Here is a 247598-nt window from a genome sequence, read left to right as displayed (position 1 = left end):
CTTTGGCAGTGCTCTGGAGACCATAGGAGATGCCAAGGCCAGGTTTTTGCCCCCGTGCAACATGGCTCTGGCCTTGCCTCTTCCATCTCCAAGAAACTTTCCTTTGCTGCGAGACCTTTTTTACCTGAGTCAAAAATAAATGCAAGCAAGCACCGAATGAATAATTTTCCTGCTGAGCTGGCTAACACTTCGCTATCGTCTGAGGAAGATAGGGAAGAACAAAAAAAGAGGGACCACAAGATCACTGTCAATGTTCTCCTGTCCCCTCCCCAGGGCTGAAGTAGCTGAGGGGCAGGAGAGAGAGAACCCTGGAGAAAAGGGGCTGCTTATGGAGTAAGACCCAATCACTGCTGATTGTGCCCCGCCCCCCGCCAAAATAAAAGTAGAATAAAAGATTGCACAGTGGGGTGAGAGACAGACAGACTATGGACATTGAGGTGATACAGGCTGCCTTTTACCAGGTCAAAATGGTGTCCTGAGCCCAGAACAGGAAGTAGCTACAAAGCACCAGTGGATATGGCTCAATCTGTCCCCCACAATTTTACTTAAGTGGGATTTAGGTTGACCCTTTGGACCATGAATCATTAATACAAACGACAGAAGCTGAAAGGTGGCATTTGGAGCTGGGGCGTGAGTGACTGGGGTGCAAAGCAAGGACCTGTGTCCATGAGACTTATTTATTACTATTTGGGAAAGGTTGGGCCCCCCTTGGCAGTGCCCAGGGCTTACTCCAGTCTCTGTGCTCAGAAATCATGTCTGGCAGGCTCGGGGAACCCTAGAGGATTCTGGGCATCAAACCCAGGACAGCTGAACCCAGAGTGGTCATGTGCAAAGGAAATGCCCTCCCTGCTGTGCTATCTATCACTCCAACCCAATGGGGACTTATCTAAAGTGGCACAAAAGAAGGAAAGTTCAGAGGCCCGAGGCTGGCTGGAGCCCAGGTGAACAGAGATGGAGCATAGACGGATAAGAATAACATCTGTCTTGAGGTTTTGGCGTCTTTAATTCTCCTGGTCTTTTTCCCCTAAAATCCTGGCCCCTGCCAATACGGGTCTAAAAGAAGTTCGTGCAAATAGGGGAACTTGGGGGAAGGTGGAGGCGGTCCGGTGTCTCCAACCATAAGACCTCATTCTCCAGACAATTCCATTGCATTAACAGGACACAGAACAAAGTAGTTGTGAATAGACCTTTCCAAAATAATTAGGGAGCTATATTTAGTCCTGAACCTATCTTAATAGCAACCTTTCAAGTTCTGTGGTCACATTTTCTGTTCCCAAAATAAAACTGCTGATTTCTTTCAAAAGGCAAAGAAATTTAAAATCCGTGCCAAGAAACAGGCTAACTTAAGAATAGGGTCTCAAGGTCTCTTTGGAGTCTGGGACAGAGAACACTTTCAACTTTATAGAAAAAAAAATCAAAAAACAATTTCAGCAGGGAAAAGCAACTCTCTTATTCACCTACTACTAGATCCTTATTAACAATCTATTATTAGCTCACTAGTTAGTATGTGTTAATCTATTATTAAACGTTCATTAAATCCGGAAATGTCTTCCCCCTTAAGTCTTGAGAGTACAGAAAATAAGGCTGCTGTGGGTCTTCTGGGGGTCCCATGGGATTATGGTGGGATTGTACAAGAGTGTCCCTCAATATTAGACACTTGAGGCTCAGAAAAGAAAAAAAAAACTGGTGCTGCGAATCAATCACTAAAAACACAATTTGTGGGTATAGACTGAGGGAAGGCATCCCGGGAACCTGCAAGGACCATGCCAAGGAATATCTTATCATGTCTCCCTTCTGCCTGTGGCTTGGCCAAACCTTCTCCTATGGGGAACAACTACAACCACCACCAACTAAAAATATATATAGTTCATATTATATAGAATATAAAGTATTCTATATATATCTTCATATATAGATAAATTCTATACAGATGCATATAATCATATGTCATTGTATCTTTTTCATATTTTTTCATTAATAATTTTTATTTTGACCACAGTGGATTATAAATCTTTCACAGTAATAGTTTAGGCACATAGCGACATTGAATCAGGGGGATTCCCATCACCAGTGTTGTCCTCCCTCCACCCCTATTCCCAGCATGCATCCCATATCCCCTTCCTTTGCCCCTGAGCTGCTAGTATAAGTGGTCCCTCTGTGTCTAGCTTGTTGTACAATGGGTATCTTATATAGCACCTTATAAGATACAATAATATATAATAATGACTATATCTTAATGAATGGCATACATGTTGCATGCTATATATGTGCCACCTTATATTATATTAATTATATATTATTTACTATATATCATAATCATATATAATAAATTCTGTATATACAGTCTATATATAAATTCTCTATCTACTTGTGTATATATAGAAATGGAACCCAGAGAGGGAAAACCCGGGTTCCCGGCCTTAAGAACCATGGACAGAGCCAGGCCAGGCTGGGTTTGCAAAATAAAGAAGGCTGGTCCTGCCCCTCCAGGACCCCGTTCTGCTTTTGTGGGGTGGGGATCCCCGAAATGGTGGGTCTGCAAAATAAAAAAGGCTGGTTCTGCTCCCCCGGACCCCGTTCTGCTTTTGTGGGGCGGGGATCCCTCCAAATGGTGGGTCTGCAAAATAAAAAAAGGCTGGTCCTGCCCCTCCAGGACCCCGTTCTGCTTTTGTGGGGTGGGGATCCCCCGAAATGGTGGGTCTGCAAAATAAAAAAAAGGCTGGTTCTGCCCCTCCAGGACCCCGTTCTGCTTTTGTGGGGTGGGGATCCCCCCAGATGGTGATGTCCAAGGCGCCTCCAGGAGCCCAGGCTGCGTCCCTGGCACGTGCGGGGCTGGGGGGAGAGGAGGAGGAGGAGAGGAGGAGGAGAGGAGGAGGAGGAGGAGGAAAGCGGGAGGGAGCATGTGCGGGGCGGGGTCCCCACGCCGAGCCCGCCCCGACTCCGGCTCCGGCGCGGGGTGCGACCCCGCAGCGCCCTCCCGCACCCGCACCCGGTGGCACCGCACCCTTGGCGCGATGGGCGCCCTGTGCTCGCGGCTGCCGTGGGCGCTGCTGCTGCTGCTGCTGCTGCCGCCGCTGCCCGCCTGGCTGTCGTGGGCGCGGGGCCCCCGGGGCGCGGGGCCCCGGAGGTGAGCGGGGAGGGTGGGTGCGTGCGTGGCCCTGCGGGGTCGGCTGCGGGGCCGGGGCGGCGAGTAAGGGGGGTCCTGCCTCTCGGGGCTTTGGGGGGAGCGCTGCGGGTTTTGCAGCGGGTTTTGCGGGATGGGCTCGGGGAGCGCGCGGGGCCGCCCGCATCCCGCACCGCGGCCTCCGCCTTTCTGCCTCCCGAGAGGCCACGCCCTATGCAAATGAGACCACGCCCCTAGGCGAGCCGCCGCCGCCGCGAGGCCCCGCCCCCATTCAAATGAGCTCTCGAGACTCCGCCCTTCCCGGAGGCTCCATCTCGCCCCAGAGACCCAGCTCCTTCCCGGAGGCCCCGCCCTTCCACGAGGCCCCGCTCCTTCTCGGAGACCACGCCCTCTCAGGCACTCATCGCCCTTCCCTTCCTTGTCTGAGGCCCCGCCCCTTCTGGGGTTCCCCGCCCTCCCAGGCGCTCGTCGCCCTTCCCTTTCTTCCCTGAAGCCGCGCCCCTTTCCGCCCCGGAGACCCCGCCCCTTTCCTGGCGCCAGCTCCGCCTCGCCTTTCCCCCACTCCCCTCTCCTCTCCTTTCTGTGCCGCCCCGCCCTCCACGCAGGCCCCGCCCCCTTCCCCCGGATGCTCCTCCCATTTCCCCCCACCTGCCTTCCATGGCTCTCCTCCCATCGCTCTCCATCCAGCGCCATCCGCGCCCATCCTTCTCGGAAGCTCCGCCCTCGCGGTCTGCCTCGCTCCGCGCTCTCTCCCTCCCGCTCGGGACGCCCCCCTCTGGCGCCCGAAGCCCCGCCCACCAGGATGGCCCCGCCCCTGGCCCCGCCCCTCCTCCTCGCCTTCCCCCTCCTCCTCCCTCCCTCCCTCCCTCGGTCGGTCGGCCGGGCCAGCTCGGCTCTGACAGCCGCGGCAGGAGCGGGCGCGGGTCCGGAGCAGCGGCAGCGCAGCGGCAGCCCGGCTGGGCCGCGGGTGGCGACGGCGGCGGGGCGCCCCGGGCCTCCCCGTGCCGGGGCGCTGGCGGGATGTGGGGCCTGGCGGGGCGGAGGCTGCTGGGCGTCTTCTCGGCCCCGGTGCTGGTGGCGGTGGTGTGCTGCGCGCAGAGGTAGGGCCGGGCGGGCCGGGCCGGGGTCGGGTCGGGGGGCCGCGGGCCGGGGGTGCCCGCGCGCCCTGACCGAGCGCCCCGATCGATCCCCCTGTCCGCAGCGTGAACGACCCCGGCAACATGTCCTTCGTGAAGGAGACGGTGGACAAGCTGCTCAAAGGCTACGACATCCGCCTGAGACCCGACTTCGGGGGTGAGCGCAGCCGGCAGCACCGAGCCGAAGCCCCGCCGAACCCGAACCGCGCTGCGGGGAGCCCGGCTGGGAGCGGGGAGCTGGGAGCGGGGGCCGCTTCCTGCCGAGCCGAGCGAGCCGAGCTGCGGAACGCGGGGTGTGGGGTGCGGGGTGCGGGCTGCCAGGGTGGGTGTGGGGGTGACGGCTCTCCGGGGAGCCCCTCCGTGCGCCCCCGCCCCGAATCTAACCCAAACCCTTTGGGGGTTCCCCCGGCCTCCCATTCCCTCCCCTCCCCGCCGATCTGGTCTGATCTGATGGGGTGTCGTGTCCCTCCTCCCCGCAGGCCCCCCGGTGTGCGTGGGGATGAACATCGACATAGCCAGCATCGACATGGTTTCCGAAGTCAACATGGTGAGTGAGGAAGGGAGGGAGTGCCAACGGGCTCCCCCTGCTCCCCCCGGGGGACCCTGGGCGAGGTAGGGTGTAGGGACGTAACCTGGTAACCTGGTAGGGTTGGGGGGGTCTCCTCTCCCTGGCAGCCCTCCAGGAGAGCCTCACTGAGACCCCCACCCCAAGACCTGAGACCCTCCACCCTCAAGGCCGCCGAGGGGAGGAAGCCTTTTGCGCGCACAAGCAAGTGGGGTCCGGCCTGGCACGGTGCCCCCCCCCCCTGCACCCTGCCAGGCACACTAGCATTGATCCCTTTTGCACCTGTCTGGTCTGGCCTGGCCTGGGGTGCATCCCTGGAACCCGGTTTGGCGTGTGCCCCTGCACCAGATCTGCCGAGCCTGGTGTGCGCCCCCCAACATTGCACCAGGCTTTGGCGTGCGCCCCTGCCTTGTGCCCTGCGCTGCGGTGGGCATTGCTGGGACTCTGGAGTCAGGCCTTTGCAGCCAGGCTGTCCTGGGTCCCAGGGTCCCAGTCTCCCCCAGCTCCCTCTCACTTCCTTAGCAACAGGCCCCCCAGATGGGATGGAGAGTCATGGGGGTGTCTTGGATACGTGGTCTTCAAGGGGGATGTCCATTATTTTCTGGAAAGGGACTTTGGTGGTGGGTGCATCGGCTCACTTGCGTCCTGGAGTTGTCTTGGGTCTGCCCCAGGTCCAGGCTCTGCCTGTCGCTGTCCGAGGTGCTGACGGGTCGTGGGTGACTTGAGTCGTTCAGGCCAGAGCTCGCCGCCCTAAGTGGTCTTTCAGGACCCCCTGGATTCCCACCAGACCCCCAGCGTATCCTGGCCACAGGCCTGGTGGGGGAGAGCTTCAGGGATGCAGAGAGGGAGTTCAGAAAATGATGGTGATGGGGAGACCCCCTTGCAAACTTAGCGGGTAGAGAGAGTCCATGCAGTTGGACTCTGCTCTTGAGCTGGATGGTAAAGAATGAGCTTTGGGATTTTGGTGATTTGGTGTGATTTGGTGAAGGGGACCCTTTGCGCCGAAGGGAAGGAGGAATACTGGGTTCTCAGCGCCATCATGGGTCTGCCTAATCTAGAGTGAGTTTCTGGGCACGTTTGTTTTCCAAGCATCTTCTTAGGGTCCTCCTACCCCGCATTGAGTCTTGAGCCCCCTTGGTGTGATAGGTGATATGGAAACTTGAGGTCCCCGTATCTTAAAACCAACCCTTTGGCTGAATTTGAAGCAGGTGTTTTGCGGACAGAGTTTTGAGAAACAGTGTGCAGTGTTGTATGCAAAAATGGACATTTAAGACGAATTCAAACTTGAGGGATAGGAGTGCTAGGACAGTGGGCGAGGCACTTGCTTTGCATATGATTGACCAGAGTTCCATCCTTTGAACCTCATGTGGTCCATGAGCCTCACCAAAAATGGTCTTTGGGCCCAGAACAAGGTATAAGGCCTGAGCACAGTTGGGTATGACCCCCAAACCAATCTACCAACCAACAATACCCCGTTGGGTTTAGGAAGCTCAATCATAGCACTCAGTCACAGCACCACAGATCCAATCAAGCATCCAGTGTGGAGCCATTGGCTTTGGGATGTCATGGCAAGTCTTGGGGCAGAGAACAAAGCAAAAATTTCCTTCCCTCTGAGCTATCTCACAGACACTAAAACCAAACTTTTAGGTAGGATAGTACATAAAAAAATTATCTAAGAGTCATGCTGTTGAGAAATTTTAGTAATAAGTCTGTGATGGTGCAAAATCATTTTAATTAATTTTGTGCTCTTAACCTAAGAATCTTGGAATTACGTGTAATAGTTTTACAAAAAATTGTGACTTTCCCCAATGTAGTTCTCTTGGGACACTCCTATACATAATGCTTTAATAAAAAATGTTAAGACGCCAATGGAATATGAAAGTGATTATGTTAAAAGTTCACATTATATATGTAATTTATTTGAAAATGATTTTCTCCAAAAGGTATGCGTTGTGATCATAAGGGAAGAAATTAATATAGCCAAGATCAACCACTCATAATGCCCATTTTTTTCGATTGGCAAGTTTACAATTTTTGGAGGAAGGAATTTTATATAGAAATTAATTGAATGTTTAATTTCTTATTATGTTACAAAATGCTATTTTGGGCCCAGCGAGGCAACTCAACTGAAAAGGCATAGGCAGAGCCTAGCCCCCGACCTAACCATGGACCTGGGAATCAACCTGAACACGGATTGTGTGGCCCACACACAACAAAAACTGTACCAAATGTCAGATAAAAGGAAACACATGGATTTGGCTCTTTAAGAGATCTTTAAAAAACAACCAGGTAAATGTGTCTGCATTGTCACAGACTTTCGTATTTGTTTGGAGTTGATTTTTAAACTTGATCATTTTATGATGTTGCCACTAGCTTTATACTTGATGCCTTGAAAACTTCATTATCAGCCACCTAATTCAGGCCCTGTGAAATGAGGTGTCCCAATTTTCTCCAGGCCAGGTAATAGAAACATGCATTTCAGATCTCCACACTGTTACATTTATTTCATCATCTTTAAAGACAAGTTTCTGAAATCAAAATGTTTCTTTAAATAAAAGCTTCTGAAGATTTATCTTTTCCAGAAGCCAATAAGTATGTTATCCTTGTGTGCATTTTTTCTGTCCTTTATTTTTCAGTGGGGGGGGGGCGGTATCATTATAATGGGGATTTTTGGGCTTTCTAAACCAATGGGGGATTGAAAACAAAATGGAACCTGAGAGGTTTGGAACATTAACCTATTTGGCAGGTTCAGCTGTCTTCTTAAATACCTTCTGCTGTAGATTTCTCAGAATGCTCAGCCTTAGAGCCCACTCTCTCTTATGTATGTACCTATGATCTCGAGCTCGAGAATTGGAAAAGTAGAGGTGAAGTAAAAAAAAATGAGAATAGCGGATTCTTAATCCTGTTGCTTAAATGAACTCTCAATGTTATTTATATGCATCTGGGGTCTTTTCACTAGTCACCCAAAAGTCAAGAGTTATATATAATATGGTTATAATAAGAAGAAATAGAATTGTGTTTGGTCTTTGGTAACTGTCAGATGATATGTCAAATGATTATGATACAGAGTAAGGTGGAGTTTATACCATGGGAAGAAGAAGAAAAGGGTGAGTGAGAGAGCCAGAGAGAGCAGAGGGAAATAATAGTAAGGGGGAGAGAGAGGGGAAAAATAGGTAGAGGGGGAAAATGGAAAAGAGAGAGAGAGAGAGAGAAAGAGAGAGAGGAAGGAAGGAAGGGGAGGGGAGGGAAGAGAAAGTGTAACTGGCTTTGGGAAGAAAATGGCTCATTTATGGAAGATGAAAGAAAAGGCCAGAGAGTATAGAGGGTGAATTTTAAAGATGACTTTAGAGGGCCTGGACTACATCATACAACAGGTCAGACCTTGGCCTTGCACGGGGCTGACCCACGTTTCATCCATGGCATCACACCCAGTCCCCTGAGTCCACCAGGAATGATACCTGAGCTCAGGAGTAAAATTCCCTGCTGCCAGGTGTGGCCCAACTCAGTCCCATTCCTGGGGGGGGGGGAGACTATTTTGGTTGAAAGATAAATTAAATGGAGGCTACTCAACAGGGAGGAGCAGGATTTTCAGGAAGCTAAATGATAGATGTGCTCTGCAGTTTCCACTAGGCTCTGAGAGCCTTTGAAACAGGATGGGCGAACATGGGCAGATAAGGTGGGTTGGAAATGTGCTTATTCATGATCCATTTTGGGGTGCCAGTAAAGAATAATAACAGACATTGCACCATAGCTGTGCTGTTCATTTTTCTCTATAAACAATTGTGCAGCACACTTTCTGCCTACAGATAACGTAGCCCCACAGATTCTCTAAATAAACTGATGAATAAATCCATATATACACACATGTATGTATGTATGTATGTATGTATGTATATATAGATCATTGGCTCTTTTGGATAGAAATAATCTTAAGAATTAATTTGGGAATTTTCACATTTCCCCTGATTTAAAAAAAATCTTTGTTCATAGAAAATGGATACTTGCAGCTTTTTCATTTTCCTTATCAGCCAGTTTTTTCTTGTATTCTTTGTCTTTCTTCCTTTCTCTTTCTTCTTTTCTTTCTTTCTTTCTTTCTTTCTCTTTCTTTCTTTCTTTCTTTCTTTCTTTTTTCTTTCTTTCTTTCTTTCTTTCTTTTCTTTCTTTTCTTTCTTTCTTCTTCTTTCTTCCTTCCTTCCTTCCTTCCTTCCTTCCTTCCTTCCTTCCTTCCTTCCTTCCTTCCTTCCTTCCTTCCTTCCTTCCTTCCTTCCTTCCTTCCTTCCTTCCTTCCTCCTTCTTCTTTCTTTCTTTCTTTCTTTCTTTCTTTCTTTCTTCCTTCCTTCCTTTCCTTCTTTCTTTTGGTCACACCCAGTGGCACTCAGGAGTTATTCCTGGCTTTGTGCTTAAAAATCGCTCCTGGCAGGCTCAGGGGATAATATGGGATGCCGGAGATGGAACTCAAGTCCTTCCAGGTCTGCCGCATGCAAGGAAAATGCCCTATTACTGTGTTATCACTCCTGTATTTTATTTCTGTTTGACTGACCTGACAGCAGTCAAATAAGGCCATTTTGTGTTCCTCAATTCCCCTTCTTTTTCAAAGCCATTGTTTCTAACATTGAGACATGCATGGTTGGTGTAATTATTGATATAAAATTTTACTTATTTTAAATGGTGTGACAGAATTCGCTCAATGGAAAATAAGAATGCATTACAATTCCGGTTGGTCCAAAGGCACACGAGAATCCACTTCCAAACCGAGTGACAGAAAATGAGGCACATGAAGTGGAATTATCGAGTAGAAAGGAAAACCTAAGGAAATGCTAAAAATATGGAACTGTTATGACATTTTTATTTTAAAGCCACATTATGCACTACTTTGAAATTGGCAGCTTGTTAGATAGGCCCATTATTTGAGTTTGAGAGCAAAAAACTCCGGGGGGTACTTAATTTTCACTTAATTAGTGATAACAGTATCCGACGGGATACAGATTCCAAGTTAGTAATACTAAACAATGATTACTGTTATTTGACTTCTCTACTTTATTATTATTTCCCATTTAATTAGTTCATTAAAATGAGACCTCTAATCTTAATGAAAATTAAACCGCAGGATAGTTTGTTTTTCTATATCATGGCAATAAATCAAAAATTACTATCCTTAGTTTGAATTATGCTTCCTTTAGGTGTGCACCATAAGAGGCACACTTAGTTTTTGTGGGATTATTTATGTACTTTACTAGCTCTTTGCCACCCTTTCCTTTCCATTGCATTTTTTCTTTTGGGGGGGTGGTGGTTTGGGGTCCACACCCAGCAGCGGCTCAGGGGCTCACTCCTGGCTCTATGGTCCCTGGCAGGCTCGGGGGGACCAATAAGGGATGCCTGGGAATTGAATCAGGATAAGTCCTGTGTTGGCCGCATGTAAGAGAAATGCCCCTACTGCTTTGCTATCGCCGCCCTGGCCGCCTCATCTTTCCTTCCTTCCTTCCTTCCTTCCTTTCCTTCCTTCCTTCCTTCCTTCCTTCCTTCCTTCCTTCCTTCTTCTTCCTTCCTTCCTTCCTTCTTCCCTCCCTCCCTCCCCTCCCTCCCTCTCCATCCCTCCCTCCCTTCTCCCTTCCTTTCCTTCCTTCCTTCCTTCATCCTTCCTTCTCCCTTCCTCTCCCTCCCTCCCTCCCTGCTCCTCCCTGCCTCCCTCCCTCCCTCCCCTCTCTCTCTCTCTCTCTCTGTCTTTCTTTCTTTCTTTCTTTCTTTCTTTCTTTCTTTCTTTCTTTCTTTCTTTCGTTCTTTCTTTCTTTCTTTCTTTCTTTCTTTCTTTCTTTCTTTCTTTCTTTCTTTCTTTCTTTCTTCTTTTCTTTTAAGAAAATTCACTTTGTTTCAAAACATCTAGGCATTAAGTCAAACTAGAGCAGAAGATCTTGAAGCAGCTTTGGAAAATGGGACCATCACATGTTCACCATCTCACATACTCAGATCATAATGTGTAGGTGCATGCATGCGTGTGTGTATATGCATTGGTATTTTTGTGAGAATACAGAACTACATGTGAATATGCACAACCATGAGACCCACAACTTTGTCTTCTTGTTTTGGATTTTTTTTGGGGGGTCACACCTGGCAGCACTCAGGGGTTATTACTTATGCACCTGATCTCAGGAGTACCTGGTGCTGTCTCAGGGATTGAACCCAGGTCAGCCATGTGTAAGGCAAATGCCCTTCCGACGCTGTGCTATTGCTCCGGCCACCAGAATCACTTTGTCTTTTCAGGGAGAGGACCCTGAGCTGGAGTCAAAGATTTGGAAAATTCAGCTTTGAGGCATTTTGGGATCCAACTTATGATAACCAGCTTGCCCCTGCGCCCCCCCCCCCCCCATTTTCATCTAAAGGTATCTCCAGTGGCAGGTGCTGGAAGGCCATCCTGTCACCAGCACTGATAGCTGGTGAATAGCAGAGTCCTAAGAGTTCATATTATGCATTGAGAAGAGATCAACATTGGGTGAGAGCTAGTAGAGTAGAGAAGGCGTTTGCCTTGTGTGCAGCAGTTCCTGGGGTTCATGGCACCACATGTTGGTCCCCCTGAACACCTTTCAAGAATGATCCTTTAGCACAGAGTTAGGAGTAAACTAGGGATGGACCCAAACCCAACCCCAAACCAAACTTCCTATTCCAAGGAGCACTGATCTTTCTATTTCCTTCTAAGTTGGTAATACTACCTTGCCTTTGGCTAATTACTCAAGACATGGTCATTTCTTTTATTGTATTATTATTTTTTATAATTACGTTATTTAAGCACTGTGGTTACTGAATTGTTCATGCCTGAATTTCAGTCATACATTGTACAGCACCCTTCTTCATGAATGCACAATTTCTACCACCAGTGTCCCCCAGTTTCCTTCCTGTCCCCCTCCTCATTTTACTTTTTCTCTTTTCTTTTTTGACAGTGTGGTTTGCACTATTGCTAATGAAGGGTTACTCTGCATATCACTTTATCCCATTTCAGCACCCAGATCTTGTCCAGAGGGATAAGTTCCAACTGTCATTGTCACACTGGACAGCTCACTACCTAACTGTACCCATCACTCTTTGTGGCGAGCTTCTTTCCACAAACTGGTCTTACCATGAACTGGTCTTCTTGGCCCTTTGTCTCTATTGTTTCTGGAGAGTATTACCACCACTACCCTATTATTTTTCTCTATACCCATAATTAAAGACATGGTCGTTTATTCCAAGTCTTTTCCTTGTCCCAAAGCAGCATTTCCAGAGATGGGGTTGAGAAAGCCACCCACTGCCACACCAGCACCTAGTGGGAAGCTTCTGGTTTCTTCCAGAAAGGCTGGGGCCATATTCAAAGCTGGCCTGGGAACTGTTAGGAGCAAGGGAGGTGATGTGCTAATGTTCTTTTTGTAAAGGAAGCTGAGATGACTCAGCAGCGAGAAAGGAGTGTTTCTCTGACCCAGTGGGGTTGGAGAGCTGTTACATGGGAGGAAGGCAGTCCCGGGCCTATGCCCCCCAACCCCATCCCCCTGAGCTCAGGCCCATTGCCATGTGCTTCTTGCTGGCTGTTATTTTGGACGTGAGGCCATTTATTGGCACAGTACTTGTCTCAGGCAGGTAGTCGGTATTCATGCATAAGTTATGATCATGCATTGGTACTGGGGCACTGAGAAAACCTTATAATGAGCTTCAGAGATGGATGAGAGTCCATCCTTCTATTAGATGCTCTTGTGGATGGGCGGGTCTGCATTTCATGTTAAATGGAAAGGTCTGGTCTGGGCCTTGAAAGGTTTTATCTGCCTCCCCCTCCCCCCATTTAGAAGGTTGCAAAAGTTGAGAGCTGTATATCCTTAGAGAATGCACGCATTGCCCTTTGTAGGTGGTAGGAACCACAGAGGGTCCCTCAGGTTTCCTAGGAGTGATGCAGAAGCATAGCGCAGGAAGTCATTCCCTGAGCACATGCTGAGTGTGGCTCAGAGAATAAAACAAAAACAAAACAACAGAGGAGGTTGCCAGAGATAGCACAGTGGTTGGGCATTTGCCTTGCATGCAGCCGACCAGAGAGGAACCTGGGTTTGATTCCCAGTATCCCATATGGTCCCCCAAGCCTACCGGGGAGTGACTTCTGAGTGCAGAATCAGGAGTAACCCCTGAGTGCCTCTGGGTGTGACTCAAAGGCAAAACAAACAAAAAACAACAAAGCAAAGACAGAAAAGAGAAAGTCGGACCTTTGCATCTGCCTGAGCTCAGAGGACTTTGGTTTGATTTTGAGTTCTGACTCTATAATTCTTGTTGGATTCATTTTAGTAACAGAACTATTATTATTCTGACAATTATTATTATTATTACAAATAAGTGTTCTATAATGCATATCACTCATTGAAACCCACTGAAAACATATGCAACTGAATTAATGAAGTTGATTATTTGCGGTCTTTTAAAATCACTTTAAAAGATTGTCAGTCTAGGGCCAGAGTGATAGCACAGTGTCCGGGTGTTTGCCTTGCATAAGGCTGACCCAGGATGGACCTCGGGTTGATATCTCAGCATCCCATAACAGTTCCCCAAGCCAGGAGTGATTTTACTGAGCGCATAGCCAGGAGTAACCCCTGAGTGTCACCAGGTGGTGGCCTTCCCCCGCACACACACATACACACACACACACACACACACAGATTGTGGTTTAACAGTTTGGGTATCATTTTGAAGTCCCTAATAGCATTTTCCAGCCTTTTTGGCTTCGTTTTTGTTCACACTGGCAGTGCTCAGGGCTGACTCTGGGACTTGTGCTCAGGAATTATTTGCCGTAGAACTTTCTGTTGGTACCAGGGGTTGACCCAGAGTTGGTCATGTGTAAGGCAAGTTTCCTCCTGTTGTAGTATTACTCTGCCTTCATCACTTTTTTTTTGTTTTGATTTGATTGTTTTTTTGGGGGGGATCAAAACCGAGATCTGTCCCTGGGTCCGCCGCATGCAAGGCAAACACCGAACACTGCGCTCTTACACAGTCCCTTCATCACCCTTATTTATACAGCACATTTGGGAAACAGAAAAACTGTTTTTCAGACTGACAGCTAAGACAGAACCCCACACCTTCATGTAACTCTTTATTTATTAAATCCACTGTTCTAAAATGACAACTTGAAAAAAATTAATTTAAGGACCGGAGAGATAGCATGGATGTAGGGCATTTGCCTTGTGTGCAGAAGGATGGTGGTTCAAATCCCAGCATTTCCATATGGTCCCCCGTGCTTGCCAGGAGCGATTTGTGAGTGTAGAGCCAGGAGGAACCCCTGAGCGCTGCCAGGTGTGACCCAAAACCCAAAAAAAAATGTTTTTTAATTTTTTTTTGGCTTTTTTTGGGCCACACCATTTTGATGCTCAGGGGTTACTCCCGGCTAAGCGCTCAGAAATTGCCCCCTGGCTCTGCGGGGGACCATATGGGATGCTGGGGGATAGAACCACAATCCTTCCTTGGCTAGCGCTTGCAAGGCAGACACCTTACCCTCTAGCATCACCCTTGCCGGCCCCGGATTTTTTAATTTAAAACATTGTAATTTACAAGGTTCTTCATAGTTGGGTTTTAGATATATTGTGTTCCAGCACCCAATCCCAACCTCAGTGTCCACCCTACCTCGGCCAATGTGCCCAGACACCATTCCGTGCCACCACCCTTTGCCCCTAGATGCTAGCATAATAAAACCATTTTAAATCGTGGTTATCAAAATTTGGGTCCCATTGTTGACTCTGGCTTGGATATTTAGTTTTATCTTTTTTTGTTTTGTTTTGTCCCACCCAGCAGCGCTCAGGGGCTTCTCCTGGCTCTCCACTCAGAAATCGCTCCTGGCAGGCTCCAGGGACCATATGGGATGCCGGGATTTGAACCACCGTCCTTCTGCATGCAAGGCAAACAGCCTACCTCCATGCTATTTCTCTGGCCCCATTTAGTTTTATTTTTTCTTAATCCCACCAATGCACCTGAGTCCTCTTGTGCCCTGAAATATGTTCTTTCTTATTTGTATTTCTCCTACCCCACTCACTTTATTTCCTTCTCCTCACTGTACTCTAGGGCCAAAAGTAAAAAAATGACAACTACTTATGCAAGTAGGAAACCCCCCCCCCCGTGGTTTATCTGCCATGCATTGGGAGGGGATATTTGGTGAATTCCCCAAAATTGCCAATCCATGGACACAGAATAAAGAAGTGGGGCTATCCAGAGATTTCTTTGTCACACTTGCTCAACCAAGCTGCTACTGAGTCAGGTAATAACAGGGTTACCCTCAGCAAAGGCTCTCGGGTCAGCACATGACAGAACCGGAACAAGGTACTGCTTCTTTGGTCCTTTGATCTCCTTCTGATTCAGGCAGCCAAAAAAACTCTATTCAAGCTCACAGTATTTGACCTCCTCCCACGGTTTTCAAGGGCTGTCCACAGTGGATTCTTTTCTGTTTTGGAATCATCCCAGATGACCCTTGTCCACACTAAGTAGGATTCAAGGACTCAGTCTTTCTCCCTGATGACTGTCCCCCATTGGACTCTTGGGTACCCAGGCAGGGCTGGCTCTGTGTACATTTGTGGTTCATCCATGGTGCCCGACACTTGGTTGGTACATTGGTATCTGTGTTGTGAGAAAATGTGTGACTGAAGAATGAATGAACATATGTATGCAGCAGGAGGTACTTTGATGCTCTGAAAATATTTATTTGGTTTTGGTTTCTCATGTTGAACTTAAAAACAATGCTGGCACTTGAACTCAGGCCCTCTCACACTTGGTCTGTCATTGAACCACTTCCCTGAGCCTGTCTCATGTTTCAGTTAAATAATAGCTTTTGGGGGGAGGTTAAGGAAGATGGTTCTCAGGAATTCTTCCTGATTCTGTGCTCAGGAAATACTTTTGGGGTCCCCCAGGTTTTGGGGAACCTCTAGGGATTTGAACCAGGCTCAGTGGGATGCAAAGCAAGTGTCTTAACTGGACTTCAACAAAATATTTTTGTTTGGTTATGGGCCACCTCCAGGGTTACCCCTAGAATCACTCAGCAATCACTTCTGGAGGGAAACCAGGGGAACCCTACGGGATGTCTAGGATCGAACCTGCTCTCCTCTCTCTCTGTCTCTCTTTGTCTCTCTCTTTCTCTGTCTCTCTCTTTCTTTTTCTCTCTGTCTCTCTTTCTCTCTCTCTCTCCAATAAATATTTTGAAAACCTGACACTGGGGCTTATGACCAAGAAAGACTTTTTCTTTGTGGGTGAGAGGGATGCTTGACAGTGCTCAATGATCCCTTCTGCTTTGTGCTCAGGGGTCACTCCTGGTGGTGTTTGGAAGACTGTGCAATGCTAGAGATGGAGCCTGGGCTTGTCATGTGACAGACAATAGCCTTCTCCATGGCGTTCTCTGTCTCTGGCCCCAAGAAAAGCACCTTGTACGCTAAATTCAACGTGTAGTTTAGATGCTCAGAGCCCTTCCCCACAGACCTCAGCTCAGACCATCCACCATGGCAAAGCTTTTTGGCTGCTTTCAAAGTGTGAAGGAGAGTCAGGAAGTGCGGTTTTCGGGCTTCCATGGCCTGTACCTAGGCTCCTGTGCTTATTTTCACCAGACACCCAGGATTTTCACACCAAGTGCGGGGTGCACGTCATCTGAGCCACTCTGCTTAGACACTTTATTATTATCGTTATTTTTGTATCTGGGCCACATCCGGTGGTTCTCAGGGCTCACTCACTTCTCGTCCTGTGCCCAGGATCATTCCATGCTGGGAATTGAACCCGGGTTGGCAGTGTGAAAAACAAACAAGCACCACCATACCCACTCTACTATCTCTCTGACCCCAATGTTTTGGTGTTTTGGTGGGTCTTTCCCCTAAGGAATGTCTGGGGTTATCTCCACCACTCCACCATCTCTCTCTCTGTCTCTGTCTCTCTCTTTCTCTCTCTCTGTCTCTCTCAGCTGCCAAAGGAGGCTATGGCAGTTTTCATTCATTCATTTTCTTCCCGGCACAAGGAACTTCTGGGTCCTCCATTGAGGACCATTGGGCTCATTCGTTGAGAAGGTTCTTTCTGTCTTGGAACCAATCTGAGTAGGGCACTCACCTTGCAGGTGTCCAGTCCAGCCAGTTTCTATCCCTGGCACCCTAGGGGTTCCCTGAACCCCATCAGGAGTAGTCCTTGAGAGTAGAGCCAGGAGTAAGCAGTACTGGATATGCCCCCCCCCAACAAAGCAAAACCCAAAAGAAGGTTCTCAAATTGCAGAAATGAACAAACTAGCACAGAGGCAAGCCTCATGTTTAAGGGATTCTAGACCAAGTACTAGTTAGCCTAGTAATCTCTGTAATTGGGGTTATGGCTTCTGTGACTGGAAATGATGATCTCTTGGTGCTAATGATCTCCTTGATGGTGGGTTCCTTCCTGAGTACATGCCCCCCCTCAAAAAAAGAGAATATGGGTCATGTCTCAGCAGTTAGAGTTCTTGCCTTCCACATGTGAGATCCCAGGTACCATCCCAGCAGTCATCTCCAAAAAGAGAAAAAAAAAAAAAAACACAACACTGAAACCATTTGTAAGGGTTAGGTCTTACTTTCTTTTTCCATTGACTTAAACACCACATTAATGCAGTTAACGTAAAGCTCAGTATGTGTGGAACAAATCTTTGAGAGGAATTGGAGAGAATTAAGATAGGAGGATGTCAGCGCTTTAAATGCCCGAATTTGTGCTTCTTCATTCAGTCTCTTTTGATTATAACAACATCTTCTCTTAGCCTCTGTCTACAACTGTTCTTTTTATGTACAATAATTTCTAAATTCACATTCTATGATCAGTGACATGAGATCCAGTTTTATTTGGAACTGAGGAAAGGATATTTGGGGTGGATTTAAAGAATAACAAAAAAACTGCTGGCTAAAAATAGTATAACTTTAGTGCCTATATAAAATATTAATTAGCTTACAGCAATCACTGTTCTTTTAAGATTTAACTTTTTTTCTGTTTTGGTTTTGGGGCCACACCCCATGATGCTCAGGGGTTACTTCTGGCTATGTGCTCAGAAATCACTTCTGGATTGGGGGACCATATGGGACACCAGGGAATCAAATTTCTGTCTATCTTAGGTCATCGGTTTGCAAGGCAAATGCCCTACAGCTTCATCACTGCTCCAGCCCAAGATTGAACTGTTTGAGTAGGACTGTAGTTCTGGTTAATAAGTAGAAGATTAGATTTTTTAGATCACCCCTATTTTTTTGAGAGGTCCACACCTAGTGATGCTCAGGGGTTACTCCTGACTCTGCACTCAGGCATCACTCCTGATGGTGCTCAGGGGACCCTATGGGATGCTGGGGATTGAATCCTGTTCAGGTGTATGCAAAGCAAACACCCTCCCCACAGTGAAATCTCTCCAGCCTACCCTAATGTTTTGTTGCTTTTTAAAAAATATGTGTTTGTTAATCGCTGGAAGTCAAATACAGTTTTTAAAAAGATACTGTCCGGATAACTTATTGTAACATTATTGATTTTTCCCAATCCTGCTGACTGTATCCATCTGAGGAGGAAGTTCATACATTAGGCTGAAAATAGACTCGAATGGACGCGAAGGGCATTGCTGTTGTGTGCCTGATAAATATTTGCTCAATGAATTTGTGTCACTCTAGTAAAGGCGCACCATTGGTTGAATTGAGAACATTTCTTTGGGTGTTGGGTTCACATGTAAAATCATGGCGTTTCTTGCAAACTAGCCACAGAGAAAAATGTCCGAATTGCGAAAGGTGAGGCCATTCCTGGGGGTCTCCCTGCACAGATCCTGTGCTGTTGGAGTATTGCCTGTTTTGGGGGGATTGCCAGGCTGGGAGTGAACAGTGCTCATGTGTATTTCTCAACCCTCGATCTGTTCTGTGCTTTGACTTTCCAGGTCAGCATGCATGCTGAGGGCAAAGCTGGGAAAATGCTTTTATTGGCGCGTGGATACGAACCAGGTTCTGTGGATCAGCAAGATAGCATAGAGGTTAAGGCACTTACTTGCCTTTTGGGCAGCTTTCTCACGTTCAATGTCCAGCACTGCCTAGGGTCCCCTGAGCTTACCAGGGGTGATCCTCGAGCACAAAGCCAAGAGTAAGCCTTGAGAATCACCTAGTGTGGCACCAGATGCCCATCCACACTCGAAAATAAAAATAAAGCAGGGTCCCTGTGATGTGACCTTCTCTCTTCCCTTCGATGTGGGTAATACACTTAAGATATAGCTATTGGCAGGGAAAATGTATTTGACTATGCAATTGAATGATATTTTTAATTCTGGAATATTTCCTTTATTGTGGCTCTGAGCCTCAAAATTTCCTGTGATTGTGTCACTTCTTCAGGTGTGGGCCAAAAGGAGATGGCTTCAGAGAATACCATTCTATGGATACATATATTTATTTATATAGATACATGAGCATCTCAGGGTCTTTACAGAAATAAATGGACAATTATGTATGTGGGTCATGTCTAAATAATCTCTGTTATTTGGGATTATGATCTATTGGGGCAAAGAACTCTGCGTTTGGGGGTTCCTGTGTGAGTTTATGACAAGAAAGAGAAAGTGGGTCATGCCTCAGTGGGCAGAGTGCTTACCTTGCACATGTGTTATTTTGCAAGAATTGCTGGGCATTTTCATATGCCAGTCCCCCTCCAAAATCCCACTCAACTTTGTTTCCCAAAGGGAGGAATAATTCAGTATTTAAAAATACATCCCATATGGTCCACCATGTCTGCCAGGAGCGATTTCTGAGCACAGAGCCAGGAGTAACCTTGAGCACTGCCAGGTTTGATCCAAAACCAAATAAAAAAATATACACCTTGGGGGGCTGGAGCAATAGCACAGTGGGTAGGTCATGCTGGCACATGACCAAGCTGAGTTTGATCCCGACATTCCACATAGTCCCACAAGCCTATCAGGAGTAATTTCTGAGCATAGAACCAGGCCCCCAAAGCAAGCAAGCAAACAAACAAAACCACAAAAAATACATCTGGGATATATTTTTTCCTGTGTGGAGAGATGTGAGGCCCTAATAAGACTTCCTTCTCAAGTTTCTCTTTTGCAAACACAGGTCAGAAACTGAGGAGCTCTTGAAGTTTCAAAAATGATCTAGCTGCCCCTTGAGAATGAGAGCTGGGAAGTAAATCATGTTTAGGAAGAAAACATTTTGGTGATCATATCTTCAGCAAGAAAGGCCTAGTATTGACCCAGCTAATATCTTCCAGGGCATATGGAATATGGACAAGACTTTGCCAACGAAGAACGAAGATTAAACAGCTGCTTTACCATTGCATTGGTTATCAAAAGTGGTCCCAATGTCTTTGTCACATTTGGGGGGATTTTTTACTCTGCATTTCTATGGACAGGAAAAATGAGAGAAGCAGGGATATATAAAACATATATGCATACATATATATATGAACATACATATAAACATATATAAATATATGTAAACATATATAAACATATATGTTTTATATATACATAAGTGGATATAAGATCAAAGAACCATAGATTGAGGGGGAGGAGAAGCTATGTCTCCTATGTCTTGAAGCTGATGAATTTGACTAGTGGTTTTTCAAGGAGGATCTCAGAAGCTTGGAGACTCGCCAGGACTATAGTTTAGGGTCCAAGTGATACTCTGAGATTGTAGTCCCATTGGGTGTGTTGGCACCTTTTAGGAACATATTACAGCACATAGGCAGGGATTTAGTATCAACCTATCCAATGATCCTGCTGCATACTGCATTTGTGACGCCCAAATCATGTCATTCGTATTTCCATGTTGAACATGATTCTCTTTTGTTCAGTGAAGACTCCAAGGTAGTGCTCTGATGGGTGATCAGAGACCCTGTGTGCCCACCCTCTGTGATGCTTTGGCGATCAGGGACTACCCGGGGAAATCCTGTTGTTAGTAGACTGAGTCTAATAGGATCTGGAGTTCCTGGTTTCTGTCAGGATCATCCTGAGAGTGCCTGGAGTGGGAGGGGGTATGTGATGCTGAGGATCGGTTTCTGCACCTTAAACATGCAGGACTTTTACCCCTGACTCCTGATTATCTCCCCATCCCACCCCAATTTATGTGGTTGAAAGGTTTGTTGGGTGATAACACTGAACATTCCTTAGAATATGTTAGCTCAAATATTCTTCCTAAGGCTAATTTCCTCTAGTCCCAGACTCACAAACCCTTGGTGACAGTGGCCCTAGGGACAGGCATTTTCTGGGCCGCTCCATAATCATTGTCCTGTCCTAAGAGAGCTGTTTTGTAAGCAATCTCTCCAGAGACCCACGGGATTCTGGGCTCGCCTCTGGGTTGTAAAAAGCCGGTGATAAAGAGCAAATCTAGAAATGTGCCCGGGAGAGAGGCAAGAAAATGTTAATTGGGTGTGCGGACAATCGGTCTGGCTGGGCTGCTTGTTTGATGCTTTGGAGATCTCTCAGTCTCTGGCGCTCTCTCATTGGTCTCATCCATCTCTTGCATTTTCTGAATCCCAGCCCTGCTGTATCTGAGACTTGCCCGTATTGTGCTCAAGTTTATCTGGAGTTCATGATTGAACCGATCCTCTCTGAGCTTGCTCAAGTCTGACTTGATTACCACAACCCGGGTGGAATTTTAATGAGCTTGGTAATTTCTGCAAGTCTCAGGGCTGTTTTGCTTTTCAAGATCATAGGGGGCTAAATTGGAAGATTGTCCCATGTGGTGGAAAGGAGTCCTGTGTGGTGGCAAGTTGGATTCCAGAAAGGATTTAGGCAAACACTGGCGAGTCATTCAGATTTTTTTTGGTTCTTGCATTCTCTGTGCTATTACCCAGCTAGGAATTCTTTGTTTCTTAGTCTGGGAGCAGTTAGGAACATAAAAGGTTCTTCTAAGCACCTTATCTAGATCTCATTTTTTAATTTTTTTGGTAATACCATAATTTAATACCACAGGGACCAGAGGGATAACTCAATTGACTGACTATGTGCTTTCACATAGACGTGGTTTGGATCTACAGCACTGCATGACCTTCTGAGCACCAAACAGAAAGTAGCCCCTAAGCATCACTGGGTGTGACTCCCCCCCAAAATAGAAATAATCATGATGCTAATAATCGGTCATCCAAGATGGTGTTTGTCATCTTGTACTCAAAGTACAGTTAGTCTGAAAACCCCCTTTTCCCAGATCTCTTTAGCTTCATTTCTTTCAACTTCAAGTATTTCATACATGTTACATAAAACAGCTATATTGATGCGTATTCTCTGTAGTTGTATTTGATGGGTTTGGAGGCGGGGGTTAAGTTGAAATTTAAGAGTGAAAATTATAGTGTATTGTAAAATAGAATTTCTATGATCTTTAATGTAGAATGTTCTGAAAATCTCATTCAGAATGCTATTGGGTACCAAATGATCTAGATGAACTTTTTTTTTTTTTTTTTTTTTTTGGTTTTTGGGCCACACCCGGCAGTGCTCAGGGGTCACTCCTGGCTGTCTGCTCAGAAATAGCTCCTGGCAGGTACGGGGGACCCTATGGGACACCGGGATTTGAACCAACCACCTTTGGTCCTGGATCGGCTGCTTGCAAGGCAAACGCCGCTGTGCTATCTCTCCGGGTCCTAGATGAACATTTAATAAAACATGGAATCAAAATCATGCACTATTTTTAAATCCTCTGTGTAAATACGTGCAAAATGGCAATAGTGTAGTATTGTTTGGGTTCATAATGCAGTCCAAAAGGAAGAGGGCATAGGTTTGCTTTGTCATTAATACTATAGCATTTCATTTGGAGTAAGTCAACATTTAATGAAGACAATTATTAGCTATATCCCCTGATGGGGAAATTTGCATATTATGGCTTGTCTGAAGTGTAATTTTACTATGTACTTACTATCTTCACAATATTCCTTGTTTCATTAGCAGAAAGACATATATGAAGAAAATCTGAACAAGTAAATTTAGGTAAGACTAGGATTTAAGACTTGCTTATTATAAAGATTACAGAATGAGACTCATAAATTGATTTCTTTGAGAGAAAAATTGTATGGCTGTGCAAATGCTTAACTAATTTGGAAGTGATCTCAGATAAAACAAAGCAAAATGCACAGTGGCCCAAGTGTGGATTCTATCAGTGACGAGAAATATATATTATAAAAGGGATCATGGTTATAGGAAAGTTTAAGAGCTGAGCACATGTTGTAAATAAATATGAGAAGCCCGGGTTGGATTCTGGGCACATACATACTTAGCTCTGAGCCCTGAGTAGCCTTCCAGCACCTCCAAGTGTGGGACCACCCTACCTACCCCCAGATAATAATGTTCAGAGGTTGAGTTCACTTTTTTTCTACTCTAGGCATTATCCTGCCCATAGTATTTGAAGAGAGCAAATTAGAGTTCCATCTTAAGAGAATAAATGAAGAATTTCCTAATTTTCTATGTGAAAATCATTTGTTTACTAGAAGCATATATATATATGTGTGTGTGTGTGTGTGTGTGTGTGTGTGTGTGTCCTGTGAAGCTTTTTGGTTTTTGTTTTGAGCCTTGTGTGGCTCTTAGTTTTGGAGTCACCGCAGAATTTAGGGGACTATGATTAGCGGACTACATAGTGCTGGGATGTAACCTGGGCCTCCTTCATTCTGATTCTTTACTCCCTCCCTCCTTTCTTCCCTCCCCCCTCCCTCAAAGTGTTTTTAATATGCTGCTCTTCAAGAGACAAGTGGGTTCAGGTCTGGGAGCTGTACAGCTCAGACATCCAAAGAAGGAGGCATGGAATATAAGTGAAGTCACTTCTAGTGAGTCTCCCAATGCCAGCTTACTTCAATTTTTGGAAATTGTCACAAAAAGAGGTGCTGAGCTGTCTTCCAGCTGTGACCCCAATGATGTTCACTCCCCTTACTTGAGAAGGAACAAGCATGATGTTTGCCCTTTGCTCTCTCTCTCTCTCTCTCTCTCTCTCTCTCTCTCTCTCTTTCCCTTTTGGAGATATATTTTTTGATTTATGGGCCACACCTGGCAGTGCTCAGGGGTTACTCCTGAGCACTCACCATATCCCCCGACCATATTTCACCCCACTTACCATATCTCCAACCCCAGGAAAATGACACTGAATTGGTGTCTCGAATGAAATAATCCAAACCAGGCTGAGGTTGAAACACGGATAGCCTGGCCATCTTCTACCTCTTATCTCCACCAAGCTGCCTGCCAGAAATGTTGTTATTGAGTACAGGAACCACCTCCAAGTGGGGCAGTCAAAACAGCAAGGTCCTGAGCCTGTCTTGCCCAGTTTTACATGTAAGACAATCTTTGTTTTAGATGGAACCAAGTTGTAAACAACAGATACAAAGAAGCCAGGGTTGATCTTTGTTTTAGGTAAGAAAAATAAGGTGTTATCTAACACAGGGGGATCATATGAGATGCCGGGGATCCACCTGGGTTGATCTCATGTAAGGCAAACACTCTACCTGCTGTGCTATCACTGTGACTCCCTTTTGGGGGGAAATTTTTGAATCTAAAATTTGGCTACCTCAACTTGTAGTTGGGCTCAGCAATTTTTCTCCTTATTTTGATTTGTTTCCAAAAAAACATGAAGCAAAATCCTTTGCTTTCTTCAGAGGGAAGTAGGAAGAAACTTGGCCAGCCAAGGCTGACAGGAAAGCCGGCTGTTAATTGACATCCAATTTTCTGATGTGTCAACCTTTGCCCAGCACCCTGCTTGATTATGGCATAATGGACAAATAGAAAACTAAGAAGCTGCTCATGCTACAAGAGGAATAGGAGCCGTCAGCACACCACCGTGTGTTTGTCTCCCACTCAGCCCAACTCTTTTCTGGGTCCAGTGTTACATAAGCGTGTGTTTTGAGATCTCCTGTCAGTGGAGGGGGTGTTTGTCCATGTGTGTATGTCTGTATATGTGCATGTGTGTGTGACCATGCATGTAAGACCGCCTACATCAGGATCAAAATAGGAAAAGCAACATTATGACCAAGCCATGAACTAGGCAAGAACACACAGTAGGCTCGCAAGACTCTGATTGAGATAAGTTGCAAGGTGGTATACGGGACTACTGTTGGGACTCTCTTTAATAAAACACTATTTTTGATACTCTGGAGTGAAGGATGATTCCTCATTTATCTGTCTAAAAGTTTGGTCCAAACGAAGTATCTGTGTACAGAATTCTAAAACTCTGGGCTCAGTTGAAGATATGGCCATGGGCTGATTTTGTGTGTTTTCATGTGCCAGAGGCCAGGGTTTGATTCCCCAGTACCACATGATTCCTTGAGTATCATTCTGAGTACAGAGCTGTGAGTAGTTCTCTAAGTACCTCTGGGTGACCCTCCAATCCCTCAAAATTTCAGACATAGCAAAATACCTGCTTTTCTAAGTGAATGCTAGAACTGAAGACTTATATTTGAGTTCGGGGTGCCTGGTCTAGTATTTCTTGACCTGTGTGTGTGTCTGATGGTTTAATGATTGGTCCCTATAATGTGGTGCTGTGTATATTCCAGTGTTGGGGACCACCAGGGTCCTACCCATCTGTTTTCTCCTTCCAGGTGGTGCTGGGGATCAAATTCTGAGCCCTGCACATGCACTTCCATCCTTTGAGCTCTCTCCAGTGGTAGAGTTTTTCCATTTGGGAATCACAAAATAACTAGCACCACGTAGGAATTTGACCTGACATTTTATTTATTTGTTTGTTTTCTTTTGACTTGACATTTCAGTTCAGCTGCACTGGTCTACTTACACTATACTTGTTTTTCTCTGTGCTGTCTATTCACAGAACTCTTCTCAGCCATTCATTCCTTTTTCTCTCCTGATCTTCTTTATTACTTTTGAAAGAAGTGGGTTGACTTGTCCAAAACTGTTCCCATCACCTAAGGTAGTGCCCAACTTTATTAAATCCCCGTGATGACAGTCAGGGGTGTCCATGGATTCTTCAATTGAGGTTCGAATTTACATTTCTGTTCGTCTTCCCCTCAGGCCTGGAATCCTGGCCTACTGGGCTGCAAAGCATGATTGAAACGCAAGAAGTGGATACTTGACTTGAGCCAAGATTTTGTGGGCAGTTCAGCCAGCTGGTCCCACGAGTGTGTGAAGAATAAATTAGAAGTCCTCCTTGGCACATAAAGTGGAGCCACAGTGGTGGTGAGGTTAGGGATGAAGATTGGGCACTAACTGACAGACAGGTGGGCCGAGGACTGAGCAGCAGCACTCATCTGTAAAATCACTCCATATGCCATATCTTCAACCCCAGGTGAATGAGTCTGAAATAACCCAAACTAGGCTGACAGTGAAACAGTGTAGTCTGGCAGTCTTCTACCTCCTATCTCCACCCAAGTGCCTGCCAAAAACTGCCATTAGTATTGGGTACAGAGACCACCCCTGGGTGGGGCAGTAAGGAAAGTGTAAGGACAGATAGCTCAGGCTATCCTAAGCCAGATCCACCCAGGTTTACAAGGACAGGATGACTGTCTCTGTTTTGGGGTAAATCCAAGGGGTAAATACAAAGGAACCAGGGATGATCTTTGTTTTAGGTAAAATAAGGTATAACCTGACACTCATCCATTCCTGCTGGCATTCTGAAAAGCAATTTGGGAGAAAAAGAGATCAGACTAGAAGGCAGGGAAAGAAAAGACTTATGGGAGCTCGGGCTGGGATAAAAATAACCCAAATGTTGAAAGTGTGATAAGAAACAGGATTTTTGATCCTTTAAATACTTGAGTTATTGAGACATCATGCCATATTTAATTAGAACATTGATATCTGCTGGTTACAAGACTTGCTTCATTGACTTCGGATCCTCTTAGGTTCATGGAACCCTTGAGGATGTGTGAGTTGTGGGTGTTCCTGATCTCAAGGACCTTCAATCCCCAGAGGAGCTACAGAGAATCTGGGGGAAAGAACCAGATGTTTCCAGAGCTATCAAACTTTTGAGATGCTTTGGTAATATTCTTCCTAGGTGTGAGGAGAGGGTGGAAAGTAGTTAAGTGAAAAGTAAAGTAGACAATCATCTTTAACTAGTTCTGAATTTTAAGTTGCTTTTCCCTAGAAAATATAGTATGTTGGGCTTATTCCTTTGGAATGTTTTGTGGATTCAGTTTCACTTTGGTCCCAGCAGTGTCGGTTTCCTGGGTCAACCAGATGTCCACCCAGGACTGTGGTGCAAGTGCAAGGTTCTCGGTTGACCAATAGTCCTCTGGATACTGGCTCTGGGCTAGTCTCAGTCCTTATTGGACTGTCAGTATTTGTGAGTCTTTATTGCAAAATAGTGACTTTGTTACTATATTTTTGTATACAAGAATTATTAAGGAAATTGAGATGTGCTCTTGAATGTATTTTATTTTTTGTCATATGCACATATATATATTGCAAGTATTTATTTTTTTGCACTGCATACATTACTACCATCATGTTTTTTCATTTATGTATTATGTATTATCTCCAATAATGGCCAAGAGGCCATGTGGTACTGGAGATTGAACCAGTTATACACGTATCAGGCATGTGTAGCAACATTTGCACTATATCCTGACCCTTCGGGTTTTTGAAATTGCTTTGTGATATTGATTTTTTGGGGGGAAGGGCCACACCCAGTGGTGCTAATGACTTACTCCTGGTTCTACACTCAAAGATCACTACTGGTGGGACTTGGGGACCCATGTTTTGAAGATCAAACTCTGGGTTGATTGCATGCAAAGCAAGCACCCTCCCAACTGCCCTATCACTCCTGCCTCCATTTTTTTTTATAATATTGAACATTAATAGAGGGTATCCCTACCATTTTTGTTATTGTGTCCAATGTGACCAGATTCCATACCCTTGGCCTGGAGATTGCTTTTCTTGTTGTGCTGCACATACACTTTCAGTTGTGTATAAGCTGTTGTCTGTTTTGTTTGCTTATTGGATGGTGGTGCTTGCTAGAAGGAGGACATTGTTATGGCACCAAGAACCCCAAAGCACAGAAATCTGGGAACACATTTAGACACCTAGGGCTGTGCCAGGGATGGAGCTCAGTCTCCTGTGCCTCACTCTTATGAGGCCAGTGCTCTGTTCCTCACCCTGATCCCCAAGAGTGTTTTACCGTATTTTCCTGCAGGGCTTGATGTTACATTATATGCACTCACTATTTTCTTAATATTTTAATACTTAATATTACAATATATATACAAAATATTTTCCTTCTGTCAACTAGGTGATTTTTCTCCAAATTTCTGGGCTGTGTTTTTGATAAATACCTTGTGCTTTAATTTTATGATATGCATCGTGGAATATTTCCTCAAGAAATAGTCCACTAAATGGAATTACTAAATCAAGTACATTAGTATGACTTTTTGAAAGATGTTTGATACATGTGACTATGTAGCTCATAAGAAAGTATCTCCTTTTTTAAAAAATTACTTTTTTTTTAAACACTATGCATTGTTCATAATACAGTTATTATGAACAGATACACATTTGTTCATGATTGATTTTCAGTCATGCAACATACAGCACTCTTCTCTTGGGCACATTTTCCAATACCAATATCAACAATTTCCCTCCCACCCTCCTCCCTTTCTCCCTATGGGACAGACAGTTTTCTTCTCTCTCTCTCTCTCTCTCTCTCTCTCTCTCTCTCTCTCTCTCTCCCTCTCTCTCTCTCTCTTATCTATCTCTCTCTATCTATCTCTCTCTCACTCTCTCTCTTCCACACTCCCCCCTCTTACTCACTTGCTCTTTCTCTCACTTCCTTTCCCTCCCCTTTTAGAAATTATGGTTTGCATTATTGTTACTCAGAGGTATCTTGCCTATAACTTTAACCTTTCAGCACCCAACTCTTGTCCAGAGTGATCATTTCCAACTCTCATTGTCATAGTGGTCCTTTCTCTTCCCTAACTGCATTTTCCCGCTATTTATGGAACGCTTTATGCTAGTCTTCCTGGTCCTTATCTCGATTGTCTTTTATGTTATTACGACACTATCATCTTAATTGATTTGGCTTCTCACCGAATTGTTTAACAGTGTTCTAGAACTCTCCCACAGCATCTTTGCCCATTGTTATTGGAAATTTGATTTCTCCATCTTGGATGTTATACACACCACTGCAACGAACATGGGTGTGAACACAGATCTTTTCTAATGAATGTTTTTGTGGTTTTGGGATGAATGCCAAGGAGAAATCAAACCAGAATTGAGCTGCTGAGCAGTGGAGGCGGGTGTGTGGGTGTTGTGGAGGGTTGGAGGGAAGAGCGTGACTAGAAGTGACATAAGGAGAGTGGCGGATGGTTTGAGTACTTCGGTGCTGGAGAGCATAGAACAACTATGTGCATAAAAGCCATAAAAATGAACACTATTCTAAACATGTATAATAAGGATATTATATACTCAAGTATAATTAAAAATGACCTAGACCTAATACAGAATTCTGGGGCACTTCGTGTTGGTGAACATCAACGTGTCAGTATTTGAAACTCGAGTGGGTTTAAATGTCCAAGCTCTAACCACCATAGTCCTAAAACAGTCTCTCAAAACAGGAAAATACATAATGTAGCTTAATATTAAAATCGAATTTTTATTGTATTTGATACTCAGTGTCTTTATGTGAGGTGAGGGGGGAGAAAACTTAATGGTTATGAGAACATACTCTTGGGTCTGTGCTTAGGGATCATACATACCCAGCAGTATTCAGGGGACTCTTTTTGTAAAGGGATACTGTGTTGGACTGGGCTGAACCTTGCCTACCTGCTGGACTATCTCCCTGGCTCATGGTGCTATTTGTCATAAAGAAGTACACCCCCTTGAGTTAGAATGAGTTCTTCGCCACCCAATGAGTTTAACACCAGGAAAAGGAGAGTTTTCTCTTGCCAAACTAAGAAGCTGGAATGATAAATTGATTGCTACAGGCAGTGAATTCATAGTTGGCCATTAAAACATAGAAGGCTCAATTTTCCATCTCCCAAGACAGTTCATCTCAGTTTCACCCAAATTTAATCTCTTTCACTGAGCTGGGCTCTGGCCCTTTGGGTACTTGGGATCTTGGCACCAGGAAACCTTTCACTCCTCTTGCGTTCCTTGCATTGAATATCCTACTGGCCACTGTTTTGATCATTCCTGAGGGCACAGGGAGGATGAGTGAGTGAGCATCCCAGTAACTGGAATTTGTTTAATGAAATATTAGCTGGCGTTGCCCTCATCAGTGACATTTTAGGGAGGGGGGCTATGTTCCTTCGAGTTAATGAGAAAAAGATGAGGCATTATTGCATGACATCTGGAATTTGACCTGTGACTCAGAAAAATAAAGATATTAGAGAGCCATGAACGTTTAATTGGGAAGGGACTTTGGAAGAGTGTAGACTGCTTTACCTTGATTAGGAGGGAAATGGACATCTCTTAGTCCTTGTCACCCCGATTGCCACTCCTCCATGGAGCCCAGAAAGAGCACTTCAGAGCCAGCAGTGCAGAAGTAGGCAGACTGCAAAATTGTGTCTCAGAACCGTGTGCTTTTTTTTTTTTCATAGCAGCACCACAGCACAGAACAAAGGTACCTGTTTCCTTTGGGGGAGCCCCTCAGAAATGGCCTCTGTGGCAGACATTTTCCTTCTCTCCCTCTCTATCTCTCTCTCTCGCTCACTCACTCTCTCCATCTCTTCCTTTTTTCACCTTTTAGACATTGTGGCTTGCAGTATTGCTACTGAAAGGGTATCCTGCACATCACTTTCCCTCCTTTCAGCACCCAGTTCTTGTCCAGAGTGATCGTTGTTCCTAACTCTCATTCTCATAGTGCTCCCTTCTCTGCTCTCACTGCACTCTTTCACTCCTTGTGATAATCTTCCTACCATGGACCAGTCCTCCTGGCCCTCTATCTTCTAAATCAAACTCACTCTCCTAACAGATTCCACAAGAATGAATCCGAGAGAAGTGTTGGCGGAATGAGTACTCTGACCCAGATTCATATTCTGGAATGCTGAGTCAGCCTCATGATGGCACTGAGTTAGAAGCATCATTGATTTCCTCACCCCCAAGACACTTGGAGCCTAATGGGGTATTATGAAAACAAGGAGCTAACCATTAGATTCTAGAGGAAGAGGCGTTAGAGAGTTGGTTGGGTGAAGGCTGTTCCTTTGATGGCCTTCTGTGTCTAGAGAGCTGTTTCGAAACTGCTCGAAATCGGATCTCTGCCCTGTTATTACAGTTGGGCCTTGTCCCAAGAGTTGGAAACTATAGACTTTGGAACCATGTGGCTTTTAATCTACAGTTACTGTGGACACATTCCGTTACATTTCTAGGTTGAATTTCCACAAAGAACTTGTTGCCAGTGGACATCTTAAAGGGTTATTATTATACTTTTAAATATTTCATTAGCCTGAATTGTAAAGCAGGTTTTGTTAAAGGAAGAGAGCAATCCCATGGATGCTAAGTATCTCCATCATCAAAAACTCTTCCTCCTCCTCCCTTCTGAGTTAGCTGATGTGAAACATATAGGCACTTTGGTTTTAGAGATTCTTTCAGAAATGTATTATGTAAGTCTCAACTTTAATATCCTGGGATCCTTCTATGGATTATGACAATTGAGAGATTTTCTGATTTCTAGATGCTAATTGCATTGTATACCACATAATTTTAGAGGGGGTAAAGTTTAATTCTGCATTAAAATGTAAACAAATGATTCAATAATGATAAACTCTGAGGACTGACTTTGACAATCGCAACTGAGCAGAACTTATCCTGGCACCAAAAAGAAAGACCTTGGGGGTTTGACAACTAACATTGTCCAGAGCCTGTAGTTGGTCTCATGACAGTATGCTTTAAAAAGGGTTGAAACACCCTGTATCTCTTAGGCCAAGGGAATTTCTTTTTCAATTTCTCCAATGTTTACTGTGCCTATGCAAAACAAAACAAAACAAACAAAAAGCACCAACCAACTTGCCACATATGCCATTTTTAAATGTTTAAATTTTACTTATTTATTTTCTTTTTTCTTCCTGTAATTTAATTTATATTTATAGCTTCTAGATAAGGGCTCTCAACTTTTTCTTTTTTTACAGAACCATAGAACATGAATCATTTTGTTCTGCTTTATATCCCCATGTCTTCCTACAAATTGAGGGGGAAAAGCTGGATGGAACCCAGGGGCCAAACAGTCACAGGAGCATTGAGTAGAAGTAAAAAAAAAAAAAGGTCAATCCTAAATACTCAAACCAAAGTCAGTGACAAAAGAATCAAGAGACTATAAAAAGCTAAACACAAAGGGAACCTATTACAACAGCACTCCAGGGTGCTAAGGCTGGAGGTATAGGATGCATGCTGGAAACCATGATGGAGGGAAGTCAACACTGGTGGTGGGAATGACTCTAATCCACTATCACATGTACCTGAAATATAACTGTGAAAGACTTGTAATTCACATTGGTCTCAATAAAAATTTAAAATAAAATAGTGATAAATTCTAAAAATAAATAAGCTTAGGAGAATTAAATTTAGAAATGTAGTACTGTATTTGCCAGCATATAAGACGACTGGGTGTATAAGACAACCCCCTAATTTTGCAGTTAAAACATAGGTTTAGGCCTATATTTGCTGTATCAGACAGAACGTTCCTGTGCTGCAACTGTATGTATCACAGTGAGCCAATCACAACAAGCCAAGGTTCAAAGGTTCTACAGTAATAGACTTCCTCTCTGACTCTGGCCACTCTAAGCAGGCGTTTTACAGTGTAGATTTGGTACAGAACATTGTCTAATTTGCATGCATCAAAAACTTGCTTGGATTGGCTGAGTCAGAGAGGCTGTCCGAGCAGCCTGGCAGTGATTGGTGCAGGATCGAGTTGGAAAATTCGTTTTGTGGCAATGTTCAGACAATTTTTGTTTAGCGGCATATTGAAACATTTTTTGGGATATACTCAGTGTATAAGACGACTCCCGATTTTTGGTTGACTTTTTTTCATTTCAAAAGTTGTCTTATACGCTGGAAAATATGGTAAGTTATTAGCAAAATTTTATTTTTCCTTACTTGCCCAAACCAATGATTTCTTAGCCATATCTTTAGCAGCTTTCTACTATCATGAGTTAAGCATTTCATGAAGTTCTGTTTATTCCATTTAATAAAGCCATTTTAGTACAAGGACGGTATTAACGTGTTAATTTATCTGTTTGTAATCAGCCACTGAGTATTTAAATCAAATGGAGACACCATGTTTTAATTAAGCTTGAAGCACTTCTATGAAATTCTCTTCTTTAATTTGAGCCTACCATAAAGAAAGGTATAAAATTGATTCATGGGGCAAATCCCTTTGCAAAGCAAATATGATAGATTGATCATGAAAAAGTTGACCTTCCCATTTTGTTATGGGGTTTCCCATCTGGGCTTGAGGCCACTACTTTAGCATTTCCTGAGCTGTTCCCTGCTGCAAAGCATTTAAGGGGTGCAGTATCTAGGTAGTGAATGGGGTCTAAGACATTGGGCTCCACAACTGCTAATTGAGGGCTTGGGTTGAATGAATAATTAACTCCTACAGATGATGGAAAACCTCATTTTAGCAAGTATTTTCAACTTCTTTCCTCACTGAACCACTTTCATAGTTGCTAATGAGAAGCAAAATAGACTGGTTTTGGATTCTAGTTCCTTTTTAATCTCTCTGCCTCCTTTCTGGTGGAGGTTGCTAGAAGCAAGGCTACAACCAAAAGACACAAATACAAAAGGAAAGCAGAACATGAAGGAGTCTTTAAAAACCCTCCTAATAGGACTTAGATTCTCTAACTCTAGCTGCCAATGAATAGGTAGGTATATTCCTTCTTTTCTTTCTTACACCTCTACCCCCTAGATCTAGGACAACCAGTAAACACAAAAAATATTTTGAAGTTGAATGAAGAAAAAAAACTTTTTGAGAAAAAAAAAAACAGTTTTGAGAACTGTTCAAAGTCCTGTTCTGAGTCATAAGATAAGCATATGTGTAACATATGCTATATTATTATATATACATGATAAATGTATGTATCCAGGGGGTTAGGAATAGTTCCCGGCAGTTTTTAGGATATTCTTCCCAGTTCTGTGGCATGCTTGGGGTACCAAAGAAGGTGCTGGGGATCAAACTAGGGTTGGCAGGATGTAAGGCAAGGACCTTGACTATTATACTATCTCCCCAAGTCCCAACCTTCATCTATTTAAAGGAATTCAAGTCTGTAGTTTAGGTTTTCCAACTTCAGTAGACTCAAACTAAGAATCAAGGTGGGAAGAAAATGGGAGAATTTGCAAATACACAGAAATTAAACAATAAACCTTATATAATGCATGAATTGTAGGAGAGATCTCAAAGGAATGATAAAAGTACTTAATATGGAATGAAAATTAAAATGCAGTGTGTCAAGTTTTGTAAAGCATAGTGAGTGTGGGATCGGAAGATTCAGTGTGTACTTAACAATGAAAGGAAAGAACAAATTATTGAAAGGACAAGAAAAGCAAAATGGAAATAAAGAATATATTATATATAAAATTATATATTATAAAAGTGTGTTATAAATTATATATTTATCAGAGTATATATTATAAGATATATTATATTAATAAAATATAAAATTTTATAAAAAAACAATCTAGTCAGATTTAAGGAAAAAGAAATAAATGAAAATAAAAACAGGATAAAAGGAGAAAATCACTTAAATAGAACTTTTGACTTCAGTAAATTTTAATTGAAAATATTGGAGCAGTTATCAAAAAAGCATGGTATTGGAATAAAGACAGACCCTCAGATCAGTGGAATAGGCTTGAGTTCTCAGACAATGTTCCTGAGACATACAATCACCTAATTTTTGACAAAGGAGCAAAAATTCCTAAGTGGAGCAGGGAAAACCTCTTCAACAAGTGGTGCTGGCAGAACTGGTTAGCCACTTGCAAAAAAGCGAACATAGACCCCCAGTTAACATCATGTACGAAGGTAAAATCCAAATGGATTAAAGGCCTTGATATCAGACCTGATACCATAAGGTATATAGAACAACACAGAGGTAAAACACTTCATGACATTGAGACTAAAGGCATCTGCAAGGAGGAAACTGCACTTTCCAAACAAGTGGAAGCAGAGATCAACAGATGGGAATACATTAAGCTGAGAAGCTTCTGCACCTCAAAAGAAATAGTGCCCAGGGTACAAGAGCCACCCACCGTGTGGGAGAAACTATTCACCCAACACCCATCAGATAAGGGGCTAATATCCAAAATATACAGGGCACTGACAGAACTTTACAAGAAAAAAAAATCTAATCCCATCAAAAATGGGGAGAAGAAATGAATAGACACTTCGATAAAAAAAAAAGAAAAGAAATACAAATGGCCAAAAGGCACATGAAAAAATGCTCCTCATCACTAATCATTAGGGAGATGCAAATCAAAACAATGATGAGATACCATCTCACACCACAGAGATTGGCATACATCACAAAGAATAGCGGGAATGTGGAGAGAAAGGAACTCTTATCCACTGCTGGTGGGAATGCCATCTAGTCCAACCTCTATGGAAAGCAATATGGAGATTCCTCCAAAATCTGGAAATTGAGCTCCCATTCGACCCAGCTATTCCACTCTTAGGGATATACCCAAGAACACAAGAATATGACACAAAAACCCCTTCCTCACACCTATATTTATTGCAGCACTATTCACAATAGCCAGGCTCTGGAAACAACCAAGATGCCCTTCAACAGAGGAATGGCTAAAGAAACAGTAGTACATATACACAATGGAATATTATGCAGCCTTCAGGAGAGATGAAGTCATGAAATTTTCCTATACATGGATGTACATGGAATCTATCATGCTGAGTGAAATAAGTCAGAGGGAGAGAGAGAGACGCAGAATAGTCTCACTCATCTATGGGTTTTAAGAAAAATAAAAGTCATTCTTGCAACAATCCTCAGAGACAATAAGAGGAGATCTGGAACTTCCAGCTCACTTCATGAAGCTCACCACAAAGAGTGGTGAGTGCATTTATAGAAATAACTACACTGAGAACTACCATAATCATGTGAATGAATGAGGGAACTGGAAAGCCTGTCTGGAGTACAGGTGGGGGTGGGGTGGGATGGAGGGAGATTTGGGACATTGGTGGTGGGAATGTTGCACTGGTGAAGAGGGGTGTTCTTTACATGACTGAAACTTAATCACAATCATATTTGTAATCAAGCTGTTTAAATAAAGAAAAAATATTAAAAAAAGAAAATATTGGAGCAAAAACAGAAAAGTGCTACAGTTACTGATGTCAGGAATGAGAAATGAACTTTCACTATTTGTTCTATGCTCATTTTGGAAAAAAGTGGTAATATGAATAATCTTAGACATGTAAATTTAGCAACTTAGGCAAAGAAAGACCAATTCATTAGACATCATAAGTTACTCAAATATATCCCAGATGAATAAAATAATCTGAATATTCTATTGATGACTTGGAAAAAAAGAATTTGTTAAAGTTCCCAAACAAGACATCTTTGGACACGGAATATTTCACTGGAGTACTACTTGATACATTAAGCAGAATATATTGTGCCACACTCGTGGCATAAAAATCTTTTGTTTTGTTTTTTGTTTTTTGTTTTTGGGGGGGGGCCACACCCGGCGGTGCTCAGGGGTTACTCCTGGCTGTCTGCTCAGAAATAGCTCCTGGCAGGCACGGGGGACCATATGGGACACTGGGATTCGAACCAACCACCTTTGGTCCTGGATTGGCTGCTTGCAAGGCAAACGCCGCTGTGCTATCTCTCCAGGCCCGGCATAAAAATCTTTTGTGGAAAACATTCTGAGCCATTTTAGAGAGCAACTTTGGCCCTAATATCAAGAATGAAAAGGACAGACCAGAGGAAACTCAAAACTAAAACTCTTGAGAACATTGGTGCTGTGAACAAAGTATTTGCAAGTCAAATCCAGCAGCAAGGACAAAGAATTCTGTGACACAGTCCAGTGGGCTTTATTCAAGAGCTGAGAGATTGGTTCCAGAATAGAAAAGCCAGTCTCTACATACCCACAAACTAAAAAGTAAAAAGGAATGTTAATATTTTAATAGAGATAGAAAAAAGACATTTGAAAACTACAATACCCATTCCTCATTAAAAATATTTTTCAGTAAACAGAGAACTTTTGTCAATTTACAAAGAGACTGCAAAGGAGCCAGTGGCAACTTTCGTGTTCACTAATGAATAAAAAAGAGTGTCTTCTTCATTCTTCTTACCCTGGACATGTGGATACAGTGAAAAAGGAAATAACTGATGCACAAATCAGAAAAGAAGAAAAATGTCTGTCCCCATTATCCGGTGACAAGACTATAGAAAATCCCAAGGAATCTACAAACCAAGTTCTACAACTAGTACATTAATTCTACTCATATATGTTATTATATAGTATATTTATATCTATATGCCTATACCTGTATATTAACAACCAATATGTAGAAACCAAGATTAGTACATAAAGTAACATTTTCAATAACTTTAAAAATTAAAAACTTAGATATAGACTTAGTAAAGCAAACAAAGAATCATGTGCTAAAGATGTGAAAACTCTGATAAAATGCATTAAAGGGGAACTTACCAGATGGGGAAGGATAGAAGGGTTTCTGAATTATATATCTTTTTTTTTCCATTATCAGATACATTTAGAATAAATTATGCTTGACAAATAGTGGCATTAAGTTCTTTTCCTGGGGACTATTTGTACTGATCTTGAGATACATTTATAAGAAAAAAATGAATTGTACAATTTTGTTACCTTAGTAAGTCTGGGAGAAAAAAAATGGTTGATTATGGGAATTAATTATGGGAAGATTCTTTACCAGGCAGTGAAATTTCAATTTAATAACAGATCATGGGATAACAGGTAACTCATGGCAAGGATTGTATAGCCAACTAATACATGGAAGGAAAGAGATAGTCCACTTCATGTATGGGAATTTTGTGGTGTCAAATCAGGCCAAAGGGATAATCTATTTGAAGTTGTTCTTTGGTGCTAGGGGTTCAGGCTATACGTGGGAGTGCCCAGTTAGGCCATTCTGTACTTGGAGAATGATGCTGTGTCAGAAATCAAACCTGGGTCTCTCCCAGACTTCCATTGGCAAAGCGTAGACTCAGCTTACTAAGATGTCTCTCTGGCCCTTAATTAAATAAGGTCTTGGGTGAAAAAAATCATTTTTGTTGTTGTTTATTTGTTTTAGGGCCACACCTAGCAGTGCTCAGGGCTTTCTCCTGGCTCTGCAACTAGGGCTTACTCCTGGTGGTGCCCAGGAGACTATATGAGTTGCCAGGAATTGAACCTGGCTCAGCCTTACACAAAGTAAGCACCCTCCCTGCTGTGCTATCTTCCAACCCCATAGGTATATGTTTAAGCTCATATCATATATTATATAGTATTTCTTGGTTTTTGCTTTTGGACCACACTTGTATTTAGTGTATTTGGTGTATTTAGGGTTGACTTTTGGCCAGGCTTGGGAGGACCATATGGGAGGCCAGGGATCAAATCCAGTAAGCATGTTTGAGGAAATGCCCTCCCTGCTATGCTATCTCTGTGGCTCTGGAGTTTCCTTCTTTAAGTGATACATCAAGAAAAGACACTCAAATGCAGTTGAAACTAAAAACTGTAAAATATGGACAATACATTTGGCAGTTGGAAACTCCCCACTGCCATCACAGGACTAGACTGGGAAAAATTAGGAGTTGCTCCCAATAAAGAGAAGATAGAGAAGCGATGTGGAGAATATCAGTGCCCAGTAGACTTTGAGAAACACAAGTGAAATAATAAGGACACAAATCTATCCAACCTTAGTAAAGCTTTAGCTTCTGATACGTGGCTCATAGTAGTGTTTGGAAGTTCAGCTAATAAGGACCAGGTTGGCACCACAGAACAGAGTGCCTTTTCCGAATCGCCCCCTTCCAACTCAGAGATCGTAGCATGAGAAATTTTCTCTGGAAACACTTGCATTATGTTTGCAAAGTTGATCATGGCATCATTGTTTTGAAGAGTCTGACGCAGTACCCATGATGGAAGGGGCTAGCTCACAAGGCAGCCAAACATTCCAACACTTTGAAGAAGGTGTGGGCTGCAGTAATAACACAGGGGGAAGGTCCTTGTCTTTGCATGCAGATGACCTGGGTTTGATTCCTGGCATCTTGTATGGCTCCCTATGCATCACCAGGAATAATTCCTGAGTGTTGCAGAGGCAAGAGTAACCCCCAAGCACTGCCACAATTCCCCCCATCAAAAATAGAGTGGCACACTGATTAACATGTACTTTAAAAATATTTGTGAAGGGTTGCCAAAGTGATAGCACAGTGAGGAAGGCATTTGCCTCACAGCTAACCCAAGTTTCAATCCCTGACATCCCATGTGGTTCCCCAAGACTGCCAGAAGAATTCATGAGCACTACCGGGTGTGGCTCAGAACCCCCCCCCAAATATATAAATTTGTAAAATAAGCACATCCTATGAGTTTAATTTGGAAAAAAGGAGATTTTTGGTCTTGACTAAGTGAAGTCATCAACTAGACCATATATAATCCATACATTCCACATCTCTACACACAGTCTATGTATCTATAGATCAATTTATACCTCAAAAAAATGAAAAACCTCCTGATCCCATAAGAGGCTTAATCCCTCTACAACTACAATATCTGACCCACAAATTCTGTCAATGGGGGATTTCTGATAATTCTGTAATTCCGATGAAACTCTTTAGATGTTGTTTGCTTCTTATTTGGGGGGGGTTGTTGTTTGTTGTTCCTGGTGATGCCCAGGAACCATTCTTCTTGGCACAGTGTCCAAGAGCTACTTCTGGCTCGAATCTAGGAGACAATATTGAGCACTGGATTTTCTTTCTCTGCTCAGGCATCCTTGATATGGGACAACAGGACAGGTTGTCTTTGCTCCTGTAACAAATCAGCAAAGTGGCTGTGCGGCCCGATCATGCCAGGCGGTCTTCAGGGGTGGCTTGGACACTGGACCCTCCTCATAGCATGGGTTAAATGAAATGGACATATGTGACAGTAGCAACGAATCTGTCTTGTACTCTTTGGTCCTCAAGTTCTCTATAGTTCTCACCTGTAAAACTCATTCCTTCTTCCACTTTCACTCATTGTTTTATATTTTATTAAGATGCATGAGTGGTGGGCCCTGGGACCAGGTTTTGTTGGTAGGTCTAGCATTTGTGAGGGTTTGGGTTTGATCCCCAGACAGGGTAAAAAATATTATTTCTTTGTGGCGAAACCTACAGATGTGACATCTCAGAGGCTTGGGCTGGATAGATGATGACACCCAGGGTCCCAGAGAGGAACTTTGTGGGGTGGGAGGAGAGCAGAGCCTGGGAACACTCACTCTGTGGGTTGTCACCCTGGGAGTGTCCCCAATGTACAGTAGCTGCCAGGTACTCAGCAATGAGTCACCCAAGCCACCAGGAGTGGCCCCTTTAGAGTGGTGCTCTTTCACTACCATATTTGGTAGTGTTTGTAGGCATTATTATTATTATTATTAATTTTGGGGGCCACATCTGAAAATGTTCAGGGTTTACTCCTGGCTCTGTGCTCAAGGATCACTCCATGGTTCAAGAGACATATAGGAATTGAATCTAGGTTATCCACATGCAAGGCAAATGCCCTCCATATTGTACTTTTACTCTGGCCCTCTGATATTATTTTTAGAAATGGGAGGTGGGGCTTTGAGACTCCACTCCATGATGCTCTGGGTTCAATCCCAGCTCTGTGCTGGGTCTGAGGCTTGTTGCTCCTAGTGATGTTCCCAGGTCATGATACTCCAAGGAGCAATGCAGGGCTGTCTGCATGCAAGACAAGTACTGGAACCTTTGTACTATCTCTAGGACCCTTGAAGTCTTTTTCTTGGGGTGGGAGAAGGAGATGGAGGTTGTATATGATGATATCACTTATCATCTTGGCTGCATGCTCAAATGTAAGTGTGAGACTTGGGGTGAAGGTCATCTCCAAGCAACAGTGTCAAAGGAGGGATCTCTTTGCATATGAATGTGAGTCTGCACCTCCTTTTGCTTCTGTTCTCCAGGTGGGTCCTTAGAAAGAAGTAGAGAGGTTGCAAGCCCTTTGGGTAACACCAAAGATTCAGCCCTTCCCCTCAAAAAAATTCACTAAACCTTTGATTGAATTGGAGAGTTCATTTGGGATGTTGTTGTGGGAAGAAAATTAGGAGCTATAATCAAGGGACTTGGAGACAGCTCAGAGGATGGGAGCAGTCTTTACATGCATGAAACCTGTCTTTCATCTCCAGCACCCTGAGCAGAGAACCAGGAGTAGCCCTTGAGCACTGCTGTGGTCCAAAATGAAAGTCCCAAGTCAAACCTTGTATCTCAACATGAAGTGAAAAGCTATAAGTTAAGCAGTTCTTATTATATATTTATCTATGGCTTTATTTTCTTCTCATGTTTATTTTGGTTTTCTTTTTTGTTGTTTTTTTGATGGTCTACTTTATTAACTTATTTAACAAGTCACACATAGTCTTCAAAATAATCTCTTCTTTAAAGTCAGTAAAACTATGAAATCAGCATCAATGACAAGTGTAACTTCTGGATGAAATAGTCGCACTGATTTGTGTAAAAGATGGCAAAGAGATTATAGTCATCATCCTAGCTGTTGCTGAAAAATAATGAAGAGTTTGCAGTCATAGTGAAAAGAGGCATTCCTGGGGCCGGCAAGGTGGTGTTAGCAAACGCTATCCAAGAAAAGACCATGGTTTGATCCCCCAGAATCTCATATGGTCCCTCCAAGCCAAGAACAATTTCTGAGCGTTTAGCTAGGAGTAACCCCTGAGCATCAAACGGGTGTGGCCCGAAAAACCAAAAAAAAAAAAAAAAAAAGAAAAGAGGCATTCCTGCAATAAGGCTATTAGTGATAAATTTAAATTTTATTCACAATTGCTTGATAGGAGTTACTTGTCAGCTCTCGTATTAAGCGCGCACATATATGTGTTTGTGCAACTTCAAAGGATTGTATCAGAAGTCCAAAGTACTGTCTTGTGTTAGTAACCCTTCCTCACCTCCCAGGAAACAGGGGCTGAATTGTTTGAGTAGTTTGCAATAGCGCTGACAACCAGAGAAACAGAAACATAAAAGATTGATCCTCAAGCATCTGTCCTGGATTTTTTTCTTATGCTATGGGGTTCACAGCAGGCTGTGCTGGAGGTGTTGACGGTGTGTGGGGATGTGCATGGGTATGTGTGAGTATGATGTGTGAACATGTGTGAATATGTGAATGTGTATGAGTATATGTGAGAGAGTGACTGGATGTTACTGGGTGAGTATGTGAATAGATGTGGATATTAATGTATGTGAGGACGTGTTTAAAAGTGGGAGTGTGTGAATATATGAGTGTCTAAGTATATATGTAACTTGTATGTGTGAGTGGGGGTGTGGAGGGGCTCCATTCAGGACCTCCCGCTGGCAAAGCCACATCTTGGTGCTGGGTCTAAATGTTCTCTCTGATCTTCTTTACCATCCTGTGTCTCATGAAGTGACCTTATATCCAAAATCTATGGAACATGTCAAAAAAGGATTTAAAATGGCCTAAAAAGTCATGGAAGAGCAGGAGCAGAAGGCATCTCATTGGACCCCAAGAAGACCTAAGTTGAATTCAGATCAGTTCCTACCCTCCAGACCCCATAGGTCGGGTACTGCCACCATGACACTCTTCCTTAAAAGTCATGGGCATGGGCCGGAGAGATAGCATGAAGGTAAGGCATTGGCCTTTCATGCAGAAGGTCATTGGTTTAAATCCCAGCATCCCATATGGTCCCCGAGCCTGCCAGGAGCAATTTCTGAGCATAGAGCCAGGTGTAACCCCTGAGCACTGCTGGGTGTGACCCCCCCAAAAATGTATGGGCACGGAGACTTGGCACTGTGGCATAGATACTTTGGAGGGCTGATGGGTTGTGGCTCTGTGTTCTGGGGTGCTGTGTTTGTTGGGCATCCATGCGGGGAGCTGAAGTTTTCATGTTGTAATTCTGATTCTGGGGCTCCCTTTGCCTCAGTCAGTGGGAGTGTGGATTTCAGGAGAAGGAGGAGAAACCATGGAAGAAACATTTCTCTCCTCAGCTGGGACCATGAAGCAGATGTATGCCCTTGCCTCAACTTCTCTGCAATTTAGCAGCTGGAAAGCCGAGCTCCTGGGAGGTCTCTTGGGTATCTTGCAAGCATGCACTCATTTTGAGGAGGTAGATGGACTAATCTGCATTCTGGGTCACTACTGAGAGCTGCAATAGGAATCAAGTAGCTACTCTGATGCTTCATGGAGAAGGACCGTCAGTGGCAACACTGTGAAGAAAGAGCAGAGTGGCAAGCACAGTTTTGGAGGCTGGCAATGTGGGCTGGCAGCCTTCAGTAGAGTTTTCTTTCAGTTTTCTTTCAGGGTGGGATTTGAGAGTACAGGAATTGAAGCAGCAGGACTAGAGTGATAGGACAGTGGGTAGAGCACTTGCTGATTCAGGATTGTTCCTTAGAACCTACCAGAAGTAATTCCTGAGCACAGAAACAGGTGTACTCTCTAGGAACAACTGGGTGTGACTCCCTCCACCACCACCACCCCCCCAAAAAAAAACCAAAGAAGCAAGATAAAAAGTTTAGGCAGATGCCTGAGATGAAAGGACAAATTTGCAACGAAAGGAACAGAAAGTGTGAAACTTCAGCTCCTCAGAGAGACATTTAGAACTGATGGATTTGGGGGCCCAGGGGTGACAGAAAGAAGTGAGCTTTGGAGGCCATGGAGTCCACAGTCATGCATGAAATGGGTCCTGGTGATGCTTAGAAAGACCCAAATGAACCAGCTACATATAGGATTGAAGCCTCCAAATACCTTTGCCATTGGCTTGGTGGTTTTTCTTCCTCGGGCTTTCTGGTACCACCTACGTACATACCAGTGTGATGGCTGCTTCCCTCCTCTGTTCTATCTCTCTAAGTCTTTGTAGTTCTATATGGGGTGTCTATACAGAAACCCTGAGTTGGGCTGGAGGATTTCAGAACTCATGCATGCATACCAGTCTTGGCTATTGGACTAAACAATGAACATAGCCGCATATCACTTTTTCAATGAATGTTTTGTTTTGGAATTTTAGAATCCATGTGGTAGAGAAATTATTTTCCTGGAAGAGTGTCCCTTTAGATGAAATGTTGTCATTCAGCGTGGAGTTGAAGGGGGTTGGAATCAATTCATTTAGCTAAGACACTCAACATGATTTCCTCTAGTTCTTTACTTTCAGCTCAAGTTCCAGGAACCACAAAAGGGAATATCAGGAGATGATTGGCTTGGAACAATTTAAGCAACTGAAGAATGATGGTACCCTCATAATCTAGATAACCCCACAGTTTAGATAGCCCACACAGTATCAACTACACTGTCGAAGTCACACACAGTATTAACCACACTGTTGAAGTGTGCAGCTTAGAGAATAAACATACAAAGACATGTATAGGTCTCCCTTTCCATAAGGGAGGAAGAACTTAGAAAACTACCCATTGGCAGCAAGACATGCTAAAACTAGGGGGTGAAACTTCGCAGGAAAAAAACCCAAATATGTTCATTGTCTCCAACCCTCCTGGCATTTCATAATTACAAAAGGAGAGAAAAAATGGAAGTGAACTTTTAGGAATCTTGCAGGTATTGCTTTACTGAGTCCTGAAAGTTAATCTGGTGGGCAGTGTCCCAACTAGACATCCTAATGCTCCCCTGATCTTGATGATGGAGAGGGGCCACACATCACTGCTTCTCCGATTCTCTTGCCTGATATGTAAGAATGCTCAGGCCAGGCAAAAAAAGGAGGATTCTCCATTTAACGCCTTGTTGGTGTGTCCTCCAAGTATCCAAGATGTCAGGAAAGGGAGACTGAGTAAGATTGAGATTCAAGAATGTGAAGGCGGGACCGGAGAGATAGCATGGAGGTAAGGCATTTGCCTTTCATGCAGAAGGTCATCAGTTCAAATCCCGGCATCCCATATGGTCCCCCGTGCCTGCCAGGAGCAATTTCTGAGCACGGAGCCAGGAAAAACCCCTGAGCACTGCTGGGTGTGACCCAAACCCCCCCCACACACACAAAAAAAAAAAAAAAGAAGAAGAAGAAGAAGATGAAGGTAGCATGCAGCCCTCATTTGGATCCTGGTCCAGAAAGCATTCTTGGAAACATATATACCTATAAACATATATATTATACCTGATTGAGGGCTACAGTATTCAATGGGCTGCAATAAATGACTTTAATAAAGCATCATTGATATGGGGCTGTTGTTGATATGTGGTATCAAGCCTTTAGGGGCTGGTGCTATGACAGTAACATAGGATAAAGCTAAGTGAGTGGTTTTCAGGGTATTTTGTAGTGGCTTTCCAGTTTTTTTGTTAAGTTTGAAATGGTCTCAAAGTGGAGAATGAAAGAGTGGAAAAAGAAAAACAACATTCATCAGCTGACTCCAAGGAAATGTCTTACCAAGCTCTCTCCCAGTCTGAAGGCATGACCTCCTTTGCCCCTGTTCCCTGGTGTCTAAAAAGAGAGCTGAAGCTCCATGTACTTCCCCAGGACTATCACCAGACTTTCCTGGGACTTCCCCTGATATTTTTTGGGACTCTCCCAGAACATACCTATCCATGAACAGATCTAAGTCCACAGGAAGGGAAGTGAGTTTTGCACAGCCTGAGGAAGTCATCTTTCTTTTCCCAAGAACAACCCATTCAGAGAGCTGATGAATGTCTGCACCATATCTACAACATGGTGTTCTTTCCATGAGAATATGAGAGTCTTCCCAGATGAGTTCTGTAAAAAATAAAAAATAAACTCCCCAAAACACAGCCATGAGAAAAATCACAGCTTGTTGTAGCAGAGTCAGTGGAGCAGAATGAAGAACACGGGGACCTGGGTAGCAGATAAAATGCAGGGGTGAGGGAAGGAGAACCACTCGCTGCTCATCAAAACAAAACTGTGGGTGTTTCCGGGCTGTGAATTATGTCCTGCTGAAGGGGATTTGCTCATTCCTATGGCAAATGAGTTGGTTCTGAAAGTTAGCTCAATGGTTTTCCTAATGGACAGACTAAGAAGGTGGGTAGTGGAGTCTAAGCTTGGGACCCAGTGGGGTGTTCGTGTTGGTTTACCCTCACTTCTGGCAATCATGTGCGCTTGTCCTTCACTCTCTGTAGATGCCAACACAGTCTTTGCTCCAGTTCAAACTAAGAAGCTGCTTGGACACAAGATTGGCTGATAAACAGGATTCCTGAGTATAAACACAGTTGCCCCAAGTGGGGAATCAAGTATCCACAAGACCATTTATTTGTTTAGTTTTGGTTTGGTTTTTGGGCCACACTTGATGACTCTAAGGGGTTACTCCTGGCTCTGTGCTCAGAAATTGTTCCTGGCTTGGAGACCATCTGAAATGCCGGAGATAGAACCGAGGTCCTTCCTGCAAGGCAAATATCCTACCACTGCATTATCGTTCTGGCCCCAAGACCATTTATGTTTTAAGGTTGTGGAATTATAATCAAGGATTCCAGAAAAGCATTCAGAAGCCTGAATTATCTCTTTGCAGGCAGAGCTGAGCAGTTCATGCAGTGCTCACTCACTGTGTGACATATGACCTTGCAGAGACACATCTGGGAATGTCTGTTAAAAATCGTCTTGCTGGGGCCAGAGCAATTGCAGAGCAGTAAGGCATTAGCCTTGCACATGGCTAACCCAGGATGGACCTGGATTTGATACCCAGCATCCCTTATGGTCCCCCAAGCCAGGAGTGATTTCTGAGCACAGAGACGGCACTAACTCCTGAGCATCACAGGATGTGGCCAAAAAATAAAATAAAATAAAATAAAAATAAAAAAATCATCTTGCAATTTATGTACTAGAACTTTCTTAGGCATGTCCCTAGATCCATGTGAAATCCACACACCCTTTTCACTGCCCAGTTTATAGACTTGTCATGGGCAGGAGATTTGAAATGTTCTGTCACCAACGTTGGTAGTGATTGATATCTTGGAAGTCAAGATGAAGGACTTGGGGTGAACAGTGCCTGTATCTCTGTTGAAATGCAGGCTCTCTCTCCTGGGAAAGGGAAGATCAAATCTAAATAAAGATATTATTTAAAAAAACACCTAGCACTAAAAATAAATGAAATTCAATAAATAAATAAATAAAAGTAAAAATAAGTTACTTAGGGTTTTTTTGAACATTGAGAAATTTGCATGTTAATAACTCGTCTTTATAGTAATGAACAACTAAATTCTGTTGAAAAATTTTTGTCACTTGTAGTGATGCCATTGCAGGGAAAAGAAATATCAAAATAGCTTTGAAAAAAAGAGTGTGATGCTGAGTCTTCCCTACAATGCTGTAGGAACAACGACCCAGTTGGGGGCCACAGAGATAGCACAGCAGTAGGGCATTTGCCTTGCATGCAGCCAACCAGGACCTATGGTGGTTAGATTCCCGAATCCCATATGAACCCCTGCCAGGGTTATTTTTGAGTGCAGAGCCAGGAGTAATTCTTGAGCACCACTGGGTGTGCCCCCAAAACAAACAAGCAAGCAAACAAACAAACAAAAATGACTCAGTTGCCACCAAAGACAAACCCTCTGGATCCAGAAAGCACCTGGCCTCCAAACCCATTTGGTCTCTCTCCTCAGGTTCCTGAATAATGCATGTGGGCCTTGGTTTCTCTAGCTGAAAAATTGCAAGTGTGGCCGAAGCACTGGGGGGGGGGGGGGAAAGGACCTCAGTCTCAAATGTCAGAAATGAGGGCAACATGAAAGTTGGCTGAGCACATCACTCAGAGTTCTGCACCTTTGCCAGTGGATAGGTGAAGGTGCGAGCTGGTCTCCATGCTTGCAGGGCTCTCCATGTTTTGTTTGACTTTTACTTGCTTTTCTGTTTCAGCAGAACCTCAAATTTAGAGCAGAAGAAGTGCTGGAGAGAGGGAGAGAGACCACAGCCAGGAGGGAGCTTGTCTCGCATGTGGCCAACCTAGCTTCAATCTCCAGCATCCCATTTGGTCCCCTGAGCACAATAAATGTGCTCAGTGGCCATCACAAGTGGTGATCCCTAAATGCAGAGCCAGGAGTAACTCCTGAGCTTCACCAAGGTTGGGTCAAAAAGAGCTAAAATAATAATAATAAAAGATGGAGAAGGAGCACCCAGGGGACTCTGTCCTGGCTGCCCTGCATGGTTCAAATCTAGCTTTTTTTTTTTAAGACCTTATGCCAGTTACACTCTAGGGAGTCCAAAATTGCCTGATGGCTAAACTTAGGTGCCCTCTCACCCTACCTCTCCTTCCCAGAGGAATGAAATCTAGAGTAGAAAGCTCTGTTTCAAAGCTTCCACTTGTTAAAGATTCCTCTTCTCCAGAGAGACTGTAGGATTGGACAGAAGTAGAGAAACAAGCCTGAGCAATAGCACAGTCAGGAGGGCGTGTTGTTGCATGTGGTCAATCCAGGTTCAAACTCCAGCTTCCCATAGGGTCCCCTGAACCTGCCAGGTGCCAAGAGGAACCCCTGAGCACCACCAGTTGTGGTCCTAAAACAAACCAGTCCCTACTAACTAAACAAGAGACAGGTGGCTTAGTACCCTTGAATCCTCTGGAATCAGGCCCAAATGATAGGTCAGACATGTGGCGATTTGGGGAAGTCTCCTACTGGCCGTCTCAGGATTTTGTAATGAATGTCTGTCCATCTGCTTCAGTCTTGCATCTGTTGCATCCAATTGGCGCCTTAGTCCTTCTTATTTCAGATCAAAAATTTTTAATTTTTTGGTTTTTAGGCTATACCCAGTGGTGCACAGGGGTCATCCCGATCTGCAAATGCCCTCCCCACTGTGCTATCACACCAGCCCATAGAAATTGGGGGGGGGAGGAGCCACACTCACTGCTGGGAGAAGAAGTAGACAAGGAGGGACTTGAACCTGGAGCTAAAGGCCTTAGTGACAGGCAGTTCCTATCCTAGTGACAGATCTATTAGAGGGTTTGGGGGGGGCACTTCTGGGAGTTCTCTGTATTCTGTACTCAGGGGTCACTCCTGTAGGATCAGAGGATTGGAATCAAGTGTCTTCCCCATTGTGCTCTCTCTGTGCTATCAGATTTTAGGATCACCCATTTGTATTAAGATGTCAGACTACTGGGCTGCTGCTGGCTCCTTTATCTCCTCTATCTTTCTCTGTTAATTATCTTGATATTTAGAAGAAAAATTTGATCAACCCCCAAAATTTGTTGGGGCCGGAGCGATCGTATAGCAGGCAGTGTGTTTGCCTTGCACGTGGCCAATCTTGTACTATCCCTGCATCCCAGGTGGTCCCCTGAGCCCACCAGGAGTGATTCCTGAGTATGGAGCCAATAACACTGCTGGGCATGGTCCCAAACCAGAATACAAACAATTTTTTTTTTGCTTTTAAGGTGCTAGGGAAGGAATTCAGAGCTCTCCCTTATAAAGCACGTTCTCTCCCACTGAGCGTGCTCCTCTGCCTCGTGGTGATTTCTAGAACATGATTTTGAAGTGCTGAGTCAGGACTCCCCTTCCTGGAGGTGGGTGAGCCCAGGACCAACAGCCATCTATGTGTCTAGGGGAAATGAGGTGTGTGGAGGGACCTGTAGAAATTCACTGCTTGGGCCCGGAGAGATAGCACAGCGGCGTTTGCCTTGCAAGCAGCCGATCCAGGACCAAAGGTGGTTGGTTTGAATCCCGGTGTCCCATATGGTCCCCTGTGCCTGCCAGGAGCTATTTCTGAGCAGACAGCCAGGAGTAACCCCTGAGCAATGCCGGGTGTGGCCCCCCAAAAAAACAAAAACAAAAACAAAAACAAAACAAACAAAAAAAGAAATTCACTGCTTGACACATTCAGAGTGTGTGTTTGTGTGATAGTGGATAGAATTTATCTAGTGGAATCCATCATTCAGAGCATAATAGTGGATCCCGCACTTTTTCATGCTCACAATTTGCACAAGGGGAGCATAATAAAATGCAAAGATACTTTGAATATAAATTGTTTGACTCAGTACTGACAGTCACTTGCATGTCTATGCCATAGATTTGTCCTATGGTGATCCCACGCCTTTTAGAAGCATGGCGATGGAATCCAGCAGTTGGTGGTGGGGAGTGCCAACATGCTTTCTTAGAAAACTTGTCCATGTGTCCCAGGCAGTGTGGTGGCACCTTTGAAGTGTCCCCTCAACCCCCGGCCACCTGCTCTCTGTGATGGCTTCTTCCTACCCAGGGGCTGGTTTCATGCATGTGGGACGTGAGTCAGTCAGTAGGGGTGATGAGGGGCCAGAAAGATCAGAAGTGGAGCAGAATTCAGCTTGGTTCATGCAGAACCCTGTGGGAAGCAGCCCTGGGCTGCAGGTCATAGAGGAGATAGAAGAGGGCCCTAAGCAGGGGGGTGCAGGATTTCCCATTACTGAGGTCTGTAGTTCTATATACTGCACCAGCCAGACAAAGGATTCTTTCACCTGCTTACTGGCTGATTCTCTTCTTAGTTCCCCCACACCCCACATCCAGCCCAAAGGCCTCCACAACCGCCACCATATCCTGAGGAATCTCAGCACCAGATGCCCACAGCTTTTTTATATAATCTGTCCCCTCTGAGTCCTGAAGAAAATCAATCCCAATCTAACATTCTGAAGATTAGACTTTTCTGTTGACTTCCCTGGAGCCAGGAGAAGGATGGGGCCTGGTGGAGAGTCAGGGTTGCTGTGAGAGGTTTGCAGAATTTCCTACCTGCTTCCCCCATTCCCCATTTGAGTTCCCAAAACCCTGCCTTGATGTTCCAAGTCAGAGTGTTTTGTTTTGTTCTCACCATGGTTGAGTCCCCTGCATGCTTCTTTTTCTACATCAGAAAGAGGAATAGAACAAACATTTTCTGAGTCACTTCTGCCACATGAAGGTCAATAGAGATGTTTTTCAATAAAGGAAACCTATATTCAGGTGGACAACATTGTATTGTACTGTACTGTACTGTATTGTATTGCATTTCGTTGTATTCTATTGTTTTGTATTGTATTTTTGACATACCAGGTGGTGCCCAAGGTATACTCATGGTTCTGTGCTTAAGGATCAGTCCTGATAGTGCTTGAGGAGATCTATTTGGTGCTGGATATCAAACCCAGGTTGGTTGTATGCGTGGCAATCACCCTATGTGCTGCACAAATGCTCTGGCTTCTGGATGGCTCTTTAAAAAAGCAGTTTGCTGGTAAAGGAAGCACCATTGAACACAAAGTGAAGAAGGTTCAGGAGATGAAGGCAGCAGTGCCAACCATGCGCCTTCACTGTGGAAATGACTTCAAGTCTCACCATAATGTGACCCGAAGCAAATGTCAGAGTCTTCAGGAACCACCTACTGTCACCAAGGAAATGGCCCCAAGTTAGAGGTTAAAGTTCCCTTCTCTAGTACAGATGATTCCTCCCTCCCTTCCCCTCCCTCCCTCCCTCTGTCTCCTTCCCTTCCTTCCTCCTCCCCTCCTTCCCTTCCTTCCTCCTCCCCTCCTCCCCTCCTCCCCTCCTCCCCTCCTCCCCTCCTCCCCTCCTCCCCTCCTCCCCTCCTCCCCTCCTTCCTTCCTTCCTCCCTCCCTCCCTCCTTCCCTCCTTCCCTCCTTCCCTCCTTCCCTCCTTCCCTCCTTCCCACCTTCCTTCCTTCCCTCCTTCCCACCTTCCTTCCTTCCTTCCTTCCTTCTTCCTTCCTTCCTTCCTTCCTTCCTTCTTCCTTCCTTCCTTCCTTCCTTCCTTCCTTCCTTCCTTCCTTCCTTCCTTCCTTCTTCCTTCCTTCCTTCCTTCTTCCTTCCTTCCTTCCTTCCTTCCTTCCTTCCTTCCTTCCTTCCTTCCTTCCTTCCTTCCTTCCTTCCTTCCTTCCTTCCTTCCTTCCTTCCTTCCTTCCTTCCTTCCTACAACCCAAACAGCTCCAGAAATCACACAATCTCTCAAAACTAAAAGGAATGAAAACAAATGCTGTAGTTGGATGATCTGATGCTTCTGGAGGCAGAGAATGAATTTCAGGGAGGTGTTTCAGACCCCACGGTATTTCTGGAACAGAAGCTGTTGGCAAAGAAGAATATCAGAGATTATTTGTCACATCTGCCTTATAGTTTCTTTGGAAGTAGTTTTCTGCAGCCTGGCAGCCTGGTGCCTGCCTCCCACTTGGAACTGAGACCTCGCTGAGGAGAGACGTAGTTGGAGAAAGACAAGTGAGCCCAGATGACTATTGAGTGCAGGGCACTCACAATGGGTGGTGGAAGGCGCTGTTTTTATTTGGTTTTGTTCGACATTTTGCGTGTGTGTGTGTGTGTGTGTGTGTGTGTGTGTGTGTGTGTGTGTGTGTGTGTGTGTAGGAAAAGAAAGTCCTTTCTGCTTTGTGGTGTGTTTTGATTCTTTTCAATTTGTTTTTGGGACCACAGCCTGGTAGTGTTCAGGGACCATTTTCTGGGTTCATGCTATAGTAGGAAGAAAGGGACATTCCTGGCATTGCTTTGGGGGAACTAAGTGGTTACAGAAATAGAGCTCCAGTCTGCCACATGTCAAGCCTGCTCTCAACTTGTTAAGCTCTCTTTTCAGTTCTTCTTTTGTGTTTTTGCTAACACTTCTGTTTTGTTTGGAGGCCACACCAATGCTCAGAGCTTACTCCTGGCTCCAAGTTCAGAAATCACTCCTGGCGGTGCACAGGGATGTTCAAGGATTGAACCTGGTCAACCTCATGCAAGGCACAAAAATGTCCTCTTTACTGTGTTATCACTCCAGCCCTGATTGCATTAGTAAAATATATACAACCTGTATAAGCTTCATGTAACTCAAGGTGTCATCAATGAGGAATGACTTGCCCAAACTCCCTCAACTGCCACCTCCATTAAGGAAATAATATTATAATTTTCTTATCAACCTTAAAAAAAAGTATCTTCCTGCACTTTTCTAATCTTCTCCCATGCACCCCCCAACTCCCACCCCAGTCCAGCCATATAGGATCTGTCTACACTGATGGGAGAAAGGTCTAGTTTTTCTCTCAGCCTATTCCCCACGCTCCTTTGCTTTATTTTTAATTGGTATTTTAAATATCTTAATTTACGCACCATGATTAAAAACATGTTTATAGTTGGGTTTCAGTCATAAAAAAAGAACATCCCCCCCCTTTAACATGCAACCTTCCCACCACCAATGCCCCTTTGTTTTAGATTGATCCTCATTTGAGTGTTTATCGATACTTCCTTCTATATTGTGGTGAATAGTAGAAGCCCCGCTGTAAGCTGCTAACCAGGGTTTATTCATTTCTGTCTTTCGGGCTGGACTCTCCAAACAATAGGATTAATGTCTGTGCACTAGTCTGCCCTTGGACACATGCTTATCTTTCATGGATGACTGCCCATTATCTGTAAAGTATGTGTTGTATACACTTCGCTCTTCCTGAAGTCACTACCGGGATTTCCCTAGTGAAAGCACCACTGTCTACTCATAGTGGGAGTGTTGGGCACCCCATTACCTGGCAGCACATGACATAGTAACTCTTTGATCCCTGTCTTACTAGTGGTTGTGTGGTGCTGATTATTCTCATGGCCCCAGTGATCAGTGATGTCAGACTGTTCACTGGTTTGGGTTGGATATGAATTTTGTTAGTGAAATGCCTGAACAAATCTTTTGCCCATTATTTTACTACATGGTTGGTTTTCTTCTTGTTGACATCTGATGAATCTAACATTAGATCCCCAAGTTATAAATATATTACAGAGACTTTTTATTATTAAAGTAATAACCAGCTTATAACAATATGTAGGTTTCAGGATGTAGCATTAAAAATCTCTTTATTAAAGCATGGTGATTTGCAAAGTTATTCATAGTTGAAAGTTAGGCATATAATGCTGTAATACCAAACCCACCACTAGTGCCAATCTCCCTTCACTAATGTGCCTAGAGTTCATCCCCTGCTCCAGCCTGCCATGCTGACAGGAACATTTATTTTTTATTTTGTAATGGATTGTACTTTTGGTGTTGACTCTAGGAAATCTTTTTTTTTTTTTTTGGTTTTTGGGTCACACCCGGCAGTGCTCAGGGGTTACTCCTGGCTGTCTGCTCAGAAATAGCTCCTGGCAGGCACTGGGGACCATATGGAACACCGGGATTCGAACCAACCACCTTTGGTCCTGGATTGGCTGCTTGCAAGGCAAATGCCGCCGTGCTATCTCTCCGGGCCCCGACTCTATGAAATCTTGTCAAAGTCTTGCTCTTAGGTTTGCTTCTTGAAATGTCTGTAATCTATTCCCACACGTATGTGTTTCTCCTGTAGCTAGATGGAGAGTTTGACTGTCTAGCTTAGTATGCTGGGAAGTTTCCTCTCTCTGAAAATTTCTTTGGATCTTTTTTGAAATCTGTTGTTTACCTAAGTCCGTGTCTATTTTTATTTCATTGATCTGCTTCCTTATTTTTATGCCAATGCCACCCTATTATAACTACTAAAACTTTTGTCATAATTCTTTAGGTTAATGTGTCTCCAATGACTTTGCCCCCTTTTTTTCAAATAAAGTTGTTTTGGCTAGGCTTAGCTCTTTGTACTTCCATGTGAATTTTGGAATATATATATATATTTTTTTTAATGGACTTTTTCTTTGAATTCATTTGAATGTGCAGATTCCTTTGGGGAAGGCTTGACATTGCTAACAATATTAAATTATTCAGCATAAGAATATACCTGGTATTCCTATGCATTTATTAAGTCCTTTATTGATTCACTTATGTTTGGTAATTTGTAGTATACAAGTCTTTTTCTATCTTGGCTGCATTTATCTTTATTTTTTATTTTTTGGAGGTTTTATACATGCCAGTTTCAATAGATTGCTCCTAGTCCTTTAAGATAAAATGGAATTCGTTTTATTGTTGTTTGTTTGTTTTGTTTTGGGGCCACACCCAGTGGCATTCAAGGGTTCCTCCTGGCTCTGCACTCAGAAATTGCTCTTGGCAGGCTCAGGGGACCATATGGGATGCTGGGAATCAAACTCAGGTTCATCGTGCAAGGCAAACAGTGGTAGACTACTGTGCTATCTCTCTGGTCTCCAAAATGGAATTCTTTACAATAATCATATATTTTACCATCTGTAGGACCCATTTGTTAATGTTTTCCAGTAGCTTTTTTTAATGGTATTTTGAACTGTTTTTTAAAATTAATTGACATAAGGTCACTAGTTTACCCTGTATTAACATTTATTTATTTGCCACCACCTAGTGGGGCTTAGGAGTTATTCCTGGCTCTGGGTTCAGAAATGACTCCTGGACATGCACAGGGGACCATATGGGATGCTGGGGATTGAACCGGAGTCAGCTACTTGTGAGGCAAAAGCCCTACCTGCTGTGCCATTGCTCTGGTCCCATGATACTTAGGTTCTTGATGAGACCCTCATCATTACCAATGTCTGTCTGTCTGTCATCACCCAGAGAGCACCCTCTCATTTCTCCCCCATTTCTTAGTAATCTGAAGCCAGCACTCTGTCACTGTTGGTTATGATCTAGTTCCCTGTGTCCCCGTCTGTATTATCACCAGTGAATGACAGCATCTGCTAGTTGTCTTTCTCCTTTTGACCTCCTACTCTGTCCACACTGTAGTGAAGTCCAAGATTTCATCTTTCTTTACAGCTGTGAAATGTTCTATTGCATGTAGAGGCCACGGCTTCATCCATTCACCTGCCATTGGACATTGGCATTATGTCTATATCCTGGCGGTTGTACTGAGCACAGTGCCATGACAAGAAATGTGCATTCATCTTGTTGAATGAATGTTTGCTGATGTTCTTGGGACAGAGGCCAAGAACTGGAATCCTAGTAACTCTTTTGCTCTTTTAAGTTTTTTTTTTTTTTCAGTTAAAGTAACTGGACTTTGCATCTAGATCTCTCCTGTGAACAGGTGAAGGATAGGACTTGGGGATGGTGTGCAATGCTCACAGGGGTTCTTACCTCAGCATTAGGGGAAAAAAGAAGAAAATAAACATATTATTTTGACTCTAGATATTGGTTAGACAAAATGGGAGCTTTGCTTTTCTGGGTTTAGTCCTTTCCTTTGCTGAAGCAAGGACCCAGATCTTGCAGAAATGCCCGAAGTGGCTAGTCTGGGGAAGGCCTTGCTACTTGTCCTGGAAGTTGTTTTTTCCCTTATGCACACCTGGTGATTTGGGTCAGATCAGCTGCATGCAATTCTATTCTTCACCTGATCACAGGAGAGATCTAGATAGAAAGTTCAGTTGCATCGACTGAAAAAGAAAAATGCAAAAGAGTAAAAGGCCTACTAGAATTCCAGTTCTTGGCCTCTATTTACCTCCTGTATGGTTTCTTCAGCCATTCTTCGCCTTTGTGTTTTTCTTTTACCCTCTTTCCTTTTCTCATTTTTTCCTTTTCCTTTGTCCTCCATTTTTGTTCCCTACCTTTCCCTTCCCTTTCTTTCCCTTCCCTTCCTTTCTCTTTCCTTCCTTTCCTTTCCCTTCTCTTCCTTTACTTTCCTTTCCCTTCCTTTCTTTTTCTTTCATTTCCCTTCCCTCCCCTCCTTTCCCTTCCCATCCCTTCCTTCTTTTCCCTTCCTTTCCTCCCATCCTCTCAACTCTCCTTTTCTCTCCTTTCCTTCCCTTTTTCTTTCTTCCCCTTCTCTCCTCTTTTCTCTCCCCCTTTCTCTCCTTTCCCCTCAACTCTCCTCTCCTTTCTTTCCATCTCTTTCTCTTTCCCTTTCTTTTCTTTTCTTTCCCTTCCTTTTTCTTTCCTCTTCCCCCTCTTCTCCTCTTTCTTTACTCCTTCCTTTCCTTAATTCTTAGGATCATTTAGTTTACAGTGATGCTTTTGCTGGACAGACTTATTGCACCAGCAGCACCACCAAAGTGCCACTTTTAACTCTTCCTTCCCCCACACCCCATCACCCTGCTTCAGCCTGGGACCCTCCACCCTGCAGATACAATTCAGGACTCTGTTGCATGAATGCTCCCCTCGTTTCTTTATTGCCACACATGAAGATAGTGATGCTGTATCTGCCTTCTTCCCTTGGATTTAGTTCACTTACGATGACATGATCTCAATCACTGTTTCTCAGTTCTTGGTATTATTATTATTATTATTATTATTATTATTATTATTATTATTATTCCAAAGGTAAAAATTGCATTAATAGGGGATGGAGCTCATGTTTGGGGAGCAACCAACCAGTAGGCTGGGATGGTCACAGCAAGGATGGAAGGTCAGAAAGAGTCCTGGTGAGACAAAGGTTTGGAAACAATACTCAGGCTCAACTGGGGGTAGCGCGTGGGAATGTTTTTTGTTTTTTTTTTTTATCTTTCCTCAGCACCAGAGAGTATGGCTCAATATCTGAATCATTCAGTTCCTGCATCAGAAGATACCGCAAAACAGGGGACAGACAGGAGTGTGCACATGCGAGGCTCTGGGCTCACTCTCCAGAGTCATACATACATCCACACACACACATAGATACACTGAGACACATTATTTTTTTGTTTAAAGTCATGATGTTTAAGAAATGTTAGCAATACAAAAATCCCTTCCTTACACCTATATTCATTGCAGCACTATTTACCATAGCAAGACTCTGGAAACAGCCAAGATACCCTTCAACAGATGAATGGCTAAAGAAACTGTGGGGCCCGGAGAGATGGCGTTTGCCTTGCAAGCAGCCGATCCAGGACCTACGGTGGTTGGTTCGAATCCCGGTGTCCCATATGGTCCCCTGTGCCTGCCAGGAGCTATTTCTGAGCAGACAGCCAGGAGTAACCCCTGAGCACCGCCGGGTGTGGCCCCCCCCAAAAAAAAAGAAAAGAAAGAAATAGCTCCTGGTGCGATTTCTGAGCATAGAGCCAGGAGTAACCCCTGAGCACTGCCGGGTGTGAACCAAAAACCAAAAACCAAAAACCAAAAAAAAAAAAAAAAAAAAAGAAACTGTGGTACATATACACAATGGAATATTATGCAGCTGCCAGGAGAGATGAAGTCATGAAATTTTCCTATACACGGATGTACATGGAATCTATTATGCTGAGTGAAATAAGTCAGAGAGAAAGAGAAAGATGCAGAATGGTCTCACTCATCTATGGGTTTTAAGAAAAATGAAAGACATTCTTGCAATAATAACTTTCAGATACAAAAGAGAATAGAGCTGGAAGTTACAGCTCACCTCATGAAGCTCACCACAAACAGGGATGAGTTTAGTTAGAGAAATAACTACATTTTAAACTATCCTAATAATGAGAATGTACGAGGGAAATAGAAAGCCTGTCTAGAGTACAGGCGGGGGTTGGGTGGGGAGGAGGGAGATTTGGGACATTGGTGATGGGAATGTTGCACATGTGATGGGTGGTATTCTTTACATGACTGAAACCCAAACACAATCATGTATGTAATAAAGTTGTTTAAATAAAAAATTAAAAAAAAAAGAAATGTTAGCGGAAAAGTGATGAAACAAGAAACCCATTGGAGAGTTCACAGTCTTTCTGTATTGAGGGGAGAGACCCCTTGAAGTCACACACCAAGAGAGAAAGGACGTGGGAAATGGAGAGACTCCACATTGGGGTTATCGTTCAGGGTCAAAGAAAGGAATTACACACCCCAAGTTGGGATGTCAGGTGAAACCTGAATGGAAAGACAAGGGAGTTTGGGAGTTGGTTGGTTGAGTTTATAGCTAATGCCCTTCTGCATTTTTGTATGTCTGCTTCTCATTTAGTTTGAGTTTATACATCCTAGGACAGCTTTGAGATGGTTGTTTAATGTAAACTCATTCTGGATGGAAGTTGCCATTTTTGCTTCCTCCCTCGATGGAAATGTTGGCTATTAAATCTAGACATTTGGCGATCTTGTGGCTATAGTGGGGGGATTCAGTTTGACTCACCGAACCATGGATGCTGCTTTTTGTTGGGGTGGTCTTGGGGCTGATTAAATGAAATTTACTCTCGGCTTTCTTTTTCGCAGTGCTCCAAAGGAACATTTTAACAGATGAAGGCTCTGTCAGCTTAGTGAGGGAGCGTAAACACGCATCTGCTGAACACTCACTCAGCAGGAGCCCATGGAGATAAAGGGGAGAGACAATGAGTAGCTTGGAAGAGGGAGGATTAACCCCTCAAAGATCTTTCCTCTCCCAGTGGGGCCTCCTCCTCCTTCCTTTCTTCCTTCCCTCTCTATTGTCCTTCTATTTTACCTTTCTCTCTAAGGATATTGTTTTCAAACATTTTTATTATTTTTTTAAACTTTTTTTGACATTTTTACTTATATATATATATATTACTTATTTTTGTTTACTTATTTTTACAATTTTTTAACCATTTTTTACTTACGTTTTTGCAAACATTTGTTTTGTTTTTGCTTTTGCTTTTGGGCTACACCTGGTAGCCCTCAGGATGTACTCCTGGCTATGCACTCAGGGTCTCTCCTGGAAGGCTCTGGGAAACATATGGGATGCTTTGGATTGAACCCAGGTCGGCTGCGTGCAAAGCAAATGGCCTACCTACTGTACATCACTCTGGCTCCATTTTTTGGTAAACATTTTTACTTATTTTTTTAACAAACATTTTTACATTTTTATTGATTGATTGGTTGGTTGGTTGGTTTTGGGGACACACCTGGCGATGCTCAGGGGTTACTCCTGGCTTTGCATTCAGAAATCATCCCTGGCAGGTTGGGGAACCATATGGAATGCCAGAACTGAACCGGGTTCCTCCCAAATCAGCCGCATGCAAGGCAAATGCCCTACCACTGTGCTGTGCTATCTTGCCAGCTCCTTAACAAACATTTTTACTTTTATTTTTTTACAACCATTTTGATTTATTTATCTCTTTCCATTGTTTTAGACAATGCTCTCCCTTTTTTAGTGGTGTAGTGGGAGGGGTATATACATATGGACATGTTCAGAATTGACTCTTGGTTCTGTGCTTAGGGATCTTTTCTAGTGGAGCTTGAGGGCCATCTGTGGTCCAGGGAATTGAACCAGGCTCAGTTACATAGAAGCCAAATGCCTTAATCCCTGTACTATCTCTGATCTGGACAACACTCCCCTTTAATTGCCGGTAACTTGTCTCTGTTTTTGTTTTTGTTTGTGTGTGCTGTGCCTGGAAGCCAGGTCTCCTACATTGAGTCATGCCCTGTATTTCCATATTCACAGCATCACCCTACAATGGTATCGTTGTGATTTCCTTTAATGTGGCATCATTGCGATACCCTGAGTGTGGACCATAGAACTGTGATTCCCTCTAACAATCACCGGCAGGCTATGAAAGCAACTGAAGACAGTGCTGTTGGGGAGAAGAGGCACTTTTGTTTTTCAGGTGGGGAAGAAGTTGTGTCACACCCCTCAGTGTTCAGGGCTTATTTCTGGTTCCTTGCTCAGGGGTCACTCCCGAACATTGTTCAGTGGGCCATATGTGGTGAGGAGATTAAACTGGGTTGGCCCTGGGCAAAGCCAAGTGCCCATAACTGCTGCTCTGTCTCTCTGCAGCCCTAAAATACACTCAGCTCCACCTTGGATAAATATGTTCATGTTTGATCCCTGCTCCTAGTTCTCAGAGGCAAACAGTCTAATGACATTAGTCGTATCCATCCATCACTCCCCTTTTCCTTCTGGGCTCTCATCAGTTGGTGCTTCTTTGGCAGCCAGAGAGGCCAACCTGGCATCCTACTCTGCATCTGGCTTTACTGCACATTATACAGGGGCTGGCTCATTTCTCCAGCCTGGAATGATCCATGGAGTCTTGCTTACCTCAAGAGCTGGGCACTCACTAAGCAGGAAGATTGGTGGGGCAGCTGAGTTGACTTGGAGCATCGAGTGACTTGCATGACTCCCCCTCTAGCCTCAGTGTCACAGACGGCTATAGGCACAGTTCTAGCAGCTGCCTCATTTCAGAGGCTAAGACATATGGTGGGTGCCGAGAGAGGAAGGTGACAGTACTCGGGTGTGGTTCTTGTAAATAAAAGCCTTTGAATTAGTCCTCATATGTATCTTAATTGATTTCCACTGATTTTGTTTCCCCATTGCCTTTTCTTCTGGCTTTTTCTCCTCCCCTTGGGGTGGGGTTTTGATTTTGATCCCAATAAATGCTAGTCAGGGGACCATAACTGAGAGCTGCCATCTAGGCTTGTGGTTCCATGTAGTGGAGTGACTGGCTGTGGGTCAACAGCTTGCAGTATGAGTTTCTTGCCTTCTAAAACTTTCATATCTGTGCAGATTATTTACTGCAGGGAATTGTTACCAGACCAGTTTCTCCTTTCCTACCCAGATAGGGGGCATGGAATTCCCTTTTTTCTCTGGGGACTATGGAATGCTCGCTATACCATTCAACAGTTCGCAAGAAGCTTGACAACTCCTGGAGTCTGGCTCATGAGAAATGGGACCAGCGGATCTTTCTGTCTCCTTCTGTAACCCAGGGCAACAGGCACCCCTTTCTGAAGAAACTCAGCCTGAGCTTGTGGGGCAGGGAGAATTTGGGGCCACCTGCACATGCCCTGTTTTTTGGTTTAACTGTCTTCCTTCTCTTCAGGTTTCAAAAAGACATGTCCAGGTGTGCATTTCATCCCTCCAGGTCCCCTTCCCAGAAATTGTCGAGGGAGGGAGATAGTCCTTCTCAGCAGGGTGTGGGACCCAGCCAGGCTGCTCAGGAGAGACCAAGATTCTCTTCTTCTCTAGCAGACCATTTATTTTCAATGATGTCTTTTTTCCAGTTGAAATCTGGTCTCCGTTGAGTTGTCATGTGTCCAATTTGAGGGGAGAATTTTTTTTTTTGGCCATGACAATCCTCCCCTCCTCTGTCCATGGAAGGTCCTGGGGGGTCAGTGCTGGAGAAGCCTAAAGGAAGGAAAAGACTCAGCACCAAACTGCTGGGATCTGAGTCAGCTTTGGGGTCAGAATCACCAACTCCTGCTCCAGCCCTTTATCCTTTAGCACAGCCGCATCCTAGATCTGAAGGAGGATGGCTTGTGGATGTAAAGGTAGGAAAAAACCTCAGATCTCTGTGGCCCAATCAACACCATGGGAGCCTTGGTGACAGATGTGACTTAAATGGTGGCAGTTCTCACTTGTCCCCACCTAAAATGGCCATGTGAGAGTTTGATGCAAAATAGACTTTGCCTGTAAAATAGAGTGGCCAGTGGCCAGCCAACGAGTAGACATGGGGTTGGGGGTATTGTTCAAATCAAGAACTCATACTAACAACGGTGTGAAGAGTCCCTATGAACCTAGGGTCCCCAGTTGCACCACCTGCTTGAACAACACTGATGTGCTATGCAAGGGTCTTGGGGTTGAGTGAAGAGCAAACAAAAGCCCAGAACTGAAGCTCCCCAAAAGTTTCTGTGCAAAGGGACATCATGAGTAAAACTCCACGCCCAAAAGCAATAATAGAGCTCACATAAACACCACGGTGGGTCTTTGCTCCTTTTGGCAGTATAGAATTCACTTACTACTTTCTTAAAAGAAACCTGTGGAGAAGCAAGACAGTTGAGGGGCTGGGCAAGTGACATGAGATGAGGGCACACGTTTCGCATGTGTAAACCCTAAGTTCTATCCATGGCACCACAGGCTGCGCCCCGGTTCCCTGTGTCCCCAAATATTATCAGTGCCTATAGCCCCTACAGAAAAAAGGAAACAGGCTACTGAGGACTTTAATGAGTGCCCTGAAAGACAAATTGCCTTTCTCTGTGTGAAAATGGGCTGCAGGTTTGCAGGATCCAGGAATAACACAACAGACGTTTCATTTACTTCAACAATTTCTAAGCTGCAATTACCAATTCCATTGCTTCTATTACTGTTTTTGCACAGTTATGTACTAGATTCACTTGAGCTAAGAAGAAAATATTTTTTTACTGCCATCATTTTTTTTCTCCTAATTCTTTCTTTTTTTCTTAAACCCCTTTATCTATCTCCCTCCCCCACTCTCTCCTCAGGGGACCTTAGTTCTGTTGTCAATGTCTATAGGTTTATGTTTTGTTTCATTTCATCTATCAATTTTACATCCTCCTACTGTACACCTGGGTAAAATTGTTCAATATCTTTCTGGTTTTCCTTTTGACATGTTGCTTAGAAAAACTTCCTCTATTTTTGTCGTGAATGGCAGTATTTGTTTTATAGCTGAATAGTAGTTTATTGTCTAAGTATACAAGTAAATTTATGGGACCCAGTTATCTGCCAGTGGGCTCCCCAGTCAGCTCCGTATTGTAGCTATTATATGCGAGGCTGTAATAAACCCTAAAATGGAAGGACCATTCATATTAATATTTCAGAGTTTTGAGGATAGCGTGGTTATCCCTTCTCTAACATCTTGAAGAAGGTTCATATTGTTTTCCAAAATGACTTCACCAGTCTACCTTGCCCTTACAGTGTAAGAGTCTTTCTCCACATTCTTGCCAACACTAGCTCTTCCTATTGCTTTTGTGTTTATATTTATTTATTTATTTATTTTTGGAGTGGCATGGTTCCTATATCCGGCAGTGTTCAGGGCTTACCTCTGGAATTACTCCTGGTGGGGTTGGGGGAACCTATGCAGCGCTGGGGATGGAGTTCCTTGCATGCAATTAAAATACCTTCCCTACTAGATCATATCTCCAGCCATTATTTCATGCAATGTAAACATTTGATTCCACACTCTTCTTGCTTTCACGGTTTCTTAAGGAAAGTTTGATGTCTTTTTTCTCTTCATTTCTCTGTAGATGAGTACTTATTGATATGATTTTTTTCAAGATCTTTTTGTCTGTAGTTTTCTAAAATTTGTGATTTTGGAAATATTTTTTGTGTGCTTGAGGAACATCTAAGTATTAGGTATCTGTGGTTTAGTTCTGCATCGATTTTGGAAAATTCTCAGCCTTTATTACTTTAAACATTTCATATGTTCCCTTCTTTCTTCTCCTGGCATTCCTCATATGTGTGTTCTATCCCTTGTAGCTTTCTCCCAGTCCTTGCTTATTTTGTTTCTTTGCTGTTTCTTTCCTGCTTCTCCTTGTAGACCCCAGTCTTCAATTTTATGTACATTCAATTTTTTCTTCTTCAATATAGGATTAGAACATTGAAACACTGAAACATCAGAAACATTTATTGATTTTTCTTCTTCAGTCAAAGGACTCTGGTTTCTAACCCCTTCTTTTGATTCTTAGCATTTTCCTCTGAATACACTATCCATCTTGTATTGGACATTGTTCACTTTTTGCCATTAAAACTTTGAACCTATCAACTGTCATTATTTAAAATGTTCTGAGAATTCCACCATTGCTGCCAGTTGGACTGCTTTGCCTCATCCCACTGAGTTTTTTTTTTTTTTTGTCTATGAGAATATCTTGTACTGTGTTTGTTGTTATTATTGACATAATATATTGGGTAAAGGGAACCACCACAGAACAAAACAAGGAGCCTTAGATTATCTAGTTTAGGAGTTATTTACTTCACCTCTGTATTTGTCATTGGGAAGGCCTGATCTCCAGTGTCCTAGTGTGTCTCACTCTTGTCTTTGTGTTTCTTGAGAGATTTCTTCTTCTTTTCTTCTTCTTCTTCTTCTTCTTCTTCTTCTTCTTCTTCTTCTTCTTCTTCTTCTTCTTCTTCTTCTTCTTCTTCTTCTTCTTCTTCTTCTTCTTCTTCTTCTTCTTCTTCTTCTTCTTCTTCTATTTCTTCTTGGGTCACACCCAGGTTTACTTCTGGCTCTGTGCTCAGAAATCGCACCTGGCAGGCTCGAGGAATCAGATGGGATGCTGGGGATCAAACCTGGGTCCATCCTGGGTCAGCTGTGTGCAAGGTCAACACCCTACCGCTGTGCTATCACTTCAGCCCCAAGAGATAAACTCTGTGCCCCTCAGTTCTTCCCTCTAAATGCCTGTAAATGTCTCGTTCTTACACAAAATCATTATGTTGTAGGTGTAGGGGAGATGTATTCTTTAGTCCCGTGTTTTGGGATCTGCCTTTTAGCAACTTTGCACCCTTGTACTGGACCTTTCTCTTGTACCTCTGCGTATCTTTCTCCCCTCTCAATGAGATGGGAAGGGTAGGTCAATGCCTAGAGGTAGCTGTTTTCCTTCCATCACACTGGGCATACTCTGGTAGAGTCATTTTCCTGGAGGACACTCTTAGTTAAGTACAGGAGAACACACTCAGGATATCTCAGAGTGATTTCTTTTCCTGTCCCCATGCAGCCAGTGTTCACTTTGCAACCAGGTAGAACTGCCTATGGTAGCAACTTTCATCACAGCGTGTGACACCCCCCCCCCCCCCGAGCCCCAACCTCCAGTCTACCATCTCGAGGTGCTTTTGCTACTCAAGGCAGTTTTTTTGCTCAATCTCCAGCAATTAGTCAATTGTTCAGTGGCTGGACACAAGGGGGGGATTTCTGCACCCTGGGAACCCCGATTCTCTGTCTCTGTCTGTTCCTCCAGTACTCAAGGCTATCTTTGTCCTGTTGACCTCGATCTGACTCTGATGGATCCAAAAGAGTTGCTGGTTTTCTGTTTGTTCAGCATTTTATTCTCTCTGCTATAAGAATTGGAGTGAGGACTTGCAAATTCTTTTCAGTGCAAACTGGAAGTTCCCTGAAGGTCTTCTTATCCAGGAGGACAAATCAGAGACCTCTTAGAGCAAGGAAAGGGGCCCAGGGATTTCCACTCCTGAAGCAGCCAAGGCTTCAGAACTCATCAGTCTGTGCTTGAAATAAGTCTTCCTGGACAGGATACTTCTTCTCTAGAGTCCAGTGAAAGCTTAATCAGACCACAAAATGATGTTTTCAAATGGAGAAATTGAGACTGGAGCTGTAGAACAGTGGATAGGTCGTTTACCTTGCATGGGGCCAACCTAGATTCAATTCTCAGCACTACCCAGGGTCTGTCTTCCAAGTCACTTCTGGAAGTGACCCAAGTGCAGAGTCAGGAGTAAGTCCTGTTCACTGTCAGGTGTGGTCTCTTTACCTCAAAATAAGAAAATTAGAAATAAAATGGGGAAATTCAGGGGCCAAAGAGATTCATGGTGCAGGAGTCCATGTCTGATGTATGTGAAGACTTTAGTTTAATCCCCAGCAACACATGGTCTCTCTGAATACCATTAGAGTGGTCCAGTGGCCCTAACCCTCTCTTTTCCCAAGCACCATTGCACATGGAGCCAACATTTGGGCTGAGTAGTGCATGGAAGGACACTTTCAGGGTCACCTAAGCACATGGATTTCTTTGCCGATAATTCTGGGCAGCTATGATTGCCAGGGCATTACATGCCTAATATTGGAAATGCCTTTAAACTTGGGGATTAGCAGGTTCTATATGATACTCTAATTAATCAATATATCTCTTTGGTTCTTCAGTTACAGACTCATCTTTATCCATATTTACTAAAAAGATTTTCTGTATTTCTTTTTTTTTTCTTTCATTTTAGTTTTGGGCCCAGAGCAGTGCTCAAGACATGCTCCTAGCTCTGCACTCAGGGTTCATTCCTGATGAGGCTGAAAGACCATGTGTGGTGTAGGGGATTGAACCTGGGTTGGCAGTATGCAAGGAAATTGCCTTCTCTACTGTGCTATGTATTGCTACACCCCCATGCCTTGTCATTTGCTACAGATTGAGAGCATGATGGTGTATTGCTATATAAATAAAGTGACTTTTGGGGAAACATCTAAGAATTTAGAGTGCAAATGGCAGGCTTTCTACCTTCCCTTTTTAGGAGGAGAGAGGATGAGGTTGAGGTTAATTGTTTATGACCATTGTTGGACTGTGCAGAAAAGGATTCAGAAAAAAAAAAACAAAGAAAGCAATTGCCTTGTGGTTGGGAGCCACATGATGATCCAGAAGATCTGAGAAGTATGAGTGCCTGAGGATAGAAACTTCTTCTTTTTTCCCTACACCTTGCCCTTGTAGCTCTTCCATCTGGCTGTTTTTCATTGGCCTCACTTGTAGGACAGTTAGTGCTCTCATGAGTAATGGGTTTATGAAGTTGAGCCTGCTGTTCTAGTGAATTAATTTATTCAGCATATCATGTCCCAGGATTTGTGCTTTATTACCAGTTATTCAGAAGCACAGTTAATAATCAGGGTTTGCAGGATGCCAGTGTTGGCTCTGAACCACCTGTTCTCCTGGACTTCTCTGTCTCTTTACCAAGTCATCTACAAGTAATTGTTTTTTCCTCCAGAGGAGGAAATGTTGCCTTGTTTTTTTGGTTTGATAACTTTGGTTAGTAACTGGTAGGAACAAATGGGTGCCCCAAGAAGAGATCCCTGCCCACCTTTCCAGATGCTGACTGCTAAGCCCATGTACTGTGAAGCCAGTGACTGTCACAGGTGCACCACTGGTCTTTTTTTCATAATTTTCTTCCTATTAGAGCAATTTTTCTTCCTGTTCCATACAATCATTGTACTCTTAACAGAAATTACCTTTAAAAAATCTGAAACTATCTTAAAAAAACTTTATTAATAGTCATTTATTTTCACTGATCACATTTTGAAATGCCTAAAAGACTTTTTATTGCTCTAATTATCCAAATATACCTTTGTAAAATAACTCTTTTATGAATTAGCTGATAAGGCTCTATGCTTCTAGAACAAAAATTTTGGTCATTTAAAACCTTTCTGTTTTCTGAGGTCTGGGAAAATAGAAATTGAGAATTCAAATATTAAAATGCTTAAAGGAAAAAGTAACTAGGGTTTGGAGTAGACCCAAAGGAATGAGGAGGGGCCATAGTAACCTCCAACTGGTAGCTAGTAGCCAGGAACTTATCTTGGCTGCATTAAACGAAGAGGGAAGTTTGGAGAGATTGACTCATCGCCTTGGAACCTGGGCTCTCCCCAGAGAGACTGTCAGAAATGAATCTAGTGTGAAGACTCATGATGGCATCCAAGGTTTTCTTATTGGTTCAAGAAAGCCTTGAGGGATCATGTTTGCATTTGGGGTTGGGACCCAGTGACATGCAGCCTTGTTTGTTCCGATGTTCGTCATCTTCCATTGCAAATATTTAACCCTAGTTACTTGTGTGACCACATAGCTCTTAAGGGCAGAGATCAGAGCCTGACATAGAGAACAGAGAAAATGCTGAAGCAACAGAAAGACACACAGGAAACATGAACATCATATTGTGTGAATAGATGTCTTACTTCCACTGTGTATTTTGGTGTTTCACGAAGCACTCTAGTGGCCATGTTTGTTGTACTTGTCCTTTACAAAACCATTGTGGGTAATCCGTCAAAGAACTACAGAGTTTATTTGCTGGCTACTTTGAAAGAGCTACTGATACTAGAACAGGTGGTGATTCTGAAGATCTTTCTTTCCCACCTATACATGGAAAAAGTCAGCTCTGTGCAATGCAGAACATGAGCCTTTAACTGCTTCAGGTGCAAATTCAAGAGCATCACTGTTTAATGCCTCTCGATTTCAAGTTACAGAGAAGTGGTTACTTTTCTGCCTCAGCCACTATCATGGAATGATAGATAGAAAACAGAGTTTGGATGGTAGAAACTTGTTTCACCAAATATCTGAACCTAAAGTCGCTGCAGGAACAGGAAGGAGACCTTCGTGATATTCCAGCTGGGAACTAAGCTTGAAGAAATCTTGCTGCCGACATGCTCCTTGACCCTATGTTCCAGCTCATTGCCTAGAGGAATGGATCAGTTCTTTCAGACAAGACTTGGGACTCCTGTGATGTGAAAGTCTGAACAGGGTCCCAGGAGAGGAGGGAGGGACAGGGATGAAGCTAGCTCAGGAATATCCATCAGACCCTGGAGGATCACCAGGAAGCAACGTTTTGTTATACATTAAACATAAGACCAGAAAATCGCAATGAATTGTTCAGAATTTCTGCTTCTTACATATTTCATAAGATATGCTGCATTTATTTGCAAAAGAAAGCGTTGACTTTGACACTCTTCAATGTGCTGATGTTTCTTTGCCAAGTGGTGGACTTGTGATAAGAAACAAAGATTCCTGAGAACTTTGGGACTAGAATAGCTTCAGAGAATACAAGACCAAGTGGCTAACACAAGTTCCCAAGAAAAGCAACTTAATTTCTGTTGAAACTTTCTTCCTGCAAGCCATCCACTCGGCCTGCCATTTTTTTTTCAGTTGTCTGCTCCCTCACTTAGATGACAATAAAAAGGTTAATGACAATAAACTTGACAATAGGTTGTCTAGAAGAGGAGAGGGAGCCCCTCTAGGAGAAATCTGGAAGCAAAAAAGATGCTTAGGGCTTAAGGCTAGTAAGTATTGTAGTGCCCAGTGTTTTAGAAATTTAAGCAGATATGGTTTGAGGCAGAACCAGTGAACTTGACTCATTATAGTTCTATCAAATATTTTCCAATAATAGTCTTTTTTTTTAACCCAATGGAGAACTTGCTCAAAGTTATAGGAAGAACATATAAGTTTTAATCTTAGTTAGCCACTTGGACCAACATTCGACCCTGGAGCAGAAGGAAGCAATTATCCTTGTAATTTCTTTTTGATAGATATTATTAAGTCTTTGAGAAATCTGGAAGGAGAATTTCCTTTCTTTATTTCATCTATTGTAGAACCGAGAGGCATTGGCTTCTACTCTCCCTTCTGCACTCTGAAAGCCCCTGAACCCATCCAACAGAGTTGCCAGGATGAAGAGATGCATAATGGAAGAATGTATGATAGGACCTCCAAGGGCACTGTGATTCTGCTCCTTAAATCCCTTCCTTCCACTTTCTGTTCCTCAGTTTTGTCTCATACCTATTCCTTCCCTTTCTCTCTCTCTCTCTCTCTCTCTCTCTCTCTCTCTCTCTCTTTGGTTTTGAGCCACCCCAATGGTGCTCAAGGGTTCCTCCTGGCTCTTTGCTCAGAGGGCCATATGAGATGCTGGGGATTGAACCCAGATTAGGTGCATGCGAGACACACACCCTATTCCCTGTGCTATCACTCCAGCCTACCTCTTTATACTTTAGACCAATAAATCATCCATGTACCCAGTGATTTCACAAATCCCATGTCAGCAAAGCCAAAGGTTTGCAAATACCCCTATTTGGAAGAGGCACCCAGGAGATGGAGAGAAAAGCAAATGGGGACAAAGCAGGAAGAATCAAGCCAGAGTCCCAGGTTTGTGCCCACTTGTCTAGCCAATACAAGAAGTGTTTCTGGAGAAAGGAAAGGGTTCAGAGAGGGCCAAAGAAGAGGAGAAGGTGAATGTTTGGAAAGAGGAGAAAGAAAGGAAGTGAAGCAGGAAGGAGAGAGAGAGACAGAGACAGAGACCGAGAGAGGAGATCAGGTAGGTACAGAGTTGAAATCTTTTGAGCAGCTTACTTGGCCAAAACTCTTGCATGATGTCTATTGCAAGTCTGTGCAGGACAAGGAGAGGTTTTTTGTAATTCCTCACAGCACACACCAAAGGCTCCTCACCCTCCTCTTTGTTTCCCTGTCTCTCACACAAGTTTGCCACCTGCTGAACATTGCATCATGTTGTGCTGATCAGCGGGTCAATCCCTGGAACCAAAGGATCCACCTCAACAAAACACTTCATTTGTCAGAAAATGGTTTGTTATTTCCATCCTGCTCCCTGTTTGTCATCCCCCTCCCCGTGTTTTTTTTTTGTTGTTGTTGTTGTTGTTTTGTTTTGTTTTGTCATTTCATTTGCTTAAGAATGTCACTTGATTCTTGTCATAACAAGTTGGGAATCTCTGGGAATACATCAGAAAGAAAAGTGTTCTAGAGTTATGGAGACAGGTAGGTGTTTCAGTGACATGTAGAAGACCATTGCTCAATCCCTGGCACCCCCAAAGACTACTGGAAAGCGAACTACTGCAAATAAAGAAGCTAATAAAAACAAATAGTATTTCTTTCTCTTTGTTCATCTTTCCCTTTTTCTTTGACTACTTTCCTTCTGGGGAATAAAATAATGGTTTCAGGAGTGGGATTATTATTTTTTTTGTTTGTTTTAGAACTTGCACAGCAAAACACAGCTTAACCTAAATCTGAAATTAAAGATGTTTAGAAGTTTGCATTTTTAATGTTTGATCAAGAGCTTAGCTGAGTAGGTAAATTTGAGACTTCTTTTAATTTACTGCATCCAGGTGATATAAATGATCTCACAATAGACATTTTTTTCTGTTTTTTGGCCACACCCATTTGATGCTCAGGGATTACTCCTGGCTAAGCACTCAGAAATCGCCCCTGGCTTGGAGGGACCATATGGAACGCCGGGAGATCGAACCAACCTCGGTCCTTCCTTGGTTAGTGCTTGCAAGGCAGACACCTTACCTCTAGCGCCACCTCACCAGCCCCACAATAGACATTTTTTAAAAGAATGATTTAACTATACTAATGTCTCCTTCAGTACCAGTCATGAGTTTGGCCAACATTTTTCTTATGCACTCTTCACAAAGGACCAATGCATCATTCTCACAGAACAAAATATAAATGTGGCCTGCTGCACATTTTCTTATTTCTTAGTTTTGATGAATTGATTTATTCTAGGGGGTTGGCCATGCTCAGCAGTACTCAAAGATGATTTCTGCTCTGTGCTTCTGGATCACTCCTGCTGCTGCTGCTGCTGCTCATGGGAGCCATGTATGGTGCTGGGGATTAAATGGGGGTTGGTTTGCACATGACAAACACCAAATTTCTGCCTGACCTCTTTGGTTTCCTTACTGTTTTCACAGGCATATGTTCAACCCTGCACCGTAAGTGGTCACTTGTGACAGATAATAAGATAGAACTCACTAATGATAGCCATTGGCCTAAATTATAGATCCTGCAGAAAGGTCTTCACTTCTGTTTGTTTTGTGTCACTTCGATAGAAAAAAAAAACCAAATGACCTCAACCAGCAACAAGGAAACCAACCTTGGACCATAGGAAGCACATTTCTTGTAATTAATTAATTATTTTTAGGCAGTTTGGCCCAGTCCATTTATGCTCAGAGTTCATGCCTGGCTCTGTGCTCAGTAATAGTTCCTGAAAGTGCTCAGGGGAACCACATGCAGTGCTGAAGAATCAAATAAATTCACAGAATGAGATCTTGAGGCGCTCCCTAATCCCTTTGTACGAGACAGTCATAATGATTGAGGCTTAGAGTGGAAAGACCAGTCTGGGTTGATGGAGCATGTGAGTAATAGGGTGGGCGGAAGCCAGATGGAAACGATGGGCCATGTGTCTACACTCTTTTTGTGCCTTGGGACTGTGTGGCTGATAATTGCTCTGTCTTAACAACCATCAGTCTCTGTGTGTGTATGTGTGTTGTGGGCCAAGTGGAAATGCATAGATCTGTGTCTTTTTACAAGGTCATGATTTTGTTTGAGTTGATGTCTATTTCAGTTTAGAAACCAAATTACTGGTTTGGAGATTTTTCACTCAAATGACCAGGCCAACGGTCTTCATGTATTAGATACAAAAATTATTTGGAGGATGCCTTCTAAACATTACTCAGGAGACATACAGCCATTCCTGGTCACTCTTGGCCATCTGGACCCAGAGAAGTGATAATGATCAGGTCTGACAGTACTCAGGGCCACTCGGACCATGCCAGGTAGTGCCCAGAGGACTGAACTCAAGTGCCCCTCATTCAGGGTATGAACCCAGACGCAGTGCAGTTGTTGCCCCAGAAATCTTATTTCCTATCACTTGCAGTGATAGTTTAAAAAAGCGAGCAGCCTCTTCTGAGAAGTGACTCTCCCCCCAAAGATGTTCTAGAAAGATGTGAGTGATTGTGAAGGTAAAGAAACATACAACCAACTGAAATCCAAGCTATTTATTTTAGGTAGTGATTTGGTAGGAAACAAGGTGTATTTTTACATGGAGGGTCTTTCATGAAGAGAGGTAAATTCCCTTTGAATAGATGTGTACAAATGTTGTATTGGCGGTTGTGATGAAATAAACGTCTCCAAGGTGGCTGGAAAAGAAGCTCCATGAAGAACAGCCTGTCAGTCTTGAATCAATTAAGTAAAAGAAGACTAGGGCATGGTGCGTTGTAAGTTCTGTGTTGAATAATTTTCTGTTGTTTGGAGTAATAATTTGAAAGAATGAAATGAAGGAAAGGATGGAGGGAAGAAATGAAGGAGACAGCTGGAGAGAATGGACAGAGAAGACAATATAGGATGTGATGTGTTGCTCTGGCTCAGTGTATTGATATGCTTGCTGGTTTCTTGTCTCATTTTATGGGGAGAGATCACATCCAGTAGTGCTCAGGGCTCACTACTGGCTCTGTGCTCAGGAATCACTCCTAGTGGGGCTCAAGGAGACCATATGAGGTTCTGGGGATTGAACCTGAGTTGGCTGTATGCAAGGCAAGTGCCCAACCCTTATACTGTTTCTCTGGTCCTCCTCTCTTGTTTAGTCAGTCGGGACTGGTTTGTTTGGGGGTTACAATTAGTGATTCTCGGGGATTATTCCTGGCTCTGAGCTCAGGAATCACTTTTGGTGGGTTCAGGGGACCATATGGGATGCTGGGGATTGAACCTGGGTTGGCTATCCTCAATCAAGGCCCTCTCTGCTTCACTAACTCTCTGGCCCTAGGGAGTGTTTTTTCTCAGCAGTTATTTGTATGAGTGAAGTCATGCAGCAAAGCACCCCTGATATTCAGAATTATCCCCTAGGTAGTAACTCACACATGCTAATAACCTTGGACTTTTACATAGGGGCATGGACAGATGGAGGGGACAGGAGTTAAGTATCATTTTTTTGGGGGCCACTGTGCTTAGGGGTTATTTCTGGCAGTGCTTGGGGGACCCTAGGGGATGCCATGGATGGAACCTGGGTTGTCTGCATGCAAAGGAAATGTACTACCTGCTGTACTATTGTTCCAGGCCAGAAATTAAGCATCTTTCCTTGCATGCTGCTGATCCCACCTTGACTCCTGGCACCATATATATACTCCAATAGAAAACCAAACAAACCCCCCAAGGCGACATAGCTACGTTTTTTGTGAAGACTTTTCAAGGAGCAAGGTGGATATCTAGGACATCGAGAACCCTGGAGCACAGAGCAGGTGACAGAGAGACCTGAGTCAGCTCACAGGCCAGGTGTATGTGTGTGTGTTTGTATGTGGTCTGAGGGAGTCCCATGACACCCAGATGGGATTCAATCCCAGCTCCAAAAAGAGGAGAGAGAACCCACAGGGTGGCGAGTCAGCATGGTCCACATCACTTCTCTGTGATGCTCTGGGCTGCCTGGTCATCACATTTCAGCCTCTTCTGCTGAGTTGGTGGATTCCAGATCAGCACTTTGTCCAATGCAGCCGTGACTGCCGCAAGGGCTTCCTCTTAGGGAAGAAGGATAACACTCTCGACAGCTTTGATTAAACTGGTTCTTTCCAAAGCACAGTACTGGCCAGTGTGTGATTTGCTGCAGCATTTCTCGGTAGGCATCCTGGGTAGCACTGCCCTCTGTCCAGAAGCTCCACTGCATAAGCCCAAGGATGTTGTCAGTGCTCCTGCAGCCTCAGCCCTCTCCCTCTGCTTCTCTGATACTTCCCCCTCTCTCCAGTGCCATCAATAGCTGCACTGCTGCTTGGGATATTTATTTCAGGAAAATCCTTGATCTGAGTCTACTTTTACCAACTAGTCTGCTGGGATCAAATGCTGTGGGAAAGCCAATGTACGACCATCTCTATCCTCTGTTCTTGCCTTCTGATGTGCATTGTCACTTATTATCAGGGAAATGAAAACAAAATGGCGCCAGTGAGAATGGCCAGTACCTAAAAGATTGGAAGTGGGGCTGAGAGATAGTTAAGGTGCTTGCCTTGCATGTAGTGGTGGCCATGACAGTGGATCATCTCTGGGAATCACTTATCCCCCAGTACTGTCAGGAGTGACAAGTATTGAAGACTGGGGTGGAAGTCAAAATTTTGACCTTCTTTGCCTCAAGTTTCCTGTGTATCTAGGCTTGGATCCCTGGAAGGAGAACAGGGATGAGAATCCAGGAGTTGGTAGTTTAATATGTTAAATTGTTAGTTCATGGGCATGAAATGAAACAGTGGACCATGGAGAATAAAACCACACACACAACCGAGAAAGTCTCACTCATAACCTATTGGCCAGCAAGAGTGAACCTGGACCTAGTCCATGGGAAGCCAGAAAGTTAGAAAAGACATTTCAACATCACAACCCTCTCAAGGCAAATGGTAGACCAAGACATTTGATCACAGGCTATAAGACTATAAGGTTTTTTTTGTTTAGTTTTGTATTTTGCTTTTTGGGTCATACCTGGTGATGCTCAGAGGTTACTCCTGGCTCTGCGCTCAGAAATCGCTCCTGGCTCGGAAACCATGTGGAAAGCCGGGGACCCAACTGAATTCTTTCCTGGGTCAGCCGCATGCAAAGCAAACACCCTACCACTGTGCTATTGCTCCAGCCCCAAGACTATAAGATATCTTAAGAAGAACGAGTGCATTGTTATGTGGGACCCTCTCTGCAGTGCCAGAGATCAAACCAGTGAGTGTTTTACCTACAAAAGCTCTTGCAGATCTAGTGTAATAAGCCTATTTTGTGCCACTATAAGTACGGGCCTTTGGTATCAGCTGATCCTGGCTAGTCTGTGAGGGCATTTTGGGTTGAAAGGAAGATTGGGCAAGGAAAGAAGATTTTCCTGTTCTTGAAGTGGCCAAGTTAAGGGCCAGAACTATAGAACATAAAGGCTGAGCTTGCCCGGAGGGTTATAGAATTCCTCTTACCCACGTCTCCTATTCTCAATATTTTTTCTTGCTTGAGACTTGAACGGAAGAGCTGTTTCTTTTTGGATCTCGGTCCAGTGTCCTTCATACTCGAGCTTCACCATCTGCTGTCCTGGTACACTAAAGCATCACTCTCTTTATAAAAAGTCTGTATCCATCTATTTTTCTTTATACTTCCATCAGTCATCTATCTCTTTTTTTTTTAAACACCTTGATTACATACATGATTGTGTTTGGGTTTCAGTCATAAAAGGAACACCACCCATCACCAGTGCAACATTCCCATCACCCAAGTCCCAAATCTTCCTCCTCCCCACCCAACCCCCGCCTGTACCCTAAACAGGCTCTACATTTCCCTCATACATTCTCAATATTAGGACAGTTCAAAATGTAGTTATTTCTCTAACTAAACTCATCACTCTTTGTGGTGAGCTTCCTGAGGTGAGCTGGAACTTCCAGCTCTTTTCTCTTTTGTGTCTGAAATTTATTATTGCAAGAATGTCTTTCATAACATGGATGTACACAGAATACATGGATGTACACAGAATCTATTATGCTGAGTGAAATAAGTCAGAGAGAGAGAGAGAAAAACGCAGAATGGTCTCACTCATCTATGGGTTTTAAGTCATCTATCTCTTAGCCATCTATCCTTTTTCTTGCCTGTAGAATCCTTTGCTTGCAAAGTTGTTTGGACTTTTTTTGTAAGGTGATGTGGGATCATTTCAGTTTTGTAAACACAGAAACCTGGCATTTGCCCTAGATAAAAGCCCAGAGCACAGGGAGGATAAATTACAGCAGAAAAAGGAGGCCAGTGCAGTTTTCCAGCAGAGAGAGGGAATGAGGGTCAGCATTTCAGTAAAGATGGGAAGAATACAGCAAAGCCCTTGGATGTGCAGACTTAAGAAAATCAGATGGGCCAAGATAGCGGAAGGTACCCCAAAAGTGAATGCAGTATGCCAGTTTCAAGGCTTCTCTGTCCCCATATTTGTAAGCCCCCTTTTCTCCCTCTGCCTTCCCATACTTGTAAGTGTCTTCATTTTCCTGTTATCAGTCCTGCAGAAGCTCTGGGAACTATCTGGGGTTTGGGAGTTGAACCTGGGTCAGCCGTATGCAAGGCAAGAGCCCTCCCTGCTGTATCATCTCTCAGGCTCTCTGAGTCATACTCTATATATTTTATCAGCAACCAACCCCTCCCAATAGAGGACTAAGGGGAGTTAGCAAGGGGGGTTATATATGTGAGTATCAGGGGCATTTCTAGATAAAGTTGTCCCATTTCCTTTATGTGCTTACAGCTTTGTTTGTATTCCTATCTTTGGCTTTTGGGCCAAACACAGTGGTGCTCAGAACTCCTGATAGACTTGGGGGACTAGCTATGGTGCTGGGATTTGAACCTGAGATGCCATATGTAAGGCAAGTGCTGTGCCCACTGTCCTATTGCTCTGTCCCTACAGAGAGTTTTGATTTCGTCTTTTCAAGTTTGAACCTATGACAAGTGTCAGACTTTGTCCAAGGCTGGACTCCAGATGTTTGCTCATACATGGGTCTTTGCTCCAGGGTCTACTCATACATGGGCCTTTGCTTGGACTTCTCTCCTGCAAGGAGCAGATTCCCATCTCCCCATCAGCGTCAGGGTTGGGGTCTAGCCCTTTCTGGCATCATTTTCTCAAACATTGTCCAGCATTTCCCACTCATGGGATCTGGGCTGGCAGGGGAGTGGGATGATAGCTGACTTGTCCACTTCAGGCAATTCCCTAACAGCTCATTCACCCTCAGTTATTTAAAAGCATTCAAATGCACCAGAGTAGAGGATTCTGTAAATGAGAGTCAATTGAAATCCTCCTACCTGGCGGGTAAGAGGGGGCTTTGCTTGCTTCTTCCAAAGGCATTTCTCTTCCTAGTAATTTCTACTATGCTGGAAGTGTTTTTGGAAACCCAGACAAGATTTTGGAGTCTGGATTCAAGACCTTAAAATTCTGCCTGAGAGGGGAGTGTGTAGAAGAGGAATGGCTCAGCTCTTCAGGCTGGGGCAATAGGACAGTACACGTATCCCTCAAGTCTTATTCCCCAAATATCCTTAGTTGTAGTTGTGGTTGTGCCTATGCAGTTGGCCAGTGGGAGTCAACTCTCATCCTCCTGGTTTGTTTGGGATTGAGGACATTCTCCCAGCTGATAACCAAAAGAACAGACCCTAGACTGATGACACTTTATTCCACTCTAACAATGCTTATATAGGACAACAGGAACTGGGATATGTGTAGAGTGACAGGGCTATCTCTTAGGTTGAACCTTATTTTACCTAAAACAAAGACTATCCCTGGTTTCTTTGTATCTGCTTGTTTACAACTTGGTTTCACCCAAAACAAAGATGGTCTTGTATGTAAACCTGGATGGGACAGGCTAAGATAGCCTGAGTTATCTGCCCTTACTATGTCCATACTGCCCCACCTGGCGGTGGTCTCTGTACTCAAAAAAAAGTTCTGGCAGACAGCTTGCTGGATATATGAGGTAGAAGATTACCAGACTACACATGTTTCATTCTCAGTCTGGTCTGTGTTATTTCATATGTGATCCTGCTTCAGACTCGTTTCCCTAGAGTTGGAGATATGGTGCAAAGGGTGATTTTACAGCCAGCAACATAGGAGAAGTGAGGTGCCAGGGAGAAGATAAGCATAAACACTGGGGCTTAGGAGTATCTAGGGAGCAACACAGTGTGCAAAGAAAGTGTCCTCTAGTCTCTCTTAACCAGAGCTCTCTGAGAGGTAGGAAGGACTGCTTAGAGTCAAGCCTGATTAGTAATTACTGGTCATAAGGAGATAGCACCACTCTGTGCTGTCTTACCTCATCTCTGGAGCTGTGTCTCCAAAGCTTTCTTGCCTCAAGGAGAATCCCCGGAACATTTGCTCTATGGGATCCCCTGGAACAGTTGGTCTACAGAATTTTTCCTTCCAGGTGGTTCAAGAATAGCATCACAGAGGATCCAATAGTGGGGAAATCTCCTCAGTGCCTCCTGGGTGATTGTGGTGGTCCTGGCACCATAGGACCTGGGCAATGCTGTCAGGCCTTAACACCAAAACACTAGCTCAGTTAAGCATTCTTTTTTTGGGAGGGGGCACACCTGGCAGCAGTCAGGGGTTCCTCCTTGCTCTGTGCTCAGAAATTGCTCCTGGCTCGGGGGACCATATGGGGTGCTGGGATTCAAACCACTGTCAGTTCTAGATTAGTTGCATGCAAGGCAAATGCTCTACCTATAGGCTATGCTATCTCTCTGGCTCCTCAGTTGAGCATTCTTGAACCCTATTTGGGAGGTTACCCCAAGCCCTTTAAAGGAAATCTTTAAAGGAAATGGGTGATTCATGGTGTTGCATGACTCTAGGGTCCCTAGGGAGCCACACGGGTGCTTATGTGAGGTACTGATGGGTCTGCAATGGAGGCGTGGTTCCCTTCTGAAGTTTAAAAAGTCAGCTTTGCTGGTTCCCTTCAGGAACCTTCAGGATCCTCTATGCTATGGGCACCAGGAAGTTATGCTAAGTGAGATCAGAGCCATCATGGATCATTGATGTGGAGAGACCATATGTGGAGGTGCCAGATCCATCACAGGTTGGGACTGAGCTAGGCACATACCTAGGTATTGGATAGTCCTGTAGGGTTACCTGGGTGCTAGATGGCTAGGTACTATCTCCTGAAGATCAGCCTCTACACAGATGCGACTGAGCCAGGACTATCTCAGACTCATAGAGAAACTCGAGTGATCCCAAATTAGGTCTTTGCTTCAGGCACAGTGAAGGGGAACTTTGCTCCTCGACCAAATCACCCAGACTGAAAGAGTTGGGGTAAGAACAGAAGAAGATAGCGTGCGACTTATTTAGGATGCACTTTTCTCCAAGGCTGCGCTGATGCCATAACCAAGGGTTCTGCCTCTGCAGCGAACTGGTCCCCAGCCTCCAGGCCTGACCGTGTCTGACATTAATTAGAATTGACTCACACATATGCCCAGTGTGTGCAGCGGTACTTAAATGCTGCTCAGACACTCAGTGCAGATTGTTGGTGCCTAGAAATTCCCGGCCTCTCTTCATGTGCTCAGTGTGGACAGTGAATGAAAAGTCTCACCTGGGTGGGTGAGGTAGGGTCTTAGAGCTAAGTCCAGGATGCTTCGCCTGTGCTGGGAATTCAAGTCTCAGTTGGAATATTCTGTGTTTTTCTAACATGAATTCCAAGGGCAAATCAACATTTTGAAACTTGCCCTGGGGCCAGAGAAGGGCGGAGGGCAGGCTTAGCATGTCAGAGGCTTTGGTTTGATTGATGGCACAACAGGGTCTCCTGAGCATTGTTGAGAGCAATCCCTGGAGTACAGAGCAGAGAGCTTCCGGAGCACTGGCAAGTATGGATCCATACCCCACAAAATAAAGGGGAAGAGCAGGAATTTGCTTTGATCTTCTGATGGAGGAGATGGGAGGTGATGATCAACCATTCATCTTAGTTGACTTTTGAGGTGCATGAGTCTCAGTTTTGAACCTGATCCTGGGACATCTGAATGATGACTTTAACCCTTCAGATTGATGAATCCTCCAGCATAAGCTGGGCTGCCTCATCACTCCTGGATGTGACCCAAAAACCAATGGAAAAAAAACTATGCATGGGGCCAGAGCAATAGCACAGCAGTAGGGTGTTTGCCTTGCACAGGCCAACTCAGGACCAATGGTGATTCGATTCTCAGCATCCAATATGATCCCCTGAGCCTGCCGGGGCGATTTCTGAGTGCAGAACAGGAATAACCTGAGCATTGCCAGATGTGACCCAAAAACCACAACCAAACCAAAACAAAACAAAACAAAAAACCTATGCACATGGCTGCCACTGTTTCAATGACAAGAAGATGGAAAGTCAAAAATGTTCCCTCTTGCCGCTGGAAGACAACGCTGGGGCTGAGTGAGAGGAAAGGTGTTGGGGTCTGGCTACAGGAGGCCCATGGAAGGATTTTTTTCTAGCTTCACTGTCTCTGGGTGTTCCAGAAAAGCATCCCATCACTTCATACTCTTTCTGGGTCCAGTGAAGGAATGTAGAACCAGTACCTAACAGAGTTCAGTGACTCAGTTATCACCTATAATTCTATTATAAATGTTATATTTGTACAAAATATTTATATTTAGTATTCAGTATATTATGAATGTTCTATATTATGTTTATATTAATATATTAACATAATTTAAAATTCTAAAATAAACATATAATATAGTATACTATTCTATTATAAAATAATTATTGTATTTTATTATTTTATGATGCATATTATAATATATAAAGTTATATATTATATAATTATCTGCGATTTTTCTAATTGGCTTTGCAGTCAGCCTGACCCTCATGCCCTTGCTTCTTGGTTCAAATTGGAGATGATTTGGGGCTGCCTCATTTTATCTATTAAGTGGGTGGTGGTTGGGCCATACTTTGAGGTATTCAGGGTCTGTTCCTGGCTTTGTGTTCAGAGTGGTCACTGGTGGTGCCCGGGGAGCCTGTGTGGTGCCAGAGACTGGCCCGGCATCTCCTGCACGCACATCAAGTGCCCCAGCCATGGTATGTTTCTCCATCTGGGATGCCTGGGGAAGTTTCATAAGAGAATATATCGGTGAAGGGGCAGCTCCGTGGCGAGGGGATAAAGTGGGGAGGTGAAAGGTTCCAGTGGCAACGATTCCAGTTGTACTGAGAACAATGCAAGGCTAATGGCTCTGGGGGGATGGGACTCAACCTTACTGAGGTGCTGACAAGGAAGCAAGTGGGAGAGAGTACCTAAAATCCACATTTTCCAAGGAAACAACCACTAGAATGGACACTTGTATTGTCCAGTCCTGGTAGATACATCAGAGATGTGTTTTTATATATGTATATATATATAGTTTATACTTTCCAGTTCTATAAATACATGGATGTTTTTATATATATAGTCTGTACTGTCCTGTTCTAGACACACTGGTGATGTGTGTTATAGTTCCATTATCTATATTTATTTTCTGTTTATATTATAATAAAATATATTGTGTTATATCTGTCTATATATTATATCTATCTATATTATCCTATATATTGTCTGTAATTCCTGTTCTTTAGATACATCTATGTATAGATCTATACATCTAGATATAGATATAGATATAGTTCATACAGTCCTGTTCTGAGATACATTGGCAATGTGCTTTAGGATAACATATATATAGTTGGTTACATAGTCATATTGTGATATGAGAATATTATAACAGTAAAGAAATTGTTCTGAACTTTCACCCCAGTGCCTGTGGGTGGATAGTCAGGACACTGTGTGGTCAGTATACTAACCTGTGGTGGATATTGAGTCTGAAAAAAGGCAGGATTATGCCCAGTGTTCTATCTACAGGCCTACTGCTATATTCACCTTAACTGGTATGAAGGTTGAGGTTTTATTCTTCACCTTAACTGGTGTGAAGGCTTTAAAGCAGGGGTCTCAAACTCAATTTACCTGGGGGCCGCAGGAGGCAAAGTCGGGGTGATCCTTGAGTGCAAAGTCAGTAGTAAGCCTTGAACATTGGGGGGTGTGACCCAAACAACTAAGACAAAACAAAACAAAAAAGGATTCCTCTAGGGCAGGGCCACAAAATGTTGTATGGAGGGCCGCAATAGGCCCGTGGGCTGCTGGTTTGAGACCCCTGCTAAGCGTTCATACAACTTGACTGATGTAAGGGTTTGGGGCTTTATTCAACTTGACTGATGTAAAGAGTTTTGGGATTTTTTTCAGCATAACTAGTGTGAGGAAGTCTGGACCAGGTGATGGCTCAAGAGCTGGAGCACAGAACTTAGGTGCAAGTGTCATTTGAACTCTCAAGCACCACAAAGTGTGGCCCTGGTGGCCTCTGAGCACCACCGAAGGGTGCTGTGACATAAATAAACATGATCACATCTAGAATATTCCCGCACCACAGCATGGAGGCTGTTGTGTACCAAGCAACTGTGCCTCCTAGACTAGCCAAATGGACGATGGAGTAGCATTAGAGCACTGTATGGAAAGACTAGAGGGCAGAGGCTAATAAACCATTGAATCCATCCTCTAGAGATGGTTTGGTCATGGGTCACAGGTCAAGGCTCGTTTTCCCTGGACATATTTTCAAGGGGAGAATATGATTTTTCGGGAGCAAGGACTGTGCTGGCAGGGGATAGCTGGCAGAGTGAAATGGGGAGCTTTAGCTGCCCTGGCCCTCAGATGGGCTATTTTCTGACTCAGCAGAAAGCCTGGCCTAGACATTGGGGGGACTATTTGCTCTTCCCAGAGGTCTGGGTCCCAATTCCACTGTTGACATTTTGAGCTTAAGACTTTTGACCGTCAAAAACGCATCAACGTTTCAACGTTATTCTCAAGTGAACCACATGTGCCTGTGAAATTTGCTAGGTGCAGCCTGGATTGGAACAGGGGTGGGGGTGCCCCCGAGGGCACGGGGTGAATCTCCAGTAAGCACAACCATATAAGGCGAGAAGCTTGCGACATCCAACTGAAGCTCTGATGTGTACGTGTGATCTCAAGGGCAGGTGAGTGCGATTCGCACATTTTTCCCCCTGGAAAGTTCAAGAGCAGGTATTTTGGAAGTCTGAAGTCAGCTGGTTCTTGTTTTAAGGAGGTCAGAAAACATGATTTCAGAGGAGGAATTGGCATTACCCTCAGCTATGGAGTCAGGAGCTAGGAGAGCACAAATTTACGTTGCGATTTTTGTTATTTAATCTAGATAGCCAGTTGGTGAGATGGTACAGGGGCTAAGGGACTCCAGGTCCATCCCTGACACCACAGATCAAAACAGATCTTCAGGCTTCCTCAGTTCAAAGCAAAACTGAGATACCGGAGCTGGCAAAGTCCCCCCACCCCCTAATGAGTAGGGGATAGAGGTCCCCCAGTTCTCTGAACATTTCTTCCCAAGACCTCCTTGATTCCTTCAGGTTTCTCTCTCCATCAGTCTTAGGAAAGGTCCTTCTGTTCTCAGCTTCAAGAAGTGCTTGTTTGCACACTCTGGGGCCCCTTTGCTGATAATTCCTGGCTTGAAATGGTTCCACTGTGCCATCCCACATTCCTTGAGTTCTGTGGAAACTCTTTCTCCTGGGAAGAGTGCTCAGGTTGTAGTCAACCAACAAGACCCGGGAGATATAAGATCTTGGCCACAACCTGCTTGGGATCTGCTGGGGGTTGTCCTGGACTTCAGAGAGGGGGCAGACAGACATACAGAGCCAGGGTGAAAGAGACACAGGGAAACAGCAGAAAGAGCAAAAAATGGGGGGCTGGAGAGGTAGTATGGTAGAGAGGGCACTTACTTGGCACATGGCCAATCCAGGTTTGAGCCCTGCCACCACATATGGTTCCCTGAGTCCCATCAGAAGTGAGCCCAGAATTAAAATTTGGGCATATCCAGAGTACTCCCTGCCACAAAAAAAGAGAGGAAAAAGGGAACAGAGAAAGGGAAGAAGATCAAGGGAATGAGGCTATTTGCCTTAAGCAATCATGGGGTGCCCATAACTTCACCTCCCCCAAATCACAGAGGGGAGCACCAGGCTGTGTGCTGGGGAAACAGCCCTGGCAGAACCCAAGGCAGTCTTCCCAGGACCTCCTGGAGACCTAGTTCTGACAGGAAGTGCCCAGTGAAAACTCCCCAGGTGGAAACCCAGGAGATAAGGGGTGGGGAGCTTTCTCTGGATGTGCCTCAGGGGCAGCAGCCCAGTGGACTGGATGCTGCCCAGATCAAAGACTGCCCTGGGCATCCTGCAGAATTCCATAACTGCCACATGGAATTGCCCTGCCCCACAGGTGTGAGAGTGGCACCCAGTCCCACCACACAGCACCTGAGGCTACAAAGTTCTTTGATTTTTTTTAAATTAATTTTGGTGGTGGGGTGACAAAAATGCATGGGGGCCATTTTGTGCTGGGACTGAAGTAGGGTTGGCCACATGGGAGGTCTGTATCTAAACTTCTCTACTAGCTCTTCAGCCTCTTGGCCTCTCTCTGCCATGATTTTCTAGATTTTCCTGATGTGTGTGTGTGAATGGTGTTGCTGGTCCCATTGCAAGGATGCCCCACAGCACCAGTTCTGAAATGAGCAGCCCTCCGGTGCTTATTGAGGAACTACATTCTTGGCCTGTCCACTGAGAGCAGCACTAAGACTGGTCTGGCTTGATTAGAATCAAGTCGCTGCTCCCCCTTCCCCATAGCTGCTGGGGAGGTAAAATTTGGGGAATGGCTTGTTTGCCTAATTTACAAATTCTGAAAACCTCCCTAGAGCTCTCAGCGCCTGACCAAAAAAGGAACTCTTACTGTTGATTATGAAAAAGCCATTTCATGAATCAAATTAGAGTAAAATGTGTAGGAATTTTATATAGATATATAGCTCACCCAAATATGATGCTCTATGCTTTTTCATGACTGTATTTAAGCACCGTGGTTACAAGGTTGGTCATAATACAGTTGATTTGTTTTTCACAGACACAAAGTTGTTCCTGATTGAGATTCAGTCAATGTCCAACACCATTCACCAGGACATATTTCCCACCACCAAAGCCCCCAGTTTCCCTTCTGCTGTTTCCTGCCTGCCTCTAAGCAAACATTTTTCTTCTTTCTCTTTTTCTCTATCCTCACCCTTTTAGACACTGTGGAATGCAATATTGTTACTGAGGGGTAGCCTGTCAATCACTAACTTCTTTCAAAACCCAGTTCTTGTCCAGAGTGTTCATTTTCAACTATCTAAGGCTCCATAATTTTTTATTAATTTGATTGATTGATTGATTGATTGGTGCTCAGGGGTCACTCCTGGATCTGCACTCAGAAATAACCCCTGGCAGGCTGAGGACCATATAGGATGCCAGGAATCAAACTGGGTCCCCCATCCCTGAACTTGGCCACATGCAAGACATGTCTTATCACTGTGCTATCTCTCTGGTCCCTCAGGCTCCATATTTAATGCCAGCTGCTTTTTTTTAATCAAAATAATATCTTTATTTAAGCACTATGATTACAAATATGATCGTAGTTGGGTTTCAGTCATATAAAGAACATCTCCCTTCACCAGTACAACATTCCCACCACCATTTCACTTAATCCCTCCTTCCCCACTTCCTGCCTGTATTTGAGACAGGCTGCTTTTTTGAGTTTACTTCCCTATAACTGTCCTTTCTCCTTCCTTGGAAGAAAATCGAATAGTTCTTTTCTTTTTTTATTTCTTCTTATTCCAAGTAATTGTGTGGGAATTTGTATTTAAGGGGGAGTTTTAGAATTCAGTGACAAGCATACTGGACTTTTGGGGGAGAAGATTTCTTCTTCCCAAGCTAAGGGAAATATAGGAGGTGACACAGAACTTAACTTCTTGCTTGGGACAATAATTGGTCTTCCTCAAGCCTAGTTTTATGAGAAGTTCTGATCTTTCACTCAGATGTCACTGAATATAAATTGTCCCCATTACACGGAAGACCCATTTCTGTATTATTCCAATGAAATTTTTGTGTAAATAATTCTTGTTTGAAATAAACTACAGAAATGGGGATTCTAACAGGAATTATAGAATATTTCAGCTAGTTCTGTATATGTATGTATGTGTGTGTATGTATGTGTGTATGTATGTATCTTTATCCCTCAAATTAAGGCTATCTTTTAAAGGTAAAGATTCATTTTCAATATTTTTGATAGGAAGATGGAAAAAAGTAAGTAGTAAGGAGACAACTAGGGAAGAACTAATACTATATTATTGGAGTTTTGGGGTCACACCCAAGTGCTGCCTTGACTGTACTTCTGGCTCCATAGGGGTCACTCCTAGTGGTGATTAGGAGACTATAAATGGTGCTAGGGATTGAACTGGTGTAGGCAGATAGCTTCATTCCTGCACACCTCTCAAGCTTGTGAAAATTAATCCATATCTAGTCACGATCCATTTAGGGACGTGTCGTCCCAACCCAGGCTCTGAAACCTAGTCCTGAGTGTGCTCCAGGAATCAGGCCCCCACCAACAAAACCAATCCTTCCATTACCCCATGACTTTAAATATCAAAAGTACTTTAGCTACTTGTTTAATACTGTCAATTTAGATGCCAAATTAGCTGAAGTCACCTAATATTAAAAACAAATGAAGTAATAGAATGGACAAGACCTCACTAAGCCTTCTGACAATGATTCAATGACCTCATTGAAGAGACAATAAAGTTCACAAATTTACTTGTCACTGTACTTTTCTTCCTTTCTCTTCTCTTCATTTGTCTTTTTTCTTCATTTTTAAAATAATATTATTTCCACTTATTTGGGAATAAATATTATGATCAACAAAAACTCAGGTGCAGGGGTGGAGTCAAGGAAGGACAGAACTAACTATCCAAGCCACAGAGCCAACAACAGTGAAATCATGAAACCCAAACTTAATAACCAAACTTACAAACAGGCCTATTATAATGGCCTGGTATTGTGACCTTGCATGCTTCTGTTATAATAGGGCAGGGTGTGATGGCTTTGGTGGTGGTATTGATGTTGAAACATCATATGTGTAAAACTCAACTACAAATAACATTGTCAATCACAATGCTTTCAATAAAAAATAAAAAATGGGGGCTGGCGTGGTGGCGCTAGAGGTAAGGTGCCTGCCTTGCCTGCACTAGCCTAGGACGGACCGCAGTTCGATCCCCGGGTGTCCCATATGGTCCCCCAAGCCAGGAGCGATTTCTGAATGCATAGCCAGGAGTAACCCCTGAGCGTTACCGGGTGTGGCTCAAACCCCCCCAAAAATAAAAATAAAAATAATAAAAAATGTATTTTAGAGAGGAAAAAAATCTTTACTAAAATAAACTATCTGGGATGAGGTGTACATTTTTATTATTACTTTCACCTTGAAATTATTTTTGAGTTAATTTGTGACAGGCCCAAAAAGCTTTCTGTCAGGCATGAATGGAACATGCAAATAATTTCGGGTAAAAGGTTCCTTTGTGCTAAGGTGGTTGGAGAGGTCCATGATGGATAATTTTCCTTAGTGTGCCCAGATGCAAGGTTGAACAAACTGAGTCTTAAGTCCTTCTATTCTTATTTTATCTATTTATTTTGTGTTCAAGTTTGCCCCGATGTGAAAGCCCCAAAATATGGAAAATATCCTGAAAGATTTTGTTAAGGGAACAGACTTATGGGGCTGTACCCCAGACAGTCTGGCCTAGAAATGTCTTAGTGCTAAAAGGAACAGATTGGGGGCCAGGGTGATAGCACAGAGGGTGTTTGCCTTGCATGCATCAGAGCCAGATTCGACCCCCGCATCCTGTAGGGTCTCCTGAGTCTGCCAGGAATGATTTCTGAGCTCAGAGCCAATAGTAATCCCTGAACAACACCTGGTGTGGCCAAGCCCTCCACCACACCCCAAAATAGGGGGACAGATTGTAGCATAGCTCAAGTTCACTGCTTCACTATCCGTGGCCTCTGTACTAACAGCTCCTTGGTTCTTCAAACTGACTCATACTAACTCATTAGTTACACATACATGTGACCAGAGGGGAAAAAAGGGTGTGGAGGTGGAATTTAAGAGAAAGATCCAGACGCCCATATTCCTGTGGTTCGCTATCTGATGCATTGCCATGTTTACCTCACTCTCTGCCCTATCTGCTGTTCAGAATTAAAGGTTCTTACTCAAGTGCCCCGGGGCTGATAAACAACCACATTTTGGGACTTGGGGGCTGCAATCAGCAGTGCCAGGAGGTCAGGCCTGGTGGTGCTTGGTGATCATTCAGTGCTCTAGATGGAATGTGCTTCTGTAGGCAGAGCCTTCACTCCAGCCTTTGGAGCCGTCTCCTTGCCTTTTTCTCGATGGACATGGAAACTTTTGTGCTGAGTGAAATGAATCAGAAGGAGAGAGAAAGACACAGAATAGTCTCACTCATCTATGGAATTAATAAAAAAAAAAGGTAGTATGGTAATAATACCGAGAGGCAATAGAGATGAGGGCTGGAAGGACCAGCCCACAGTATGAAGCTTACCACGAAGTTCAGTTAGATTGAAATAACTACACTGACAACTATCATGAAAATGGTAGTAAATGAGAGAAATAGAATGCCTGTCTTGAATATGGGCAGGGGGTGGAAAAGGAGAGAAATGAGGGGCATTGGTTGCGGAAAGTTGCACTGGTGAAAGGGGGTGTCCTTCTATATACTGAAACCCAACTACAAACATGTTTGTAATCATGGTGCTTAAATAAAGATATTAATTTAAAAAACAAGACCAAACATTCACAGGAATATTTGGGGGTGTGGGGGAGCCCAGTGGCCAGAGGCCAGTGGCCTCACTGGCCTGTTTAGAAGTGATTACAGCCCTCTGGGTTGTTTCTGCCCTGGTGGTTGGTGAGCTTATAGGACCCTCCTTCAGGTCCTTCCTACCCCAATATTTGAGATGGTCAGACCCTGACCCAATTGAAAGCCCCTTCCTGGTAGTAAGAAAAGAGAGATGTGCAGTGGCCTCTGGGAGTACCTATAGAAGCTGGGTGTTGTGTCACCCCATCACTTACATGCTGCAGATACAAGTAAAGGTACATTTTGTTTGGAGGCCACATCGCGTTATGTTCAGGGCTCACTGCTGAACATTGGTGGTGCCAGACAAGTGCCCTCCCCGCTGTGCTCTTCCTCAGGCCCTTGAAAGTACGTTTCCATAGACTAGTTGCTGCAGAGGCTAAACAGTCTATTGTTAAGGACTTGGGGGTACTTTAGTTTTATTTATTTATTTATTTATTTATTTATTTATTTATTTTGGGGTTTGGGGCCACACCTGGCAGCATTTAGAGATTACTCCTGCTCTGTGCTCTGAAATTGCTCCTGGCAGGCTTGGAGACCATATGGGATGTTGGGGATCGAACCCGGGTTGATAGTGTACAAGGCGAATGCCCTCCCTCTAAGCTATCTCTCTGGATATGCTAAACCATACTGACCCCCAGACATGGACAGTGTGATCCTAGAGGTCCCAGGACCAGGCATTGACTCACCTGCCCCAAAGGGTTAAGTTGATGGTCCCCTGGGTCTCCTGAACACAGCTTTGAAGACCCCCTAAATGTTTATAACTCTCTCTCTCTCTCTCTCACACACACACACACACACACACACACACACACACACACGCACACACACACACACACGCACACGCACATTTCCAATGTTGCATCTATCATCTCCAGGGATGGAGATGAGGGAAGAAGAAGCAATGCAGTGCTCACTTTGTAACCCACGTTCCAGTTCTGAGCAGGTCGCTTGTGCTGGCTAGAAATCAGAAAAGGGGGCTGCATAAGCCGCAGAGCCTCTCTTCTCTCTTCTCACCCACCCACATCCCACCCCCCCCCTCCATCCTTTCTCTTTTCTCTGTTGTTGTTCTGATAACTGGGAGCTCAGAAAAGCAAGTCCATGAGAAAAATCCGTCTCCACTGGACCTGGGCTCTTGAGTGTAATTTAATATTCAGAGCCTCATTAAGAGAATCGGGACTCCGGAGATTTCGGAAACCACAAGTAATTATTTCACCAGGCAGTCCTGCTGCTCTCTGCGTCAGTCTTTCTTGCCCATCCCAGCCAGGGGGAAGCAAAGGCTTGTCATAGGCATAAGGTCCGTGCTTTGGGGTAACTGGAGTCCAGAGCCCCACACCCTAGAGTGCAACCACAGGCGGCAAATACGTGTGCATCTTCCTTTGTCTCTGGGCTGTGCTGTTGGTCTCCGAGGTTCCTTTTCTTGCAGCTGGCCATTTTCCCAGCTCAATCCATGCCAATTTTTCACAGTAACAGATTCTAATTTTCAACTTTGGGCTCCTGCTTCTGTATGGATGGATATTGGGTCTTTGTTCCACAGAGAGTCTTGGTTGCATTCTTGGGGGGCTCTGCCTTTTGCACACACCACCAGCCTCGATTACTGTCACATCCCTCTGTATTTTTTTATTTATTTATTTTTGGTTTAGGGGCCACATCAGGTGATGCTCAGGGGTTACTCTTGGCTATGCTCTCAGAAATTGCTCTTGGTCCAGGGGAACATATGGAATCCCAGGGATTGAACCCAGGTCTGTCCTGGGTCAGCTGCTTGCAAGGCAAATGCCCTACTTCTGTGCTATTGCTCCAGCCCCATCTCTTTGTATTTATTATTTCACCATTTTTTTCTAGAATGTCAGTGTCCAGAGAGCCAAATTCCACCAGAGAGCCTCTCCCCTGTTGCCGACTCTCCTGAGCTAGCTCAGTAGAAGCCCCCTATAGGACTGAGTGAATGACTTAAGTGATCAACGTGCCCGGAGCTTGATCTGTAATTGACTGCCAGACAACATAAGGAGGGGCATAAGGAGGAGCAGTGACAAGGATGCATCTTTAGGCAAGAACTCACACATGACACCTGTACAGTGCAAGATAAAAAATAGAGGAACATGCCTTCTTTTTTGTATTATATTAAAACACCTTGATTACAAACATGATTGTGGTTGGGTTTCAGTCATGTAAAGAACAGCACCCATCACCAGTGCAACATTCCCATCACCAATGTCCCAATTCTCCCTCCTCCCCACCCCACCCCTGCCTGTTCTCTAGACAGGCTTTCTATTTCCCTCATACATTCTCATTGTTAGGACAGTTCACAATGTAGTTATTTCTCTAACTAAACTCATCACTCTTTGTGGTGAGCTTCATGAGGTGGGCTGTAACTTCCAGCCCTCCTCTCTTTCGTGTCTGAAAATTATTATTGCAAGAATGTCTTTCATTTTTCTTAAAACCCATAAATGAGTGAGATCATTCTGTCTGTCTCTCTCTCTTACTTATTTCACTCAGCATAATAGATTCCATATACATCCATGTATAGGAAAGTTTCATGACTTCATCTCTTCTGACAGCTGCATAATATTCCATTGTGTATATGTACCACAGTTTCTTTAGCCATTTGTCTGTTGAAGGGCATCTTGGTTGTTTCCAGAGTCTTGCTATGGTAAAGAGTGCTGCAATGTATATAAGTGTAAGGAAGGGATTTTTGTATTGTATTTTTGTGTTCCTAGGGTATATTCCTAGGAGTGGTATAGCTGGATCGTATCGGAGCTCAATTTCCAGTTTTTGGAGGAATCTCCATATCACTTTCCATAAAGGTTGTATTAGACAGCATTCCCACCAGCAGTGGATAAGAGGAACATGCCTTCTTAACATGTTATTAATGAGCTTGTCATATCCTGTCTTTAATTCCAAGAAGTAAAGCTCTCAACAGATATTGGGGTCACACTGTGGTGCAGTTCTGAATTTATTCATAGGTGCTGGGCAGCCACCAGGGACCACGAAGGAGGGTTTGAGAGAGGGGGTGACCCCTCTCCGAAGCTTGGCTCCCCTTTCCCCCAGCCCAATACTTGACTTTTGGATGGGAAGTTCAGAATTTCTGATTTTATGTGGATGAGATCAAGGTTGTGACTTGCTACCCATTCCTTTCGAGAGTTTTGCTGTTGTTCTTTGGAAGAATCCAAGAGTGTGGTTGATGCTTAAACAGCTAGAGGTCCGGAGACTGACTGTCACACCATCAAAATCCATATAGATCTTTCAGTTTGCTTTTGGTGGCCAAACAAGTGGCACTCAGGAGCTGCTTTTCCTGTTTCTGTGCTTAGGAGTGAACCTGGGTAGTGATGCTCTGGAGATCTTATGTGGTGCCAGGGTTTAAACTTGAACCAACCATGTAGGGTGAGTTCCTTAGCCCTGTACTGTATCTCCAATCCTGCACATAACTATATTAAAATTGCTTTATATAAACATCGTGGTTACAAGGTTGTTCATAATACAGTTGGGTATTTTCCCCCATAGTTAAAGAGTAGTTAATGATGTTCAGTCATGCAATGTATAACATTGTTGACCAGGGCATATTTCCCTGCAATGTCTCTCTCTCTCTGTTTCTCTCTCCCACCTTTGAGACATTGTGGTTTGCAATACTGTTACTGAAGGGCTATTATGTCTATTGTTTTTTCTCCTTTTAGTACCCCAGTTCTTGTCCAAAGTGATCACTCCCCATAGTGCTCCCTTCTCTGCCTTCACTGCATTCCCCTGCTCTTTATGACAAGCTTCCTCCATGGACTGGTCCTCCTGGCCCTCTTCTCTATTATCTCTGGATATTATTACCATGCTATCTTCTTTAATATATCTCATAAATGAGCTGCACATAACTTTTGACTCTCCCAAGAGTTATCTACCATTGACATAAATATTCTCAGTCTATTAGTACATCTTTTGTATGATTTATGTCTTGTCTATTATGTACTTCTAAAGGACAATAGAGAAGAGAATGGTCAGAAACTCCTAGGAGAAAAAGCATTAATGTAATCAGATGGAGTTTCTCCACCTCTGCATGCATGTGCCTGCTCTAATTACCAGAAACTCTGGGTATAAATGGACCCTTCCAGTGCTTCTTGTCCAACTGTAATTTCACTTTCCAGTGGGGTGGAGAATAAAGGTGGTCCCAGGGCAGCGTTCTGCCTTGATCAGTGCTTAGAGCATAGCACGGCATTGTCTTTCTGCTCCCAGTAGCTAGGGTATAAAGTGGAACTTCAGGTGACTAGGTAAAGGTTGTAAGTAATTGAGACAAATGAGGGAGCTACAAGAATTTACTTTCCTAAGTGAGAAAGGACTGGAAGAAAATAAAGAAATGGATGCCCAAACTCAGGTCCTAGCTCCTCTAATGGCTTAAAAATAACCCATTAGATGGAATCTGTCTTCAATTTGCCTCTATCCACCCTACAAAAGGAGAACAGTGAAAAAATAGTTCCAATCTGCAACTCCTCTAGCCTTGGCTGTATTATGGACGTTAAGTTTTCAAAGCTATATGCTGATGCCCCAGTTCTGTGATCAGCTTCTCTGTCTCTGTCTCTCTTTCCTCCTCTCTCCCCCCCACAAAGTGAATTTGGGTATCAGGGAATGCTGACCCTGGAAAAGATCATTGTGATAGAATAGTTTGCAGCTCAGTTGAAAAACAAAAGCCATGATATTTGCTGAAGATGCAGATTCTACTATTTGTTTTTTTTTTTTATTGTGGAAATAGGACAAGCACCTTAAATCGTCTGTGGAATCAAGTTTAAGACACCATAAAATAATTGTTTTGTGAATGCTTAGAGGACCTACTCTTTCTTCTTTCTCTCTTTTACCTTGGGCATTTTTCTCAGGTCTTTATCTTATCATTCCTTGTCTCATCCTATATATATATATATATATATATATATATATATATATTCTTAAGTACCTTCTTATCATCTATAGATGCTGGGAGATCTTTATTTTCATTACAGACACTTTCTTCTTTGTGGGGAAAGGGAGAAGAAGTCAAGGGAAAAAATCAAAGGACTTTGGACAGAGGTTACTAAATTGTTCATGACTGAGTTTCTTTCATAGAATGTGCACCACCCCTTACCAGGGCACTTTTCCTGCCACCAATGTCTCCAGTTTCCCTCCTCCTCACCCACCTCTCCTGCCTCTCAGACATGCAGTTTACTTTTCTCTCTCCCTCTCTTTCTCTCTCTTTCCTTTTTGACACCATGGTTTGCACCATTCTTAACTATGCCTATAGCGTTATCCCCTCAGCACCCAGTTCTTGTCCAGAGTGATCGATTCCAACTATCATTGTCATAGTGATCCCTTCTCTCCCCTAACTGCATTCAACTCTCTTTGTGGCAAGCTTCTTTTCACATACAGGTTCTTCTGGCCTTCATCTCTATGGTCTCTGGGTATTTTTACCATACTATGCTTATTTTTCTTATACCTCACAGATGAGCGCGATTATTCTAGATCTATCCCTCTTCCTCTTGACTCATTTCACTCAGCATAATTTTCTTCATATCCACCCATGCATAATGCTCCTTCCATCTCACAGTGGCACTCTTTGCAAAGAGGCACCCAAAGAAATCAGGACATCCATTGACATGAACAGGACCAACAAATGTCTGCTTCAGGTGAGATAAGCTCAGACTCTTCTCAGAAGGAGATTTGAAAGAAAGAACAATTTCTGGGGTCTAATAGGCTCCACATCCTTGTCACCAGCGCCCCTGGCATTTGAGAAGGCAGAAAGCGTAGAACATCTCTTTTCCAAAAACCCATTCCAGTATTTTTAAATAGTAAAAAGTACATTGAAAACTTGTCAACTATAAAATTGATGAAACACAATAAAGGCATCTGAGATGCTTGCAGAAAAACCAACCAAATTCATCAAGTAAGAAATGGATAATTCTTCAGTATAACTCCTCCATAAAGCACCCTGGGAAGGTACAGGCCTGACTCAATTACGCATTCTGCTGGGCTCTTGACGGATGTTTGAACTATTCTAGAGACAGCCAGGGGAGAGGTTCTTTTTCAGCAGTAGGGTTCAGTCTGTGCATGTCCCTGAATCAAGGTTCAACCTATGATTTCCAGGCCTACCCCCCTACACCACACAGATGACCTCAGAACATCTTAAATGAATTGAGATTTGAATTATAAAAAATATTTTTAAGTCAGGTGACAGTACATTCTGCAACATACCATTGAGCAGTGTGTTATTGAAGACACATATTGACATTACAGACTTCTCTTAGACACATTCGGAACCTGAATTTGGAATTTGGGTACTACACAGTCTTTTTCTTTTACTAGAAAAGCAGAATCTAGAAGTAGAGCAAACAGACACAGAATCAGTGCTGAGTGCCACAGAAGTTAGGAGCTGGCGTGTTTGCGGGAGATCTAAGCCAAGATTTGCTGCCATATGCATCCATGTGGTTTTCACCATTCAAGACTTTCTCACTTCCTTCATCTACTTGTGACATCTTCTGAACTGGCTTCTCTGAGACTCCATGTGGGTAATCTCTATATGGGGCAAGGTGCACACCTGCTCATGACACAGGGGTTGACTTGAGCTTTCTGCTTTGGTCTTGCCCATCTCTCCAGTCAACTACCTTATCCTTAAGCTCCGCTTGTAATGGTAGATTTGGTTTCTCCCTTCTGAATCCCTGTCTCCTTCCTGCTGACCCATGGACCATTCACCATCCCAACTTCCTGCTCAATCTGAGTGCATTGCACTGTCATTCTCAGCCTTAGCCTGGAAAAGCCCAAACGCTGTGAATCAATGGTAGATGCAGAGAATAAGAGTAGTCTTAAGCCCCAATACTTTACTTTTGTTTTAGTTGGGGGCCACATCTAGTATTGCACAGGGGTTCCTCCTTCTCTGCACTTAAAATCATTTATGGTGGGCTCAGGGGACCATAAGAGATACCAGAAGTTGAACCTGGGTTGGCAATGTTCAAGGTAAGGCCCTTACCACAGCATTCTGGCCCCAGACCTAAAGACCAAGAGATTATACAGGCATTATGCATGCATTTGACCTTGGTTTGATCCCTGTCACCACAATGCTCACCACCACCCCCCAGAATCCCAGGATACAGCCCTGGAGGCCTCCCATCACCAACCACAGAGCCCAAGCAGCTCTACACCCACTGGCCTGCATTCAGTTGAATAGCCAGTTGGTGGAGAGTCTCCATAAGTGGCCCTCTGCCCCCAATCCTCGAGTGCTGCTTGGAAGGTGCTCCCCCCAGCAGAGAAGTTAGTTTCTTAATTATTTTTAATTAAGGAAAAGAGAATCAGTCTAGACTGAGATTTTAGAGTTCTTTATGGACTGTTGCCCATTTTGCCTTGTATACAGCACACGCTGGATAATATCAAATATCTTCTCTAAGGCAAAAGATTATTTCTCCTAGGGACCTGGAATCACCTTAGATCATTGTCAGTTGGCATCTGAACATACAGTTTAGTTCTCCTTAATGTTTTTGTGCATCTATTATCATCAGCAAAGATGCTAGTCCATTTATATTCAAGGATTCCAGCTTTGCCAACGAGAGACAAATTAGAGTAGCATCTTCAAGTCATGCATTTGTTTTGTTTTATTTTTCTTTCGATGCTTTTTATGACACTTTCTCAGACAACTTGGAATTTGGGGTCGATGAGCCCAAGTCTACACGTGGAAAAAAATCAATGCAAATTTATTCTTTCACTCTCAATAAAATATATTCAGAAAGAGTCCGCCTTGAAGAGAAAGGCTAAAGTAGATTGGAAGTTGTAAAACAGAATTTTGTGATTAGCTTGCTGACATCGACTTAGATGCTCCTTCCAGATAAATGTTAATACCCAGCACACCCATGAAGTTCCTCATAGAGGAGTGTTTGTTGTTTGTTTGGGCCATACCCAACAGAGCTTATTCCTGTCACGGTGCTCAGGAAGAATCACTCTTGGTGATGTTCAGAGGACCTTATGGCTGAGGATAGAACCCAGGTCGCATGCAAGGCAAGCACCCTGTACACTGTAGTATCTTTCTGGTCCCCAGAAGGAGAGTTTGACTGATGGTGTACTTCGGGAAAATCCAGACTTCTCTTTGCTTCCAAAGATTAATCTGAAGACTATAATAATGCATGGATTGCGAGACCTAAACTTGGCTTTTGTTTTTGTCTTCCCTTCCTTTGGCTAAATCATTCGGGTTATTTCCCTACCCTGATTATCCCCTTCCTTGTTGTCTGTTGTGTGATCTTTGCTGTGTGCAAATATTTTTTTCTCTTATACAAAATGGCAGAGGTGGTATATCTTCTCTGGGGAAATCCAGGTCATGACACTGCCCTTCAATCTATTACAAAATGATTTGACTAATAATCACCCTATATCCCCGATCACTTGCCCAAGGATGGGCTTTATGCTACATACTTAGGTTGAGACAATCTTGGTGATTGAAAACCAAGAGCAAAGAAATGAAAAACATACCATTCGGATCCCAGTCCCCAGAGGGGTCGATTGAAGTGTGTGACATCATCTGCCTAGCATCAAGGATTTGAATCTGTGTTGAGAACCACTGACTTGGATCAGAGCCCAGAGAATTAAGCAATGATCCCAGGTTTAGTGCCTAGGGGGACACGTTGTGAATTTCAGTAACTGCTCACCAGAATAAAATCCTCCATTTGGGAACCACAGGATCTCAGCAACCAAAGTAAGCACTGTATCTGGAAGGACTCTGCAGACCACCCTATCACCGCCCAGGTCACCTGCTCAGTCGGAGCAGTTTTGCTAAAGGTAGGGAGGTGAGATGTCCATATGGCTTATGATCCAGATTCTCCAGAAGACAAAGCCCCACCCCCCGCTGAGACACCTGTAATCCCAACATTGGAAGACTTGGGGTGTTGTGTTGCTTCGAGTTCCACTTTGCAGCCTGTCATATTGGTAATCAGGGTGGTCCTGTCGGTGTTCCATTGGTGGTCGTACTGGTGTTCATATTGGTGGTTGTATTGGTGATCATATTGGTGACCATATGGGTGGTTGTATTGGTATACATATTAGTGGTGTATCAATGGTCTATTAGTGGTCTTATTGATGGCCATAATGGTGGTCATATTGGTGGTCTGCTTCTGCTCAAATAAAGCTTGTGACCTTGACCCTCTCATTTCCTTCTTCTAAATGTTCACTAAACAGTGGCTCAGACCCCCCAGGTAGTGGGTATTGGGGAGGAACTGCCACGCTTCCTTAGATCAAGGTGTATGCACTGCAGAGAATGCATCTACTGTTCTGGCCCAGGTTTTTGTTTTGTTTTGTTTTTGCATCACAAAGTGAGTGAACAGTTCCACATCACCCCTGGGCCCAAGTACAGGTCTTTGCTCCTTACTCTGTGCTTAAGCAGTGACAGGAATGGAGTGAAAGTCAGCCAGATATAAGGCAAGCATCTTCCCAGCCTAGCCATTCTCTGCATGTGCTCCAAATCTTACCCATGGACAACTTGGTCTGTACAAATCCTTTTAATGTTGGCAGGGGTGGGGGGGTTGGGGAAGGGGTTGGAGGTGGGAGTGGGTGTCTCTGACTGGAAATCACCCACTTGCCTCCAACCCCCATTCTAGGAAGATTTCAGGTCTTGTTAAAACCCCAGAATATTCTGGGCCAGCTGTTCCAGTTTTCCTGTGGCCACTTCTATCTGATGATGAATGAGGCAAATATCAGCTGCTATGCCCCTGGACCACTTCCCCTCCCTTGCTGTTCACCCAGTACTTGGGCAGCCTCCTGTGGCTGTCAGTGCATGCTGCTTTCCACACACACTTCCCAGTACTGCAGGCGCGTGGCAAACACATCTCCTCACACAAATGAGTTTTCAGAAAGAGGTGCCATAAAAAGATTCCGCTCTCGCCTCTCATCTGCCAAGTAATAGAAATAAACGACTTAGTTGGTGCCTTAGAAATGGTTTGACCATAAGTAATAGGCACTTGGACTGTGTGCAGGCGACTCTGCTTCAATCAAAACGATTCATTGCTGCCCCTAGCCCCAGACCTGAAGGGTGGCATCACCCTTGAGTGTGTGATGGAGGGGGTCATTCTGGGGCCATTTCTCAGGATTTCTGCCCATTTGGATGCATTCATTTGTGGAGGTAGAAAAAGCCACTTGATATGTGTGTGTGTGTGTGTGTGTTTGTGTGTGTGTGTGTGTGTGTGCGTGCATGTCTGTGGGCATGCCCAGGGTCAAATAAAAGTCTGAAATAAAAGATTCCCCTAGAAATGGGTGGGAATAGAGGGGCTTTTCTGTGGGCACCAATTTGTCACTGGGATTCCTCATGCCTCTCGATTACAGCTTTACAACTTGCCCCTCGCTAACAAACAGCGGCTTTAAAAAAATAATATCTTTACTTAAGCACCATGATTACAAACATGTTTGTAGTTGGGTTTCAGTTATAAAAAGAGCACCCCCTTTCACCAGTGTAACCTTCCCTCCACCAATGCCCGCCCCCATTTTCTCACATTCTATTTCTCTTGCTCCCTACTATTGTTATGATAGTTGTCAATGTAGTTATTTCCTTAACTGACCCATCACTCTGTGGTAAGCTTCATACCATGGGTCAGTCCTTCTAGCCCTCATCTCTATTGTCTCTGGGTATTATTACAATAATGTCTCTTATTGTGTTCTTTATTGATTAACCCATTCAATGAGGTTTCTTTTAGGGGTGTGTGGCAGTGGTTGAATAGAGCTATCTAGCTGCGTACTAGGCTTACTCCTGACTCTGTGCTCAAGAATATCTCTTAGTGGGTCTCGGGAGAACTTCTGTGGTGCTAGAAATTGGATTTGGGTCAACTGCACGCAAGGCAAATGCTGTAAGCCCAGTCCTATCTCTCTGGCCCTTCAGTGAGGATACCAGCATCAGCCTATTTGGGCGTCTTAGTTCAGATATTTACCCTCCCTCTCTCCTTTTCTACTCTTCATCTTGTCATGGATAGGAAATCCAATGGCACTTTTCCCCCCCTTGTTTTGAGACATCAGAGATCGAAGTTAGGACCTCACATATGTGAGGCAAGCTCTGTGTCTCTGATGATGTCCCTGGGAATGCCTGAAGGACACCAGATGGAATAGAGGATCAACCTCAATAGAAGACAGGTCTGCCCCTTAGAGGCTCACCTTGCCTTGTGCTCAAAGTGTTTTCATAAATGTGGCTCGCCTACCTACCTGCCTTTTCAACGTGGAACCATATCTCTGTTCTATGTTTATGAAACCAGAGGATTGAAAAGACTTCAGGCCACTGCCAAGGATGGAGCCCACTCTCCCCAGAAAGGCAGATGAAGCTCTGCCTCTGAGCTACAGCCCAGAGGATTCATGAGGATATGAGGGCTCCTTAGGAAGCCCCACGTATTGTTCTTGGCAAACTGGGCCAGCAGTTCAGTGTGCTGTGGTGCTTCCTAGACTTGCATTGTCAGTGATTATCCAGGCATCCCGCCCCAGCACTGCTTGGTTCATGCCTTTAAAAGCTCTAGTTTGGTTTTAGGACCACATCTGGCCATGCTCAGGGCTTGTCTCATGGTTAAATCAATTTAAAAAAAATTTTGAAAGCATCTGGAGGAAAAGGAAACTGTGTTCTAAGAAAAACAGTAACTTGAATTTCAGTGAATTTCTCATCTGAAATCATTTCACTATTTGGACTATTTAGACGTGTTTCAGAGGCTTAAAGAAGAGCAACAAGCGTGAATTTCAGGTCCAGCAGAAATAACCATCAAGAATGAAGGCAAAATATAGAAATTCAAAGATAGAGGGAAAAAAATCAGGGGAATTTTGTCTCTAGATCAACCTAAAGGGTGTCTAAAGGTGTCTAAGAGTGGGACAAGAGATAGTAGGAGAGACAATAGAAGATATCAGGCACTTACCTTGAATGTGGGTACAGTAGCCTTGACCCTGATCCAAATCCTAGCACCACATCTGAGTACTTGAGTACCATTAGGTGTTTGTTACTTGTAACAGAGCCAGGAATAGCTCTTGAACACCATTGGGTGTGGGCTGTTCTCCCCTCTCCCCATCCAAAAATACCTGAAAGAAGTTCTCTAAGCAGAAATAAAATCCTTGGAACCCCAATACAGTAGAACAATAACGAGTAAATTAGTAAGTTCGATCTTACTATAGTCAGTTACATATAATAAGATCACATTCCTTTTTATGGGGCTTTACAAATGGCACTCAAAAGTTATTGAGAAAAAAACTTTAATATTAATGGACTGATACTCAGGATATTGGTAGAACATTTCTACATAAAAAGAATTAGGGCCAGAATGATAGCACAGTGGATAGGAGTTTGCCTTGCATATGGCCAGCCTGAATTCGATCCCCAGCATCCCATATGGTGTCCCAGACCTGCCAGGAGTGATTTCTGAGTGCAGAGCCAGGAGTAAACCCTGAAAACTGCTAGGTATAACCCCCAAAACACACACACACATACACACACACACACACACACACGAGCACAAAAAACGTTACATGCAATTGCAATGTTAGTATAGCCTTGTATTGCCACTTCCATATACAGCAACCTAAATACTACCTTACTGAACTTAGATGAATCAACAAAAATCATGACAGATAAGACAAAATAGACTTAAATCAAGCTGTCCAAGGTGAACACAGATCAGGGTGTTCTGTATACTGACTTAATCACATGAATGATCTAGCACCCCATCTGGTTCGCTGCGCCTCACCAGGAGTGGCCCTGAGTACCAATGGGTGTTTGTCCTCAAAACAAGCAAATAAACAACAAAGACACATTTAAGGAATGCAACAAAAGAAGGGAAAAGGGAAATAGGAGCATAAAAAGAATGAGCAGGTTAGTATTTACCTTTAATTTAAAAGTCCTAAGCATGGGGCTGAAGCAGTGGCACAGTAGTAGGGCGTTTGCCTTGTATGTGGCTGACCTAGGACAGATTGCAGTTTGATCACTCAGTGTCCTATATGGTCCCCCAAGCCCAGTGCAATTTCTGAACTCATAGCCAGGAGTAACCCCTGAACACCACTTTTGGGTGTGGCCCAAAAGCCAAAAAAAAAAAATCCCAAACATACTAGTTAAAGTTGGATGGCTTGAGTAGAACGAAAACATAGCGCAAATATGGCATTTATTTTCTCTAAGAAACTCACTTCACACACAGCAGAATAGGTAGATTTAAAATAAAAATAATAAAGGTAAATATATCATGCAGACATTACTCTTTTTTTTTTTTAATAAAAAGCTTGGCTGCCATCAGATAAGGTAGATGAAAGAGCAGAGGGGGAGGAACATTTCGTAATGAGTGAAAGATGAGTGTAGAAGGAAGATAGCAATCCCAAATGTGCATCAACAAGAACATGACGTTCGTGGAGCCAAAGTAATTGAAGTCAACAGGAGACAGACAGAGCCATGCGTAGTTGGGAACTTCAGTGATTTGTAGAACCACTAGACAGAAAATCCTGTCACCTTCTGCAAAAGAACAGAATTGGAGACTCAGAGCAATGGTGAAGGGGAAGGATCCTGATGGGATGGGATGTTAGTGTTGTTCTGAAGGGTCATGAATAAGTTCAGATTGTGTATATGGATTTGGGCGGTGCTTACACTGCTCAACACATGTGATCAAGACTCCTTAGAACCACACACATGCATACTCACACACTCGCACACATTTGTCATGCAAAATCTGAGTAAGAAAGATCTTTGTTCACCAATGTTGTATTAATTATAAAGTCGTAGTGTTGTGGTGAGGCCTCTCTTGGCTTGGCACAGTGCCTGTCGCCCCTCTGGCCAGCGGGTCTGTAGGTAGCCGGGTAACTGTGGAGAAATGATTTCACAGGTAGACAGATGAAGTTTCAGAAAAAATTGAGCTGTATTACAAGGCCATAACCACCATGCACATATCTCCACATGGCCTCTAAGCTAAGCTTTTTAAGCAACCTTCTTCAGTTGCCCTCTATCCATCCACACTGCCTCTGCCTTTCTCTCTCCCCCAACCCCAGGCAACACCAATCTATTCCCAAAAGCAACCCTTCCCGGAGTGGGTGGGGCAAACCAGCCAGGTGGGATAGTCAGGAAGTTGGGAGAGGGCAACATACCAAGACCAACTTCTTGGCTTAGGCATCATACCTGAGTTATGCATCGTGATAGTAAGGGAGGAGATGAGTATGTGTGGTGCTTCTCTGTACGTTTGCTTCAGATTTCCTAGGAATTGCTCAGGATTTCACTTTAACTCTGAAACAAACAAACAAATAAACAAAAAAAGACTAGTAGCCTCATAGGATGTCACACTTGGCTGGGGTTGTATCTGTGTGGGTGGTGATTAATTGGATCGTTTCTATTCCTCTTTTCTTGGCCTGATTTGGATTTGGGTTGCCATGACTATCCCATGTGGGGTTAGGGGTCGGGGTGTGAATGCAGCGTGAAAGTCTCAATCTCGAGATTCCACACACAGCATCACGCGGTGCTTTCCTTGACCCTCTATTGAGAATCACCATGGCAATGACAGCATGTACAGGAGTGAGCCTTAATTGCTAGGAGGTTTGACTCAAAGATTCAGAAGCTAAAAATAGGGTGTTTATTTCCTGAAGCAGGTATAGCATTTGTAGAAATGCTCCCAGTTGTAAAACAGACTGCGTCACCCCAAAACAAAGAACACATGATCAGGCACATCTGGGGGAAGGGATGAAAATCCCAATTCAGAGACAAATTCTTTTTCTTTTCTTTTTTAATATTTACTTTACTTAAGCACCGTGGTTGAGTTTCAGTTATACAGTGTACATCACCTTTCACCTGGGCACATTTTCGGCCACCAGTGTCCCCAGTTTCTCTTTCACCCACTCTTCCTGCCTACCTCTGGGGCAGACATTTTACACTTCTCTCTCTCTCTCTCTTTCTCTCTCTCTCTCTTTCTCTCTCTCCATTTTTTTTTCTTTTTGACACTTTGGTTTGCACTATTGTTAGTGAAGGGGTACCATGCAAATCACGTTATTCCCTTTCTGCACCCAACTCAGAGACAACTTCTTAATATGCTCAGAAAGTTAATGCTTGTGATATAATCACCTTGATTTCTTTTGGAAATACCTTTAAAAAATTCTAGTTTTTATGGTAACAGGCTGTTTTCTGGTGGTAATAGAGCTATTTTTGATGGTAAAAAGGTAACAGACCTGTTCGTTGTAGTTGTGGATTTGGATTAAGATTCAAGAGTTTAATTGGGGCCAGAGTGACAGTACAGTGGGTAGGTCATTTGCTTTGCATGAACCAACCTAGGCTTGGTCCCAGCATCCCATATGGTCCCTGGAGTCCCACCATGGGTGATCCCTGAACACAGGACCATGAGTAATTCCTGAGCACCACCAGATATGACCCCCAAACAAACAAAATAAAATGAAGAGCGTAAGTAATTTGGCTGAAGAGAAATCTTTTTGGTGGATATACATCTTTCTCATCTAGTTCATAGAACCGAAAGCTTCCATGCAAATAGATTGTGTTTTGCATATAATTACTGATGCCATTCTCTAATTAAAGAAAGTCAACAGAGATGGAGTTACTACTGCGGTAATTGATTTAAAAGTCTCAATTTTGTCAATAAGGATATATGAATGAAGGCCATATATTACTAGATAATTTGACTGGTGTGACTGAGTTCTGACTTGAGTCTCTCTTAGAATATCAGGTTTTTGTGTAGTTTGCAATAGTACCACTGTTAGGTGTGACAAGTGCACATGCAAAGATGTTCATCATCACTGATCACTGGGGAACCATGAATCAGAATCACAATGAACTGACACTGCACACTCAGCTGGGTGGCCAGTAAGCACCCAAAGGACCAAAGAGAAGTGCTGGTTGCAGAAAAATCAACCAGACACTGCTGGTGAGAATATAAATTGGTACATGCTGTGAAATTATATGGGATTTCTCTGAGGATAAACCAGGATCTGATCAAATCATTCCATCTCTGTATTTAATCAAAGAGCACGAATGCACTAACCTATAGAAAGACATGCATCTTTTGTCACAATGGAATTTACAACAACCAACATGTAAAATAAAAACAGACCCTTCGGTTTGTACAGGCGAACAGTAGTTCCCAGAGGGAAAGGGGGTTGGAAGGTGGAAGGAATTGGCCAAAGGAGCCGATTGGTTGTTAGGGGGTAAATACTATTGCCTTGGTTCTGATGCAGCTTGAGTAGTGGTAGAATGCAGCTTCAAGGTGCTTAGTACTGAGAATAGTATCATAATTCCCCAGAGGATGAGTTTCCAGGCTGCTCCTTGCAAACTTGGACCACGCCTCACCGTCATCTCCATCTTCCAAAGGAACAAAGTTTTTGGCTTTGGGGTTTGTCATACTTGGTTTTCTCCCAGACTCTCCCTTCTTGTTTCTGCACCCTTTGTTTCTCTCCTTTCACCCTAATTCCTTACCTCTCTGGGGATACTGACTCTTCATATCCTGCCTGCTGGGTATTGTTGGAGAACACAGATTTACTGGCATCAGCTGGCCCAGATGTGCTAGATTCATGTTTTCACCTTGATCACTGGACGGGACAAGTGAGAAGCTTCATTGTCTGTGGTGTCTGTCTGGCAATGCCTAGATTTCATCTTTCTTCTAATTGTGTCAATGTTCGAAGACTCAGGCTATAGATGGGAACCTCCTATCTCCTCTCCAGCCAAACATTGCTGTTCTTTTCATGACAATGTGTTCTCGTTGTCATGAAGGCAATAGACTATCAGATATTTTTAGAGCATGCTTATGACTGTTTCTATCAGCCAGTGGCATAACAGATGTGCATTGTGAATTGAGTTGGTCCTGATTCACTTTGCAGGTGGCATTACCTTTGTTCCCAGGGGTGGGCCCATGTGGCCAGAAGGGGCAGAAGTCACTCTGCCTCTCAAGTGGTCTCAATTCAAGATATTTGCATGACATACTTCTGCCAATACACTTACCCCACATACTTCCTGTGCCAGTCCCCTTGTATTTCCTGACAGCAGACGGATGCTCTTCATGGAGATGAACTGTCCTGGGGTAAGGTCTGGCTTATTTTTACGAACCAAGGCGCTTGGTGATGACACTGATATTTGCTGCTGAGCCATCTTCTTGACAAAGAATGTTTATTTATTCTTCATTCCCCACTTTCCCCCACACACACTTTTTCACTTATACAGACTTCCAAGTGAAAGTGTTCAGAAGATGTATCACTTACATCAGGCTTGTTAAAAATAAAAGTGAAAGAATTTATAGCGGAACTGCAGAGATAGTACAGTGGTTAAGGTGCTTCCCTGCACAGGGCTGACCATGTAACCCCTCAATACTACTACTATAGGAGTAACCCTTGAGTGCTGGAAGTGAAGATGAAATAAATAAATAAATAAATCAAATTAAAAAATAAGAAAAGCATTAAAGAACAAAAGCTTCTTATTTCCCCGATATTCAGATGAGCAGAACTTTTGACTTCTTTCTGTCACAGGAATGGAACCCAAGAATTCACACCTACAGGACAAGTAAATTCTTTACTGCTAAGCTACATTCTTGGTCTCATCATGATGTTGAAATTGTTTTAAATGAGTCATCAGCTTTTGTTCTTTAGACAGGAAATGAGGCCTAAACAGTTCAAGGGAGGTATATGTTGGAATTATCCAAGAATAGATCCATCATTTTACTGGGAACCTTGTTCTTCCACCACCTCCCCCCCCCCATCATACTGAACTCCAGCCACCTTCTCCTAAGATTTAGAAAACATAATTCAATGCCACCAACCCCAATTACTGGGCTTACAAAAAAATCCCCTGTGGATAGAGGCTCTGTATTCCCTGTGGAGAAAATGGAAAGTGAAAATATATTCCCAGGGTGGAAATGGAACTGCTTGTAGCACAATTCAATGAATTTCATTTTTGCGTCTTTTTCTCACCTCTGACCCATTGTTCAAATGGATATTCTAAGTCTTGTCTGTTATTCAACTCCAGTTGTGAGCATTTCATTTCTGTTGTCAACAGAGCGATGCTGAGGTTAGGTGACATCAACAGTGGCCATTTTTATTCAAGTGCCCATCAATACTGGGAGAGACAGATGTGTGAGTACTCGAACAGGTAGCATTAAGCCCTGGAAAGCATAGGAGTGATGTTGAATCAGATATTAAAAAGCATTTTGAGATTGATTTCCTGGGGGGGGGTAGTTCAAACGATGTCTTAGGCCCTGGCAACTCCCTTCTGCCACTCTCTGCCTGAAAATTGCACCATCGTTCACAGACTAGGACTAAGCCTCACAGGCCTGTCTCACCTCTTTACACCTAGATGCCAGGGTCAAACCCTACTTTTGACTTGTGTTTCTGTTTTCCTGACTTGTGTCTCACTACAGAGATCATTGGTTTAGAGACTAACCCGACTCCTTGTTTTGATTTAATTCCTAGATTGACATGGTTTTCTGCTGTTTTTTTTATTTTGTTTTGTTTTGTTTTGATTTGGGGTCCCCCAGCAGTGATGCTTCTTGGGGTTACTTCAGGTTCAGTTCATGAGAATTGTTTTTGACAGTGCCAGGGAGTGAACCCAGGACTCTTGCATGCAAACATGCAAACATGTGCCCTGGACCTTTCAGCCATAGCCCAGGTCATTGTAGGATAGACACAGGATTGAGCTTGGCAGAGATATGTAGTATCGGGAAATGAGAAGGAAGTGAAATGCTATGTTCACTACCCAGAAACTCCCTGATCCCAAGTTTTTCATTTTTATGTATTCTTCATTAATAGGCATTTTGGGTGAAATTGTTTCCCATTCAGTGAGTGAATGTCTTCCTTCCCTCCCCCACACTTTGGGCAATGGTACTGAAAGTCCCATTACTTGAAGCACACCTTGGCACTTCTGGTAACTAGTTCCAATCCTTGGGTACGTTCCCAGATTCACCTCAAACAGAACAAAACAGACCTTCACTTAAGAAATTCCAAGGTATAATGGGTGTTTGGGATCTGAAAGTTGCTGACTCCCACATGGTTAGAGAGATTTCACTCAGAGCATGCTCTGATCTCAGAGAATGGCAGTAAGATGCTAGAAATCCACACCAGGAGAAGCAGACGACACTTCAGTGGCCCATCAGAGAGGAGTGTTGATAAACAATAACACCGAGAGAAGTAGAACACCGAGGTGAAAAGCCACAGAATTCTGGGTCTGGAGCTTCCTTTGCAAAGGTCCTGCAGGAATGGAAGTAGGTGATTTCTCTAAGTGGAGCTTTCAGGGCAGTTGCCAAAGTCTGGAGAAGGGTTCACAGACCCCATTGGCACTGAGTCCAGAGTATCTCAGGTTGGCTTAATTTAGCTCCTATATTTATACTGCTTTTAGAAGTGCATTATCAGGGCCACCTGTTAGTTTTATTTTGGGCTTGGCCTCTCTCTCAGCACAGCTGGGTTTTTATCTATCCTCTGATTATCGGTCTTTCCAAAGAAGTGGCTGCTGACATCAGTAGTTAAGTCACTTCATTTCAGTGACTTTCATTTTCCAGTCAGTGAGGAAATTGCAGTGCATTCAGTACAAGGTCTTTAGGTGCCAGAAACTAAGGGGGTAAACCAAATATTCATTTCTTAGCATCACAGTGTCATAGATAAATACTGGTTCCTTGGCATTTTTTAATGTTCAATATACATAGGTTTAATACTCAATATCTACAGGTTTGATAGTCTCTTCTGTGTTTGCTGTGAATATGTAGTGAATTCACGCACATGTAGAAACATAAGTGTCTATGGAATGTATCATGTTGCCATTAATACTCCTATTTTCCTCCTGGTCATTAGACTACTATCTTTATTTTGGAAAAAAATTGAGCTTGTTATATAACATCCAAGTCTGCTTTTCTCAGACTGCCCTCTAATACTAAACTAGAACAAACGATCAAAAGAGTAACATTTGGTTATAAGAAAAATCACTCTGTATTGCAGGCAGCCATTTGGGGCATCAAATCAGAAATCTGAAATCTTCTGAAAGTGAATAATGGAAGGGGCTGCCAGTAGACACTAACAACTCCAATGTGGAGGAATTTTGGGCTAACACAGTAAAAGAGATGGAAGGAGCACCACTGGAACTGGCTTCCCCCAAAGAGATCCCAAACATAGCCAAAGGAGGTTTCTGAGGTTTTCTAAAGCAGGGGTCTCAAACTCAATTTACGTGGGGACCGCAGGAGGCAAAGTCGGGGTGATATTTGAGTGCAAAGTCAGTAGTAAGCCTTGAACACTGGGGGGTGTGACCCAAACAACTAAAACAAAACAAAACAAAACAAAACAAAAAGATTCCTCTAGGGCAGGGCCACAAAATGTTGTAGGTAGGGCCGCAAATGTCCCGTGGGCCACGAGTTTGAGACCCCTGTTCTAAAGGATATTGTCTCTTCTATAAAGACAGCTTGTGTGTTTGTGGCTGTTTCAACCAACTGATGCATTCACTTAGAGTCACTGCATTTCCCTTCAAGCTTAGTACTTAAAGTCAAGATTAGGACACGGATGATGACCTTTCAGGTTCTTAGGATGGCGAGATATCTTAAACAATGACCTTCAGGAGTTTATCCCTTGAGAGATCTGGAAATTCTCATAGCTTATGGACAGAAAGGACAGAAGTCAAGACAGATGTAGGAAAATGAGGCCCTGCTCCCCCTGGAGCCAAGGGTGGGGATAGGTTTGAGGATTTTGTAGGATTGCTGTTGAATTGACGGAAGAGCAGGTATTTAAAGTACATAAAAAGGCAAAAGAGGAGGAAGATAAAAAGGACATGAGTCCCAAGGAATTACTTTCTCAATCAACCATGATCTCTAAAACTAAAGGAAGCTCAGTGTGGGATCCTGAACACAGGGGGAAAGACTCATACCTATTTTCCAGCCACATGGTAGGCAAAATGTCTGTTTGCTGTTTTTGAAGTAGACACTTTTTCAAATCTTGAACATCAAGAACCATGGCCAAGAGTACAGTGAGTAGGGCACTTTCCTCATATCCAGATTCCATCTCCAGCACCCCATACAGTCCTCAGAGCACTGCCAGAAGTGACTCTGAATGCAAAGCCAGGAGTATCACCTGAGCACCACTAAATGTGGCTCCAAAACAAAGCAAATAATAAAACCCCTAAACAAAAAATTCAGCATAGGTTCTGGAGTAACAGGACAGTCAGATCTTGAGTGCCTTCTGTGAAGCCAACCCAAGTTCCTCTCCAAGCACCAAAGATGGTTTTTCCCCAAGCCCTGCCAGGAGTGATCCCAGAGCACAGACAGAGCTGGGTTTATTTTGCCCCAAAAATAAAAACAAAAAGGCACAGCAAGAGTTTGCAAAATCAGTTATTTATATTTAGATGGATCATTTTGATTTCTGTATCCATAGTTTATATTTTATATTTTAAGTTTATATTTTGAGAGCTTTCGGTGAGAAGAGAGATTGGACAGTTAGCTCCCTCAGCTTACCCCATGGGGCACTGAAATTCAGGCGGGGAAGCACCTCAGCCTGACAGGACAAAAGCTTAGAGCTCTTCCTTGCACCCTGTTTTTCCTCTATGCTGATTATTTAATAACAGTTAAAAACTATGTGTCAAAAAGTCACAGAGATAAAAGGCAGCTACCACAGGTGCCAAAATATACCATTTGGGTATGATGACTGTAAGCAAAGAAGGATGATTAGAATAACCCCAACTCTAAAGAGAAATGTAGTCAAAGGACACATTGTTGTTGATTCCCGGAGAGGAAATGAAAGTGATGCAATTTATGTATAATAGATAATCCAGCAACTGCGAGGAAGGCAACAGAGAGCTTTCTTTCTGATCTGTCTAATAAATGATCTAGTAATGTTCGTGTCTGCAGTCAAGACCAGGAAGGAGCACTGTGTCTCAAGTGTTTTTCCATATGAACGTAGCTGGGAGAAAGGACATTAATTTTCCACATATATCCTGCAAATAGCCCAGAAGAAAATGAATCTGTGTTGTTTGGGAAGGCATTTATTCCCCTAATATGTATACACATGTTAAAATAAAGTTGAGCAGTTCCATAAATGATGATGTATCCACCAAGAAAGTAATTTTCAGAGAATTTTGAATGCGGAGGGATATCCACAATTCAACTTTTCATGAAATGAACACGCAGCGTGGAAATCACAGTAAAAGTAATCCCACTTACAGTAAGTGAAGCCATATCTACAACATAAAGATGCAGAGCTATTCTCCCTTACATATTAGCATTCATCTCTCCAAATCAGATGGAATTTATTTCCCTTACTTCTATCAAAAGTTTTAGAATAGTTTATTTTTAAAATCACAGAAGGAATAGATTTAAAAATAACCTACCATATTAAAGCCATTTTGAAAGCTCTTAGGTTTTGTCATAAATTTAAAATCTTGGGTGTCCTCCCCTCCACATATGTTCACAGTTTGTCTTGGAAAACACAAAATCATTCTCATACTTCTTCATGGTGTCTTTACATGGTGTTCTTCTGCCTTCAGGATGTCTTATGCTAATATTCAAGCCACTTCATGTCCTATTAAATGTTACATGCAGCATCTGATTAAGCACATTTAGAAACTGCTTCCCAAATTTTCCATGAGCCCTGGACAGAGAAACTTACCTAAATAGTCCAATACTGCAATAAAGAAATCACTTGTTCATTGGCCTTGGTTTGAAGATGATGAAAAGTTTTCATTCAGGTTAATATTCTTTCTGTTGGATGTTTAAAAATTAGAGGAGCCGGCGAGATAGCACAGCAGTAGGGCATTTGCCTTTCACGTGGCTGCCCGGGAAGGACCTGGGTTTGATCTTGGTGTCAGATATGGTCTCAAGCCAGGGGCAATTTCTGAGCGTATAGGAAGGAGTAACCCCTGAGCATCACTGGGTGTGCCTCTCCAAAAACAAACAAACAAACAAACAAAAATATTAGAGGGAATGAGAGTAGAAAGAGGATATAGGGATTAAGGCACCTGCCTTACCTACATAACAAGTCTGAGTTTGATCTCCAACCTAATGGTTCCCCAAACACTTCTTGGTGTGACTCCGGAGGCCCTACATGTAGTCAAAGCAGCATCTCACTCTCTGGTCTTCTCATTGACCCAGTTGACTGGGAATTGCTGAGAGAATACTCCTTGACCCTTGACCCTTGATCACTGCTTGTTGATTCTCTATATCTTTTCCTAAAGGCACAGGCTCAAACTTATCTGTGTGTTTCAGATTATCTCTGTGAAGTGGGAAGAAAAAAGATGACAGCTTCTTCACCAATTTTCTCTCTCAGATAGTACCTCGGGAGGGTCGGGACTGATAGAATCTGCCACAAGTCCCTACAGAGCCCAAAACTTACAAATCACTAGCCCCAAAGTTCTTTCTGAGTCCCACTTGATGTACAAAGCATGGGAATTAATTTTTGTGCCCTATATCTGAGACAGTCTTGGAACTCAGGTTGGGGAGTGAAATTGCTCTTTGCAAGAAATGGAGAATTGGTTTTAGTCCCTCCTTAGGTTCCTTCTGCATCTAGTCCATTGCCTCCCAATACAGAAAAGAATTCAGGAAGTAGATGAATAGTGAGATAGTGACATTGATTAATTTTATTTGGGAATTCTGCAAGGAGAAAAAGAAAGGTCACACGCAAGGGACAATGTAGCCTTCTCGTGAGGGAGAGAGCCAAGCACATACACCAAGTAGAACTGTGGGAGAAGTCCCCAAGATGGAGAATGTGCTGAGAGTACAAATTTGGGCATTCTATTCCCCAGAAATGGGCATCTTTATCCCCATAGGTAGTTTATTTTAACAGTTCTCCCAAAGTATGTTGCTAGGGTGTTGTAAATGGGTAGAGGTTGGAACTGTTTATACCTACAAATCTCCTTTGATATTTTTTCACTGTTTACTTTTTTGAGGGGTTGATGGGATATATTATGTGGTGTTCAGGACTTACTCCTGGCTCTTAACTTAAGGATCACTCTAGATGAGAGTTCTCGGAGACCATGTGAGGTGCTGGGGATTAAACTCTGGCCAGCAGCCTGAAACATAAGTGATTTGCCTGTTGTACTATTGCTCCTTTGATGATCTTTTTGTTGTTTTGAGGCTATATTTGGCAGTGCTCAGGGGTTAACTCATGGCTCTGTGCTCAGAAATCACTCCTAGCAGTGCTTGGGGGACCATGTGGGATGCTGGGGATCAAACCTGGGTGGGCCATGTGCAAGGTAAACACTCTCCCTGCTTCACTATTGCTCCAGCTCTCCTTTGATAGTCTTATCAGACCTTTGTCCTAATCCCAGGTGACCTGGGCCATACTCTGGGATTTGGAATTCAGCATCTTTTATGTTTTTAGTCTTCTCAAGAGGGACCTGTTTTTCCAAGACCTTCCTGCCTATTCTGTGGTATCACACACTGAGTTAGAATTCTGGTGAATTTCTTTTGGTGGTGGAATCTGTTGTTTTCTCCTTGTCTCCTGGAAACACTGCCAGTGTATGAATTAATTTTACATATAAATCTACTTGCTATTATCTTTCTCAGAGTTGAGACATAAGCTGACTTTTTCCTGTTGAAAATCATCAATAAGGAGGATGCTGTTATGATGATTTATTAGATTTTTAAAGGCCTAAAGCCTCTTTTAATAAATAGCCATTTAGCCAATATGGTTACAGTAATATTTTAGTATTGATGTACAAAGAGTATGTGCCTCAAGTACCCATGACCCGCCACCCCTCACAGCTTTAGTGTGGCTTCTGATCCCCTTTACTCCCCATCCTTCCCCCAGTGGTTGCTTAATTGACAGGTCTTTGGTGCATGAAGTTAACTCTCTTTTCAACCACCAATGTGTCTTAAACCTTGTGTTACTACTAGTTCATATCATCATCAGGGGACTGTTTCAAACATGAGTCACACAATTCTGAATATGTTTACATGTCTACACCCTCTCACTCTTACTAACCTGAAGGAACAATTTCTGTTCACCTTGAAGACAGTGCCATGAGTCTCTCCCTCCAAAGCATCATCTGTCAGCAAGACTTTGTGGTGGTGTTACAACGGGTATAAATGTTCCAGGTGCTGTTACCCTCCAGCAGTCAAGATTAAAAGCAAGGGGCTTCAGACAAGATGGCTGAGTTTAGAAGAGGCTTTATTAAGGGAAAGGGAAAGGAAGGCAGGGAAGTTTACAGATTATAGGCAGGGACTCCTAATGCAGAATTCTGAGAGAAGCAGGGGCCTTCCCCCTCTTAAACCTTTTTAGCAAAGGTGGGTGAGTGAATGTTCCTTATGTTCTAATTAAATGAGCCCTTAAACAGTGGAGATGAGTATCTTCAAGTGACTGGGCATGGGCATATGACATCCAAGTAATTAGGTACCTCCTTGGCCTCCCTGTGATGTTCTACACAGAATTCCTTTTCTGAAGGGTTATATCCCTAATTGCACCTTAATGTTACCCCTTTTCTTCATGATCAGTAGAAAATTGGCTAGCATGTAAAGTCCTATTGGCTATATATGATTTTTATTTGTTTGGAGGCCACACCTGGTAGTACTCAAGGCTTATTCCAGGTCTTGCTCAGTCAGGGATTACTCCAGATGGGGTTTGGGGGACCAAATGGAATGCCAGGAGTCAATTTGTGCAGTATTGGCCCTGGAAATACAAGTGCCCTACCTGTTCTACTATCTCTTCGGCCCTATAGTTTTGAAAACTAAATGTACTGAGCATAAACACACACTCTATGACTTGCATCAGTTCACGGCAGTTTTGCAGCTGAAGCTTCCTCATGGAATTGTATAAATGTTAACACTCAGCTCCTCACAGATCAGACATCTATGTAGACTGAGTTGAAGAAGGTGGTGCCAAGAAATTTACTTGCTCCAGCTCCTTATCAGGTTAATTCCTTGACCTTGCACTTCTTACTAATTCACTCCTAAATGATAAAGTCTGCCCAGCTGCAGTCATTTAAAATGAAAATGATCCTGGAAGGGTGCCCAGATGCCCAGGACTGTCCTGGCAGGGTTGAGGAAGATGCTCTGGGGCTCAACTTTGGAAGGGAAGAAGTACAACCAGAGCAAAGTGGATGGATTCCCAGAGGAGGGCCCAAGGCCTTCTGTGCTGGTGTTTGTATGCCTGATTGTGTGAGCGTCTTGACGTGGTTGTGATTACTGAGACTACGTGGTTAGATTGGTGTCTTTCCTTAAGACTAGGCTTGCAGAGGACCAAACATTCCCTCTATTTACAACCTTGAGGAAATAGCAGCTGAAAAAAACAGACTGAATATACAGGTGGATGGCCACCTTGAGGATGAGCAAGGAGAGGTGATGAAAAAGAGAACCAAAATGGCTGCCAAATGACGTGCATACCAGGAGCAAGTGACTGTCTTCAAGTTTGGATCTGATCTACAGATGCATATTTGGCCTCATGCCCTCTGGCTCTCCGTTGGGGATTGTGAAGCTGCTTTGCAGAGTATCAAGTTGTAAGCAGATTTGCCAGGCATCACTGACAGTGCTGGCTGGTGTTTGTGTTGTCTGAGAAAGTCTTGGTCTAGGGCACCCTCCCCCAGAGAGACAACTTGGCTTTGTGCAGGCAACAGGACTAGAGTTGGAAGTACCAGAATCTGGTCAGGAGGTGTTCTCTGAATCTTACTACTCTCACCCTGCAGCAGGATATTGAAAAGAATACTCATGGTTTGGAAGGTGGTGGTGGTGTATGTGTTGAGTCAGTCAGCCAGTCAGGGTCAACTTACTTCCTTCTAGTGCATTCAAGACCAAGTGTGTTTCCCCCCAGCTGATGATCAAGAAAGAACAGGTCCCAGACTGACCAGGGACACTTTATTCTATTCCAGCAATGGAATAGAATGGACATATCGGACAAGAAGTACTGTCTGGGATATGGACATAGCAGAAGCATAGCCAAGAGAAGTGAGGTGCCAGGAAGAAGATACTCATAAACATTGGGGGTTAGGGATGCCTCTGGAGCAACATAGAGGACAATAAAAGTGTTTGTAGGTAGTTTCTCCCTTAACCAGAGCTCTCTGTGAGGAATGAGGGATGGCCCAGAGTCAAGCCTGAGTAACCTCTAATCATGGGGAGATGGAGCGTCTCTCTATAATACCCTTCCCCATCTCTGGAGTGGTATCTCTGACGCATTCACCTCAAGTAGAATCCCTGGAACAGTTGCTCTACCAGGGGTCCTCAAACTTTTGAAATAGGGGGGCAGTTCACTGTTCCTCAGACTGTTGGAGGGCTGGACTATAGTAAAAACAAAAATTATGAACAAATTCCTATGCACATTGCATATATCTAATTTTGAAGTGAAGAAACAAAACAGGAACAAATACAATATGTGGCCTCCAGGCTTTAGTTTGAGGACCACTGAGAGGTCTACAGGATCTCCTATAACAGAGCTCTGTCTGTTAGACCGCTCTGGAACAGCATTATGGGGGAATTCAACAGTATTTAAACTCGGCATGCCATGACAGATCAAGTCTCTAGGGGCTCCTGTACCAGGTGGATATTGAGGTTCTTTTTGTACATTTTTCATGTGCCCATTTGGGCTCATCTATCACCAAAGACTGATGGGGACAAACAACAACAACAATGACAACACAGAAACACAACAACAGAAAGTTAATAACATGTCTTCCCTTTGTGTATCCAGGAAATTTCCAGAGGAAACAAACAGCTTTGAAATGGACCAAGCCATCATCAGCAAAAAAACAAACAAACAAACAAACAAAAAAAAAACACAAGAGTGAGATAGAGAGTGGGAATAGGTGAAAGAAAAGAAAGAGAGGTTGGGGGTGTGAGGAATTGCCAGTGATGGGAGGTGATCAGTAAAGCCTGGTCAAGCAGATGGTAGTAGTTAGCAGATGGAATTAACTGTCTTTGCATTGTTGACTTGGTCATCTTTCTTGAATGTTGGTAGACTCAGAACAGAGGTTTTTCTTGAACTGTAAACATTACTTCATTCCAGTGCCCATGTAAGTAGCTTCCCGATCAGCCTAGACTCCTCTGTTCACTAGAGACATATTTGGGAAGACCACAGCCCTCTCCCTCTACCTTGTTACTGGATTTTTTACTTCTTCCTATTTCCTCTAGGAGGGATATTGTTCCATCACATTTTTCAGTGAGTCAGCTACCCCCATGGGTCCATGATGGAAGAAAATCCAGGGCCATTTTATATGAGTCCTAGGTCTTTACTTTACATCTTTGAGGATTTCTCTGACTTTTGTCTTTACTTTCTAGCTACTTTAGTTGTTTGTTTTTTTTTTTTTTTTTTGCTTTTGTCTTGGTAGCATGTTTTAGATGAGAGTCAGCATTTATACTTCAGGCATGCAACGTTACTGCATTACCAAAGTGCCATTAACCCTTCACCTTTGACCCCAAGACACTTCTGATTCCCCTTTCACCCCCATTCCTGTATAATCATTTCAGTTGTGGTCAGAGTCCAAAGGTGTTTTCATCAACTATATTTTGTTTGTTTAGGTTTTGGACCACACCTGGTGATGCTCAGGGGTTACTCCTGGCTCCTCACTCAGGAATCAATCTTGGCCATGCTCAGGGGTTCATTTGGAATGCTGAGGATTGAATTTTGGGTTGGCCACATGCAAGGCAAGTGCCCTAGCCATTGTGCTATCACGCCAGCCCCTCATTGGTTGTTTTAATTATATGTTCCAGAAGAGCAAGGGTATCCATCACATAGCCTTCTTCCAAATTCATCCCCCAGAATTGTCCGCCAAGCCATGTACGAATAATTACTAAGTATAGAGCCAGGAGTAATCCTTGAGCATAGCCAGGTGTGGCCCCAAACCAAAGCAAACCAAACCAAACAATCATAATCCAATGTAGTTCCTTAAGCCCCATCCCCACGTTCCCCCAAACAGCCACCTCTGGCACCTTACTCAGGTTCTTTGGAGGTTTCTTCTCTTTGGGGACAAATCTAGCCTTGTTACGCCCACATTTGGTCCCACATTCAAAGATCCCACATTCGGTCCTCCCTGCCCCTACTCATCTAGTTATTCCAGGCACCTTTGTGTGTCCTGTTGACCCTCTCTGTCCCTCATGTCTAGCACTGTATCACTCTGCTCTACCCTTTTCAGTCTCCTTGCAGAGAACCTTTTGCTCTCCACTGCAGGGAAGTAGTTATTGTCTCCTGGTTGTGCATATGTCCACTTTACTTTTCTTTAAAGTGCCTGATGGAATAGAGAGTTCTTTGTCTGGGGTGCCTTTTGGGCCCCCCCAAAAGGGATCTGCACTTTGGTTGATTTTTGCTTCTCTAGCCACACATCAGTGGCACCTTTCTGTTCAACAAGATGGTAGTTAAGTGAATTATAATTCCTTTCTTGGATTATTTATTTATTATGAGTCATTATATATAATACATTATATATAATAAAATAAGCCATGGGTCACCTTTTTCTATTCAAAAGCATGTCTATTTTATTAGTAGTAGTAGTAGTAGTAGTAGTAGTAGTAGTAGTAGTAGTAGTAATAGTAGTAGTAGAAGTAGAAGTCGTAGTAGTGTTTGTTTTGGGGGCCACACCTGGCAATGCTCCGGGGTTTCTCATGGCTCTATATTCACTTGTATGGGTCATTTTTCCCACTAGGTTGCAAAAAAAGTCCATAGGAAGACCCTATAAAGGCTCTGTACTCAAAATTGGCAACTTTGAAATATTTGTGGTAGAAGCAGTCTAGTTTCTTCTCTAAGACATATCTCTCTAAAATTTTATTGGAAGCTAAGAAAATAAGCAGAGTGGCTGAAAATATTGCACAAGACTCCCTAGTCCCAGGGCATTGCTAAACAGAACCAGGCATTCTATTGGAATTATTTATAGTGGTAACAGGCTTTGGCACTGCCATGGCTGGCTGAAACAGAAGTGACCTTCCTTCCGGATTCACTTGTGAAGAATTTCGAGATACTCTGTCTCCTTATTGTGTGGATCACTTTGTCCTTTCATGTTTTAAGTGGCAGAACATTTGGATTCACAATCAGTGTTTTTATACATTCTCACACCTTTTAGTCTCCTCAGTAATACTGAAATAGCTCCTTCAGACCGAAAACAATGATCTGGAGTCTTTTGAAACATGGTGGGACTTCTGGAAGAGACACACATATGTATCATAGCTATTTTTGTGTATCTCTAAGGATGTGGAAACAATCTGAATATATCTTAAGCTAGACTGGATACTCTGGCTCAATTATCTGATTTTTTGCCTCCAGAGGGAAAGATTCATTCCTGTTTTGAATTGTTAGAAAGGATTTGCTTTCCAAAAGTCAATATTGCTGTACAAAAACATCTCTGTGGCCTCTTAATATGACAGAATTATAGATCCAGACACCAGATTAGCTAGTGACTGTTGGGGTTCATGCAGGGGCTGGTATATATAGCTTTGCATGTAAAATATGGTTACTGTGCAGAATCTCATGAAACATACTGTGTTGCTTTGTGGTTTTTTTTTTTTTTACAAAACCAGTTTGAATTTCTAAGTACCTAAAAATACAGATACTTTGTTTTAAAAAGCAGATTTGTTAGTTGCCACCTCCATCGATGCTCCTGATAAGACTTCTGAATCTTCCCATTGGTGATAAAGTATTACCGTGAAATGAAGAGGCTATTAGAAATTCTCAGTGGATTAGAGCAAAGACCTTGCATGTGAGAGATTTAAGTGTAATGTCAGACATGGTACGTTCCTCTGAACATAGCTGGGTATGGCTCAAACATCAAAATAAAAGAGGCCAGAGAGATAGTAAAGTGGATAGGGTTCATGCCTTGCAGATATCTAATCTGGATCACTCTCCATCACCCCCATATACCTCTATACCCCAGGAATGATCCCCGAGTACAGAGCCAAAAGCAAATGCTGAGCACTGCCAGATGTGGTCCAAAAGAGAAGAAAGGAAAAGGAAAGAAAGCTTCCTAACTGGCACGTTTTTGTTTTGTTTTGGTTTGGTTTTTGGTTTTTGGTCACACCCAGCATCTCTCAGGGTTACTCCTGGCTCTATGCTCAGAAATCACTCCTGGCAGGCTGAGGGGACCATATGGGATGCCAGAATTTGAACCATCATCCTTCTGCATGCCAGGAAAATTCCCTACCTCCATGCTATCTCTCTGGCCTCTGGCAACATGTATTTAAAGATGGAATATATGCATAGATAGGTCTGAAAATTGAAAATTAAGTGACAGTATTTGATATATTGTATACCATTTGTTAGCTTTAACTATTGATATCTGTAGTAGAAAAATAATATGCATATCAAATAATACAAAAAGCAGTAAAATATATTTATCAGTAACCTAGGTAATACATGTAAGGGAATATTGGTGCCTTTTGTAGAAAGAATGAGCACAATAAAATGTCATCATACACATAGACACATACAAAGGTGGGCATTCAAAGGTGCTGCTTGTTGCCTATCTTGCCCACTTTCCTCAAACTCTTCCACTTCATGTGAAAAGTTCCAATCTAAGATTGTGGGCAGCTGGTTGGGAAGCAGTTGTATGACTCAAGATGACACCAGTTCCCCAGCCCATTATAGCTCCTTTATTATCTGTTTAGTCTTTCCTTGTCCTTCCTATCTCGCCTTCATTGTTGGGATTAACAAATGGGCTAAAAATGGCTCCTCACCGCTTCCTTTGTGTGGACCTCTCTCCTCTGCACTTTGCATCCATTACACTGACATTCTGGTCCCTGGGAAGATGTTGGGGTTGGCTCGTACCCAACTAGTCTCCGCCTTCTAATGCACTCAGAGAATCTCAGTTCAGTTCATTTATTCTATTCAAAGAAACCCTGCCTTCACTCAGGTATATATTCTCAGGTCAGCTATGACTGCCCCCTGGGCTGGGGAATGGACAGCTGGTTATTTGTTATCTGACTCAGTAGTTTTATTTCTAGACTATACTTAAGAGGAAAAGGTAATGTTTATCTACCACCAACTCATAGATTGATGTTTCCAGCACGAGTTCAATACCTGCCAGCCAACTAGATGTTAATAAGGAGCAGTGTTCAAAATGTCACTGACCGGTAAATGCCTGAAAAAATTCGTTTTTCCAGACCTTAGAAAAATGTAGAGGTGAAATGTGTTGTTTTGGAGAGTTGCCTTCAAAATACCCATTGAAGGAAAAAAATCAGGCACTAAACACGTCCATGGAGTGGGCTCTATTTGCCTTTTTTGTTTTGTTTGTTTGTTTGCTATTTCTAGTGGCACTTTAAGACAACTCCTAAGTCTGTGCTCAGGTGTTGTTTCTGGTGATGCTTTAGGGCTGGTGGTGGAACCCAAGTTTTCTGCATGCCGAGCATGGCCCAGAGCCACTGAGCCATCTCTCTAGGTTCTCTGGAGAGACAGGACGGCTCCAGGATAAGAAATGTCCGTAGGAGGTAACTTTGTAGAGTACAAAACAGATGGATGGCCACTTTGGGTGCTAGAGTATGAACTTGACAAATGGCACATGGCCATTTGGGGAATTTGGGAGAATTACGAGTAAGTTCTAAGTTTAGACTCTGGCGAACCATGAATGTCGAGTCCAAAGAGACTTAATTCAGGACTTGAATGAAACAGGTGAATTTTTAAATGTGACTTGTACCTCATGAAAGCCATCAAAATGAGATCTCTTGTTAGGTCAGGATTGAGGTCTGAAAATAAATTTGAAGTAGATTTCTACGAGATATCTGATGTTTAAAGAGGATGGTCCGGTTTCTGTTAATAAGCACACATGAGCATGCATCCCTGTAAGCAAAGAATCAGAAAGATTAATTAAGATGTACAAAACCACAGGTAGTGCCACAGAGGTAGCACAACAGGGAGGGCATTGGCCTTGCATATGGCTAAACCCAGGTTTGATCCCCAGCATGTAGGGTCCTCTCAAGCAATACCAGATATGATTCCTCAGCACGGAGCTAGGAGTAACCCCTGAGAACCAGCAGATTTGCACAAAAACAAATAAAAGAAGGGTCACTTCTTGAGGGAGATAGTAGAGCTGTTTTTAACTCATGTCAGCTCCTTTGAGAATTTTGCTACAGATGTACAGTTGTTTGTTTTACTGCCCTGGACATCTCGTCTCATGCTGATGTGACAGACTTACTCTGTGGCTTGGTTTTATTCTGCTCTGCTTCTCTGCTGCAAACTTCCACCAGGACACCTGTCTCGGTCTTATCTGACACTCTTAGGGATTTATTAGGGGAGGGTCAGGTATGGTGTTTATTGAAAGGTAAGAGATAGTGCAAGAGTAAAGGCATTCTGCTTGTATGCTGCTTGTTCATGAATCGTCACATAGGATTCCCTGAGCATCACCAAGGTCAATCTTGAGCACAAAACTCAGAGTAATTATGAACACTGCCAGGTATGTCCCATCCACATCAATAAATAAAATAGATTAGTCAGGTCATGTTTACTTCCTGATGATTTTATTGATATAATAATGTAATTGATATATAAGATTGTACGAAGTGCTGGTTACTATGGAGTACTTGCACAATATCTTTTCACATTCATAGTAGCCGTAAGTTCATGGAAACTCCAAACACCACAACTATTGGGTATACAATACAGTTGTCTTCATTTTCTTTTGTTTTGGGACTGCACCCAGCAGTGCTCAGGAATTACTCCAAGCCCTTTCAGCCAAAGCCTTTTGTTATCTACCAAAGACCCCTCCCAGAAATGGGAGGTCTATTAGCAGGTAAGATTACACAGAGGAATGGGGGTAGGGTAAGAAGAAGGTACCCTGCTATAGGATCTTGGGTGTGATAGTCAGTGATAGTCATGCAGGTTGTAAAGTAAAATCTCCTTCTTCAGCTTAGGAGCTTGAAGTGAGTGACAGACCAGTAAAAGTCCTTGGAGTGTGGCTTGATGGTTCTTTGCAGAAGTCAGCAGTCACGGTGGGGATGAGGTGGCATGTGGGAGGCTTGGAAAATGGTGAGAACATAATTGAGGGCCATTTATGGTTATTGTTTCTGGTTCTATGATTTCTGTAGTATTAGTGTCTCTGATTTGATGCATCAAGTTCCTGCACCTTTAGTACCACCAAAAATGTCAGACCCATCACTACTTATTGTTTTTGTTTTGGTTTGGTTTGGGACTATACCTGGATGTGTTCAGGACTTACTCCTGGTTCTGTGCTCAGGGATCAGTCCTGATGGTGCTCAGGATACCATATGTGGACCTAACCCAAATCAGCCACATGCAAGGCAAGAACTTTTCCCCCTTTATTCTCCATCTTCTCCATACCTATTTTTATGTCACCTCCACTTTTTTCTCTTTTCCCTCTTCCCCACTGCTCAGTTTAGTGATCAAAGGCTAAAGGGTTGTTCTTGTTCCAAATTGTCCAGTTGTTTTTGTTTCATCATTTTTTAGATTAGTGAGATTATTAGTTATTTGTTCTTCTACCTCTGACTTATATCACTTAACATTCAAGTCTCAGCAAACTGCAATATTTCCTCTTTTAAGTAGCTGATGGTGTGAACTCACCCTGTTCAGCTCCTATGGGAGTTTTTTTCATCACGTCATACTCCCCTGGAAAGGAACAGAGAAAGATACAGGGCCAAATTGATGCATATGGAACATTCATGTGTGGAGTTAGGACAGATCAACTAGAGGCTACAATTCAGGCAGGGAAGCCTCTTAGTTACTCAATAGGAACCAAGTTAAACTATGGTGACACTCACTGTTGGGCTGTTTGTGTGTTCAGATCAGTCCTGGTGGATGCTACCTAGAGTACCCTGGAAGCAGAGTGAGGGGTGAAGGGAGGTTTGAGCTGTATATGGTCTGGCACCCCAGAGTCACAGGAGACCAGGATGTGGATCCAGATTGGTGTGGGTTTACCTCAAGGGCCAGAAGTTCCTCAGTCTTGGGCAGGGAGAGGAGACAGTCCAGGTAGGTATTAGCTGTGCTAATGGGGCAATGTGCTGATGAGATATGTAGGGGAGGAAAAGTAGGGTGGGCTTTCTGGAGATTTGGGTGGGCAGTGACTTAGGACTTGTGCAGAGTCTAAGTAAAAATATACATCTATTGCAGAGTCCTCAATCCACAACAAAGATCTGTCTTGTGAGCTTGGTTCAGCAGATGAATCCCTGGGTGAATAGGTGATGGTAAATGAATGTATACAATGGCTGAGTGACTGCCAACAAGTGATTTTATTAAACTGCTTTCTACTCACTAGTATTATCTTTCAAATAATGGAAAACTGAAAAGAATTGCAGATTGTGTGTGTGTGTGTGTGTGTGCGTGCGATGCATATGCACACACATACTTATATATGGGCAGATGGATGAGTGCATAAATGATAGGATAGCAGCTCAACTATTTTTAGCATGACAACAAAAATGTGCCTTCCTTTGCCAGCCTTCTTAGCTTGGCACAGTAGCTGTGAATTAGGCTGCTGAGAGATCTATTTTCAGGTACTGGACACAGTTTCTAAGGACCCTCTTTTTCTCCATGGCCTGGGAGGTGAAGACATGTACTTTGACTTTCCTCTCTAAATGTGTGATTGTGCATGGGTGGTGTATGTGTGTGGAATATGTATGTGTGTTTGTGTCTCCGATTCTCTAGTTGGGGCACATCTGCCTCACAGCTGGACACTGCAGCAGTAAAGCACTTCATCATCCACTGCCTTCAATCAGGTAGCTCAGTGTACTCCCGTGAGGGAGCAAGTGTATATAGTTGGGGGTTTTCATTGCCCTCAACACTGTGACTTGTGACTGTGCCAATGAAACTAACTTGGACCTCCTTCTCAGGTCCAGCTTTTGTCATGGGCATTTGAAAGGTAGAATTTTCTCCTGCAAAACCGTTGTTTTGACCAAGAGTTTCTTTCTCAATCATGGGCCAGATCTGTCCTCAGACTTTAAATTCCACCCCAGGCTCTGAGGAGTCCCTGGGCAGGAAGTTCAAGGGGACAGTCTGTTGAGTATCAGAACTCACCATGCCCTTGTTGCTTGGTGGAATCTTTGAAACTCAGCTTCCCCTGGGAATTTTCTTGCCCCTATTGACATCTTGGTTGCCTTTTTCCTCCCATTCCCTAGAAAGTCCAGAGAATTTCCCTAAAATCTGTCCCTGGAACCCCTAACTTGGCTTCAGCTTTGACTACTCATCCTGTGGAGGGACCATATTCCAGACAGTCTTTATTTGGGTTGTGCCTCTGAAGACAAGTAAATCACTAGAGTGAGTTCATGAAAGGAAACTTGACTGAATGCTTCATAGGCTGAGAAATAGCTCAGAAGATCTTTAGGTTTTTTTTGTTTTTTTTTTTTGAGGGGCTCCCAGTTGGTGTTCCTGACCCAGATGCCTCTTTCAGGAATTCTTAGCCAATTTGGCAGATGGGTCCCAGAATGTAGATGCTGGGGATTATCCAAGTGACCCAGTGGTACTTAGGGACTTAGGATACTTAGTGGTACTTAGGTACTTAGGGTGCTGGGAATTGAACTGGGGTCAGCAGCCTACAAGGCAAGTGCCTTAGTCCTGTGCTGTTTCTGGACCCAGGTCTAAGGATCTTTTAGGCAGAATTTGATGCTCAATAGACTATTCCCCTGAACCCCCTGCCTGTGGATTCCTCAGGGCCTGCAGTGGAATTTGAAGTCCAAGCACAGATCTGGCCCATCAAAAATCTGGATGCTTTTGTGACTCTACAGTCACAGTTTTTAAAGGTGAAGTCAGTGAATCCTTACTAATTACCTCCCCAGATGTTAATTATACTGCAGTTATAAATTATAAACTCTAATTCTGATGAACACAGCAGCTAATTAGTTGACATCTTCAGTGATGTTGCTACTGAATCTGGCATGCTCGGGTCCTGCCTCCTTGAAAGGAAAAGAGGGGGAAGGAAAAAAAGCCAGGGATGAGCTGTGTGATCAGCTGCACAGTGGCTGAAATGGAGCCTGCAGAGGAATAAGAAACGTAAAAGACACAGAATTATTGTTCTCAGTCCTAAAAATAGGCTCACTGCTCTCCACCATGAGGCGAGTCACATATGGAAAACCTGTATTTTAATATCCAACACGACTCACAAAATCAGGAAAATGTACAATTAACTTGATAGTTGATGCCGTAACCAGTGCCTTGGTGAATAGAGGCCTTTTGCTGCTTGAAATCACCATCTGGATGTGACATAAAAGTTCGCCTTTGATGGCTGGAGTCAGCTTGGCTGGTCCACAGCCCTGAGTCACGACTGCTTCGAGCTCATCTGAATATGAATAGTGCTGGATATTGAGTTTAAAGTTGAACGGAGCACTACTGCGCACCAAGGAAGCACATTTGCTTTGTTGAAACAAAGCTCTTTCCTTGGAAAACATTTAAGAGCGCTTGTTTATTTACAGATTCCCAGAGCAAACAGGAGCATTTAAGTAAATCAAAACCATCTTTTCTAGGATTCCTGCTGGCACTCTGAGTTCCTGCTGGCCAACGTGAGTTTGATCCCTGATGTCCCCTAGGGTCCTCTGTGTACTACCAGGAGTGATTCCTGAGTGCATAGCCAGGACTAAGCCCTAAGCATCACCATGTGTGGCCCAGAAACCAAAATAATAAAGAAAAGAAAAGAAAAAAAACTCTAGGTCCTCCCCCTTTGCTTCTTGATTTTAGAATCATCCAGATGGAATCGTTATGTTCACCCTGAAAGGGGATCATTAAATACACATTTGGGAAGCCATAGGACAGCAGTGTTGGCCTTGCACATGCCAACCTGAGTTTGATCCCCTGTGTCCCTTAGGGTCCTCTGTGCATCACCAGGAGTGATTCCTGGTTAGGACTAACCCCCGAGTGTCACCATCTATGACCCAGAAACCATAAAAAAGGAAAGAAAAGAAAAATAAGAAACACTTACAGGCTGGAGCAATAGTATGTGCCTTATATGCAGCTGACTAGAATTTGGTCTGTGGCATCCCCTAAATCTTCCAGGAGTGATCCCTGAGCTCAGAGCCAGGAGTGAGTCCTGAGTGTTGCAAGGAGTTTGTTTGCAAGCAAAACAAAAGAAACAAAAGGAACCCACACTAGCTGGAACAGAGACTAGAGGAATTACCATAAGCATCGCCTGCTCCTGATAAGCCCAAAAGTTTACAAACATAAAATAAATGAGAGCACCTGCCAGTCAGGCAAGTGTGGGACCCTAGGGGTCAAATCCTATGTGGACCCCATAAGGCATACTGCTCTATGTGTACTCTTGTGTGATCAATTGAAAAAGGGTTCAAGAGAACTGAATGAATGTACAGGAATCAGCAGGTCTCGTCTGCATTTACTGACTAGCCCTCCAGAATGGCATTAGAAAGCAACCACGCCTGTTGCATTGATGGCCACAATAATTCATGGCATTGGGACCTGGAGCAAAGACACTGCCCTTAGCCCATTGGGCTGTAGTGAGTTCAGAAACCTGGGACACGACTTCCTTCCATCAGTGCAGCTCTTCCCAGAGTCCTGGCAGTTTCTGTTGAGCCTCGTAGAAGGGCTTTGCAATGCAGTTGTAATGGCAGCCCCAAGAGTCTGAGAAGGAAGAGTGAAATCTGAAATAAATCTATGTTCTTGGGGGCAGAGCGATAGCACAGCGATAGGGCGTTTGCCTTTCACATGGCCAACCCCGGACAGACCCTGGTTAGATTCCTGGCATCCCATATGGTGTCCCATGACTTCCAGGAGCAATTTCTGAGCACAGAGCCAGGAGGGACCCCTGAGCATCACTGAATGTGACCAAAAAAAAAATCTATGTTCTTATACCTCGCCCAGTTCAGACTCTACTCCTGCCACTGTGCATGGTGAGCGCTGCCCTTTACCAGCATTTAGGGACAAGGGGTGGCTTCTTATATAGGCCCTTAATGCTAGAGTTTCCTCTTCTTTATGAAGTCGGGAGCTTCTGTCTAGTTGTAAGCTAGTTGTAAGACTGGGGTGGGGGTTCAGTCCCTGGCACCACATATGGTATCCTGAGCAATTCCAGGAGTGATTCCAAGTGCAGAGATGAGAGTAACTCCAGAGGTGATGATATAAATGATGATACAAAAATTATTTTTTGTGATGATACAAAAATTATCCATGCCTCCTTGAAAAGACATCTTTCTGTCAACAGAAAATTGCTTTCCCAATCACATTGAGGCCATTCCCACTAACCCTGAATCACCCAGAACCTCCCTACAGAACAGGGGTCACTCATTTTGGAAAACCCCAGCATTTGTTTGGGTCGTTTCAGATCTTGGCTGTTGTGGTGTTGTGAGCAGATGGTGGCTTTTAAAAAGTCATAGTGCCAGTCCTTTTTGCTCCCATGCAGCTGGGCTGGGTGCTGGAATTAGATAGGGGGAGGGTGTGTAAGGAAGGAGGAAGAAGAGAGATCACAAATAAAGAGACTAGAAAGTAAAGATGTTAGAAGAACAGGCAGATGAGAAATCTGTGTTTCAAGGTATGCTCTGCCCGCAGAGAGGAGGCGGCTGCTCAAGGTTCACTGGAACATCTTTGGAATGAATGAGAGAGAGACCCAGTGCATATCTTGAGGCATTGGATGGAGGTGGTGGTGAGAGGCTGAGCAGTGAATAGTCACCAGAGTGGAAAGGCCAGGAGAGCGAGTATCTCAGCCTGTGCTTCTCAGAGCATCTCAATCTGCTGCAGGCTGCCTGAAGGGGGTCAACTGAGGACAGAGAAGTGTCTGTTGGAGGCTGTTTGGTGACTTTTTTGGAGTCAGACACGACTTCGAAGCCAACCCTTTGTGGGTTGAGGGGACAGTGGCTTCTGTGGCCGGTATCCTGGTTGACCAGAACTCCAGAAGAAGCGCCAATGTGATTGCTCTTAGCATTGGTGGACAAATCAGTGTGGCCCGCTAAACTGACCGGAAGTGAAGGGAATGTTTCTGAGCCAACCAAAAGAAAAGGACCCAGGCAGGAACAGAGAATAGGTATTGGGAACTACAGTTAATAACTGAGAGCTTTGGGGCCAGTTGCCCCTTTTGGTAGTTGATATTTATGGCCAGACTAAAACAGAAGCAATAAAAGAATTTCCTCAAAGCAGAGCCAATTCTCGAACTCTGGGTTCAAGTCTCCTAGTCCCTACATGCTCAGGGCTAAAACTATGGGTTTTGTCTAAACTGGGCTTTTGATGACCAGGAAAACCACTTCTCTAAGATTTTTTTTCTGTCCCTGGCTAGGGAGGTGACTTAAAGGGCTTTGCATGCTCGAACCCTGGACTTGAGCCCAATATCACATGCTTCCCCTGAGCACCACTGAAAGGGACCCCTCAGTACCATCAGGTATGGTCTAAAGAAAGAAAATATAAAAGAATTGTATCCCATATCTGTTCCAATCTGGATATTGTTTTCAAGAACACTGAGAAGTTTTTGTTTATTTTTATTTATTGACTCTTTCAGTTTGCAGTTAACATCCTTTGGTGATCAGAGTTTACTCTTGATTCTGCATTCAGAGATCATCCCTGGCAGAGATTAGGGGACTTTATGAAGTATCAGGAATTAAAGCAGCATTGGTCACTTGCAAAGCAAGTGTTCTGCCCATTGTATTATCTTTCTGGCCCCACCATTTAGAAGTTTTTTTTATGGGAAGTAGTCCAGAGTAATCAGCCATCACCCAGGACTGTTTTGTTTTGTTTTGAGTCACACCTGGTGACGCTCAGGGTTTACTCTTGGCTCTGCACTCATAAATCTTTCCTGGCAGTCTTGAGAGATGATGGGGATGCCAGGGATCAAACCTGGACCAGACATGTGCAAGGCAAATACCCTACCTGCTGTGCTATCGCTCTGGCTCCAACCAGAACTTTTATGAAGGGCAATTTTCCTGGCCTATATCAGGGAAAATGTTCACTCACTGCTTCAGCTCACATTATGAAACTGTTAGTCTTTGCTAGTCACTGTCCTGGAGGGTGCTAAGAACATTCTAGCAACATCAACAAAATTGATTTTTACTCATGCAGCTTATATTCTAGCAAGGGAGAAAGAACACAAATATGTGTGATAACTGTCACCTTGAATATGGTCCAAGGCAACCAGGAAGGAGGGGTGAAAGGTTACCAATATCAGAAAGGCTTCTTGAAAAGACAGAGTTGAGTAAAGATTGGACTCTGGTGAGGAAATCTGCCAAAGTTTTACTGAGGACTATGAGTACCAAGAAGGGAGAAGTTAACACAACAGGGTCCAAACCAGAAGATTGTTGGAGTTGTATGAGAAACAGCCAAATTGATATTGCTACTAGAGTGAAGTTAATGAGGGCATACTGTAGGAGATGACGTCAGGGCTGAGATTCGTTGGCCAAAAAGGTCTATTTGGATCTGGCTGTCAGAGAAATACAGAGCCATTCAATAGTGATGAATAAAATTATGTGACTTGGATTGCTAAAAATCATACTGGATGTTTTGTGGAGGTCTCGGGATCATGGAAGAACAGTCATTCAAGGAACCAGTTAGTATATTGTCCTGATGGGAAGGGGAGGAGAAGACAGTGCACAGCGTGGCATTTCTAACAGTGAGGAGAAATGATTGCCCTTGCATCTCTTCAGTAGGGAGTCCACACAGTTCATCTGGGTTGACCAGAGTATGAATGCTGGGAATTTTGTTTTGTGTCATTGAAGGATGGAAGCCCTTCCACTTAACTGGAACAATTTTAGGTGGGTCCCTTTTGCTGCCAAGACCACAAGTTAGTTTAATATAGCTCTGTTGTACCAGTTATAGCATTTGAAGATTTGGACCTAAGGGAAAATCAGGGAATACTCTACATCAGGAAGTTGATATAAATTGCCGGCGAAGCCACAGGCTTAAGAGGGGTTTCTCTAGGAAGTAAAAGAAGCAGAGGGACCAAAGTTGGAGGGAGTCGGTAGGTGGATGGTGGTGCAGAATCAGGCATCCTGGGGGTGCTTTTGCATTTAGACAAGAAAAGATTTAGAGGGAGCAGCTCAGAAGCTGGACCTGATGGGTAGGAGGAAAAGGAGAAGAACATATGTCAAAAGCAGCTGGGGAGGGGCTGAGGGATGATTCCTGTCACCCTAATTTCCAGCTCAGAAGCTTCTGTGCCACCATTTCTTGGAAGTTGGACAAAGACATAGAACAATGGAAATGTACTACATACAGCTAGGACCAGCCACTTTGTTCGTTCATGAGACCCAGTGCAAAGGCAAAAGGCAGGAAGAAAGAGGGTTGTTTCAGACACTGAGGAGAAGCCATGCTTCTCTCTCAGTAGACACACCATGTGTTTCAAAAGATAGGAAGCCAGCTTTGGGGTGCATTTCTGGACTCCCAGTCTTTGATGATATTCCTTCAGAAGCAAGGACTACTTGATGTTATATTAGGCAGATGCCCATCCAGATATTTCTGTGCAAAGGAATTCAGGGAAAAGGTGGGGGAGGGAAGAACTCTTCAGCTAATTTTATTTCAGTAATACTGAGTATAATATTATTAATATTGTGATTTGTCTAACAGGAATATCCTCACTAGTGGTGTGCAGGAGCCAGAAATAGAGCCAGTCTCAGAGATAAAATGAATGGGCCTGCGGGCTAAAAATAGCACATCTTTCTTGAAATGGAAAATGCTTTCAAATGTGTGCCATCACTAATCCCCGAGATTTGTCTGGGAGGAGAGGAAATCCTGTATTAAATGCTGACATCGAGACATTGGAAATCAAAGTACAACCAGATGCTCATGTTTTCAGTCTCTAGGCGGGGGTCTCTGTTTACAATAAAAAAAATATTGGTTGAAGAAATAGCTCCTGGAGCTGAAGGCATGCGGGTGGCTGGGGTTTAATCCCTGGAACCCCATAGTCCCCCCGAGTTGCACAGGAAGTAGCCCAAGTTGCATTGGGTGTGGCTGCCAAAGCAAAAATAATTTGCCTTTTATTTTACCATAAGTAAATGCTGTTTGTTTTGTGTACAACTCTTCTTTTATTTTTATTTAAGAAAATCTTTTCCCTTAAAAAGGTTCCGGAGAAGACATTTTTAATCAGATAATGTGATTATAATTCTGTAACAGAAGGAATTCAAGAGATGACCATTATGATTTAGAAAACTTAGGAATGAATGTAGGATTCTGGGACCAAAGCAATAGTATAGTGAATAGGCAACTTGCCTTGTGTGCAGTCAAGCCGGACTCAATCTCAGGCCAGTGATGATCCCTGAGCACAAAATTAGGAGTCAACTTGGGTACCTCTTGGTGTGGCTCAAAAACCAAGTTAAAAAACAAAAGAATGTAGGATTCTGAGGCCAGAGTAGTAGCACAGTGAGTGGTGGGGCTGACCCAGACAGACATGGGTTTGATCCCTGGCATCCCATATAGTCCCCCTAGCCAGGATTAATTCTGAGTGCCGAGCCAGGAGTAACCCCTGAGCACTGCAGGTGTGCCCCCCCCCCCAAAAAAAAATGTAGTATTCCAAAGGCCAAAGAGCAATTATAAGGGGTGAAGTGCATATGGCTGAATCCAACTCTTGGCTCCCCATGGGTCCCTGAACACTGTGGGGTATGGACTTAGTGGCCTCAACAGCTCCATGTTCTTGGGTCCTTGAATTGAACTGCCCCCAAGGATTGCAGCTTGTGGCTGCTGAGTGCTGCTCCACCACCTAAAAAATGAAAGATATTTTTGTTTGTTTGGGGGAAGAATCAGAAACATTTTTTGTTTTTATTGAAGGGGAGCAAACCTGGAAGTGATCAGGGCTTATTTCTGAGTCTGTGCTCAGAGGTTTCTCCTGGCCACACTGTGGGAATTGTTTAGTGCTGGAGATCTAGTCAGGGTAAGTCCTGTGCCCTTATGTGCCCGCATGCTGGATTCTGATCTCCCTGGTCAGCTGCAGAACTGATATTTGAAAAACGGTATTTGCCATGGGCCAAAAAGTCAAAGTAGAGAGCAGTGGCCCCAGAAACTCCGCTGGGGTGAGCATTCCAGAGGTTACTTTGCACAAGCCAAATAAAGGTGACACTCAGTCCTCTGGAGGGGGGGGGGTAATGGGAGGGTCGAATCCTCAGGAGTCACTGCACCCCCTTTTTGGAAGTCTTTCCGGCCTAGAGAGTTTCTAGACTGAAAGGCCAACACTTAAGTGGCAGATAGATAATTTTCAGGACATGCTGGTGTCTTCCATGTTCCCCATGTAGGCACACCTTCAAGAAAGGAGTCACAGCAGTCATTCCTCAGTCCTCCAGCACATTTTCAATGTCTGTTTATTTGTCTGGTATTATGGGGCATTGGAATTCCCCACTTTATGCACTCAGTTATCTTGTCTTTCATTCTCCTTTAGCCAATCCTGTCTGGGGTAGGTACTGGATTCAACCTTCTGAATCACGAACAAGCATCCCTTGGGGTAAGACTAGTGGAGACTGTTACTGTGAGATGCAGTGGAAACACTTTTAGCCTCCTCTCTTCCCAGTGACCGTGTGGTCCAGTTTTCTAGAACACAGAACAGATTTGGGACCAAATCATCACACCAGAGATGGAAATGGGGCAAGAAAGGCAGGTTGCCAACAGTTCCCTCAGCTGGGTTTGCTTGGTTGAGGACGTACATATGCTATAGAAAGGGGAAGGGACTCTGGAGGGAAGAGTGCACTGGTGGAGGTGCCTGTGCTCTGGTTCATGTTGAGAAACTGGAGAAGCTTCTGGGCATCCTGAGGAAGAACAGAGGAGGTCCAGAGACAGAGAAGAGAAGAGAAGAGAAGAGAAGAGAAGAGAAGAGAAGAGAAGAGAAGAGAAGAGAAGAGAGGAGAGGAGAGGAGAGGAGAGGAGAGGAGAGGAGAGGAGAGGAGAGGAGAGGAGAGGAGAGGAGAGGAGAGGAGAGGAGAGGAGAGGAGCGGAGAGGAGAGGAGAGGAGAGGAGCGGAGAGGAGAGGAGAGGAGAGGAGCGGAGAGGAGAGGAGAGGAGAGGAGAGGAGAGGAGAGGAGAGGAGAGGAGAGGAGAGGAGAGGAGAGGAGAAGATCTAGGGACCCATGAAGATATGAGAAAGGAGAGAGTCTCTGCCATCCTGAGGGCCTCATTTTAGAGTTAAAGGAACAATTGTGACCCAAAATATTACTAAGTCGGGGCTCCAAATTATTGTTAAAGGATGATTTGGCAGAACTGAGTAACAGTATTATTTATATGGAGATATAAGCTGGCTATACAAATATGGGTTTCCACTTACCACTAAGAGAACTAAATACAGTTAGTGTAGCGAAACACTATCACTGTGACAATGGCAACTGGAACTGATCACTCTGCACAAGCACTGGGAAAGAAGATGAAGTGATAATGCATGGTACCCTTTCATGAGCAATAGTGCAAATCACACTGGGGGCATTGGTGGCAGGAAATGTGCACTGCACATTCTATGACTGAAACTCAACCATGAACAGTCTTATAATTGTGGTGCTTAAAATATGTAATTATATAAAAATTGGGGTTTCCCCATTGAAACTTGAGGAGGGATATAAACAGTCATCCCTCCCCCCTGAGTTTTGATGAACCCAGAAAATGGGGGGGGGGGCTCAGCGTGATGCCTGAGTTGGCTATTGTTTTTCATTAACACTGCAGCTCACTTGCTGATGGGTGTTTGGTTTTCAAACAATTATACAGCAGAAAACAGGGGGAGGTGGTGAGAGCTTTGCTGGAAAAGATCCAGTGACCTGACACACAGCATTATTGTTGCCTCTGGGAACTGTCTCTGGAGTAGATGTGTAGAACTCAGGATTTGGGAAAAGAATTGGGCTCCAAGTTATGTTGAGGACTTGGTACTTAAGTTCTAGGTCTAGGAGGAGTCTGTTTCCCCCATAGTAAGGAGGCTGTGTTCTGTGTATTGGTGGGGTGTAAGGGACTGGGGGATCCAACTGCAAATGGGATCGCTACTACTGACTCTGTTCTAGGAAGAGTTAGAGAAAATTTTCCACATGCCTATTATGACTCAGGCTTGTGGTTAAGCATTGTTAGACCAATTAATTGCCAGAACATTTTTGTAAGATGGCCATTTTGGGGGTTTGTTTTTACACAAGAGGTTGCTGAGTGATTACATAACTTCCCTAGGTAAGGAAGCCAGTCTGGGGCTCCTTGGATCCCCTCTTCTCCTCCCTGCAGACCAGCCCCTGTGCCAGAGTTTATTTGGCCAGAGGCAGCTCTTAGATATTCTTGCTGCTCCTTGGCTTGGGTTGAATGATTCATTTCTTCTGCTACTCCTTTCTGTTGTTCCCCGGGTACAAGTCAGTGCAATCATTTTGCTTTTCAAACTTATTAGATTCCAGAAAAAATACCTTTGGCCATACATGACAGGAAAACCATCTTTGAAAATAATTTACAACCACTGCTAGTTTTTCAGACAGATTTTTAGACAGTGGGGGGAAATTTCAAGTTGTGTTTGATGGTCTATTCCAGTAGACAAATTCAGGAGTCTGATTAATCCTCTAAATGGGTTTAGCATTTAGGTGGGTGAATCAAAAAGACAGGGGCTAGAAAGATATACAGTACAGGGTTAAGGCACTTGCCATGTGCTCAGCTGGCCCAGGTTCTATCCCCAGCATTGCATATGGTCCCCAAAACACCATCAGGAATGATTCCTGAGTACAGAGCCATGAGCAAGCCTTGAAGTTTGCCTGATAGGACCCAAAAACCTAAAAATGTACAGACTTTGAACCTTTGGACAGACAGGATGCTATGCAAAGTTCAGAAAAATCTCTAGAAACCCCAGAATTTGTAGATACCCCTTAAATAGATAATTTTGGGGGGTTAGGGGGGTTGTCCACCTATCTCCATTGCCCCTTACCCAGCTCTTCATGCAGAGATGTGGGCAGGAAAAGGTAAGTGGGCATGGCAAAGGAAATGGCTTCCCCATTTGCACAGCCAATATAAGACTGACTTGAGACTCACTCACGCTTGGTTCCAAAGCTCCTTGTCTAAACCATCTCTTGTTTTCGTTGGTTACATTTTAGTCTAGCCCACCTGACTCTGAACTTCAGAATCTTCATGATCTCTGTGTCCCTGGAACCCTGGTTCTTTTGGGAGGTGGTGGTGGAAGAAGAGAGGTTCTCCCAAGCAGTGCCCAGGGGGTGCAGGACCAGGATCCAAGAATGTGGTGTTGTGGACTAGCAAAGTCTAGGCCAAACCACACCTGTCAGTGGTCGAACCAGAGCTAGCCACATGCATGTCAGGTGCCTGAACCCCTGTATTACCACTCCAGCACCCCCCCCCCCGGGTTGATTCTTGACCTGTGCTAAAAGCTCCGGATGGTTTGAAGCAAGAGTGCCCTCTAGAGAGAGAGAGGCACACATTGCAAGGGGCATGGTTTCTTAGGAAACGGCAGCAGATATTTTTCAACCAAGAAAGACCCAGATACCCGGGAAGTCAGCTGTATGGGGAAGAGATTGATGTAACGCTGGATCCTCATTTTCAGGCGGCTCAAAGGAGCAGATGAAAAATTTTCAAAATCAATCTTACGCAGAGAAGCATGGAGATGCCTTTCCAGACTTATCTTGGCCTGCAGCAGTACCTGCAAAAAAAATCTACAAGCTTCCCCAAGGCTTATGTAAGATAGAACTTGGAGACCAGTTCTCTCTCCCCCAACCTGAGCACAATTTACCTATGAGGCTTTGTAGCATACAACGTGCTGAGCCAGATGCAATGCAGGTGTCCTGTGGCTTCCACAGCTGCGGTGAAGTCTTTTAAATTCAGCGTGGAGATGGCATTTCTTTCTCAGGGTTAGTAATTTTCCCCCCTTCATTTCCTGTGCTGCAGAATCTCGTCAATTACTTAATTGCACAATAATGAGCAATATTTCCACTTTCAGATATGCATTCTTGTCATTTTAATGGGATAAACGCCTAGAGATTTCCACCAGGAGGAAGAAACTTTTTTTGTTGTTGTTTGTTTGTCTCTTACGGCAATTTATTCGAGCTGTTTGAATTAGACACCTGAACACAGAGCTGAGAGCTTGGAGCTTGGGCGGCTTTGCTGCTGTGTATATGATCCCAGGGGATTTTGAAAGGTCCTAAGTATAGATGTGTGGCTTGAGAAAGGCTCAGGTTCAAGAGTCCTTGATCTTTGCAGGGGGATTTCTTCTAGAACAGCACGTCCCAAAGTAGATGCTGCCACCTCTTGGGACTTCAAGAATGATCCATGCAATGGCAGTAGACTCTGATACACTGGAGGGTGCTGAGTGTTTTGAGCAATTGTTCCTGTTTATTTGGGGTGTTTTTTGGGGGGGGGGCACTATACTAGGACATACTTGAGCTTAACTCTAGGTTCTGTGCTCAGAGATCAATCCTGGCCAGATTCAGGGGACCTTATGGCAGGTGCAAGGGATTGAACCTGGTCAAGGCAATTACGATGTCTGCAACTTTTGTTTTGTTGTTGTTGTTGTTAAAACAAAAGGGGGAATAGGCCAAACAAATTTGCAGACCTCTGTCTTAGAGCTAGGAATGCTACTAGTTTAGAGTAAGGGCCCATGGCACCCATTCAGCCATTTCCCCCTCCTAACCCTCCCTGCTACAGAGACTCAGAACCATGATTTCTAACCTTTGCATGAAACAGAATTAACTCCTAATGCCCGGAGCCCGGATATGTGGCACAGGGTACAGAGCCAGTCTGGCATGTTTTCTGGCACTACCCCCTGCTGGCCTGGACACTCTCCACCCCCTTTGTGCTGGTATGGTATGTGGGTAGTTCCAGACATCACAAATCTCTCCGAGACTGTTGACTAGAAGACATGTGGACACACAGTACAAAGACCCGCTGTTCACTCAGTTATCCCAGGACTGAAGATTTCAAAACAAAGCCCAGAACGAGTGGATATTGAGTCAAATGATTTTGTTTGTTAGGTTCCTTTTTTAATTTTTTTTTTTTAGTTTTTGTGTATTTTTATGTAGTCTATTTTTATTAGGATTCTTCCCTGTTTCTTTTTGTTTTGTTTTGTTTTGTTTTAATGCAGGTCCTAAATTCAGCAGAACCCTTTTCTTAGGAGGCAGGGGGAAAGGTTGATTTAGACGTTCTATCTCAATTAAGGATGATTTTGATGAACCACCGTGGTTTGCACCCACTGTAATTAAACCATGAATGCGTTTCTACATTAGCCTCAGAGAGCGCCATCTCTTGGCAGCCCGGAGAATTCCACACGACGATCCATCTACCTCATTGTCTGGCCCTGCTTTACTGAACCCCACATTCCAGAGCTCTGTGCCCAGCAGCGCACATCACAGAGTATACCAGACAGGTTTCTGTGTGTACAAGTCATCTCAGACATCCCACTTACCCATGGGACCCCATTTATTTCCAGGACGTCACTCCCCCTCCTCCCAGCTTCTCTCCACACCGCATCCCTCCTCACTACCCATGGAGAGTGTTGGCCAAGATGTAGCCGATGACAACACCCTATACTGTGAGGGAGTCAGAGGGACTGTGTTCAATGTATGCAGGGCCCCCACTGTGACCCCAGTATCAACAGCTTCCTTCTCTGACCCCATGATTAGAACCTCCCCATGTACCCTAATATCAGCAGCTCCATACTACATCCTGAGATCAGCAACAATTCCCCACTATGATGACCCCAGGATCAGCACCGCCCCACTGTACCTTGAAATCAGCTCTCTGAGCTGTGACCTCCTCTAGCTGTGCCCATCTTTTGAGAACAGAGTAGAGGAAAGTTGGGCTGTGAGGGTGTGGGGGTCACTGTTCCTTTTCCCTAACCCCCATCTAGACAAGGGAACAAAGTGGGGTGCCAGCTGGGCTCCAAGGATGCCAATTGCAAAGGTGCTGCTGGTGTGGCATCTTTGAGACCCAGTTCCCCACTTTCTGTCTCCATGACCTATGAACCCCTCACTTACACCCCCAGACAGCAGCCTTCAATTGGCACACCCCAACTTTTTTTATAGATATATTTTATTTATACCACTGTGATTTACAAAGTTCTTCATAGTTGAGTTTCAGACATACAGTATTTCATTGCCAATCCCACCACCACCCGTGTCTTCCTTATGTTGTGTATGTAAATATTTCCATGGGATTATTGTTACTGATCCTACCCTGATCGGTGATTGTACCCTACCCTAGGATGTGACCTGGCATTCTGCTCCCATCCTAGGGTGGTACCTGAATCTGATGTATAAAAGCAAGGGTCTGTGGAAGGCAGGGGCTTTTTTTGGAGGGCTGATTCTGGGGCTTTTGGCTTCAGCCTTGTCCACTGAATAAGCTGATATCTTCTGAAGCCTGACTGCCTGTTAGCTTTATACCTGCCGTATTCACCTCAGAACCGCTGGCTGAATGGGGTGACAGAGGTGTGCTCCGAGCTGGAGGAGAAAGACCTCATCCTCCATCCCTCCATCAGTCAGCCCCATCAAGGGCTGATTTTCAACACCTCACTCAACGCATGTTCCTAGAATCCATCTCATGCCACCACTCCTTGCCCCCTCGCCTACCAGAATAACAGGCCCATTTTAAGTTCAAATTGTTAAAGTTTGGTTCTCATGATTTCCTTGTTGATTCTGGCTTGGATATTTAGTTCTATCCTTTCTTTACACCCCAATGCACCTGAGACCACTTGATCCCTGCTCCCCATCATTACATATTTGTGTTTCTTCTCCTCCACTCAATTTCTTTCCTTCTCCTCACTATACTCTAGGCCCCTAAGGGTTCTTAATAATCCCCATTTATTTTGCGGGGGTCACACCCAGTGGCACTCAGGGTTTACTACTGGCTCTCCATTCATAAATCATTCCTGGAAGACTCAGGGCACTGTATGGGATGCCGGGATTCGAACCACAATCCATCCTGAGTTGGCTGCATGCAAGGCGAATGCCCTACCACTATGCTATCTCTTCGGCTCCTGACAATCCCCATTTAAACCATTGCATTCCCTCATGCAGTTATTCTAAATACCACATATAAGTGACATTGTTCTGTATTTTTCCTTCTCCAGCCTCACATCATGTCACGTAATTTATTCCAGTTCCATACATGTTGCAGCAAATTGCATGATTGAATCATCCCTTACAGCTATGTAGTATTCCATTGTATATATGTATACCACCTCAGGGGTGCTGGGCAGCTACTGACTCCTGAGTGACAGGTGAACCCCAGTCTCAGATGGGGAACCCCTGAACTTGTAAGACGGGTTCCATCCATATGAGGCACTTCAATCAGTGAAAATTCCATCAAAACCCGGTGTATCATGGCATGCCCACAGCTTCCTCATCTCTAGCTAACTGAGGTGCAGCCACCAAATGAGCATCTCCTCCCCAGCGTGTGTGGGTGAGAAGAGAGGAGCTTTGTCCACCCACTGCCTGCACAGACTGGCCACAGTCTCCTTCCTGCTGTTTCTCTAAACTGCAGTGGGTCCCTCAGCCTGTCTCAACTTTCTTGGCCTTTTGGATGAACCTTTGCTGCTTCCTTAGACCTCTTGCTTTCAGCTGTTTGTTCTATGTCGATTTTGTGGCCTCTTGGCCCCTGTGGGGTGCCCGGAGATCGATTCTTGCCTTCTGCTCTGACCTCACAGAAACTTCTAAGCAAAATTGAGAAGCCAGAGCAATAGGACAGCAGGAAAGACATTTACCTTGCACACCCCAGCCCCAGTTTGATCCTTGACCCAGAGCACTGTCTGGGGTGACCTTTGGGCCACTGAGCACAACAAGGTAGCACCCCCCAAAAAAAGACCCAAGAAGAGAAATAATCCTTGTTGAACCAGTCAACATCAAGAAGAATCCTATAAATCAGGAAAATAAGGATGGTGGAGGGAGCGTGGGGGGAATCTGTCTCTCTCCCCCTGGCCACAGTGGGAGCACAAGTATGGATGTGGATGTGGTTAGTTGGCCAGTGATGATCAGAATGAAGGATTCCATCTTCCTGGTGTGTTTGGATCCGAGGACATTATTCCCTGCTAATGACCAGGCTGATAACCAAAGACTCTACTCTTTATTCCATTCCAGCAATGGTTATGTAGAGCAAGAGGAAATGGGATACATGCAAGGGTCAGGACCAGGGACATGACAGAAGGATAGTCAGGGAAGTGAGGTGCCAAAAAATGGGTAAGTATAAATACTGGGTCTTAGAAATGTCTCAGGTGCAACACAGTGGGCAAGAGCAGTGACATGTAATCTCCCTTAACCAGACCTCTCTAGGAGAGAGGAGGGATGGCCCAGAGTCAAGCCTGAGAATGACCACTGATTGTAGGGAGATAGCTTCCCTCTTTATGCCATCCTTCCCCATCTCTGGAGTGATGTCTCAGAAGCTTTCATGTCAAGGAGAATCACTGGAACAGTTGCGTTTGCTGGGGTTCTCTTTAGCTGCTGCACACAGGAAACAGGAAACCAGGAAGAAGTGAGTGCAGGTGCAGCTCTTTATAGTGTCCCCTTTGTGCCCAAACACAGGCTGAAATCAGCCCACAGCCTACCTTTGTGATGGGCCCTGGAGAGCTTATGTTTGCTGGGGTCTTCTTTGGCTGCCGCATGCAGGAAGCAGCTGGAACAGTTGCTCTACAGGGTTTCTGGAATAGTTGCTGTATGAGGTTCCATCTGCCAGGCAGTTCTGGAACAGTGTCACAGAGGACCAACAGGCATGCCCTGTATGTACTGGAATTATTATTGGGTGTAAGAGTGCTGCGGTAGCCAGCCAGCTTAGAGCATTTTCCTGCCTTCTCAGCTCTGGCTTCTCAGATTCCTTCCTCCATGGACTATGAGACTGACAGACTTGTTAGTCTGAGGGACATGAACATAATGTCAGCTCTGCTCGTTTCAAATTAAATCATTGCTAAAAGAAGGGGGACCAGAGAGATAGCACAATGGGCAGGGCATTCGATTTGCCTACAGCCAACCTGGCACCACATACAGGAATTCTGAGCCCCTGGCAGGAGCAAGGAGTAAGTCCTGAACGCAGCCAGGTGGTGTGACACCCAAACCCAAAAGAGCAAAAATGAAAAAGAAAATGGAAGAAAAAGTTAATGAAATAGATAGGAAACATTTCCACTTGCCTAGAAAAAAATTCCCATTTTTTTTCTTACATTCCTTTGCCAATATATGCCAGTGCATATCTACAGGTGATATCTATCTAGATATAAGACATTGTTCAGTAAAAATTGGAATATAAATCAAAGTTTAAATAACTTGATATAAATATTTAAAATGTCACATTGACTTTAAAGCGAAAGTAGCATGAGTGTGTGCGGAGTGCCGGTAGATTCATTTGTCTAAACATTTGTTTCCTTTTAATATTTTTGAGCCACACCTGCCAGCACTCGGGTTATTCCTGGCCCTGCACTTCTGGTGGCCTTGAGGAAGCACATGGGATGCCGGGGATCAAACCCGAATCAGCTGTGTTCAAGGCAGATGCCCTCCCTGCTGTACTATCAGTCCAGCCCAGCACCTATTTCTTTGGTTGATAAGCCCAGGGGGGGCCAAGGTCTTTACCCATTCCTGCTTTTCCCTTTAGGCTTCAGTCATTTTTTTTCCGGATGTATCTGCTGCCATCTTGATGGGAGTTTGTGGCCCAGTTAATGTTGAAATGGTTGTGTTGAGCTGGAGGAAAATCAGTGTATTGGATGTAAAACTTCTTCTAGCAGATTATTCTATTTCCAGCAAATATATTTTTTATATTTTAAAAATTATGTGGTTTACATATACATATAATTACAAAAATTTTACATAGACATATAATTATAAAAATATATGGTTTACTAGATTGTTCATAATAGAGTTGGGTTATTTTTTTCACAGTTACAAAATTGTTCATGATTGAGTTTAAATTTTATAATGTCCAACACCCTTCACCAGTACACATTTCCCACCACGATGTCCCCAGTTTTCTTTCTGTCCTTCCCCTCCGTCTGCCTCTGGGGCAGACGTTTTTCCTCCCCCCCTCTTTCTTTCTGTCTCTCTCTCTTTTTTAACTCTTAGGCTCTGCCATTTGCAATATTGTTACTGAGGGCTATCCTGCCTATCACTTTATCTCTTTCCAGCACCCAGTTCTTGTCCAGAGTGATCATTGATCACTTCCCATTGTCATTGTCATAGTGGTTCCTTCTCTGCCCTCACTAAACACCTCTTCTCTTTGTGGCAATCTTCCTACCAAGGACCGGTCCTCCTGGCCATCATCACTGTTGTCTTTGGATGTTATACAAAACTATCTTTTATTTCATTTCCCACAAATGAATGTAATCATCCTATTTCTATCCCGCTGACTCATTTTACTCAGCATAATACTCTCCATGTCCATCCAATGTATAAGAAAATTTCATGACTTCATTTATCCTAAGAGTTCATAGTATTTCATTTTGTATATGTACCACCGTTTCTTTAGCCACTCTTCTGTTCTTGGGTACTTTCCAGATTTTGGCTGTAGTGAGCAGTGTTGAAATGAACATAGATGTGCGGAGGGCTCTTCTGTGTTGTGATTCAGTTCTCCTAGGATTTCCAGTAGATACTTGTGGCGGGCCACAGGGTTGACCAGCAGTTTCCATCACAGAAAGTGCAGATAGGTCATGTCTGTCTGTCTGTCACGCTTGCTGGTGACAGATGGAGGAGCGCTCAACTCCACTTCTACAATGACTCATTTTTCTTGTATCTATCTCTGTGGTTGTTGGGGACTCTGAAGCATTGCTCAGGGGAACCATGCAGTGCCAGGTTATCAAACCAGGCTTAGCAATATGCCAGGCCTGCACCTGATCACCTGTAAAATCTCTCCACCTTGCCGGGGCTATGAGACCTCAAAGGCCAATGGGTCTAGTCCAGTTTTTACCTACGCATAACCAAGGATTTATACTTGGCATATGCACAGTAAACTGGGTCTTGGCACTTTTCAAAATAGCAGCCCCTACTTGCAGCCCTACATGACCATATTATACCATTCTTCTATTGTTGTTGTTTTTAGTTTGTTTTGGGCTACACCCAGCAGTGGTGCTCAAGTGTTGGTTTACTGGTCCTACCCAAATCAATATTCGTTTGTGTGATCTTGATGTGAGCTGGTGATGGGATACTGGATTATTCCCTACTTGGTATTCCTCTCCCTCCCTAGGGTGTGACCTGATTCTTATCAATAAAAGCAGGGGTCTGAGGAAGGCAGAGGCTCATTCTTCAGTCTTCTTCCCCTAAGCTACATTTCTTCTTAGGAATAGAAAGCTTGGGTGGTTGAATTCCTTGTTTGAATGCTGGATTTCCTGAACCCATTCTTGTACCTCTTCACTGTGTGGATTATTTCCTGCTTCAGCATTTGCTTCCACAGCTGCTTCTCACCAGATCCTCATTTTTGAGCCCTAGGCTCCACTAGCACTCAAGGGTTATTCCTGGCTGTGTGCTCAGGCATCACTCTTGCCAGTGTTGGGGGGTAGGGGGGCTATATGCAATGTCTGTGATTAAACCTGGGTTGGCCATGTGCAAGGCAAACACCCTTTCTTCTTGTGCCCCAATATGCTTTTCTTCTGGCCAGTTATAAAAGACCGAATATGAACTAACTCTTCTTTCTTTATTTTTCCCTCTTTCTGCAGGATTACACTTTAACCATGTATTTTCAACAATACTGGAGAGATAAGAGACTCGCCTATTCCGGCATTCCTCTCAACCTCACACTGGATAATCGTGTGGCTGACCAGCTGTGGGTGCCCGACACATACTTCTTAAATGACAAGAAGTCATTTGTGCATGGAGTGACCGTGAAAAACCGCATGATTCGCCTGCACCCGGATGGGACCGTGTTATACGGCCTCAGGTCTGTGATTCTTTTTGATCACTTTGGCTTGCTGTCTTTACGACTTTAGGGTGTGCTGGACTGCATTTTTCACTTGAAATGATTATCGTAAAGGCATCAGTATCTTCAGATTCACCTGTAGACATTCCAGAAACCACGTGGAGTTTTGCAGGGAAATGAGGGAAGTCTGGATGTAAGATTTGGGGTATTATGGGTCCTATAAATAGCCCATAAAGGGGAAAAAAACAGCTCCATCTTGTGGAGTTGGGCTACTGCATCTCTGAACACAACTTTCCCCAAGACAAATTTCCCAGTTCTGAACCACAAAAGATTCATTGATATGGCCCTGGCAGTGCCGGATTTTCCAAAAAGTTTCCCAGAGCTGTTTGTAGAGACTTAAACAATGTCTGTTCTGCTGCTACAGGGCTGGGTCTCTGCAGAGCTTTCCAAGATGGTGCCACCAATATTTATGGGGAAGACAAAATGGGAATCATCCTTTACCAAGTCTCCTAGTGAAATCACTGGAGTCATGAAAAGGGGTTGTTCTCTGCAACTTCCAAGATGTCCTGGGTACATTCCTGTTTACCCTGTAAACCCATCCATTTCCCTGAAGGTTCCAGAAAAAGGATCTAGAAAAAGATTGATCACAAACGGGGTAACTTCAGAATCTCTGAGCTCCAGCCCAGCCTCCATCCCACCATGATGTTTAGTGCTTCCACACTAAGAAAGGAAAATTGAGCATACCCTTAAAACACAGAGGCACTTTCTCAAAACAGTGGCGGAGAGGAAGAAAGTTGAAACTTTGACAAAAATAAGACCATTTCAGTTAAAGAAGAAAAATGGTTCCCTTCAGCCCTGGTAGGGAATTCCTAATTGGAAGGTAGGTGACTGAGATTCCTGTAGGATGCTTCCAGAATTGCACAGCTTTGCCTGGAAATCAAAGATGGGATTGTAAGCTTCAGGAGACTCTTGATTAGAGGTAGAACATACTGCCTAGAAATTCTGTGAGCTAAAATGAGCCACTGTGTCCTTTATTTGGAAAGAATGAATCTGGACCAGAGCAATAATACAGCAGGTAGTGAATCCCCCTTGCATGTGACTCCAAGGTTCAACTCTGAGCACCACATAAGATCCCCACAGCAGAGAGCCCCGAGTGCAGATCGAGGAGTAAGCCATGAGCACTTCTGGATGTGGCTCCAAAATCCAAATAATGGTAATAGTAATAAATTCTAGGAATGCATGTGTAAATGCATGCATATGTTTGCTCATGTTTGCATGTAGTGAGAGAATGAGCAAAAAGGAGCTAACCTCCATGAAAAGCAAGGTCCGCCTTCTTTATCTGTTTGATTGTTTTGGGGGGGGCACACCTGGCGGTGCTCAGGGTGAGCTCTTTGCTCAGAAATCACTCCTGGCAGGCTCTAGCAACCATATGGGATACAGGGGATCAAACCTAGATCAACCCCTTACAAGGCAAATACCCTTTCCATTGTGCTGTCGCTCTAGTCCCAAGATAAGCCTTCTTGTCTTAAACTAAATTACTATTTGGATTTTCTCAATAATTAAAGAAATAAAACTTTCTTTTTATTCTCAGTGAGGTAGAGTTTGTAGATGTCTCTGTTAAATCTTCTCTGAGGTTAGTGATGCAATTGACTCCAGCTGTTGTAACCAAGGTCAACCAATTGGGGGGTTTCTCCACAACACAGACCCATGGACAAGATTCAGGGTCCTGTAGCTTCTTTCTCTGAGTGCAGTCTCCAGACCTACATATTGTCTTCTCTTTGCAGACATTGATAGCTGGAGGGCCAAGGGTTCTTTCAGAGAACTACTAATTCCATTTCTGAGGATTTCACCCTCCCAACCTAAACCTTCCCACCGTCTCATACCATCACTTATTGAGGTTTTGGTTTCAAAAGGAATTGGGGAGGAGGTGCCTAAAATTTCAGATCATAGCAGTTCATAGCATATTCTAGTATGAATGAAAGAGCTGTAGTCAACTTCCAAACCCTATTTTCTTTTTTTAATAATAATAATATCTTTATTTAAACACTGATTACAAACATAATCTTAGTTGGGTGTGCAACCTTCCCATCACCAATGCCCCCATCTTCTCCCCCACCACCTCTCACCTGTATTTGAGACAGGCTTTCTACATCCCTCACTCACTGACATTGTTATGATAGTTTTCAGTGTAGTTATTTCTCTAACTGACTCACTACTCTTTGTGGTGAGCTTCATGTCTTGTGCCGGTTCTTCTGGCCCTCATCTCTGGGAATTATTTCAATGTCTTTAATTTTTATTAAAAGCCATGGATGAGTGAAACTATTCTGTGTCTCTCTGATTTATTTCACTCAGTATAATAGATTCCATGTACATCCATGTATAAGAAAATTTTATGACTTCATCTCTCCTGACAGCTGCATAATATTCTATTGTGTATATTACCACAGTTTCTTTAGCCATCCATCTGTTGAAGGGCATCTTGGTTGTTCCCAAGTCTGGCTATTGTAAAAAGTGCTGCGATGAATATAGGTACGAGGAAGGGATTTTTGAATTGTATTTTTGAGTTCCTAGGGTATATCCCTAGGAGTGATATAGCTGGATCAAATGAGAGCTCAATTTCCAGTTTTTTTAGGAATCTTCATATAGTTTTCCATAAGGGCTGGACTAGCCAATAGTCCCACCAACTGTGAATGAGAGTTCCTTTCTCCTCACATCCCCACCAACACTGATTGTTCTTGTTCTCTGTGATGTGTCCAGTCTCTGTGATGTGAGATGATACCTCATTGATGTTTTGATTTGAATCTCCTTGATGATTAGTGATGTGGAGCATTTTTCATGTGCTTTTTGGCCATTAGTATTTCTTCTTTGAGAAAGTGTCTGTTCATTTCTTCTCCCCGTTTTTTGATGGGATTAGATGTTTTTCTTCTTGTTAAGTTCTGTCAGTACCATGTATATCTTAGATATTAACTCCTTAATACCTGATGGTATTGGGTGAATAGCTTTTCCCATTCTCTGGGTGGCTTTAGTGTCCTAGGCATTATTTCCTTTGAGGTATAGAAGCTTCTCAGCTTAATCTAGTCCCATTTGTGTATCTCTGCTTCGACTTGTTTGGAGAGTGCTGTTTCTCCCTTGAAGAAGCCTTTACTTTCAATGTCATGGAGTGTTTTACCTACGTGTTGTTCTATATATCTTCTGGTTTCAGGTCTGATATCAAGGTCTTTAATCCATTTGCATTTGATCTTTGTGCAGGGTGTTAGATGGAAATCAGAGTTAGTTTCCAAACCCCATTTCCAAGTGTTAGATTTAGCATTGTAAAGAAGGGGGAAAATGTATGAGTGAACAACCATCTCTTTAGCAGATTCTATGTGTTGATGTAAAGTAATAAAATTTGATTTTAAATCATAATATTTGAGCTAATATTTAATAAAAATATTTGAGAGTTAATAATAGTTAAGTTAAATAATATAAAAGCTATGGGGGAACTTTCAACTATAAACTCTACAGTAGTAACTAAGAGATCTCTCTCATTAAATTAACATCTCTTACGTGTCTCACATAACCCCTTCAATAGTAAATGCAGATCTGAAGAAGTCGCTATTTTTATTCAAGTATATTCTCAACATACTCCTTGAATCTATACTTAGAACCTCCTATTTTGAGCCAAGTCTTCATTTCCATGTGAACCTGGACAAACAGTCGCAAAGGAAATCTTCACCAACAGATTAGCACATTCAAAAAGCACCAGCAGTACTGCATGGACATCTGGCTTGCTTTTGAAATTGGCTCATCTTGAAATATCTGCCTTGAGACTTACAAACCACACATAGCTATAGAGATTAATTCAAATTGAAATGGGAAGTAATTTGTAATTCTGAATGTAAAGAAGACGAGTGTTTCAAAATGCTGCTAATTTCATTGATTTCGTGTCTTCACATACCAAATAGCATTCATTGAAAACTGTGGGACTATTTACACAAAACTCTCATGAGACACACACACACACTCTCTCTCTCATACTCTCTGGATTGTGTCTTCTGGTAAAATCCATTGTGACTCCTCACATTGGGGATCCCCTTCCACACTTGTCTTGGCCTTAAACTTTCCTTTAATTCCCCTTATTATGCTCACGTATTCATGTGAGTGACATCACAAACCAAAGATGGATCAGGGTGCAGACCCCAATGGTGGGTGTCATATGTGGGCTTGCAAGATGCCTGGTGTGCTGAAGCATTGGAGGTTCAACCCTCCATGGCAATTTTGCAGATATTAGGATTCTTTTATTATTATTATTATTATTATTATTATTATTATTATTATTATTATTATTTTGTGAAGACAAAAAATGCAAAGAGGGAGGACAAGGTGAAGTTACAATGGGAAAACAGTTATCCAGAAACTGAATTCTCAGAAGAAATCCCCTTGCTGACACCTTAAGTAGAATTCTTATAATGTTCTTTGTGTCAAGTCCAGCCCAACCCTGCTAATTTGAGCTTTTGGTTGACTGGGTTGTATCCATGAGATCTGAAGGTGGATTTTTTTTCTTCCCTCCTGTCCTCCCACCACCCCCATAGCATGTGCTTGACCTTCCTGTAGAGTACATAGCCATAGTTCACACTGGAATAGTCCAACCACCACTTTAGCCTCACGGATTCTTCATCTTGTTTGGGCCCAGCCTTGTCACACACAATCAATAAGGGCGTGTTCTTGAGCAAGGGTAGATGAGAATTTCTGGCTGGGGAAGAACTGGCCATGACGTTGATTCATACGTCATCTGGTCTTATTCTGGGAAATCATTAATCCATTCCTCTGATGAATCTGCTGAAGTAGGTGATGTCTGCGCACATAGAGGATTGAGATGGATCATGTTCTGGGAGTAATCAAAGGTCATTGGAAAGCAGAAGCTATTTTTTCTGGGACACTTACAGCCCCTTGAACTGAAATCTTGGTCAAGGTTTGAGCTTGCCTATCTTGAGCACCTCCAGCTTGAGCTCCCAGAAATAAGGCCATAATGAAGCAGCTTATAGAGTGGCTATGGGATAGGAAGAGAGTATCACAGCCTCCTCCACTGACAGGGCATTCTGTCATTTTAATCATGTGGCATCTAGAGAAACACAGATCAACCTTTAAACTGTAACACTGGTCAGTGGTTCCCAGATGGAAGGAGGAAATAGATTGGGGGAAGATCAGTCAGGTCAAGATGACCAGTTGAACAGTAAAGGATAGAATAGGAATTTTAGTTTTGGTTTGTTTGGGAGTCACCCCCTGCAGTGCTCAGGGCTTACTCCTGGCTATTAGCTCAGGAACCATTCCTGGAAGTGCTCAGGGTACCCTACGAGAGGCTGGGGATCAAATCCAGGTTGGCCACGTGCAAGACAAGCACCCTCCCCACGGTGTTATCTCTCTGGCCTCATGTGTAGAGTTCTCTACACAGATGCACATTTGAAATGTACCTAATGTTATTATAGTCAGTGTGTCTTGCACTTTAGAAAAAGTTGAGTGAGAGACCAGGCTGAAAGGACTGAGGAACATGCTTCATTTAAGGAAGCTCTGGATCCAATCCCTGCCACCATTGTCACCTGAAAGCCTCCAGGGGGTGCCCTGGCCATTCCCCTGGGAGACATCAATCACAACCACAGCAATAACCATCATAAATGGAATTCAGAGAAAAACAAAACAGCTTGCGTTTTTTTTGGTTTATTTGGTGTTTTTGTTTTTTTTTTGGGGGGGGCGTGCAATTTTCCCTTGGACAGCCAAAACTACTTAGGAGCTAGGAAGATCTTGGCTTGCTAAGACACTCATAGATCTGGGTGCTGTTCCCAGAACAATTTTCCTGTTGTTTTTGAAGCTGTGTTTGAGAAAGTGGAGTCAGACCCACTGTCCCTCTCTCTGCCCCTTCTTCCTTTTGCAGCCAACTGATTGCTTGCTTCAGTGTCTCTCCTTCTGTACTATGGAGGGTACTTTAGAGTGTGATTCATACTCTAGACATCTGCTTCATGGTGTCTTAGCCCTGGACAGTACGGCTTAGAGTAGTTTCACTCATGCTGTGACATCAGGGCTTAAGCTCTCACTTGCCATGCATTTTTTTAATCATTAAACTTTCGTCTTCTAACTACAAGTATTGGTTCACAAAAGCATGTTTGATTTACTTCAAAAATCACCCAAGAGTCCAAGGCAGATCCTTGCCAACAGAACAACATAGCTGCGTCCTGTCTAAGAAACAATGCAAAAGGTGTTGGAAAAAATTCTGCCAAGAATGCAGTATATAAAAATGAATCTAGGGGTTGAAATGATAGTATAGTAGGGAGGGTATTTGCTTTGCACGCAGCTGACCTGGGTTTGATCCCTATCATCCCATATGGTCCCCCAATACCACCAGGAGTAACTCCTGAGTGCAGAGCCAGGAGTAAACCCTGAACACTGCACGATGTTCTCCCTCCCCCCAAAAAAAAATCTAAACCTTATTTCTTTTCTTTTTGGAGAGCCCACACAGTAATGCTCAGGGTTCTATGCTCCGGGACCACTTCTGGCAATGTTCTGGTGCAGGGTATTGAACCTGGGTTGGCTACATGCAAGGTAAGTGCCTAATCTGCTGTCACTTCAATCCCCTAAATGTTATCTCAGACTATTCTAATTAGTCTGCTGGTTGGTGTGGCTACCATCCTGTTTCCAAACATATTTTTATACAGCAATTCTGGTCAAGCATATTTTGCCCCAGGAAAAAAAAAAGCTGTGCATTCTTGAAAGAAGTAAAGCACACATGATTTGAAGTCTTGTGTTTCATTTCATTCCTAATTCATGTTTTACAACTCTCTAATCAATCTTTATGTTGATACAGAGAGTACATAATAAGCTTCTCTCCAAAAGGACTTTTTCCAATATATGTATAAATACCATACCTGTATTCATATCAAGCTGCATTATTGTTGAATAATGACTCAACAGGGCCCTTTGATGTCTCAAGACTTGGCTTCTCACTTCTGTTTGATGATGGTCTCTCCCACTTGAGTTGCTGACACAGAAAAGTTTTTATGTTTGTTTTTACATAATACAAATGATGAAATGAGCTGATGCACCTACACTTTTTTTGGGCCCTTTCTCACAGGACCTGCTAGAGAGCTGATTTCTTTGGACTTTTGCAAAGTCCTTCAATTCCCTTTCTCCCCTATTCTCCCCCCTCACCATGCTTCCCATGTGTGTATCTTTCTTCTACTCCTTTTCTCTTATGTCACCTTGTTTTCTTTCCACCACAACACTTAACGACATGATCAGGCCATCTTGCTGTATTCCAGATTTATTGAATACCTACCCCCATACACGAAGAAAGAAAAACCACATGACCTTATGAACTCTAAGCATAGTACTATATATATCAATATATATATAGATATATATATATCAAGTTTCTTGCTCCATTGTACTAATACATTTAACTTAAGTACAATTTTGGGGTTAGACTTCTATTCTCACAGTGCCATTTGGAGGATCAGTTCATCTGGAGTGTTATTGGTATCAGAGGTGTGCTAATTATCTACTTGACTCTTTTCAGCTGGTTGGCTATTTGGTCCAGTACCTGTAAGTTCACTCTTTCACATGACTGTAAGCTCATTTATTTGATCATAAAAAAATATAGTAGGTGATGTTGGAATTATACTCAGGAAATGCTGCTTTGGGCTGAATACCATCTTCAATCTTTCACAACAGACTTGCTTAGTGTCTTCACTTATGCTTTGATTTGAGCTTCATAATTTTTATAGACACCTCATTCATTTCTTAATAAGCCTTCTTTAAAAATATGGGACTGTTGGAAATGGGGTCATTTTTACATTATTTTTCTGCCATTGCTATTATGCAGGAAGCTACTGCTCTATTTATTCATTGCTATCTTTACGCTATCTATCCAATATCCGATTCAGCCAGGCTCAATTATTTTTCACAATCTAGTTAATAATGTGGAGGGCTTTAGCCTTACATTCCTCTTCTTCTAATGATGTCTTTGACCTTTACTTTCATTATTTTTATTCTTATTTATATTTTCTCTTTAATTGCATTGCGTTTAGCTTCCAGAAAATGAAAAATGAGTTTAGGGGGGGTAACACTGTGCAGAATTGCTTCGTGCATCGTTGCGATAAGAATGGTTCTTGGGGCCCACTGTGAAAGATGATTTGCACGTGGAGTTTAATGTGGTAACGACTACATTTTTGACAGTTGTCATAGTTGCATAACACAGATACCAAATTGTGAATTTATATTCTACAACTAATTTTAAGATCAAATGGCTGAAATAGTCTTTTTTAATATGTATCGGTGTGGAATTCTATTTTATTAATTCAGTCTTACTTTGCATGCATTTTCTCATTGATCTGTGACTGTGATGTATTCATGCCTTATCTGGTTTCTTCCTTGAATTCCCAAGATAAATCCTATTTTATCTTGTTGAACAACAGCCTCCCCCCATGTGTAAATTTATAATTAAAAATCTTGGGTAGTCAGTTGATTATGAATAAACAGGATAAGATCTAGTCATGATGTAGTTTTGTCTTGACTTCCTCCATTCCCATTGATCAACATGGTCCAGAAAAGAGTAAAATTTCTTTGTTTTATTTAAAAATGGGGCAGAGTTCATAGTTTTCTGCCAATGTTTTAAGAATAGTCCTTTCCTATTGTTGTATTCCACAGGCATTCTCAACTCAGTACTTAATTAACACTGAGTTGTATATAGCATTGATATTTTTCCCTTCCACAGTGGAGCCTGTACGGGGGTCAGAACCTTCTGCTAACTGAGGCACATATACACAAAGGAATACTATGCAGCTGTCAGGAAAAATGAAGTTATAAAATTTTCCTATACATGGATGGACATGGAAAATATTATGCTGAATGAAATAAGTCAGAGGGAGAGAGACAGAAACAGAATACTCTCACTTATCTGTGAGATTTTAAGAAAAATAAAAGACAATATTGAAATAATACCTAGAAACAATAGAGCTGAGGGCTGGAAGGACCGGCCCACGATATGAAGTTTACCAGAAGGAGTGGTGAGTTCAGTTATATAAATAACTACACTAACAGCTATCATGACAATGTTAGGGAGTGAGAGAAATAGAATTCCTGTCCCAAAGACAGGCAAGGGTTGGGAGGGAGGGGAATGGGGGGCATTGGTGGTTGGAATGTTGCACTGGTGAAGGGGGATGTTCTTTCTTTATGACTGAAACCCAACTACAACATGTTTGTAATCATGGTGCTTAAATAAAGATATTATTTTTTAAAAGCTAAAAGTAAAGAGAATTCCTTCTGCTGACAAAGAGAGATCAGTCAACATCCCGTCTACTCTGCTTTCCTGTCTTCAACATCTCTTCTCTCTCCTACCTGGCCCAGTGTAATTGTTACACAGACTCATCCCATGTTCAAGGAGGGTACACTAGTTCTTAAGACTTTCTTTTTTTCTTTTTTTTTTAATTAAACAACTTTATTACACACATGATTGTGTTTGGGTTTCAGTCATGTAAAGAACACCACCCATCACCAGTGCAACATTCCCATCACCAATGTCCCAAATCTCCTTCCTCCCCACCCAACCCTTGCCTGTACTCTAGACAGGCTTTCTATTTCCCTCGTACATCCTATTAATTAGGATAGTTCTAAACGTAGTTATTTCTCTAACTAAACTCATCCCTGTTTGTGATGAGCTTCATGAGGTGAGCTGTAACTTTCAGCTCTTTTCTCTTTTGTGTCTGAAAGTTATTATTGCAAGAATGTCTTTCATTTTTCTTAAAACCCATAGATGAGTGAGGCCATTCTGTGTCTTTCTCTCTCTCTCTCTCTCTCTCTGACTTATTTCACTCAGCATAATAGATTCCATGTACATCCATGTATAGGAAAATTTCATGACTTCATCTCTCCTAACAGCTGCATAATATTCCATTGTGTATATGTACCACAGTTTCTTTAGTCATTCATCTGTTGAAGGGTATCTTGGCTTTTTCCATAGTCTTGCTATGGTTAATAGTGCTGCAATGAATATAGGTGTAAGGAAGGGATTTTTGTAATGTATTTTTGTGTTCCTAGGATATATTCCTAGTAGTGGTATAGCTGGGTCATACGAGAGCTCAATTTCCAGTTTTTGGAAGAATCTCCATACCGCTTTCCATAAGGTTGAACTAGACGGCATTCCCACCAGCAGTGGATAAGAGTTCCTTTCTTTCCACATCCCCACCAACACTGCTTGTTCTCATTCTTTGTGATGTGTGTCATTCTCTGGGGTGTGAGGTGGTACCTCATAGTTGTTTTGATTTGCATCTCCCTGATGATTAGTGGTGTGGAGCATTTTTTCATGTGTCTTTTGGCCATTTGTATTTTTTCTTTGTCAAAGTGTCTGTCCATTTCTTCTCCCCATTTTTTGATGGGATTACATGTTTTTATTTATATTTATTTTTATATATAAATTATATATATTATATATTATATTTATTTTATATTTTATATATAATAATTATATATATAATATTTATATTATATGTTTAAATTTATGTCAGTGCCTTGTATATTTTGGAGATTAGCCCCTTGTCTGATGGGTATTGGGTGAATAGTTTCTCCCACTTAGTGGGGGGCTCTTGTATCCTGGGTGCTATTTCTTTTGAGGTGCAGAAGCTTCTCAGTTTAATATATTTTCATCTGTTAATCTCTGCTTTCACTTGCTTGGAGAGAGCAGTTTCCTCTTTGAAAATGCCTTTAGTCTCAATGTTCTGGAGTGTTTTACCTATGTGTTGTTCTATATATCTTATGATTTCGGGTCTGATATCAAGGTCTTTCATCCATTTGGATTTAACCTTTGTACATGATGTTAGCTGGGGGTCTAAGTTCAATTTTTTTGCAAGTGGCTACCCAGTTGTGCCAACACCACTTGTTGAAGAGGCTTTCTTTGCTCCATTTAGGATTTCTTGCTCCTTTATCAAAAATTAGGTGATTGTATGTCTGGGAAACATTCTCTGAGTATTCAAGCCTATTTCACTGATCTGAGGGCCTATCTTTATTCCAATACCATGCTGTTTTGATAACTATTGCTTTGTAGTACAGTTTAAAGTTGGGAAAAGTAATTCCTCCCATATTCTTTTTCCAATGATTTCTTTAGCTATTCTAGGGTTTTTATTGTTCCAAATAAATTTCAACAGTGCCTGATCCACTTCTTTGAAGAATGTCATGGGTATCTTTAGAGGGATCACATTAAATCAGTACAATGCTTTGGGGAGTATTGCCATTTTAATGATGTTAATTCTGCCAATCCATGAGCAGAGTATGTGTTTCCATTTCCGCGTGTCCTCTCTTATTTCTTGGAGCAGAGTTTTATAGTTTTCTTTCTATAGGTCCTTCACATTTTTAGTCAAGTTGATTCCAATATATTTGAGTTTGTGTGGCACTATTCTATTGTGAATGGGGTTGTTTTCTTAATGTCTATTTCTTCCTTATTACTATTGGTGTATAGAAAGGCCATTGATTTTTGTGTGTTAATTTTGTAGCCTGCCACCTTGCTATATGAGTCTATTGTTTCTAGAAGCTTTTTCGTAGAGACTTTAGGGTTTTCTAGGTAGAGTATCATGTCATCTGCAAACAGCAAGAGCTTGACTTCTTCCTTTCCTATCTGGATTCTCTTGATATCTTTTTCTTGCCTAATCGCTATAGCAAGGACTTCCAGTGCTATGTTGAATAGGAGTGGTGAGAGAGGACAGCCTTGTCTTGTGCCAGAATTTAGAGGGAAGGCTTTCAGTTTTTCGCCACTGAGGACAATATTTGCCTCTGGCTTGTGGTAGATGGCCTTAACTATATTGAGAAAGGTTCCTTCCATTCTCATCTTACTGAGAGTTTTGATCAAGAATGGGTGTTGGACCTTATCAAATGCTTTCTCTGCGTCTATTGATATGATCATGTGATTTCTATTTTTCTTGTTGTTGATGTTGTGTATTATGTTGATAGATTTATGGATGTTAAACCAGCCTTGCATTCCTGGGATGAAACCTACTTGATCATAGTGGATGATCTTCTTAATGAGGCATTGAATCCTATTTGCCAGGATTGTGTTGAGGATCTTTGCATCTGTATTCATCAGCGATATTGGTCTGTAATTTTCTTTTTTCGTAGCATCTCTGTCTGGTTTAGGTATCAAGGTGATGTTGGCTTCATAAAAGCTATTTGGAAGTGTTCCTGTTTTTTCGATTTCATGAAAGAGTCTTACCAGGATTGGTAGAAGTTCCTCTTGAAAGGTTTGAAAAAATTTATTAGTAAATCCATCTGAGCCTGGACTTTTGTTTTTGGGCAGACATTTGATTACTGTCTTAATTTCCTCAATAGTGATGGGTGTGTTTAGATATGCTACATCCTCTTCATTCAACCGTGGAAGATTATAAGAGTCCAAAAATTTATCCATTTCTTCCAGGTTTTTATTTTTAGTGGCATAGAGTTTCTCAAAGTAGTTTCTGATTACCCTTTGGGTTTCTACCATCTCAGTAGTGATCTTTCCTTTTTCATTCCTAATACGAGTTATCAAGTTTCTCTCTCTCTTTCTTTGTTAGTTTTGCCAGTAGTCTATCAATCTTGTTTATTATTTCAAAGAACTAACTTCTGCTTTTGTTGATCTTTTGGATTGTTTTTCGGGTTTCCACTTCATTGATTTCTGCTCTCAGCTTTGTTATTTCCTTCTGTCTCCCTATTTTTGGGTCCTTTTATTGAGTACTTTCTAATTCTATGAGCTGCGTCATTAAGTTGTTCAGATATGCCCCTTCTTCTTTCTTGATGTGTGCTTGCAAAGCTATAAATTTTCCTCTCAGTACCGCTTTTGCTGTGTCCCATAGGTTCTGATAGTTTGTGTCTCCATTGTCATTTGTTTCTAGGAAGGTTTTTATTTCCTCTTTGATTTCATCTCGAACCCACTGGTTATTCAGTATTAGGCTATTTAACTTCCAGGTATTAAAGTTTTTCTTCTGTGTCCCTTTGTAGTTCACATATAATTTCAGGGCCTTGTGGTCAGCGAAGGTAGCCTGCAAATTTTCTATCCTCTTGATATTATGGAGGTATGTTTTGTGTGCTAGCATGTAGTCTATCCTGGGGAATGTCCCATGTACATTAGAGAAGAATGTGTATCCAGGCTTCTGGGGGTGGAGTGTTCTGTATATATCTACAAGGCCTCTTTCTTCCATTTCTCTCCTCAGGTCTAGTATATTCTTGTTGGGTTTCAGTCAGTCTGGTTGACCTGTCAAGCATTGACAATGCCGTGTTGAGGTCTCCCACAATTATTGTGTTGCTATTGATATTATTTTTCAGATTTGTCAACAATTTTATTAAATATTTTGCTGGCCCCTCATTCAGTGCATATATGTTTAGGAGAGTGATTTCTTCCTGCTGCACCTATCCCTTGATTAATACAAAATGTCCATCTTTGTCCCTTACAACTTTCCTAAGTATAAAGTTTGCATCATCTGATATTAGTATGGCCACTCCAGCTTTTTTAGGGGTGTTGTTTGCTTGGATAATTTTCCTCCAGCCTTTTTTTTTCCATGTCCCCCCATTCACAATACAGACCAGGCAAAGGGCCTGGGCTGAGGTGTATAAGGGGTGCACTTACTGTACCTCCTCTATCTATACAGTCAGTGTAAAGAACAGAGTCTGTGGTAAACATTGGGAGGCCTCCTCCAGCCTTTTATTTTGAGTCTATGTTTGTTCTGACTATTCAGGTGTGTTTCTTGTAGGCAGCAGAAGGTTGGATTGAGTTTTTTTGATCCATTTAGCCACTCTGTGTCTCTTAACTGGTGCATTTAGTCCATTGACATTGAGAGAAAGAATTGTCCTGGGAGTTAGTGCCATCTCTATATTGAAGTTTGGTGTGTCTGTTGGTCAGTCTTGTCTTAAAGTAGGCCGTTCAGTTTTTCTTTTAAGAATGGTTTTGAGTCTGTAAAGTTTCTGAGCTGTTTTTTTGTCTGTGAAACCATGTATTGTCCCTTCAAACCTGAAAGTGAGTTTTGCTGGGTGAGTATTCTAGGCAAAGCATTTATTTCATTGAGTTTTGTCACTATGTCCCACCACTGCCTTCTGGCCTTGAGTGTTTCCGGTGACAGGTCTGCATTAAATCTCAAGGATTTTCCCTTGAATGTAATTTCTCTTTTCAATCTTGCTGCTTTCATAATTATGTCTCTATCTGTGGGATTCATCATTGTGACTAGGATGTGTCTTGGGGTGTTTTTTCTGGGGTCTCTTTTGGTTGGTACTCTTCGGGCATGCAGGATTTGATTGCATATATTCATTAGCTCTGGTAGTTTCTCTTTAATGATGTTCTTGACCATTGATTTTTCCTGGAAATTTTCTTCCTGGGTCTCTGGGACTCCAATGATTCTTAAGTTGTTTCTGTTGAACTTATCATACATAGACTTCTATTTTCATCTGATCCCATTATTTGAGTAATTTTTCTATTGCTTGAACATTTGCTTTAAGGCTTTTTTTCAATTTCTTCTGCTGTATGGAATTGTTATTCATCTCATCTTCCAGTGTACTAATTCTATCCTCAGCTGCTGTTAAGCCATGGGAAAGCTCAACCATGTTTTTCTTCAATTCATCTACTGAGTTTTTCAGACCTGTTATTTGACCTGAAAGTTCAGTTTGGAGTTTTCTGATTTCTATCTTCATATTCTCTTGATTCTTATTAGTGTTCTTTTCTATACTTTCTTTGAGCTCTTTGAACATCTTCCATATTGCGACTCTAAACTCCTTATCTGAGAGACTGACTAGTTGGTTGGTCATGTTCAAGTCATCAGAGTTGCCATCATCATTCTTTATGTCTGGTGCTGGCCTATGTTTCTTCCCTATTGTCACACTTGTATTGTGGGTCTTTCTATGTGTTGTGGTTGTATTCATTGGCTAAATGATGTGCATGGCTGGGAAGTGAAGTGGAGCAGCCAAGCTCCTCTGGCTCCACCCTTTCTGGACTTGTAAACTCACCTCCAGGGAAGGCACCAGGGAAGGCGAGCCGTCTGTAGATGAGCCACACACAGGATGAAATTAGGCTGAAAATGGAGCACAGCACAGAAGACAGGCAGATAGGGGTGCTGGCATCTGAGTTCCAGCAGAGTTCAGCAGCTTCCCCTTTCTGGGCGTGTAAGCTCACCTCCAGGAAAGGCTCCAGGGAAGGCAAGTCATCCGCAGATGAGCCACACAGAGGATGAAATCAGGCTGAAAATGGAGCACAGCACAGAAGACAAGCAGATAGGGGTGCTGGCATCTGAGTTCCAGCAGAGTTCCTCAATTCTGTCTCTCACTCTGAAGCAGGCAGGATCACCAGCAGAAATGCTAATGAAATCCAGTCTCAGGCAGCTGGAAACTGCATGGCCCAAGATGGCTTCTGTGCCCTCTCTTAAAACTTTAAAAAAAAAAAAACAAAACTTTCTTGCATGAGTTTACCAGTGTTGGGTCACCCTGGCAGTCAGGAGTTATCCCTTAGCACAGAGTAAAAAGGCAATCCTAAGCATTGCACACACTCATTCCCAAAGTAAATGTGCTGTCCTTTGGCTTTCTACTCTTTGAGCCTGCAGTGAAAATCTGTTCTTCATGGATCTTCCCACCATTGGCCCTCTCTCAGGCAAGTCCCCAGCGAGCTTGGGAGTGGAGGAGGCAGATAGATTTCTGTTACACACAGAAATAGAATTACTTTCTTTAACTCTAGGCATCCACTCTTCACGGCACTCTTCCATCCCTTCATTCAGCCATCGCCTGTTCTGAGAGACCCAAGATCACTGCGGATTCTCCATGTTGCCTGTGCAACTTGCGTGGGAGTGGCAGCCAACTGGCCTGCATTTTCACTCTAAAGCTACCTGCTAGTTTAGATTCGTTGCTTTCCTAAATAGGCGCCACCCTCCTCCAGTGTCATACTCCAAGGAGGTTCTCTCCCAGAGGCGTGATTGGAAGGTCTCCGTGGAATATAGTTCCCTTTCTCTTGTTTCTCTGACCCTCATTCACATCCATGACTGACTGAAGTTTCTCAAGCGCATGACCCAATTCACTAGCATTTCCTCAATAGACTTTGTAGAGACGAGATGATTATTGTGGGTGGGTGGGGAAATCTATTACATATTTATGGTACACACCTTATAGATCCTATTAAATACAGGTATTCCACCTCATCTCCAAATTCCATGGTTTATTTTCACATAAAATGAATCATGAAGATTTCTCTCTTTTGACATATTCTGTGGTGTTCTACTTAGAGGAAATACATTTCTAAAAGCTCTGATGTTGCTTTTATTATGTAAAGAAATTATCTATGACTGTAGACATCATCTAAAATGGCTTACATGGATGCAAAGTATTTTAGCTAGTTCCTTGAATAACATTTTCCACCCTGATTCACATAGCATTAGTTTATCAGTACTTATAGGGCTGCTTCTGTTTTCAGCTTGAGTCTGTCTTAAGCATTCATGTTTTCAGGAAAATGTCATTTTAATCTGAACCTCCTAATTCATTCATAGCATGCAGAGATTCATTGCTTTGAGGGACATTTCTGTAACCTCCCATTTATAATTTTGTCCAGTGGTCATCAAAAATATTTATAGATTTTATTTATACTTTTTTGCTTTGTTTTGTTTTGTTTTTGGAGGGGCCACACCTGGTGACGTTCAGGGCTTACTACTGGCTATGCACTCCAAAATTGCTCCTGGCTTGGGGCAATTTATGGGATGCTGGGGGATCGAACCGCAGTCTGTCCTGGATCACCTGCGTGAAAGGCAAATGCCATACTGCTGCGCTAATGCTCCAGCCCTGTTATTTATACTTTTAAGGAACCTCCTTTGATTTTATATCAGCATTACATTCATTCATTTTTGTTTATCTTGAGATCTATCCTCTGCTTCTTGCCTTTGAAGATCTTTTGACCTGATAGTAACAGTGGATAAATATGAGACATGGGCAGCCCTAAGCATTTACTCTTCCATAAGTACACCAAACAGCACCAGTAAAAGCTGTTGGGATTAACTCTGGGAAGTACTACAAGGCTTAGAGCAACTATCCAAATGCCCAATAAAGAGAAATCTATGTTCAGAATAGTCAGAACATTACATGGCATTTAGACTTATTATTTTCTCCCTAGTAAGGCTGGTTTTGTTCTGGAGCAGCCTTATTGCCAACTCCCCCACCCCTTCCACTGGAGAAGAACAGAACATGTTTGTAAATATGTGCTAAACTCCCTGCAGGATACCTAGAGTATTGCAGCAAGATGCTGCACTATTTGGCATAGTTGAGAATGTAGGGAGGACAAGAGGCACATACTGACTATATATTTGTTACATTTTGGAACTTGGAGATATATTTATATTTTAGCTATTTTTTTTACTTGCGTTATACTTGCAATATCACTTCACTGCATCAGGATCCTTTCACCATGATCCAATGTCCCTTACCTATATCCCTTTAGCTGTCTCAGTTCCCATTTATATGGATGATCTATTTGTTTCCATCAGGAGTTGTATAGTCCAGTGTTTTGTTTCTTTATCCCCACTCAGGAATGAGACCTTCAGTATTTGTCTCTTAAATGTTTAACTTACTAAGCAGAGCAGTTGAGGTATTGCTTATGAAGATTACACCTCTACAAACTAGCAGAGGCCTGAGCTTATCAATAAATTTGATAGGGCCAGTTATAAAACAGACAATCTAATACCCAAAGTAATTGGTCTGAGATGCTTTGAGAATATTTGGTCATCCAAGATTAGAGAACATAGAAAACCACATTAATTTCTCCACCTACCCAAGACATATACCTTCTGAAGTTACAATCAGTTTTTAGTTGGGCTTTTCCCCAGGTTTAGATCAGTCCTAGGTCAATGGTAAGGAAATGCCCCAATCTATCTGTAAAGACTGGAGGAGAAAATGGATTCTCTTTTGGGTTTTATTAGCATTTATGTGTGAGTTTCATTCTAGCTCATGGTATTCAGAGATATTTGATTTAAAAATATTAACTGAACCTCACAGCACTATTTACAATAGCCAGAATCTGAAAACAGCCATCCATGGTGCCTGACAACAGATAGTGGCTAAAAAAAAAAAAAAAAAAAACTATGGTATAACTACACAATGGAAAACTATGCAGCCTTTAGGAAAAATGAAGTCATAAAATTTGCTTATATATGGATGGACATGAAGATTATTATGATGAGTAAAATGAGCCAGAAGGAAAGGGATAGACATAGAATAATTTCACTCATAGATAGTATGGTAATAATATCCAGAAGCAATAGAGGTAAAGGTCAGGAGGACCCAGGGTAAAAAGCTCACCACAAAGAGTGGTCAATGCAGTTAGAGTAAAGAAGGGTCTATCAGGACAATGATAGTTAGAACTAATCACTCTGGGCAAGAACTCAATGCTGAAAGGGGGAAAAGTGGCATGCAAGGCACACCTCCATTGACAGTAGTGCAGACACAGGGTCAGAAAGGAGAGAGAAACAAATTTCTTGCCCTAGAAACAGGATGGGAGGAGGGAATAAGAGGGAGTGGGAAGGAAACAGGAAACATCAATGGCCAGAAGGGTGTACTGGTAAAGGATGGTGTACATTGTATGATTGAAACCCAACAATGAACAATTTTTTAAACACAGGGTTTAAATAAAATAATTTTAAAAAAATTAGCTGAACTTCAACTAATGAAACAGAAACTATGAATATACCTGATGGAGTCTTTTCCAAAACCAGATAATCTCAAAACAAATAGATTAACAGAACTTTGCCTTAAAAAAAGCCAAAAGGAAGACATCAAATACTGAATAGATGGAAAGTAGGATTTCCAGAGTCACACCATTCAAGTAATCAAATTGACAACTGACAAGATCAACAAAATCACATGGCATGCAAAGAAACAGGAAAATATGAGCCATTCAAAGAAACAGTGAATTCACAGAAGCTAGCCCTGAGGAAACCCAGAACTGGAATGAGAAAAATCAAGAATTCTCTATCTTCTGTCTTGACTATGTTCAAGGAGCCACGCAAAGAGAGAACAAGGGGCTAGCATTAATGATGAAATGAATAGGATTGAAATGAACAAAACGAAAGAATGGTATTGCATAAGGAACCCAAACAAAGTTGGAAGCTAAAAACTATTATATAGCTGCAGTGACGAATTTACTGAAGGACTTTTAGCAGCAGACTGGAGCAGACAGAAGAAGGAATCAGCAGCAGGTATGAAAATAGAAGAATTAAACTTAGGCCGAGGAACAGAAGAGAAATGATTGTAGAAAAATGAAAAACAAAGAAAAAAGAAAAATGAATGAACCCAAAGAACTTGTAGAAGAACCATCAAGTATACCAATATATACATGACTAGACTTTCTAGATATAAAGTGAGAAAGAAGCAGAGCAATGACTTGAAGAAATGTGGCAGAAAACTTTACAAGTTTGATAAAAAAAATAAGGTTATAAATCCAAGATGCTCGGTGATAAGAAACCAGAGATTCATACTAAGCCATATAATTAAGCCATGAAAATTCACAGACACAGACACATAAAAGATTTTGAAATCATCGAGTGAAGTAATGTGTCATATGTAAGAAAGGCTCAAAAAAGGATCATCAGCCAATTTTTCATCAGAAATTTTAGAGGCCAGAAGGCAGTGGGAAGATATATTTTAAAGTGCTGGAAGAAAAAGCTGGCAACAGATTCATCTAAATCTGGCAGCACAATCCTCCAAAAATGAGGAGAATCAAGACTTCCCAGATCAAGAAATAAAAACTTAAAATTCATATCTTTTTAACCTATACAACAGGATGTATTGAATGTGTTGAAGGTAGTCTTTTAGGTTAAAATGAAAGGATGCTAGTTATGGACAGTGTTTAAAAGGTGCATGATTTTTTAAACATGGCCTTTCAAAAATCAGTATGAGATGGGGGCGGAGAGATAGCATAGAGGTAGAGTGTTTGCCTTGCGTGCAGAAGGACAGTGGTTTGAATCCCGGCATTCAATATGGTCTCCTGAGCCTGCCAGGAGCAATTTCTAAGCATAGAGCCAGGAGTAACCTCTGAGTGCTGCCGGATGTGACCCATAAACAAACAAAAAACAAAAACAAAAACAAAATCAGTATGAGGCCTGAAAAATAGGACAGCAGGTAGGGCACTTGCCTTGTATTCAGTGAATTCATCCCATCCCTAGCACCCCAGTGGGCTCCCCCAAGCCCTCCCAGGAGTAAGATTTCTGAGTGTAAAGTCAGGAATAAGCCAACAGGTGTGGTCTTAAATCAAAATAATAATAATAATAATAATAATAAATTAAAATTTATCTATAAGGGGACAGAGTGATAGCACAGCTGGTAGGGCTACTGTACCATCATTTGCATGCTGCTGGCTCAGGTTAGATGCCTGGAATCCTATAGGGTCCCCTAAGCCCAACAGGAGTGATTTCTGAGTGCAGAGCCAGGAGTAACTCCTTAGCACTGCCAGGTGTGGCCCCCAAACCAAAAAAGAAAAAAAATATATCAATACATGTAAATGAAAACCAGAATAATTTTTTTGCTTCTTATTTTCTTCATGATATACACCTACATAAAATTATAAATTTGGGTTATTGGGAAACAGTGTATAAGGATTTAAAATGTGCATTAATAGCAGAACTAAATGTAAAACCCAGTAGAGATAATTACAGCTAGAATTAAGCTAGTATCAATTCAAATTAGATTATTATAATTTAGAACATTATATAAATAGTCATCATAGTACAAAAAACTAGAATGTGCACAAAGAAATTAAGAAAAGCAAAATATGTCACTATAAAAATATCAAGTAAACAAAAAGGAAAACAAAGAAGAAATAAAAAATGAAAGGGTGACAGAAAATAAAACCAAAACTCTCTTTCTCTCCCTCTCCCTCTCTCTCTCACTTCTTTCTTTCTCCTTTTCCTCTCTCCCTCTCCTTTTTCTCCCTCTCCCTCTCCTCTTTCCCTCTTTCACTCTTTCTTTCTCCCTCCCCCTCTCCCTCCCTCTCCCTCTCACCCCTTTATCACTTCTTTCCCTCTCTTCCTCCCTCTTCCTCTCCTCCTTTTTCCTTTGTTCTCTCCCCCTCAAAAAAAGAAAAAAAGAGAGAGAAAAAATAAAACCAGAAAAATTGCAGAGTAAAGTCCTTTTCGTTAGTAATTAAACTGGATTCATTTATATAGTTGTCTTCAAGAGGTTCATTTTGTATCTAAAGATATATAGACATATATATCAGATATATAATAAAAAATGGTGATGACAACCTACCAAAACTGAAGGATGGAAAGAGAATTCTAGAATGGGAGCGTCCAACTTCATGAACTTATGCTAATATTGGCATGAATTTATGTCAATACTTATGCCAGGGATACCCTCAACAATTCTTCAAGAGAAAGACTTTCAGAAAATTATGTAAGGCATTGCTTTATGTTTCTGTAACATACAAAAATTAGGGTAAATGACATGTCAGTTCTTTCCTTACATCTTGTTTATCTTACAAAATAATCACTTTTTTTAGTTGGATTTGCTTTGGCTAGTCCAACTTTGGTTCAGCATAGATGCCCAACCCTTACCTCTGTGTTAGAAAAAAGGTTAGATCCTTCCATTGCTATGTAATGTATGACTTGGCATATGGGGAAAGAGAAGAAAGAAGAGTGTGAGTTATCCAAGAACAGTGACTTTGGATTATAGGATATAATCCCATTCATTGGGAAAGTTATGACATGTGGGAATGTCAGGATGGATCACACAACATATGTCTGTCTGGCACATGCATGATATGTGTATGGGAAACTTGAGCATTGATCCCTGGTTTCCAAGTGTGTTGACATTTCTTTAGCTGTCCTCCCCAGATACTAAAAAGCAGAACTTCCTCAGCCTGCTGAGCAATCATCTTCTAGTCAACACTACCACCATAATTTACTTAGCAACTTGCTCACTTCAGTTTAATGAGATCATCTGAAAGTACTGGCACTTGACTGGCATTTGGTGAGGATCTGTGGAGAGGAGCCCAGATTGCTTATGCTATCTGAACCCATCTGAAGTTAGTTGTGAATAGGCACATGGATGACTGTCCAGAGAAGTCTGAGTATGAGACTTACAGAAAGGCGAAATTCTAAATGATTGTAGAAATTTTTACGGCATGATAGTATTTTTCATCCAAAGCTTAAAGCTGCAGCTTCCACATAGCTGTAACATGAGAACACACATTTTGCCCATATACTGCCTCCAGTGTCCTCATCCATGTGGTTTTCTTTTACCTTATCTAGAGTTGAAAATGGCCTCACTAGTCTCTAATACATGATCTTACAAGTTCATCTCTTTTGTTTGTTTGTTTTGAGTAATGCCCAATGGTGCTCAGGGATTACTCCTGGTTCTGCACTCAAAAAATCACTACTAACAGGCTCAGAGGACCATATGGGATACCAGGGATCAAACCCAGGTTACTGTGTGCAAGGCAAGTGCCTTACCCTCTGTCCTATTACTCTGCCCCTCCATTTTTTTGAGAGGGTTCTCTTTTCAATTCATTTCCATGGATGAGAATGCCTTTAACTCTATTTTGCCATCCAATTCAAGATGTACCATAGATTTTTACCTAACAATAGTTGGCTCTCCTTGAATTGGAGACATGCTCCAATTCAGAAGCTATGACCACAATTGGGAAGAGATGAGATTTGAGAGGAATAGAGTATGACATCTGGTGACCTCATAGCTGCATTTCCCATAGAGGCTTTGGTTCATTTTCTTAAAAACAAACAAAACTTGTTCAATATTCAATACCACACACATATGCTCCTGCAACCCATTGGAAGTGACCCAGGAATAAGGCTTTAGCTTATTCAGGTATAGCCCAAAAATTAAAAAGAAGAAAAAGAAAAAGGTTACAAATACAGTATAAAATGAATTTGACATCCAAAGGAGGATCATTTTCCTACAGACAGTTGGTTAAGCAACACATGGTAGAAGCTTAATTATCCTTGGACCATGATATGAATTCTTTTCTCTCTGTGTTTTTTTTTTTTTTTTTGGCTGCAGTTGGCCCCAAGAGAGTCCACTAAATTTTGATTCATAGTCAATAATGTGGGAGTAGATTATCTCTCTTTAATGATAAATAATCGATTTAGTTGCATAAAGCCCATACGTTAGGATCTAACTCAGCCGATGGTTATAAGTAGGATCCAGTGAAAGTTCTCTTGTGAACACATAACACAAAAAATAAAGAATTTAGTCTTCATTGAACTCTCAAAAATGTTCTCAGGCTATGAGGACCTAATTAAGGAGAAAGAACAAAAAATGGAAGGTAAGTTCTTTCCAAAGACCTTTCTCTGCCCTTGATTTTCCAAAGTCAACAAGACCCTCTGAATCATTTTCCAGGATTTTTTGTTTGCTTGCTTGTTTGAGGGATAAGCCTGACAGTAATCAAGACCTACTCCTGACTCTGTGACCAACAATCACTCCTGGTGGGCTGGGGGTGGGGGGGGGGGGAACTGTATGGAGTGTCAGGGATTGAACTCAGGTCTGCTGAGTGCAAATCTGGTGTCCTATCACTGTCTTAATCATTCCAGGACTTTAAATATATGTTCCTTTTCTGGATAAAGCTGGCCTATAGCCTTCTGGAAACTTACCTGAGATCTCCTTTATAGGTTCCTCATAGGAAAGACTATGAGGATGAGGATGTTCACCAGAAGATGGCTCCTAGCTTATCTTGAAGCCATTTTCCATGCTTCCCTTTGAGTCCCATCTCTAATATCTACCCTTATTCTATATTTTCCAGAATCACCACCACAGCGGCATGCATGATGGATCTGAGAAGATACCCATTGGATGAACAGAACTGCACCCTGGAAATTGAAAGCTGTGTGTATCTGCATTTCTTCTTCATCTTTCTTATGTCTGAGGCTAGCTTGTCCTCACATAACATCTTCCCTCAGCCCTCTCTCCATTCCCTAACACCATCCTTAACTCCCCCAGAGATGAGCGGTGTGTTGTTTCTGCTCCATAAATTCTTGGCTGTGGCAGAAAGACAAAGACCCAGCTTCAGCGTCTCCTCTATTCTAATCTGATTAAGCACGTCTGTTTGCTGTGCTGAAATAGACGAAAAACAAACGCTCCCCCCTCGTCCATTCAATGAAGAAAAGCAAACACCCGAGATGCAATTTTCTCACAATATGCTTCATCACGCATGAGTGGCTGTACTCCCGGGACCCCGGGCACTTGGCGTGAAACTCATTTCCCATCAGGAACTCAGCTTCACAAGCAAGCTATTTCTGCATCTTGGCAATTTTCTTAAATTTGAAGAGTATTCAGATGCCTTATTGATAATTCAGTGTTGAGTACTTGACGGATGAAACTTGCATTCCCACCATCAAGCCAGCCAGTGTCCCGCCTGCCACCTGAAGCTCATCTCCTACAGTGTCCAGATGTGGCCCTGATTGTCATAGACTAGCTTAGAATAATCCCACCTGTCATGGGAAGGTTTATAATTACCCTGCATACAGCTGAGGCTCGCTGCTATTTATACTGAATTTTCATGGAGTATACTATGACTTGACCTGGTCTTTTCTGTGGAGCAAGTAGTGATTTTCTTTAAGAATAGACACAATAGAAAGTTGTACTGGTTGAGATCCCACATGGAGCCAGTCTTTCCTACAATCTCAGGCATGTCACAATTTCCTAATGGCCAAAGGGCAGTCACAGTTAACAAAGTAGATGCAATGTTGCTCATGAGTATACTTGCCAATCAGCTAATCAACATTTCAGGAAAGGAAATTGGGGTTAAATAAGAAAGTATCTCCTATTCCTACTATATGAGCTCTTCCAGTGACCCCCAATAACATCAGTTTTCTTCTTGTGATCATTGAGATGAACTTTGAGAGTTGGATGTTTGAGCAGATGTGCGTATTCTTTCAAATTGCAATGATCTGTTTTGAAAATAGGCAGATGAAAGTGTGACTTGACTTTCTAAACAGAAGAGTAAATTCATCCAACAAAATTTTTTGAGGTAGAGATTAGGCAGGCACGGGTTTATTTTAGCACAAGAACCTATAGAGAAGACAGGCAAGATGGAAGGAAGAGTGGAAAATAGGAAACTATGAGGAAACAATGATCTCAATGAAGAAAAGGAGGTTGCATAAAGAGATGGATTCTGGGTTGCTTTTAATATGGGATGTTGGAGAGACCCTGCAGGGGTTTTATATTTAAGATAAGATACAAACATAGGAATGAGTTCCACACACAATCTGAAAGCATGTCCTAGTAGAAAGTGCCCAAATCTTTAGCTTTGCATTTTGGTTTGAGTCACAGCCAAAGACCAGGAGCACTGGGCTGGGTAAGTCAGAGCAAAAGCTATGGATTCCCTGGGAGTGCACATAGAGGCAAATCTTTCCTGATTCATGGGAAACCTTGGAAGGACTTTGGACTTATTTTTAATATTGAAAATGACTGGAGGGTTTTTAAGTCAAAGAGCAGCTTGGTGTGTTTCATTGAAAGATCTTTTGACTGAATCTCACCAGGTAAAAATGGAAAGTTATAGAAGAGTGATCCCCATGAAAGGTGGCCAAAAGATGGGACCAAAAGCATGACCTTATCTCTGATGGGGAGCTATCACCCCCACAATTCCAGGTCCACTCGTCTAAAGTTTTCTGTGTTACATGTTCAAATGAAAATACTGGTATTCTTCGTCTTGTTGATTCATTCTCAAGAAGCACCCATCTCTTACCAACTGAAATGAGTTTTCATTGTACAAAGAGCTCAGGTTGGGACAGCAGTGTGGCTAACAACCATCCCTCTTTTCTCATGAGACTACTTCACAGAACTCTTAAGGGCCAACAGTGTCTCAAAAAGATCATCAGGAAGGTTGGGATAACACCACTGGAAAGTGCTAGGTGGGACATGCCTTTTTGTCTGATTATTTCAATACACTTAGACAGGATGAGCTAGAATTAGTCCCAGTGTTGTGAATTTTCAGTGGCTTTTGAACCACATCACCTTCTAGAATTCCTTATGCTCAAATTCACCTTTCAGCTTGAAGCTATCTCATTCAAGATGCTTTCTCTATGTTTAAAATTCTTGTTTGTGCAAACTCCAGGACATCTCTGACTTTAGGATTTGCAAACAGAGCTCCCAGGCAGAACTTCCCCATTCCCCCTACTTTTCAACACCACCTAGTGCAAATGAAAAATGGTTATTCAGCAGAATTCAGAATTTAGCTATGGATAAAATTTTATTATAGATCAACACACCACACAGATCTTCTCGCACTATGGCCAGGGCTTATTTCCATTTTGTGAGCAATAATTGTGTGTGTGTGTGTGTGTGTGTTACGAGAATAGCAAAGGGTCATACCCACCTTGTCCCTATTTTTCTCTTCTGGCAGATGGCTACACTACTGATGACATTGAATTTTACTGGCGCGGGGGCGATAAGGCTGTCACTGGAGTGGAGAGAATTGAACTCCCTCAGTTCTCCATTGTTGAGCATCGATTAGTCTCCAGGAACGTCGTCTTTGCCACAGGTGTGTCTGGGTCTACTCACATGATCAGCAGGGGTCCTCAAACTTTTTAAACAGGGGGCCAGTTCACTGTCCCTCAGACCATTGGAGGGTCTGGCTATAGTAAAAACAAAACTTATGAACGAATTCTTATGCACATTGCATATATCTTATTTTGAAATGAAGAAACAAAACAGATACAAATACAATATGTGGCCCACGGGCCATAGTTTGAGGACCACTGCATGGACACTTGGCTGCCTGGGCATCATCAACTCCTTGTGAAATATCCCCTTACTGACCCACAGTTACCGGGTCATGCAGCTCTCATCTTTCATCCTCAAAGGATCCCTTTTCCCTGAAGTAAAAAGAGATCCATGAACTTTAGTAAAGTAGGAAGTGTTACCAAACCAAGTTCTGATGGTCAACACTTCCAAGGTCTACTTCTTGATACCAAGAAAAGTTTTGTTCTGATGGGTTTCAGTTCCCCAAATCCATGTTACTCTTGGATTGGGTATAGGGAGTTGGAAAAATAAGGCAGATTGGAGAAATAAGTTAGAAGTCATTTATGGTAGTGGACAATGGTAGAAGGAAAACATTCAGGTTGGTATCAGTAGTTAAAGAATCTCTGAAGGCTTATGTCATTGGAAAACTCTAAGATTAAATAATTAGCTTCAAGGTCTGCATAGTTATGTCTGACAATATTTCCAAGGAATCTCATGTCTGGCTTCAAATTAAATATCTAAAGTGGAGAACAGCTCTCAGGACTGAACAACAGGGAGGGCAAAGGTCAACTTGATTGGTTATAAGGGAGGTTTTTAAGAAATAAATATGAAAAGAGCAATATGTAGTACAACCTTCCATTTTCCATGGAAGTTGGGTACATGGTTTCTTGATGAGTTGGGTGACATTTGGAGTGGAAAAGGTTGATGTTATGGAGGAAAGAATTGCTTTGTTTGTCATATGTAATACAGGATAACACCAGTCAGAACTGAGACACAGAAAGAAGGTCCTCATCAAAGTGACTGTTAAATGACACCCTGCTATTTACCCAAAACAAAAGGGTTCCCCCAATTTCCTCTTTCTTTTTTTACCTAGCCCTTTGATATGTAAAAATACACCTGGATCTCAATCCCCTCCATCCCTCTGGTTGCATTGGTACTGGTTTAATAAAGAAAGGTCAGTTTGGCTTGGTTACACAGAGAGACTCCGTATCTCTCTCCTAACTGGCTTGGTTTGTTAAATCTTCATGGTTACTCTTTTTTAGAACTGTTCACTCAGGGTTGTAAATATGGTGCATGGGGTTATTTTGCAACTGATTCTCAAACAGCAACCTGAGGACATGAGAAGACCCAAATGATGGTGAGTGATTTAACCCTCTGGTAGTTTAACCCTCAGCCTTCTTCAGCTTGACTGAGTGTGCAGCACCCATCATTGGAATATCGTTGCACATGGCCCCCATTCTGAGTGGCTTCATGTGGTCACTCAGCTGCCTCACCACCCTTAGTAGCAGAGGTCCCCTTGGCAGGACAGAAGCAGACAGTGAAGAGGAGAGAGCTGAAGACTCTGATCAGCATCCCAAATGCTGCTGCCCACTGCCTTTGTTCTACCAGAGTTGCTTTGTGTGAGGATATCGGCCCACTAACCTGCAGCAGCTTAGCAAGGCCACTGATGGGGTAGAAACCAAAGAGAAAGCCCCATTGGAGAAGAACCAACAGCAGGGAGATGAGCAGGTCCCCCAAGCCAAATTCTGGCCCAGGCACCAAAGGCCTTTCTGTCCCAGGAAACCTCAGCAGCCTATCACAAAAAGTGAAGATGGAGAAGATGGAAAGCTAAGCCCAGCTGAAACCCAACTAAGGAGAAATTGCTCTCACAACCTCCTGCAGCTTTCTTCTAGGTTAATCTCTTGACCCTATTTGCATTGGTCATTATGTTGCTGGTTAAATTGTGTTTTCTACCTTTATAGAGCTTAATAGCTGCTCTTTTTGTTCTATGCCCCACTGTAAACAGAAAATTTTGTATCCAACTCTAATAGTTTAATATTAGTTTGCATAGTTCCAGGGAAATGCATAATGTTAGATTTTTAATAGTTCTCAGCTAGCTTAATGAATGTTTCCCTATTGCTGTGTTGTTTGATTGTGTATATTTAGCAGCTTGCTCTCAAAGTATGTCTATAAAAATGTTCTAATGTCTTTGTCCACAGACATTGATGGAAAGTAAGTTGGATACTATAGACTCTTATTATAGCACTCATTATAAGAATATTTTAGCAAACCTATTTTCAAACGGTATATATAACTGCAAAAAATGTTCTTAGGATTTTATTTAGAGATTTATGAAAAAGGAACCCAGATGTTCTAGACTCATATTACAGTGATCAGTGTAAGAATGTTTAAGTGTTTTTATAAATCAAGTGTCTCTGCAGAAAGGTTCTAATGTTTATATTCAGAGAAGTCTGAAAAAATTGTGATATGTATAAGACAAGGGTATAGAAAAGGCTGATTGTTTTAAGAATGATGTATATAATTTAAGCTTTGATACTATTACAGCCAATTTTTACTCTGTCTATGTAAAATAACAACCACTTTTATAAGTTCTAATCTGGGGTTCCCGCCTCTGCCAGAGAATAATTGAACAAAACTTTTGTAGCCTTTCTCAATTTTTTTGTTTTGACTAGAAAGAGTGAATATGTTAGATGACACCCAGCTATTTACTCAAAACAAAGACTTTCCCCCAATTTCCTCTTTCTTTTTCACCTAGCCCTTTGATATGTGTAAAAGTCCACCTTGATCTCACTCCACCCTCCCCCACCTGGTTGAATTGGTACTGGTTTAATAAGAAAGGTCAGTTTGGCTTGGCATGCAGAGAGACCATGAGGCAAGAAGTCACTGACTCCATGACTTTCTCCTGACAGACAGTTTATTAATTCTTCATGGCTACCCTTCTTCAGATCCATTTACCCAGGGTTAGAAATATAATGCATGGGGTTATTTTACAGGTGAAAATCAAGTGGTCATCTACTGAGAACTGAATCCCATCCGGGGTTGAAGAAAATAATTTCATAACATAGTTTTGTCACCTGAAAGTAATGTTGTGTCTTTTGTAGTCAGATTTAATGACTGTTTCATGAAAGATTGACCGATGGAGATGCTCTTCAGATCTAACTGTTGGACAGTTAAAAGTCCGAGTGAATACAACCAACCTATAAATGGTTCTCATTTTTAAGCAGATAATCAGTGATCCAGGAGGAGGTGTGGTACCCTCAGAAGTGAGAAAATTTCTTCCACTTCTGGGGAGAATGGATAGTTTTGGCTATTAGAAACGTAGACCTCTTGAGTTATCCAGATCACTTTAGAAAATCAGAAAGTAACTGGCCATGATCCTGTCTGAAAGACTTGGCCCAGCCTAGGTGTTACAATTGAAGCTGTGTGACTGAGAAGGAATCTTCTGTTCTCCTGTCCCTGTGAAGGTTTCATGAAACCATTGTCATGTGGACCTCACAGCATGGTACAAAAGGCTATCTTGACCTCCTTGGTCTTCTCTCATCATCGAAATCACAAAGGAAGGTGCTTCGCAAACTGAAAGGGAACAGAAAAGCCACAAGCTCAGGGTTGGAAATGTTATAAGTGAAGCACAGAATTGGGCACAGTTTCAGCTCTTTTCCATCACTAGACCTTAAACCACAGCCCAGAACTTCCATCCCAGATTCTGGGGTAGTGTGTGCAAAACCCAGATACTGATCTTCTCCCTGCTGGCTGACTCTGGCTTGGAAAACTGTGTCCAACAGCCACCTGCCTCCCTCCACCTGCCAGTCAGGCTCTTTGTTAAGCTGAGAGTCAACAGCTCTCTCTGGAAAGCATTTTGACCTCATCCACCCACACTCCGCCTCCTACTTCTGCTTTAACTGACTGCTCTGTGCTCACAGTTTCCAGGATACATGAGCTACCTCCACAAGAACCTATTCTGGTCAAGGTTTCCCTTCTTCACATGCTGGGCATGCCACCACCATCCCTGAATCACAGAACAGTGCAGCAGCACCAACCTTCCTTCCCTCTACTCCAGCCATGAGCCCCAGCCACACCAGCTTTCCCATCATCAGCCTTGTCTCTGGTCCCACTCTGTCCGCAGATGCAGACAGTCCTGAGCACATTCCTGAAATCTTCAGAGATGACATCTTGGCATGGATGGTGACTGTTCACAGATAAATGGTTTGAAGGAGTGACTTCTACCCAGAAAACTCACCTACAATGCCGAAATCATTGACTTGAAAATGACTCGAGCAGCTCAAAGTGAGATGGGGACAGGGTCTGCCCAGAGCCAAGAGGCAGCCATGGCTGAGCAAAATTGCCCCACTCCCACCTGCCTCTATCTGGAAATCACATTGGGGACTGAAAACCTCTTGTTGCTTTTCCCCAAGGACATGCTTGGTGGAGGGGGCAAGTGCTTCCCCTGGAAACAGCATGGTACAAAGCAAGGTATGGACTTCATGAATCCAGGCATTCAAATCCACTCAGTGGTGGTTTTTTTTTTTTTTTCTGGATATATAATCTTGTGTCTTTTTCTAAAAACCTCTCTGGAAAACATTGTGGAGATTCCTCAAAAAAATAAGATAACTCTCACAAGAACTCCCAGCAACACCACTTCTTGGCATCTATACCCAAAACACAAAAACATTAATTTGAAAGGATCGATGCACATCAGTGTTCATTACAGTGCTTAGGACCACAGCCAAGATATGGAAACAACCCAAATGCCCAACTATGAATGTGGATCAGGAAATGGTGGTCTATCTACACCATGGAACACTACACAGCTCTAAAAAGAACAAAACTGTGCAGTTTGCAACAACACAGGTGGAACTAGAGACTTTCATATGGATTGATGACAGAAGGAAAGAGACGGATACAGAACGATCTCTCTTGTGTGAGGGACTTAAAGATACATGGCCAGATAGCAACAAAGGAACAAAAGCAATATAAAGGCAATATAACTGATCTAAACACTTGAGTGAGGAAGGATGAGAGAGAGGGAGTCTGGGGTCTGCGGGTGAGAAAGATTGCACTGGAATGATGTCCATAAGAAAATATTACTAATAGTATTATAAGCAAAAATAATCCTAAAATTTTAAGTATTGGAGACCATGTTAACAGGTTAGTTAGACGATTTAGGTGTGTGCCATGCATGAATCATTCTATATACTACTAAGATCTCTCCTACTAAAAATTCACTTCTAGTCTTGACCACACAAGATTTCTTTTACCCATCACCCTATCTGCTTCCCATCTTTAAATTAGTATCCCCAGATTTGTTCTTGTGGGGGGGGGTTGGGTCACACCCACGCTCAGGGGTTCCTCCTGGCTCTATGCTCAGAAATCGCTCCTGGCAGGCTCGGGAACCATATGGGATGCCGGGATTTGAACCACCAACCTTATGCATGTGAGGGCAAACACCTTACCTCCAGGCTATCTCTCCGGCCCCCCCAGATTTGTTCTTAAAATTTTAATAGTGTTTCCCTAAGTGGACAACACTGCCCCATGGGGGGCACTGGACTGATGAGAGGAACAGTAGTGGCTACAAGTACAGTGAGGAGGCATATTTTCTCTTGGCTACTTAAGGAAGCTAGATAATGAGCAAAGGTTGTGCTGGTGGTCTTTCTTTCTGCGAAGAGGGGTTCTGTTGGCCAAGTAAGTTTGGAAACCTCTGAGTTAACTTCAGAAGTACTTCAGAAGTTTACTTCTGTTTTATTATAGTTCATGAGTTCCATGTCCCTAGGTATTACAATGAGCAAAACTCATATGCTGTGTGTCTTTCTCTGTCGAACTTACTTCTCTATAAATAATATCATCTGGCTTCATTTGTCTGATTGCAAATGAAACCAGTGTACATTCAAGTAATAGCTGAGAGGACCATGTGTACAAAAATACTGTGTGAATGTAATTACTACCATGTGTATAAATAAATACTACCTAAACTGAGTTAAGTTGTATGTAGTTACAGTTGTGACTAAGCAAGTAATATGAGTACATAAATATCACTGTATGTAATTAAATACCACCTGACCTGGGTTAAGGTGTAAATGAATATGACCGTGAGCACATGAATACCATGTGTACATAAATACCACCAGGTGTATACCATGTGTTCATATATGACACATCTTCATTACCTTGTCTGTTGAGATGGCTACTTAGGTCATTTTCAATGTCTGCTGTTGTATCTAATGCTGCCCTTAGAAGCTCTTAAATTTATTTACCCTGCCACCTCCTGTCCTGAAAAGGATATTACTCAAATGATTTTTAAAAGAATATCTTTATTTAAGCATCATGATTGTAGTTGGGGTTCAGTCATAAAAAAACAACACCCTCCTTCACCAGAGCAACATTCCCACCTCCATCCTCCTCCATCCCCTGCCTATATTCGGGGCAAGCATTCTACTTTTCTCACTCATTAACATTGTCGTGATAGTTGTTAATGTAGTTATTCCTCTAACTGCACTCACCATTCCTTCCAGCCCTCATCTCTATTGTCTCTGGGCATTGTTACAATAATGTATTTTATTTTTCTTAAAACCCACAGATGAGTGAGACTATTCTATGTCTATATCTCTCCCTCTGACTTATTTTACTCAGCATTATAGTTTCTATACCCATCATTTATAGGAAAATTTCATGACATCATCTCTCCTGATGGCTGCATAATATTCCATTGTGTATATGTACCACAGTTTATCTACCTTCTCTAAGTGAACCAACTGACAGGACACTCCCAGTTACACCCCAGCTACTATTTTTCTCCAGGATCACCTTAGGCTTCCCCTTGGAGGGAAGCAGTATTTATAGTCCACCTCCTAGCCTGCACAAATCACTTTGAATTACTCCATTTCATTGCATATTCATCACAAACTTTTTGTCTTTTTTTAAACCTAATGAGATACAACCATCATGTCATGCATTTTTCCCTCAATCTTGCAGTATTAGTTAAAATTAAGGTGTGACTGAGATTTGATCCAGAGAAATGGGAGCTGAGGCTGGGGAGAAGGGAAAGGAAAGAGAGCATGCGATAGTGGTGGAAGGATCTTGAAACACTGGCGGAGAAGTTAGTATAGTAACTATGCAACTGGAAAAAAGCTTCAGTAGGGTTACAATCTATGACATCTCCATTGTAACAAATACATTAATTAGAGTGCCAGAATGATAGTACAGTGGGTAGGGTGTTTGCCTTGCACACAGCCAACCAGAGTTCGATCTCTGGCATCCCTTATATTCCTGCCAACACTGCTAAGAGTACAGAGCTAGGAGTGACCACTGAGTACAGCTGGATGGGACTTACAAGCCAAAAGAAAGAGAGAGAAAAAAAGAATTAAGGGGCCAGAGAGATAATACTGGGGGTTAGTTTGCTTGCCTTGCATGTGACCTTGTTCAATCTTGGCTTCCCATGTGGTCCCAGAATCCTGCTAGAAGTGATTCCTGATCATAGACCTAGAAGTAAGCCCTGAGCTGTGCTGGATGTGGCAAAAAATAAAATAATGATAGAGGAGTGAGGGGAAATACAGGATTTGGCCATTCTGAGGTGGTAACGATTACACCATGAAATATGATGGGGGTTTGTTTGTTTGCTTTCTCTGGGTGAATTTCCAGAATGAGTGAAACAGATACCTGAGTTGTGTGGAATTCCAATATTACAATTCTTTGGAAGCATCTCTGTAGCTCTTGCCAGAATCCATAATTCCTACCACAGTTTACATCTTAGACAACAGGAACAAACTTCCTCTTCAGTGTTTGTAGTTTCTTCTTTGGGGCAGCAACCATTCTCACTGGTGGCTGTGAGGAAAACATCTCATTGTAGTTTTGCTTTTGCTTTTCATGACAACCAGATTTCTACCTTTAAGCATGGGTGTGTTTTAAACAAATATCCAAACAGGCCTGTGCAGAGACGAACATTTTATTGTGCACAGAACCCCTGGATATGTCTTCTTTCTCAGGCTTTCTCAAAATACATACAAATTCATTTCCCTTTCCACACAAGTTCTGAATGAATGAGATATTTGCTCCACACACAGATTGAAGGATGCCCAAATGGAGAGAGAAGGGCTAAAAAGGGCGATAGGAAAGAATCAAGGTTCTGGAGGCTGATTTGGAGGAGGTGGAAAATGAGGATGTGATAAAATTCCATCTGCCTCTACATCCAGCAGATTGTAGACCCAGGACACTCACTGCAGGACAATCTAGGGCCGGAATTTAGGAGAAGCAAGCAAAATATTTAAGATGTAAAACATTCAGGGATGCTGGTTCTCAGAAATGTAGAAATCAGTTTTGTGTGAGGACCTTCTGGATGGTTCTTGCTGTGATTTCGCCAGGCTGCATCTTACAGAGCTGGGAATGTCCAGGCCAAAGAGATAGCGCAAAGACTAAGGCGGCTGGTCCTAGTTTAATCCCCAATACCACATATGCCAGTCCTTCAAGCACCATGCTAAGGATGATCCTTGATTTAAAGTTAAATTCATTAAAAATTGCTGATAATGTTCCCAGAGCTTTGATCTGTAGAAGGTCTAGCCCAAGAACTATTAAGTTCGCGCTTATTTTTAAATCTATTTTTTATGGAGTCCTGATGCTTTTTTACAGAAGGAGATCACACATTAAGTAGAAATCTGTGTTTGGTAGAAATTAGTGAATACATTCTTTCTTTAAATGATGAAAGCAGGGACAAAGAGATGCACAGTGGTAGGGTATTTGCCTTGCATGCAGCCAACCCAGGACGGACCTACATTCAATTGTCTGCATTCCATATGGTTCCCTGAGCCTGCCAGGAGTGATTTCTGAGCATAGAGCCAGGATGTAAACCAAAACCCAAAACAAAAAAAAAATACAAACAAACAAAAACAAAAGCAATGAGAGCAGAGATGAAAGCACAAATAAAACCAAGTTGCGGGAACTTGAACCAGTTGAGCCTATTTCTTTTTGTCTTCTACCTCTGTTCTTTTCTTTTGAAAATTGTTACTTATGCTTGTTGTCAGATTTATTTCAATCCCAATGAGATTTACTTGAGAAACTTTTTCACGAGCAAGGAAAACACTCTAGGCACTATACTATTGCTCTGGAAGTTTCTTACTCATATTCTTTTACTGACTTGTTTGTTGAGTAGTTCTTAGAACTATTCCAGCAGTGCTCAGAATTATTCTGCTTTGGTGCTCAGGAATGACCCCTAGCCAGATCAGGGAGACCATATTTAGTGCTGGTGATTCAAACTTTACAGGATGCAAGGCCTTAACCTCTTTTCTATCTCTCTGACCCTCCCTTACTGACTTTAGATTAGCTCCTACCCAACTGACTTTTTGGCCAAGTATTTGCTCAGTGCAAAATGGTAGCATCAGAGTCAGTTCACTCCATGTTCCAAAGAAAAGATTGATTTACCTCTAGTTGTGATAAAACAATTTGCCTTTAAGGGTTCCTAACCAAAAAATGAAAAAAAAAAAAAAGTGGCCCTCTAGAGAATCATTGTCAGGTTGAGATAATTTTTGCCAAAGACCTTTTTCACTGACCTGGAGTCCTGTTTTTCAACTTTACATGTATCCTTTTCTTTATGGATATGTGTGTGATATATGTTTTACATGTGTAACTATTTGGGTGATTAGCTGGAAGGTAAAGTTATTGACACTCTTCTGAGCATTCAGTTGTACTGTAACGTGAAAGGATAGTTGATCCATGAATGAGGGGCCTGCTCCAGTACCTCAAAGCCATCCCAAGAACTCACAGCCTTTTTTCGGCCAGACCCACCAAGTCACAACCCCATGGCCTACAAGGGAGTCTTCTGTGGCCTCAGGCCAGGTCTGCTTGAATAGCTGCTTGTTAGTTGAGAGAAATATCCAAGTACTTCTCACAACTTCACAGGGGTGATGGGATTGTTCTGATTACTCTGAGGGTACATTTTAGTGAGCTCATGGGCAATCTCAATGCTTGTCTCTGCTTTGCCTTGCTTAGTGCTTCAGAGCCTTATGGTTGACCACGAGTTTCAGTGCATCTGAGGAGAGAGGGCAGAGATCAGCATCTTCCAGGGGAACTGGTGCCAAGGTAGTACCCAACAAGAACACTGCACTGTAGTCAGGGATCCAAGCTCATGGTCACAGCTCAGCATCTTTGTGAGTGTTCCACAGCCTCTGCACCTGCTCTGGGTTTCCTTGCTTTTCTGGTCGAGTTTCAAAGGTGCCGTTGCTGACTTGAAGGTTATGCCTTGGTTATGCTAGGTTGTACTGCTTACTCACCAATTCTCCCAAGGTCAAAAATTATCCACTAACACCATCATTCCTTGGAGAACAAAGACTTTGAGACTTGGGGCTGAAGCAATAGCACAGTGGAAAGGGCTCTTGCCTTACATGGGGCCAACTTGGATTTGATCTCCAACAATCCTCATGATACCTGATGCATGGCCAAGGAATGATCTCTGAGCACAGAGTCAGGAGTAACCCTTGAGCATTGCCAGGTGTGGCCCAAAACAAAAATAAATAAACCAACAAAAAAAATGTGTTTGTTTGTTTTGGGGTCACATCCAGTGGGTGCTCAGGGATTACTCCTGGCTCTGTACTCAGGGGTCATTCCTGGCAGTGCTCAGGGACCATATGGGATGTCGGTAATTAAGCCCAGCTGTCCTTGTGCAAGACAAATGCCCTCCCCATAGTGCAATTTTCTGGCTCCAAGGCTTTCTTATGTTTTGTTGATTTTGATTTTAGGTTTTGGTTTTTGGTTTGAGCACCACACCGGCAATGCTCTGGGGTAACTTCTGCTCTATGTTCAGAAATTACTCCTGGCAGGCTCAGGAAACCACACGGAATGCCAGAATGCCGGGGATTGGACTCGAGTCAGCTGCATGCGAGGCAAATGCCCTCCCTGCTGTGCTATCACTCAGGCTCCAGCAAAGACTTTCTTTAAGAGGTGCACTATATAGCAACAATCAATATCCTTCTTTTTAAGGTTTGGTAACAGCTTGTATTTAATAATACATCGTCTGCTTCTGCCCAGCCGGATGTTATACCTGGAAGATCTCCTGAGTCAATTCCCTAGAAAGGACATTATGAAGAATTCACCACTATGAGGAATCTCAATACACTTCCCATTGAGTGTCCCCTTCACTACTAAAGCAAACAATAATAGACACAAAACTATTCAAAGCGTTTTGTATCTCTAGAGTTGCTCCAGTCACTGAGTGAATATTGTGACCTCCCAGAAAGCCATGGCCTATGCAAGATTTTTTTTTCTATGCAAGATTTTTTAATGTGGGATAATACTGTCACATTATTTTATCAAAGCTGGTTCTGTGTGACTCTCTGACACAGATTAGGAGCCAATTGAAAGGGTCATTATTTATCATTTTCTTCTTTGTTTGTTGAACTGTTCTACACAGCATTCCCATTTTTTATTGAAGACCCCGAGGCTAGAAGGGATCCAGGATTGATGCCTAAACATTGAGTGGAGATGATGTGGCATTTTCCTTTTAACAAATATGTCGCATTCCTTAGGCAAATCATAAGAAGCGGGTTGCTCTTCCTAGTTTCAAGTTCTGTGTTATTGAGTTTCTTGGGAATTTCTCAAAGATGAAGGTAGTTTTGAAATGAGATGAGTTTTCCCTTTCTCAATGTTTTGAGTGATCTTCTAGATTCTTAATGAGACCCCCAGTCACAGATCCTGTGTTGCAGGAAACAAACCTTCCCAAGTGTCATTTGTCTTTTCATGCCTGGGTTTCGATGTTTGCCATTATTGGAAGTTTCTCTAAAGATGCCCTTTGTTAGGAAAGTGGACTAGTTCCATTCCTGTTGCTATAAATTGCATGATTTGGTTCTTCCAAAGAACTGTGGGGTGTTCCACTGTGTCTATGAAACACCACCACTTCTTTTGTATTTTTGAGATTGTTAATTGATAAGTAAATTATTTAATTGAATCATTGTGAGATTCACAATTACAAAGTTGTTCATGATTAAGTTTCAATTCTTGGTCTGTTAAGCAGTAGTTGGGCATTCAGATTGTTTCCTTGTCCTGGCTATGGCATTAGCACAGGATGAGGGGTGCCAGGGTCTTTGGGAGAAAGAAGGCATCCATTGGTAGGGTGGGAGAATTGTATGCTTGAGAAATTACTAATAGCATTGATTATAAACCAAAAAACATGAACTTCTTGATAACCTATGGCAATTGCTTACACATGATTAACCCTGTAGTACCCACATGACTGAAGACTCTGCTTTGGGGCCCTTTAATTTACTAAAGAAGGTCTAACAGTGGTAAACATTAATACTTGATTATTTTAGGGACCAGAGTGATAACACAGTGGGTAGGCCTTGCATGTGTCCAACCCTATTTCTATCCTCGGCATCCCAGTTGGCCCCCTGAGCCTGCCAGGAGTAATTCCTGAGCACAGAGCCAGAAGTAACCCATGAGCACCATCAGGTGTGACCCCAAAACAAACATTTTACTATGAAAATACCAAAGAGAGTGACCACTGATTTTAGGAAGAAAAAAAACAGGATTTGTGGAAACTGGGTTTGACTAAGACCTTGATGCTGGGATCACATAACTGGTGAGCGACCTGTAGTGTATGACTTGGTAGAGGCCAATAAGAAGGGACTGTGATCCTGAACCCCTGAGGACATGATTGGACTCTAAAATAATAGACTTCATGCAGAGAATATGGCAAAAATCAAACCAAAGTTAATTTGGGAAAACTAAAATCACTGGGTGGATATTTGACCTTAGGGGAAGCCAGGTCCCAGGCAAGAATTTTAACATGGAATGATAATGTCTCAATGTTCCTAGAAGGCGTGATAATGTTCAGGGGTTTTAGGGGTACTGAAGATCCAACCCAAGTGAACTACATGCAAGGCAACCTCTCTGGAACTTCAGGAAATTTTTGGAGGGCCACAGCCAGTTGAGATCAGGGGTTACTCCTAGCTATGTGGTCAAAAATTGCTCCTGGCTTCGGGGACCATATGGGATGCTGGGGATTGAATCCAGGTCCATCCTGGATCAACCGACTACAAGGAAAACACCCTATCACTGTCCTATTGTTCTGGGCCTCATTAAAGAAATTTTGCTTTTGAATGCATTTTCCCTATTTTTTTTTGTCATTGTTGATCTGGGATCAACACAATACAACAAACCTGATGGAATTGTTCACAGTTTGGTTGTGTTACTTCCTGGAGGTCACCCCCATCCTTAGTTTCTGGGCTCCAACACTTGTACGCATGTCCACCAGGTCTTGCAATTCCTTTGTGGTGCTCATACTCTGTGCTTACACGTTCTGAGGGGTTCCATTAGGTACTCTGAGGTGCTTTGGGGTGCTTGCTTGTATACTCCTTGCTCTATTCTCACTCAGTACCACACTTTCCCTGTGGCCCACACAGACTTGGTCGCACAGTTTGTGGTGGTGCTGAAGGAGTTTTGTGATTCCCAAACACCAGAACTGATATGATAGTGCTCACTAGGCACGTGCTGCAGTGCTGGGGTATCTAACTCAAAACCTCTATCTTGCCACTTGGGTCGTTGGACACTGAGCTATCCTAGGACCTTCAGAGAAGAGTTGTGTAAAATCAAAAGAAACTAAGTGAACCTCACATCATGTATTCATACACTATAAAGTACCAGTATATATTTGATAGAAAATGAGGAAGAATATAAGTGACATATACCAAAAATCTTTTGTAGGTATGAAATGGTATGCAGTGATAACACTATTATATATATATATATATATATATATATATATATATATATATATAATTAGAGCCTTTGTCATAAAAATTCTGTACTCCCCTTCTGTCTCTGTCTGCCTGTCTGTCTCTCTCTTTCTCTCTTTCTCTCTTTCTTTCTCTCTTTCTCTCTTTCTCTCTCTCACTCTCTCTCACACACACACACACATACACACACACACACACACACACACACACACACACACGAAAGAATTTTCTATATTTCCAGCCTTTAAGTGCTGGGGCTATTTGAGTGGTTTTTTTCTCATTCATATAAAAATTTGCCTGCAAATTTGGTTGAAGTAGACATAAGAGTTGGGGGCACATCATGGGTTCTTTTCCCAGCCCAAAGGATGGTAGTGGCAGGGTTCCCAGGATAAACGGAAAATTGCAAATAGCACATCAACACCAGGATTCACCTGCAGAAAACCTGACCAAGTACTTCTCCTGGGCTTCCTTGATGTCTGGGATTGGAGCACAGAATCTCAGCATCTTCCACTGACTTGGGGCATCACTCAGGGTTTCCTCTGTGAGAGGAATCCATCCAGGGTCCACACCTCATCTGTGTACTGTCAGTACATGTTGTAACTTGAAGTCATTGAGCTGCCTAATTGGTTGCATGATCAGAGCCATTCTGCTCATTAAATACTTGAGCCAAAGCTCTGTATTGATAAAAGAATAGAAGAGGACAGTCATTAAACTAACAACATTCAGGGGACGGAGAGATAGCATGGATGTAGTATGTTTGCCTTGCATGCAGAAGGACGGTGGTTCAAATCCCAGCATCCCATATGGTCCCCGAGCCTGCCAGGAGCGATTTCTGAGCATAGAGCCAGGAGTAACCCCTGAGCACTGCCAGGTGTGACCCAAAAAAATCAACCAAATGAGCAAACAAACAAAAAAAATAAACATTCAAAGGTGGGCCCCACAAAAGCCACAGTGTAGTGCTTGGAATTCCTGGACATGATACCTCCATTTTTTAATACTGTCATCCCTGTCAGAATAACTGATGTGTAGCTGAAGTCACCTAATGTTCAGAAACAAATGAAGTAACAGCAACAAGAGCTTATTAAACCTCTGACAATGACTTAATGATGTCATTGGAGAAACAATACTCTTCACTAATCTATACATTTTCACTAATCAATAAATTTCACTGATCTACTTGTTGCCTTTTTCCTTTTCTTCTTTTTTTTTTTCTTTCCTTTTTTTTTTTTGTTTTTTGTTTTTTGGGCCACACCCGTTTGATGCTCAGGGGTTACTCCTGGCTAAGCGCTCAGATATTGCCCCTGGCTTGGGGGGACTAGATGGGACACTGGGAGATCGAACCACGGTCCTTCCTTGGCTAGCGCTTGCAAGGCAGACACCTTACCTCTAGTGCCACCTCGCCGGCCCCTTCTTTCCTTTTTTTTTTTTTAATTAATTTTGCTTCTATTTATCTGGAAACAAATGTATTGTGATCAACTATGTCAACTATGTGATATATGTCTTTAAATAAAATAAATTAAGAATAAAAGGTGGGGGGCATACAGTCATTAAATTGAAAACAGACAAGATAGTTGTCATTATTCTAACTTAGAAACACTTCTAGAAATTTCCCAGGGATAGTCAGCCTCAGAGAGTTTCTTTATCAGAACTTTCTCTGTAGACTTGAGTTCCATTATTCTCTGCCAGGTGAAGTCAACAGAAGGTGCTGGGATAATTCCAAGGCAAGCCTGGGTTCACAAGCTTTTCAAAGATTTGCTGTGAACTCATTGTGGAAGCCAATGCAATTCTTTTATCCTCTGTGTTTCTTCTCCCAGCTAACCCTTGCCTGCTTTTACCATAGGTGCCTACCCTCGTCTCTCACTGAGTTTCCGGTTGAAGAGGAACATTGGATACTTCATTCTTCAGACTTACATGCCCTCGATCCTAATTACCATCCTCTCATGGGTGTCCTTTTGGATCAACTACGATGCATCTGCCGCTCGAGTTGCCCTTGGTATGTGCTATTTTTTAATTGCTACTCTGGACTGGGAAAGAACCAAGTCATCACAGAGGTAGGGCAGGGTGGAGGTTAGAGTTCGACCACGAGTGTAGATATTATGACTCCAGGCTTGCCTGTGTGATCTCTTCTTCTCGCCAAACACCAATTTCACACACGATTCCCTTGATACATTAATTTAGTTATGAGGCTCAGGTGCGAATTTTCATGCCCACGAAAAGGAAATATGCTTGCGGAATATTTGCATAGTAAAACTATTTTTGACACTAGTTTTAAAGCAAAGATGAACGTCTCCTGTTCCAAATGCTTCTGTAGCCCAGAAAGAAGATGGTATGAATTGTGAGTACTCCTTTTATTTTTAAGTCAAGAGAAATAGTCAAATAATATAGCATGTAACTAGAATTACACAATTTAATGAGCATTAAAATATTGATTAAATGCTGAGTGATTCCCAAATGCCCTAGAGGACTTTTCTGACCATTGGTCATTTGGTCGTTCGATTACTATTTGATCTATACAATACATATCTGAACTTTCAGGACGTTTCCAATGTATTTTATTAAAAAACAAATACCTCCCTTTTCAGAAACATTATTCACTCGTTAATTAGTATAGAAATTCTCAGACAAAATAACCATTTGAAATACATTTAATAAGAGCAGAGATGAAGAGCAACTTGTGTAGAGTCGTACTCTATCAAAAGGTGAAATCATGAATCATACCTTTTTTAAACTGATGGAAAAGAATTAAAAACAGAGTTTCTGGTAATTATACTTTATGGAGGAACATAAAGAATTCAGACTTCTATTGTCTTTATTTTCTTTCTGTTGCCATCTTTCTCCAGGGCTTTCTGATGACTTTCTGTCCCCAAGGAGCAAGGATGTGACTATTTGGTTTAGTTTCTGTAGTTTTGTGGTTTGCATAGCTACCATCTCATTTGCTTCCCCCCTAGGAAATAACACATAACAGTGACTTCAGAAAATTAGGTAGTTACTCCTAAAGGCATTGAGTGACTGAAAAAACTCTAAGAAAAAAAATTAATTTAAGGGCTGTATTGATGATTACTTATTTCTAGTGGGTCTAGGAAGAAAAATATCTAATAATACGTCCAGTGTTTCATAGCCTGCAGAGGTTACCTTAAAAACACATGTACTTTTTAATGGTTTTACAGTGTGTTTTTTTTTTAAAGTATATTACTCTTTTCCAACTGTTTTTTACTTGGAAAAGTTAGGTCTAATGTGACTATGCAAGGACAGATACAAATTTTGCTGATCTTAAAGATCAGCTCTTTGAAAAAAGAGGGTTGTTTTGTTTTGTTTTGTTTTTAAGAATGCACACACAGCCCTGGAGACCCGGAGCTGGTCACTCACAGACCATAGTTTCTGATAATTTATTCTTGGTGTTTTCTTGGAGGTAAGTAGAGAAATCTGCAAACCTCAGTGGAAGGGAGGTAGAACCATATACTCACATTTCTGATGACATTTCTAGGAAATACCAATTTTACTCAAGCTCAGTTGCTAAATGTTATCATGTACAATATAAAGTACTTGATCTGAAGCGGGCTTGGGCCACTCAGCCTGGCACCTGATTAGGAAGGGAGATTCCATCTCTTCTCAATGCTACAGCACTGTAAATCATCCTTCCATGGCTTTCTGGAACCGTAGAGTGGGGAAGATCAGGCTGCCATAGGCTCCAACAATGTAAGACATCCAGGAGGTTGGAGTGGAAGATCCCTGAGTTAGGATAAAAGAGACAGACCATGTTGATCCGAAGGGGACCATCTTGGGCCAAACAGGAGTTTAGTAGGTCCAGAACTCAGCTTGGGACACCACTAGCCGCCTCTCACCTATACCCTTGTCCTGACTTCCACCTATATATCAACCATCTCTAAGCCACATTGGGGTTTGGGCAGTGTATGTGGTTATCTCCATAGGGTAAGGGAAAGTGTGTGCAAGGGGTCACTAATATTGAAAATCAACAACAGCAATAGTGACTGTTCAGGCTGAAATCTAGCACTAACGTGCCAGATTGTATACATCTGCAGTCTTCAACTACTGGTGGGCAGGCTGCAACCTACTGATCTACTTAGTGGTTACAAACTCTGGTTTACTTGGTTGAAAAATACTGGTCTGCTTGTTCATTACAAATGATTGGTTTACTTGTTGATTAAAAACTACTAGTGTGCTGGTAACTGCTGGTCTGTGGTTCAAGAGTGAGTTGCAGGTGTAGAAAGGTGGAAGAAGGCTACTTGACAAAGCCTTTAATGTCAGCTCCTGATCTACTCAGCTGATGTAGATCAAAGCTGCTCACACAATAATAGCGTGTGATACTGTTCCTGTGTCCCAGAACCAGAACATGAAATACAGAGAAAATACAATCTCATGCACAGTCAAATATTATTATTGTCAGAAGAAAGATCTTACTTTCATTATTTGAGAGGGTGGAGTTCCACCATGGTACTCAGGTGCTAGTCCATTGTATGTCTAAAACTCAACTCTCAATAACTTTGTGAACCATAACAGTCACTTGTTAAAGTTTTTATTTTGTTGTTCTTGGGCCATAAACAGCTTAATCCTAGCTCTGTACTCAGGGATTACTCTCAGTTTTGCTTAGTGAACCATATGAGATGCAGGGGATTGAGCTTGAGTTGGCCATGTGCAAAGACAATTGCCCTCCACAATGTAATATCTCTCAAGCCCCCAGCACATTTTGAAGTTTGTTGAAATTTGGATTTCGAGTCTTTAGTGGTTTTGACTGTGTGGTCTGGCTATGTCGTTCTACCATTCCCCCACATGACTGATGTACCCAAGGCCCTGGATCCCTGTTGAATGTTGATTTCATCAGAACTCAAAACCAGTGCTTAACAGCCTTTTACTATCCATAACCCCCATCTGACACTGTGTTCTTTCTTCTTCCCTCCCACCAGTTGCCCATCTAATTTTGTCCTGGGCTCCCTCCTTTAGATGATCTTCCTTTGTGTCCACCTTGGAATATTCTGGGACCCATGGGGGACGGGAAAATATTCGTTCTCTGGTTAAGAGATCCTGCTCCAGCTAATGGCTATGACCTTCCCACTCAACTAGCCTGTGGTCACCCTGTTCTCTTTGATCCCTGGTGCCCCTAAAAGAAATAATTTTTCCATGATAGAAATTAGTAATCACACTGGCCCTTTAAGCAGGGAACCCCTATGTGCTTCAACTAGAGAGAATGAAGACTTGTCTGTCTGGTTAAGGTCTCTGAGCCTTATGGATCTGATGGACCTGGCCCATATCCCTACACACTTCCTCTGTCTGTGCTCCTTTTGCCCTTTACCCAGAGATGTCTCCTGAGGCCTGGATCATGCCTGTCTATGCCACATAGTCCACACAAGAGCTTGAATAGGAAATAATGCAGAGCATTCCAACTTTTCCAGTCAACTTGGAAGAAAAAATTATTTTACCAACTACTGTTAGCCACACTGGCATCATTTTTGAAAACTGCCTCCTGTTAAAATATCTGTGTGGTATTGTAGCATTTTCTTGCAAACTTTCATTATGCCTTTGCCATTTGCGATTTTTTTCAGTCCCCAGGTGCACTTGAGAGAAAGGGAAAGCTTAAATCATGCTGACATCTTCGGCTCTCATAAGCAACCGTAGGTGGTAGTGGAATCCTCAACACTGTCAGTTCTTCAGTTCCTTCCATGACTTTGAATAGTGGGGTTGAGGTTGGGGGAGGGGAAGAGAGTCACGAGTTCATGGACTGAGCCCTGCATCCTCCTTGATTTCCAGATGCTCAGGAGTCAGCAATTTCTATGTTCCCACTTTTGTGCAGAGCAGAGTGGGTGAGGGGACATACACCCAAGGATGGACTGAGGGGTTGGCAGTTAGCACAGTAAAGCCAATCAAATGACAATGTCAACCTCTGTTGAGTTGCTGAGAATAAGGCAAACACACAAGCATGTGTGAACGTTCGTGCGCTTGCGTGCACGCACACACACACACACACACACACACACACACAGACTGTCCAAAATTTAAGGTTTCCTGGACAGCCTGGAGTGAGCTTTTAGAGTGCCTGTTAATTCAGTCCAAAATCCTCCACCCAGCACCCAGCACATGAGCCATGGGTGAAGGAGTTCGCAGAAACATTCGAAGCTTTTACTGAGCAAATAGAGCATCAGTAGGTGCCACAGAGACTAGGCTAGTTTACACAGCTTTACAGCAGGCATAAAGTATAGAGGAAAGTCTCCCCAGTGTTTATATTGTTGCCCTTGCCATCACAGCCCCTAAACCAGTGATGGCTAACCTTTTTGAGCCCGAGTGCACAAACTGCTGCACAAAACCAAAGAATTTCCTCAAAGTTAATTATTATTATTTATTTATATTAATAATTATTATTTAATTATTATTAAACATTAATAACAAGATTTTAGTATCTAAAAACTTTATAAATTTTATAAATTTATTCATTGCAGACCTTCCTACATGCCAGCTGGCACGCGTGCCTTAGGTTCACCATCACGGCCCTAAACTGTTCAATTCTATTCTTCCCTAAGCACATGATCCTACTCTTAAGATCTAAACTTTTTGGCCCAGGAGACTATCCCCATCTGGAGGGAGATTAGGGAGACAATTTTCCACAGAAAGGTCTTGAAGTAGGCTTTTTACAGACTCGGACCTTCCCCTGGAGAGCTGGGTACAAGATCTAGAGAGCCCAAAATCCCAGCTAGTTCGGGGAGACATGGAGAGCTCTAATGAAAACAACCCCTCTTCTAGATTCTGGTCACAGGGCAAGTGGCAATGAGGAGGAGGAGGAAGAAGAGGAAGACACAGAAATAATTTTTCTTGAGATCAGAATGATAGGTCAGTGGGGAAGGTCTTGCGTGTAGACAACCTGTGTTTGATCCTTGACACCCCATGTAAGCTCCTGAGTACAGCCAGATGAATACCCTGGGCATCCATGGGTGTGGGCCAAAGTAGAAAAAAGGAAAGAAGGAAGGAAGGAAGGAAGGAAGGAAGGAAGGAAGGAAGGAAGGAAGGAAGGAAGGAAGGAAGGAAGGAAGGAAGGAAGGAAGGAAGGAAGGAAGGAAGGAAGGAAGGAAGGAAGAGAGGGAGGGAGCAAGGAGGGTGGAAGGGAGGGAAGGAGGGAGGGAGGGAGGAAGGGAGGGGACACTGTGGTGGGATAGCAAAAACTACACCCTTTGGGATTTCTTACTATCTTGAGAGTTTTAGTCTTTTTTTCATCTTGGAGGAAGAAAGGTGCTCAACTTTGCACATCAATAGATATGCAAAGCCAAGGTTTAAACTGGGGTTGGCTGCAAGCCTGGCCCTTCCTGTTGGATAGCCTTGCTCAACTCATCTAGTAACACTGCCACTTTGTCACAGGCCTAGTCTCTACCTCTAGTCTCAGGGAATTCTTCAGGGAATCTCTGTACCACAGGCTCCATGCTTGATGCTCTGAGAAAAATTACATAATTGGAGAATTTGCACATTTTTTGGAAGAGGAGAGACCTAACTCACAATATTTAGTCAAGAACATGGGACCACATTAAGTAGAAACAAAAAAATATCAGACTTAAACACCAAATTCAAAGCCAATGACAATAGAATCATACCCAATTTACAAGCTAGACACAGAGGGGACAACATATAATGGCAGCCCTGTGGGGGGAGGTAAGGGAGGTATATGGGATGCATGCTGGGAACAGGGATGGAGGGAGGACATTAGTGGTGGGAATGCCCCTGATTCAATGTCACTATGTACCTAAAATATTATAGTGAAATACTTGTAATCCACCTTGGTCAAAATAAAAATTATTAAAAGAAAAAAAGAACATGGAATTAAAAAGCTCATTCAAGGGTTATTGTGCATATGCTGCATACAATCCACCTGTTAGTCCACATGTCACCCAAAACTACCAAGGGTGGTTCCTGAGTATCACTGAGTATGCCCCCCAAAAAAGTAATTCACTACCATGACAATCAAAAGGACTTCTCCATGACAAATGAAGGGCAAGTCACAAGTCACATCCTTAATGGGTGAAAGTGTTTCCTTCACTCACTGCATTTGTTTTGCATCGTGAAGAAAATTTTCCTCTGATGTGTGGTGAGCTTCCTCATTCCCTATGAGAATATTTTCAGTGATCCATTCCTTCTTAGAATTCCAGATGCTTCTGAAGTTTAAGTAGGCTTCTTATCCAGACACTTAATGTTTGATCTTTAGCTCTGGCTTTTTGTTTGTTTGCTTGCTTGCTTTTGGGGCCACAACAAGTGATGGTTTGGAGGCAGTGCTCCTGGGTTACTCCTGGCTCTGCAATAAAGGGTCATTCCTGTCAGTGCTCAAGGACTATATAGGATGTTGGGGATCAAACCTGGGCTTTAACATACAAAACAAACACTGTATCTGCTAAACTATTGCTCTGGCCCCAGCTCTGGCTTTTATTGTTTGTTTTTGGCCACACCAAGCTGTGCTCAGGGGTTACTCTTGGCTCTATGCTCAGGGGTCATTTCTGGTGGTGTTTGGAAATGATATGGGATGCCATGGATCTAACCCAGGTTGATATTGTGCAAGGCAGACAGTCAGTCGACTAAACAGTAGATCCAGCCCTATTTGGCTTTATTTTAATATTGCCTCACATCCATAAAGTGGGCCTTTTCTTCTGCTCCTACTCCATCTCCTTTTATCTGCTTTTAATCTCTTTCTTCCTCTGTCTCAGGACAGGGTAATGCTAGTCCTCTGCTGGGGGTAGGGCTAACTGACCAAGCTCTGTGACTCTGCAAAGCACAACAAGGTCCCAGTGCTTCTCTGCAGTGACTTTAGCTGCCTAAGCAAGTACAAAGAAGTGAGTGCCCTGGGTACTGCTCTACCACTCACCCTTCTGGTTTTCCTGCAGGAATCACAACCGTATTGACAATGACCACCATTAACACACACCTGCGGGAGACATTGCCCAAAATCCCCTACGTCAAAGCCATTGACATGTACCTCATGGGCTGCTTTGTCTTTGTGTTCCTGGCCCTTCTGGAGTATGCCTTTGTCAACTACATCTTCTTTGGAAGAGGCCCACAGAGGCAGAAGAAGCTGGCAGAGAAGACAGCCAAGGCCAAGAACGACCGTTCCAAGAATGAAGCCAACCGGGTAAGGCCTTCCTTTTGCTACCTTGACCTTCACCCTTATTGCTCATTCTAGCCACTGGGTATGACTTGTGTTGGACTTGGGTTCTGCAATCTAGCTAAACAATTGCCTTGGACTTGGGTGGAGTTATTGCAATCTAGCTAAACAGTTGCCCTTGTGCATGTTACTGAGGTGTAACTAAATACAAATCAGGGCAGCAGCTAGGAAGCCCAGAGCTCCCCAGATTTCCTTGGAAAAGATGGAACACAAAACTTGGCCACAAAACTGAAATTCTGGGCCTGGAAGCAAGAGCACTTTCTGAAACTGTCTGCCATATTGGTTTGGTTGCAAGTAGATCCATTTGCTTAGGATGAGACTGTTCTTAGCTCTGTGTGGGACAAACGCCTTTCCTGTTGGCGACAGTCATTGGCCACAGTTCCCTAGTTCAAGGTCTTCAGTGCAGAGAAGAAGCACTGCTCTGTTTAGTTCTACTCTGGACTTGAACCACCTGAATGTATGCTAAAATATAATAATCTCGGGGCTGGAGTGCTAGCACAGCAGATAGGGAGTTTGTCTTATACATGGCTGACCCAGGTTTGACCCCCTGCATCCCATATGGTCCCTTGAGCCTGTCAGGAAAGATTCTTAGTGCAGAGTCAAGAGTAACCCATAAACATTGCAGAGTGTGGATGTGGCCTTTGAAACAAGCAAATGAATACAAAACAGCCAGGACCAAGCAGATACCATTCACCAGAGAAGGTTCCCTACCTTGGGAAGCTCCTGCCTACTTCCCAGGAGCAGGTACCAGATTTAATCTCCACCTTTCCAGCTCTGTTCACACACTCATCCACCCTCTCACTACAGAGCTTTTCAAGTAGAGAACATTGTAGTTTTCTCTTCTTTTTTTCAGTATCTTCCTTTGTAATATAGGAACACTACATTATTGCAATTACTGTCACTATTGTGAAAGTGCACTGTAGTGTTTATATTATCAGTTTGTAGCCTCCTGTCAAGACTTAAAAACACAAAATGTTTTTTCTACTTGTTTACATATTGGACTTCTTTCTTTCTTCCTTCATGCCTTCCTTCCTTCTTTTCTTCTTTCTTTCCTTCCTTCTTCTCTTCCTGCCTGCTGTCCTTTCTTCCATTTCTTCCTTCCTGTCTTCCTTCCTTTCTGACTTTCTTCCTTCCTTCCTTCCTTCCTTCCTTCCTTCCTTCCTTCCTTCCTTCCTTCCTTCCTTCCTTCCTTCCTTCCTTCCTTTCTTCCTTCCTTCCTTCCTTCCTTCCTTCCTCCCTCCCTCCTTCCCTCCCTCCCTCCCTCCCTCCCTCCCTCTCTCCGTCCCTTCGTCCCTCTTTGGGACAACAACCAGCAATGCCCAGGAGATACTCTTGGCTCTGCATTCAGGAATTGCTCCTGGTAGGCTTAGGAAATCATATTGAATACAATGGATCAAACCCAGGTTGGCCACATGCAAGGCAATCACTGTATCTAGCACTCCAGCCCCAAGATCATCCTGAATTTTTTTTAGTAGAAAATATAATTAGTTTCATGTTGCTCTGTTCATCAGTAAGCGCACACCTTCCCATGAATATACAGTATGTGTGTGCTGTGGTTTCCAAGGAAACAAGAATTTATTACATCTTTATTGTTTCTATTGCAGACAAACAAACACACTTATAAATACACACCGGTTTCTCCAAATTCTCCCTATTTTAACAAGGTTATAAATGAATTTTCATCCATTAAGATAAAGCTATTTAGTTCCCAATATTACTGTCATGTCTTTTACAATCTCTCTTGTTGTTGTTGTGAAGCTTTAACATTTAAAATAAACACCATCAAGCAAAGTTCTAACATCTATAAAGCAATCTATGGGCCATAACTGTAGAAAGAATAGATGCGATGCAGAGGAAATTTATTTTATTCACAGTCATTATTTTGTTTGTTTTTTTTATGAAAATCCATTGTTATTTTGTAAAAGCCTTTTCATATTTGTATTTTTGAGTCTGTAGTCGTAGCTCAGCTCTTGAAGTTTGGCACTGACAGAAATGCCTATTTTTAGTTTAAAAATGTGTAGCTGGTACATGTGAGAAGCATTAAAAAGTGTTACCAACCTCAAGTAACAGAAAAGCAATTATTTTGGGGGCAGAAATGAATCCCCCCAAGGGCTTTATCATATGATATTTATGTATTTGAGTAACAGCTTGAGAATATACCCCAAGGGCTCCAAAAAATACTGAAAAGACATCTGCACTCCTACATTATTGCTATTCACAATAGCCCAGATCTGGAATCAACCCAAGTGCCCAAGAACAAATGACTGGAAAAAGAAATGGCGGTACTCATACACTATATGACTTGGTTATAAAAAAAGATATAGGTATGAACTTGCTGATACGTGGATGTCTCTGGAAAGGATTGTGCTAACGTTAAATGAGTCAGGGGGCGAGGAACAGACAAAGAATGATCTCACTCACGTGGATTATCGCGACACATAGTAGGGGAATTAGTAGTGGAAGCAAAGAGCAGGACAAGTAGCCTTTATTGAGAAACTTTCTACTGGGGTTAGGGGGACCAGTCAAGGGAAGGGACCACAACAATGACAGAATAAAAGGTGGTCTCTCTGGAACAAGAGTGGGTGCTGAAAGAAGGTAAAGTGACATTCTTAGTGCCCTATCAGAATTGCAAACCATAGTGCCTAGAGATGGGGAGCGGGGGCAAAAGGAAAATAAATGAGTATCTGCCAGAAGGCAGGAAAGAAATTGGAAACATTGGTGTAGGTAAGCGGACCCCTGTTAACACTCCATTTGGAACTCAATCATGAATCAGTTGGTAGCTCTGAAATTCCTGGTGATTTGATTAAAAACTATGTATATACATTTTACAGAAGCAGCATGAGAAAGGAGTGCCTTAAGGACAATCTAGAAGGCCTTAGACACTTTGATATGACAAAGGAACAGGAACTTTATCCACCAGAAGTATAAACATGATGACTAGCGTAAGCACATTACCTCAATTAAAAAAAACTAACCAAAGGACCCAAGCGATGCTCAGCAAGGAGGATATTTGCCTTGCATCCAGGTTCAATCCCTATCATCCCATAGGATCCCCTGAGCCTGTCAGGATTGATTTATGAGTGAAAAGTCAGGGATAACCTCTGAGCACTCCTGGGTGTGGCCTAAGGAAAACAAATCAAGAAATGTAAAAGAAAGTATCAAACGTTATGCAAAATAAGAACATGACTATGTACTGACAGATGTTGCCATTATTCACTTTTTCATGTTCAATGTCTGACTGTTATAGTCGACTATCTGTATCAATTTCCAGGTCCCCTCTCTTGGGGTTCAGAGCTCCCTGAAGCTGAGGGTATACAACTTTCCTCAATCCACTCTAGACCAGTTAGTCCCAGGAAAGGCTCAGAGCTCTTTGTTTTACCTAAGATGCCCCATTCTGTCTCTTGTATGGGACTTGAGAAGAACCACAGAAGATGCAGCCACTCGAATTTGCCAACAGCAGCCTTGGGGATGAGGATTCTGTTGAACCTTCTGGAAAACCACAGTTGCCAGATTTTAACTTCACAGTTGACTCAAGAATGCTGGAGTCTGACATCTTCCTTCTAGTTTCTCCTCAGACCAGTGGCCCATTGTAAATCTTCCTTCACTTATTTGTGCTTAACCTCACTTTGCTCCTGATTTGTTTCTATACCCAAGAGTTAGTCTCTGCCTATCTCTTGGAGATCAGCTGTTTGATGTACATGAGGACAACAATTGATTTCTTAATCCCACAGAGGAGTCCAGGGCATCAAAGCTGCAGACTTGACATCATTCCTTGCTCTCCAGAACTTTCTGCCTCTCATGGCAAAATAACTTATTTTTCTAAAACCGGAGTATTTTATTTTGGTAGACACCTGAAGGTGAAGTTGAAAGTGAGCTATCAACAACCTTACCAATCTAGTGACAAGCTCTAGGCAGAAACAGAACTGTTCAGCCTGCTAAATTGTGCAAGAACTGTCTCTCTGGTGTTTGAATGTTTGCGCCTGTCAAGGTTATAGACCAAGAAGAGAAACTCTATTGAGGCCACTGATTCTAATTATAGTCGATCAGAGACAAATTCTTCAAAATAAGAGTATCCATGAAATGTTTTAAAAGCTGCACGTCATCAGGGCATTCTGTGCTTATTCTTACCCAGTCTGACCTCCATCTATTTGAGATCTCAATTTGTCAATGATATAAGAAAGTTAGCATATTTGTTTGATGGGCTTGATTTCTATGATTTAATCATTTTTAATAGTCTTCCAATTCCTGTAGAAAAAATGTCAGCATTTGGATTTGTTTTCTCTACATAAAATTTCTTCAATAATTTACTTTTTTGTGGGCCACACCTGTCAGTACTCAAGGGTGTGACTCTTAGCTCTACACTCAGAAATTACTTCTGAAAGGGTCGGGGGGGACATATGGAATGCCAGGAGTCAAAACCAAGTCAGCCATGCTCAAGTCAAATGCCTCCCCACTGTGTTATAACTCCCAACACTATTTCAAATACATTTTTTCTTTATTAATTGGTTGGTTTTGGGGTCACACTTGGAAGTGCTCAGGGGTTTCTCCTGGCTCTGCACTCAGTAATCGCCCCTGGCAGGCTGGGGGACTATATGGGATGTCAGGAATCAAACCAGGTCCCTCCCAGGTTAGCTCATGCAAGTCAAATGCCCTACTATTGTGTTATCTCTTTAGCCCCTCAATATTTTTTTAATTTATTTTGGGGTGGAGAGTTTGGGCTTGTAGTTTGTGCAATAATGCTCAGAGCTTGCTCCTGGACTTACAAACTACTAGAAACTACCTTAGGGGACCATATGCAGTGCTGGGGATTAAACAAAAGTAAGGCAAGTGCTTAACCTCTGTACTATCCCTCCAACCATACTTGGAAGGTTATAAATGACAATCTTGCCAATGTAAATTGTGTTCAAAGCAGCCAAACTAGTTAATCTATTTTCACTGAGTTGATATATATACATATATGTTGATATATACCTTGGAACATGGTTTCCATGTTAATACAAGAGTTTGTCCAAATGCTGTGGGCCTTCACTTCCCCTTAGAAACATTTTCTTTGCGAAGAGCTTAAAGGCACTTCTCTGTGGAAGACCTTTCTGGAATACACATCCTGGCTACAAGGCACTGGGAAGGGCCAGCTATTGAGGTGACTCATTTCTCATTCAGTCTTGGAAAGTCAAGGCCACACACATCCAGTGGATCCTGTTTCTTGCATTCTCCTCTCTCTTTCCTTCTATTTTCTCATGCCATGAGCTGACCTTCAATTCTCTCTTCCACGAATTCCTTCTGCCATGCCTTCCCCTCTTCCCGCACTTAAACAAGATACCCTTCTCTAAGCGTTTATATTTGATTTCCTGCAGGCACACACTTGTTCCCATCCTGTCCAAGTCACATGCTGGTCAAGGGATAGGCTTTATCCCTGTGATCCCCACTTTCATGGAACATGCTGATTATGTGACAGCTACATGGCCTTTGGGGCTTCTCAGAGAGTGTCCTATGTGGCTTCTACTTAGATAACCTGATAGGACTCAGACATAGTAAGGATTCCTTGGTGCCTTGGAGAGATACAGTGGTTCTTCTTGGCCCAGTGGACTAACATAACTATCATCAAATCAATGAGGAGAGACAGACCAAATTTAATTATCTCTATTTAGACAACCTATGTGGCTATAATTAAAATAAATGAGTCCAATGGAGCTAAAGAGCATCAAAGAGTAGTGTGTATGTGGGGGATAGTTTTCCCATGATAGAGCAAGTAACTTCTTAGAGCAAAATCACTGCCTTTGGGAGTTCCCCAAGTTTTCAGAGAAGTTTCTCTGAGAGAAAGATTGTTTGTGGGCTAATCCCTACATCTGGGTAGTCTTCCTTCCTGCTTAGAGTTTAGAAACACTTGCTCTCAGTGCCTATGGGGCTTCTGTTGATGTTGGTGCCATGTGCTAATGGAACATGGGTTGGAAAAACTCTCTTTAGATATCTGAGGGCAAAGCCTTTATGAACTCTTTTGGAGAGACAGCTTGCTCCTTCCTCCAATCCAGGAGGCCAACCAAGGCCCTTGAGTGAGTGGGGCCTGATTCTGCAGACACAGCATGACCTAATGTTCATTTTCCTGAGAGAATATTTCTAAGCCAGATGAAATGCTGAATCATTAGAACCCTTATGCGATAAACAATATATTGTCTTCTCTTTCTTTAAGAAAAGACTTTTCAGGGGCCAGAGTGATAGTGCAGCAGTAGGGTATTTGCCTTGCATGCAGCTGATCCCAGGACAGATCAGGGCTCTATCCCTGGAATCCCATATGGTCTACCAAGCCAGGAGTGATTTCTGAGCACATAGCCAGGAGTAACCCCTGAACAAACATTACCGGTGGTGGCAAGAAGAAGAAGAAGAAGAAGAAGAAGAAGAAGAAGAAGGAAAAGAAGAAGAAGAAGAAGAAGAAGAAGAAGAAGAAGAAGAAGAAGAAGAAGAAGAAGAAGGAAGGAGGAGGAGGAAAAGACTTTCATTTTATTGTTCTACAAAAAGAAGAAAGAGAGAAAAAGAGAAAGAAAGAGAGAGAAGAAAGAAAGAAAGAAAGAAAGAAAGAAAGAAAGAAAAGAAGAAAGAAAGAAAGAAAAGAAAGAAAGAAAGAAAGAAAGAAGAAAGAAAGAAAGGAAGGAAGGGAAGGAAGGAAGGAAGGAAGGAAGGAAGGAAGGAAGGAAGGAAGGGAAAAGACTTTCATTTTATTGTTCTACAAAATATTCCCTCTACTAGGAATTAGAAGTATCTTTCCATAGTGAAGTTTGTTTATGCTTTATTGGAATTGTGGGCATGTATTTATTTTTTTAGTTACTTTATTTAAGCACCGTGATTTACAACATGGTCTAATTGGGCATGTATTTCTATAGGCTTTAAGGCAGTATGAAGTATTTATTTATTTATGTAGGTTTTGGGGCCATACCCGGTAACTCTCGGGGGTTACTATTGGCTCTGCAATCAGAAATTAACTCCTGGCAGGCCCGAGGGACCATATGGAAATGCCAGGGATTGAACCTGGATCAGCCTCATGCAAAGCAAATGCCTTCCCCACTGTGGCTATCACTCCAGCCCCAATATGGCATGTTTTTCAATACCTCTGTTTTTCATTGGAATTTTGCACTTGCTTGGAGACAAGTTCCTGCTTTTATGAAGGACTTTGATGCTATTCCCCAGGCAAATGCCCACTAGTGCTCTTTTTATTTTAGGTGTTTTGATTGAATTACTGCACAAAGTTATGATGATATTTATGATTAAGTTTTAGGAGTCCAGTATTCTAACACCCATCACGTCACCAGTGTCCACCTTCTCCACCAATGTCCCTTCATGAGTGGTCTTGTGATATAATACCCATGGAGTCGTGGGGGAATGCCTTCCTCACTGTAATTCCTGCCACTGTATCCTCATGAAAAATACTGGTAACAGTTGGAAAAGTCCTCAGGCCTCTTTTAGGGGGGTTGGGTTTGGTTTTGGGGCCACACCTAGTCCTCAGGGCTTTCTCCTTACTCTGCACTCAGGGAACATTTCTATTAGTGATCCAGGAACCCTACCGTGTTGCTGGGTATCAAACCTGGTTTGGCTACATGCAAGACAGATACCCTCACTGCTATGCTATTGCTCCAGTGCCTCCCTTTCTTAACTAATATTTTTTATGAGAGGACTGGGGAGCACCATGCTCAGCAATGTCCAAGGACTATTACTGTTTCTGAGATCAGGAATGACCCCTGGCCATGCTCAGGAGACCATATGTGGTGCCAGGTGATTTGAACCAGGGTCAGCAGCATGCAAGGCAAGCACCATAAAAATATCCAATTTTATGTGACATTTTTTAGATCAAGAAAGTATCATCTCTCAGCTCCACGCAGGCCTCCTGAGTGCAAGGGTCAGGAGTAAGCCCTGAGCACTGCCAGGTGTGGCTCAAAATTCAAAAATAATAATAAAATATAAAATAAAACAGATTCGATGGTGCATAATTCCTGTCCTCCAGGTGCCCTGAGTTTGTCTGTCTCCTTGCTGGGTGATGGCCTTGTGCTTCCTCTTCCCTGCCAGGTTGATGCTCATGGGAACATTCTGCTAACATCGTTGGAGCTTCACAACGAAATGAATGAGGTAGCCGGTGGCATCGGGGACAACAGGAATTCAGCAATATCCTTTGACAACTCAGGAATCCAGTACAGGAAACAGAGCATGCCTCGGGAAGGGCATGCTCGACACCTGGGGGACAGAGGCATCCCACACAAGAAGACTCAGCTTCGAAGGCGATCTTCTCAACTCAAAATCAAGATTCCAGATCTCACCGACGTGAACGCCATAGACAGATGGTCCCGGATTGTGTTCCCTTTCACTTTTTCTCTTTTCAACCTAGTTTACTGGCTGTACTATGTTAACTGAGTGACTGTACTTGATTTTTCAAAGACTTCATTTAACACTGAGTGAAATATTACTCTGCCTGTCAAGTTTTTATACCTGTGTACACACACAGACACACACACACATGCAGACACACACATATATACATACGCAATTGTATATATATGTGAACTTTCTCAGCATATATATAAAATACACGTGTATATGAGGATGTATGTGTCTATGTTTATACACCCAGGTGTGGGACCTGTGTGTATGTAAAACAAATACACATACATGCATACATTTTGCAGCTATGGACAATTTAACACAGGATGAGTTCTAAAGAAAGTCATCTTTTTCTTTCTTTTTTAATTGAAAGGGACAAGTATCATCTAAATATTATGCCTTGAGAATGAGGGCGTAAACCACAATACCATCCCCAAATGTGTCCTTTGATTCTCCTGAGTTAGATGTTTTAGTTGGGAAAAAAAATCAGAAACTCTTTAGTTAATCTTTTAATCATTCATACAGTGGTATTGCTAATCTAAAACAAGGTCTCATTCTTCATACCTTTTTTTTTTTCTTTTTCCATTTTTCAAGTGACGGCTTTCTGGCATGTTTCAGCGATGGGGTTTGCTTTCACCAGGCATAGTTTTCTCCCTGGGTTTTGCGAATGAGGCGCAGCCCCGGCATGCCCTCACCCATTGTCTTAAACTTAGATCGATTACACACTGATGTCTGAACTTCCACCTTTGGGGAAAACTAAAACCCAGGCCCTTGGAACTGGACGGCATCTCCTTGTGAGTACTTGAGTGTACAGCATGTTTCTTGGTTCCCTGGAACTGGTTTCAGCTTACCTGTCATGCGGGACCAGAGTGCGCGTTGGGATGATGTGGAGTTGGGACGATGTTGAGTTGATCTTTGAATTGCTGAAAATGTGTGCCCCATCTCATGTGGATTTCTAGCCTCGATCTCGTAACGGAAAGCATAGTCTGTGCCTCAGGTTTTCTGTTCCTCTAAGGCCAAACCATGTAGGATAACTTCCCACACCCTTGTCTTTGCATTATCAATCATGCTTAGCACCTCGTATGTTACTAGAAAATAATTTGCATAAGATGCACATATATGTATATTTACCAAGATTTTCTTTCTTATGCTTGCTCTTACCGTAGCATGCAGTGTCATACTTTTGTTATCTAGAACTAAGACTGAAGCTCAAACACCTCTCCTGTTCAATTTCAGAAATCAAGAAACATCCTCATGCCTTTCTTTGTGTATCTGACATATTTCATAAGCACCTCCAGCTCCTCTTAGTCTCACTGCTGCGGGAACGAGCACAGCCCGCACCACTCAACACCCCAAGACCTGTGACCGTTCTCTTGAGGCCAAGAAGGGAAACAAACCTACAACCCATACAGTCACTCTGAGTTCCTTCTGCTCCACAGCCTCATCCGTATTTGGACTTTTTAAAGCTCGTAGAAACAAGACAAGGTGCACCGGTTTCATAGACGCAACCTTAACTTACTATTTAGATGAGATCTTTCTAAAGAAAAAAAAGAGATGATATATTTTTTGTAAACAATATTTCTATCACAGGCATCCAGAGACTGAAATGACTACAGTTATACAAACAGGTGTCACAGTGAAGTAAAGCATTTGGAGAAAACAAAAAAAACACACACAAAGCAAAATATTATTTGGGAAAGAACTGCTAAATTAATACTTTATCCCCAAGATGCCAAATACGCCTCACCCTCTCTGTTCCGTCCGCAGCCAATGGTCTACCAAGGACAGGAGTTTTGTGCAGCTAGATAGAGGAGACCATGAGCCCTGAAGCTCATGTCCAGAGCCATCACCCCAAGCTCACTACTACTTGATTTTCCTTTGATGGCCATAACAACCTTTTATTGGGGCTAGGGAGATGGCTCAAGGGCTGGAGCACAGGCTTTGTTTGTGGAAGCTGACCCAGGTTTGATCCCTGGCTCTTGAGAGATTGCCTGAGCACCACAGGGAGTGAAGCCCAAGAATATTCAGGTATGCCCACCCCCCAAAACAACACCTTCTCATTTGTGGGAGTCAGTGACAGTTCAAAACCTATCATGAGGTAAAACCTAATCCACAAAGTCACGCACTAGAAGTAATGAATGACTTTGAACTCCTCTCCCCTCCTTCATCATTTATTTTTCAATCTCTTTTTCCCAGCCGCCACACTCTGGTTTTATTTCATATGGAGATTAGCCAGGGATATCTCAACCTTTGGCTTGTTTTCTGACCATTTTCTTTTTCATGGGTAACCCATGGGGGTATCCTAAAAGTTAAACAAATTGGGAAAAACCTTGTAAGTGGCCTTATCATTGTTAATGTGTTTTAAAAAAAAAAAAAGTCTTGTGAAGACCTTATCCCTTTCAATGCCTTCAGGTATCTTTTTCTGTATCCAGTGAGTCAAGAAGTAAGTTCCCTTACCAGAAGAGGGACCCCCAAAAAGTAAAAACTGTGGACAAAGGCTGTCCATGGTTGACTGACAAATCCAATTTCTACTCTTCAGAACTGTGACATTCATTCTCTCTGGGAGAAAAAAAATGGTTCAAAACATTTTTGATGCATAGCTCAGTTACATAACTACATAGACAGAGAGCCCCGGGGGTTTGGAAGAGCTACAATCCACTTCCAAGGTTTTCTGGATATAAATTTGCATGGAATAGTCATACTAGCTTTTGAGCTTTTTATATGCACTTGGCACCAAGACTGGAACCCACACTTTGTAGACACTGCAATGAAGTTAACATAATAGCTCTACTATAAATAGTGTTTGTAACTACACACGCACACACACACATACACACACAAACATACACACATCTACATGTATTCTGTAAAAAAAAAAAACTTTTTGAGATCCTTGGGTATGTGTTTGCTTTACTCCATTTCAGAAGAAAATTACTTTTCTTCTAATAAAATTATTTTCTAGCTTCTCCCCATTTTTAAATGTGAGGAATGTTGAGAAGCAGAACTCTGTGCTGGTGACAGGAGTTTGGTTCTCTGTCCGATGCCCTCCCATTGCTCCACCATAGGTATTGAGGCCATTGAGCAAACTGTATGTATGATGTTTTGAGCCCAGGATCTCTGATATCATTGGGAGGTGATAGGTCGCTAACCCTCATCCAGTCAGGAGAGATAAAAATGAATTTGGAATATGATAATGCTCTTTCTCAACAACGGAACATAATAAAAAGTTTCTAAGTAGTTCTGTCTTTCTGAAATGCTTCAAACAGGGGTTCAAGAAGTACAAAAGAAATCTGGTTATGATGGGGTTATCTCTACTCAGCTAGAGAGACAAGTCCAGGGGCCCTGATACATCAATTCTATCAGAGAAAGACAGAGAAGACAAGTCAACTTGGAAATAAAACAAGCTTTCTTCTTGTACCCCAACCCTGGGAATGCAGAGGGGTTTCACTGTCTATACCATGAAATATCCATTTCCCCCCTGAATCTTCAACAAACTAGAAAGTTGGCCATGAGTCTATTCCTGTTAGCTTGGAAGCTTTGTGCCCAGCTGTGCTTCGAAGGCCAGGGCCCTGAACAGTGACCTTCTGGGCCATTCCCATCCAGCCAGCTCAGGAGTGAACATTTTCACCAAAGAGAGTATCTGGAAGTGATGTCTGGCATGCAACAGACTGGTTGGAAGGGATAGGCACATGGCACTTGTAAGTTCATATCCAACATCCAATATATAAACCCATTGGAATTTATCCCACCATGTGTGTTCTGAAAAAGAAAAAGAAAGAAAAATCAGTGTGTCCACTTTGGAATCTCCTGGCTTGAAAGCATAAACCACCCCATCCCTTCCTATTACTTTAACTCTCCACCTGAAAACCCCATTGTATTGCTGGCCATTTTGTGTAAGCAAAAATGGACGATTGGTGACATCTAATATTATGGGACAGACCCTGGCTCTCAGCAGGTATGAGCCACCAGTCAAAGTCACTCTGAATTGTGGGTCGTAGAGCCACACAGGTGGATGAAAATTTCCCAAGACACTAACTAATGTGTCTTGGATCAATTACCTCTTCGCTGCATTGAAAGGTGCCATGTTTTCCTGAAATACTCATTTCCCAGCACCTAGTAAACAGGGACCACCCAGAGAGTGTTCCCCTACCATCCTCTCCCATGGCAGTCAATCCCTACCCCCGTTCTTTTCATTCTTGTCTCCTAGTTCTACTTCGCAAGTCAGTGAGTGTGTTCAAGGTAAGTACAGGATTATTCAAGTATTAGTCGCTGTCATGATCAATTCCCCTGTTGATTTCATTTCATTGTAAAGATAAAACCCAATTTTGCTTAAGCACATTGATGTAATTTTTGGTATTATTTGACATGGAAAAAATGCAAAATTGAGTGATAGATAAAATATGAAACTTGTTGATGAATGAATTCAAATTTATTAAAAAAGAACTAACTGACTTAAATGTGAAGGCTGATTTCTTTTTTTCCCTCGGTATTCCTTTAGGTGATGCTGAAAGACAAGAGAAATCAATTCAAAATTCATCATGTGATATCAGTGAAACCATGACTTTGGTTCTTAATCGTGATTGATCCCAAACTTAACAATTGAGCTGGATTCGCCAAAATCTGACATGTCCCTGACTTTGAATTAGAGGCGTTTGGGGGGACATTTTGTTTGAATTTTATACATTGTATTTTGTTCTGTTTGGGGATAGTTCTTGGAAGTACCTGTGGAACAGTTAAGTGATGGTATCAAACTCAGTCCTCTTGCATGCAAGCATGTACTCAAATCTGCAAGCTGTCTTTGCAGCCAGAATTAGTATTTAAAAGAAAATCTTGTTATACCCAATGACAAGGAACCAGCAGTCCTGGGTCCAAGTCTTCAGTCTTAAAAGGAATTCTCTTTGTTGCTGTTCAGTATAAAAAACAACAAAGAATATTGTGGAAAGAAGGAAAGCTTAGAACAGGAGAGAATCTAGTGTGTAAGACTGGACTTGCATGCACTCAACCTGGATTGCATTTCTAACACCACATGTGGTCCCCAAGCACTACAACAAGAAACCCTGAGAAAAGACCTAAGAGTGAATTCTGAGCACAGTTGGATGTGACCAAAACACACAAAATTAAATAGAAAGAAAAAGGGGGAAGTTAAGGAAGGAGGGAACAAAAAATCTGGATACTCCAACAGTTCACAAAAGGGCATTTTTTGGGGGGTCACACCTGGCAACGCTTAGGGGTTAATCCTAGCTCTATGCTCAGAAATCGCTCCTGGCAGGCTCAGGGGACCATATGGGATGCCAGGATTTAAACCACCATCCTTCTGCATGAAAGGCATTTTTTTAATGAAATTATAGGCACATTATAAGACCCTGAAATTCAACCTAGAGAACTGAATCTATGGTTGGGGAATGGAGTTAGGAGAGTGGCTGGGAGGGCACCTAAGGCATGAACACTGGTTTAGGTACTAGTAACTGGGACCGGAGCAATAGCACAGTGGTAGGGTGTTTACCTTGCACACGGCTGACCCAGGATGGACCTCGGTTTGATCCCTTATGTTCCATATGATCCCCCAATCCAGGAGTGATTTCTGAGCGCATAGCCAGGAGTAACCCCTGAGCATCACTGAGTGTGGCCCAAACACAAAGAAGAAGAAGAAGAAGAAGAAGAAGAAGAAGAAGAAGAAGAAGAAGAAGAAGAAGAAGAAGAAGAAGAAGAAGAAGAAGAAGAAGAAGAAGAAGAAGAAGAAGAAGAAAAGGAAGAAGAAGAAGAAGAAGAAGAAGAAGAAGAAGAAGAAGAAGAAGAAGAAAAGAAGAAGAAGAAGAAGAAGAAGAAGAAGAAGAAGAAGAAGAAAATAAATAAAAGAGAACTAGTAACTGTATTGTAAATGATGGTTCTGGGGGACATAGACAATGCAGAAAGTAAAATCACTTTCTTTGCATATAGCTGATGTTGGTTCGATCCCCCACACCACATTTAGTTCCCTAGACTACCACCATAGGTCACTTCTAAATACAAAACCAGAATCAGGCCTGATGCACATCCAGATAATTCCCAACACATACCAGAGATCCCCCCTCCAAATCTCTCATTCTTTATCTTTTCTAGTTTTGTATGTTTTACTAAGCATGTTTGAGATTTATCCATGTTGTTACTTGTATCATGTTAAGGAGAATATATTGTAAGGTTATCCACTTTACTCCATTTAACTGGTAGTAAACGTGGATTGTTTTCATTTCTTAGCTTTTAAGCAAAAGACAATTTGCAAACATTCAAATACGAGTCTGTGAATATTACGCTTTCCTTTTCCTTTTGCTTAAATAGATAAGAGTGAAATCACTGATTCTTGTGGTACTTTTAACTTTTTATCAAGCTGCCAAACTTTTCCCCAAATGGTTTCTCATTTCATCAGTTGAATTTGAGCACTCCAGTTCCTTTATGTCATTTTTGACACCTTGCATAATTTGTTTTTTTAATTTCAGTTATTCTGATGCCTACATAATGGAATCTCCATTGGTTCTAAAATGTGCTACTTCACATCTGTCCCTGTATTTATTTGCCATGTGTCTTCATTAATGGAAATTATGTTTAAATCTTCTATCAATTAGTTTGTTTACTTAACATGCTTTGAAATTTTGCCTTGGATAGAACTTTTTTTTTTATCACATGGGGCCCCATGACATCTTTCTCCCAACATCTTTGTCTTTCTTGTTTTCTTAACATTTTTAGAGAGTATCCCTCTAAACATTTTTATTAAGCCAATTTATCTCATTTTTTATGGATTGTATATTGTTGTTTCTAAGAAATATTTACTGAATCATGAACACAAAGACTTCTAACTTTGTTGTTTTAGAAGAGTTATAGTCTTAAATATTAACATTTGGATTGTATTTGGCTTGCAATTACATACATTTGTATGTATGCATATATTAATGATGGAGATTGCAGCCAGGGACTCACGTATGCAAGGCCAATATTTTACCGTTGTGTTATAGTTCTAGCCTCTCCTAGTCATGAAAGTCCACTTTCTACAAAACAAATCCAATTGTTTTAGCAATATCCAATAGGCTATTCTTTCCATGGCTAAATTGCCTTTTCATCCTTGCTGAAAATCAATTCTCCATGTATAATGGAGCCATATCTGGACCATTTATTTTTTTCACTGATGAATTTGGTTAGACTCTACTAAGGTTAACACCACATGATTTGGTCACTTGTAGTTTTATTCTTCTAAATCAAATCAAGCAGTGCTCTTTCAATGGCTGGTTCACTAAGTTCAGGACTTGTGTGTAGATCATGTCACACAATGAACCATCAAATTTCTAGACCAATTGGTGAGTGACATTCTCACAGCACTAAGCTTTCTGACCTCCAGAAATGTATTTTCTTTCCAGAATACACATGAGATTTTTCACATTGGCCCACCCACTATTCCAATACTGGAATACTTATTTCTTCATTATGGGAGATGCCTTGCCTTGTTGGAATCTGTAACAGCAGTAAAGACAACACAGGAAGCCTCCTTAGTTGTCCCTAACAAAAATGACTCCAGACATTGCAGAATGGCCCTGGGAGAAGAGAAAGGGTTTTGTGTGTTTCCATAGTTTAAGCAGGAACCATGTATTTAGGTTGAGCAAACAGATTGCAGGTCAAATTACTAGGATTCCCCAATGACAAAATGTAAAGGATGATTAGGAACTGTGTTTGCCCTATAGGAGAGCTAGAACTCCAGAGCTGACTAGCGCCCATTTGTTAAAGCTGTTTGGGAAGATGTCAGTTTTGTTGCTTTTCTGTTTTGTCCTGTTGGTAAAATACATAGAGCCAAGGGTTGGAAGGAAGAGGACAGCACAGAGGGTAGATGTGGAGAGCAGAGATGGTTGCTTGGTGTGCCCGGCCTCTTTATCTTGTTCATGCTGATCCTCCTTTAGATAAGCCTGTAATCAGATGTAGAACTTGACTTTCTACCTAAAATGACAATTCTGATCTTAGGTTTTAAAAGATTCTTCTCTTTAAAGACTAGTTTCAATTTTCAATATTATGAACTGAACATAATGACATTTTTCAGTCCCTTACACAAGTAGTGGTGGCTGTATCTTTTAATAACTCTGATAACTAATTTGCTTATTATTTATTTTCCTGTCTTCCTCCCTACTCCTTCCCTTTCTTCTTTTCTCCTTCCCTTCTTTCCTTCTTCCCTTCCCTTTTTCCTCCATTCATCCTTCCCTTTCTTCTTTCCTCCCTTACTTCCTTCTTCCCTTTTTTTCTTATTCCCTCCATTTCTCCCTCTCTCCCTTCCTCTTTCCTCCCATCCTTCCTTCCTTGATCCTTCCCTTTCTTTTGCCCACCATCCCTCCCTTTTTTTAATTTTGTTGTTTTGGGGGACACACAACTAACAGTGCCTAGGGTTTATTCCTGTTTATTGTATTAAGGGATCACTCCTGGCAGGTCTCAGGCTATCATATAGGTTCTCTGGGTGGGGTCAAGCCCAGGTCAGCTACGTGCAAGGAAAGCTCCCTACTGACTGTACTAACTCTTAGACCCCTTAATTTCTTTTTTTAACCATTTTTAAATCAAGTTTTATTTGGTTTATCATCTTCCTTTTAAATAAAAAATGATAACTCCTTAGCACTTCTCTGAAAATCTACCTTCTTTAAATAAACAAAGCAACTTCTATGCCCTGTGATTGCACTCGAGGCCACTACCACCAAAACCATTGTGCCAGCACCCCCAGGAATCATATCATCCACTTTGGGAACTGGTAATTTAGAGTATAATTTTGTCATTGACTTAAAAAAAAGTGAGTTCTTCTATAGTTGATTTTAAAAGACATGTGATGGCTGCCCCTTGGATTCAATCTCTGCTATCTCTCTGGCCCTGAAACTTATTTCTAACCAAAACCAGTAAAATTATTTTAGTACTCATCCTTCAGAATTGAAATGCTCTTCCTGACTTCAGTGACCATAACTCATTGCTGGACTCACTCACAAAAGTGTAAGCTTCTCCACGGAAAACTACTTCTTCTATGTTCTGCCATGGTGAGTTATTTACACAAATTATGTACATTATCTTTACATCAGCATATTATTACTTCTTCAAAGAATCAACATATTATTACTTCATCAAAGAATAAATAAGTGTGAAGCGAGTGAAATCAAATAGATTTATCACTTTGCCTCTGAAAGATAATATCTTCTTTCTGAGCCCCATCCACTAAGAATCAATGAGTATTTGTGAAGATTTATCTTAAGAAAAAAAGTGCTGACTGATTGTGCCTCTGGGGATTACAAAAAAATTAAATATAAATGATTATCCTAATAGTAGGAATAAAATCTTAATATAGAAAATTAGTAAATTAGAAAAGATAAAATATAGGGTGCTTGAGGGGTTGGGAGAAAATTATAACATTAAAAAGTATTTGGACAGATTTAACAAAATCTCTGTCAGAATCTCAGGAGACTATTAAAGATGACAAGATCATTGCAAAATTCCCATAGCATTGCAAAGCACCAAAATATTCAAATAATGATGGAAAAAAGGCAAAGTATTCACAATTTGACTTAAAAATTATAGCATAAAACATGGGTCAAACGGGGCCGGAATGGTGATGCAAGTGGTAATGACCAACAGATGTTGACTACTGTGTCAAGAGCATTCAATAACAAGAACTGTCAACAAATGACATTAGGACAATCATAAAGTTACATGCAAAAAGAATGAAGTTAAGGGACAGAGAGATAGCACAGTAGTAGTGCATTTGCCTTGCATGTGGCCAACCCAGGAGGGACTGGTTTGCTTCCCAGCATCCCAGATAGTCTCCCAGCCTGCCAGGGGCAATTTCTAAGCACAGAGCCAGGAGTAACTCCTGAGCACTGCTGGGTATGGCCCAAAAACTAATCAATCAACCAATAAATAAATAAAGTTTTTTTAAAAAATAGGAATGAAGTTATACATATGTTAAAAGTCAGTAAAAAGGAGCCAGAGCGGTAGCACAGCAGTAAGATGTTTGCCTTGCATGCGGCCAACACAGGACGGATGGTTCAAACCCCAGCATATGGTCCCCCATAAAGTCCCCTGAGCTTGCCAGGAGTGACTTCTGAGCTCAGAGCCAGAAGTAACTCCTGAGTGCTACCAGATGTGATCTCCTCAAAAAAAGTCAGTAAAAATAGAACAATGATCTAAATGTGAGGTTGCTAACTATGAAAATAGTAAGAATATGGCACTGAATATGCATGGCATTGTGTTTGGTAAAAGCCATTCATTAAATTGACACCAATACAAACAATACCATAAATAGGTAAATTAGGCACTGCATAAATTTTCAACTTTTGAACTTCAAAGAATATCATAAAAAGGTGACTTAAGGGGCTGGAGTGATAGCACAGCAGTAGGGCATTTGCCTTGCATGCGGTCAATCTAGGACGGAACTTGGTTTGATCCCCAGCTTCTCATATGGCCCCACCAGCCAGGAGCAATTTCTGAGTCCATAGCCAGGAGTAACCCCTGAGCGTCACAGGGTGTGGCCCAAAAAGCAAAAAAAAAAAAAAAAGTGACTTATAAGAACAAAATTAAAAAAAATATTTGCAAATACACATCAAAAAAGAATTATATCAACAATATGTCAAGAAACTTGCAACTCAATAGCCAAAAGATAAATAGGTCAATAGGTGTTCTGCAAAAACACTTATTCAAACAAAGACTATTAATGGACAGTAAACATCAGATCATGAAAAAACAAGTCTATAATACTATCAGATATCACTGAATATTGACTGCAATGATTACAATCAAAATCAGATAACAAGTGTTAGCAAAGATACGGAGATATTGGAACTTTGTGGAGATGGGAGAGGGTTGCATAGCTCTGGTGCATATCTCTGGCAATCCCTCAACTGTTTCTCAATTCCTCAACAATTTCTATAACTATTTCAACATAGTTATAGTTCAATATATCAATTAAATTCTACTCATAGGGTTATGCTGAAGGGGAAAAATGTCTACATAAATATGTGTGCATTATAGCAATGTGACTCAAAATACCCAAAGGCAGAAATGATGCAAATATACAACCGTGGATAAAGGGATAGACAAAATGTATAGACACAAATGCAATGCTATTTGGTCATAGAAAGGAATTAAGTGTTTCTATGTGCAACAACATAAATGGACCTTAGAGATATGATGGTCAGTAAAAGAATTAGTCATTAAAGACAGCATTTCATAGGATTAATTTTTATTAGAGTCCATAATTGTAAAATATATTGAGACTAAAAACATATTTGTTCCTCAGGTATAGGATAGAGTGGAAGTCTAGCAAGAGCAAAGATAAAGGGTATGAGATTTGTGTTTGATTGTGGTAAAGAAAATAATAGAAATTAAATTGTGCTGATGATGGCAGATACCTGAGTATTCATCAAAACAATTAAATTGTACACTTGAAAGGCCTGAATTCTATGCTAATTATATCTTAGTTAAGCTGGCAAAATTGAATTTGGTTGGCAGTGAATCAGCTTCAAAGACTCCAGCTTCTGCCTTGTTGATCTGAAATTTTCTTATAGTCCACTGATTGCAGGGCTGGCAGTGTGGACATCTGGCATTTAAAGAGCAGCCAGGAGGAAAGGAAGCCAGTACCCTTCCCTCTGAAGGAGGCGTTGCAGATTCGTGTGTTTGTTTCCCTAGTCACTGTCATGTAGCCATGTGGCCATGAGTCTGTGGGCGTGAGGATGGGGAACACACTATTTCAGGAATGCTGGGAAGAAGCTGTCAGTGGGTATCAGCAGCCTCTGCAGTGGTTATTTCATCTTGGTCAGCCAGCTATAAATCCCACAGAACTTAAACAGAATCTAAAAATGCTTCACTGAGATGAAGAAGTAAATGGGAGATAAAATATGCAATTAAAGGTATAAACTGTGCAAAGTGATAGGATAGTGGGAAGAGCACTTATCTTGCAAGCAGTCAACCTGGGTTCGATCCCCAGCACCCCATATGGTTCCCCCACGCACTACAACTTGCACTTCATGAAGAGCCAAGAATAACATCTGAGCATTTCTCAGTGTCATTCAAAAATCCATACACAAACATGCATACATATATACACATGTATAAATATATATATACATACATTAAGGAATTAGAACTGAAATCCAGTTCTAATATACACAGGACCCTATTAGGTATCTGTTATTGCATACCATCTTGGACATTACCAAATGTAGCCTTCGCAGCCCCTGAGCATCACTGTCTGTGGCCCTGTGGTCCTTGAGCACCACTTAGATGTCCTGGTGGTCTCCAGCACCACAGGTCCTGGGCAACATCACGCCGTCTGTCCCAGTTGGTCAAAAACCTCAAGGAACGGCCCTGCTGCAGGGCTGGAATGGTAGCACAGCAATAGGGCATTTGCCTTGCATGAGGCCTACCTGGAACAGACCGGTTTTGATCCTCCCCATCCCATATGGTCCCCCAAGCCTGTCAGGACCGATTTCTGAGTGCAGACCCAAGAGTAATCTCTGAGAGTTGCCTGGTGTGGCCCAAGAAAAACAAAACAAAACAAAGAAAGCAAAAACAAACAAGCAAAAATCAACAGAAAACACAAAGGAATAGCCCTGCTGCCTACTGAGAATTTCAGAGCCCCCCCCCCAATTGTACAGAAGATTCTATATTACAGACTTTAATTCTCACTTATTCATTATGATCAATTCATAAAATCAAAGGTTTGGGGGCTTCTTTCATTAAAAAAAAAAACAGGGAATTGAGCATTAGGCACAAGAAAACTGCTGATTTGAAGCAGCTTTGGAAATATTTGGATCCAATATTGGTCTACACATACATTAAAGAAAGAGTGAAGCAATTATGGGCTGAAGGGAAAGCTACATAAGCTCAGTGAAAATTCTTGAGAGCAACCTTCCTTTTTATACCCTGTCCCAACTATCAGAAAATCAGAGTATACAAGGAAAAACATATACACACATTTCATTAGGGTGATATTTGAAAACAAAGTTGTTCATTACACAATTTAGAAAATTAAAACAAAGCAATGATTGGCACTTTTAGACAACTATTTTAATCCATTTTTGTCTGATTTAAAAGAATGGAGGGCATGGGTTCACACCAGGCTGTGCTCATGATTTATTCTTGACTCTATAATCAGGAATCAATTTTGGTGGGGCTTTGGGGGCCATATGTAGTGCCAGGGATTGAACCTGTGTTGGCCACTATAAGGACAAAGATACTCTGATGGCCCTGGTCAGTCAGGGATGAGGGCGTCAGTTACCGGATGTCTAAAGCTTGTAACTGCCACTGGAGGGCAGTTGACCTGGGGGTATATTAAGCCAGGTCTGAAGTGCTAGAGGCTGCTGCTGCTGCTGCTGCTACAGCCCCCTACTGGATTTCTTTTATTGGATGGTCACTGCAGAATTGCTGGAGAAAATGTTAGCTGGAGTCCCTACTCCTACTCCCTTTGTAATCTCTTCCATTATTTGTTCTTCTCCTATTCTCAATGTGCCAGTATTTTATATTGATGGCTCATCCTCAAAGAAAGGTGTGATTGTTGGCCCTTCCCTGACCACAAGAGTATGTACTAAACATAATTTGGCCCAAGAAGTAGAACTTTCAGCTTTTATATATTATTCTCTCATGACAGCCCATGCAGTACAGTAAGCAACTCAGCCTATGTAGTTGGCCTTTATCCTGGAATTGCCACTGATTCCATAAATGCTCACAATGCTGTGGACCAACAACTGCAAACTCTTTTACAAAAGTGCTCCAAGCCTATTTTCATCACTAGTATAAGGTCTCATTTTGGTCTCCCTGGGCCAATGGCTTTAGGATATGAATCAGCTGATCACTTAGCGATGCCAGTATTTAAGTCACCTGTAGAAGAGCATAATGCTCTACTCACAAATTTCCTATAGCCTTCATGTACACTATCACATTCTACTGGACAATTCAAATAGTCCATACTTACTCCGTTGTGCTCCTTTGCTTTGAACCCCTCATGTGGCCAGAGCTAACCCCCAAGGTCTTCAGACAAATGAATTATGGTAAGTGAATATCACTCATGTTAACAAACAATTTCTACATGTAGTTATTGATATTTATTTTCATTTTAAATGGGCTGTCCCTATGAGTTCAGAAAGAGCTAAACTGTTTGTTTCTTTTTATTACAGTGCTTTTCTGTCATGGTGTTCCCTATTCCATCAAAACTCATAATGGTCCAGACTACATTAACAAAACTTTTCAATCATTTTGCAAAAAAAAAAAAAGGCAAAACAAACATAACACTGGTAGTCCTGATACTTATCAAGGAAAAACAATTGTTAAAAATGCTCATAGGATTCTCAAAAGTCAATTATTAAAATATAGAAAAGGGGATATGCCTCCACTTGGTTTCCAATCCTTAACATTACTTCTTTAATTTTTTTAACTTTACCTCAAGGAGAACCCATATAACTGCTGGACAACACTTTCAATAAGATGTACAGGCTCAGAAAACCATGTTTCTGAGTGAAAATTGATAAAGAAGCAGGCAACCTATCATTGGAGGAAAAGGCTTATATTTCTACAGAGGAAAGTCACAAACAGAAACCCTGGGTTCCATTGTACCTCATCAGAAGTCAACATCTCTGAGACTTAGATGGCTTTTAACCTTTTCATCACTTTAAGAAACCATGGGAATGATCCTTTTGTATTCAAACAGATCAGCTGCATTTATACTTTTATACAGGAATCAGAATGTGGTTATTTATCTTTTTGATCCAATAAGAACCCAATTGTGTCAGGTTCCCTATCCTTTTTTAGGTAGATATTAAAAAAGTGAAACTCTGGCTACCCCACAGTGCCTCATGCCAGCAGGAAGTAGTCAGATGAGTTCTGAAAAATCAGAGTTTTCACTTCTTGAAGGAAAATAATTATAAGTTTAGCTTTTATACATTTTAACAACCTCCAGCATTTGGGTCATCTTTAACATAACAGTTTTTGTTCTAAACAATTCCTTGATATTTCAAATTTTCTCTCTTTTAGACTAATTTCTGATTCTATTTGTTTTGATTGCTTCTATAGATATTAAACAGCTTTTCCTTTTGTTTTACACCTCTTACAACATGTTTCTATTTTTACTGTTCCTAAATAAAATTTTATTTTCTTTTCTGGTCCCTTGACATTGGAGCACCAATCACCACTCTTAGGAGTAAAAGAACTGCTGCTTGCAACCAGTAAGTAACCAGTCCACTGCCTCCTTGAATTGGCTTCATTGACTAGGGTCCTGGCTCAAGGACCTGGTTCTTTTGACCTGCAGAAGACCATTGACTGCCCTGTGCCAATAGATTACATCATCATCTGAAATACTTTGCATTTGACCTACCTGAAACTTGATCTGCAGTATAGAACAATATCTGAATACTGTTATTAATTCCTATTGCCCCCAATTTTTTTCTATGAAAAAAGGTAGGAGATATATATAAAAAAAAAAACACAGAGACAATTAGGGCCCCTGGTCAGCCATAAGTGGACACTGTCCCTTTAAGGGTGAAGATGTAAGTTACCAGATGTCTGCCCCTGGTAGCTGCAACTGAAGGGCAGATGGCAAGGGGGTATATAAAGCCAATGTTGAAGTGCTAGTGACTACTGCTGTTGTCACCCTCTGTCGGATTGCTCCTGCTGGAAGGTCACTGCCAAATTGCTAGAGAAACTGTTTGCCAGACGCCCTGCTCCTGTTGCCTTTTGCTGCCTCTGCTACTGTTTCCCTACCTGTGGTCCTTTCCCTTCCTGACTCTTTTCTCTGATCCAAAACTTGCCCCCCTCCCTTTCTCAGCTTAGGGTCCTGTTGTAAGGCCTTGGTCTCCTTGCTTTGCTTCTCCCTAAATTAAACCCTATTCCTAATCCTCTCTTGTTGGGGTTTTGGTTTGCTTTGGCAGCCACATTTAAAGTAAATGCCCTATCCATTGTACTATTCTTCTGGGTCCTGATTTTGAATATTGGCACAACCGTGGCATGTGGGAGAAAGTCTAGTGATCACAGATACTAAAGTACACTTATTCCTCCCTCTGAAAGGCTGGTGTTGAAAATACATGAGAAAACCTTAATAATCAGAAGAGATATTGGTATTTAAAGTGTAGTCATTTTATGTACATACTATATAAGGCAAAACAATACAGTCTTCATGCTTTAGATACATTAGAATAATCATCCTATTAAATAAGCATACATAGTGAGAATGAGGGTTCACAATTATAGAATTCTTAAGCATCAAAAGAATTCTTAAACAGCAAAAGAACTAATTCAAAATTTATTTATAAGGAAATAGAAAAAGGGTAAAGATATTGGGGATGGGATTGTTCATACCTGGGGCTACTCAGAACATATACCTGGCTCTGTGTTCAGGGGACTGAGCAGTGCTGACAGTGATCAAGGGGCTATATGTGGTGTCAGAAATTAAGCCAGGGCTAGCCACATGCAAAGCAATATCACATTCTGTATAGGCTTCACACACCATAATACCACTCTGGGGAAGTGGGTCTGGAATCCAAGCCAGACTGATGAAAGTGAAATGTGTGTCTGGGGTCCTTTCCACCTCAAGGTGGAGCAAGAGAAAAGGCTGGCAGAGACTGCAGTATTTATTGGAAAATTAAGACCACTTTCATGGGCAGAGGAAGTGAAGGCAAAGGACCTATACAGAAACTCTTCCCACCTAGGTGGGTCTTTGGCATGTAAAGAGGAAGCCATTTTTGTTTAGAGGTAAGACAGTTAGCCCAATAGTATATTATCTCAATGACCCCACAGATCAAGATATTTTCATCAGTGTATAGTTGGATGGATAAATTAATATACGAATATAAAATGAAAAAGCCAAATTTTCCTATCTTTATCTCTATAAGGCATAACTGGAATTATATGGGAAACTTTGGAGAGTCCACAGAAAGCTGAACTTAATATGGTATCCTTGTTGAAGTTTGGAGAAGTCCAACTTTCAGTTGTTTCTGGTTATAGAAAGGTCATAGACTTCATGTTGTAAAAAGAGGATATCACTGAAGTGCTTCCTATTACCCCGGGCCTTCTCTTCCCCTTTCTTCTATTTTTGCTCTTTAGGAAAGTGTGTCAAGAGAATCTACAGAAGACAGGATGTTGTGTCAAATAATTAACGATGGGGCTGGATGGCGATGGATGGAGGCCTTTGTGCTTAGGCCCCAGCCACGTGGCTTCATCCCCCATGCAGCCAGAGGGTTTCAGGCCCAGGTGAACGGCGTAATGAAGACTCACTCACAGGCAGGCATTAGGAACCATCAGCTTTATTCATGCCCTATTCACCACATGTGTGTGGCCTATCTCATAACCTTTTAAGCACTAGTTATTCTTGGCCCTGCATCTTAAACTCCTTTCAGCCATCTTCCCTTTGGGCTCCATGCTGGTCCAAGACCAGAACGCAGAGACCCAAAAGCCAGCGAGCTCAGCAGGGCCAAAAGGGCAAAAAAGCCAAAAGGCCCAAATTCCCTCGGTCCAAGCCTTATCTAACTCTTCCAAGACCCCTCCCAGGAATGGGAGGGTCTTGCAGGTAAGGTTACACCTACTATCTGGTTTCCAAGACCCCTCCCAGAAATGGGTGGGTCTTAGGTATCTACACCAACAACAGGAGACCAGAGAACTGGAAAACCCAATATGTGGGTCATGTGTATTTTCCCCCTTTGTTGGTTACCAAATTGATGTTCGGTTTACAACTTAGCTGAAGTTGATAGAAGATGCAAAGATTGAAGGAGACAGTAAGCTGTTATTGTTGCTTAAGTGATGCCTAGCATGTGATGTGCTTATTTTATCCCAATCTGGAGAGCAGGCAAGTCTCTGAATCTTGTTTCTTCCCAACTGGGTGAGCAACATTTAAGTTCTATCTTCCTCTTTGGCACTTGGCTGGATGAGCTCAAGTTTCTCCCTCCTTTCTCCCTTCATGGTGCTAACTGCTGCTTTGGCTAATAAGCACATTCAGACAAATGACTAATAATTTCTCTACCATCAACTCTCATTTATCACAGCTAGATTATTTGAATTTCAAATTATCTCCAGAAAGCCTCCCTTTTGAATATTTATTGACATTTCAACAACTCTTCTTAATTAAGTCCTTTATTGGAATGAACAAGATCTTTGTTTATGTTCGTCGGGCAGAAGAACCAAGTCTCAAAACACCATTCCTCTCCTCTGAAAGTTGTGGAGAATTTTGCCCAGAAATCTTTACTCTCTTTTAGGTTGCTAATATTTCTTGTCCCACCCACCGAAAGTGATGTTTAAGACTAACATGCCACAGGATATGGGCATGAACAAATACATTTACTAACCTGAGGAAGCTAGAAATTGCCCCAGGAATATGCCAGCAATCATAGCAAAGAAATAAGTATAACATATAGAAGGCACAATGGGGAAAATGAGGGGCTGTGTACTTTATCAATTTAGCCTGGTTAAATAATTATAGGTAGATTATGTGGAAGATATATTATGACATGCCATTTGTAAGGGAGTTGCAGAGAAAAGATAGCCTTTGGCTTCAAAGTCATCTCTTTTGCCCCATGTGGGAAATTTCTAGAAGCTAAATATTTGCTCATGATTTTATGCCTTGAAATGGTGGTGGATGTTCTGATTGAAATCACCAGAGGCAGCTTTGAGGCTAAAAAGTCCACCCAATTTCCTACATTTGCCTATTTATTCAGATATTTTAGGCTGCTAGCCCTGGATTGGCTGTATTCACAGCTTTATCATCAGAGTCCCCATCTGAATAGTTATGCTCTGCAAATCATATTTCTGGAAGAAAAGCATGTTCAGAACAAGAGTAGTTAAAAACACACCATGAAAATGGATAATAAGGGGCTCCATTATTAAATTTTCAAATACACTAAACAATATACTTCAGTTCTTAAATTGGCCCCCAGAAATCCTGAGGGTGAGGGGGCAGATCCCCACAGAAAAGATAATTGTTAGCTCTGGACTCAAGATCCATTGCAGAGATTGATTCTACATTATATCATTTCTTATAGGGTGCTATGTGATTGGTTGGACCTAATAAGAACTTTTTATGGCGATTGCAGGCAGGATGTAAACAAAATGTTGGCCTCGGGGTAGGAGCAGGAATTAGGGTACCCACTAGATAGATTTATTGCCTTCATTCCATTTAGGTGTCAGCAGCCCCCTCCCCCCATGCAATTAGATTCCATAGTTTATTGCTGGTTTATTTAAACTATCTGACAGTTTCTAGCCAACATTCCTTATCGTATGACCATTGAGGTATTTCTCAAAATGCATCTTTATATTCCAGAAACTAGTTGTTTACTTAAAGCCCAGTTCCCCTTTGGTCAGGCCAAGCCTGTCAAGGCAGCCCTTATGTCTAATATTCCCTTCTAACAATAAGCAGGAGTTAAATAAAAGTTAATGTCCTGTTGGAAGGTAGTATCTAATGTCTCCATGGAATAGACTAGTACCCCTCCCAAAAAAGTTAGCTAATTTCCCCCTTTTTCCAAGTTTTAAGTGGACAGAAGGAATATCTTTACCATATGCCTAATCTAGGTTCTTTCAATCCTCAAAATCGTGAGAAAATGCAAAAAAGCAAATATTATCGCATCTACTGCTCCAAAAACTCTCCTTGTTGCTTTCTTAAACCCTTATAGGAATTAGAGAAGGGTCTTAATTGGATGGGCACCTGTCTTATTCCAATTTCCAAAGCAATAAGTGCCCCTCTAGACCTCAAGAATAATTCCTAACTTAGATAGGTCAAAACACTAAGGAAAGAGTAACTTTTGGGGAGTTTCTTCAATCCAATTGCTGTTTTCTGCCCTTTCTTAATCATTTTTATTGCTTATTCTCATTCCTCAAATAAGAGAGGCAAATTCCACTTAGCAAATGCAAAAATCTCCCCACACCAGAGAACCACAAGTCTTGATTGGATTTGATGGGGACTGGTGGGTTAAAGATGATTTATTTGCTAATTGACTTATTTGTTCCCTAATATTTAGAAGTCTGGGGTCAGGGGAGCAGAGTCAACAGGCAGCTCAGAGTGGACAATTTCCTGCTTCTGTCAATGGCTTGTGTCAATGGTGTCAATGGCTGTTCTTGCCTACCGCTGGTTTAGAGTTCATATTGCATATTAGCCAAAGCAGTCAAACCACGGTTGTTGGGCGCTTGGTATCCAAATCAATAATTTTGAAAAACAAAAATGAAGGAATTAAAGCTTGTTGGGTCCATTAATCCTCCAGTGTCTTATACCACCCCCACTCAGCACTGATTGGTTCAGGAACTCACTGTAGACAATGGATCCCTGTCACTGTGGGGCATCCCAGATTAAGTAATCTCAAAACTCCTAAAGGGCCCCATAACTTCATTTTATTAATATTCAAATTACAAATATGCCCTTTGTCTGTTCCTAAAGATGATATCCAGTAGATGCCTGACAGACAAATTCCAGGGTGTCCTAGATCAACTAAGTCACTTTACTGGGGAAAGTGGATTGTTTGGAACCACCAACTTTGACTTTGGCTTTTGAGGTGACATCTAATGTGCAGGGAGCCAAGTGCCCTGATCAGGGAATCAGCCTGTGTTTCTGCCAACCTGAGGATCATCCAGTTTATCCCCAGGATCTGGATGGCAAGGCTCTCTCTCCTCCTCCTCCTTCCTCCTCTTCTCTTCTCCCTCCCTCCCTGCATCCATCTTCATGACTTTATGACTGTACATCCCTCTCCTTTTCTTTTCATCTTCCACAATTATAACGTTGAAAATGTGGATGACAGTTTTGACATTCACAAAGATGGAGTTTTAATTAGCATGTTGATTACTTGATCTAAAAAGCCAGATGCCTAAATATCACGAAAGGTCGTATAGAACAAATCCTCACTTGGAATAAATCCCCATTTTTTTATCTCCCAATCTTCTAATTTTATTGAATTAGAAGTGATTTTACTTAATTGCTTTAGAAGGTGATTTTACTTAGTCTGTCTGCCTCTCTCAGTCTTTCTCTCGCCTTTAAGATAATTATAGAAATTCAGATTTCATAAAATGAAAAAAATAAGAATACTCAAGCCCTACTCATACCAGTTTGCTGTCTATTATTTTTCCTAATAGTAAACAGTTTAAGAAAGCTCAACTTCGAAATAGAAGGACTATTTTAAAAGCTGTTTTGAAATAGAAAATGTTAACAATATAAATATGAAGACCTCTTGGCTTGATGCAAATTAAAGTGACAAATGAGAGTAAAATATCTATTTGGAAAGTGGCTTTTAACATACCCATCATTCTACCTCTATTTGGTTCTGAATGTTTTTATAAAACTAGTTTCAGCATCTGCCCACTAAGAACATCATGTCCAGTTACATGAACTTCCAACAAGCTAACTTGAAAAGAATTATTACTGACATTCTCTAGCTTACAAATTAAGTAGTTTAGCAACAGAAATAAATTAGTAGATTTGGTTCCACTGCCCACTGGCTGGGGTAAATCCATTGAGAGATAAAAATGGCGGGTTGAGAAAGAGCTTTATTAAACAAGTGAAAGGTTTGGAAACCAATGGGATCTACTCCTGCTAGAAGATTCTCTATAAGCAACATAAACAGAAAATTAATCAGGAATTTTTTTTCTTAGATAAGCTCTAAATTTGTGGGTGCAAGGAAGATTCCTTGATTTTGCTGTGGCTCAATACTCAGACAATTGTTCTGATGTATCTGCTCATTACATCTCAGGAAAGATTCCCTTCTCATTCTTCTTTTATTTTTTAGTACAATTTTCAAAAATTTAGGTCCGTAGCGATAGCACAGTGGGGAGAGTATTTGCTTTGCATGCGGCCTACCTGGGTTCAACCCCTGACATGCCATATGGTCCCCTAAGCCTGCCAGGAATGATTCTTGAGTGTAGAGCCAGGAATAGCCCGATTGCCACTGAGTGTGACTCCCAAAACCAAAAATAAAACAAGTTCACAGAATTGGAAAAAAAACTAGTGTTTTAGTCATGTGATATATAAACTATAATGCAAATAATCATCTACCTTTTAAAGAGTGATTTTGAACTATTGAATAATAAGCACAATTATATCCACTTTCCTCAGATTCCTCTTATCTCTCTCATTCATTTGCTCTACCCAAGCAAATCGACTTGATGGTATTTGACCAGAATCCCGCGTTACAGAAACAGGAACTGAGCCAGAATTTCCCTCCAAAACGGACATACATAAAAGGCAATTCTGATAAATTGATAGATTCTGAGTGCAGACAGCAGGAGAGTGAGGAACTCCTTGGAGGTTGCGTGCTTTGGGAAGCTGTCCCAGAAATCTTGCCAGGTTCTCTTGGTGAAAATCAGAAAACTCTGCTACTATTCTGGCAGGAAGAACTGTGCTGTGAGCTTGCAGGGGGAAGGGTCAAACTAAACACCGGGATGTGAGCCAGCAACTTCTGCATAACAAACACCTGATCTCCTAGGAAAAGAATATAGTGAGCTTTGTCTCAGCTACAGAAAGTCTGTTCCTCTCCTGGTCACTCTGTCTTTCCTATTTCTCCTTTGGGGAAGGACATAGGAGCAGACAAGAAGTGTAATTACCATTTTCAGGAAACGGAAACACAACACAGCCAATGGGTGAAAATGTGGGGACAAGTGGGAGGAGCCCAGAAAAATCCATACACATGTCATGGCTCAGAAACACTAATTTAAATGGCTGAACCCTAAGATGATAAAAGGGTGCCTTTCTCTATCCACACAGTACCACTGCATCAAAAGGCACAAAAGAAGTAACAAAGCATAAAATTAACCAAAGTCATATCTTGTTTTTATTTTATTTTATTTTACTAAAGCCATTGTGATTTACAAAGTCCTTCATAGTTGGGTTTCAGACATACAATAAATCAGGGCCAATCCCACCACCAGTGTCCATTTCCCTCCACCATGTTCCAAGAGTGTATCCCATATCACCACAATTTGCCCCCAAATCTGCCAATATAATAGGCCCATTTGAAGTTTAAATGGTTAGAGTTTGAGTTTCTTGAGTACATTGTTGTTGACTTTGGCTTATTTAGTTCTGTCCCCCACTTTTTTTAAATCTCCACCAATGCACCTGAAAGCACTTGGCTCCTGTCACCCATTCTTTCAAATTTGTGTTTCTCCTCTTCCATTCAATTTCTTACCTTCTCCTCTCTATACTCTGGGGCCAAAGGTATTTGAGACATCTCCTATTTAGACCATTGCATTTCTTCATTGCAGTTATTCGAAATATCACATATAAATGACATCCTTCTGAATTTATCTTTCTTCTTGTTTACATCAAGTGATATGAAAGAGAACTGTTGAAGGGCTAGAGTATAGCAGTCAAGGCATTTGTCTTGCATGTGACTAATCTTGGTTCCAAGGCTGACCTTGGTTCCATTGTCAGCATCACATAGGATCCCCTGAGCACTGCCAGGAGTAAGCTTGAGCACTGCTGAGTGTGACCAAAAATAAATTGAAATAAAATCTACATAACTATTTAATAATAATAGCAATTTATAGAGTATAGCATATGGATAATAGAAATGAAAGACCACAATATCACCATAAATATAAAGGAAGGGCAGGTTGTCTCTGAGAAGGTATTTGCATTACACATTAAGTGGTATACAATTACTTTCAGATGAACTGGTTCAAGTATATGCTTCTAATTCTAAGCAGCAATATGTTTTGAAAGATGAATAGCTAATAGGTTTTGATGAAAAGAAATCATCTTAAAATAGAAAAGGTAAGAAAAGACGGTGAGGGAACAAAGATGCAAATATCCAAAAGAAGATTACACGCATGAGGATGTTGAACCCCTGCACACAACAACTAAAATAGCAGGAGCATAAATGCAGCAATTAAGACAGAAATGGGGGCCAAAGCAATAGCACAGTGGGTAGGGCATTTAAATGCCTTGCATATGTCTGACCCAGGTTTGATGCAGCATCCCATAAGGTCCCCCCAGCTAGCCAGGAGTAAGTTCTGAGTGCAAAGCGAAGAGTAATCCCTGAGCACCTCTGGGTGTGGCCCCCAAAATAAAACTAAGACAGAAATGAATAGAGTAGATTAAAAAAATTCTTAGATCCTGTCACATATTGTCCCACATATCACACATATAAGGGCCCTATCTCTCAAAGAATCACAGATTAAAGGGTAAAAGAGAATTAACATATTCATGCTACTTAAAATAAATTTAAATAGGTTGCAATGTAGTTATAGTAGGCCACATAACTTTCATAGATGTATGAGACCCTGGGTCAATTTTGACATGGAAAAGCAAGTTTTAAAGGTGTGGCATTTATATTAACTTGAGCAAAGCAACTTTTAAAAAGGAATTTAGTATGAATAAAGAGAAATGATGCATCATAATAAAAAAAAGTCTCTACAAGTCAATGCATGTGAACAATTATAAACATACATACTTCTGAAGACAGAGCTTCAAAATACAAAACACCAACAGATAGATGGGGTCCAGTGGATAGGGCACTTGATTTTTACATGCCTGACCCAGGTTTAATTCCAGCATCCCATAGGGTCCAGAAGTACTACCAGGAGTAATTCTTGATTACAAAGCCAGGAGAAAACCCTGAACATTGTCAGGTGTAGTCCAAACACACACACACACACACACACACACACACACACACAAGATCATAGACTCCAAAAGAGAAATATACAAGTTGAATTAGAGTTGGAGATTTTAATTTGATAGTCAATATTATTGATAGATACAGCAAGAAGAAAATCATGAAAATATAGGTGGCTTTAAAAGTTTGCCAATGAATAACCACTAATCAATTTTACCTACTAAAGAATTTTAAGAAACTTGAACAAAAACAGTTGACTCTCCTTCTTACTATCAGTTAGTTATACAAAGTTAGTTAGTTATGCAAAGTTGTCTGACTGAAGCATTTATTCAAAGAATCTTCCCCCTTTGTAAGAAAACTTCTTTGGCTCTTTTGTTGAAAAACTGTAGGTTGTAAGTGTCACTTGATTTCTGTATGCTCATGTCTTATCCATGAATCTATATTAGTAGCTATCCTGATGGTACAATATAGATTCTCCCAATACTGGTTACTTCAATGTTGATACTCCCATCTTGAATCAGAAAGCACAAGTTTACTGACTTTTTTTCTGTTTGAAGGCTGTTTTGGATTTTATGTATTTCTTGCGTTTTCATAGAGCATCAAGAACCAGATCAAGAACCTTCTCAGATTATAATGTACTAAAATTAGCAGTGAATAACAAGCAGACACAGAGGAAAAAATTAACACCTGTAAATTAAATCAAAGAGGAAATCAAAACATTCCTGAAAACAAATGAGAATGAAGATGAAATTATCAGAATCTGTAGGATACAGCTACAGAGATACTAAGAGGAAAACTTATAGCTTTGCAAGCATCTATCAGGAAGGAAGAAGGGTCCCACATAAATAACTTATAAAATTGGAATGTGATCAATTAAATAAACCAAAAATATAGGAAGATAGAAGGAAATAAAAAAGCTAGAGCAGAAATCAACAAATGGAAAATCCAAAAATTAACCCAAAAGATCAATGAAAGCAAGAGTTGGTTCTTTGGAAAAATAAAGAAGAATGATGAACCACTAGCAAAATTTACAAATAAAGGAAGAGAGAGAAACTTAATAAACCGACTTGGAAATGAAAAGGGGAAGATTACTACAGATACTACAGAAATTCAAAGGGTAATCAGAGACTACTTTGAGAAACTCTATGCCACAAAACATTAGAACCTGGAAGAAATGGATAGAGTCTTGGGCACCTTGAACCAAGATAATCTAGCATATTTGAACAGACCCATCACTGATGGGGAAACTAAAATAGTAATCAAAAGTCTTCCTAAAAACAAAAGCACAGGCCCAGATGGATTCTCTAGTGACTTCTTTCAAGCCCTCCAAGAGGACCTCCTGCCTATACTTTTCAGGCTCTTCCAGGAAATTGAAGAAACAGAAACACACCCAAATAATTTTTTATAAAACTAACATCACCCTGATACAAAAAAAACAGACATAGATGCCACAAATAAGAGAACTACAGATCAATATCTCTGATGAACACAGATGCAAAGATCCTAGCAAATAGGATCCAATGCCACATAAAGGAAGTTATACACCATGACCAAGTAGGATTCATTCCATAGATTCAAGGATAGTTCAACATAAGAAAATAAATCACTACATTAACAAAAGAAAAAGTTAAAAACTACATGATCATATCAACAGATGCAGAAACAGCATTTATGACTTAAAACTATCAACAAGATGGAAATGGAAGAAACTTTTCTCAATATAACCAAGGCCATTTACCACAAGCCCATGGCAAATATTATACTCAATGGAGAAAAGCTGAAAAGTCCTTTCCCCTAAGCTCTGGCAAAAGGCAAGGCTACCCTCTCTCGCTACTCCTACTCAAAATAGTACTGGAAGTACTTGCCATAGCAATTAGGCAAAAAAATAAAAATAAAAAGTCCTAACTGTGGCTCTGTAATTGATTCTTTATTAGGGTTTCTTCTTGTCCTAGTTTTAAGGTAGTGTTTTGCTGAATATCATTGATGTATTACTAAGTATTACTAAGTATTTTCTCTAATGCTACTGTAGAATATCATCAAGCAATTTTCATGCATCTATTTAATAATTTATCCTGTCCATCACGACATCAAGCTGGCTCTGCATCTTGATTTGAGATCAACCTTGCATCTCACTTGGCCAAGTTGTGTATTCTTGTTAGGTTTTGTTGTTGTTGTTGTTGTTGTTGTCATCTTGGTTTTTGGCCACATCTGGCTCTGCACTCAGAAATTGTTCCTGGCAGGCTGGTGGGGGGCATATGGGATGCTGAGGATCGAACACGGATTCATCCCGGGTCAGCAGCATGCAAGGCAAACACTCCAGCCTCAATGCTGTGCTATTCTTACCATGTTAGTAGATTTTGATTGTTAGATCTTTTGTGGGACTTCTGCTTTTATGTTCATAAGAGATACTTATTGATAATTCTTTTCTTTTTAAAATAAGTAGAGATCTGGAACAGTGGCGCAAGCAGTATGGGATGCTGGGGATCAAACTGGCATCTGTCCTGGGTCAGTCACATGCAAGGCAAATGGCCTACCACTGTGCTACTATTCCCACCCCAGGTGTGACATTTTTCTTTTGTTTTATTTCATCATTTTGGTTTTTGGGCCATACACAGCAATGCTCAGGGCTCCTGCTCTGGACTCCTGGCTCTGGACTCAGGAATTATTCCTGGCAGTGCTTAGGAACCATAGGGATGCTGAGGGTCAAACCCAGATTGGCTGCATTCAAAGAAAACACCTCCCTACTGTACTATGACTTTGGTCCCTGTTTTGTTTTGCTTTGTCACGAGCGGCAGAAGTATAACTAGATAAATGCTAAATGTAAAAAGTAAATATGTTGTCTGTAGTCAAAATGAAAATTCTCCCTGTCGGGGCAGGAGTGGTGGTGCACACACTAACCTAGGACGGACCACAGTTCAATTCCCTAGCATCCCATGTGGTCCCTCACACCAAGAGTGATTTCTGACCACATAGCCAGGAGTAGCCCCTGAGCATCATTGGGTGTGGCCAAACACCCCCAAAAGATAATAATAATAATAAGAAGAAGAATAATAAATAAGAAGGAGGAGGAGGAGGAGAAGAAGAAGGAGGAGGAGGAGGAAGAGAAGGAGGAGGAGGAGGAGAAGAAGAAGAAGAAGAAGAAGAAGAAGAAGAAGAAGAAGAAGAAGAAGAAGAAGAAGAAGAAGAAGAAGAAGAAGAAGAAGAAGAAGAAGAAGAAGAAGAAGAAGAAGAAGAAGAAGAAGAAGAAGAAGAAGAAGAAGAAGAAGAAGAAGAAGAAGAAGAAGAAGTACATACTGGGATTAAAATTTTTAGTTAATAAAAATAATGGTGTTATTTCTTCTTTATATATTTAGTAGAGTTTTGTCACCAAGTCATCTGGGCTATACTTATTCATAGGACTAGAAAAAGTATATCAAATAGTTATTCTACCAGAATATTATTCTATGTAGTTACTATGTGTCATTCTAAGAACTTTTCTGCTTCTCTCCATTATTGAATCTTTTGGTATATATTTGTTTTGTTATTTCCTCATAAACAATTGACTTTTTGTAATGATATATCAACAATGAAATACCTGTCAATTCTAGTGTTGACTTTCTGAGGCTAAATTTTAATTCAGTTGTATTTTTAGCTTCAGGATTTAAACTTTGTGTCCTCACAAATTCTGTCTCCTTATTTTTTCTTTTTTAATTAAAATATTTATTTAAGCACCATGTTTATAAGCATGTTTGTAGTTGAGTTTCAGTCATAAAAAAAGAACACCCACCTTCACCAGTACAACCTTATCACTACAAATACCCCCATATCCCTCCTCCCCAAACCCCCTGCATGTCTTCAAAGCAGGTATTTCATTTCTCTCACTCACTACTATTGTCGTGATAGTTGTTCATGTAGTTATTTTTCCAACTGTGCTCACTAATCTTTTGATAAGCTTCATATCGTGGGCCAGTCCTTCCAGCCCTCATTTCTATTGTCTTTGGGTATTATTACTATACTATCTTTTATTTTTCTTATATTCCACAGATGAGTGAGACTATTCTGTGTCTAGCACTCTCCCTCTGACTCATTTCACAACCCATCAAAAAACAGGGAGAAGAAATGAACAGACACTTTGATAAAGAAGAAATACAAATGGCCAAAAGGCACATGAAAAAATGCTCCATGTCTCTAATCATCAGGGAGATGCAAATCAAAACAATGAGGAGGTACCATCTCACACCAGAGAGACTGTCACACATCACAAAGAACAAAAACAATCATTGCTGGCAGAGATGCAAAGAGAAAGGAACTCATATTCACACTGCTGGTGGGAATGCCATATAGTCCAGCTCTTATGAAAAACAATATGAAGATTCCTCAAAAAACTGGAAATTGAACTCCCATTTGATCCAGCTCTACCACTCCTAAGGATATACCCCAGAAACACAAAAACACAACACAAAAATGCCCTCTACACACCTATGTTCATTGCAACACTATTTAAAATAGCCAGGGGGCCGGAGAGATAGCATGGAGGTAAGGCGTTTGCCTTTCATGCAGAAAGTCATTGGTTCAAATCCAGACATCCCATGTGGTCCCCCGTGCCTGCCAGGAGCAATTTCTGAGCATGGAGCCAGGAGTAACCCCTGAGCACTGCCGGGTGTGACCCCCCAAAAATAAAATAAAATAGCCAGAACTGGAAGCAATTCAGATGCTCAACAATAGAGAAGTGGCTAAAGAAACTGTGGTACATATACACACTGGAATACTATGCAGCTGTCAGAAAAAATGATGTCCCCCCTTTTTTTTAATTATTAGCATCAATCTGTAATTCTGAAAAAAAAGTTTTATTTTGTTCCTTGGATGTTTGGGTTATTTCTATTTGCTTGTTTTGTCTTTTGTTTTTTGGGGCCACACCCAGTGGCACTCAGGGGCTACTCCTGGCTCTGTACTCAGAAATCACTCCTGCCCCAGGGGACCATTTGGGATGCTGGATATCACACCCGTGTCCTTCCTGTGTCAGCCATGTGCAAAGCAAGCCTCTACCACTGTGCTACCACTCTGGCCTATGAAGCTTTGTTTTTGTTTGAGGGAAACACTCAGCTGTATTCAGAGCTTACTCCTATCTGTGTGCTCAGATTTCTCTTATGAGAGTGCTCTTGGGGGCCACATGCTATATTGGGGGTAGAATCATGAATCTGCCATATGCAAGGTAAGTTTGTTTACCCTATACCAGTGGTGGGCAACCATTTTTTTCAACTGAGCCAAATCTCGCCAAAACCACGATTGAAATTTATTTTGAGAGCCACACAGGGTGCGCACTGACAGAGTCCTGACTCCTAGAGCAGCCACCCGGCACACGGAAGAGCCGAATTAAAAAGTGTAAAGATTACATGACTGAAACACAAACACAATCATGTATGTAATCAAGGTGTTTAAATAAAATATAAAAAAAAGTGTAAAGAGCCGCATGTGGCTTGCGAGCCGCGGCTTGCCGACCACTGCCCTATACTATCTCTCAGGTCTAGAATTATTAGTTATAATTCATCATCTACCTGATCCAACATCCCAGCCACTAAAAGGTCATTTTTTAAATAGTTACTTTATTTAAGTGCCATGGTTACAAAATTGTTCATGATTGAGTTTCAGGCGTACAATGTCCAACACCCTTCACCACACAACCCCAATGTCCCCAGTTTTCTTCCCATGCCCCCTTGCCTACGTCTGTCTGTGTGTGGTGTATATAGAAAGAAGTCTCTCTTTATTTCTTTCTTTATTTTTCTCTTTTTTTCCCTTTTATATGCTGTGGTTTGTACTATTGTTAATGAAGGGACACCATGCATATCACTTTATCCACTTTCAGCTTTCTTGTTCAGACTGGTCAATTCCAACTATCATTGTCATAGTAGACTCTTCTCTACTGAAAAGTCATTGTTTTGTTTTGTTTTGTTTTTGAACCACACCCAGCAGTGCTCAGCAGTTACTCCTGGCTCTGCACTCAGAAATCACTCCAGTCAGGTTTGGGAAACCATATGGGATGCCGGGGATTAAACCCTAGTAGGCTACACACAAGACAAATTTCCTATCCACTGTGGTATTGCTCTGGCCCCCTGAAAGGTCGTTTCTAAGGGCCATTTTATTATTAAGTATGGGCCATGTTTTGTTTGGTTTTGTTTTTGCTGAAAACTGGAGTTGCAGATAATACATGGTAGCAAATCTGGGCAATAGCATGAATGTACACTCACACACACATACAAACACATTTGTAGAATAACAGCTGGATGGGGCTGGATGATGGTTTAGATGGATAGAGAGGCCTTTCTCTTCTAGCCCAGGCCATGCATCTGTAACCCCCTTCAGTCGGCAGGTCTGCAGGTTCAGGATAGCGGTGAGGAAATGATCCACAGACAGGTTTCAGGAGACATCAGCTTTATTCAGGCCCTAGCCAACACATGTAGCTCCTAAGCCTAAACCTTTAAAGCTGGGTTCATAGTCAGCTCTGATATTTCAACCTCTTTCAGCCATCTCCTCTCCTGCTGCTTCTTCTTTGCTGAATCTCTCCCAAATCTCCCAATCAATCCCCTTTCTGCCACGAGGCAATCTTCCTGTTACCTACCCAAGACCCCTCCCAGAAATGGGCTGGTCTTACCACCAGATAAGACCTGTAAGGTAAGACCTATGCAGAAGATGGAGGTCGGGTGACACACATTTTCTAGGGTTTTTAAATTTTGTTGTTTAGTCTCTTGTCTAGATTTAACTGAACCAATTCTGAGAAATCATTAAGACCCATTATCTTCCAATTCAATAAAATTATCTAACCTGGCTCCCTTGGGATCATATTATGGGTCCGCATGAATTACTTTTTGGTCAAAGGTTGTGTTTTAGTCTCTTTACTAGCCTCATTGTCATCCTCTCCTGTTGGTTTTACATTGTCTCCCATTTGCTTGGTTTATGTAACTCAAAAAGAGCATTTCCCCTTGAGGGCTTTGCAATATCACACCTCCCTTCCCTTGAGTACACCTTTACTTCCTGTTTCAAGGAGCTAAATGCAGCTGTTTCTCCAGCCTGAACACGTGAACTACAATATTCCTGTCATCATGGAGGAGGAGGAGGAGGGGCAATGACTTTATTGCCATGTGTGGATCCAATAAGTAGCTACAGATATTTCCTTTCAGTGTGTCTGATCACACGTTGTTTTTGAACTCCTGGCATCTTGAAGGAGCAAGTCCTTTCCTGGAGATTGGGTTCCTGGGGTGCTTGTTCACAGACACTCACATACTCTCCTCTGGCTTCAAGAGTATGCAGTCTACCCTGTAATCTTCTCATAAAGACACAGGAGTGTGACCCTGCCAGATTCTGCTTGGCCAGTCCTTTCCAAGATTCTGTCTGTGAAACATCAAGTGACATGTTTGCCAGAAGTAATTTCCAGATTTTTTTTCTCATAGTGGTTTTCTTTGTCCACTTGTGTCCTCTAGATGTATTGGAAATGAGAGAAATGAAAGAAAATGGTCGATAGCCTTCACTGGCTGCAGATTTTCTGAGCCAAACCACATGGTTCTTGACAATTCTGAATTAAGCCTATATTACACTGTATATCCATCCTTCGTTCCATATTAATTATTCCTACAGAAATCATATATTCCAGGCCTAAGTCCTCATTCTCCTCCCTGTAGCATTAAATAATTAACAATGGGGCTGGATGGCGGTGGATTTCTCTCCGTGCCATCCCAGTCCACGTGGCTCTGCAACCTCCATGCAGTCGGCGAGTCCCAGGCCCAGGTGAAATCACTCACTCACAGTCAGGCGTCAGGAAGCAACAACTTTATTCAAGCCCTAGCCACCACGTGTGTGTGGCCTATACATAACCTTTCAAGCACAGCAATATTTTGCTAGCCCTGCATCTTATTTCCTGTTAGCCATCTTCCCTTTGGGCTCCATGCTGGTCAAAGACCAGAACACAGAAACCCAGAAGCCAGAGCGCACAGCAGCGCAGAAAGGGCAAAGAGCCAAAAGGGCAAAAAGCCAAAAGGGCCGAATTCCCTTGGTTCAAGCCTTATCTAACATTTCCAAGACCCCTCCCAGGAATGGGAGGGTCTCGCAGGTAAGGTTACACCTACTATCCGGTTCCCAAGACCCCTCCCAGAAATGGGTGGGTTTCAGGTCGCTACACGTAAATCCAGGGTGGAGTAACATTTCCCCCTTCTTTAAAATACAAAAAGAGCCTTTTGTAATTTTGACTCCACCTTTAGCCAAAGGTGGGTTAATATTTTCATGCAGCAACGTAATAAAGTGAAAATTAATATACCAGCCCTTTTTAAAAATATTTTTTTGCAAAATATACTTTACACCTGTAACCTAAAATTTTATTAATGCTTTTTTACCAAGCACTATTTCGGAACTTTCATGTTCCTATACTTTTAAACTATATTGGGGGAACTTTATTGTTCCTATACCTTTTTTATACATAAGTACTGCAGCATACATGCATAACATACATTTTAAAAACAGGCTAAGTACATTAAAATACACAGTAAAACATTTTGCAATTGAAAATATTAACTTTGAAAGACAACAATACACATTTAAATAATAAAGAAAATGACTAAGACAAAGATGGAGGTGGTTAGAAATTAGATGTTAAACTGTATTACCTCCCTTTTTTTTATTTTTTAACCACTAACTAAAACTTATTCATCACCAACTATGAGTGAAATATATGACTATCCGCTTAGTTCCTACACCTAAAATCATAGTTTAAATGATTAATTTGTTTTACGCTGATTTTACCACGTGGCTTTTGTAAACTTGCTGGTTTGTTCCACGCTGATATCACCACGTGGCTTCCTTTCATGGTTTCAGGCCCCGCAGACGATTTTGTTGACCATGAGGTTGCAGGTTCTGCTGCCCGCTGCCGGTTTGCTCCTGCTGTTTTACCTTAGTGATCTGGAGGATGGATTTCAGGCTTGCCGCGGAGCAAAAGCTGAGCTGAGCTGAGCCGAGGCATTTCTGCTTTTGGGCTGATAGGAGCTTTTCGCCGCTTTTTTCCTCCGGGCAGCACTTAGCAAGCCAGTTTTCAGCCACACCTCACAGGGCGCTTTTGGATGTTCAAAGTTCAAAGTTATTTATGGATTTACGTGTAGCGACCTGAGACCCACCCATTTCTGGGAGGGGTCTTGGGTACCGGATAATAGGTGTGACTTTACCTGCTAAGCCCAGCCCATTCCTGGGAGGGGTCTTGGAATAGGTAGATAAACCCGGAAGCCAAGGGATTAGGGGGCTTTTGCCTTTTGGCCCTGCTGGGCTCTCTGAGGAAGATGGCTGAAAGAGGATAAGACGCAGGGCAAGCCTAGAATGGCTGTACGCTTGAAAGGTTATGAGATAGGCCACACACCTGTGTGTGTGGTCAGGGCATGAATAAAGATGATGCTTCCTAATGCCTGCATGTGAGTGAGTCTTGATTACGCCGATTACCTGGGCCTGGAATCCGCCAGCTGGATGGGAATGAAGCCACGTGGCTGGGGCCTAAGCACAAAGGCCTCCATCCATCGCCATCCAGCCCCATCGTTAATTATTTAATTCAACACTCCCTACCTCAAATTTCCTTAAAAGAAAAGAAGTATCTAGTTACCAAAATCAAACCAAAGCCCCTTCCAAATGACTAATAATTTTGATGAGATGAACTGTCACTTAATTTTTAGTATAGGTATCAAGTTCTTAGATTTATGAGCTTGGTTTTTGATAAACAAGTACATAGAATATTGGGCTTGACAAAATAATGGCCTACTTTACATTTTTCCAATGCCTCCTCCCCTAGAGTTTTTGGTCAATTTATTGGAGATTCTGGCAGTGTTTGTAAATACACTTTTTCAATACTGTTGTTTCCGGGTAGATTATAAATGTTAGAAGAGAGTGTTCAGTAATTATTAGTCCCTTGACTTGAAGCACAATGTCCACAAGGGACAGAGAATAAGTGCAGTAGTCATGTCAGTGGTTCTCATGGACAGTTCCAAATTTACTGAACATTGAAGGCCACCTAAGTCTAACATGTTTTGCCATTGGAGATGTATCACCAATGATTTTTATGAGGGCTTGGAGATTTTTTAATACAACAAATATACAAGATGTCTGAAGAAGAGTAACAAAATAACTATATTGGGGCTGGAGAGATAGTACAGTGGGTAAAGTTCTTGATGTGTGCATGGCCAACCTGGGTTCAATGCCTGGCACCCTCATATAGTTCCCTAAGCACTGCCATGAGTCAAACCTGACCACAGAGCTAGGAGTAAGCCCTGAGCACCACCACATGTGGCTCCACTTCCAAAAATTGTTGATCATATTATACCTTAAAAGATAGAATTTTGTTTGGATAGAATGTTTTCCTTTCTCTCCCATTGCCGCATGTATTTCTTTGCTGCGTTTATGTAGGATAGTATACTCAGAGGTATAACACTCATGTGTTAATTTTGTTAATCACTGATATTCCCTTTGAAGGTCCTTGGCAAGAACTGAATATGTTTATGGACTCAGAAGATTTACACAAGACCTCATCACTTTGTACTTTCTTCTTTAGTCATGCATTGTTATATTACATCTTGTTTTATCCAAATCAAAAATCATCCCTGGTTTCTTTGTATCTATTTGTTTACAACTTGGTTTTACCCCAAAACATAGATTTTCTTACTTGTAAACCAGGGTGAGACTGGATCAGGGTAGCCTGATCTACATGTCCTTACTCTGTCCTTACTGCCCCACCTGGGGGTGGTCTCTGAACTCAGTAAAAATTGAGTTCTGGCAGGCAGTTCTCTCTCAATATGAGGTAGAAGGTTGCCAGACTACGTGTATTTTACCCTCAGCCTGGTTTGGACTATTTCATGCAGTGACTCTGCTTCAGACCTGCTCACCCAGGACTGGAAATACAGCATGTGGGATGATTTTACAATGCATTTCACTCCCTGAAACGTTGTCGTAGAAGACCTAATCCCAGAAATTTGAGGATGATTAATGTGAGCTATACCCCATAATGCTGGAGAAGAGGTCGTGAAGTAGACAAGGCCCTTTGAAACTCTGTTTCCTTTGTGCTCCCTCCTTGACTAGTATTAAACCCACCTGCAGTGCTAATTCAAATGCTTAGCCCTACAGGAGAGTAAAGAGTTGACCATCATTCCCACCATGAAGAGCACACAGGAGGACAGACTCCGAGAGAGCTCGCTGTTTGCAGGCCAGGTCGTCAGCCCACCCTACTCCAAAATGCAATGCTCACCAGATTTCGTTCTGACAAATTACATATTCATGTGTACCCGTCTGCTGGGGGACATGTTCTAGCTTTGTGTAAAAATACAAATAGGGTGGATTGTTTCTTCCTCTCCTTTCCCATGATGGAGAGTTTGGGTGTAAATCCCATCTGGCCCACAGAAGCAGAGGCAGAACAACTATGAGAGAAACACCTTCTCCTTGGAACTCGGCTCTTCTGGTAGATAAAGGACGTAAAAAGATCAGAGGCACTCGGGAAAGTCACTGTTGGATTAACCAGGTCCCTCCCTAGAGTCAACTCCAGGGTGTGGTCTGGTTCTTCCTAATAAAGATCCCAGACCTCAGGAAAATGTTCTCTTGCATTTATGACTTTCCTCCACTGAATTATCTGCTTCTTGGGAGGAGAAAGCTTGCATGTGGGAGTTCCTGAGCTTGTTTTACGCCCTTCACTGTGTGTGGATTATTTCTTGCATTGGTGTTTTCTTCCAGACCTGCGTCTCTCCAATGTTCTCATCCTGGGTCCTGAGACTTCCCTCACAGTCACACTAAGTAAATAATCCCTTCTTGCTCAGAGTCAGGTGCAAAAACATCCAATTACCACAATAAATACCATGCACTTGGTGCCATATTGGAAGTACATGAGTTGTATAACTGTTAACAGTTTGGAAGAAGGCTGGGACAGGAAGAGGTCTACTCAAGCAATGCTGGAAGTCACTCCTGGCAATCCTTAGCCAACCTGGTTGGTTGTTTCAATGCTCCAGCTCTGTGATGTGACATTGCTAGTTCTGGGGGTTACTGGGACCATCCCAGAGGTTCTGGAGGAGGAGCATGTAATACCGGAGGTAGAATTCAGAGCCTCATGTACTCAAGGCATACACACCAGCCTTTGAGCTAGCTCCTCAGCACTTAACACAATTTTTATTACATCATTCTTAATGAAGATTAAGTGCCTTCCTGTAGGCTGATGCATTTACACTCAATAAGTTGTCCTTTCTCATCATAAAGCATCTCAAAGCAGGGGGATTTGATTATTCCATTGGTTCGTGTGGTGTGTGAAAATATTTTAACATCATGTCTATCTGACTTATGAAGGCAAATGTTATCAAGAGGATGGATGACTTGAGTTAATCAAATATGAGCAGACTAAGAATCAACAAGAGTAACTGGAGTCGAAGAAAGCCAAGTGCTTACTGGATAAGTTATTCAGCTCTGGGCATTCTCTATAAAGAATTGCTGTAAGAATAACTACAAGAAACTGTTGGTTCCTGCCAAAGGCTCTTAGTTTTACTTAACTCTTATTATCCAAAGGAAAAAAAAGCCTTCATTTGCTTGCCCTGGAATTTTTTTTGCATTTAACTTAATTAAATTTTGTTATTAAATAGTATAAGTTATAAATAGTATCCTTTAAAATACAAAAGAATTTCTTTGAAAACATATGTTTGCATATTTAATTGTAAGCCAAGTGTTATGCAACTTCACTTCACAAATTCTTTACATAAAAACAAAACACTCTGCAACATTTTGATGAAATTTTAAATATTACACAGTGATATTTCAATTTTATGTTTTTGGGCTTTGAAACCAGATGTATACAAATGGGCAATAATTATTGAATGCAACTATTTTTTCAACTTCCATGCATGTATAACAGATTTGGAGGTTAGGCCTTGGTAACAGTGCTCAGGAGAGGTTGGGTCACTCTTGTTGATATTCAGCCACCTGGGCCAGACAGTTTAATGTCTGGGCCCAGAGATACAATGCTACTGAGATCCAATGGAGTTATGGCCAAGCAGTCACAGTGAAGTATTGTAATATTGAGGTTGAACTCTGGTTCTGTAAGGCATGAACTCCCGTTCTTTGAACTATCACCTTGGCTCTATTTTACAGATTTTATATCTCTAAGGTCAAAATAGATTGTACCAACTGTAGGGCACTTGCCTCGCATGCAGCCAACTCAGGTTCAATCCCCAACATCCCATATGGTTCCCAGAGCACTGCCAGGATTCAATCCTGTGTGCAGAGCCAGTATTAATCCTGAACATCACTGGATGTGGCATTCCCCTCACCCCACTCCCAAATAATCTCATTCTTTCTACTTTTAGTGATTTATTTATTTTTTGGAGGGGGCATAACTGGCAGTGCTCAGGGGTTACTTTTTGCTCTGTGCTCAAAAAATCGTTCCTGGCAGGCTCGGAGGATCATATGGAAGGCCAAGGATTGAACCCGAGTCTGTCCCGAGTTGTCTATGTGCAAGACAAACGCCCTACCACTGTGTTAACACTCCGGCCCCTAATAATCTCATTGTATAGGTTGGAAGCGGGACACCATTGGCCTCCCTAAAGCCTCTGCCTAGTTTCCTGAGACAAATACTACAACCAGCACAACTGAACTGCTTTTATGAGGCTCTGGGAAGAACAACTTCTAAAATTAAGTTGTTGGTTGAATTCAAATCTTTGAGCTGTTAGGACTGTTTTTTTTGGTTGTCAGTCAAGAGCTGACATGGTGATTAAAAGCTTCGGAACTCCTGTTCCTGTCTTCTATGTCACTCTTGCAAAGTTGAGTACCTTTCACACCTGAACTTTTCCTTTTCCCCGTCTGCTATCAGCCTCTGAATGCCACTAAAGTTCTCTTTTAAGAGCTTGGGTGATTTGATGGCACAATGAAATAATCCAAAGTCATACATGTATCAGAAGGTTTATAACCATTTTAAACAAAGTTTAGACAAAGTTAAAGGCTGTGGAGTGTGACTGCCTTTGAGTCCAGTTCTCTCTGTTCTTAGTTATTCCACTTTCTTATTAATCTATATTTTTTAGCATAGTTGAGAAGGAAGGACAATAATAAAATAATTTCACCTACAATAAAATAACAAGAAAAAATTTAAATTTAAAAACATTTCAAGATTCAGTCAAAAATAATATTCCTCAAATACCATACTAAAATTTGATTTTATTAAGGGTCTTTGTAAAGATGGACATTATATCATTTTATCAAAAATAAGGAAGAGAGGAGGCCTGCTAGTTAACCTGTCCGCTTGCAACAATTCCAGCCCTGCTAGTTAAGGTGAAAGACCCAATAAAGCAGGTGAAAGTAAACTGGAGCCCCAAATGGGGTGCCAAGACCCCAACCTAATGCTCTAATTAATAGAGGCTCCAATGAAGGCCAGAGGAAGCCCAAATCTTAGTCTTCACTGGGCAAATACTGAACCAGAATGGAAGGAACTTCATTTCAGAATGGAAGCTTCATTACAAAGTCACCAATATCCCGGTGGAAGACCATGATCTTGGATACCCTGACTGCATCTAGGGGCTGAACTACTAAGAGAACTATTGCAGGAGTGAATCACAAAAATTCATCCACAGAGAACAGCACTGTCTGTTCATCTTCTCTTCTCCCTACTTTGATGGGGTTAGCTTTAGGTTGTTGTTGCATTCTGAGAGTGCATTATATATCTTCCTTATTACATCTTTGTCAGTTGTATGTCACCACTATTCCATGGAGTGCCTTTTTAGTATAGTGATGGTTTCTTCTGCAGTGCAAATGTTTCTTCATTTGATGTAATCTCATTTGTTTATAAACTCACAAACTTTTTCTAAAAACTATATTTTACAGCCAAACACAAATCAAACACAGAAGCAAACCATATTAAATTTCCTCCTCAGATCCAGAAGAAGAAGCCAATGAAAATGGCATCATGAAAATAACTTCTGGTTGTTGGGAGATTTTTTTTCCTGGGTGTGAACCTTATATAATATAATCTCTTTAATTTATCTCTTCAACTTTATCTCTGTTTTTTTTTTTAAGGAAATGTATATATTATCACCTGGTCTTTTTCTTCTCTGTTTTCTATATTTTTAGGGCGGCTGTAGCAATGTGAAAACTGGTATGGTTTTTCTTACTCTACATTTCGGTAGCCATAACAGGGATCTTCCCTTTATGAAGGGACTTTTAAGAAAGACTTAACCAACTGTCATTGGCTGGTAGTTTGGCTGGAGGTATAAAATACCACCAAGAGTAAGGCTGGGGGTGGGGGGTGAGGTGGTAATTGGAACTCTCAGTTTGTGGAACAGCAGACTTGCAAGCAGTTCTACTCCTGGCTGGGGCTTGTTCCCTGATTTCTGCAGACTCCGGCTGTATTTTCCTGGATGGTTTATCCGTTGCCTTATTTGCCTTGTGTGCCTTGTACCTGGCCCCCAATCTGACCTTACCTTGGTCCCACCCCATCTCTCTCTCTTTCATTCTCCCTCTCCCAGCCTAGGGATCTGCCATGAAGCCCCTGGCCTCTCCGCCCTCCCTGTTCATTAAAGCAGGCTTAAGGAAACATCTTGTCAGAGTCTTGCCAGACTTTGGCACTTTTTGATGGATTCTTACCTAAAGAAACAAAAAATGTCTAGGGGCCAGAATAATAGTACAGCAGCTACCATGTGGCCAACCTGAGTTTGATTTCCAGCATTCTGTATGGTTTCTCAAGTCCTGCCTGGAATGATCCCTGAGCACAGAGCCAGGAGTAACCTCTTAGCATCACCTTAGAAGTGGTGTGTGATTGGGTGTGATACATAAACAAAAAAAATTTAATTAAAAAATTTGAAAAAATGTCCAACTGGAGATATCAGTTAAAAAGAAAGTAGGTGGGGGAACTAGAACCTTTGGTAGTGGGCAAGGTATGGTATACAGTTATTAATTTATGAAACAAAATGTGCAATAAAATAAAACAGATTGAATATTTCCAGAGCTACCAAACTGAATGCAAACTCTGACTAACGATAGCAATGCTGTTTTCAAAATTATTTATATTGATTATGTATTTCTTTCTTTCCCCAAGCATTGGCTAATCCTTTGGTTAGTCAGGCAATCTGTTTTTGTTTGTTTTTTTTATTTGCTCAACAGTGCCAAAGTTGTACTTCTCTCAATACAACAAATCAGATAAGTAGAATTATTTTGGCCAACTCAAAATGGTTTTAAGATTATTTGGTAGACTAACAGTTTATTTTGATTATTTGAATTTAATTTAAATGAATATAAATTATTTAGATTATTTAAAATTTAAGTAATTTTTAAATTATTTTATAGAGAAAATTAAATGTGAGTAAAAAGATATGGACTAAAGAATGCCTTGTTTAAAACATAATTATGTTTAATATAATTATTCCTTTGAATAACCTCTGCACTCAGAAATTACTCCTGGTGATGCTCAGGTGACTAAGTGAGGTGCCAGGAATAGAACCCACATTTACCTCATGCAAAGTCATAAGCCTGACCCATTGTACTATTTTAATAGTTTTACTTTATTTTATTTTGTTCGAGGGTCACACCGAACAGTGCTCAAAGACCACTCAGAGAACCACATATAGAGTGAGAGATCAAACCAGGGTTGGCCCTATGTAAGGCAAGTAACTTAATTCCTGTATTAACTCTCAATCTCCATTATTTTCATTTTATTCAATGCCCTTTAGTGTCTAGGAGCTTCTCTTTGCTAGTTGGGCTGGTTTGTATAGCTCAATGCTTAGGTCTGGTAATGTGATTCTACTAAGCCCACTTCAGACGTACATGGAGAAAACTTATCCATGATTTTATGTTGGTAGAGCTAACAGATTTACCCTATCTTGGATTTTCTAAAATCAAATCAAATTAAATGTTTTTTCAATTTTAAGTGAATTTATTAAACATTTGAGCTGGATCTGAAATCTAAGTCAATGCATTAAATTTATACATAAAAATTTACTCTGTGGGGACCAGAGTGGTGGTTCAGCAGTAAGGCGTTTGCCTTACACAGCTGACCTAAAACGGACAGTTCAATCCCAGCATCTCATAGCCAGGAGTGATTTCTGAGTGCATAGCCAGGAGTAGTCCCTGAGCATCACCAGATGTGACCCAAAAACAATGATAAATAAATAGAGAGAGAGATAGATAGATAGATAGATAGATAGATAGATAGATAGATAGATAGATAGATAGATAGATGGATGGATGGATAAACAGATAGATAGATGATAGATAGATAATAGATAGATAGATAGATAGATGATAGATAGCTATAGATATAGATATATACTCACTCACAGATGTTTATTGTTGCATGCATTTTTAAAATAAAAACTTTTAAAAATTGAATCAATTTTAGATACAGAGAGATACAAAGTTGTTCAGCTTTCCAAATGTTGGCATATATGGCTATGAATTTATTATTATAAAAACTTACTCCTGCTCGTTCCCCCACGCGGCTGTCTGGCGAAGCCCCTTCCCTACGAACCCAGGAGAGCCGGCGGAAACGGCCGGGTAAATCCCGTTCACCCGCGTGGCTGCCAGGCCAAGCCCCTTCCCCAGGAACCACAAGCGCTGAGGAGAGTGGCTTGAGGGAGTCCCTTCCTCCAGGTGGGTGCCTGGAAGGGCAACTTGAACAACCCGAATAGACAGGGGAGATAGGGCTAGCCGTCTGACCCCTCAGGTGACCTAGAACAGTCCATCCCTAGGGCCCTGGAGTGGACCAGGGACTCCCCAAGGACGAGGGCTCTGGGTTGGGCGGAAGGAACTCCTTCAACGGAGGCTTGGAGGGGGCGGAACTCCATTGACTCTCAGAGAGAGGAGGGGGGATAGAGAACTAAGCTCAACAGCACCAGCAACCATTGTGGCCAGGAGCGGAACTGCACCACTGACAGAACTAAGGAGCAGAAAAGGGACAAGACCCACAGGGAAGGCTGACCTCTAGGCAGCAAAGGGGAGGAGAAAGAGCTAGGTTCAACAAGCTCACCCAACAGGCCCCTCTAGAACCACCCTCAGGAAGGGGATCAAAGCAGGCCAAAAATAGAAGCCACAGCACTCCAAACCACACCATTAAATATAAAGAACCATGCGTAAATCAAGGAGATCCCTAATAACTGGAGACACCATGACAAATCCTAGCAAGTTCTCAAGTTCACCAAAACACACAGATCCAGGGGAAGAAGACTTAAAAACGTTAATGAGGAAGGAAATGCAGGAATTACTAAAAGAAATGAAAGAAACCTTAGCTACCGAATATAAGAAATCCATGGAAGAACGAATCAGCCAAATTAAAGAAGAAATGTCAAAGAACATGAGAGAGTCCATACAAAAAGAAGTGAAGGACTTAAAAGACAAAGTAACAAGCCTTACGAGCAGAAACACAGAGTTGGAGAAGCACATCGAAGAACTCGAAGGAAAACTACAATCAAAAAAAGATCAAGAAACCAACAAAGAAATAAAAGGCAAAGCACTGGAAGGAAAAATCCAATATCTAATGAACAAAGACAAAAGAAACAATCTAAGAATTGTGGGTATACCAGAAGGGGAGGAAATAGGGAAGGGGGAAGAACAGGTAGTCAGGGAGATAATAACAGAGAACTTCCCCACCCTCTGGAAAGACACTTCAGGACAAATCCAGGAAATCAAGAGGGTCCCTAATAAAATAGACCCTAATAAGCCAACACCAAGACACATAATAATCCAAAAGGCAAAAAACAAAGAGAAAGAGGAACTCCTGAAAGCAATAAGGGAGAAAAAAAACCTCAAGTAAAAAGGAAAGGACATAAGAATCAAACCGGATCTCCCATTTGAAATAATTCAAGCAAGAAGACAGTGGAATGACATATTTACACAACTGAATGAAAGAAATTTCCAACCCAGGGTCCAATACCCAGCAAAACTATCATTCATATGGGACGGCAGACTAAAAACATTCTCAAACATGAACGAACTTGAACTATTTGTGCAAACCAAGCCGATCCTAAGCGACTTACTCAGAGATGAATTACACAATCCAAACCCCCGATTGTAACAACAACCACTCCACACAATACAACTGCACAACAGTCCTCTCTATCAATAATTTCCCTAAATGTTAATGGACTAAACTCTCCAATTAAAAGACACATAGTAGAGAACTGGGTTAGGAAAAATAAACCGGACTTCTGCTGTCTGCAAGAAACACACCTACAGTTACAGGATAAGCACAGGCTTAGAATAAAAGGATGGAAAGTAATTATTCAGGCCAATGGAAAACAAAAAAGAGCAGAGACAGCCATTCTTATATCAGACCAAATTGTATTCAACCTCAAGAAAGTGATCAGAGACAAAGAGGGTCACTACTTACTGATCAGGGGAACATTAGATCAAGAAACACTAACCCTGGTCAATATCTATGCACCTAATGTAGAGTCAGCAAAATATGTGAGGCAACTACTGGCAAACCTGGAGAAACACATGAAGGGAAATGTGATAATAGTAGGGGACCTCAATATTCCACTATCACCACTGGACAGATCCACCAAACAGAAAAACAGCAAAGAAATAAGAGCTCTAAATGAAAAATTAGAAGATTTAGGGCTAATAGATTTATATAGAGCCCTCCATCCCCAGAAAGTAGAATACACATTCTTCTCAAACCCACATGGAACCTTCTCCAGAATAGACCATGTCTTAGGATACAAAGCCAACCTATATAAGACCACAAAGGTAAGGATCATAAGAAGTACCCTTTCAGATCACTATGCAACAGAGGTTAAAATTGATGTCAAGAAGAAGCAATGGAGAAAAATTAATACCTGGAGATTAAACAACATGCTGCTCAACAACAGCTGGATCAAAGAACAACTCAAGGAAGAAATAAAAAGATTCCTTGAGACAAATGACAATGAAGAGACAACATGTCAAAATGTATGAGACACAGCAAAAGCAGTAATTAGGGGGAAATTCATAGCAATACAGGCCTATGTCAAGAAACAGGAAAATAACAAAACCAACAGTTTAAAAGATCACCTCAAAGAACTGGAACAACAGCAACAGAGAAATCCAACCACAACCAGAAGGCAAGAAATAATAAAAACCAGAGCAGAAATAAACAACATCGAAACCAAGAAAACAATACAAAAAAATCAATGAGACCAGGAGTTGGTTTTTCGAAAAAATAAACAAGATAGACAAACCATTGGCAAAACTCACCAAAAAAAAGAGGGAAAACACCCAAATCAGTAGGATCACAAATGAAAGGGGAGAGATTACAACAGAACCCCAAGAAATACAACATATCATGAGATCATATTATGAACAACTATACTCAACTAGGTTAGAGAACCCAGTAGAAATCGACAGATTCTTGGACAAACACCCTCTTCCAAGACTGGAAAAGGAAGATCTAGAAAGACTAAACAGACCAATCACCTCAGAGGAAATTGAAGATGTAATTAAAAAACTCCCTAAGAACAAAAGCCCAGGCCCAGATGGATTTACAGGTGAATTCTCTCAAACATTTCAAGAAGACTTACTACCGCTTTTCCATAGGCTTTTCCAAACCATAGAAAAAACAGGAATCCTCCCCAACTCCTTTTATGAGGCTAATATCACACTCATTCCCAAAGAAGGCAAAGACACCACCAAAAAAGAAAACTACAGACCAATCTCACTAATGAACATAGATGCAAAGATACTTAACAAAATCTTAGCAAACCAAATCCAACACTTCATCAAAAAGATCATACATCACGACCAAGTGGGATTCATACCAGGAATGCAAGGTTGGTTCAACATACGCAAATCAATCAATTTGATACATCACATCAACAACATGAAAGACAAAAACCACATGATCATATCAATCGATGCAGAGAAGGCGTTTGACAAAATCCAACATCCTTTCATGTTAAAGACACTCAGCAAAATAGGGTTAGAAGGAACTTTCCTCAAGATAGTTACAGCTATATATGAAAAGCCTACAGCCAACATTATACTTAATGGCGAGAAACTAGAAGCATTCCCACTAAGGTCAGGAACTAGACAAGGCTGTCCACTCTCTCCACTCTTATTCAATATAACCTTAGAAGTCCTAGCAATAGCAATCCGACAAGAGAAGGGAATCAAAGGAATTCAAATAGGGAAAGAGGAACACAAGCTATCTCTATTTGCTGACGATATGATGATATACATCAAAAACCCTAAAGAGTCCACAGTAAAACTCCTAGAAACAATCAGCCAATACAGCAAAGTGGCTGGATACAAAGTCAATACACAAAAGACAGTAGCGTTTCTATATACAAACAATGAAGTTGAGGAGAGAGAGATTAAAAATACAATTCCATTTAAGATAGTATCAAAAAA

General features: G+C 42.2%; 1 protein-coding gene and 1 non-coding gene across 2 annotated transcripts; one reads left to right on the top strand and one right to left on the bottom strand.

Annotated features, from left to right (window-relative positions):
* The first annotated feature begins 4105 nt into the window (after positions 1-4105).
* Positions 4106-206168, top strand: GABRB3 (gamma-aminobutyric acid type A receptor subunit beta3). The gene is made up of 9 exons (XM_049782694.1): positions 4106-4224; positions 4326-4417; positions 4740-4807; positions 143828-144048; positions 167780-167862; positions 170381-170518; positions 186052-186204; positions 193079-193323; positions 201409-206168. The coding sequence occupies exons 1-9, from the start codon at positions 4145-4147 to the stop codon at positions 201748-201750; spliced, it is 1422 nt and encodes a 473-aa protein (XP_049638651.1). The 5' UTR covers positions 4106-4144; the 3' UTR covers positions 201751-206168.
* On the bottom strand, positions 157570-157702 carry LOC126023132 (small nucleolar RNA SNORA51). Its single transcript, XR_007500339.1, has one exon. It is a non-coding gene; the product is annotated as a small nucleolar RNA SNORA51 (small nucleolar RNA).
* Positions 206169-247598: the final 41430 nt, after the last annotated feature.

This window comes from Suncus etruscus, chromosome 11, assembly GCF_024139225.1.
Source record: "Suncus etruscus isolate mSunEtr1 chromosome 11, mSunEtr1.pri.cur, whole genome shotgun sequence".
Taxonomy (NCBI): Eukaryota; Metazoa; Chordata; class Mammalia; order Eulipotyphla; family Soricidae; genus Suncus; species Suncus etruscus.
This window is presented reverse-complemented; position numbering and strand designations above follow the sequence as displayed.

Excerpts from the sequence above, each read along its gene's own strand:
- GABRB3 (XM_049782694.1), top strand. The coding sequence starts at position 4,145 with ATGTGGGGCCTGGCGGGGCGGAGGCTGCTGGGCGTCTTCTCGGCCCCG. Across the intron at positions 167,863-170,380 it reads CACCCTGGAAATTGAAAGCT|ATGGCTACACTACTGATGAC; the intron begins GTGTGTATCTGC and ends CTCTTCTGGCAG. Across the intron at positions 193,324-201,408 it reads CCAAGAATGAAGCCAACCGG|GTTGATGCTCATGGGAACAT; the intron begins GTAAGGCCTTCC and ends CTTCCCTGCCAG.